Consider the following 288,358-nt stretch of genomic DNA (forward strand, 5'->3'; position numbering starts at 1 on the left):
TCTCAGTTTTTTCCCTTTCTTTCTAGATCCGATTTTCTTTATGCAGCAAGATAACTGTATAAATATGTATACATATATTGGGTTTAACATATACTTTAACATATTTAACATGTATCCTGCCATCTAGGAAAGGGGTTGAGGAGAAAAAGGGACAAAGTTGGAACAGAAGGTTTGGCAAGGATCAATGTTGAAAAATTACCCATGCATATGTTTTGTAAATAAAAAGCTATAATTAAAAAAAGAGAGCTTCCTTGAACACTGAAAAAATTAAGTGATATTACCAGGATCTCACATGGAAGGTGAGCCTAAAACCAAATCTTCCTGTCTACTTCTCAAGCCACTATGCTAGGTATAATCCTTATCCCACTTTTCCTCCTAAATCTATCCATCCAAGTCGCTCTAAAGGAGAGACAGGTGGGATATTTGCCAGATAATTCAAATTGCTCCTATCAGCTCAGTTATTATCTCCCTTTAGACATTTATGGAAATAGTTCAGGACCTGAATTCAGGAAAACTCAGAATAGCTACAACCCTCAGGACAATGGTCTTGCTTTTCTACTCTGGCTTCCATAGCCAACTTTGAGGGAAACATTCTCTTTGGATAATAGGCTCACTTTCCTAGCTATTACTGATACCAGTCACTGGCTAACTGCTACTAATGGGACAAGTAATCTTGGGAGCCCTGGGAATGACAGTACCCCCCCAGATCACTGATTCTGTTTCTATCCCAGTCTTCCTACTTCCTCCTAGCCTTCATCCTAAAAGATGAGACCTAGGAAAGGATTCCATAGGTAGTTAAGTAACTGATTCCTCAAAACCACAACTACAGAAAACCCAAAAAAGACACACCAAAGTCATTGTCAAATACTTCAACATCATAATGAGTATAATCAGTGGAAACGCTATTAAAGAAAATGAATTAAGGATCATGGGGCCAATCCTTCAGACTTGTACCTGAAACTTCCTGTATATGTACTCTCCTTCAATAGAATAGGAGGTCCTTGGGAGCATACATTGTCATACCTTTTGTATTTATATTCTTAGTACTTTGTACTGAACACTCAGTACTTTGTACAGTACTTTATACATAGGAAGCACCAAATATATGTCTTTTTCAATCATTCATTTATTTTCCAGATTTTTCATTGCTATTGAGAACACCTCCATCCTTCTAGTTACCAAGGTTTACTATCTCAGTACTACCTAACTTTTCACATACAATCAATCAAGTTTTATTTATTTTATCTCAACAACTGTATATTTCATATCTGTCCCCATTTCTTCAGTTCTTACTCTAAGTCCAGTTCTTATCACCTTGAATATCAAATCCACATGGGCTTCAACTGTAAATAAATTAGGCTAAAGGGCTTCTGAGATCCTTTCCAGTTCTAAATCTAGGATTTATAGCTATGGCCTTTCACTTAGTCTATTTCAATGACCTCTTAATTGGATTTCTGGTTTATAGAATCTATCTTCTCCAATATATCTTCCACATAGCAAGAAAAGTAAATTTCCTAAACTATATCTGTCTAGGTCATGTCCCCATTTAAGAGCTCAATGGTCCCTGTTTGTTTTAAGGATAAAGTATAAACTCTTCATTTTATTATTTAAATCCCTTCATCATTTAGTTTCAGCCCTTTCCAACTTTTCTCCAAATTCTCTTGGTCACATACTCAATTACATTCAAACCACTCTCCTTGCTGATCCCTGTACTATATTCCACCTAGTGCTTTCTTTATTCTTCTTAGTACTCAACCCTTTCCTTTTTAAATTATCTCCACTTTATACTATATCTTATTTGTACATAATTATTTTCATATTGTCTACATTAGACTGGAACCATTGAGATTAGGGTTTGACTTTTTTGTCCTTGCTTTGTTTTCTTGATGTTTAGCCTGTGGGTTTGCAGTACATAGTGGGTACTGCAAAAATAATTGCCAACCTGACATGACATTCAATTGTTAGTGTTCTCCCTTTAAAATAACTTATAGACTTAATTGTTTTCATGGTCTCACTTATCAACTGTTGCTCTTTTTCTGCAATTTCTTATCTCATCTTTCTCTTTTTTTTTCATATCACAAACACCCTAATTCAGGTCTCTAACACCTCATGCCTAGAATATCACAATAATCCCCAAACTGGTATCCACACTTCCAATTTCTCCTCTCTCCAAATCATCTTGCACAGATCTATCAAAATGATGTTCCTAAGGCATATTGATGATTATGTTGCTACTCTAATCAATAAACTCTACTGTCTTTTTTGCTTCAAGGATGACTACACAAACTCTCTAGTATGACACTTAAAGCCCTTCAGAATCTCCCTTTCCAAACTGAATTTTAGACTTCTCTATCTCTGTGTTCTCTATGTTCTTTGTGTTCTAGCCAAATTGGACAAGCGGACACTTCACATCTTTTTACATTCTGAATTGTTCTCTCTCTTTGCCTTTGACTCATGGAAAACTCAGTTTCCTTCAAAGTTTATTCTAAGCATCAGCTCCTACAAGATATCTTTTTTTGATTTCGTCAGTTCTTAATGCTTCCTTCATGAAATTATCAAGGCTAAACTTTGTATTCCCTTGTTTTTTAGTATGTTGAGTACCAATAAGATGAAAACTCTTTGAGGACAGGAACTGTTTCATAATTGTTTTTGTATCCCAAGTGTAAGTTAAAAGAATGGGATGGTAACTTGGTGTAGTAAAAAGTGAAAAAGGAGATACTTTTCTAGCAAAACCTGAGTATGTTTTAGGCAGATGGGAAAGAATCAGTGGTAAGGGAGAGACTGATGATGCATGAGAGGAAGGTAATGACTTCTGGAGCAGGTAGGAGGGAATGTGATCAAGGACACAGGTAGAGGAATTAACTTTAAAGAGAAATAATGAGAACTCACATTTATGTTGTACTTGAAGCTTTATAAAATGCTTTTTCATATTTAACCTATTTGATAGGTATACTGACTATTACCCTTCCATTTTGCAGACGAGGAACCAAAGAAACAGAAAGGAAGGAGGCAAACATTTATTAAAAACCTACTATGTGCCTATGAAAGGGAGGATAATGATACTAAGAAATACTAAGAGAGAGGATAATGTTACTAAGAAGGTTTCAGAAATGCAAGAGGGGAATGAAAGGAGTTCATGCTGGTTGTTCCAATTTTCTGGTTACAACAGGTAGAAGACTACATCTGTAACTATGGAGCAAATTGGCTTTAAGGGAGAAAAGAAAAGGTTTGGAACAGTGACTATGGAAAATAACATTAGCAGTTATTAAAATCAGAGAAGGATTATCAAGTTGCCTCAAGAGCTAAGAAAGATTATGTACCTTGGATTTATAGTGGGTGAAATCAGCTCTATATCTATATATTCTTCCCAGCAAGCAGCATCCCTAAAGATGGAATGGAATAAAGGCATGCAGCACTTACTCAGGTATAAGAATTTGCAAGTAGGGGACATCCAAGGCTAAAGAGGACAAGGAATAGGTGGAATGAGATAATCCAGGGTGGTAGTTGTTGAGACATTCATATGACAAATTACTAGAGCAGGGCTAGGTGTAGAATTACAAATCAGGACAGGTAGACTAGAACATTAGGAATAATTCAAGGATTAAAGGTTGAGAGAGGAGTAAAGAATAGGTTTTCCATGAGGGCCCCCCTGGAAAAGGCTGACTTTGCCCAAATCATGCACAAATCCCAATAGCTTTAAGGTGGCGATATTTCAGACCTCCATCAATTTCATGTCCTATGAGATAGCTGACACAGACACAGATGATCAAGTCATGACATCCTTCAAGAGCCTGCTGGAGAAGATAAACTATCTCGCCTTGGATGAAATACATAGGAAGCTCCCATCTAATCAAAGAGTATAGCATTGATCCAATGACCACCTACAGTGTCCCTCATGCGGGGTCTGGTAGTTTGAACTACACATCCTTTCCTATAGTCATCTGGTGAAAGTGAACTTTAAAAGTGACCAGCCTCCTGCCCCATGCCATATCCTGTTCTATACCACCTTCACACAAAACTCCTTCCTTTCTGGAGCAGATGGAAACATAGGATTTTGTGGTCAGTAGAATGTCAAAATCCTTGTTTTAGTTCTCAGAGTTAGTATAATTCTGAGGGATGACATGGTCTGGAGAATAATAACTTAAGTATATGATGAAAATGGGAATTGAAAAGGAGGTTTCTAGAGCTGAGGAATTTAAAGAATTGAGAAGTCAGATTTCTAGATTAATCAATATGAATATTGTAGTTTCCAAAGATGATGTCAGGGGATGGGTTAAAGAGAAATACTACTACTTAAATAATAAACTCAGTGAAAATGCTGAGAGAATACCCTGGAGATAAATGATAGCAGGCTTTCTCTCTCTCTCTCTCTCTCTCTCTCTTTCTCTCTCTCTCTCTCTCTCTCTCTCTCTATTTCTGTGTGTGTGTGTGTGTGTATGTGTATATTTTAGATTCCCTTTGGAAGAATGGAGAAAATTACCAAACTTTTCTCAGAATGATGTTTTTTAAATTTATAAGGCAACCTTTACATTAAAATATGGTTATCAAAATACTTTGTAAAACAAGTTTACATATTATAAGTTAAAAATCTTTGGATGAGGATAAAAAAAAAATCCAGATAAGATTTTACAAAAAGAATGAATAAACCTTGAAAGAAAAAAACTATAGAAGGAAGATGGTAGAAAAAATGTTCTAGTAGTAAGAATGGGAAATAAGGAGTGTGCCTACTATTCATCCTTGCTCTGAGAGTCAAGGCAAGTAGAAAAAAATGGTCTCTAATGGAGAGCAATACAAGGAATGTAGTGCCCCTCCTTTCCCTGGAATGAATTTTAGTGTAAAATCTCAATGTTGTAAGGGAATTCTACCATCTCTAGAGAAGACATTCCAATATTTATTAAACATTTAATATATGCCATGTATTGTTCCAAGTTGTGATAATGGGGAGGAATATGGATAACTGAGTAAAGATTTAAGAGCAAGTTATATGAGCATAATATTTGCACCTTAAATAGTGACACTGAAAAATGGAATTGAAGGAATTCAATAGGATGTAGTTAGGTGGGGAATGCTGCTAAGTGGATAGAACTAAAGGTATAGAGAAGTGGCAACATTCATCCTCCCAAACAAATTTAGAATTAGAGGGAAATAGAATGAGGTAGAATTTTAAAATCTGGAGCTTTGTGGTCTGCTTGCCTAAAAAAATCTCCTTCTCAGGTAGCTCAGGGAAGGCAGAGGGTCAACAGTACGAATAATCTCCAATCTTCCAAGCTCGATGCAGAGAAGGGCTGAAGTTTCTCAAGTATTGTCAAGATTTTAGTAGTCCTCTAGATGGTGCAGTGAATAGAAAGGAGTTCAAATCTGACCGAGACACTTGATGTATGACTCTGGGCAAGTCATTTAATTTTATTAGCCTCGGGGTTAACTGTAAAAAAAAAAAAAAAAACGAACTAGCAAACTATTCCAGTATTTTTGCCAAGAAAATCCCAAATGAGATTATAGAGTCAGACAGCAGAAACAAATAAATGACCAAATAAGGCTTCTTCTCAAGGTGAGTTTTGTTATGAGTTGATGGATCAGAGACTCAGATCACTACCTACTAGGCTTCAAATCTTCAAATTGGAGTAAGGAAAAAGACAGCTAAATGTTCAGCTTTCTCTAGATTTCTCAACCATTTTGTATCATAACCATGAAAATATTCCAAGCTTTACAGATGTAGACATGTCTTTTACGAATAATTCTATGTCATAAATCTTAAAAATAATAATAATCATAGTTAATTTTTGCCACCACTATAACCTCAGGTGGAATAGAAAGGGTATTATATAAAACATCATGGAGTATGGCAGGAGTTAATATACAATCAACCCTTTATTGTACACTCCTCATATTGTATTCTTTAGTTGCTATCTAACTGCTTTATGGGCAAAACTGTAGCCATCCCAAAGCACAAGTGCCTGATTTGTAGGAATGATAATTATAACAATTTTGTTGTTCTTGTTTAGTTGTTTCAACTCTTCAGGATCCCATTTGGGACACTAGAGTTATTTGCCATTTCCTTTGCCAGATCATTTTACAGATGAGGAAACTGAAATAAACTGAGTTAAGTGACTCGCCAGGGTCACTAGCAAACTAGTAAGTTTCTGAGCTCAAATTTGAATTCAGATCTTTTTGACTCCAGGCCCAGAAATCTATCCATTGTGCTATGTGACTGGCCTTCAAATTATAGCATTATTTCTTTTTATAATGTATAGTAATGATATTATATTCTTCCATAGAACCTCATGCAAGGCTGGGCTTACATGTTTATAAATGAATTCAATCAAATTATCAGTAGGGGGATAAAAATGTTCTTATGTAACCCTAACTCTCCTCTCTCCAGCCTATCCCTCACCTCCTTATTTCATTTTTTGATGGTTAAGGCAGGACTTTTTATCTTTTTTGCTACATCAGACATGTATAAAGTGAATTTTGTTTGTCTCGTTGTGCCAATTGAAATGTTCTATTTGTCAATCAGAGAAAAAGAATAAGTGAATTAATTCAATTTTTAATAATGTAATTTATTCTAAAAGTGTCCCCATATAATTACCTAACAGATATCAGGGATTAATGAACAAAAGCATGATGACAAAATTTAAAAATACATAATACTTTCAAAGCCTTTTCTTTACTAGAGATGTTACCCCTCAATACTAATATAATTATCTATTAATAATGGATAATAATTATTATCATCTATTTTATTGGTAAGCATATTTTCCCATGCTTTTAAAAGAAAGCATTGCCATTGATCCATCAATCTACATCTAAAATCAGACAAAACAAAGTCATATATCTTTATATATATGCATATATATTTGTAATATATATATATTTTTATGTATGTATATAATATATAACATACATATATGTGTTTATATTTCATTCATCTCATGCATCAGGCCAAAGAAAGAAAAGCTATCTTAAATTTGAGGTACTCTGTGGGTTAATACCCATCCAGAACTATAGCTTATGAACCCCTACCAATATATTTACTTTTGCCAACTAACCAAAGGACACATTGCCTCAAAACAAAAGATATTCAATAAAATAGTATATGAAATAAAATGACAAATAAAATTATTTCTACTCTTATGCCTCTGTGCACCCAAGATGCTCTACTCTATTGGATATAACTACTAAGAGGAAAAAGGCACACACACAGAAAAGATGCAGGAAGACTTGTGTGTAATTCCTATCTTCAAACTTACATAATTTCTGTCTTTCTTTTGTGATATTATCATGTTACTTTTTACTAGGAATTGTGCCATTCTGCTTTATAACATCATCTCTGCCAAGTCTTCTCCATTTAATTTCATCTTTACTGAGCTTATTTAGCTTTTTAGGATTATCTGCTACTTTTTGCTTCCATGAGGCAGTACAATGGATAAAAAGCCTCTCCTTGGAAGGGAGAAGTATGGCTCATTCAGTGCATTGCCTAAAGCTATGAGTGATCACATTCATCCAGGGATCCTAATAAAGGAGTATGTCCTAAACTAAGATCATTTATTCTTTTGACTTCATTTTTTATGATATTTACTCAAAGTTTTGTTTCCAGACAATTATACGACATGAAATTTTTAAAAACCCTATTTAAGTATCTGATTGTGAATCTGTGTTCCTCTAAACCCATTTCATATAACCTTTCCCTCCCCAGATCCCCCAAAATCTCACTCATAGAAACTAAATAGAATTTAGGGCAACAAGTTTCCCCAAATCTCTGATTGGCATATAAATAAAACTCAGGAGAAATAGAAAAATCTAGGTGACCCAGGCAGGGCCATTAGTTTCTACTATGGTTTCACAGTTTCGCATTCTTGCTTTCATTATTCATATCTACTACCAGCAACAAAAATCACTGATCTTTTATGCAGCATTCTATTTCACACAAACCTCCTTGGTCTCCCTACATACATTTATTGAGCACATGCCATGCATATAGCAGTTGATTATGGGCAATACAAAAAAAAAAAAAAGCCCTTTGGGGAAGTGAGACCAAATATGGATGAAAAAAAAAAAAAAGACTGTAAGAAATTGCTAGAAAACTTAAGAAAGTGCATGATAATGTTGTCAAATATGTACATGAACTAACTGAAAAAAACAAAACGAGGGAGGAATGATGACAAGGTGTATTGAGCCAGAGAAGCAATAAAATAAGAAGAAAATGCAAAGTGTACAAGTGAGGAGAATTACTTTTATTTCAGAAGAAATGAGATCTGAAGCTAAGGCAGGGGTTTGGCTTGGAAGATTTTTTTAACTATGAAGAAATCTATACATATAAACCTCAATACAAGAATAAAAAGGACTAAAATGACAATCAAGGAAATTAAATTATGTCTGAAGTTCAAATCAGCTGCAGAAGAGGTGGAATAAGGATAAGGAAAGAATCATTACAGAATCTAAGAGATGAAAAGGATATCAGGGAACATTTTCTTGACCAAGTATATCATTTATAAAATACTCAACAAGTCAATCAGTAATTCAGCTAATGTTTGTTAAATACCTATAATGTGCTAAGTACTGAAGATATAAAAAAGACAGAAAGAAAGAAAGGCAGAAAGAGAAAGAAAGAAAAAGAGAAAGAAAGAAAAAAGGGAGAGAAGGAGGGAGGGAGTGAGGAAGGAACAAATGAACAAGGAAGGGAGGGAAGGAGAGAGGAAGAGAGAAGAAGAAGAAGAAGAAGAAGAAGAAGAAGAAGAAGAAGAAGAAGAAGAAGAAGAAGAAGAAGAAGAAGAAGAAGAAGAAGAAGAAGAAGAAGAAGAAGAAGAAGAAGAAGAAGAAGAAGAAGAAGAAGAAGAAGAAGAAGAAGAAGAAGAAGAAGAAGAAGAAGAAGAAGAAGAAGAAGAAGAAGAAGAAGAAGAAGAAGAAGAAGAAGAAGAAGAAGAAGAAGAAGAAGAAGAGAGGGAAGAAGGAAAAAAGGGAGGGAGGGGGAGGGAGGAAGAAAGAAATAAATGAATAAAGAAGGCAGAAAGTCAGGAAGTCAGGAAGGAAGGCAGGAAGGAGGGAAGGAAGGAAGGAAAATAGCCTCTTGCTCTCAAAAATGATCACAGAGTAATGGAAGAGACATGCAAAAATTACATATAATTTCCCCAAACTTTTTTAATAGGGAGCCAGTTCACTGTCCCTCAGACTGTTGGAGGGCCAGACTACAGTAAAAACAAAAACTTTGTTTTGTGGGCCTTTAAATAAAGAAATTTCATATCCCTGGGTGAGGGGGATAAATGTCCTCAGTTGCTGCATCTGGCTGGCTGTAGTTTGAGGACCCCTGAGAGGATGCATTGATGATAATCTCAGAGGGAAGGCACTAAGCTTAAAGAGATCAGGATAGACTTTTTGCAGAAGATATAACTTTTTTAAAAACTAACCAACAAGCATTTATTGAGCATGTACAATATGCCAAGAACTAAAAATATAGACAGAAAAAACTAGACAGTCTCTAATCTCAAGGAGCTCATATTCTAATCAGGAGAGATGACATAAAAGAATATTCAGCTATTAAAGCAGATTATTGATGAAACAGATGGAAAATCTGAAGGGTCCCTAGATTTCATCAGTAAATCAGATGACAGTATCCATCTGGGGTGTCTACAGGGTGTATATGCAGGATAGATGTTAAGATCTGGTGGCTTTCCATCTCAATAGATGGGCTAGAGTTTGTGACTCCCATCTCCTCAAGTCACATGAAGTGTCAAGCAAGCCAGAGAGGTTCCAGGTGACCATGTTTGAGGATAGGAATTAAAAAGGGAAGGAAAAGAGGAAAAATACCCTAAGAAATAGATTTTTTTTCTACCTTATGAGAGACTGGATTATAATGCCCACCTTTAAGGTTCCATAATTCTTTCTAGTAAGGACTAAGGGGATTTGATGGTTCAGTTAGGACAAAAAGAACTCAAAATTTTAGCTAAGACTTGAGGGAAGTCAAGATGTGGAGATAAGGAGGAAAACATTCCAGTCATAGGTTCATCCAGGCTCTGCTAAAAGACTTCTAGTGAATGTGGGCAGACATTAGCTCCTGAAAAAATTCATTCTACTATTAAGTAGCACTAATTGTTTAAACATTTTCCTATATGTATATCAGGCTCAAGAACTTCTTCATTGTAGTTTGTATCCATTGCTTCTAGTTCTGACCTCTGAGAATTAGTATCTCAAATCTAATTCTTCCCAGACAAGACAGGGTCTCAAATATTTGACAAACTCGATGATGGCATCCCTGTTGCCTTAGCCGCCATCATATCATTTCTTTAGACTAAACATCTCCAGTTTCTTTCCTCAAATAAAGAGCCTTCACAAACATCCTCATTGCCCTCTTCTGAACATTCTTCACCTCATTGGTATCCTTCTGAAAATATGGCTCCAGGAATTGAACACAATATTCCAGAAGTGATCTAACCAGTCCAAAGCATAGCAGCCCAGAGCAGACAATCACTTCTCTTCTTATGAATACTTCACTTTTTAGAGTTGCTTAAAAAGTGAAGGTGCCTGAACTCATCTGATAAAGTGTTCTTTTGGATATTAAGCTGACCTAAAATGCTACAAATTATCCCTCTGTCATTCAAAAAAAAAAAAAATGATTTCATTGAGTGAATGTGATAATGGCCAAATTACTCCTTCCAAAAGGCAACTATCTTAAAAAGCAGCCAATAGAGCACTAGAAGCAGTTAATTGATCTCCAGCATGACTGGGATTTTCAGGCTGGTGTTAAGTTTAACAATCTTGAAAGGTGTTTTGGAGTTCAAATGCAAAATAAGTCCCTCCCTCAGAGGGAATTCTGTGAATTAGTCAGAGGCAAAGGCATTTACAGCTCACAGGTTTCCTCATTTGCTGGAGGGTATCGTTATCTTTATGGTTCTATATACAAAGAAAAAGGCAAGTGGCCCAGGTCATGCCTCTTCCCAAAAAGAACTGAGCATGGATGGGGGGGTCGTAAAAATTAAGCCCACTAGACAAGAATGTGACAACAAAACACATATGCACACACATACACTCAAAAACTCACAGTCCATTTAGAAAACAGAAGACCTTCTCTCTAACACTGAAAACTAATTTATTAGAGAGGGATAAATGTTCCTTTTGAGGGCAATACATCCACACAAAGTATACCTTGTAAAGTTGTTACAGCTTCCCTTCATGAAGAAGGGAGTGGGAGAGAGAGAGAGACACAGAGAGAGACAGAGAAATCTGAGTTTCAAGACCCTTGATTGATAAGGGACTCTTCTTATTGGTGGAGTTCATTGTCTTGTAACAATATGGGAGAAAGAAAAATCTTTTCAATCTCTTTAGTCTTCTTGTTCTCTTTAGATTCTTCTGGCTTCCAATTTCAAGAGAGAATATAGATGATACCAAATTTCATATTGCCGAATGAGATTCTGAGAAGCCAACATGAGAAAAGCTGATAGTCATCATGTTCTAGTCCCTAGCTTGCTACATTAGACACTTCAGGGAATTTCTCATTTAGGGAAAATTTCTGGGATTCTCTCTGTGGTTAAATTGAGTTTCCTTGCTATCACTGGGAGAGCTCCTTCACCCAGTATTGTCAGGCATATATTTTCATATAGTTTTTTCTCATTCATGTTTTTTTTTTGCTCTCAACTTGGATAAATGAGTTTCTTTGTGATTTGCTATTTGTTTTCATTGTAGAATTGGTATCTAGTAGAAAAGCAGTCAAGCCTGAAGCATAAAGGTTGGGGGCCTTTTTTTTTTTTCATTAAGAAATAATAATGAGGAATTAAGCTTGAACTTGAACCTTGAACCTGAAAACTACATCTCCTAATCTAATAATATTTAAGGGAGCAGATATTATTCTAGCTTGGTAGCCCACCTCTCTGAGGAGAACAGAGTAGTCTCTGGCCCCAACTTCCTGCTTCCCTTTCTGGGAGGAACAAAAGTGTCCCTCGGAGAAAAATAAAAATAGGAAATGTTGGAGATCAATATACTTTTACATCTCTTTGAGCCAAACAGAAACAGCTTCATTGAGTAGCTATCCCCATATCTATGTCAATAGGCATAGATATGCTTATATCAATCTGTCTAATTACTAAAGAAAATCTGATGAGATATTGTTTCATTTCTATAAGCATCATTGGACTTAGCCAAAAATGACTCAGGCAATCAGAATTCAAATAATTTTATTATTATATTAAAATCATAATTTTAAACCTGGAAATTTAAAATTGAGATAATACCTACTCCAGCTTTCAGATCCAGAGAGGTGAAAGTAATTTACTAAAATTGCATATTTAGTTAATACCAGACCTACAACTACACATGCAGTCTTCTGTCTTATGGTCTATTGCTTTTTCCAAACTCTCACATTGCCTCTCTTTAGTCAATAGTTTCCTGGTTTTAATATTGAGCTTTTCATTCTGTGACGACTGTGCTAGCACCCTGGATAGCTTAGAATCAGCCGGAGTCAGGATAAGCAAAAGACCCCTTGATCTTTAGGGGAAGAAGTGAAGAGGATGGAAGTAGGATCTCTGCAACCACCTTCTTCCTTGTCCAAGGCCAAAGTGACTCTGGCCAATCTTACTCAACCCCCTAGTCCCTCCTACAATCCTCTGTATACACCAATTATCGAGCCAGCACAGGATAGTGGGAAGGGCCATTCCCCAAGCACATGCCCATAGAGTATTGTCCAATCAATTTTTAGCCCTAAGTGCTCGGCTGTCCTGACCTCAGTGCATCAACTCAAGAGTTTCAGCTCTCTACATCATTCAAAAACTCAAATCATTTCACAATAATGTTAGTTTTTGATGAAATGATTTTTTTTTATGACTTCAAGATTCTAGATTATAATTTATGTCATGCCAGAGGAATCATAAAATTCCAGAATTTGAAAGTTGGAGGACACTTCAATGAGTATTCAATCCAATCCAGACCTCAAAAGAATCCCTACTAGAACATATGTGACAAATGTTTGTCCTGCCTCTGCTTAAAGACCTATAATGAGGAGGCATCTGTCACTTCTCTTGAAGTAGCTAATCTCACTTTTGGACAGTTCTGTTAGGAAGATTTTCCTGAAAATAATCTAAACAAGTTTCTTTGAAATTTCCACTTGTTTCTGGTTCTTCCCTCTGCCACCAAAGAGAATGTCTAATCTCTTTTGAATCAATCAATAAACATTTATTAAGTGACTACTATATTCTAAGTAATGTGCTACATGCAATGGTTTGTAACATTCGTTAAACTATTAGAGTCATAGTTTGGATACCACATCTGAGCAACATTCCTCTAAGTTTTAAGGTATTTAGGCTCTCCTATGAACAGAATTTTTGCTATGCAATAAGAATGTATAAGTAATTATCTAAAACAAGGTCATCTAATTATAGCAAAGGGGTTCCAATAACAGCACAAACCATGAAAGTGGAACTTAAGTGCTTTATTATCAGAATCATAAAACAGATATATAGTCTTTTATTGTATTACTGAAAATTCTTTATTTTGATAATACAAATTAAAGTGTGCTTCTCAGATTGTCATTTTTATGCTTGAACATATGCCTAACCCTTTCTCATATTGATATTAACATTATTACATGATGTCGTGCCATTTTTTGTGATGGACATTTTCATAAAATCTCCTATAATTTACACACAAAGGGCAGTGATGAGGTTCCTGTGTAATATTAATTGATCCATGTTGTACATTAAGAAAATGAATTTCATGTTTTACAAATACATATGAGGCTATAGGCAAATATTTCATACTCTGTGCTTAGTGATCACCTCATAAAATGTTTTCCCACCATTGAAGAGCACGGACGCACACATATGTGTAACTTTGAAATAGATTGCCAGTAGAATGCCTCTGAAAAAAAAAATCCCACTGCAGCTGAAGTATCATCAATTGCTGCGGTTTTTTTTCTACTGTATACTTTATGAATTGCCTCATCATAATTAACTCCAACCACTGGAATTAATTACTCCAGATGATTTGGAAATTGGTCTTCTCAATTCCTCTGGTATTGGTTGAAATCATCCCTCAGGGTGGGGGAAGTGGTTGGAATTCAGCAAAAACTATCACTGAAAAAACAACATTTTTTTTATAAGTGGGGATGCTGAAAGGTAATTTAGGCAAATTTTATTCCTTTTATAAATTATGGAATGTTAGAGCCAGAAGGGAAATTTGCAGGTCATAGCCCTCTCATTTTTCAGGTGAGAAACTTGAAACTCAATGAAGTTAGAAAATATGCCTAAGATATATAATGGAAAAGCCTGACCTCTCTCAATCTGATGATATCCCTTCCCTTCTCCCCACTAAGCTGTGTTGCTTCCTTGGAAAAGTTTGACTTGAAAACTTTAAAACCAAAATCCTAGAACTGGAATTCAATCATTGAGAAAATCTGCAAGTTTTCTGAACTCATTTCAATCTTGTCCTAAATTTCTTCAGATTTAGCATTGTGGTTCTTTCTCCTTAGAGCTACAAAATGACATGAAATTATTGATTGTTCGAACAAAAATTCATAGAAAGTACATTGAATACTGACCCATTCTGTGTTAGAAACCCAATATAGACAACCAAGTTGGAACAATAAAATCCAGCAAAGTAATGTCTTTCCTCCATTTTAAGGGGTGTTTATTTGCTGAGGAAAGAAAAGTAAAGTTTTCATCTCTCTGACATTTTAGAATGCAAATTTTTTTTAATTAAAGCTTTTTATTTTTTCAAAACATATGCATGGATAATTCTTTGACATTAACCCTTGAAAAACCTTGTGTTCCAATTTCCCTCCCTTCCCCCACACCCTCCTCTAGATGGCAAGTAGTCCAATATATGCTAAACATGGTAGAAATATGTTAAATCCAATATATGCATACATACTTATGTAATTATCTTGCTGCACAAGAAAAATCAAATCAAATTGGAAAAAAAATAAGAAAGAAAATAAAATGCAGGCAAACAACAACAAAAAGAGGGAAAATGCTATGTTGTGAACCTCATTCAATTCCCACAGTCCTCTCTCTGGATGAAGATGGCTCTCTTCATCACAAGATCATTAGAACCTGTCTGAATCATGTCATTGTTGAAGAGAGCCACGTCCCTCAGAATTGATCATCATATAATCTTGTTGTTTCCATGTATAATGATCTCTTGGTTCTGCTTATTTCACTTAGCATTAGTTCACGTAAGTCTCTCCAGGCCACTCTGAAATCATCTGGCTTATTGTTTCTTACAGAAAAATAATATTCATAACATTTATGTACCATAATTTATTCAGTCATAGAATGGAAATTCTTAACCTTTTTTGTGATGGGAATCCTTTTAATAATGTGATAGAGCCCATGCATCCCTTCTCAATGATGAATTTAAATAATTGAAGGAAAGATTCCATTTTAACTTGAGATTAGACAAAATAAAGATGTAATTTTTGTTCTCATACAAGTTCAAATGCCTTCTAAAATATAATCATGCATCCCTTTTCCACAGACCCCAGTTTACAAACCCCAATTTTAGAACTTTTTGATCACTAAGTTTTTCAGGTTTAAAGATTTGGTACTTTTTCTTGAAGACTATTTTGTATTTGAATTCTGATGTCTACTTATAAATGGGCATATTGTCTTTGCTGTTAAACTTCTTGAAGTTTTTCTCTTTTTGTATCCCCAGGGTCTAGCACATGGCTTGGGGGAAGTAAGTGTCTATGCTTCTTAATTGACTGATTGATTTCATTATTGAAAGAAAAGCCCTATTATTAATTTTTCTGAGAATTGTTCTCTCTTTTCTGTGTTTTTCTCTCTAATTTCAAAAAGTCTATACACTGAGTGAAATCAAGGGAGACCTAACTAACATGCTGTTGGAAAGCCAATATTGAAGATCAGATCTAAGGGCCCAAAATATAGCATGTGTTTGCAAGAACAAAAAAAAATTCTATAAAATGAGAATAAAAATCAAAATACACTGATAATTTTCTTCCTCTTGCTTTCTGTGGTTTCCTACTATAAGCCTAATAATGTGCTGAAAGGTGGCATACAAACTAATTACTTTTTCATGTCATTCCATTGTATAAAATCTAGAAAGTCTAGATAAGTTATTGCATCAGTATTATCTATTTCATGATTGTATTGTAATAGTATCTCTTACAACACAACAAATCTCTTATACCCAGAGGCCTTAATAAAGAAATTTTTTATAATAGAGATTTATAATAGATAGCTTCCTAAAGGTCTCATGCCATCAAGTCCAAAAACCACCTTTGTGATTCTTTTTGATTGTGACACCTCCCTATTTCAATATACACCTTACATTAAAAAAACAAACAAACAAAAAAAAAAAAACAAATGTAATCAAAACATTCATCTTTTGTTGTGGAGCACAGCTAATTCTAAAGAATCCACTCCTTCCTGAAAATTTTATTTCCTCCCTTTTTGTACTTAGAACATTTTTTCAACCACATTCCTGTCAGTTTCCTCTCCTGTCAGAACAGGGTCTCCATTTTTGGCCCTGGTGATTTGCTGTAATCAAATCACTCAGTGATAGAAAATGCAAAGTAAAGAAAAATGAGTTTTGTCCATTCCCTCTACAGGTTTTCCAAACTACTTTATGGTTGTTGGTGCCCTTCTTCTTCATGCCAGCTCTTGATAATATTTTGATAACTGATTGCTGATGATGATTCCATTTCTAATGCAACAGAAGAGTACTGGATTAGATAAGAAACTAGCATTGCTTTCATGTTCCTGCCTCCTAAACATATAGCAGTAATTCATTTTGTTCAAGGCAAGGTTGACCAGTAGAACATCCAAATGTATGTTCTGCCTTATATTTAGCAAGAACCAAAATTAAAAATCCATCCAAAAAATTAACATTCTTTAACAATTCTAAGCAATATAATTCTCCTAAATGAATTAAATATCAAGTTATACCTCAGAACTACACATTAAAATATGTGATAATCTCTCATTTTTATAGCATTTTCTGAGCAACCTTCCTTTGAGGTTGGTAGACAAATTATTGCTTTCATTTTGAAGAAAGACAAACAGAATCCAATGTTCTTTCCATTAAACCCTTCAGTACAGAAATAAATATAAGTTGTTAAGATATCTTAAGGCCTTGTTGATTTGTCATGTTTAATTGTCCAGAATTATTTAGAAATTGTTCAGAAATTTCTTCAATCTAAAATTCATAAATTCATGATTTCATCTCTATTATGATACACAAATGTCTTATGTCAATGCAAATTGTCTGTACATGAAGATTATAGGAAGTGCTCTTTTAAGAGCTATGACCAATGATAATTTGATTTGTTGTTTCATTGTTGCTGGTTTTAGTTATAAACTAGAAATTATTTCCACGTTAAAAAAGAAAGGAAGGAAATGTATTTGAAACTGTATACCTATTGTATATTCTTTGTTTTTATACATATTTGAAATTTAACTGGTAGGGAAAACATTATGTCTTACTGATGATTTTTTTTCTTCATTTTTTTTCCCCATAACTGTAACTCCTACTTTTCCTCCCAACTGTACTCCCCACCCCTCTCCTACTAAAAGACTTCTCTTGTAACACGTATAGCAAGCAAAATAAACTATTATTTTATTGGTCATGTCACTTTTTGTACCTGAAACCTGTCACCTCTCTACAAGAGGGAGAAACAGCAACAGCAGTATCAACCTTCTAAAATTGTGATAGGACATTGTTTTGATAAGAGTTCTTAAATTTTTAAAAGTTGTTTTTCTTAAGAATGTTGTGGTCACTGTATAGTTTACCTGATTCTATTCACTTTCCTCTGTATCAGTTCAAACAAATTTGCCCAGGTTTTTTTGAATCTGGGCCTTCCATCATTACTGATGGTTCAGCAATATTCCATTACATTCATGTATCATATTTTGTACATTGAGCTATTTGTTGGGTAAAAAAGACAATTTTCTTTGGAAGTCATGGCTGAGTTGTTTTCTCAGACCATTTACTCAAGGGAATTTTTCAAGTTTAGTACTTTTGTGAGACTTGACTACCTCTTAGAAACAAGGGTCCCTCAGGCTACTGAGGTTCCTTCTAAATCTCAAATTTTGTAATTCTGTGGGTCACATTTGCCTATTCCAAAATGAAAGATTAATTTTACAAATTTTCTTCCCATATATTTGGCTGGCAGTGCTCATCAGAAGTGGGGCCTACCTACAGGACACATGGACTGTCTAAACAAAGAGATTTAGGCTGGCTTCATTCCTCCTGAAGAGGAAGAGAATTCAGTATACTTTATTTCACAGAAGTCAACGGACTGAAATACTAAAACCCAAATTTCATGAGGAGCACTGAATTCTCCAAATAGCCCAATAAGAGGTGATTTTTGCTGACAAAGAACTTTAAATACATTACTTCATTTGACACTCAGTCACCCTAGTGAGATATTTGGTGATAGCAAGTCCTGTTATCTGAATTTAGCAGAAGATTCAGTAATTCAGAATAATTAAATGATTCCTACTATATACAGAATATGTTCTTTCCACTAAACCATTCACTCACTATGGCTCTGAGACTCAAGTTGAGAGTGAATGAAATTAGAATTGGCTTCCTTCATTTGGGTATTTTTTTCTTTCTTCCTTACTTAAAACTCCTTTCTTTCTCTGTCTCTGTCTCTCTCTGCCTCTCTTTCTTTTTCTAAATATCTCTTCCTCTCTCTCTCCCTACCTCCATCCTTCCCTCCATCTCTTTCCTCCACCTCCTTTTTTTCTCTGCTTTCTATCTCCCTCCTCTCTTCTTCCCTCCTTCTCTCTTTCTCTCTCTCTCTCTCTCTCTCTCTCTTTCTCTCTCTCCCTTTCTCTTTCTCTCTCCTCTCCTTCTTTCTTTTTTTCTTTCTCTTTCTCTTTTTCTCTCTCTTTCTCTTTCTTTTTCTCTTTTTCTCTCTCTCCTTTTCTTATTCCTCTCCTCCTCTCTTGTTTCTCTCCCTTTCTCTTCCTCCTTTCTCTCACATACACACAATTTTCTCTTTTCTGTTAAATGATACAGGCATATTTTAGCTCTGATCCTTAATTGATTCTATGAAAACACAACTTTAATTGAAATGTTAGGGAGGGTTGGTTCCATAGGAACAATATTTAGGCACACACAATATGTGGTATAATGACAGGAAGCAGACTGCCACTCAGGGGGTTAACATCACCAGGGTTCAATTACTAACTCAGAACATTGTCAGCCACACTATTTTTGTCTTAGACTGAATGGCATTATTGAAGGATTTTACTACATTGTGGTCACATTGTGTGATCATCTTTAGGAGGGGAAGTAAAATTATGCACTTTTTGAATGTGCTTGGTTCTCCAGCTCTGAGTCCCATCTACTTACCTGGCATGTCATGCACAGGAGGAAGTCTCTGGTAATATGAATAACCTTATGTAATTGACTCCCATAGGAACAACAGATCTTGTGTGAAGATAAGGAAAAGAGGATAGATGAGACTATTACTCAGGGTGTGTGTGGGGGAACAGGCTCTCTATCTAGACTAAAGACCCCTTAGAAAATATTGATAATACTGGGTAGTATCTGAATATTCTGGATAGCACTAAGGTTTGCAAATACTTTGCATATATTATTTCAGAGTTCCTCACAACAATTCTTGCCATCAAAATCTTTGTTTTACAGAGGGAGAAACTGAGGCTGAATAATTTAAGGGATTTTCCCAACCTCACACAATAAGGTTTTCCTATCTCTCTCAATCCAATATTCTTTCTACTGTGACTTGAGAAACAACTTACGTGCTAGAGGAGAGAGGATGGAGGCATATATAGTTAGCCCAACACAACCTGGTTGGAAAATGAAGATCAATTTAGAAGGTGGGAGGGAAAATGTGTTCCTGACTATTGATCATGCTTTCCTAAGGCTAATTGTTAACAAAACCATAATACAAAGAAGAAAAGTAGAGTAATACTTCCCTTTCCTCTTAAATGGAACTTCATTCAAACTGGTGCAAAGAGGACAAATGTAACTATTTGAGGAAGGTCAAATACGAATGATTTTATTATTTCCTTTGAGCTATGGGGAACCTCACTTATTTTCTGTAATAGTAGGTGATTCTTTGAGCCTTGTAAACTGAAGCCACTCTTGATGACAAGGGAAATTGGTAACAATACACTTAGAAGTATCATAGAGTGACGTTTTCTATTATTGGGGGGAGGAGGGAGCAACTATAAATTAGAGGAGTAGGACATCAGTGCACTCTCATCAGTGTATCCAGACTTTTTGTGTCAGGCAAAAGTCTCTGATAAAAGAACTACAAATGTATCAATACATTTATGATTAAAAACAATGGTATGCCAATGATGAGAAATTATCAAGCTCTAGCTTGATATTTTTATCTAGCATATATTAGTTTCTTGACCTTAGCTTTAGCCTCATTGGATATTGGTCTTAATCCTAGATCTAGTCTGTTTTTTCTCAAATTGTATTTTATTGAGTTTTAGGGCTTCACAAGGCACTATAAGAGTTCCTATTAACTCAATTCAATTCTACAAATACTCATTTGGTAGCTGTTTTGAAAAGGTACTATGTTGGAAGCCAGACACACAAAGTAAAAAATAAAATAATCTTTGACTTGAAGGTGCTTACATTCTATTGGGAAAGGAAATACTCCTATGGCTCTGGGATCACAGCAGTGTGGGAGTTCTTTTCAATCATGCAGATTACAATCCATGTATGGCTGTTCATTCTATGAGAGTTGTGCTGATGATCTCTTAAAATTTCACCATAGGAATATCAGGGGGTTTCAAGTTTCTTGGGTCCCTCCTTAATTTTTCCCAATACATCTCGGATGCCAATGGAACTCTTTGACCATCTGCCTGGCATCCTTCAATCTTAAAATGCAGTCATCCCATTTTCTGTTCCTATCATATAATTCTTTAAAAATATATGTTACTCTTGTTCTTTGGATTTCATTACTTATTTGTTGTAGCTTGCTCTTATCATCATGTGCCTTTCCATTGGCCACTGGATCATATTTAAACAAAGCAAAAATTCTTAACATCAAAGATTAGGAGGGTGTACATTCTAGGCAAAGAAAAAACAATGGTAGTGAAACACATAAAGCAAATTCATCTGCCTTGCTCTTTGTGTCATTGGTATATAGTGGATACATTCGGGTTGGTCAAAATCAGTCATGTGCTCAAATAATTTGCTCTTTATTGGGCCTGAATAAATCATTCAACATACCAAATATTGAATGTCAAATGACTCATTTTTAGTTTGTTTCAGGAGAATGGCTGTATAAACTTTTATTTTTAAAGGAAATCTTATTTTGGTGGGTTTTTTCTACAATTTTTGATACTATTGTAGATAGTATTGTAGATAACTGAAAATTTTTGAAAGTTTGAAAAAAGATAATACAAATATATTTTAATAGTATTTTATTTTTCCAAATATACACAAAGATAGTTTTCAACATTCACCTTTGCAAAAATCTTGTGTTCTAAATTTTTATTTTTCCCTTCCTTCCCCTCCTCCCAAGACAGCAAACAATCCAATATAAGTTAAACATGTGCAATTCTTCTAAACATATTTTCATAGTCATTAAGCTGTGCAAGAAATATCAGATCAAAAGGGTAAAAATGAGAAAAATGAGCAAGCAAACAACAACAAAAAATGAAAATACTATGTTTTCATCCACATTTAGTCTCCATAGTTTTTCTCTGGATATGATTGGCTCTTTCCATCATAAATCTATTGGACTTGTCTTAAATCAACTCATTGTTGAAAAAAGCCAAGTCCATAAGAGTTGATCATCACATAATCTTGTCATTACTGTGTACAATGTTCTATTGGTTCTATTCACTTAGCATCAATTCATGTAATTAACTCCAGGCCTTTCTGAAATCACCCTGTTGATCATTTCTTATAGAATAATAATATTCCATAACATTCATATACCATAATTAATTCAATTATTCCCCAACTTATGGGCATCCACTCACTGTCCAGTTCCTTAACACAACAAAAATTTTTGCACATGTTGGTTTTTTCCTTCTTTTACAATCTCTTTGAGAAACAGACCCAATAGAGACACTGCTGGATCAATGGGTATGCATAATTTTACAATCCTTGGGATGTAGTTCCAAATTGTTCCCCAGATGGGTGAATCATTTCACAACTTCACCAATAATACATTAATATCCCAGTTTTCCCACATCCACTCTAACATTTATATTATATTTTCCTGTCATCTTAGCCAATCTGAGAGGTGTGAAGTGGTACCTCAGTGTTATCCTAATTTGCATTGCTCTAATCAAGAGTGATTTAGAGCATTTTTTCATAGTTTTAATTTGCTTAACTGAAAATTGTCTGTTCGTATCCTTTGACTATTTTCCAATTGGGGAATGTATTGTATCCTTATAAATTTGAACCAAATCTGTATAAATTTAAGAAATGAGGCCTTTATCAAAAACCCTGGGTGTAAACATTTTCCCCAGATTTCTGCTTCCTTTCTAATCTTGTGTTGATTTTGTTTGTACAAAATCTTTTTAATGTAATGTAATCAAAATTATCCATTTTACATTTCATAATATTTTCTAGAGTTCTTCTTTGGCTATAAGTTCCTCCCTTTTCCACAAATCTGAGAGATTCTCCTAATTTGCTTATAGTATCACTTTTTATGTCTAAATCATGAACCCATTTAGACCTTATCTTGGTATAGGATGTTAGATGTTGGTCAATGCTTAGTTACTACCATACTATTTTCCAGTTTCCCAGCAATTTTTGTCAAATAGTGAGTTCTTATGCCAGAAGCCGGAGTTTTGGGGTTTATCAAATACTAGATTACATATTGACTATTGTATCTTGTGAACCTAACCCATTTCATTGATCGACTACTCTTATTTCTTAGGCAGTACCAAATAATTTGATGATCACTGCTTTACAATATAGTTTTAGGCCTGGTATGGCTAGGTCATCTTCCTTTGCATTTTTTTCCCATTAATTCCCTTGAAATTCTTCACCTTTTGTTCTCCCAGATAAATTTTATTATTATTTTTTCTATCTCTGTAAAGTAATTTCTTGGCAGTTGGTTGGTATGGCACTGAATAAATACATTAATTTGGGTAGAATTGTGATTTTAATTATATTAATTTGGCCTACCCATGAATACTTGATATTCTTCCAACTTAGGATGAAAAAAGTATCCATGGACCTAATATGAATACTAAATTCTAAATATAGAAAAAATATAAATATAATAGTAACTATCTCCAATTTGTTTCCTTGTAGTGATCTTACTCAATATATATATATATATATATATTTTTAAATAACTTCATGCTTATGGCTAATTTATTAGGGCATTTGCAAATAACACGTCTCTCCAGGACTCCACTATAGACTTTTTGAGCTGATATTGACACATTAATAACAATGCTTTGTTTCTGCTTCTTCAACCAGTTCTAAATCCAACTAAATGTACTTAACTCATATCTGTCCATCACATTCACAATAATAGCATGAAAATTGTATATATTTCTTACTCCTTCTTATCAATTCAGATCCTAGATCAATTTATATATGCCTCTGAATGTGGCTGTTCCTGAAAACTAGGTCATAGAACTTCTTTTCTTTTCCTTATATCCCTCTCTTCGAGATTTCATCATCTTTCACAAGTTTGATCAATCATCCTCATGAAAATGCATACCAAAACCACAACTTAAGCTGTAATCATTATCCCGAACTCTGGTCATACATCATCAACTCCACCTGCATATTCCATAAAGATCTAAAACTCAACATGTTCAATGTAGAACTCATTATTTCCCTCCAAAACACGTCTTCCTCCAGCTTTTTTTTTTTTTTGATGGCACATCACTCAGGTTTACAATCTCAGTCATATTTGTCTCTTCCCTCTTTCATGTGACCATTTACCAAGTTTTGCCAATTCTCTCTCCACATTTCTTGCAATTTCCTCCTTCACACCCTTATCTGAAAGAAGAAGATTTTTAGAGTTTCTGGCCAAAACAGAAGCAATTGTTATTTATATATTTACTCTGAACTAATCAGAGTCCAAAGACCAAATGGGTATGTTTTAGGAATTATAGTTGGCCACTCTTCTTTCCCTTACCTGCAGATGCTTGGTCCAATGGAATGTTGCAGATGCTTGGTCCAATGGAATGTAAATTTTGATTACTGAAACCCAGCAAGATATCTTAAGGACTATGCCTTAAACCCAAATCACTGGCTCTCAAGTGCTAATTCTTCTTCTTAATATTATTATTATTAAAAAATAAATAGAATAAGATAGATGATTTTTCCCCCCTAGGAACTTGACCAAAAAAAAAAAAAAAATAGTAGGTAGGACAAGAGATGTAAGGATGAGATGAATGGTTCTTTATTTGTTTTGTTTTGTTTTTTATAAATAGGCAAGTTGCAGACATGTTTAAAGGCAGTAAAGAAGCCAATAGAAGGAAAGAAATTGAAAAAATTGAAAAAAGGAATGATTTTTGAGGCATCACTAGAAAAAATAAGAAAAGTCTCAAAGTAGAAAAACTGGGGAGTGAACAAAAGTCCTTTGACTCAGCATGTTACAATATTTGTGACTATACTATCCATGGGGTTTTCTTGGCAAAAATATCAGAATAGTTTGCCATTTTCTTCTCCAGTAGATTGAGGCAAAAAGGGTTAAATGACTTGCCCCAGGATCATGTACCTTGTAAATGTCTGAAGCTAAATTTGAACTCAGCTGTTCCTGGCTCCACACCCAATTCTCTGTTCACTAAATCATCTAGCCACCCCTTTCATATTGTACTTCTTACCATGTACTTTGTGATGCAGGGACTCGGGCCTTTTTTTTTTTTTTTGCTATCCTTCAAACAAGATATTGCATCTCCCAACTCTGGCCATTTTTATTGATCATCTTCCATGCCTACAATTATCTTTCTATTTCTTTTTCCTGGCCCCCCTGACTTACTTCAAGTCTAGATTAAAATCTCACTTTCTACAAAAAACCTCCTTCACACAACTGTATTACCAGTCTTGATTTTCTCTGATTCATGCTGTATACACCTTAATTATACACAGGTGTCTTCGATTTGTTCGATTCTCACATTAAACTACCGAAGTCACAATTTCTATGAGAACAAGAGACTATCTTTTATCTTTCTTTGTATCTCTAGTGCTTAGCACAGTGACTGGCAAGTATAAGTTATTTAATAAATGTTAACTAGCTGTCAACCTTTCACTTCCCCAGCAAACTCTCTAAAATGATAAAATGCAAAATAAATCATTAAATAAATAAAAGATAATTTTTTAAAAAATAAAATAAAAAAGATAAAATGCAGAACAATTGCCAATCTGCACTGGTAGAGAAGTTTTCCTCCCTGAGGATTCTCTACACTAATGGTTTCCAAATTTTATGGTTTCAGGACTTCTTTTTACATTTAAAAATTACTGAGGTTAGCCTCATATAAATTTTGTTTATATCTATCAATATTTATTGCCACACTCATGGTTAAAATATCTTAATTATTTTTGCATGGGATGGGTGCTAGACCCCCTTCCCCAAATTAAGTAATCAGAGACATCTTCAGGTACAAAGAGAAAGCATTTATTTAGTCCCTGTAGGACAGTGGTTCTCAAACTTTTGTTTTCAGTATCTTTATCCTATTAAAAATTATTGAGGATCTCTCCAAAGTGTTTTTGTTTATCTGGATTATATTTATAGACATTTACCATATTGAAAATAAAAACTATTTTTGAATTTGTAGGCCCTCTAAAAGGGTTTCAGAGACCCCAGGATTCTCTAGAGCATACTTTGAGAACCACTGCGTAGGGAGAGGCCCAAGCAAGCACACCTGAGAGGGATCTCTGCTCCCAAAATGTGCTGGGTCTGGCAAGCAGGAAGTAATAAAGCCGGTTTAATAGCAAAAGATCCAAGTCTTTTCATTGGATGGACTAAAAAGGAAGTAACCATTATTAACCAATGGTCACCAATATTATTGGCTTCCTGTGGGTCACATCACTTCCTGTCACTTCCTGAAGCTGACCTAGTCATGACCTGTGGAGATGTCTAGGCCTACAGATCATGTGACTTCCTGTCATGTGGGCCCAAGGCCTGAGGTTCCAGTTCTGCCAGCCTCTGGGAATAGGAAACGCATAATTTAGGGCTAGTCTGGCCTACTCTATCTCACAGACTTTTTGAGAAAACTTCACCTGGTTTTACTCATTTTGAAAATAGTTTTGACCACGTGAATCCCCAGTCGAAATCTGGAGCCGACTTTGAGAATCACTGCTGTACACACCTGAGATGTCAAACTCATGGCCCATAAAACTTTAGAATGAGGAAGAATTAGATTAAAATATAATTGAGAAACGATTGATAAAATAAATAAATATAATCGTGTTAATTGGTGTTTTTTTCCCCTAAATCAATAGCATGTAGAGATCAGTTTCTATTTCATTTTAACACTCCTACTTTACACGAATGAAATTATAGGTGTGTGGAGGGGTGACAGTTTTGAAGCTAAAGGTCTAAATGCAAAATACAATAAGATAATTCCTATTTTTGAGAAGCTTTCTGGGGGCAAGGGAGGGGTAAGGATAGACTATATAAGTAGATAAGGCCGGTGTTGCTCCAAAAAGAGTAGAAAAAGAATAAAAAGAAGGAATAGCTGTTAATAATAAAAGAGGATCTCAGTGGGAAGGAAGAGCAGGAAAGGATAAGGAGCAGAACGTGGTAAGGCTGAGGTAGATGAAAAGAAAAAAGAAATCAGGAGCATCAAATCAGGAGTATTAATTTGTCACCAGTGAATTAATTTGATTAATCTGTCACCATTGAACGTATATGATTTATAGTAGATCAGAATCCAGAACAGGGAAACCCTTTAAGTGGATGTTACATAGGTTAGATGTGAGGAAATAAAAACTAAATGGGGGAAGGGAGTAGAAATGGAGAAGATAAGAGAAAAACAAAATGGACAGGATGATGATGCTTTCTGGAAATTTAGATGTTAATAGAAATTAAAGATGACTGAGATTTCAAGCCTAAGTGCCTAGAAGAGTGGTAGTACAATTACAAGAAGTAGGTAAATCAGGAGGAGGAAGAACCTATTTGGAGAAAGATGAAGAATCAAGTTTTAATATTTGGAGGTACTAGTCAGACATATCTATGGAAATAGCTAGCCAACAGTTAGATAGAGTGACAGGCCTGGAGAAAGGAAGACTCATCTGAGACAGGAAAACCAATCTGTCCTCTGGTTAAGTCACTTAGACTTGTTTGCCTCAGTTTCCTCATCTGTAAAATGAACTAGAGAAAGAAACGACAAACCACTCCAGTAACTTTGCCAAGGAAACCCCAAATGGGGTCATGAAAAGTCAGACATGAATGAAACAACTGAGCAACAACAAGGAGACAGGTTTGGATAGATCAGAGATAAAAGATCTAAAAATCATCCCCCTAAGAGATAATAATTAATAGGGATTACTAAGATGACTCTTGGAGGGAGAAGTAAGGAAACAAAAGGGAAGGGGTACAACCTTGAAGAGAACTTAGATTTAAGGAACTGGTCTAAGTGAAAACACATAGTAATTGATAATTATTCAATTAACACCCACTTACACAGATGTTTTGAGGAAAAAGAGGTAATGATTTGAGGCAATAATGGAAATGTTAGGAGGATTTTGAGTGGGGAGTGTAAGGGAAAGGTTGATGGCATTTCATTTTCATCTAGAAGTAAAATGGACCTAGTGACATTTAAACACTAGCCTGTTTGATTTCATCATCAAGCAGTCTAGAAAAAAATATTGAATTTGTCTTTTTTTCCCTCCTGAGCCTGCTGACATACTTTGGGTAACTAGTTTATTTGATTTGACACCCACCACACAGGAAGGTTGCCCCTTCTGCTCTGTCTATCATGGCTGGTATCAGGAACAGAGAAAGAAAAATTGTGCAGCTGGTAGTACAGTGAACCCAAAAATATACAAAGATGTACCAGAGGGAATAGTCATCAACATAAAGTGAACAAGCACCCAGACTATTGATTACATGCTGCTCACAGAACACCAGGCATTTCTGCCAACTCCTTCCCTCCTCATACGCTGAGCTGCAGACAGCATGTTGTACTTTGCATCATCAGTTTTGATGAATAATGCACTGATAAACACTGGAGCCAATATTCTGGAGGAGCTGAGAAGCCAGATGTCATCTGGACCTCCAATAGTTTTAACCCTGGGTCTCTGACAGGCACTGATGCAAACCCTAGACATGTACTGGGATGGGCAATTGCTAAGCACAAGATCCATGTTGAATAGGATTCCATTGTGAACAATGAATGGGAGAATCAGCTCTGTCACAAACAAGAAATGCAGGGATGGTAGGACGTTGTGGTGGCATTTGTTACTTATTGGTAGCTGCTATCAGATAAACTTTAATCCTGGAGGAATTCAAAAACAAAGAGAATTGGAAATGACAGAAAAAATTGACACTAACCCAAATCCACATGACTACAAATGAACTCTAGTAGTAGGCAGATGGAATGAGGTCTCTCCACACTGGAGTTTTGGGAGGGGGCTGGTTATGACAGATTTGAATGTCACCTTCGTGGGAGGGCACATGAGATCCCTGCGCACTTGAAGCATTTCAGCAGGGGTGCTGCACAGATCATGTTTTAATTCTGCCATTAAAGGTAAATGTTCAAAAGGATCAATTAGACACAAGGTTTCCTCTACTCAATAACCACAGACCTACCCCACGTTGTTTTATGAGTGGAACCTGGAGTAGGAGCAACAATTGTCTTTGCTCTATTTAATTCTTCACCTAGACTTTTACAGATTTTTCTGACCCTAAATCCAACAATAGTTTCTGACTCTATCCCCAAGCATAACCTCATTTCCCCCAACCAATATGCTTCTTTCTCCTCTGTCTCCCCAGAACTAGCTCCTTCTAATTTTAGTTTTTTTCTATCTTCTTCAGTGAGATTCCTCAGCTACTCAAACCGACATTATTAGGTTCAATATCCAACACCTAGCAATAAAAAGTATCTTGACTTCTAACACCTGCTACCTAATTTTTGAATATTATTTGTTAAGACACTGAAAAATAGAAAAAAGATCTATGATGGAACAATTAAATTAACAAAGGAAGAAGTAGATTAATTGATAGAGAGCCCAGTTAATTTAATGAAAATTTATTGTTCTTCATTTGTTATTATTTAGTGATGCTTAAAGATACTCCCAAAGGACCATTTTCTCACCTTTAAAAAAATATAATCCAATATGCCCAGTAGGAAAGCCAGTCTTCCCACTGAAAGGATTTTTGTCTGAGAGACCTCACCCTAACTTATGGTGACAAACAGGTACATTTCCCAAATATTTATTTTTCCTGTTGGTAGATGAAAATGATTGGATGTGGAAAAAGTAAAGAGACAAACTATGGCTTACAGACAAGCTCATTGTTTCTGTGTGGTTAAACTGCTTTACTGGCATTTTCCTGTGTACATGATCTACTTGATTTCCCTTCCCCCAATAATTTTTACAAGGTGCACGTGAGCCTATTCAGTTTAATATCCATCACAAGATTTGAAATTATCTACATATACAAGAAAGGAATTTTCCTTTTCAAGGAACAAAGGCAGTCTGAATAGCCTATGCCCTTTCATCTGCAAATTGAAAAGTCATGATTTAAACCTAGACTTCTGACTATAACTCTGAAGTTCTTGTCTTTCTATACATACTTTTGATGAAACATAAGAAGAGAACAGGTAGACTTTCATAAATGATTTTTACAATTGACCACAGCTTTACAATCACTCATCTGAGATGTGTATAGGCCATAAAAACCCCACTGAGTATATTGTTTATTGATTTTTTAAAAAAACATTTGAAGTAACAGGATAAAATGTAGTCTAAAAGGCTCCACAAAAACAAGGCATTTCCCATGCATATGGTATAATTACATGAAACTCTCTGGCATGTGCCTGTGGCAATAACTGTTCCATAATCTACTGAATACTGACTGGCATGAAGCAAGAAGTTACACAGAGATATAGAAATATGGAATGTGTGTGTCTATATATATATATATATATATATATAATATATATATATATATATGTATGTATGTGTATACAGACTTATGTAATATGTATATACACATACAAATGTGTATATGCACATATAAATATGGATATATAGAAATAGATATGTATATGTACATACAGAAACATATATACATACATATATTATGTATGTAGCAAGATGTAAGACACATACTCGATGAAAATGTTTGCCAGCACCATTGAAAATGTTCTATGCCAAATTAAACAGATTAAAACTTCCAGTTTTTCTAATTACTTATGATATACTATTTGCATGAATCCCTGAAACACTAAAAAATCTTTCTCTGTGAAAGAGATTGATCTGATTATATACTTTGGAGAAAAAAAAACTAGGTAAAATACATATCATCTATAATATGATTGTTAGATTAGCAGAGTTACAAATGGACAGGTCCTGAGGATGAACAATAATCCAAGGAAAGAATTGAATAAGTGGAAGAAATAGTACCATATGATATTTTGGAAACTGTGTAATGTTTTAAAACATCCCAGACTGCAACCTGTCACAAAAGTCACTGATATTTTAGATACCCCTCCTTTTTCCCCCAAGCAAACTATAAATTATGGAACATCACAAACTCAAACAAGTAGATTACACAAAAGATCAAGGAAAGATATGGATATGGTGTGCATAAGTAGGCTGCAGTATATATTCCCAACAATACAAAAGTTGTACAAAATAAGATCACGAAGGAAACATTTGAATGGCAAAGAGGTGGTTCTCTCAAAAGACATCTCTATTGCTTCATGGTGGTAGTGAAAGTGAAGAAGTCCTAGGGTCAAAAAAGATTTTTAAAAGTTCACATTTTCATTTATTTTCACTTTTCTCTGAAGGACATTAGTGAGCTCCCTACTGTTTAATAGAAAATTTTGTCCAAGTATAGAAACCTACTTATTAAAACTACTTAACCAATATTACCAGAATGAGTGGGGAAATAGGACTGCATTTGGACAAGTGAAAACTCATGCAAAAAGGTGGAAATATAAAAATCTCCTTTAAAAAGGTTCACTAATCCTTAAAATTTGTATTCTAGACACTTACTACAATGAGAAATAATAATATTATCAAAGAGATGGTTGACCAGAAAACGAGGTAGGCCAATTGTAATGAAACCCAGGGCAAAGTAGTGGATGGCATGCATTTTCCATTGGCCTTAAACAAGTCTTAAATGGGCCACAATACCAAGGGATCTAGAGGCAAAGCTCCGGGTGCTTTGAGTGAATCTCCTATTAAGGATGTATAGGAAGATACAGATAAAATTTTGGCGAGATTACGAAGTTTATAAAATGAGTGAATAAAAAGTCAATATCAAATTGTAGCAGGTAGATCCTGCTGAGGATGAGAATGAAAACATAAAAGAGAAACACTGGCCCCTTTTAAGTTGCTTCTCTTCTAAGACAGATTCTGTTGATATAGTATCTATCTACCTACTTACCTATCAATCACCTAACATCTACAGATACCTATAGATATATTAGATAGAGGTAGAAAATATGGATAATTATAGAGATAAATGATATGTAGATACAGCTAGACATAGGTACAGGTATGAATATAGATATAGAGAGGTAAATCTGGGAGGAACTTCTCTGGGTTCAGATCCTGACTCTGAAACTTAATCTGTGCAACAATGAATAAATTATTTAAGCTCTCTGAACCTCATTTTTTTCCTCTTTAAAATGAATTCTGTGGTCTCTTCTCACTTTAAAGTTAAAATCCGTCAATCTACCTACTATTCTCTATGGCAGCCTGAATAATGTATATATACAAATCTTCCTATAGACAGCACTGCTTTTAGTCTGCCATGTCTTGACTCAATAACCTTCAATAGTTCCATTCTAATTAATTAATTACTTCTATGTTGCTTAAACTAATATTGAAGACCATCTAAAGAATATCCCCAATTTATGCTTGTAGGTGAACTTCCTATTACCCTCCTATCATATTCTTCTCTGGCAAAATAGGTGTTATTTCCAAATTTATACTACACTATCTCTTTTCTCTCCCTTTATTCATGCTGTTCCCTTTGCTTGGAATGCTTCCTCTCATCTCTTGTCTGCAAGTTAAAATCCCATTTACCTTTTATGGATCAATCCAAATAGTTAAAAGCCAACATTTCCAAAAGAAATTCTCTATCTGGAATGGAAGTGATCCTCTAAATTTTATTACTATTTTATTTGTATTATTCTTACATTAATTATCATATATGCATTTAAATCATAGTTATTGGATCCTTTAATTTTCTTGCTTAACAGATTGTAAGCTCTTAGAAGTCAGGAAATGTTGTCTTATTCAACTTGGTATCTATCATAGTGCCTTATGTGTAGAATCTACTCAATAAATAAATGAATAAATGCATGAATGATGCGCAACAGCCTCAAGTTAAACATTAGAATGAAGTGCTAGCTAATGTTCAATGCTAATGAAAATATAAGGAAAGTCACCCTTTCCTTGAGGGCTGAATAATTTAATTTACTAAATCTACTGGGAAAGATAAACAAAGGTATAGACATACCTCCAGCATTTTCTTATTTTTGTTTGTTTGCTTACATTCAGCATTAAATAGTCCTTAAACTAAGGTTGGGGATTAATTCATTGACCAATACTCTAATCAACTTTCTCAACCTAATTAGTTATGTACAAAACATGACATATGAATTATGCACAAAAACGAATCACATCACCAAAAAATAATTCTTGAAAACTTATTGTTAGGTTGAAGATAACAGACAAAATAATATATTTTAGATAAAGAATTATCTTCAGATTAGGAAGGCTAGAATAAAGATAACTGGCATGTAGGTGGAAACATATATTAGGAAATATGAGTAAGGAAATAATAGAAAGCATATAGTAGACACATGAGGAAATGGAAGTCATGAAGCCCAAATAAAATATGTATCAGATACTGAAAAAGCAGATAGAGGGCATTGCTAAATCATTGTTCGTGATCACTGAATTATGGTGAGGGTACTTCAGGACTGGAGAAAAACATTATCTCCTAAAAAAGAAGAAAGTGAAAGACCAGAGAGACAATGTGACATACTTCTTGGTCATGGTAAACTAAAAGTCTCAAGATAAAAGAAGAGCAAAAACAAAATTGTGCCAGAACCCATTGTTAAGTTTTTTCTCTTTGCTCCAAGAACAGTGAGCTCAGAGCTGAGATGAACTGCTGTCAAAAATTCCTGCATTTTCAGATGGAAAAATACTGAATCCCAAATCCATCCATGGCTTATATCATGAGGAGGAAGAACTGAAATCAGGAAAGATTTTATAGAAGAAGTGACATTTAAGATGAATCTTGAAGGATAAATATGTTTTTAATACTGAAAGTGGAGGGAGAAGGATGTTCTAAATGAGTGAGGAAACGAAAGTGCAGAGACAAGAAAATTGAAGATAAATACAAAATCCAGGAAGAAATAAATAAGTTTGGCTGAAATAGATCATTCAGGAATTCAGGAACTGTTTTAGTTAAAGCTAAAGGGAGGTCAGAAGCTACTACAGAGTGCCTTGAACTTAGAATTTATTCTGTTGTCAATAAAGAGCCCCTGAAAATTAGTTCAGGTTTCTTTTCTTATTCATGGAAGTATGAGTCACAAGGACTAAACTACATTTTTCTAAGAACCCCCATGTTCCAAGTAAAAATTCCTAAGGAATTGCCACTTCTGAAACAAAAACAAAACTATAGTTTTATAACTGAATTTTGGTTTTGTTTAGTCATTTTCAGTGCTATCTGATCTCTGTAATCCTATCTGGGGTTTTCTTGGCAAAGAAACTGGAGTGGTTTGTCATTTCCTTCTCCAACTGATTTTACAGATGAGGAAACTGAGGTAAACAGGATTAGGTGACAGGGTCATATTTGAACTCAGGAAGATGAGTCTTCCTGATTCCAGGGTAGCAGTCCATTCACTGTGCCACCCAGGTGCCCGGATATTGTATTGTATGTTGCATTTATGATCAATACAATAATGGTATATATTTGAATGTGTTGTTTTTCTTCCTATAGATAGTTATTACTGTGATTAGGCATGAAAGTGATATTTTAGTGGATTTAAGACAACACTAACAAATATCATATCTAGACATGATATTTTCCATTTTGTATGGAGAAGAGAAGCTTTAGTGGGGACATGATAATTTTTAAATATTTGGAAGGATGATATTTTTTCTCACTTAGCCTTAGAAGATAGAATAAAAAACAATAGGTAGAAATAGAATAATAGATTTCAGCTCAAAATAAAGAAAATAAGAATAATAGTTAACATTTATATTGCAATGTGCTAGGAGCTATATAAATATTATCACATTTGATCTTCATACAATTCTAGGAGATAGGTGCTGTCATCTTTATTTTGCAGATGAGAAAATTGAAGCAAATAGAGGTTGTTACTTGCCCTAGATCATACAGCTAGTGTCTGAGGTGAGATTCAAAATCAAGGTTTTCTCATTTTAGGTTCAGTGCTCTATCTAGTGTGCCGCTTAGCTGTCCCAAATTATTCATAACAGTTAGAGATTTTTAAAGATTGGATGCGTAACTCAGCAGAGAACAGATTCCCTATAAATGGAGGCCTTTAACAAAGTAGATGATCATTTGTCAGGGATGTTGTAGACAGGACTCACATTTGGGACATGGGATTGGTCTAAAAGAAGGGTTCCTTAACTAGAGGGGTATGAACTTTTAATAATATTTTGAAAACTATATTTCATTATAATTGGTTTATTTTTTAATCTTGTGTATTTTATCTTAAGCATTTTAAAAAGCATTAATCTGAAAAGGGGTCTACTTGTCATCCTACCTGAAGAATCTACAAAACACAAACACATATACACACAATTAAGAATCCAAGCACTAGAGAGACTATCCAATACTAAGAGTCTGTACTTCTCTGATTTAAATGACTAAAAATGAAATCTAAATAAGAATTTTAAATAACAATTCAAACAAGAGAATTTATTATAAAATAATATATAGTTATTTTCCAAATGAATTATACAGACAATAATTGACATAAATGTTAGAGGAGTGAGAGAGTGTGGTCAGACTAAGTTGGCCTGGGATGAAGCAAGAAAGATTTTATAGAAGAAGTGACATTTAAGATGAATCTTGAAGGATAAATATGTTTTTAATACTGAAAGTGGAGGGAGAAGGATGTTCTAAATGAGTGAGGAAACGAAAGTGCAGAGACAAGAAAATTGAAGATAAATACAAAATCCAGGAAGAAATAAATAAGTTTGGCTGAAATAGATCATTCAGGAATTCAGGAACTGTTTTAGTTAAAGCTAAAGGGAGGTCAGAAGCTACTACAGAGTGCCTTGAACTTAGAATTTATTCTGTTGTCAATAAAGAGCCCCTGAAAATTATTGAACAGAGGAGTGACAAGTAATTTCAGGAAGACTACAACAAGAAGGAGTGCAGTGAGGGAATGGGGGAGTGTTGATTCTAGAGAAATATGTCAATTCTTGCAAACTCTGTATGAGGTGACTAGGTTCCAAATTCTCTTGGTGAGGGTACGAATCAGAAAAAAAAGGGTAAAACATTTAGATCTGAGACAAAGAAAAAAGAAAGTCTTTATTACTGATTCAATATGAGGATAAATAAGAAGTCAAATCCAACTCTAAGATTTCAACTATGAAAGATAGAGAATTCTGATTAAACAAATAATGTGTTAAAAATTGTTCAAGGCATTGTTTTCTTAACTGAGTTAAATATTCCCAATCTAATTTTGTTATTCACTTGCTTGTTAAACCTTTTTTTTCATAAAACAAAGGTAAAAAAAAAAAAAAACATGAGTCTTAAATAACTATAATTATAATTTTGAATTAGTGAAGTCTTAATTCATACATTTTTCCTTTGACTCCAACTTCCCTTATCAAAGTTCAAGCTATGTGATGTCCAGGTAACACATCAAGGTTTCCAAAATAATACACACACACACACACACACACACACACACACACCCCTCATTTGGTATTTGTAGTCTTGTGAGATAAATGCTTCAGTTATTATTTTTAACTTACTTTTTATTTTTAAAATTAAATCAATTTAATATTTTCTTTTTCTTCATTTATATATAAAAACATTTTTAACATTTGTTTTTGAAATTTTGTTACAAATTCTTTCTCTTTCTCTCTCTCCAACTTCTCTCACTAATAAGGCAAACAATTCAATATAGATTATAATGTGTAATCATGCAAAATATATATACACACATATACATAATTATGCTGGAAAAAAACTTGGGCCAAAAAACCCCCTCAAGAAAAATGAAGTTTAAAAAGTACACTTCAATCTGTATTCATAAACCATAAGTTTTTTTTCATTATGAGTACTTCATAATTGTCTTGGATCATTGTATTGCTGAGAATAACTAAGTCATTCAACTGATCATCTTACAGTATTGCTGTTACTTTGTATGTAGTACATTTCATTTTGCATCAGATCACAAAAATCTTTCTAGATTCTTCTGAGAGCATCCTGCTCATATTTCTCATAACAATAGTTTTCCATGGTAATTACCTACCACAAATTGTTCAGCCATTCCCCAATGGATGAATAGCCTCTCAGTTTCCAATTCTTTGCCCCCCAGAAAATAACTGCTATAGATATTTTTGTACATATAGATCCTTTTCCTTTTTTGCTTTTTATCTCTTTTGGGATAGTGGTGGTATAGTAACTAAGTCAAAGGGTATATGCATAGTTTTATAGCCTTTGCTCATAGTTCCCAATGCTCTACAAAATGGTCGAATTTTTCCCACACCCTTTCCAACATTTCTTATTTTCCTTTTCTGTCCTATTAGCCAGCCTAATAGGTATGAAGTAGTACTTAAAATTGTTTTACTTTGCATTTCTCCAATCAATAGTGAGTCATTTTTCAGATGTCTGTAGATAGCTTCAATTAATGCAACAGAAAACTGTTCAAATCTTTTGATTACTAGATCAATTGAGGAATGGTTCTTATTTTTATACATTTGACCCAGTTCCCAATAGGTTTGAAAAATGAGATTATCATTAATTATCATTATCAGAGATTATCATTAATTATCAGAAAAACATACTTCAAAAGTCTTTTCACAGTTATTGCTAACTATTTTCCTCCATTCTCTTTTCCCTTTTGTTCAGTTTTCTCTCTCCTCTCATTCTGTGTCTACTCAAAAATGTTTTGCTTCTGATTACTCCCTCCCCCATTTTACCTTTCCTTCTCTCACCCTCCCCTTCTCTTATCCCCTTTCCCTCCTATTTTTCTGTAGGGTAAGATACATTTATATACCCAATTGAGTGTGTATGTTATATACTTTCTTCACCAATTCTGATGAGAACAAAGCTCACTCATTCACCTTTACCTCTTCCTTCTTCCCCTCCACTATAAAACCTTTATCTTGCATCTTTTATGTGAAATGATTTACCCAATTCTATCTCTCCCTTTCTCCCCGTACATTCTTCTTTCACACCTTAATTTCATTTTTAGGTATTGTCCCTTCATATTTAACTTATATCTGTACCCTCTGTTTTTTTATATTCCTTCTATCTGTCCTAATAATGAGAAAGTTTTTATGAGTTACAAATATCATCTTCCCAGGTAGAAATATAAAGTTTAACTTTGCTGAGTAATTATGACTTCCCTTTTCTGTTTCCCTTTTCTTTTTGTCTCTTGAGTCTTGTATTTATTTAAAAGCTAAACTTTCTATTCTGTACTGGACTTTTCATCAAGAATGCTCAAAAGTCCTCTATTTCATTAAATTTCCATTTTCCCCTTGAAGGATTATACTCAGCTTTGTCGGTAGCTGATTCTAGATTGTAATCTTGGTTCCTTTGCCCTCCAGAATATCACGTTCTAATATAGAAACTGCTAAAGTTTGTGTTATCCTGATTGTGGCTCCACAATGCTTGAGTTATTTCTTTCTAGCTGCTTGCAATATTTTCTCCTTGACATTTTAGCTTTGGAATTTGACTTTAATGTTCTTGCTAGTTTTCATTTTGGTATTTCTTTCAGGAGATTATCAATGAATTCTTTCCATTTCTATCTTACCCTCTGGTTCTAAAATATCAGTTCAATTTTTCTTGATAATCTCTTCAAAGATGACTAAGATCTTTTTTGATAAGGGCTGTCAGATAGTACAATTATTTTAAAGTTATCATCTCTCTTGGATCTATTTCCATGTTAGTTGTTTTTCCAATGAGATATTTCACATTGTCTTCTATTTTTTCATTCTTTTGATTTTATTTTATTGTTTATTGATTTCTGATGAAGTCATTAGTGTTTATTTGCTCAATTCTAATTTTTAAGGAATATTTTCTTCAGTGAGCTTCTTTACCACCTTTTTTTCCATTTGGCCAATTCTCCTTTTTGATACTTTTTCTCCTCATTGGCTTTTTGTACCTCCTTTACCATTTAGTCTAGTCTGTTTTTTAAGATGTTATTTTCTTCAAGTTTGTTTGGAAAGGTTGTGTGTCTCCTTTACCAAGTTGTTGACTCATTTTTCATGATTTTCTTGAATCACTCTCATTTCTCTTTCCAATTTTTCCTCTACCTCTCTTACTTAAATTTCAAAATCCTTCTTGGGTTCTTCCATGATTTAGGATCAATTCTTATTTTTCTTGGAAGTTTTGGATATGGGAGTTTTACTTTGTTATCTGCTTCTGAGTACATTTTGATCTTACTTGTCAATACAGCAACTTTCTAGGGTCAGAAACTGTTGTGCTCATTTTTCTAGTTCAATATTTAGTTTTTAATTTTTTGTTAAAGTAGGGTTCTGTTTTTAGGGTGGAGGATGCACTGTCTCAAGCTTTAAAGATTTTGGGCAGCTATTTTCAGAAATCTCCTAAGGATTTATAAATTTCTAGTTTTTCCAAAGTGGCCTATTCTAAGGAAAGGAGTGTTTACTACTCTCCTGGTCATTGCTCTGATCTGTGAATGACCACAAGCACTCTTTTCTGTGTTAGCATTATGACAAGGGTCCTTGTTCCACTGAGGCTACAAGCTCTGGTAAGCTACTGTTCTTCCTCACTCTGGGATTGCTATCCAGGACTGTGACTTATATCTGAGTATGGACAAAGTAACAAAGTCCTGACTTGGTGCTAGTGAAGAAACCCCTGTAATCTCCTTCTGATCAACTGGTTGATCCCTTTACTGTTTGTGAATTGAAAGCTCTGAAAGCAGTTGCTACTGCTATTTCTGCTAATGATTCAGTAGCTCACAAGGCCTGCTCCTGGTTTGCTTAAACAGGTGCTATGCTGGTGAGGTCTATCCTTGCTTGAGCTCTACTCTTATCCTAGTGCAATAGATATTTCCTACTAACCTTAATTTTTTTAAGTGTTTTATTCTTTTCCATTTCAAAATGATTGAGAAATTTTACACTGTAGATGGCAAGTTAAAATAAAATTATCTGCTGACCTAAGTTGTCTTGAGCTGGAAAATTGTTTCACTCTATCTTTTTGTGGGTTCTGCTGCTATAGAATTTGTTTAGAGTCATTATTTAAAGGTATTTGAAAGGGTTTGGGGGAAAGCTCAGATGAGTCCTTTCCTTTACTGCACCATCTTGGCTCTACCACTGCTACAGGTAATATTAACCCCATTTTACAGAAAAGAAAACTGAAGCTCAAGAATTTTAAATGTCTTGCCCATCACTACACAATGAATAAATAGGGACCTAAATGCAATCATCTCCTGATTCCAAATCTAACATACTCTTCACCATATTAAGTCAGAATATGGAAGTATCTTTGTTTCGTTAAAATATGTTTAATCCAAAATAGAAGACCAGAATAGGCCCAGGAAGATAAATATTAGGGAAACAATGACTGGTGCATTTCAATCAGTCTGACATTGACTGATGTAATGAATAGAATCAGAAAGATGCCTGCCTAGTAATGTTGGACTGAAATGTTTCTTCACACAGTTTGTGAAGCAATCAACAATACCAGGGGCTATTCTGGACTTAGGCCAAGGAAAGGAGAATAGGTAAAATGAATACTATAACATAGAAACAAGGAAACCCTTAGGGGAAAGTTATCATAATATCACCAGATTGGAACACACTTCTGAGGATATTTGTGAATGGTAATGGAAGTATAAAAATACTGAGAATGTGAAATGAGTTGAAAAAAGTTGATTGGAATCAACTGTTGTGCTTTATATTAGTAGGATATACAGAGAGAGAAAGAAAAGACACACAGAAACAGAGAGAAAAACATTCACTTTTGTAAAAACTAATTTTAACAACGTAAGTGAACATGCTCTCTTAATATAATAATAGGACTCCAAAATAATTTCCTTGATTAAAATGTCATTCATTTTTGGTAAAATATTAATTATAGGGAGCAGAAAGAATGGGGGAGAAAGTTAAGACTAAAATATATATTTAAAATTTAGCTTTCTATGCTAGTTGTTAGCTAGATGTCATCTCCATTTCTCTTTTCCTAGCTTTGGTGATAATGCCATTATGGGCCCAAGTCCACTGCTAGTTTTACTATTTAATGAATAGGTAGTGGAAAGGATAGAGGCATGGAAGATATAGACTCTTGGGAAAGTAGACAAATAGAGACAAGAAAGTGAATGATGTCACTTTATAGTTAGTAAGCATCCATCAAAGCATAAAGCTACTAGCATAGAACAGGCATTAAATATTCAAAGTCCAACTGAGGATTGACTCCTTTTCTGGAAATATTTGAGGGGAATTAGAATAGATGGTTTCTTCAAACTTTTCTAAATCAAGCCACATTTACTTCCTTTCTTCCTACATGGAAGGAAACAAATCCGTGAAGGGATTTGAGTGAAGGCACTATTATGAACAAACATATTGTTGGATAGTGTTACTATCAGCATAATGGGCCAGAAATGCCCAAGATTCCAGCAAAGTTACAAATAAAAATAGACACCACCATCACATTTATCTACATTAAGATCTATACTAATTCCCAATTTTAAAAAACATTTCAGAATTAGCCAAAGGAATTATAATTCTATTTTAAGATAAGCCTTTTAAAAAATTATCTGTGTCCTCATCTAAAAATAAAATGTGAAATTAAGAAAAGTACAGATGCATTTTCCTTTAGCATGATGGTATTGTTGGTAAGAACTTCTACAATTTTAACAGTGGACATAGCATGATTTGGTAGGAAGAACGCTGGTCTGAAATTTGGAAGAGGTGGCTCAATTTATCTCAAAATGCAGCCCCTTCTAGAGCCCCACCATGCTGAGAATAACCAACTATTGCAATCATATTGAGACTCCTTATTGTTGGGGGGTCTTGGCCCCAACTCCCGAGTGGAACAGGTCTTAAGTGATCAGCACTGCCTGTCCACCTGAAATGTGAAGACTATGAGCAATGAGGGGCAAGAGCCAGGATGGTGTGAGACTCCGTTTATTACAAAGATTACCAGAGCTTTTATCATCTTGGTGCTTTTTTCTAGTTACTACTTCATATATAATCACATTCTAGCCTATAATCGATACATGATTTTCTACAGGAAGCTATGTGCAGATATGATGTGTTGCATTCCTTTCCTAATAGGGATATTCAAGGTACTTGCCTCTAAGGTCTGACATGCCTCTCCTGGGAACTGCCACGTTGCTCCTTTGGGTGGGACCTGCTTCCTCCCAGCATCTTGTTCACCTTTATAAGGCTACCCTCAGATAACCTGAGCCATGCCTCGTGTGATGTCCAAGGCCCTCTTATATCTTCTCCATAAACCTATGTCATTGTCTCTCATATTTTCACTTTCTGAATGTCATTCCCTCATTATATAAGATTCCCCCCCAAATACTTAACAAATTTAAACTATGTTGACTATTTAAACTATAAGTGACATTTCTAGAGCACCTCAAAGGTTTATAAGACTTCCATTAAAATAACTGTACATTGTACAATTGTTTTATCCTCACTTTAAAGATGAGGAAACTAAAACACAGAAAGAAGTAAATGTTATAATTAGGCTATTTTGGAATATTATACTCTTTTCTGGGATACTTAGAAAGGGTATTGACAAGCAGAGGAGTCTCTGGAGGACTACTAAAGACGATGAATTCCCTAGAAACCATAACATAAGAAAGCTGATAGAAAGAAACAGAAAATATTTGGCATGAAGAAATAAAGGACCAAGAAAAACCAAGATGGCAGCCCACCTCTCTCCTTCTGCTCCTCCACAAAGATCTAGAAAATGTGGTGTTGTGGATCCTAGGTTGTGGACTGAGTGAGAAATAGAAGCAAGGACCAATTATGTAGCTTTGATCCTGGGATCAAAACAAAACAAGGATCTCAATTCTAGCCTTCTTCCTAGTCTGGAGTCTACAGCAGAAATATCAAGGCAGAAAACTCAGATCAAAGGGGAGGCTGAACTTCTGTTACTCTGAACCAATTGAGCTTTCTAGTTGTGTCATAGTGCTTACATTCAGCCACATTCTACTGGAGTTCTAAACAAGAGCAAGCTCATAAATGAATTGCTCAAACCCAAATTCAAGTCAGACCAGGAGGGTAGCAACTTGGCTTTGCCCTGACTCAGACTGTTTTGGAAATCTTTGAAGTCTCAACTGTCCCTGGGGTCTTGGAGTAGTAATACAATACTCACTACCCTGCCTTGAGGAAGTAGCAATAAGTCTAAAAAGAATAAAAATTAAACCCAGAAATTTCCTCTAGAAGTACACAGAACCTGGCCCTAACATAAAGGCCAAAGTTAGGAAATAGGTTTTAAGAATGAGCAAACAAATAAATTTTTAAAATTCATCATAAAGAGTTATTTTGGCAACAGGCCACTCAAAACACACATCTAGAAGAAAAAAATGAATCCAACACATCTATAAACAAAGTCTTAAAAAAAGCTTAAATGCTAATTCAACTAGAATTACCAAAATATATAAAGCACTAATTTTTAAAGACTTTTTTTAAACAAATAAAATAAGAAGGGGCAGAAAATAGTGGAAAATAGACAAAAATTATAGAAGAAAGATTGGAAATAAAATTAGTATCTTGGTATTAGGTAAAAAGAAATCTCACTCAAATAACAAACTCTCTGAAAATTCCAATGATTGAAATAGAACTTGATTTCATGAGACAATAAGAAATATTAAATAAACTTAAAATCCTGCAAATGAAGGAGCAAAGCATCATATAGCCAAAACATTTAATCTAGAAACAGGTCAAAGAAAGAACTTAACAATCACTGTCCTGAACACCAAAACCAAGAAAAAAAATCATATTTCAAGAAACCATAAAAGAAAAACTGGCCAGATCTTTTAAAACTAGAGGACAATATGAAAATGGAAATAATCTATTGGTCACATACTCAAAAATGAAAACTATAAGAAACATTAAGACCAAAATTCAGACTTTCCACCTTAGAGGGAAAAAAAATCTATAATCTACTAGAAAGAAAAATTTCAAATATTGATAAGTTACAGGCAGAATCACATAAAATTTAGCAGCCACCACAAAAAGAAGCAGAGAGCTTAGCACACAATCTTCCAAAAGGAAAAAGAGACACACTTATGGCCAAGAAGATTTTACTCAGCAATACTGAGTTACAATCCTAAAGAATGAGGAAAAATGGGTCTTTAATAAAATAGAGTATTTCCAAGGTGTCCTAATGGCAAGGGCAGAGCTGAGTAGAAAATTTGAAATATAAATATGGGAGTTAAGAGAAACATAAAAAGGTAAACATAAGTTAACAATCAAAAGGGACTAAATAGGGATAAATTGTTTTCCTTCTAGTTTCAAGAAATGATAAAGGATTCCCTAAGAATTCCATCATCATCAGAGATGATTGAGGAAGTCTAATAAAATAGAGGGTCTAAGAGTGGTTCTTTATGTTTTGATGATTATAAAATGAGTTGAAAGGAAAGGGGAAAAGAATATACTAGGAGGAAAAGAAAGGAAAAGAATCAGAAATAATCTCACATAATCTACATATGTAAGTAGAAAATTACTTCTAATAAAGAGGAAGATTTGGGATAAAAGATAATACTTGAACTTCACACTCATCTGAACTGGTTAAAGGGAGAAGGAAGAAATACATAGTTGGGTATAGAAATCCATTTCACTCAATAATAAAAAATGAAAAAGATGAAAAGGAAGAAAAGGCAGAGAGAGAGAGAGAGAGAAAGAGAGAGAGAGAGAGAGAGAGAGAGAGAGAGAGAGAGAGAGAGAGAGAGAGAGAGGCAGAAGAGGATGAATTAAGAAATAGATTAATTCTAAATAAAACTAATTAGGGAGAATGGATCTTGAAAAGAAATTTAAACAAAAACAAAGAATAAAAACCCACAATTGTATTTTGGGTGAGAGAAAAAAAGAAGGGGTAGAACAGGTTTACACCAAACTTCGAGAACTAGTGCAAAGAATCCTTCTCTCACTGTTTACCTATTCTTTATAAAGAAAAGGTAGAAACTAAAGAGAAAAAAGCATCAGAAAATGACAGAGGAAAGCACATAATTTTGATAATTTAATATGATGAACTGGGATGAATTTGCTGATGAAACAGAGAATGATAGCAGAATGGAATAGAAAGCAGAATTCAACAATGTGTTATTTATAAGAAATACTCTAAAAATATGAAAATTCTCACAGACCTAAAATAAGGGACTGGAGAAAAATACATTACAATGCCAGCTGAAGTTGACTTAATAACTGATCAATCCAATGGCCAATCATGATTTCAGAGATCTAATAATGAATCATGTTACCCATCTCTTGACAGAAAGACAGTAGACTTAGAGCACAAAATGAAACATACATTTTTGGAATTAAGCAATATGTGAATTTTTTTGCTTCACTACATACCCGTTTACATACAACAGTAACTATTAGGAGGAAATAAAAGGACGAAAAGTTTAATGTTTATAAACTGACAAAAAGTAAAATAAAAGTTACTATAAAAATTGTCAGAGAAGCAAAGAGCAAGACAGACATATTTGAGTGTTTGAAATTAGATTTGGGCTATTTGGGTACAAAAATGTAGAACTAGAAGAAGAAGATAGAAATTTTTGTGAAGTAGTTTTTGGTCTGACATATGGGAAAACTTCCTAACCAAGAGAACTGTCATACAAAGAATGGGCAGCCTCATCAGGTTATGAGTTTTCCTTCAATGGAATTATTTAATTACAAGGGTTCTTAACAGTTCTGAAAGTCTGATAATCCCTACAGATCCATTTTCAGAATAATTGTTTTAAGTGAATAAAATAAAGTATGTAAGATTATTTTTAAAAACAATTACATTTAAATGATAACATTTCCAAAATATTTGAAAATATAGTTATCCTGTCCACATCATGATATTCCTCATCACAATTTTGACATATCGTAGGATATTATAAGAAATTAAATGGGAATTTGGGGGAAGTGTAGTGAATGTTGCAGACAACATGCAAAGGCCAGCAGATAACACAGAAAAATTTAGAAACCAAAAATGCATAAAATATATGTACAGTATTATATAATAAAGCCTATGACCAAATATTTAACCCAAATTTTATAATAAGGTACTGCAAATACCCTGTAAATTAAAAAGAAAAATAAATTCAGACTTATTCTCTGGTAAGAAAATAGAGCCAAAAATTTATGCAGATTTTCCAGACTGTGTTGGGTACCACACCCCTAACTTCTGGGATATGAAAGAGATAGCTAAATTTGCTTCCAGTCCTTCCCCTTCCACAATTAGTGAGGAAAGAAATCACCATGGAAAAGAGACCAGTCATTTTCTACAACTGCCAAACAATCACAACTCTGAGTAGGTAAACCAGCCTGGCTAAAGGAACCAAGGTACCTTTAGGGATTGACAGGAAGCAGTATTTACTAGGAAAGTCAAACTGTCACCATCACCTTGAACATCATCTTTGCTCAGATCTTGATGATCCAGGACCCTGAACTCAAGAACTTCTGGAATAACAATGTTTATAATTCAGAGAACACAGCTATTTTATGGGGAAGCAATCACTGTAGAAATACAATCTCTCAACCATCTTGGAAGGTAATGACATTGCTTCTCTTGAAGATCTAGAAAAGAAATTTCTTATTCCCAAAGTCCTTGATAATGTCAAATGCCCTAATATCAGGAATCGATAAAATTTTATCAGTGGAAATAGAATTAAAGAAAAGGCATTATCATCTGCTTTGCCTCTTAACCCTTTGGACCATAGTACCCTTCCATCTAACTTGCATCTAAAATCTTCATATATGTTATCACCCCATATTAAAAAACAAATTCCTTGAAAGTAGGGACTTAAGTATAATTCTTTGCACATAGTAAATGCTTAATAAATGTTTCATTCATTAATTCATAAAGATGCAATTTTTTTCTATTCCACTCTACAGATCCTCCTCAAATCAAATGCCACATTAAGTCTGCTTTAAGGGAATGCTTGATAATCATTTGCTGTGGATATTTAAGAGAGAATTTCTGGTCAGGTACAGATTGAACTAGATGACCGCCTAGATGCCTTGCAATTCTGAGATTCTTTGATTTTATAATTTTCCCAAGGTCATACACCTAACTTTGTGACAGAGCCAAGATTCAAACCCAAGATTTCTATGCCCAATTACAATCTATTCTACTACAGCAGTTACTTTTAAGAAAATATATACAAGATGCAGCAAGTCTCATTATATAAAAACTGGAACATATGAGATGAGATTGTTATCTGAAATCTCTGCCAAGGTCTTGTGTCATTGAAACCTGAAAGTTCACATAATGAGAAGCACTTCTTGGGAGAGCAACATGGATCAGTAGGTTAAGCAATAGCCTGGAAAGGACTCTGGGCTTATGAATTTTAATTTCTGTTCTGCCACTAATTTTGTGACCTTGAACAAGTCATCTAACATCTCTATATCTCAGTTTCCCCTCTATAAAAGGGATAATATATTGTGAAATGATAGGGGTCTCTTTATTATAAATAATTTGAGACTTGTTCCTCATGCCTCAAAGAGGTAGATTGATACAATTACTCTCATTTTGTGAAACAGATCACAGATGCAAAAAAAGGAAGACTCAAAGAATCATTCCATATTTGTACAATCAATATCCTTCCTAAGATTAGAATTGAGGTTCTCCAGCTCTTCAGCCTACCACCTGGATCCATTATACTCTTTATATACTTTGTGACAATGAGAAAGTAACAAGAAAACATCAAGGAAAAATAGTGCTTGAATTCGATACTTGTGACCTACATAATAAAGAAAAAAAATCTACTCTATTTTTCCCCTGGAAGATGCTTAGTTTAAGAAAATTGCATCTGGATAATATTTCAGTCACCCCTGAAGTTGTGATCCCATCATGTAGACCAGATAGCTGACAGATAAATAGGATCCTGCTCATTCAAAAATGTTGATTAGGACAAATTTTTATTCAAGGCATAGAACTTCTTCCTGAAGATACCTGAAGGAATGTGCTCACCAGCTTGATTTCTTAGTCAGTGGAATTCTACTATGTTGCTATACAGTGGGGGGAGGGGGGAGAGAAGGGGGCACAGTGAAGGGGGAGGAGAGAAGGGAAAGAGAGACATAATCTTCTCATCCCATTTCTCCAGTTTCAAGGATGCCTCTCTCTTCTGAAAGAAGGGAGCATAGGGCAGAAAACCTTTTATTAGAATGCTATTTTGAACTTTTCTATTTCTATTTTCTCTTACATCCTATGATATAAGTTTTCTGAGGGCAACAACAAGTCAAAAACCTATATTATGTGATTACAATAACCTGGGCACCATATTGAATGCTGGGGACACAAAGAAAGGATCTGTCTTATGCACTTTGTATTCTCCTCCACCTTGTACAATACCCTGCACAGACTAAACAATTGTTAAAGGTCCTATAGCTGGGTAGAAATAGAGAACCTCTAATTCAGTGATGAATAAAGTGAGCTCCAGAGAAAAGAAGTGATAAATTGAATTCTTCTTGTTTTTGTTACTATGATTGTTAATATTTCTATTAATAACTATTTTTATTAAGCAAGAAACTTGTAAATCATTGCATTGCTATGATAATTGAACCCGTGAGAGCTGATGAGATCAACAAGAAAAAGAAAAAAAGACGGTCCAGGGGAGATTTACTCACTGAACAGGGATAGGGCATAATAACCTAGTAAAAGCTACTAAGGAGGAACAATCAAATATGAGGTTCATGTGATAATAGATTTAACACTAAAAGGTAAGTCTTGAAGGTTATTTAGCCCATTTCTCTCATTTCCAAAGACAAAGAAACTGAAACCCAGAGAGTTTAATGGATTCACCCAATGATATATATAAATTGAACTTAGGTCTTCTGACTTCAAATAGACTGCACTTCTCTTGTGTTACTCTGAGAATAACCAGGGAGGAGAACTGAGAATGAAAAAAAAAAAAAGAGGAGGAAGAGGAAGATGATGTTGTAAACACTGCAAAGAGGTCAAGAAATATGAGGTCTGAAAGAAGCTATTTAACAATTTCAGGATCTTAGTAAGCCTTAAAATATTCAACATTTCAGTTATTATTATTGATCTCAACATCACATCAAAATTCACGTTCTTTTTATTCTTTGTAGCAATGTAAAATTGTCCACTTGTGAATCACTATTAGAATTAATAGATGAAAGAAATCATAAAAAGGGAGAAAGGATCCATCAGCATTCAGAGAGAGAACTATGGAGACTGAATGTAGATCAACAAGATGGAAATATATTAAAAAATTGAATGTACATATATAAAAAAAAACAAAAGATGAGAAAATGGAGTCACAAAGAAGGGAAATCACTTGTTGAAGTTTGTACAAAGCCAGTAGCAGTTTTAGAACTGGAATAAAGAATTAGAGCAGTCTGAAATTAGAATAAGTAAAATCTCCATTAGTAAGTAGTGAAATTTCCATTATTATAAGTCTTTAAGTTAGAAGATCACTCATTAGCCACAGAATTTCAGGAAAAGAAAAGTATTATTCCACAAAATCTCTAACTCCAAAGCCCAGGTTTGCTTTTTGGAGTACTATAAAAAACTTTTTAGAAGTTTATATACCAGGAGATTAAAACTCTTTGAATTGAGCTTCTGATCCAATGTTATTTAATGTAATTAGTAACATTACTACCTGACTTTCCTTTGTTGTTCTTCAGCCATTTTTTCAGTTGTGTCCAAAAACTATGTGGGAAAAAAAAGGGGAAAAAAAACCTCTATTTTTTTTTTTCTTGGCAATGACACTAGAGTGATTTGTCATTTCCTTCTCCAACTTATTTTAAACATAAAGAAACTGAAGCAAAATTAAGTGAGTTGCCCAAAATCACAGTTAGTAAAGTGTCTGAAGTCAGATTTGAACTCAGAAAGATAAATATTCTTGATATGAGGATCAGCATGCTATCCATTATACCATCTAGCTTCCCTTGACTTTCCCTGAGAATATTACAATTATTCATTAACTATACATTATAGTTCTGGATCTTTGAAATGGGAAATAAAATCATGGGCTTCTTTCTCCAGAGCCAAGATAACTATAGATGGAGCAAAAGAGAAGAGCAAAGGGTTATGTGAGTGGGTTCAGGTGATATCTTTATGAATTGGACTTCTATTTAAGAGGGCAATATCACTTATGTATCTCAAGATCTATTATCAAAACTTCAGAGGATGCTGAGGAACTAAATCTCTAAAGGCTCCAGTAAAAAGTAGTGTGTTAGAATCCTAATGTTAACTCAACTTGAAACAAGGTGATAACTCAAGGGAAATGTTAGAATCCTAGTGTTAACTCAAGGATTCTATCATTGATAGAAACTAATAGAAACAATGCTTGTGTTCACATCTTTAGAGAGGTCATATAAGCAAGAAGCTCTTAGGGCCAGAGAGCACTCTGGGAGGAAACCCATAATCCCACTCTCGGATCCCTCAATCCCACTCTCGGAGAAGGAGCATAAATAGAGCTTCAGTGAGCCAGTCAAGTGAGTTCAGAGAGAATCCCTCTCTCAGAAGCAAGACAGATTCATTCCATCTTTCACCTTTGTGCTAGCTGGAGGCTGAAGGGAGCAGAGGCAAAGGACTAGTGGCAAGAGCTCTTGGAACCAAGCAGAAAGATAGGCCTCTAAGAAAAACTAACCAGGCTATTTTAGAAGGAGAAAATAAATGTTTGCATTTTATCAGCTGGCTGCATTTTGGAGTGATTATTACATTTAACTGAAACTAAAACTGCCTCCAGAAATTCTCCCCAAGAAACCTGCTCCCAGAGAGAACCTTCATATTATAAAAAAGAAGAGAGCACCACAATAGAAATATGACCTTCCTAAACATGTTGGAAGGACAAAAATATGCCTAAGGCTTCTACTCAGCCCTTCAGCTCCTGAATATTCCTCTGACCTGAAGGGCAGCAGCTGACAATAACATTCATCCATTCTTCCCATCAGCTTTTTGATGTTTGCTTTCTGATAAGAGAATAAACAGGAACATTTTTATCTTCGCTTTGTGTTGGAGCTGGGAGATGCATATGGACTCATATGATGGTTTTACTGAGGTCAGAAAGAAAAAAAATGTTTCCTTGCTATTTGTAGAAATTCTAGTTTGTTTAGGGTTAACATTAAAATTATAGCTTCAGTTTCTAGACACTATCAATAATGAACTCATATATTTTCAATGAATTTGAAATTTTTCTTAAAATACATACACTTGTAGTTCCCTCACTTTTTATCTCTCTCACTCCAACAATTTTATTGAAGTAGGATTTTGTTTATTCAACATCCCTGCTCCTATAAGGACTTGGGTGTTTCTGCCCCATTTCTGTTAATGCAGTCACCAGACCCAGACATCAATGGTGGTAGTCATAGGATCAATTAATCAATAAATGGATATTATTAAGTTTTAAATGTGAAAACAATGTGGTTTATGTCCTGTGATACCTTTATGAGGTACAAACCTCTTTGATTGGGTCAACAAGAGAATCCATTGATTGGCTAACCAAATCAGCTAATTAAACCTATGTGGGCCTTGAAGTAATTTTAGCAGTTATTCAGTTAAATGATAGAGTAGCCTATTGGGAATAGATTTCAAGTTTGGAACTTGATCATTTCATATTTGTAGCCAGGTCCTTAAGGAGGAATACATCTTATAGAAGGACAGAGTATTTCTTTTTTCTCTTACTTCTACCCCATATCCAAAAACTGACCATGTAAACCAGAGAAACAGCATTGGTAGGGGACAATGCATTTAATAGGCTGCTAAGAGAAGCATACTAATAATAAGTACAGAAATAGATAGCCCAGAAAGATAAACATTTTAGTAAGGAAGCTGTTTCAAATTATATGATCTTTTATACAATAGAATAACAAAAAGTTGTGAATTATTCCTTTACCACAGATGTTCCCAATTTATGTACCTCTCTACAATTGAACTTTAAGTTTGACCCCAATTTTTCCATGGAGTTGTATATTTGTGGGAGAGTATTCCCAGGTTTTGGTGAGGGTCCTTTGTCCCAATTAATCCTACTATAGTATCTGCAACATATCTAATATATATATAACTGCTTGCCATCTAGGGGGAGGAGGTGGAGAGAGGGAGGGGAAAAATCGGAACAGAAGTGAGTGCGAGGGATAATGTTGTAAAAAAAATTACCCTGGCATGGGTTCTGTCAATATAGTTATTATAAAATAAAATAAAATATTAAAAAAAATCCTATTATAGTATCTTAGTAAAATGCCTTTGCTAAAGGCTATTTGAGTCTACTGGCTGATTGTTAATTGAAAGCACACTGGTGGGAGCCTGTGTACTACAATGTTAGAAATCCAGCTCTTCGGGGTTACCATAGAATTCTGATAACAGTAGGCATCAGCCATTCAATGAAAACTCTAAACTATGAATAGGATGTGTTTGTCTTGTTCTCAAAAAGGACCAGTGACATCAGAAACGTGATGTTCTGACTTTTTGAGTGAATTAGATTTAAGTGAGGCAGCACTGTACAAAGTCACCAACCTCACTCTCCCTTCCAGAACCATCTGGGACCAGTAGCAAGATACAGATCAAGACATCTAGATTCAGCCCAGGTGTAGTGAGAGACCTTGGCCTTTTTAAGCTAATGTCTTTCCCAGGTCTCAGTTTGTTTGAGGTAACATCCACTCAGTGATTAAGGCTAGGTAAGAAATTAAACAAAGAATGGGCCTCTTTTACTTAGTTGGGGGGAGGAGGGGGAATCAATCTGAGAGGGGAAGACCCTCAGTTTCTGAAATGGAAACAATTGCTATTTACACTTATTCTGAGCCATCAGAACTCAAACAATGACCAAGAGAAGCTTTGGCTGGGATCTGTTGTTACCAATCAATGAAAATCAGATTGATTTGGGTTTAAGGCCCATCCTAAAAAAAAAATCTAGCTTGTGAACCCCAAAATATCTTATGAGGTTTCAACTATACACACATACATATATTCCTTTGGGCAGAGCACCTGCAGGTAAAAGTATAATTCCCCAAGTGGACACAGGAGAGAAAAGAGAGGAGGGAGAGTATGAATACAAGTTGAGAGTAACTTCAGTATTTCAATTTCTGAAACTTTATTACCCAAATTTCTATCAGATTATTGGTTCTTACTGTCTGATCCCCCTATAGTCTTCTTTTGTCTACTTCTTTCTTGTCATAATTTCCTTCTCCGAACCTGGCAAATAGTCCATATGTCTTGTAAGCCCTGTCCTGCAGTAATTCAAATTCCTGACAGGAGTTAATCTGTTTTGAAACAGTAATACTAGATTTGGCTTTTAGATGGTATATACCATGAAAGCAATAGCACAGTGCAGAGGATAGAGTGCCAGGTCTGGAGTCAAGAAGACTCATGTTCCTGAGCTCAACTCTATACTTAGTAGCTGTGTGATACTGAGAAAATTGCATAAATTTGCCTCAGTTTCCTCATCTGTAAAGTGATCTGGAGAAGAAAATGGCAAATTGCTCCAGTATCTTTGCTAAGAAAACTTCAAATACGGTCACAAAGAGTCAAAAATGACTGAAAGGATTGAACAACAAAATCGCCATGACAACAAACATCCACAGAACAAAACTAGAAATTGTTGGCTCTTTCCAAGGGAGATGGGGGTAGGGCAGGGAGCAGCAAAGTTGTAGCAATCTAAAGATCAAAGGACCATTTGCATCAATTGGCAATCAACAGTTCTTTGATCTCTAAATCCCTCCTGGACCACAGCAGACCCACAGGTAATTGGCAATTCTAACCCTCTCTATCTACCAGTTTTCTCTGATCACTAGAAATATAAAAGGCAGAGAAGCTTCTATGTTTGGTTTTGCTAACTGAGGGCTATCAAAAACTGATTCCACAGAAAGGCAAGTGAAAATAAGTGGGGAAAGAGCAATAGGAACACACAACCTCTAGTCAGTGAGGGTCAGCCCTGTTTGAAGAAAACAGATGCTGAAATAATTTGATAAAACTAAATTAGGTTTCTGAATGAATTCAGAAGGAAGCATAACTTTCAACTTAAATTGTGTTTTTGAGAATGAGAGGAGAAAGTAACTTTGGTACTTTGAAAATTATGAGGGTGGTACCCAGGATGCCAAAATGGACTATCCATTTTTCTTTCTATAGAATCCAACACCCATAAACAAAGGACTAGGGAACCACATTTGTGACTTAAGAATCCCCTTCATGTGTATGAGGTAAGCAGCTCAGAGGAGGGGATTTCAAAGAAGACTTTGTATTGTTCACAGAGGCTGTCAAGCATAAAGAGGGTGGAATTCCATCTGTTCAGTGCAATTCGGTTCAGTGAACTGGTTCACTTTTAATGGTTCACTGAGTTGTGACACCTAGTTGAAATTACAACAAATTTTTTTTAACTTATATATGACCATTTAAGAAATTGCAAGACAAGATTACTCCTCAAAAAAAAAAAAAATCTCTTTAAGGCACTATCGCCTTATGTCCCTAAACTCCATACTTAGGGGGTTTTCTCCCTTTGATCACTAGACATTTAGTCCCAAAGAATACCATCAAGAACGAGGGATTTATTCAGTGTGTCCTATTTTGCATACAGCCTTCATTTGTGCGTGGTTGCAAACAGAATGGTAGAAAGCATGCAATCAGAGTTTACAGTCACCTTTGCCTTTGCTAGCCTTGGCTTAGGGAATGTTATAAATGCCTAACAGCCTTTGAGGTAACTTAACAGATACCCTACCTTGAGGACCAGGTAGAATTGCACTCTATTTGCTTGAATGGTTCTTTGAACAATACCAAGTTATTAAGTTTTTCAGTCATCCAGGGTGGTAGGGGGAGGGGGAAGGGAGCTCTCGCTATCTGATATCTGCTCAGTGGCGTCTTACAGAAAGTCAGTGTGCTTGCATGGACCTTTGCAGGAGGCCAAGTTCTGAACAGCATAGATTATGATCTCAACCAGATCTTCATTCTCATTTGCCTAGAGGTGAGGGGATGGGGGTGGGGAAGGGACACGGAAGGGGTGGGGAGTACAGAGACGCCAGGACCCTGTACAGTGATGGATGCTGGGGCAAACTGTAACACTAACCATAATGAAGAGGATTTGAGGATGAAGGTTCTTGCCACAGTTTGAGCTTCTCCTATCAAAACATTCATGCGGGTTTCTCTCTCATCAGGTGATGATGGCAACACATTAGAAACCAAGTCTTTTTTTGGGGGGAGAGGGATACTTAAGGAAGTTTTCCATTATATGCATTCTAAGACTACTAAAAGAAAGGGAAAAGAATCTTTAAAGTAGTCATTGAAGCTAGAGAAAAGGGCAGAGAGGCTTAACCTCTAGGGACACCCCACAGAGTTGGTTAAATCTTCTGGATAAGGTCACAACAACCTCAGATGCTTCCAGCCACTCTGAACTGTGATTCTGGGACTGACTCCTGACTTCATCTGCTCACTAACAGAAGAGTGGGTATAAGGGACCTGACATCCCTGTCTCAACAATAAATGGACATCTTGGGAAAGGTCATTTGAATGGTGCCCGCTTCATTTGCAAGAAAAGGGAAAAAAAAGATTGGAGCTCATTTATGTGTTATTGTCTCTGACATTTTCCCCTCCATTGATACCCTAGGATTACAATATTTATCCTGAAGAGCTGTTCAGTTTTCCTGGTGTTCTGTTCCTGATGCTGCTTTTTGACTTGCTCTCTTAACTTCCTTTAAACATCAGTCAAGGTACCTCACTGCCATCTCAAAGCAGGTAGGGATAGATGCATTCATTGAAAAACATGGAGGTAAAAGATGCAATGAATATACGGGTTTTTTAAATTCTATAATTTTTTTTGTTTCCTTAACTGTTTTTTTTTCTACTGATAGGTTTTATCTCTTCATCCTGAAACTGACTCACTCATATTTTCCCCCTTTTCTTTATATCACGTTCTATTTCCTTTAGATGTTTCAGCTGTCATCCTGCTTGGATATCTTTGGCTTCCCTCAAAAGTGGTCTGGGTGACTAATTTTGAATGGGGGGTGACACAGGTCAACTTTGTGATCTGTTAATATTTAGATCATTTGATTTTTGTTCTGACTCTTTTTATCTGATTTTCTGCTTTTCTAACCTTCTTCCTTTGCCAAAGCTTCTCAGTTAGGGCAACGAGCTCTGTTGATCAAGTGAGTTTTTATTAGATGAAATCCAGGTGACCTGAGAACAGTTTATAGCCAAACTCCACCCCCTTGCACGTCCTGTTTCTATCTTTTCACGGTTTTTTTTTTTTGTTGTTTGTTTTTGTTTTTTAAGAAAGCATAAGAAAATGCCTTGCTTGGTAATATGTTTGATCTCAGTTGTAAGAAATAACAAATCACTTTTCTTTGTAATAAGGCCTTACTTATTAAATTAAAAATAAGTAAATGAACAAACAAATCTAAACTATATTTATCTTAGAAAGAAACTTTCCAGGATTTGGAAAAACAGATTTAGAGCTAGGAGAAAACCATTAACAAAATAAGAGCAATCAGGCATTTGAGGATTATCTGAAAATCATAATCCCGGTCATTTAGGTGTTTGTAGGAGAAAGTTTTGTTTGAAACTGTTTCAGAAGCTTGGGTGGCATTTAGAAAATCACAGCTTGATTAAAGAGAGCTGGCATACTTTGCAAAAAAAAAAAAAAAGTCAGGCCTCACTAATTTCTTGGAATTTTTGGAAGATACAACTGACCATGAAGACCAAGAGGATATAATGAACAAACTATTCTTTGAGTTAGGTTTTTGGTTGTTTGTTTTTGTTTTCAAAAAAATCTTATTAAATATTATTGAAAGTTTTTTTAAGTAGATTAAGGTATAAATAGGGCCAGCCAGAGGATAAAAAACAAGCACCATTTTTAATTGAGTCCTAAAAATATGACAATGAATCCTTTCAGAAAGTCCATAAAAGTCAAATTTAGAGTGATAGAATCTCTTCTTCACCCACGATGATGATTGTCTTCACTTTTGTGCTTTTATACTTGTGCTAAATTCAGTGTTATACCATATTATAAGTATTTGATAAATCCATCCCTCCCTCAATTCCCCTCAACTCCCTTCCCTTCCTCTCCCCTATCTCCCCTGCCTTTCCCTGTCTTCCTTTCCCCTCCTCTTAACTACTAACTTCTTCCTTCCTCTCTCCTTTCTTCCCTTCCTCTCTTATCCCTCACATTTTCTTCCTCTTCATCACATTAATAAATAAAACCTAATCAGTATCTGGCATTTAGCTAAACACTTTCCTACTTAATAAGACTACACAAAAGATGAGGTTTATGTTTAGTGGGGGGGAGACTTAAATTCAGAATAAACATTAGAGCCTATCTGACAACAGAAAGAAAAAGGAGAGGTGTACTCTCAGTATTCTCCCAGTTCACATAGTGAGCATGATTATTTAATATCCAAAGTCTCTGATTCTAAATGAGTATTTCTGAAATAACTGCTTGTTGATACTGGGCATGATTTCTGAAACACTTAAAGTTTGTTCCCATGCTAAAAAATGCCTTGAGGGCATAACTAATGCTGCATAAACTCCCTGTGTTTTCATGCACCCAACTGGGACCCTAGGCAGCAGGACAAGGTATACCTAAACTTAGATTCCAAAAAAAAAAAAAGGCTAGGTATGGCTCATATCAGAGCTCCCTTGATAGTGACTATGAACTGCTGTGGGGTTGGGACATCTGATTATTGAGTATTATCAATTATTATTATTGAGCATAATCAATTATTATTTATTATTGGTTAGTCTGAGCAATACATAGACCCTCTTCCTAAAAAATAAATGTCAAGTATTTCTTTTTCTCTTTAAAAATAAAATGAATTAAATTTAATTTTATTTGGGGGAATATTTTAGTAGCTCCCTTAAGATAATTAATGTTACGCTGGGGTTTCATAAAACCAAAATAGGAAATTATTTGCCCTGTGTTTTTTAGATTAAAAGAAAAAAAGCTTCTATACAGTTACGTAGCTTTAAGTCTTGTCTATTTACTCATCTTCCTGTCTTCACAGCACAGTACCCTCAACACTCCAGAGATAGTTGAGTGGAAGGGAAATATCTCTGCTCCTTTGACTCTCCTGGGTACACATTTAGGCACATAAGTTTGTGATAGGACCAATGTCTACCAAGTTTCCTCACCCCTTCTCTAAATTGATTTAGGAAAAGGCAAAAAGCCAAGATTTAATTGGCCAGGGAGTGGTGTAAGGGTCAAATTGTGCCTCCCTTAATCCAACTTCCTGATAGCTTCTGTGGATTTCTGGTTACCTGAAGGGTTTAATAGGTCTTATTTGCTGAAGTGAGAAAGATACATATTCCTAAATTCAAAACCACCCTCAGACACTTACTAACTGTGTGACCCTGGGCCAATTATTTAACATTATTTGCCTCAGTTTCCTTATCTGTAAAGTGAGTTGGAGAAGGAAATGGCAAACCACTTCACTATCTCTGCCAAGAAAACCTCAAAATAGGGTCAAGAACAAGGTGTTGGGGATGGGGAGCAGTGTATAGGTACTGACATGACTCCTGCTTTTTATAGATCCTTTCTTCTTAGGGCTAAGTAAACTTTTGTTAATTCTTCAATTACTTAGGAGGGCTTTATTCCTTCTTAACATCAAAACTGAATTAATAGGGTGCTGTACTCAAGTGTACCCCTAACAGGTCTAGAGCCAGCAATCACCCTGGAAATCATATACTTCAACCTCTCAATTTAATAGATAAGGAAATGGGGACTCAAGGAATTTCACTGACACCCAAGGTAAAGGTGAAAGAGAACCTTTGGCTATTAGTCAGAATTCCTTTCCCCAGTGTAGAACCAGGTTCCTCAGAATTATTAAGGATACAGCATCAAAGACAGCCTCTTGTTAAGGGCCCCTAAGTACAAGCCTTATGAGCTAGTACAGCCCCAGAGGTAAATAAGATAGTCATCTTATCTACCCCTTTAGTTTCCTCCAGTGACTACCACAGTATTTGTAGGGTATATTACTTTTAGTAGTCTGACTCTTTGTCTTGAAGACTATCAGATATTTTCACAGCCTCACTCTGGGTTAATCTGTCTGTTCAACTCAAGTATTTCAATACTAAGCATAATCCTTTATATGTGCTTTCTTCTCTCTATTCTCTTTAAATAAGTTCTATTTCAAATCTTTTCACAGTAGTCATAAGGACCATATGACTCATATTTAATTTTTCAAATTATTTTTTGAGACTGGAAGGGGAAGAATATTGCATTTCTTCCTCCATAAACATCTTATATAGCAGAACCAGGTTGTTGTGTATAAATCTTTGAACTTCAGACTCACTTCCATATGCCTCTTCACCTGGTATCTCACTGGCACTTCAAACAACAGAATCAAGTTTTTTCTTCCAGAGCTGTTCTGATTTCTGAATTCACTGAGTTCAGGACAGTGTCACCACTATTCACCCAGTCTCCCATACTCAAAACTTTGATATTGTCTCTAACTCTTTCAGGCCCCTCATCTCTCCCGTTCCATCCCTATCTGTTGATCTTATCTTTGTGACAAAAATTTTTATTAATTTTATTTATTTCTTCTTTTTTATTCATCTCTCCCTTTATTTCTATACTCTCTGCTACCATCCTAGTAAATGTCCTGAATGCCAACTGCCTAGATTATTGCAACAATCTCCTAACAGGCCTTCCTACCTTTTGTTTTTCCTTATTTTGCACAGATATCAGATTTATTTTCTTTTATGCACAAATCAGATCCTATCATTTCTCTATCTTCAGTGACTGCCTGTTGAATACTAAACATTGTTCAATCTCCATTGCTTGGCATTCAGAGCCATTCACCATTTTGCATGCCTTGCCCGCTAGCCTTATCTTTTGCTGCTCTGCATAATTGGAGACAATATAGTCACTGTGACTGTTCTTTTTGTCTGCAGAACTGCAGTTTGAATCCTAGCTTTACCATACACTGTGTGATCATAGGTGGAGTAATTTGGCTTCTCTGAGTCTTGATTATTGCATCTATAAAATGGGATAATACTACCTGCCTTCAAGGAATGTTATGATGCTCAAATGAGTTGATGACTATAAAGGATTTAAAGGGCTAAACATAGGAGAGAAAAGGAAAACGACAAATGGTGGAGGAGATATGGGAAAAATTAGATATTAATGCATTGTTAATGGAGTTGTGAACTGATTCAACCATTCTGTAATACAATTTATAACTATGCCCAAAGAGCTATAAAACCACTACATAAAAGGGAACAATCCTTCTCTATTCCAGCCAAATTGGACTACTTATTAACCCTCAAGAAAAATGAGGTAAAAAAAAAAACCTATGCTTCAATCTGTATTCATAAGCCATGAGGCTTTTTTCATTATAAGTCCGTCAGAGCTGTCTGGGATCATTGTATTGCTGAGAATAGCTAAGTCATTCACAGCTGATCCTCTTGCAATTTTGCTGTTATTTTGTACATAGCACATTTCACTTTGCATCAGCCCATGCAAGTCTTTCCAATTTTTTTTCCTGAAAGCATCTTACTCATCATTCCTTAAAGCACAATTATATTCTATTACAATCTTATACCACAACTTTTTAAGCATTCCCAATTAAAGGGAATTTCCTCAATTTCCAATTCTCTGTAATATTTTTGTATATAGAGGTACTTTTCCTTTTTGCCTTTTATCTCTTTGGGATATAAACATAGCAGTGGTATTGCTACATTTAAGGATTTTATAGCTTTTTTTAGCATAATTTCAAATTGCATGACAAAATGGTTGAATCAGTTCATAATCCACCAATAGTACATTAATGTCTCATTTTTCTCATATCCCTTCCACCATTTATCATTTTCCTTTTCTATCCTGTTAGCCAGCCTAATAGGTATGAGGTAGTACCTTAAAATTTGCATTTCTCCAATCAATAGTGAGTGAGAACATTTTTTCATTTGTCTACAGATAGCTTCTATTATTACATCAGAAAACTGTTCAAATCTTTTGATCATTTATCAATTGGGGAATGGCTCTTATTTTTATAAATTTGATTCAGTTCATAATGTTTGAGAAATAAGGCTTCATCACAGAAACTTGCTTCAAAATATATTTCATAGTTACTATTAACTCTATTTCCCTTCATTCTATTTTCCCCTCTGTTTATTTTGTTCTCTCTCTCCTTTCACCCTATCCTCCTCAAAATGTTTTGCTTTTGACTACCCTTTCCCCCAATCTACCCTTCTTTCTATTAGCTTCCCCTTCTTTTATCCCTTTCCCCTCCTGTAGGATAAGGTAGAATTCTATACTCAACTGAGTGTGTATGTTATTCCCTTTCTGATCTAATTCTGATGAGAGTAAGTTCACTCACTCCCCCTTATCTCTGGCCTCTTCCTCTTTAAGGTAAAAATTTTCCTTATCTCTTTTATGTAAAATAATTCATTGCATTTTTCCTCTCCCTTTCCCTTTCTTTAAGTATATTCCTTTCTCATACTTTAATTTTTTTTGTATCATACTTTATATTCAACTCATATCTATGCCCTCTGTCTATATATACTTTTCCCATCTGCCCTAAAAATGAGAAAGTTCTTGTCAGTTGCAAATATTATCTTTCCATGTAGGAATGTAAAGAATTTTAGCCTTATTAAGTTAGTTATGATTTCCCTTTTTTTGTGTATCTTTTTATGCTTTTCTTGAGGCTTATATTTGAAAGCCAAATTTTCTATTCTATTCTGGACTTTTCGACAAGAATGCTTTAAAGTCTTCTATTTCATTAAATTTCCATTGTTCCCCTGAAGAATTATACTGTTTTTCCTAGTTGCTGATTCTTGGTTGTAATCCTAGCTCCTTTGCCCTCCAGAGTATCATATTCCAAGCCCCCCAATACTTTATTGTAAAAGCTATTAAATCTTGTATTATCCTAATTGTGGCTCCACAATGTGTGAGTTGCTTCTTTCTAGCTGCTTGCAATATTTTCTCCTTTAGCTCTGGAATTTGGCTATAGTCCAGTGGTTCTCAAAGTCTGCTCCAGAGCATCCTGGGAATCTCTGAAATCCTTTCAGAGAGTCTACAACTTTATAATTAGTTTTTATTTTTAATGTGATCAATATCCATAACATAAACCATATAAACAAAAACTCTTTGGACAGATCCTCAATCATTTTTAATAGGATAAAGATATTGAGAACAAAAGTTTGAGGACCACTGTAACTATTCCTGCTAGTTTTAATTTGGGGATTTCTTTCAGAAGGTAATCCTTTCTATTTGTACTTTATCCTCTGCTTCTAGAATATCAGGACAGTCTTCCTTGATGATTTCTTGACAGACAAAGTCTAGGCTCTGTTTTGGGGATTATGGCTTTTAGCTAGTTAAACAATCCTAAAATTATCTCTTCTAGATCTATTTTCCAGATCAGTTTTTTTTTTCAATGAGATATTCCACATTGTTTTCTATTTTTTCATTCTTTTAATTTTGTTTTATTCTTTCTTAATTTCTCATAAAGTCATCAGTTTCAATTTGCTCAGTTCTAATTTTTAAGGGATTATTTTCTTCATGGAACTTGTGTATACTTTTTCATTTGGCCAATTCTGCTTTTTAAGGCATTTTTCTTCTCAGTGGCTTTTTTGTACTTATTTTATTATTTGCTTTAATCTGTTTTTTAAAATGTTATTTTCTTCAGGATTTTTGTCTCCTTTATCAAGGTGTTGACTCATTTTTTCATGATTTTCTTGCATCACTGTCAATTCTCTTTCCAATTTTTTTCTCTACTCTCATTTAATTTTCAAAATCTTTTTCTAACTCTTCCATTATGAATAGACTAATTCATATTTTTCTTGGCGGCTTTGGATGTAAGAGCTTTTACTTTGTTATCTTCTTCTGTGTGTGTTTAGATCTTTCTTGTCACCATAACGACTTTTTCTAGTCAGAATGTTTTTTTCTGTTGTTTGCTCATTTTCCTAGCCTATTACTTGATGTTTTAACTTTTTATTAAAGTAGTGCTTTGCTTCCAGGAGGAGAATGCACTGTTCCAAGCTTCATGGTTTTTGTGTGGCTGTCTTCAAAGATACTTCTAGAGACTGTCAATTTTCAGTTTTTCCAGGGTGATTTAATCCAGGTGTGTTTACTACTCTCCTGGCCTATATTCTGATCTGTAGGTGACCACAAGTGATGGTTTTCTGTCCTGGAATTATGACAAGGGTCCCTGATCCTCGATAGCTACAAGCTTTGGTGTGCTAGTGCTCCTCCCCCTAGAACTGCCACCTAGGATTGCAACTTGGATCTGAGTAAGGGAAGAAAAGCAATAGAGTCCTACCCCCAATGCTAGCACAGGGACCCCTGTAATCTGTTTCTGACCAGTTGTTCTACTCCCTTACTATGTGTGGGCTGAGACCTCTAAAAGCAGCTGCTATCATTACTGATTCAGTAGTTCCCAAGGCCTGCTCCTGTTTTTGGGGGACTCTGTTCTACTTTTACCCAGGTGGTGACAGACTTTTATGCTAACCTTAAAGTTATCTTTGAATTCTGGGTTTAGAGGTCTGGAAACCATCACTAATTCCACTGAGTCAGTCACTTGAAAGCCCATTCTTGGCTTGCTGGGGCCTGGTCTATGCTGGTGCAGCCTATACTGGGCTGAACCCCTCTCTTACCTTAGCGCAATAGACCTTTTCTGCTAACCTTCTAAGTTGTCTTGAGTTGAAAAATTGTTTCACTCCATCCATCTTTTTGTGGGTTCTGCTTCTCTAGAATTTTTTAGAGTCATGATTTAATAGTATTTGGAGGGATTTGAGGGAGAACTCAGGCCAGTCCCAGCCTTTACTCCACCATTATTGCTTTTCTTTACATACATAATTCTTTCCTGCCTTTGCTTAAAATGTCTTTCACCTGCCTGCTGAACTCCTAACATTTATAGCCCCACTTAAATGCCACCTATTCCAGCAAACATTCACTGGCACAGGCAATATGAATGACTTTTTTCTTTCAGACTTCACATAAGACTTTGTACCTTTCTTATGCACTCCTTATTTATCACTTTGTGAATATTTCATATTACTGTTATATTGTGAGGTTAGGTTTCATTTCATCATTTCAGCTATTTAGTAGTAGTCACTAATTAAACATTTGTTAAATTGTATTACCTTTTTCAATGCTAACAGATTGTACATGTTATTTAAGTTGAGGCAACTTAGTAAATATTTATTAAGGACCTATTATGTACTAGGTACAATCCTAAGTGCTGGCAATACAAATATAAAAAAGAAAGAGTTCTTTCCCTCAAAAAGCTTCCAATCTAATCTGGAAGACAACCCCAAAAAGAAGATAGAAGGGGGAAAGGGGACATAAGAGAGTCCCTAGCACAGGTAGCATTCAGTCAGAGGGAAGAAAAACCTATTGAGGTGCTGGGTATCCAAAGCTGAGATAAATGGCATGATGATGAGATTTAAAATGATCAGCTTATCCTGGGCTGGGCATCATGTTTCCTGAAGTCCAAAGCATGAAGAACTATTGATGGAAAACATAGTTTAAAGGAATTAGAGTGTTGGATTTTGAGGTGGGAAGACTGAGTTTAAATCTCAACTTAGTTGTTTAACCTCTATCAAACTCAGTTTATTGTTGTTCAGTCATTTTTTTAGTCCTATTTGACTCTTCATGACCCCATTTGGGATTTTCTTGATAAAAATAATAAAGCAAATTATCACTTAATTTTTCATCTGAGGAAACTGAGGCAAACAGTTAAGTGACTTGCCTAGAAATCACATAGCTAGGAAATGTCTGAGGCTCATTCAAGAAGATGAGTCCTTCTGACTTCGATTCCAACACTCTATCCACTGAACCATTTAGCTGCTCCAACCTCAGTTTACTCATCTATAAAGTGAAGGTTAGAAGAACCCTACTTCACAAGGTTATTATGAGGATTCAGTAACATGTAAAGTATTATATGTGAGCCTTAACAAACTATATAAATGCTAGCTTATTATCAATGTTGGATTTTTGGGGGGTATCCTTATATTCAATGTTTATTATCAGCTAATCATTCAACATGCATTTATTAAGCACCAACTATATCCCAGTCATTATATTTTTATTGTTGTTCAGTTGCTTTAGTCATGTCTGACTCTTTGTGACCCTATTTGGGGGTTTGGTAAAGATATTGGAATAGTTTCCTTTTCCAGCTCATTTTCCAGATAAGGAAATTGAGGCAAACAGGGTCAAGTGACTTGTGTATGATCACAAGCTAGTGTCTGAGGTTGGATTCGAACTCAAGAAGCTCAATATTCCTATCTCCAGGACTAGCATTTTATTTATTGTGCCACCAACTGACAAAGGACATTGTTGTTTGTCCTTCATTCTCCAAGAGGATTATAACATCAGGGAGCTGATGCTAGGATTGTAAATGAATTGGATTTAAGTGAGGGAGGGCTGTGCAAAGTCACCAGCTTCACTTTTTCTTCTGGTTCTATTTGGGTACAGTGACAAGATATTGATCAGGACAACTGGATGTAGTTGAAGATGCTGGTCTTTTTAAGCTAAGGTCTTTCCCAGGTCTCAGTTTGTTTGAGGTAATGCCCAATCAGTGATTAAGGGTAGATAAGAAATGAGGCAGAGAATGACCTCTTTAACCTAATCTTCCTTTTTCTTCCCTTCCTTTCCCTTTCTTTTCATTTTTTTCATCGTTCCCTTCCTTTCCCTCTGTCCACATAGGGTATTATATGCTTACCTGTAGGTACTCTGCCCAAAGGAATGTAAGTTTTGATCACAGAGATCTCACAAGATCACTTGGAGTTTATAGGCTAGGACCATGTCTTAAATGCAAATCATGCTGACAAATGGATTAGAAATACAAAGAATGAAACATACAAAATATGGCAGGTAGACTGGACCAAAAGCTCATGGAGGTTGGGAATAGGTTTTACCTAAATTTTGCATTTCCCATCATCTGGCACATACTGAGCAAAGTGGGAGCTTACCAAGTGTTTGTTGAATTATTGTGGATTGTTAACAATGATAAAATAAAAACCAGGGTGGCATTTATGATACAGTTGAGCCTCTAGTAGTACCCTTGCTTTATAATTTCTAGTTTTATAACACTCTTGTTCTGGGGCTTCTTTAAGAATGGGCTGACCCCCTTAGTTTGTTCTTCTGGGCTTCATGGACACTTGTTCCTCTGTATGCTCTGATGAGCATTTGAGACAAATATAAGTAGTCTTCTGTTACAGGTTGGCATAGGTCCTTAGCAGTTTCTCCCCAGCTTTCTATGAGTCTACAATGTAGCACTAACGCTTTACAGTGACTTAGTCCCTCCTCCATGTATTTCTGTGTTTCTCTGTTGGGACAGGAGGGACACAAGAAGGCTGGTACTCTCCAATGGCAATTTTTAAAATCACTGCCCCCATATCTTTGGGTGTAGAGGTGTGTGTGTGTGTGTGTGTGTGTGTGTGTGTGTGTGTGTGTGTATGATCACACAATTGCTGAAGCAATTGTGGTTAAGTGACTTGCCCAGGGTCACATAGCTAGGAAGTATAAGTATCTGAAATCATATTTGAACTCAGGTCCTCCTGACTTCAGGGATGGTATTCTATCCACTATACCGCCTAACTGCCCCAATAATGATATTTTTGATGTGATGAATTTTCATCAGAGAGTAAATTATGTTGATGGAAAAAACACGCACACAAAATATGAAATTCATTCAAAAATATTTATAGACATGAACTCGTACTAACTTACATAGTGTTACAGATTTAGAACTGGATGTTCTTATACATTGTCTAATCATAAATCCAGAGTCGTAAGAGACTCTAAAAGCTATTTAATCCAACCTCTTCATTTTAAACATAGTATACAACTACTTCCTCTTTTCCTTCTCACCTCAGGTTAATTTCCAAATTCCCACTTGAATTGCTAGGCAATTTTAGCAATTACTATACATCCCCTCAGGATTCTATCATTGAGTAACCTTGAAGGTCAGTGGGATGTTCCACTACTATCATTCATGACCTCTTTCTGGTGTGTTTCCCTTTATTATGAATAAAACTTAACTTTTAAAATGGGTATTTCCAAAGCAGATCCAGCTGAAATAGTTGATATAAAAATAATTTTCCTGAAATCCCCTGGTATACTCTCCTACAAATATATAACAGATCTATAGGCAGAGTGGGTACAAACTTAAAGTACAATGATAATGAAGCATATATGAAGATAATTTGTATTGCCAAAGGGTAAGCTTATAAGTCTTGGTTCTTCGAAGTCTCTTTTCTTGAGTCCATAGCACTATTCTTTTCTGATGCAAAGGAAACATGGTCTTTGAAACTGCTTCCTTCCATAGGTGATCAACTTTCTCTGCCTTTGACTGGATGCATTGTTTGTTATTGGTACAGTCTTTGATGACATGGTTAATGATAATATTTAAGAGACGGGGTGAAGGAACTATAACACTCTATCTTTGTTTCGCTCTGGTACAGTCACAAGAGTCTGCCTTCTCAGAGATATTATCAAGCCTGGAAACTGACCATTTTGCTTCTGAACTCATGCATCTGAATTGGTTTACTTTTGTGTAACTATAGCTAATTCTTTTTAACCAACCACAGAATATTTCCTTTGTTTTTATCCATTTGATCATCTATTTTTATTCATTGACCAAAGCACTTACTCCTCCCCATCTGATTAGCCATTTGTAATCCCCTAATTTACATTTTTGATTGATTCAATTGAGAAATCTGGACCTTTCATATTTTCTTTTAATTCAACTTGCTGTAGAAACTATTACCTAAAACACAGATAAATAAATTGGGACTAAGAAATATTCAATGACTTGCCTAAGGTTGTATATATAACACACACACACACACACACACATACACACACACACACATACACACACACACACACACACACACACACACACACACACACACACACAGGATGTATGTGTCAGAGGCTGATTTTAACCCAAATCCTGAGACTCCAGAGACAATGTTCTTTTTAATGCTTTTTCTTGTGAGGAAACTGAGGCTGAAAAAGGGGAAAGTAACAACCAAGTCATAGTAGAAGAGATGGTATTCAAATTCACATCCTATGACCTCAAATTTAGTACTTTAGCCCATATACCATGTTGCTGAAGAGGTAGCAAATGAACTCTAGGATGAAAAGAGCTTACAATTGTAGTGAATTAGCCACCTATACCATCCCCCAAGAGAGCAGCAGAATATTTGATAATAATTGGAGTGGCAGTGTTTGGCAGCGCACATCTGGGTAACTATGACAGAATGTGTCAAAAGTAATGTATAAAATATGTGATGACAAAGCCCCAGCACATGCTATATCTCATTGGCATAGTCCTGAACCTTCAGTAGTCAGGCGGAAATCTTCCATGCCCAGGCTACAGCAATATTGGGATGTCCCAGTTCCCTTTTCATTGGGTACAGACATTTAATCTATGATAACCTTATCACACTGGCCTCAATGGAAAAACTGGATGTTACCCATTACTTGCAAATTGAATACAGATGGGGTAAAAATAAGATTCCACTAAAGTTTCTTTTTAACGATAAGATGAGCAGGCCAGGGCAATCAGAGGGTGAATTTTATTTGTGTTCAAGAATAGAGTCAAAGGTAAAGAAGAGCAATTTAGTAGCCTACTAGCTCCAAGGGGAAGAGGATCATAGAGGCAAATACTTCAAAATATGCATCTAGTCCATAGAAGCTAAGATAAGAGAAGTCACCAAGTCAAGCTTGAGACTACTTTTCAGTAGTATATACTACTGAGGAAAAAGCAATCCATAGGAACAAAGGCTAGAGGGTTTGGAGATAAGTATCTGAGACAGAATTTGAACTCATTTTTTTTTTCTGATTTCAATTCTAGTACTCTACTCACTATGCTACTTAGCCATCTCCATCAATAAAAGAAAAGTGAAGGATAAAGGAAGAGTATTATAAAAACAAAATTAGAACTGAGTTATGTTGTGTGACTGTTTATGAGTGGAGTCTATGTTATTTGAGGTCCCTTACAGTTATATAAATGTATGATTCTTCAATTAAGCTCATCTGTATGAGTAAGTAAAATCTCCCTCTATCATTTAACTACATTCATAATTTCATTCAAATTCAATAAACATTTATTAAACTTAAGGAGTTTACATTCTACATTTTGCTGGATTCTGTGCTGGACTCAAAAGTATGCATGAAATGATAAAATCAGTAAAAAATCAAATGAGACATCATATTTGAAAGTGCTTTAAATATATAACTATCAAAGAACCATAATTAAATCCCAGTGGGTATTCCTCCCAATGATAATTTGGAAGAATTCTCCATACACTACAGCTAGTCTTCAGACAATAGACATGGCTTACTGCCAGACCCACTCTTGGAGTGTTTCCAGTTTGAGAATACCTGTCAGAACTTTCAGTTCATTGGCAAAAACCTTTGAGTTCCCAGGGAGGGTTAATATGAGGTACTAGAGTACATCTTTGATAGGATTATGAAAATCCCTTTACAAAAGCAGAACAATACTTACTCTATAACTTAAAGTCTGAAGCAATGAGAGAGTCACAATGGTCAATGTATATCAGAGGCACAACTTGAACCCAGATCTTCTTGATTTTGAAGTCTGCTACACAGATTCTGGTGGAGGTAAGAATAGTAGAGGGAGGGGAAGTATTATAAATCATCATTTGAATCTCCCATGCTGAAATGTAAGAAGCATAGCTGGACAAAGTCTAATTAAGTAGCCAAGAGTTAACAGATCAGATTATCTGAGATTTATATCATGTGGAAACTGGGAAATACAGACTCAGAAGATTCAAGGTGAGCTCTTTAAAAGAGAATATCAAATTAAGAATGTCAATGTCAGAGTTAGAAGCTTCAGAATAACCATTTCAACCCTAGCACTGGAACTATGAGGTTTAATAACAGTGTATTTGTGTAAATGATATGGCGGTCATTTCATTAATTAATGTACCAGGAAAGGTAATCAAGTTAAAGGTTGTTACTGCATTTATAGAGGACCTGAAGGGAAAGGAGGAGAAGGAAAAAGCATTGATAAATCACTCTAAAAACTTAGTAAATGATAAAGATAGAGATAGACAGATATACTGGCAGAGGAGGGGAGCACAGAAAGAAGAGAGAAGAGAGAGAAGAATGACACACAGAAGGAAAATTAGAAGGAAGAAACAAGAAAGAAAGAAAGAAAGAAAGAAAGAAAGAAAGAAAGAAAGAAAGAAAGAAAGAAAGAAAGAAAGAAAGAAAGAAAGAAAGAAAGAGAGAGAGAGAGAAAGAAAGAAAGAGAAAAGGAAGGAAGGAAGAAGGAAGGAAGGAAGGAAGGAAGGAAGGAAAGAAGGAAGGAAGGAAGGAAGGAAGAAGGAAGGAAGGAAAAAATGAGAGAAAAAGAAAAAGAGAGAGAAAGAAAGGAAAGAGAAAGAAAGAAAGATAGAAACAAGAAAAAAGAGGACAAAAGAGAAGGAAAGAAAGAGAAAGAAAGAGAAAAGGAAAGAAAAAGAATGAATGAATGAATGAAAAAAGAAAGAAGGGAAGAATAAAACAAGAAAGAAAGAAAGCAGGAAAGAAAAAACAAAAAAGAAAGAAGGAAGGGAGGGAGGGAAGGAGGAAAGGAGGAAGAAGGAAGGAAGGAAGGAGAAAGATAGAACCTTAAGACACTCATTCTACTTGAATGTTAACTTAAGCTTTGGGACCTTTAGTATATTAAATGCACTCTAAGAATCAGGATGACTCAGTAGTATTGTGTTTGACCTGAGGAAGAATAAAACTATTAATGTGAGGTAGGAAATAAAAATACATTTTACAAACTTTTTTTCCATCCTAACAAGCCAAGTCCTTCTAAATTTTCTTCAAAAGTCTTTAGGACACTGGGACTCATGGAATTCCATACATATGTACAAATCTTTTTATGTGGATCATCAACTATGTGGAGGCTACCCCTGACATATTAATTTGTGGAGGCTACCCCTGACATATTAATTAATCAACAAATATATGGATCTATTTGTATTTATTTTCTTTTTATTTATTCTGCATGTGCTTATACAGGGTGAGTGAAAACTCTTAATGCACTTTGAAGCCATTAATGCTCATTGTCTAGCTTGTTAGAATGTAAGAAAGATTCTTGAGGTCAGGAACAGTTTATTCATTCATTGCATTTGCATCCCTTGTCTAGCCCATAGTAAGTACTTAATAAATGCTTGTCATTTCATTGATTGATTTAGCACTTACATATATCAGACACTTTTTATACTCTGGGAGATTCAAAAAGCAAAATGGCCTAAAAGAACTTGCATTCTATTGGATGTCATAAAACCAATAGAGAGTGACATAAGAGTTTTTGAAAGCTTCTTAGTAAGACTTCCAAGTCTCCTACCATGGAGAGTGGTTACAGATAAGGTCTTTGCTCTGTGGTCATCAGCCACAAATCCTTTTCCAGGTCTATCTGGGATGCAAACTGAGGAAAGGAGGAATCCTGCAAAATCTTCTCCCTACCAAATTATTCATTGTTCCATCATTTTCAGTCATGTCTAACTTTTCATGACCCTATTTAACATTTTTGGTTTTTGTTTTGTTTTGTTTTTTAGCAAAGTTATTGGAGTGGTTTGCCATTTCCTTTTCCAGCTCATTTTACAGATGAGGAAACTGAAGCAAACAGGATTAAGTGACTTGCCCAGGGACATAAAACTAGTAACTGTTTTAGGCTGGATTTGAACTTATGAATATAAATCTTTCTGATTCCAAACGCAAGTACTCTAGGCACTAAGTGGCTCAGTGGATCGAATACTTGGGTTTAGAATTAGAAAGACTCATATTCATAAGTTCATATCTAGTATTCAAGATCAACTCAACAAATATTTATTATTCTTCTATTATGCATATAGCATTTTATTAGGCATTAAGGGAGTAAAAAGTTAGAGAGGATGTGGACTTTGCGATCATAGAATTTAAGTTTAGTAGGAAACTAAAATACAAAAAGAAGAAGGAATTAGCAGGTAGCAAAGCACAAAGAAAAGAAGACTAGTTCTCTTCAGAGGGAGGATTTGAATTCATGTATGCACAAGAGCATTTAATAATTATAACAGAGAAATGTGAAGCAAAATGGTGTCAGTATGATAAGAAGAGTATTATTTTTATATGGAAAGAGAGCAGAGAGATAGGGGGAATCAAGAAAGGCTTCAGATATGGCATCCTAAAATACTTTTGGTGTCGGATGGGAGTAGAAATGGGGTATGTTTGTACATAATATAACTTTAGTGTCATTGGTCTACCCATAACCAAATTGGCCCTCTTGCTGTTCTTTATATGCCATCTCCCTAATTCTGGGTCTTTATGCTGGATATCTCCCATGTCTGAAATATACAACCTCCTCATCTCTATCTCACAGAATTTTTCCATTCTTTCAAAAAGAAGCTCAAATACCATTTTCCCCATGAAGCCTTTCCTCTTATCCTCAATTGTTAGTGTCTTCCCTCTTATATTACCTTATATGTAACTACTTTGAATGTATTTGTGTTTATTATCTTTATATTATTCTACATACCGTGGTTGTCTCCCTGATTACAATGTATATAAGCAGGAAATAAATATTTATTAAGCACTTACTGTATGACAGGCACTTTGCTAAACACTGGGGATACTAATAGCAGCAAGAAGAAAGATGACCCCTGCCCTCAAGGAGTTTATAATGGAGAAAATAAATGATAAAAGGGAACTAAAAAGCAAGGGGAAAAGGGTAGCCTAGACATATTCTTCCAAAGTTCCTTCACTCTCCAGAGTAAAAATATATCACTATCAGAATGCTGCTGTTCTCCAAATGTGGTTCTTAGAAATGCCTTAATGAAGGAGAGCCAAGAATTATTAATTATTTAGTTGTTAGTTACTTATAACCTTAACTGAGTCACCAGCAAAACTCCAACCCTGGATTCACAATGGAGAATCAAACATTTGCCTTTCTGACATTCTGCAAGTTCCAAGCAGGCTGGGTCCAGCACAGCAGTCAGTCTAATGAGTGATTAATAGCTGAGCTGAGTCTCTGGCACTTTATTTCCTATTCCCTGCTCTACCTCCTCTTTAACACTCAGGTAACTGTCAAAAATGGACCTAGGGATTATAGCTGACAAGGGGTAAATGCCTTCCTGTTGTCCTCCAAAGGTTAAGGTTTACCAGCCTCAGTTGGAAGCTGTGATCTCCAATAACCATTAATCCACTAACCTCTGGTAGAAGTGAACATATTTATGACAGCAGTCACTAAAGGGTGAAATAAAGATTAGTTTTTAGTTAGGAACGCAAAGCTTTTGAGATCAATACAAACCCACTGCTGAAATCAATCTAAAGTTTGGAATTTTTAAGTAAAGATTTACTGGGCTTCCTTGTACAGTTCATTTTCCGGAGGGAGAGAGAGTGAGCTAAGGACTGTAACAGTAATCAGATTAAATAAACAGGAATCAGTTTGCAAACTTACTCCTGTTTTGCACATAGCAAATGAGGATACAGCAATAAAAAACCCCATAATGTGGATTGTAAATTTGTCAATTAATAGGTAAAACCAAAATGTACATTGAGACTTAACACAACAAAATATTAGAAGTTACATTGGCCTATTTGAAAACATAAATAATCAATAGACATTAATAATGAAGTTGTTCGAGCGTTTCCCTATTACTGTGCATATTAAGTGTTTCAATTATTTCTACTTAGTTTGATAGATAAATGTATACCCATATTTTACACAAGCCTTCAAATATAATATAGAATTTTTCTTGAAAACAAAAGCCACTGTTTATATTAGGAGGCAAAAATGTGCTGGAAATGCATAGTTTATTGTATTCCTCTGCTGTTCATGTTTGATGCATGTATACAATTTATTATGCAATTTCTTGAGGTTTGATGAAGTAATTGTCTTATAAACCATAGCTTTAATGATTTTTTTTTTCTCTTTTCTACAAAAGGTCTGGAGATAAGATAGGAAAATGACTGAATAGATGAGTGTCTATTATATCCATTAATGCTCATTAAACCTGCATGTTTGCATATGTACTAGGTGATGACTCAAATAATAGTCCAAATTCTAAAATCCCATAAGCTAAATTCACTTTGTTTAAAAGGGTAGATATACAAAACCCCACATATAAAAGCTGCAACTTCAGAAATCAACTCATCTATATGGTAGATTAAAAGAGAGTCCTGTATTTGGAGCCAGAGAGCCTACATTCAAATTTCTCCTCAGATGCTTATTTGGGTAGATAAATGCACCTCATATCTACACAATGATCTTGAAAAAGTCATTTTACTTTTTCAGGCATTTGTTTCTTCAGCTGAAGAATAAGAGCCCTGGACTAGATACAGGATCCTACTGGTCACAAGTATTGACCATTTGGTGACACCAGGAGACAATTGAATTGCCCCAATCCAATTCCTTACATTAGATTGTAAGCTACCTAAAGATGGGGATAGTCTTGCTTCTGTTAGTATCCTAGCATAGTATTTACTAAATATTTTATTTATTTCTTCAATTCCTCTCATAAAAAATTCTTTTGACAGACCCTGAGATTCCTCAGGCTAGTTTTTACAGTTTTCTTTATGCTTTCAACACAAGCCATTGTAACCATAGAAAAGTTGCTTATAGTCTCCTGAGCATGCACAAATAATATTTTAGTAGTCTGAAGAAAGGGAGCATTGGAATTGGGATCAGTAGTTTGAAGAAAGGGAGCATGGGATTAGGGATTAGGTTTGACTCTCAGCCCTGTTACTTATTAGGGTAGCTAGCTGGTGTAGTAGATAGAGTTCCAGGCATGGAGTCAGGAAAACTTGAGCCAAAATTTGGCCTCAGATATTTACTAGCTGTGTGATACTGGGAAAGTCACTTAACTCTGTTTGCCTCAGTATCTCATCTGTAAAGTGAACTGGAGCAAAAAATGGCAAACTACTCCAGTATCTTTGCCAAGAAAACTCCAAAGGAAATCACGAAGAGTCAGAAATGATTGATTAACTAAATAACAACATGATTTTGAGCAAGTCATTTCCCTTCTTTCTTGGATCTCAGTTTTGCTCAAATGTAAAAGAAGAGAATTATGTTGGATATGCTCGAAGGTCCTTTTCATCTCTATATCTTGTGACTCTGTGAATTGTCACAGCTACCTTGTGACTAACCACATCTTCAGCTTCCAACTCTCAGGAAACCTAAGCTTTTTTTCTTCACAATCTTGCAGCCTGGAATCAGGAAGACATACCTTAGATCAACAGGCAAGGCAAATCCTCAGGATTCCTCACTTTAGGCAGAGCTTCCTGGAATTGACCTGTGGTACGTTGGTGGATGTCTCATATTTTATTAGGAGGGACAGAGGCAAACTTTTATCTGGACAGTGTGGTCCTGGAACAACATCAAGATGCTGAAATTAGCACAGAAGATATTGGGAAAATATATGGATGCCTTCTCAGTTAGTCCAAAATACAAGGAGCACAGTACTGTCATTTCTTCTTGAAAAGAGAAGTGACTGTCATCCCACTAGCTAAAATCATCTAAAAATATATTAGGGTTAAGGAGCAGGCTAGAGACATTTTATACTGCTTTATAAGCAGATTGCCTAAGTTTTCACTGTGAGCATTTACATCTCAGAAATTGAGAAATGCTCCAAATTGTGGCTTGATTTATCATTTTGTTCATTATCTAGACCCAGGGTCCTCAAACTAGGGCCGCAGGCCAGATGCGGCAGCTGAGGACGTTTATCCCCCTCACCCAGGGTTATGAAGTTTCTTTATTTAAAGGCCCACAAACCAAAATTTTTGTTTTTACTATAGTCCGGCCCTCCAACAGTCTGAGGGACAGTGAACTGGCCCCCTATTTAAAAAGTTTGAGGAAAGTGATGGGGGAAATGGCAATGTGAGGATTAAATTTTAAAGTTCCTTGTTTGTACATGCTTTTATTTTTTAGAAAGCTGGTTATTAAATATGTGCAGTACATCACTATTGTAGTTTTTTATTCAGCACTACAATAAATTAAATCTCTGTTAATTCACCTATCTAGAAAATATCATAGAAAAAAGAGCTCTGGATTGGGACACAGAAAAGAACTGAGTTCAAATCCCACTTCCAATATTTGTTAGTTGTATGAATATGGGTAAGACACAAAGTGTCTCTGAGTCTCTAATTCTTTTTGTGTGAAATAGAAATAACAATATCTTCACTTGTGTCACGTGGTTATTATGAAATTTAAATGAGACCGTGTATGTGAAGTACTTTATAAACTTTAAATGTCAATTATTAATAATGGAAGTACTCTTTTTTTCTCTGTACTTGTATCTCTAGTGCCTAATACATAGTAAGCACTTAACATACACAGAAAGAAATCCCTTATAGATAGATATAAATAGATAGATTGATTGATTGAAAGAAATCCCTCAGAGCTAAGTGTTCATCCATTCCCTTATTAATATACAGATTTGTGGTGGCTCAATGGATAGAGTGCTCTGCCTAGAGTCAGATTTATCTTTCTGAGTTCAAATCGGGCCTCAGGCACTTATTAGCTATGTTTATCATGGACAAGTAACTTAACCCTGTTTGCCTCAGTTTCCTCATCTGTAAAATGAGCTGGAAAAGTGGAGTGGCAAACCACTCCAGTATCTTTGTCAAGAAAACCCCAAATAAAGTCACAAGAAGTCAAACTTGATTAAAAAGACTAAACAACAAAAAGCCTATGCAATGTGTCACTGATTTCTACCCAGCTTTTCCTTGGTACATACCCTGTGCAGGCATAAGCTACTTATTATATAGATAACCAAAAAATCTCCCAGTCTCCTCTCTGCCCTCTATTTTCATAGAAAGGATAATTATCTAATGAAAAGAAACATCAGCAACCTGAGGAGATTACATTACTGATGCTGCCGGTTATATTTGCTATTTTAATTTAAAAACTTTCTTACTGCTTGCCTTATTTCTTTTAGGCTAAGGCTCATGTTTATGAGGCCTTGTGGCTCTGAACTCATGCTAGCTTACATGGTTAGCTTTATATCCAGTTCTTGGAAGCAGTGGGCTGGACTAAATGACCCTTGAGGTGTCTTCCAGCTCAGTAAATCTCTGAGTTTCTAATTAAGCAAATGCTAATTTCTGTGATGTCTGTAGATAAATTAATATGTGTCTTTATAACATAGCTATATTCATAGTCATCTATTGTCTTTAATCAATTATGCTAACAGGATTTTCTCACATGCACCAAGGGCAGTATATAGCCCTAAGCATGATAGCATTAATAGAGAAATGGACTGAGTTTCCGTTATTAACCTTGTTTTCAAGGTTTGTCCCTCAATAGTCACGACTAGAGGCAGAATGTGCTTTTATTTCTTTTTTAAACCAAATCTCATTGCACTTGCTTATAAAGCCTAGGATTCAACAAGAGGAAATGGAAGCTTATTATTTGAAGTGATTAAGAGAGCAACTTCTTTAATACATTAAAAGATCTTTGAGTCCATCCATATGGAAACTCCTTCCATTGCCGCCTTGCCCATATGTGACTTTGTAGACTATCTCCATGAGTCATTGTCCAATTCTTCACTAGGTGGCCCACACTTTGACCATGCAACTTTCTACGAACCTTAACCAAGTTGACCATAAACAGTAGACACATAGTCCGTTATGAGACCCATACTCAAAGTCTTTCCAGCTTCACAGAGCTAGCTTCCATTTATGTATTTAGTGCTTAATGATTTCAGAATGTGACCTCCATATCACTTTGATAGACCTTGCTATATGCAAGCTGTTGGCATGAATAGTTAGCATTTATATAATGCTTTAAGGTTTGCAAAGTGTTTCACATATGCAGTCCCATTCTATCTGTACGTTGACACTATGAGGTAGCAGCTATTATTATACTCATTTTTCAGATGAAGAAATAGAAAATGAGAGAAATAAAGTGATAAAGAGATAAAAGTGGCAAATGTCTGAGGCTGGATTTGAACTCCAAACTGCCTGTCTTCAGGTTTAATATTCTATTATGGCACTTAATTACCCTCTATGAATCTCTATGGCTCCATGCTTGGCAAGAATCGCAGACTATCAGTTCTGTGGTAAAAGAGAGGACCACTTGCACAATAGTGCTTCTAGGTTTGGGTGGAATTACAAAATGCTTTGTTGATTCACAGCAACAGACCACAATGCCCATATCTTTCAGTTATTCCAGTTTCATTGGTATATACAAAGTTGTAACAAGGAAGAGAAAAGTGAGATACTTGTTCTGAGAGTGCAGAGCTGAGGCATGCAAAAACAGATTTAAAATATGCATCTGCTATCCCAAGCACAGAGCACACCATGCCAGTAGGACAGAGGGTGCACAGTTTGATATCTTTCCCTCAGGGGCAAAATGGTGCAAGCTCCATGTATAGATCTGTTCTGAGGCAAAATCAACATCCAAGGAATCATAGAAATCTATAACTTAGGAGTAATCTTGGAGACCATCTAGTCCATGTTATACTAAACAGAAATCTTTTCTACAAAGTTCTCCAGAGGCAATTTTTCAGTCTCCCCTTGATTTGGAACTCACGATCACCAAACAAACCCATTCCATTTTTAGATAGTTCTATTTGTTAGGAGATTTTCCTATCAGCCTAATCTTGTCTCTTTGAAATGTCCACTATTGTTCTTTGTTTTTCCCTCGGATACCAAGTCTGGTTGAAATACAATGACACAGATAGCTTGTCCCCCTTTTGTTTTGTTTTTCAGGATAAAAATCTCTAGTTCTTTAAATCATAGTTTCTAGTCTTTTCACCACCCACCTGGTTCACCTGCCCCTGAATTTTCTTCAGTTTATTTTGTATTTACTAAAATATAGTACCCAGATCTAAGCACAGAATTCCAAATGTAGTCTGATCATCTGGACACCCGGTTCTATTCATATAGTTTAGGTTTCAATCAGCTTTTGGGGAGAAAGGGAATTTCTGTTACATTGTTGATCTTTTTCATGCAACTGCTGTCTAGCCACATCTGTGTCAGTGAATTTTAATAATGACCATGACTTTCAGTTGAACCGAATTGTCATGGTCCATCCACACAGCAATATAGTTAAAACAATCCTTAGGTCTCAGACACTTACAAGACAAGCTGACTCTGCTCCTTCTACCTAAGCATCAAGATTGCAGAATGGCTTGTAGAAATGTGAAAGTTCTCTTATTTTACAGTTTAGTTTCGAGTCTATAGTTTGGATTATCCCCTAAGATTCTGGATCTAAATTCTGAGGCTCATATAACTTAGGGGCAACAGTCCAAAGGAGAAGAACCAAGCTGGTGAGAGAGAGAGCTCATCCCATAAGAGTCTCAGTTGACAGTACTGAGAATGTTAGACTAGAGAGAAGATTTGGAAGAGATACAGAATTATTATTTTCAAATACAAAAAGGATCGATACATGAAAGAGATATTAGATTTATTCTTCTCGGCCTCAGAAAATAGAACAAAGAGTTATAGATGGACGTTGCAAAGAGGTCATTTTAGGTTCAGTTAAATTTCCTAACATCTATCTTAAAGTAGCATGGGCTGTCTTAACAGATAGTGCCAACTCTTCCACTTTCAAAAACCCCCGGCACTGAAGATCTTCAAGCAAAGGCTATATGACCCTTTGAGAGTATGTTTTATTGGGCATTAATTTTCAGGATTATGTTGGACTAAATAGCTTCTAAGGTCTCTTCCAATTCTCATATTCTTTAATTAACTCATCCTTTTGATGTCTAATAACTTTCTTTTCATTTTTTGTTTTAATCTTCTTTGTATTAGTATTTTATTTTTATATTGCCTCATTTTGTATCATCTTCATTTCCAAATATGTTCTTTCTTTTTCCCCTAACTAATAAACCGTTCATATAACAAAGATTTAAAAAAAGAAAAGGAAGAAGCAATTTTATTAAAATCAACCAAGATTTCAATTGGGTTTTAAAGTATATGCAATGTCCAATATATATAACCCCCTACCAAAATGGAGATGTTATTAAATTTCATTTTCTTAGTTCTTCTTTGAAGCTAACTTTGTTATCATAATTACTGTTTTCACTTTTATGCTTTTTTATTCTTTATGTGTACATCATGTAAGTGATTGTGCATAGTGTTTTCCTGATTCTACCTATTTCACTTCATAACATGTCTTCCCTGAGGTCTTCAGATCAATACTTTATTATAGTGCATTAAAATTCAAATATATTTAAATAACACAATATATTTAGGCATTCCACTCCATTCTAATTTAATTAGGCATTATTTTGGTATGTCCAACTGATGAAAATCTACTTTTTTCCACAATTCATTACAACCCCTAAAAGTGTTACTGTAAATACTTTCTGGTATATAGGTACCTAATAATACTTTTGGAAATGTCACAAGAGCCATGTTCTTTAGAAGTCAGGTCATGGAGGGGGAGGCTTTCTAGTGTTATTATTTTCCAGACATTTTGGATAATTTCAGAAGAAATGTTATTTGTAAATGAGGAAGACCTGCTTAATAACTTGATTGTCTTATCATTTGCATAATTCAAATAAAATTGGTGGATCTAAAACTTGTTACCTCCTTCTCCCTTCTCCAATGACTAAAAAATGGGAAGAGAATGAAATCAAAATGACATGATCAACGACTTTAACCAAACTGAGTTGATAATAAGCACCATCATACACTAAAACTGTACAATATCTATATATTAGAGTAAGCATCCTTGAGTATTTTTGGAAGTGACAACCCTGAAATCATAGGATCACAAATAAATAATATTATTTAAAACACAGTGTCTTAAACTTTGTCAACTCATGATCTCTTTTTGCAAGAAGTATTTATATAGAGATATATAAAATAGGTATACAAATCAAATATCTACCAATAATAAATCATAATTTCATGATCCCCATATTCATTATGAGATACTAAATAGGTGACCCTGGATTACCCTTTCTTAACTTCAGTTTTCTAATTTGTAAAATAATAACAATAATCTTGCACTATTCCAAAGGGTTTTTATGAGAAAATTGTAAAACCTGATGAATGAGAGAGACTATTATATTTTCTGAGTTTTCTTTCAGAAGCAAGATTTTATAAATTGTAGAGAATCTATGACATTTACATTCCACCAAATATCTTGAATTGGTTTGGCAAAAACAGTGAAAGCACCATTGCAGGCTAATTGATTCTACAAGAACAATGTAATAACTTAACACAAATTGTTTGGTCTTTACAGAAATTTGACACCCTAATATGGAAGCCAGGGAGGATGCTATAATGAGACGGATCACAGGGACATACAAAGAAACCCAAAGTTTAAAAATATGAAAAGTCAAATCATCAAGGATACGTCTTAGATCTTAGCTTGTGGCTAGCAATGGATGAAAGTTCACCAGAGAAAAGAGGAAAGAGACTAAATAACTTATAAATATGTGGGTAATTGACCAACTTGAAACTGATGATTTGAGGAGAATTGGTATTTCACTGACCTGGACTGAAGCAGACACTTTCTGAGAGTGAATGGAGGAATTCAAGAATTCAATGATATATTAGAAGTGGATGGGGAAAAGATAACTATATCTTAAAAATACCAAAACCTCCCATTTAAGCTTTAGCTAAAGATCATGCCTTACTTGAGTCTGGATTCTTTTGAAAGCTCTCATCCATATCTTAGCAAAGAATAATCCATCTCCTAGCATGATGCAGCAGAGCCCTAGTGTCACTTATATAATAAGTGTAATTGGGTAATTGATTATAAGAGAAGATTGTGGATTATGGAGTTTAGAATGTTTTCTCTAACAGCGTTAGAGTAGGAGAGTAGTTGGGCATTGACTTTGAACTGACTCATCTAAGAGTACAAAAAGGTATTTCAAACTATGCCTGAAGCTAAGGAATAAAGAACAAAATCCTGTTCTGGGTCCTAGGGTTATGCTGGTGGGAAGAGCCCAGCAACTTCCTAGCAAGTTTACACATTAAAGTGCATTTTTATTTAGTGATTAGAAATTGAATTACAGATTGGGTCTATGGACAACACCCAGTGATGAAATTCTTCATATCCTTTTCTGAAATATAGGATTAACTAGGACATGGAAAGGTTAATTTTCCTTTGGACAAAAAGCTAATAGGTGTCAGAGACAGGACTTTGCAGCAAGGTTTTCCTACCTCTGAGGCTAGCTCCCAAACTTTTACTCCACCCATACTACCACATATCCAGCTTAATCAAAGACAATTTTATAGGAGGTATACCTATTTCCACTTTAATTCTCACAGGCCACCCAGTGGCCATTGGATAGCAGTGATTACTGGAAGTAAGGTCAGACTATATTAAGATGCTTTGGCCTGTTTTTTTCCTTCCATTGTGAATTTGATTAATCACAATCATTGTGATTTCAGGAGGTCATCCAAGAAATCCCGTTGGCTGTATTAATATTAGTCTCCAAAAGCCTTCTTCTCCTAGATGGGGCAGGGAAATGAATGCAGAATTACAAAGGATTCACTATAATCAAGAAACAATATGAGGACTTGAAGTCCCTAGTTAAGCCAACATCCTGGTGAGCTATATGTGCACTGGGTACCGGTCCCCTCCTCCAGATGTTGGGGAATCCTATTTGTTGATTAGTTACTGAGAAGATAATAGTTCAGCGTTGTAGCTAATAGTGCTCTCTTTGCCAACAAGACAAAACTGTACAATCTAAGGGGAGCCCTCTTAAACAACATTCTGAAAATTGCTACTGAAAATCGCTGTATTTTATGCCTGCTTTAGATTGCTTGCTTCTGTCCTGTGAGAGAGGTCAGTGTGTTCTACAGCCTTTTACAATTTATAGCAATACAGGTCATTATTGTGCACTTGTACACTTTTCCTTATATTTTCCAGAAATGCAATCCTATCTTCAAATGCTTTAAAAAAATTTAAGTCAAGCATAATGTATGAGTTTTTAATATATTATATGAAATATTGCCTTTGGGCAATCATTAGAAATATAAAAATTTCAAATTTGTTGCTTTCAAAATTAAATAATGTACATGTTAATTAAAGCATTATAGTTTAATTTGTTTATTAAAAGGATTTATAAAATACTATGGGAATTTTGAAATGTATATATACCTACATTTGTAATTTATGCATGTATACATATATAATACATACATATTTATATATATGCATAAATTTACATGTATACATATGTACAGTATGTGATTATATATAATAGATGCATATATTCATAGATAGGTAAATAGATTGATGAGGGACAGAGGAAAAAAGAGAGAAAGAGAAGAGGTAGAAAAAGAGAGGCAGAAAAACAGAGAGAGAGATATGGTCCTTGTAAAATCTTTCTCCCCTTTCAGAGATATAGAATTTAGTATCAATAGTACACATATTACAGGTTTGTAATGGCACTGATAACAGTTCTAAGAGATGGGGCCCTTTATGATCTAGCCACATTAATGATCTGTGCATCATACAGTAGGAGTGTTTTATACACTTCCTTTGGGAGCTTTTGGATTCTTTTAACTACTGTTAGAAAGACAAGGAAATTAATACATATAAAACTGTGCCAAAGTATTCTTACAGGTGTGATTTAAGCCCCCCAAGGAAATTCAAGTTTAGTGAATCAATCAGTCTTTAACTTGACCCATATGTCACTATATTGCTACGAAGATACTCTAAATCTTTGCTGATCTCAATATGACATATTCAGAAATCATAGACTTTTTGGAGTTAGAAGTGAAAACCCCAGAAAACATATAGTTCACTCCCTACCTATAGTTTGAATTCTCTTCAAATATGACTCACAACTTTCATTCAATCAGAAGATTTGCTATTGATGGTAAATTTACTTTCTCTTGGAGTTATTTATATACACATCCAGTTCTAATTGTTAGGAGGTTGTTGTTGTTTTGTTTTTTGACCTCTCAGCCTTGTATTTTTACAAATATTCATGTTATTTAACACTTAAAATTCTTTTTTCTCTATCTAGTATATCTTATTTTCAATAAAGAAACTTAATGTTATATTAATAGAATTTAGGTTTTCATTTTTCACATTCATTTGCTTACTTACAGCAGCTCACTTTCAAAAAAAATCAAAATAATTTATATCAAAAAAGTTATATGCATAACTTAGTTCCTTTTCTCTTCTTTTTTTCCAGCTAAGTAACACTTAAGATTTCTCCAAATTCAGAGCCTCTCCTTTTTTGAAAAGTATATTTATATTCCTCAGAATTTAAAAAGTATACAAAAATATTGTGAAATATAAAATTGTACTCTACAATAATAACAATATAAGAAAAGGGGGGCATGTAACAGAGGGAAGACAGAGGATAAGGAAACAAGAGGAAAGAAATTAAGCAGAACTGAGGGCAAGAGAGGCAAAGAGTGGGGAAATGATCATATGTATGTTAACATCATTAAACTTGTGAGTAATAATAGAAAAAAATTACACCACAAAAATAAGGGGGCAAAATAGAATGTAAATATGGGAAAGAGATCAAAAACTGTAGTCCAAATGGAGCAAAAGCTTTTGTATATCTTGGTACATTGGAGGTGGTGAACAAGCAAATGTACAATCTCATGATTATGAAATTTAATTCAAACAACCCAATAGCCATAGAAAAGCCTAATACTATAAGAGAAAGCATCAGTGTACAAACAGTGTAATTACAAAAACCATGGAAAACTAGTTTCACCCAAGAAAAAATATCTAAGTCAAGGAAGCATTGTCTTGCTCTTGAAAAGTTATAAAATATAATAACTACTTTTCAATGATAATTGAAGTCAGAAGACGTAACTCTTATTGCAAAATGTATACCTCCCCTCAGCTTCTGTTTGGAAAGTATATAAATGTTTTTGATGTATATAAAAACAAGGCATATCTCCACATTTGCTTCAAAGCATTAAAAAAAAACAAACCCAGCAATTGTTAAAAATCATCAATTGAATTATATTGTCAGATGAGAAAGTGTTTTCACGATGGAACCAAGAATGCTAGAAACATTGGATTGTTCTAATGCCCTATCTTCCAATAAATTCAAACCTCAAAATACTTTCACATCTATTGACTTGTTTCTCACAAGACAGGCTTTGTAAACTGTTGTGTTGTTCCCTCCCTTCTTGGCAGAAGTGGGGGACTACAGGTACAGAATGGTGACTACACAAGACTTGGTGGACATTAGTTTAGCTGAACCCTTTTCTTCTCCTCTTCCCCGCCTTCTTTATTCTGAATAAACAGAGCTGGCTCTCTGCATGGAGGTGAAGGAATACTGAGAAACAGGATTTTTTTTTTCTTCTTCCACTCTCTAAAACTTAACCTTGGCACAAACTACTTAGGAAATACCCAAATGCCTTTTGGAGATGCTTAATACTACTTATTCATTCTCACAATAACCCTAGTAGGCATTGTTATTTCCATTTCATGGATGGGAAAAATGAGTCTTAGAAAATCCTAGTAACATATCCTAGATCATCAAATAGTCACAGAGCCTGACACATAGAAAGTTTTAATAAATATTCTATTCATTAAATTATCTGACTATCTCTTTATGACCAGGAGTTGCATGAGAACTTCCTCATGACCAGCTCGAGACTTTAAATTTTTCTCCTTCTTATTTGTGGATCTGAAAGTCACTTTTCAAAATGTCCTTGTTTAAAGTTAGAAAGGTATTGCTGGGCAGTTGGACCCAATATTAAAGATTTTGCTATGAGTTTTTCTTAGTTGCATCCTCATAATCTTTGGCAATATATCCCACAGAACTTCACAGGAGACATCATATTTCAAAAGTGGTAAGTTTCTGCTCAGCCATTTTTGAACATTCCTGGCATAAGGCCCAGTGATATGGAACAGAGAAAATTCTAAAGATGAAAGTCACTGACAGTGAACAGAATAGACTTATCTAGTGACAAACTTACCACACACCAATTTGTACTTTGGAAAATGCAATCTATAGTTAAATAGCTATTCTAAAACTGAGGGCTAATTCACTAGCTTTAGAAAAAGAAGAAAAAAGAAGTCATAAACTAGAAAAACACAGGTGAATCCTGTAGCTTCATTTCTGGAGAGTTTAATTATTGTTTCTAAAACCTATCTTGGCACCAACATCAAAGTCCCAAGAACTCCAAAAAAGTTTGAACAGTACTTAAACTGGTACAATAAATTATCATTTTCAAAATTATGAATTTTTCATTTACCTGTATTTTCATATATTTAAAATTTGCTGAAGAAGATCTTTTATTTTTGTTAATCTTGCTGTCCAGAACAATGAATGACATTTGCCAATTAACTTGATTGCAATGTCAAGCACTGTACCTGTTTATGGAACAAATCCTTGGTCAACATATTCCTTTTCATGCTAAAATTGCACACTAATACACAACCAATCAAATATAGTCATGCAATATACTCCAGGCTACACTGGAAGGATGAAAAAAAGTATAAGATATTATTTGACTCGCCAAAAATTAACAACGTAGTTGGCAACATAAAATATATTCATGTAAAAAGATAATTAACAATGTAAGACAAGAAATATGAAGTGCCAAATGAATGGTATAGACAATAAATGCCATACAGTTTCCAAAAAAGGAGATGATAGCAATCCAGGGTGGTCAGGCAAGTGTCCTTAAGGACAAAGGTTTAGAGGTGGACAGGTAGAAATTTAACAAGGAAAGAGGACAGGGAAGGTCTCTGGGAGAGTGACAGGAATATGCTAGTAAATGTTTTAACAACTGATTTCCCAAAATATAGATACTCAGGATATACCTTTAAATTTGATACACATCATTAACATTTTGTGAATCTTTTTCTTAAGCTTAGACAATTAACAAAATAATAATTCATGCCCTGATTTTATTATTTGTTGATTTTTGGGATGCAAATACTCACATTAAAAATTTAACAATGAACTTTGAAGCCAGTTTGAGCTGTCTCCAGCACAACCCTGGAAGAGGAAGATATGAGCAGTGATATGGAAGAGGAAAGTTTTGCTTATGAAATTGGAGCCAAATTGTAAAGAAATATGTTGGTTAAAAACTTTGAACAAGTGGAATATAAGTTCTTTGAGTTCATGGACTGTTACATTTTTTGTCTTTGTGTGCTTTATAACACAGTGATATACATATGTCTGTACAATTGACTTGAAGGATCATTTTAATTTAGCTGGAAAATTGAAAGGGGATGGGGGAAGATATAAATTATTTTCAGGAATATAAAGAATTGTCAAAGGGAAAAATATTAATATTTATTTTCCTTGGCTCCAGAAGATAAAAAGAGAAATAATGAATAAGCATTGAACAGAGGTAAATTCAGACTTTATTTTTAAAAAAAATTTATTAACCATTAATAGCATCTAAAAATGTGATGTAATGCCTTAAAGAGATAATGGGTTCCTCACCATTTAAAGTCTTTCTTCAAAGGCTAGATGACAATTTGAAAGTTGTGTGGTAGAGATGGTTTGTTTTGGGGTATAGGTTGGACTAGATTGCCATTGAGGGTTCTTCCAACATTGAAATTCAGTGATTCTGGAATCCTCAAGGCCAGTGGTCTGCAAACTTTTTTTGTCATTGATCACTCTGCTGTCATAACTTCATGACATTTCTGAATATGAATATGACTTGCTAGATAGAAGTCACAGCAAATAATAACAGCTGGCATTAATATATTGCTTTAAGCTTTACAATGTACTTTGCATACATTATTTGATTGGCTAAGTGTGAATTCTAAAGATTTTGAAGAAATCACTTAATCCTTATTTGCCTCAGTGTCTCCATATATAATATGAAGCAATTGCTACTTCCATTTTTTGGAGAGGACATAGTATAGTGGAAAAAATACTGGACATGGATTTAGACACAAACGGTTCAAATCCAACTTCTAATGCACTTTATTTGTGTGACTTTTGGTCACTTAGCCTCTTTGAATTTTAATTTGTTCGTCTTTAAAATGTAGATTAGTTGGCCTCTGAAGTTCCTTCCAGTTCTCAGTATGTCATGCTTTAATTTGTCTGAAAATGACAGCATTGTGAAGATTCATGAATTCTTCTGAATTGTTTTTTATGTGTGATGCTTCAATATTTCAAAATATATTTATGTACATTTCATATATATATTATATATATATATGTATATACATATAATTCTCTGTGTGTATGTGTAATGGATATACATGTATAATAGATATCCATATGTAAATATGGACAGAGGTAAAGAAAAAGACAGGGAAAGACACAGAGAGAGTGAGCATTTGGTTGCCAATCTTCAATGATGAAGTTATGTGATAATGAAGTGATAATGACTCATAGAGAAAGAATACAGAATGGATCTTGTCTATCTCACATACATATCCCCATGTCCCCACTCATTGTTTTTACCTGATGATCACTCCTTATGCTTCAAAACCCTTAGAAGCTTTTCCTGGTACTTTTCTGTTGTTGTTGTTGTTGGATAAACTTACTCTATGCTTTTTGTATTAATTATCTATTGTTGTATTGTCCCCACCTACTATGAGGGCAAGGACTGTAACTTACCCAGATATTGTAGCTCCTCTGGTGTCTATCACATTGATCTGCATAGAGTAGGCACTGAAAAAATATTTGTTTAATTAATTTTTTGAATATGAAAAATCATTTTTAAAATTTAGAGAAAATTCAAATTCTAGATTTTCAAGATGTCAATGAAAACTATAAAGTTTCTCTGAAAGTCAACTTGTTTGACAGCAAGATATTTTTAGAACTATTCTGAACATGATTTATAATATAAGTGATCATCTATACTCCTTCTACCAATAAATTTGCGTCCTGGCTCTCTTCCAATCACACTACCATGAAATGTAGACTGATAGTGGTTGATCAGTGCAAATGATAGTCATGGAAGAGATACTTTTGATGTAAAGGAAATTATAGATAGCCTTAATGAATGATTATTTTGAGAACTGTTTCATGTTAAGCAGAGTTTGTCACTATAGAAATAAGCAAAACAAACAAACAAAAAAAAAGAAATAAACAAAAAAAACCCACCCTTTTCTTTCTAATCATAAAATATGGGAAGTTCAATCTGCTGAGTGTAGTTCCTAACTATTCCCATCCTGCCATTTTACAAATGGTAGACAGAGGTACAAGCTGTTGCTCTTTGCTCAGCAGGGTAGAGCAAATACACAGATGCATTTTCTGTGTGCTGAATAATGAAACAGCATAAAATTCAAATACTTATGACTATCTTTGCATCTGGAATATCATTACTACTATTTTGCTTTGTTTCTTAAGGACATTTATAAAAATTGGAAGGGAAGTTAGAGGTCATATAGTCTCTAATCTCAATTTATAGATAAGGAAAGTAAGGCTGAAAAGATTAAGTGATTTGTCCATCGTCACAAATGTCAGTATTTGAAAATGACAATATAGTCAGTATTTGGAACCAATTACTCTGGCTTCATATCCAATGCAGTATAATATAGGAATTGCATAGATATTTTTGGTCATTTGTTAGTTCTGAAATAAATTATGTCATGTCAAAGAGAAGAACCAATAAAAAAATACAGAGCAGATCTTATTTACATGATGCACATGAATAGCCTTCAAATTCAAATGTTTATTTGAAAATTCCCAAATTTTGTATGTTAGATAATGGTGATTATTTCTTCTCTAAGATATGAAATCTAAGCAGGAAAAGTCATAGTAAATGAAGGCCACAGAAATAATGTGACTTACCTGATTATATTTTTCTCACTACCATTCATGCACCAATCATTATAATGTGTAGCTTAGTTAGGAAAAACAAAATTCACATGTGACTCTTGATATTTGGAAGTTGTCAATTTTCCTGACCATGATATCATTTCCCACTGATGCTGAATGAACATCTCAAAGTAAATTTGAGGCCACCAAATATGCTATTCCTCCTTTATGAGGATATATGAAGATGGCACATAGGTGTTTTTTTTTAAGGTATTAGAAATTTACCTTGGATAAGTTAATTGCTTTCTTGATAGTCTATAAAAACTCAATATCAAAATTCAGCAACAAATTTATTTTGCCTTTTTCATGAACACTTTGTATGCAGGATTATATTAATTGTTAATGGAGTTTAACTGAAATGAAGCTTTCTTGTAACCTTTCTAACATTTAAAGAAATTATGACAACTGAGAATGAAAAACCCCAAGCAGATAGCAGAAGAGTTAACTTTGTAACTTCTTTGATAGTCATTTCTTTTCTATAAATTTTATCTCTTCTAGCTCTAAATCTAGGATTCTAAATGTCCAGTTAAAGTTTGATTATATAAGTAATAAAATTAGATGGTATTGAAGTGAAGATTTGAGAAAAATCAAGAAAAAAGATATCTATTCTTAAAGAAGGGAGATATTTGATAAACATGATGAAGCTTCTATGAAGGATAAATATATCTTTATCCATTTACTTGAAAGTAAAGAACTAAAATAAGAGTTGCTTTCCATCTTTTTAGGTTGGGAATTTCCAGGCTTTGAAATTTCAGTATTTTATTGTTTTTTGCTTCCTCAGGTTTTTTCCCCTCCTTCTGCAAATTAAAGAGTAAGGTAAGATGACAGGTTTTCAGACATACTCCTAATATGGATTATAATGACAAATACATTCATTATCAGACCAGGTATAAGTTGGAATAAGCCATGTTCCCAAATTTATCAGGAACCAAAACTTTATTTAACTGATGCCCAGTCTTCTTTCATCTGTATTTCATTCAAGGGCATGCCTTCCCTTTCCTTTTTCTCCCTTGACAACAGACGTACAGGGCTATAAATGCAAGGGTGCAATACATCATGAGATAAAGTCTGGAGAACATGTCCTCTACTAAAATGCACCTTAGTCCATAGCAGAACCAAAGTGACAGAAACCTCCCGGTTTTAGTTGTCAATGCTTGGAGTCAAAACTCTAAGCTGGCCATGGCTCCCTTTCCAGTCAGATGTGCCCAGAAGTTGAAAGGTTATGCTGGTGGAACAGCAGCTGCTTTTCCTGTGGTTTGATTCTCACTCCTACAAAGCAAAGAAAGATTCTCAGACTGAAAGACAAATCTGACAATATGCTAATCTTCCAATAAAAAAAAAAAATGTGACTTCTGAACCCTTATCTGTTGAAGAGCTGACAGTGAAGTTCAGAGACGGTTGTCTAACCAGACAAAACGATAGAGAAAATATGCCTTCAAACAAGATCATAAATCTTGAATAGTGCAGGGGAGCAAATGTAAAGGGAAGGGCTTCTCACTTATGCCAGCCCTATTCTCACCCACCCCTGTTTCACATAGTAGCCACCCACCTCTAAAGCCAGGATCAGTGTGATCTATACTAGACCCAACCTATAAATACAAAAACGGTATAAAGTAATATTATATCATATGTGGAGATCAGACATTGTTTCCATCTCATGGGGGGAAGGGAAAGAACAGAAAGCAAATGGAGTGAAATCTGAAAACAACAGCATGTACAATATACACACACAAAAAGTTTGCATATTGCACAGAAGATCATAAATCTATGCATGAGAAAGATGTAGTGGAAATTTTGGGGGGGATTAGAGTTTATTTTTGTCATCTCTGTGAGACAGCTACTCATTCATCCAGATCACAGCTAAGAAAAAAGCTGGTCACAGAAATTAGCAGTTTCAGCTCAGCAGCAAAGTCGCCAGCCTGTGAAGGCAGAGAGAAATTGACTAATTAGCAATGCGCACTAAAACTTGACGGTTCTTTATAGAGAGAGAGAAGAGAGAGGGAGAGAGAGAGGGAGAGGGAGGGGGGGGCCTCGCTTTTTCCCCTTCTTTCTTCCAAAGATGTTTGAAATCGCAGTCATTTACGCTCGACAATTTTTACAATAGCCTTGAGCCATAATTTTGCGAGTCTCTCCAGCATCCATCCCCCTGTATGGTCTCTCTCCACTGGCCATGCACGACCGTTTCTCTCCCCAACCGTGGATTTCCTATTACTCTCGTTACGACTCACTGAGCCCCAGGCCCAAGGATAATGATGTGTTGTTTCTTGGTAGCATAATTTGTCACACGTACATTTTTTCTTCTTCTTCTCTTGCAGAAAGCTCTGCTCCCTCTCTCTCTCTCCCTCTCTCCTCTCTCTCTTCCTCTCTCCCCCTCTCTTTCTCTCTTTTCTCCCTCTCCTACATTTTCTTGCTGTTGCTAATTCATGGTGATCAAATGATGTACGACAAAATAAATTGTAAAGAGTGACTGCCTGGAGTTGGGAACCAGAAGGTGTTTTTCCCCCTCCCAAGGAGCGAGGAAACCTTTAAAAAGGAAGGACAATTGATTTTTGGGGGGGAGCTGAAGTGAGCCTTTACTTTAGCAGCTGATTGAGACCAGGTAAGTTTCTGGCCTTCTGTATACCATATATGTGTTTTGTTTTGTCTTTTGGATTGTTTGCTAAGGGTGCAATAAGGGAGTCTTTCAGAAGGGTCGTGGGGTACTTGTGTGACAAATGCCTTGAAAGAATAAACTCCCATGGCAAGAACTGGGCAGACCAGGGAGAGGCAGGGGAGGGAGAAAGAGAAGGAAGAAGGGGGGACAGGAAAAGGTGGGGGGGGGGAAGAGACAGGGGAGGCGGGGAGAGGGGGGAAGGAATTGACCGGGTCCACTTAAAGGGAGAGACTCAGTGAGATGTTCCAGGAAAGACAGAGCAGGGGTGGGGGAGGGGGAAGTAAAGGGGGAGTGTAAAAAGGAGGTTGGGGTCCACCTGGAACTAGGCATTAAAAGTGGCTCGGAGAATTACCAGTCTCTAGTCAAAAGGAAGGAGCTCAAGTGCCGGTGCCAGGACAGAGTGATCTGCAATGGAAGGAGCAGGTCTCTGTGGGATCCCTCTGACGGGGAGCGGCAGTGGCGGCGGTGGCGGCGGCGGCGGCGGCGGCGGCGGCGGCGGCAGCGGCGGCGGCGGCAGCAGCAGCAGCAACAGCAGTAGCAGCAGCGCTCTTTGGAGCGGGATGTGGGCACAGAGGGTCTTTTTCTCCTCAGCCCTGGAAGGTGCAATTACAGATTAAGAAAGAGGGCGTATTGATTGTTCTTTGGTCTCCCTCCTCCCCCGTCCGCTCCTGCATCTGACCCTCTACCTTTGTAAGACCAAAGAAGCGGACGCATCTGACTTTTTTTCTTTTTAACAGAGTAGTTGAAGGCTAAGGAAGGTGGGCTAGACCACAGGGCGCCTGAGTATGGGTTCATGTGGGGTTGTTGAGAGGGGAAACTGGGAGAAGCTGCCGGCTGCCAGTGAAAAATCATAGGATAGGGCAGAAGGGCACAGCAGTCCCCCACCTGCTTTCCCTTCCCCCCTACTTCCCTCCTTCCCTCTCCCCCCCCCCCCAGCTAGCTAGCTTCCAACTTGAACTTCATGTAGTTACCAGAGTTAAAGTGACAGCGCCTTCTGCCCAAGCGAAAGAAACGCCAGGACAAGGGACCCTCCCCCTAACCTAAAGCAGCCCAGGTGCTAACTCTGATCCAAGTGGAGAGCGCTAAACTTCAAGGCTTGGAAATTCTAGGGGGCGGGAGGTAACCTCCGCCAGGTTTCAGAGCATCTTTGCAAGATTAGCAAAACTGAGTGGCGGAAGGAACAGCCAACAGTTTGAGAACCAGGGGAGCGGGCAGGGCCAGGGTGGGGGAAATGAGCTCGAATTGATAAGGACAGCTCCCCGCCTCTCGGGAGTGCACTGAGCTAGTCACCACCGCGCTCCACTGCACTTTTCCAGGAGAAGAAAAGGCTTTATTTCCTCCATCAGATTGCTATTAGCATAGTCCTTCCTAGGGGCACCACGAATAATCGAAGGTTCCCCCAGATCTGATTTGATTTTTCAAAGGCCAAGAGTCTCCCACTTTACGGGCTGCTCCCGTCCCGAACTGCCCCAGCATAGCTTCCCTCTCCTTACCCCTCCAACAAACAGAACTACGAGGAGCCCAGCAGAGGAGGGGACGCACAAATTGGACTGGAACCTGCCACAGTCACCTCTTTCCTAGAGCACCCCCAGCCCGGTCCTTCCTGGGGCTCTTCCTTTCCTCCGGTTCTGGGCATGGACAAGAGCCCACGAGTTTACTCGGCCTTAACAGCCCCATGCACCACTTTGCCGTCGCTGCCGCCGCTGTTGCTGCCTAGCGCAGAGTCAGGGTTCTTTTAGGAAAGTGAGGTTGGGTTGTGTGAGTGGGGGGTTGGGTGGGGGAAGTCGCTGGGAGAAGAGCGGGGACCCAAATCTGGTTGGCTTCAAGAAATAAAGCCCGTTCTATTACTACTCACGAAGACCAGTACCCTCTGAATCATCCTCCATATACCAGTGACAAGAGGGAGTGCTGCACCAGGGGGCAAACTGTGTATTTATTATTGTTCCTCACCCTCCCCCTCCCCTCCACACCCTTCCCCACCCCAACCACACCCCACCCCCTCCACCACCTTATTCCCCCCATTACTCCCCCTCCCCCTCCCCCACCCCTGTTTGCCAGGTTGGAGGAGGGTTTAAAGCCAGGTGCGCTGAGGCAGCTCGCCATGTCCAGATCCGGGGACAGGACCTCCACCTTCGACCCCAGCCACAGCGACAACTTGCTGCACGGCCTCAACCTGCTGTGGAGGAAGCAGCTGTTTTGCGACGTGACCCTCACGGCCCAGGGCCAGCAGTTTCACTGCCACAAGGCCGTTCTGGCCTCCTGCTCGCAGTACTTCCGATCTCTTTTTTCCAGTCACCCCCCTCTCGGGGGAGGGGTCGGTGGCCAGGACGGCCTGGGGGCCCCCAAGGACCCACAGCAGCAGCAGCAGCAGCAGCAACAGCAGCAGCAGCAGCAGCAACAGCAGCAGCAGCAACAGCAGCAGGAGGAGCCGGGTACTCCTTCCTCCTCCCCCGACGACAAGCTGCTGGCCAGCCCACGGGCCATCAACAATCTGGTCCTGCAAGGCTGTTCGTCCATCGGGCTACGCCTGGTGTTGGAGTACCTGTACACTGCCAATGTGACCCTCTCTCTGGACACGGTGGAGGAGGTGCTTTCGGTCAGCAAAATCCTGCACATTCCCCAGGTCACCAAGCTGTGCGTGCAGTTCCTCAACGACCAGATCTCGGTCCAGAACTACAAGCAGGTGTGCAAGATCGCCGCGCTGCACGGCCTGGAGGAGACCAAGAAGCTGGCCAACAAGTACCTGGTGGAGGACGTGCTACTGCTCAACTTTGAGGAGATGCGCGCCCTGCTGGACTCGCTGCCGCCCCCCGTGGAGTCGGAGCTGGCGCTCTTCCAGATGTCCGTGCTTTGGCTGGAGCACGACCGGGAGACCCGCATGCAGTACGCGCCCGACCTCATGAAGCGCCTCCGCTTCGCCCTCATCCCAGCCCCAGAGCTGGTAGAGCGGGTCCAGTCAGTGGATTTCATGCGCACCGACCCGGTCTGCCAGAAGCTGCTTCTGGACGCCATGAACTACCACCTGATGCCCTTCAGGCAGCATTGCAGGCAGAGCCTGGCCAGCAGGTAAGAGACAACAAAGAGGAAGGGAGGTGGGGGAGGAGGGAGGCTGAGAGAACCCTGGAAAGAGGGGAGGGGGGCCTGTGAGGAGGGAAAGGGGTGGGGTGGGGGTGATTCGTGGATAAGCTTAAAATGCAAACAAACAATTAAGACATTTCTTCTGAAAGTTAATTTCAGTATCCCCGAAGGGTCAATAGAGAGCTGGAGCCCAGTATAACCTAAATTCCCATTTCCTAATAAAATTAGGCATGGTGGGCTCATAGGCTGACTATGGCATAGGCAGATGTGTGGGGGTGCTGGGGCTGGGGCAGTTAAAAATGATGCATGTGCAAAGCTCCTTGGTAGCCCCTAGAGTTAGCACCCCCTCCAAGTCCAATTATAAGCTGCCTGCTTCCTCGAGGGAAGGGCTTCAGTAATGAGATGTGTCCCCCCCTTTTCTCTTGCAGTCTTAGTTGGGTGATCAGAAGCTCTAGAGTGTTGCTGGGATTCAAGGAGAGCACCGCTGTTCTCTCTGTCAGACCCTCAAGTTTTTTGGTAGTTGATGTTTCTTCCCTTTCAAGGTTATAATTACTGAGGTGCTTTGTCTGTTAGTGATGCTGCTGGAAATCCTGTCATTCATCTGCTCAGGAAAACTTTTGCATCTTATGGACATCCTTTCCTCTCTTTAAAGGAGACACAACAGATGCTTAACCCAAAGGGGTTAATGGATCCCTGTGATCTGCACAGTTCAGCGTGGGGTGGGGGGGCACGACAGAATTATCAGGCATAAACCATATTTTTTGGGCAAGAGTTAGTGTGTGCTTGAGTTGAAGTCATAAAGCAGTTGACCAGTGGGTTGTTCTTGTTTATAAAGGTTCTGTATGTTGCCAACAGAATTACATTGCAAAGGCCAGGAAGGGAGAAATCATTATTTTTTCTTAAGAACAGAGTTGTAGATAAGAGATTCTAAGGATGGGTAGCCATAACTTGGTAGCTTCAATTTTAAATCCTTGTTAAAGGCCTGGGCAGAAGGGTTTTCTTGTTGACTTTAAAGAAAAATGGTATTTCATATTTACATGCTAAAGCATCAGTGATTTAAAATGCCAGAGCAGGCCAGTATAGTCTACCAAAATGTTAAATTAACTGAAAGTATTGGAATCCATCCTCACATTTGTTACCCAGAGTAATCTCTAAAAATGTGCATCTTTTTGGTTCAGCTATATGGGCTTACATGTTTGTGTTTTAACCATAATGCCCTATCCATTCTTTATAACCAAGGCTTCTAACACACATCATTTTTTCAGTTTTCTGGACAGACCTGATAGTAAGGTGAGGACTATGGCATGGGAGTACTTCAAATGGGAAGTATTTATAGTTGCAAATGGAAAACTGTAAGCAATGAATTAATGAATTGTGAGGACAGAATATAAAAGTGAGATGAGAATCAAAGCAAGAAAGCTGCACTTAGACCTGTGACTCACTAATGAACAAGTCAAGTACAAATTCAAAAAGAACATGCTTGTTTTTGTTCTGTAAGAGTTTCTCTTTTGTCCAAAATTCAGAATACTATAGATTCATTGTGATGACCTAGCATTCCAAGATAAAAAAATTTATGTGAGTTTTCAGTCTACATTTTAACTTTTATCTGCACTAAAAGAGCATTGTATTTAAAATAAGTGCATAGAACTTGTTCATATTCAAGGCTTAGACCACACTGTCTTTCAGTACAAGTCACAAACCAAGATACCAACACATAACATAGCCTTTATAAATTTAGCATGCATTCAGATAACTAAATAGATATATAAAATGCCTTCTAGAATTTCATCTTTTCCAATGAGTGTCTTTGAATAATGTGCTTTCTTTTAAAAAATATCATGTATAAAAAGAAATGTTGAGAAACTTGTGTGGACTTTAACCCACTAAATGTGACCTAGAATTCAATATTTAGAAGAGTTGACTTTCAAAATGCAAAGTCCACTCTCTGTTTTAGTTGAGATTCTGCACACCACCTGGGGCATGCTGGGGCTTGAGTCCTGGTGGATTGCTAAGATACCAAGCTGTCTGGTTCAGTGAAGATACCTTCCAGCTTCACTGGTCCATATCATTTGAAGGATATGTAGTGGTGTTCTGACCACTGAATGCTTACAAGTGTCATGGATGCTGTAAGATGCTGTAAGAATCTGATACTCTTGCCGTAGGAAGGAAACTATATTTTCCTTTAAAGGAAGAAGATGCAGGAGGGAAAATATCTTCTTTCACGTCAATCCACACTGTTGATTCTACACCAATATCTTTTTGTTACTTCTTGGCAATTATTAAAAACTAGTATTTTAAATTTTTTTCAGTGAACCAAATATTTAAGAAATTTTTTTTATTTACAGTAATGAAAAAGGAATTAACAGAGAAGTTCTCGACATTAATGTAGGCTGAGTTGCAGCTTTTAGTATTTTATCTTCTCTATTCCTTCACATGTAGCATTAGTCTACATTGTAAAGTCCTCTATTCAGATTTACAGGGGGAAATGTTTTTATTTCAGAGCTAATCATATTTGAAGTAAAATTATTTTTATTTAAAGACATTTTTTTAAAGTGTCTTAGTCATGATTTGAATATTTATGTGTCATTCCAAATGTGGAATATGGAAGTTTCTGAAATCCAGAAAGTGAAGTAGAAAATTAAATCTGACTGGTCTGTTGGGCTAAATGTACGATGTGAATAAATACTATCACTTGAAAAGCAAATTGACTTTTAAAAATTACATGTATTTGCTATTTGCAGTATAATGTAATAACATCTTGTTAATAGTACTTCTGAGTATTCTTTTCAAGATATTTTTATAACTTTACATTTTGATGAAAATACCTACAAAGAAAACACAATTCATAAACGTCAGACTTATTATTGTCTTATATTGCTTTATTGAGTTTATGGCTCTTGGTTAGGTTAATAGTGTAAAGAATAATACTGAATACTGGGCAAAATTTAGTATATTCACTAGTTCAAAGTCAAATATATAAAATACATTACTAAATAAATATGAATAGAAATATAAAAAGTGTTAACGTTTTCACTTAAAGATCTTACTATTTTCCTGGAAGAACAACTGAATTAAGGAAATGAAAACCTCTTGAAAAGTTTTCTGAAAATATCAGGTTTTGATGATTAGACTTGTAAAGTAATTTTTGTGACTTTTTTATTAGATAAGTTATATGGAAGTACTGCGGAGAACTGTATAGTACACAAAAAGTTTTCTACTTATTTCCTTTCTAGAAGCGAGAGGGAAGCTAGTATTTTCCCTAATACTAGCATTAAAAATCAAAGCACAAAATCATTTTGATGGGTTGGGAATAGTTATTATTTTGAGACCATCCTTCAGTTAGAGGAAAGCAGATTAGAAAACATATTATGAAATTCCCAAAGTAATATTTCATGAGTATTCATTTTTATATATTATGGTGAAACTTAGATAAGTCATCAAGTAATCACAATCATGTTTTTGAAGACCACCTGTCACCATTATTATTTTCTAAAGAATGCATGCTGTCTCCCTACAAAGATTTTACTTCATATAGCGTATACTCTGTGTGAACACATCCGAGAGGAAATATTGCCCAAGTTGCTGGGATAACCTCTGTATAAACATCAGGGGTGCTGATAATCTGGCTGCTAGAGTGATGCTTCAGTGGCTTAAGATGTCACCAGATAGTATCCTAAGATCCCTGCTTAGCTCAGTTCAGAGTTGCTGAGTTTGGTGTGTTTAAAGGACGATATGCTTAAACAAGAAAAGTGCTCATTTAAAATTCAGACACAGCATTTTCCATTGATTCTGGTCTTACCAACCCATTAGATATTTTAACAATGCAAACTATATGTCACATTTATACATTCTCTAAACTGTTAATAATCCACATTAGTTTAATCATCTCAGATATGAAATTAATAACTAGTGAGATTTTTATATCAAAAGTTACTCAGCCATTTACATAAATTTTCTATTGCTTGAAATAATATTGATTACAAAATTGTATCACAGTTATGGGATAGTGATTTCTTGTATATTCTTCCAAAGCGACTGAAATAAAAAGGACATCAGAACTGACAGTTAGTTATTCTCATTTTATAATCTTGAAAATGACTTGCAGACAAAATTCAAGAGTAGGATTAAGATTGCATATGTATGTTTTTCTTTTATCTTAGCAAAATGATATTTACTCATTACCTCACAGTTCCATCATTAATCAACCAATTTTCTTACCTAAAACAATAAGCTAACAATATCTCCTCTTCCTTAGCTCTCCTATCTCTCCAAAGAGAGGCTATAAGAATTAACTATCTAAGAAGCTACTTCTCCACAGGAGGCTTTGTTTGATCATCTTGCAGCTAAAAGGGCAACTAAAGCCATCCAGAGTCAATCCAAGTGGTAGATAAAAATTGGTTTTACCCTTTGATGATAGATGAGGAAAATAGGATTTTAAATTATTTTGTTTGGAAATAAATTGAGATTAGCAGTTGAAGTGCCTCATCTTTAAAAGAAGAGTCTCTTCTAATATCATCATTATTATTTTTTACAAGGAAGTAAAAAAAGATCCTGAGATAATATTCTCAGTATATTTTTCCAATGCAAAGTAAGGTTTCAAAGTAAAAAGTTGAAAACAAAGACTTCAGGGTCTTTGTCAAGATTTAGCTATTTTTAAAAATTAGTGTTGCCAAATTGAAACAGTTAAGAGGTCATTCACTTTTTCAAGTAAAGTATATGGCTGTTCCATACCACACATTTCCTGGTAATAGAGGAAGAGGTGGATAAGCACTCCACAGTGTTCCCTTTTGGAAACCAGGCAAGTGTGCTTTATGAAGTAGTTGGAGATTTATATCAGAGAAGATGATATGTGTTGGGGGTGGGGAGGGTGAGAGAGAAATGGTGAAAAATTTGATTTCTTATTTCAGTGATCACTAAAGTTCAAATGCTTCTATTATCAATCAACTAAATCAGTCATCTAAATGAAAAAATAAAAGGTAGGTATGAAGTCCCACCTTATATTCTTAACTTCTTGGTTGCTTAAAACTATCAGAATTCCTAACTCCTGATTCAGTCAACTTGATTGCACTGATGAGAACACCCTTTCTTTTCCTGTCAGCATACAATATTAGAACAAAGTATGATTAGAATCAAAACTTCAATTTTGATCAAATTAAGCTTTTCAATAAAAAATTTGGTCCATTGTAAATGCTAGAAAGGAAGAGTTGGAATTGAGGCAATGTTCTATATACTCTTAGTACAATGAAACATACTTATTTCAGTTACATGAATAATGATAATAAAGGGTTTTCTCTGCATTTTGCTTTCTTTGTTTTTCTTTGTTTCTTGTGGGAAGGAATCCTAACATTTTTATAATTGCCGGCTCTTTCTTTTACTTTGTATGTATAGACACTTAGCTTTTTTTAAAGACCTAATAGAACATATTTCTGTCTTATCTACCTCCAACTTTTTTTTAATCATCTTGATAATTGTAGTTAATAGTCAATAAATATTTAGTAAGCATTTTGCACCAGGCACTGTGTTAAATGCTGAGGTTAAAAAGAAAACTAAATTAGCCCTTACTTGGAAGAAACTAACAATCTAATGGGGGAAAAAAAAAACAGATAGAAGATGTAGGCTATCGAGGTCCAGAACATGATGAAGTCCTACAATAGGGGTGGGAAGTGATCTGAGGAACTGAGAGCTTCAGAGTTCATTTCATCTTAAGGAACAATGAGTTTCTGGAAATCATGAAGTCCAGGAAAATAGTAAAGTGGAAAACGATGAAGTGGAAAAATGATTAATAGTTGAGATTCTGGGAAGATCTCTTTAATGTCCATCCTCTATCCTTTTAAATCAAAGGTAGAGAAGGGCCACAGAGACAGGGAGTGCTGGGGAAATAAATTTCAGAATTTATTTCAATTTGCAGAACATTAAGTTCCTGGAGATTATGAAGTCCAGGAAAGCAAATTTTGTAAATTTCAATAGTTCTAAAAACATTATCATCTAATCAGATGTTATTTTAGGCCATAGAACCTCCTCCCCAGCCTTTTTTTAGGCTATAAAGTGTTAAAAGCACACTGAAGAAAGTAATTTTTTCAGGCATGGTTCTTTCCATCATACTTAACCATTCATTGCTTCAAAAATGTAAAGAAGTGGATGCTAAGATTAGCTACCAATGCACTGGCTTGTGGGACTCCCCCAGTTTTAAGATAATAATTTCATACAAAATGAGCCAATGTATTTAGAGGACTTAGTCAAGTCAGTGTAATAATTCAAAAAGCATTTATTACTTACCTGCTAGGGACTAGAACATGGTGCTAAGTGTTTGGGAGACAAAGACAAAATGAAAAACTAAAATAGCCTCTATTCTTGAGGGACTTGCATTTTATGGGGAAAAGTCTAAGGATGAAGAAAAATAAGCACTTGTGGTTTAGGTCTGTGACAGAAGCTTTTAAAGACTTAAAACTTGAGTTTTGACTGAGGATCCCAGTCATCAAGATTTTTAAGGAAGGAGGTGTTAAAGTGGTATTGGTTACATTTATTGGAGGATAGTAAAGAGGAATCAACTAAACAGGTAGTTGTTCATGCTTCCAATATGCCTTCACCTTCAGGGGACAAGCCCAACAACTAGAAACAGTGATTCTGAATGTAGTCACAGGGACCGGACTGAGAAATAAAAATGAAAAGCTGTATATTAAATTTGCTTTAAATTCACTAGTTATGATATTAGAATTTGAAAATGACATTTCATTTGGGTACTATTTTACGTATTTAGAGCTTTTAATAGTAGTATATTTAGTAAGATTGTATCTAATTGAAAGGCATTCCATTTATAAAGCCATCTTCTAAGAAAATTATATTAGCAATTTTATGTTATGCTAACTAAAAATAAGATATTTTCTATATTCTGCCATTCTTGGAATTCCCAGAAAACATGAAACTTGTCCTTGAACCTCCTATATGCTGCTTAGATAACTTGTAATCCTTATGACATAAAAATGACTTTTTTTTTAAGAATGCAGATTATACTGTTGAGATATAGACAAAGGAATGCAGGCTAAGTGAGACTCCCCCAGTTTTAATATAATAAACATAATAAAAACAATAGCTAACATTGATATAGTGTTTACAATGTGCCAGACACTGTGCTCAGTGCTTTATAATCATTATCTCATTTGATAATAACAACAGTCCTGGAGATTTTATAGATAAGAAAACTGAAATCAGTAGAAGGCAATAGTATTTAAGGCTTCTCTTTATCATTGTCCTTTCATACAAAACACTTCTTAGTGAAAATATTGAAACAATGGTTAGTGACAATGAAGTTGAAATAATGAAGACTATGGAGAAGCTATAACAGTAGGAAAAGAAAAGGTAGAGTGAGAAAATCTGATGAAAAAGACCATTATCAGTTAAGTGAAAAAAATAAGAATTAGAAGCAGAAGAAACATCAATAAATCATTCCCCAAGCATTTCTTAAGGTTTATTATGTACCACTCACAGTGCCAAGTGCTGAGGATACAAAGAAAAAAGGAAGCTTACATTCAAAAAGAAGAGGTAACATGAATTTCTATAGGGGAGGTTGTATATGTCTACTTTGATAGATTTTGTATCTACTTTTTAGATGTCATATTTTAGATTAAAAAAATAGAGAGAATGGATATAAGGTAAGTATAAATACCTGGGGACCAGAAAAATTTTTCCTGTACAAAGTTATGCTTGACCTAAATCTTAAAGGAAGCAGGAAGGACGTGGGTGAGGAAGTAAAAGCATTCAAGGAAGAGAGAGAGAGGGGGGAGGGAGGGAGAGGAAGAGGGAGAAAAAGAGAGAGAGAGAAGAGAGAGAGAGAGAGAGAGAGAGAGAGAGAGAGAGAGAGAGAGAGAGAGAGAAATGAGAGGGGAAATGAGGTAGAGATGGTAAGATGTGATAATTGGTTAGAAACAGGGGGTGAGTGAAGAGTGAGAAGTTGAGAATGACAGCAAGGTTGTTGGCCTAGGTGTATGGGAGAATGATGGTGTCATAGTACCTTGACAGTAACAAGAAAATTCAGATGAAGGATGGGTGAGGGAGAACATGAGTTCTGTTTCCAGATATGGTTAGTTGAGATCCCTACAGGATATCCAGTTTGAGATGTAGACATAAAGAATTGTAGACAACAGTAGCAGTATAGTTATTGGTATTTGTTAGCTTCAAGAAGATAGAAGCTATTTCATTTTTCTCTTCAGCACCTTATTATAGTACCTTGCACATTTATGTGTGTGTATGTATTTTTGGACATAGTGAGGATGGGGAGCCAATGAAATTTATCAAATAGGAATGATGACATGGTTAGAGCTGTACTTTGACAAAATCATTTTGGCTTCTGTTTAGAAATAATTGATCTTCCATTTCTCTAGAAGTACAATTTTATCATAAAAGGGACTTTCAGTGACACTATTCCCTCTGCCAAACAGTCCCTGTTAGGAGACTCTCTCTACCAAATGTTCTCTATCATTCACTTTATGTTTTGCATATAATTGACACTTAATAAGTGATTATAGAATTAAACTAGAATAGAGAAAAACAGAACTGTTTATCATACATTTAGATCTAGAAGGCTAAGAGACTGTCAAGCCCAGCTCTCTCATTTTACTAATGAGGAAACAGCCTAGAAAAATACGCGATATTATTACACTGATAATAGGTATTATGGTCTGAATCTAGGTTCTTGGACTCCTAATGCAGAAAGAATGGATTTAATTGCCCCATATTGCCTCCTAGGAGAATAACAAGAGAGACAGAGACAGAGAGAACAGAGAGACAGATAGACAGACAGACGAAGAGACTTCTGTTCTGTCTTCTCTTTTAAAGAAAGAGAAACTAAAATGTTAAGGGAATGCAAATCATAAAAAGAAGGGAGGATTAGATAAGGATATGCATAGAAAAAATGTAATTCTAAATACAATGAATATCCACTATTTAACTAGTTTATTAGTTATTGAAAAGAAGTAGTAATCATTTGGAGAAAACACTTAAAAATCTTGGGAAAAAAACTTCCTGAAGGAAGAAAATTTCAACAGTAACCTCTAGTCAATCAAAACATCTCACAAAGATCATAATATAAGAAAGCAGTTTCAGAAGTGCCAGGTAGAAGAATGTATAAAGCAAGGTGTTTTCAGTCTAAAAGCTTTCATGTTCCCATCTCTTATCAGTTTGGTAAAAGAACTGAGAAGTGAAAGAAAGATTAAAAAAAAACTTTCAAAACCTCTCCTAACAATGCACCTATTTCAGGGTCCTGCTTAAAAGGAGTATTTGTGATGATCATGATGGCCATATGATCAGTTAAGGCAAAATAAAATATAATCCCAAGATTTTTTTTACTCAGTTGAATTCAGGGGCCAAAATATCAACAGCTCTTGACATCTGTGAAAACACAGCAACATTTCAAGGTGAGCTGAAAGAGGAGGCAAGTTATCAGGGACTTATTAGATTGATACTAAGTAAAAAGTTGTTAAATCGGTTCTATGAATCTATATATGAACAGTCAGGATTCTCCAAATATTTAAAGTGAGGTAGAGGAATACCTTAGAATGAAACCCAGGGTGCCAAAGGAAAATGGACAGAGGAAATGGTAGTTGTCCTTAAAACTTCCTTAATACTCAGAGTTGACACACAGCTTTTTACTTTAAAAATCCATCTCTCAGCAACTTAATACAGGGGAAAGAAAATTATTAAGTTACAAAGTTTTGAATATTTTATGTCATATTAAATTTTATTTTTAATTTTTCAACTATTATTTTGTGCCTCTTACTTTCTCTTCCCCATTTAAAAAAAAAGGAAGAAAAACAAAACTTATTTAACAAATGTTTATAGTCCAACAAAGCACATATCCATATTGGCTACATCCAGAATAAGTCTTATTATACATGTTGAGTACATCATCTGACTGTCACAAAGTGGTATAGCATGCATCATTATGTGTCTCCTGGAATCGTGGCTGGCTGTTGCATTAATCAGCATTCTCAAGCCTTGTACTTTTTTATTCTAAAGGATAAGCAGGGAGGATATCTCTTCTTATTCCCTTAATCTCACAAACTCAGCTTTGAGATTTTATTTACTGATACATTCCAAGTCTTGATTTTGGCATATAGGTACCACTGTACCCAAGAGTGTTAACAAATTGCACCTGCATGAGGACTCACTGAACTTAGTCAGAGCTCAGCTGAGCCACCGTATGGAGACTGACACACTGGAGGCTGCAGAGAAGTGAACGGAAGAATTACAGTCATTTTCACTTCCTTGCTTCATTTGCCTTCAGGTGGCACTGAAGACAGGCTGGGAAGAGACAAACAGAATGAAAATGGGAAAAGAATAGTGTGTATCAGCATAGAGAGGGACATTTGAAAACATCAAAGCATTCACGAAGGATGTGTCAGGGTGTATACATGTATGCATAAGACTTGCAGTCCAAACTCTGAGGATTGAAGGATACTGTATTTTTTTTGGAATGCATTTACAATGCTTCTATCTGTCATATGTCTGTCTATGTTTGTGTGTGTGTGTGTGTGTGTGTGTGTGTGTGTGGTCACATACACATGTATATTTTATATATACCTATACCTACATAGCATAATTTATTACATACACACTTTCTCCCAACAAAGTCATTATTTTTTTCTCTTTCTCTGAATGTGTGTATGATGTTTTGCTGATTATTAAGTTGTAATATTGCATCCAATGAGAAGTTATTAGGGAGAAAGAAAAAAGAGAATTTGTCTTGGAAAGGAAAATCAAAGTCACATTAGTAAATCCTGCTTTGAAACTGAACAATTTTCTGTGGTTTTGACCTGGTTTTATCCAATCCAAATTGATTATGTAACATAACTAACTTCAGCAGACAACTCTGTGCAAAAGAAAATAATTAGAAGATAAAACAATTATATGGTAGTTTGAGATAATCAAGGTGGTAGAGCTTAGAAGGAGAAAAGTTTTAAAGGCATTTTGGAATTTTAGTAATTAGTGCTTCATATGCAGGAAAAGTGTTCAATTCTAATATAATGAATCTTAGCCAGTATTGCTCCACTGTTGAAGACATTTTATATGTCTGGTAACACAGAAAAATTTGGTGGCACTAGTTGCTCAGGCAACTGGACTATACATTTGAGGGACAATTTCTGCCATTATCCTAACTACATAGGTCTATTCTAACTGGAAGGGAATCAATTATTTAACCTAGGGTGTTATCATGATATCTGCAAATAGGAGCAAAAAATAGAAATGATATTGGTGAAATAATAACCAATGTCCAGAAGTTATTGAGTGAAAGGGAGAAGAAAAGAAAGTGGCAGAGAGGGACATATAAAAACAGAGATGGAAGGGAAGAAAGGAAGGAAGGGAGGAAAGGAGGGAGGAAGGAAGGAAGGAAAGAAGGAAGGGAGAAAAGGGAGGGAGAAAGGGAGGGAGGAAGGAAAAAAGGAAGGAAGGAGTGAGTGAGGAAGGGAAGAAGGAAGGAAGGAGGGAGGGAAGAAGGGAAAAAGGAAGGAAGGAGGAAGGAAGGGAGAGAGAGAAGGAATAATTACATTTGGAAGCAGAGGACCTTGGTTCAAATCTGATCCTCTGTTTAATATATGTATGCCCATGAGCAAACGTCATTTACTTTAACAGCAAAGTTAACTAAATTGTCACTAATATCACTTTCAATTCTAAATTTATGAACCTATAGGCCACAGGAACTTTAGGTAATAATGTTCTAAAAACTCTTAAGGACTTATTTCAATATACCTATGATTTCATTAACTACTTAGTGCTTTACCAATTCAAATGGAAACCTCTTTTAATAGACAGTCTCTGAATATTGTTATGACCTAAAAGTTATAATTGAAATCAAGTACACTGTAGTGGATACTTAGTAATAAAAAATGTGTTTTCTTGTATTGAATTTGGCAAAAGCCTCTCTAAACAAAGCTAGGCTGATTTTTGGAGGTCAAACTTATAGTCCATAGAACTATACTCAAAGTTTCTCCAACTTGATAAACCTGCCAGAACTTATATGCTATTACTATAGTCTTCAAGAATACAAATTCATCCCCATGTTACAATGGGATATCAGAGCAGGAGTTCTGTGGATAAATAATTGGATTCATTACAAACAATTCTTAAATACTATTCTAACAACATCCAGATTTACCTTTCATCTGGACTGACTCAAGAACCTGTGGGCCTTTCTGATTTCCTTCAGTATATGCATTTCAGGTTAATGTTTTTATAACATTGTTTCCTTAGGATGATTTTAAAAATATTAATTCCTCTTTTCAGATAATAATTTCTTTCCTTCATCATTCAGTGAACCAGATTCTGTCATTTAGTTTTGTCCATGTATTCCATTTATTTTTTAAGTATTCTACGTATGTATTTATCTGAGGAAGTTAGGAGAGTCCAAGCTATTTCACAAGGTACTTTGGGCATATATGACTGTACCTAGACAAAGAGAAACATCTGCTCTCCTTTTGCTGGTTTTCTTATTGGTGTCCTTGTGTTTTTCTCACTTAAGACCCTTTATATATTTTTCTTCGACTATTCTGAGAAACAAAGTACTGAGCCTGAAATAAAGCTGTACAATTAGGGCTGTTGAACATTAATGTCAGGCCACTGGTAAATGCTGTGTCTTACTCTGGAAATTTTTTCTTTAATCAATCAACAAGCAGATATTAATGTACTTAACTATATGCCAGGTACTGGCAATACACAGAGGAGATTATATAATCCATGTCCTTAAGGAACCCACATTCTTGTAGAAAAGACAGCATGCAAACAATTTTGTACATTTAAGGTATACACAGGTAAATAAAATATAGTATCAGAGAGAAGGCACTGGCAAGGACAGGAAGAAACACAAACAGCAAGCCTCCTTTAGAAGGTAGAGTTTCATTAGATTTTGAAGGAAGTCAGGAAGGAGAAATGATGAGGGAACACATTCTTAGTTTAGGGAAAAGACAGTGAAAATGAAGGAACAGTAAGAAGGCAAGTGCTATTGTAATATAGAGAAGATCAAAATTTAAGAAGATTTGGAAGGTATGAGGTCAGGTTATGAAGAACTTTAAAAACCAAAGAGAGAATTTTATATTTGATACTGGAGATAATAGATAGCTATAGGAGTTTACTGAAGGGATATGGTGGGAGTGTGCCATAATCAGATGTACACTTTAGGAGAATCACTTTAGCAGTTGAGTAGAGGATGGATTGGGGAGTGATAAGACAGAGAGATTGACCTGAAGACTATTGTAATAGTCCAAGCAAGATGTGATAAGGTCATGTGTGTGTACAGGATTGATGGCTGAGTAAGTAGAGAAAAGGGGTCATAAGTGAGAGATTAGGTGAAGGTATAAATGGCAAGGCTTGGAGACTGATTGGGTATGTGGAGTGAGAGAAGATGACGCTGAGGTTATGAGCCTGGTTAATTTGCAGCATAGTTGAACCCTTTTTAGCCATAGTGAAGCTTGTAATTCTGTTTGGGGCATGTTGAATTTCATATATCTACAGGATAACCAGTTTAAAAAGTCCAAAAAGTTGATGATTTGGGACTACATACAAGAGAGAAATTAGGTTTGGATATATAGATATACAGAAATAATTGGTGTGATAGTGAGATCCTTGGGAGATAATAAGATCCTTGGTAGCTACATGTCCCTTATGGCAGTTTTGGTTAATTTCTGGTAGTTAAACTTTATTCAGAAGATATGCTAGATATTAATTGAACAATTCTTTTTGTCATTTGGATTTTTGGAGCTATTTAAATTTATAAATATTCTTGGTTTTCAGTCATTACAATTATGTCTCATGCTTCATGACTCCATTGATATTTTCTTAGCAGAAATGCTGTAGTGATTTGCCATTTCCTTTTCCAGCTCATTTTACAGATAAGGAAACTGAGGCAAACTGGGTCAAACACTCAGTAAATGTTTGAGGCATAATTTTAATTCAGGTCTTTCTGATTCCAAATTCAGCATTATATCCACTGAGCCACATAGCTCGTCTTAAAATGTTAATTTCAGTTTCATCCACTATGCCATATAGCTTCACTTTACAAACATTCAGCCGATCCTAAATATCTGAGCTTGGTGCAAAATGCATAAGAAAGATTTGCATATGATTGACTAAATTTTTCACTTCACTTCTGATTTTTTTTTTGTTTCTTCGTAGGTAGATTTAATAGGTTGCCATAGAGTCTCTTGTCCCTCCCTCTCCAAATTGTACTACAAAATAAAAAAAAATTGAAATATTTTAACATTATTAGCTTCAACTTTCTCATTAATCCATTAGATCTCTTATTCAAAATATATACATTTGTGTATAGTGTGATTTTGTGCATATATACATATTTGCATGTGTCTATATACAAAAGTATCATTTCATTGTTTGGGTCCCGATTGATTCAAAATGAAAATCAATGGGCAGTCATTCCTGTTTTGGCCAGAAATCATGAGGGTACTCCCCTCCCATATTTATTTATTTATTTTTCGTGTTATATTTTTTGACTAGGTCAAAGAGGTCATTCTTTTATCTCATTTGCTATCTAGCCTTAATCACCTGAGCTTACTAAGATCAAGGTCTCACCCTTTACATCCAGGGCCATGTCTAGGGATCCTTATTTATTTAGCCATTGGACCCAGATGTCTATGAAGGAGAAAGGTGACCTTGCACAGCTCCCCCTCCTTTAAACCCTATTCACTTGCATGTCATGGCATCACCTTTCTGATGGCATGGTCTTCTTTGAAAACAAAGGACAAAAAACAATATGTAAAGAACTATTGTTTACATACGTATATAGAAACTCATTTATGTAAACATAATCATGCATGTATATTATGTAGTTATATAGTTTTTATATATCATATATGTGTTTATAGAATGATAAAACAGTTCTTTTATCACTACTGAGAAAATTAGAGAAGAATGGAGTGGTTAAGAAATGGGCACATTTTTATAGTCATTCCAGAAGAAGAAATATATAGAAAACAAAACAAAACAAAACTGAACAAGCATTCTTAATTGAATGTTTGGCGTAGGCAGGCCTCATGGGATCAGTATAACCTATTACTTTTCATGACTGAAAACATAAATCTTACAGATAAACTATTCCATGCTCTCTTGATTTGTTTATGGTTTCACCCTTTATGTATAAATGATGTACCCATTTTGACCTTATTTTAGTGTATGGTGTGAGGTGCTGGTTTATGGCTAGTTTCTGCCATATTATTTTCCAATTTTCCCAGTAGTTTTTGTCAAGTAATAAGCTTTTGTTCCAAGAGCTTGGATCTTTGGATTTACCATGTACTGGTTCACTATGTTTATTTACTATAATGTAATTTGTACCTAATTTATTCCACTGATCCACCATTCCATTTGTTAGGTAATACAGTTTTGATAATTATCACTTTATAATACAGTGTGAGATCTCTTACAGTTAGACTATCTTTTTTTTGCAGTTGTTTTTCATTGATTCCCTTGCTATTCTTGACCTTTTATTCTTCCAGATGAATTTTGTTAAGATTTTTTTCTAGTCCTAAAAAATAATTTTTGATTGTCTGATAGGTATGATACTGAATAAATAGATTAGGTAGAATTGTAATTTTTAATATATTGGCTCAGCCTACCTATGAGCTATTAACGTGTTCCCAGTTGTTTAGATTTGACTTACAGTTCTGTTTGTATAGTTCCTAAGTTTGTTTTGGAGGGTAGACGCTCAAGTATTGTATTTTATTTTATTTTAAATGGAATTTAAAATAATTTTTATTTTAAAATACAGATATTTCAAACGCAATTTCTTTTTCTTTATCTTGCTACTGAACTTTGTTGGTAATATATAGAAATGTTGAGGATTTATATGGGTTCATTTTGTAACCTGCAACTTTGCTAAAATAGTTAATGATTTCAAATAGTTTTGTCAGTTGATTCTTTAGGATTTTCTGAACATAATGTCAGAATATAACAATAATCTGAATACTATCATCTGCAAAGAACAACATTTTTGTTTCCTCGCGGTCTATTCTATTTCCTTTAATTTCTTTTTCTTCTATTATTGCTTTAGATAACATTTCTAGTACAATGTGAAATAAGAGAGATGATAATAAGCATTTTTGATTCACTCCAATTGTATTGGGAAGACTTCCAGCTTATCCCTACTATAGATAATGATTGCTGATAGTTTTAAATAAATATTATTTATCATTTTAAGGAAGCCTCCATTTATTCTTGGGATCTCTAGTGTTTTTAATAGGAATTAGAGTGTTGTATTTTGTCAAAGGCTTTTTCTGTATCTGTGAAATAATCATATCATTTCTGTTGGCTTTGTTATTGATATGGTTAATTATGCTGATAATTTTCCTAATATTGAACCATTCATGCATTCCTGATATAAATCCCACCTAGTCATAATATATGATCATTGTAATATATTACTGTAAACTCTTTGCTAGCATTTCATTTAAATTTTTGCATTATTCATCAGGGAAATTGGTCTATAATTTTCTTTCTCTGTTTTGGCTCTTCCTTTTTTGGATATCAGCATCATATTTGTGTCATAAAAGGAATTTGGTAGGACTCCTTCTTCATGTAGTTTTCCAAAGAGTTTATATAGTATTGGGATTTAAATGGTTGGTAGAATTAGCTTATGAATCTATCTGGTCCTGGGGCTTTTCTTTGGAAGTTCATTGATGGCTTCTTTAATTTCTTTTTTTTTCTAATATTAAATCATTTAAATATTTCTCCTATTTATCTGGATAGTTTTTTTTGGTAGATATTCATCTATTTCATTTAAATTATTGAATTTATTGATATATAATTGGGTAAAATGATTTCTAACAATTGTCTTGAATTCACTCCTTTCATTTTTGATGCATGTAATTTAATTTTCTTCTTTTCTTTTTGAAATCAAATTCACCAATGGTTTATTATCTTATTGGGATTTTTTTTCATAAAACCAGATTCTAGCTTTATTCATTAGTTCAGTGGTTTTCTTACTTTCAATTTTATTAATTTGTTCTTTGATTTTCAGGATTTCCAACTTGGTATTTAATTGAGGATGTTTAGTTTATTCTTTTTCTGTTTTTTAAGTTGCATTCTTAATTCACTGAACTTTTTTCTCTATTTTATTGATGAAAGCAATTAAAAATATAAATTTCCCCCTAAATATTGCTTTGGCTGCCCATAAATGTTAGTATATTTTCTCATTGTTATTTTCTTTGATGAAATTGTCACTTGTTTCTGTGATTTCTTCTATGACCCACTTGTTTTTAAGGATAAGATAATTTAATTATCAATTAATTTCTAATGTCTCTTCCCACGGTCCATTGTTGATGGTAATTTTTATTGTTTCCAGTTTAAATATAAACAGTTTATTTAACATATTATGAGCTTTTCAGTTCTTTAATGTGGAAGTTGCCAAATTTTGTCTAATTCTGATTATAGCTTTACAATCCAATATTTGAACTGGTTTCTTGTTGTTGGTTTTTTGTTTGTTTTGCTTTATTTTTGGCTGCTTGAAATATTTTCTCTTTGATCTGTGACCCCTGGAATTTGGCTATGATGTTTTTGAGGGTTTTCATTTTGGAACCTCTTTAAGGCAGTGATCAATGGATTCTTTCATTTCTATTTTGTCCTCTGGTTCTAATATCTGAAATGATACATTGAGTTGTGAGGTTTTTATGTTCTAATATATGGCCAGTTTTTGTGAAGGTGCTATATACTTCTGAGAAAAGGTATATTCCTTTCTACTATAATTCAATTTTCTCCAGAGATTTATCACATCTAATTTTTTCAAAATTTTATTCATCTCCTTAAGTTCATTCTTTCTTTATTTTTTGTTGGATTTATTTAGATCTTACAAAGGAAAGCTGAGGTCCTCCAGTAGTATAATTTTATTACTTATCTCCTGTAACTCATTTAATTTCTCTTCCAAGAATTTAGATGCTATATTATTTGATATATATGTATAAATATATACGTGTGTTTGTGTGTGTGCATTTATATGTACATATATATACATATATATATTTAGTATTGTATGACATCATTGTCTATGGTACCTTTAAACAAGAAATTTTCTTTTCTCTTTTAATTAGGTGTGTTTTTGCTTGTGCTTTGTCTGAGATCATGATTGCTTCTTTGCTTTCTTTGCCTCACTTGAAGCATAATAGATTTTACTCTAGTTCCTTACTTTTACCCTGTGTGATCGCACTGCTTCAAATGTATTGCTTCTAAATATCATATTGTACGATTCTGGTTTTTAATCTATTGTGTTATCTGCTTCCATTTTATTGATGAGCTCATCCCATTCACATTTATAGTTATGATAACTATTTTCCTTCATGCTATTTTTCACTTATTTATCCCCCTCCCTCTTTTATCCCACCACCATTTTTCTCCTCCCAAGTATTTTACTTCTGATCCTTACCTATCCCAAAATACCCTTCCTTTTATCAGTCCCCTCTCTTCGTTTTTTTTTATTTCCATCCCTTCTTCCTTATAGAGTAAGATAGAATTCTATGTTTCACTGAATGTATATGTTATTCCCTTTTAAGCCAGTTTTAATAAGAGCAAAATTTAAACTTTTTCCTATTGACATAGTCACTTTCTGTAGTCTAGCTCTTTTTTGTTTTTGTTTTGTTTTGTTTGTTTTTCTGTCTTTGCTCATTTTTTTTTTTTTGCCTTTTTTGTGACTGTGATTTTATATAAGAGTTGGGCTTTGGTCTTGCACTGTTCCAAGCATTTTGTGTTGGGGCTATGAGTCTTACTGCTGTTTTTCACTGAGTTTTAGGGTTTAGCTGCTTGGTTTCTTGGGTAGGTAGATTACCCTTCAAGCTTGTACTCAGAGGTAGAGCCTTTATGTTGGCTTCCCTTAGGTGTGAGGTTTATAAGCTGGCTTCTAGAGGTGGGGACTTTGCTACTGAATTGTTATGGTAACAGAGTCTTTCTGGTGACTGACCTTACTAGAGGGATTTTGTTGCCCCAGGGATGTGACCTGCTGTTGGGTTGCTATTTAAACAAGGTCTTTTTGCTAGTAGGTCTCGGGAACATGGTCTTTCTGTTGATCACGGAGGGGAGAACTTTACTACTGATCAGCAGTGGAGTCAAGGTCTCACTGGTGGCTTATGTTTGGGTATGGGGCTGCTGAGGTAAGGCCTTGCCTCCATTCTCAAACCTTATGGTCACAGATCCCTTCACACTCCTAAAAACTTTTGAGAATCTTAAAGATATTTTGTTAGCATGTGTTATATCTATCAATATTATTGCAATAGAAATTAAAACTGGTAATTTTAAAATGTGTTTAGTAATTCATTTAAAATACCACCAGCAACATTATAATATGTTAAAATTAGTTTTTATGAAAAATTATTTTTTTAAAATGGCAAGAAAATTGGCATTGTTTTTACATATTTTTGCAAATCTTCTTAATTTCTACTGAAGAGATTCCAGTATTTGTTTGTGTATTCAATGTGTTACAATATGTTGTTTTGGTTGAAGTGTATTAAGAGTATCTGGTCTCGAAGCAGCTACACTCAGAGAAAGAACACTGGGAAATGAATATAAACTGCTTGCATTTTTGTTTTTCTTCCCGGGTTATTTATACCTTCTGAATTCAATTCTCCCTGTGCAACAAGAAAACTGTTCGGTTCTGCACACATATATTGTATCCAGGATATACTGTAACCTATTCAACATGTAAAGGACTGCTTGCCATCTGGGGGAAGGGGTGGAGGGAGGGAGGGGAAAAATCGGAACAGAAATGAATGCAAGGGATAATGCTGTAAAAAATTACCCTGGCATGCGTTCTATCAATAAAAAGATATTAAAATAAAAAAAAGAGTATCTGGTCTCCCAGAGATACATAATTGGCAAAGGGAGAAATAGGCAAATAACATGTCAATATCATTATGAAAATAATGTTGACCTCATAAAATCAATGAAAGGGTTGGACTCCCAGGGGTCCAAAGACCATATTTTGAAAACTACTGATCAAGTCAAACCCTGATATTTGATAAATGAAGAAACTGAGATCCAGAGAGACTTAGTGATGATCAATGTTACCAAACTAAATGACAGTCAGTATTCAAACACAAATAATCTCATCAAACCCAGTACTCTTCATTATCCTATACTCGTCCTCAAACTTTTAGTACTAGCTATTTTTGAGATCCTATATAGGTCATTCATCAGGAAACTCTATGGGCTTCCATTCTTTATGCAATGAGAGGATTTGAGGGGATGATCTCTAAGATGACTCCAAATTCCAGCTTTAAATGATCTGATGCTCCTAGAGAAACCAAGGAAGCAAAATAAAAACCATTCATCATCACTAAGTGCTGGGACCAGGATTTCTCCAGTTAAGGAATAAATAAAGTATAATGCCAGCAATTTCAATGAAACCCATGTCAGACAGACAGGCCATACTTTGTGAATAAAATACTGCTTTAATATGATTATTCAAACAGATAACTTCAAATTTCAGAAAACATTTTGATGTGAGAAAAAGAAAATAACTTTTATTAGATTCAGAAATATTCTTAGGAAGATGTTTAACTTCTCTATGGTTGTGGTCTTGGGCAAAGTAAAAAAAAATGCATTAATAAGAGAAAGAGTAATATAGGAAATTCCTTAAAATCTTAGAATAACTACCTTCTGAATTTCTGTTACTTCACCACAACTTCCCAAAAGACAGAACCACAGAAACTTTCTTGTGCTTCAACTGTTTGCATTTTTATTTTAAGTTCATATTAATTCCACTTGTAATCCCTTTATTCCCAACATTTTATCAGTTTCTATTTACAAAATACATTCAGCATAGTAGGCATTGTGCAGCAGAATGGAATAGTACTATTACCAGACAATTCATCATTAAATATTATTACATACCTACTATGTGCATTGTATTAAGGTCTGGAGATACAAAACCCAAATACATTCAAAGGGTATACAGGATAAATAGGAAATAATTAAGAGAGCAAAGGTACTAGAACTAAGATGAGTGGGAAAGACTTCCTATGAAAGATTAGATTTTAGTTGCGACTTGAAGACAGTTAGAAAAGCTCTGAGATTGAGATGAGAAGAGAGTGCATTCCAAAAAAAGGCAGACAGCCATCAAAAAAAAAAAAAAAAAAAGATGCCTGAAACTTATTTATGGAATAGCCAGAAGGGCAGTGTCATTGGATTGATGAGTCAGTCGAGAGTGAGATATAGAAAACTAGAATGGTAGGGGGAGACTAGACTATGAAAAACAAAGAAACAAAGTGCCAAACAAAGAATTTTGTATTTGGATCCTGGAGGCAATAGGAAGCCAGTGGAGTTTATTGAGTAGGGAGTTGGCATTATTAGACCTGCACTTTAGGAAAATCACTTTAATGGCTGAATGGAGGGTGGGTTGGAGTAAGGATAGACTTGAAGCAAACAGACTCACCAGCAAGCTATTGTAGTAATCTTGATAAGGAGAGATGGGCACCAGAGTGACTACACTATCAGAGGAGAGAAGAGGTCATGTATGAGATGTAAAGGCAAAATCAACAAGCCTTGGTGACAGATAGGATATTGGGGATGAGAATTAGTGAAGAGAACATTACTTCCAGGTTGTGAGCCTAAGGGACATGGAGGATTGTTGCCCTTGACACTATTAGGGAAGGTAGGAGGGCAAGAGAGTTTGGGAGTTGGGGGAGTTTATGAGCCAAGTGGGGTCATTTACAACTTATCTGAACTACTTCTCTGATCTTGGGTGAGTTATTCTCTTTGCCCCTTCATCTCTAATGTGAAACAAGAGAATCACTAGATTAAATTGATTTCTGTAGTACCTTAAGATTTACAAAGCTCATTCTTAGCAAAAACTAAGAGATCAGGAGTGCAAAAATCCTAATTTTATCTGTGAAGACATAAAGGGGTAGATGATTTACCCATAATTACCCAGATAGGGGAATGTTCAGGATTCAAATCCTGATTCTGCTACATCTAATACTCTCATTGTGCCACACTTCCCTTTTGATGGCAGCTAAGCCTTCTTTTACCTTTAACATACTGGGTTGGAGAGTAAAAACTGAGGTTCATCAGAAAAATTGATAAAAATAGCTAACACTATTTAATACTGATTTAAATTTTACAGTGGACTTTAACATTTATTATCTCATTTCATCTTTCATAACAATCTTCTGAAGAAGGCACCACTATTACTGCCATTTTTATAGATGCAGAAACTGAGGTTGAGAGGTTTTAACTTATTTAGAGTCAAATAACTAATAAATGTTAGAGGAGGTGGCTCCAAGTCCCAACATTTAGCCAACCAGTATCTCTCCTCATACCAGATACTATTTGGTTCTTAAAAATAGGAAGTTTTGCCTAATTTACTACAATAACTTTTTTTTTGCCAACTCTGTTTGCTTTCATGTATAAAAAAGGTCTTTATAGAGAGATCAGACTGTCAGTGATTTGTTGGAATAAAGTAGGAAATTGCTACAAAGTTTCTAAAAATCTTGATTAGGGAATGTGAAGAGAAGAAACCTGAAAGATTTCTAGTTGAGTAGAAGTATAAGATGTTAGACTTTACAAATCACTTTGTATCCATTATCACATGTAACCTTTAGGTGGAATCTATAAAATGAAGAGTTCAAGTATTATTAACCCATTCTGCAGAAGGGGATATCTGTCAAAGAGATAAAACAATTTGCCCAAAGTCAATCAATCAATAAAGATTTATTGAGTCTACTAATAAATAGCAGAGACAGTATTTGAGTTCAATTCTTTTAATTCTTTAGCCTTACTGAGGTCTTTCTTCACCACTGGAGAAAACCAGGCAGGGAGCATAAACCAAATTTCAAATTTTTAAATTCTAAGAAGTTTTCCAGAAAATAAAACACTGGTACTTTACTGTACTCAAATAAATGCAGAAAGCAGCAACAAACTCCATGAAAGAATTTAGGTGCTAGGAGATTCAGGAGTCATTTGCTTCTAATTCAGTCCCAAACATTATAATGCACATGAGTAGTTGAACAACATTTTTTGTTGTTTTTCTGTCCTTTTTAGCCATGTTCAACTCCTTGTGACCCTATTTGGGGTTTTCTTTGTAAATACTGAGTTAGTTTGCCATTTCCTTTTCCAGTTCATTTTACAGATGAAGAAACAGAGACATACAGAGCTAAGTTACTTGTCCAGGGTCAGACAGCTAGTAAAGGACTGAGGTCAAATTTGAACTCAAGAAGATGAGCATTCCTAACTCCAGGCCTGTCTCATTTGAAAAAAATTGAGATTCAAAAAAAGAAGTTCAAACATGGAAAATGAGGCTCAGAGAGCAAGAGCTACAATCAAATCTTTCCTCTAGAAGCAAAGCCAAGATTTCATACATTAGTGTAACTCCAGAGAAAGATTCCTTATGGAAAACTAGAGTCTCCTTCCAAAGCACTCCTCCCAACAAACATCTTTCCAGTTGAAGGGTCATTGCCAAAGTGACCATGCAGAAAAGAGAATGAGAAAAGTTCATTTTTACTTGAATAAATTACTATACATTTTCCTAGAATATCATTAGCTATTTGGTATCAAGGACTAAGAATTTCAGTCAATGCATTTTGATAGCCCAGGAATCATATTTCCTAGGAATAATATTCTGTTAAATCATTTTGGTATTACTATATGAGTATTGTTATTCTAACTTTTGTTTGGATGTAATAGAAAGAGTATATAAGATTTCTCCAGATTCTGGTTAGTGAAGGAAAAAAGGAAATCTGAGGAAACAAAGTAATAGAAGGTAGTACTTAAGCGTTTTACACATTACTTTGTCTTATGCCATCTTCAGGTCAACTCTATGAAATAAATAGTGCAGGTAGCACTAACCCATTTGTTGTCATCCAGAAAAGTGAAGTCATTTGCTCAAGGTTAATTGTTAAGTAGCAGAAGCTGCATTTAGAAAAAAAAAGAGACAGACACAGAGAGAGAGAGAGACAGAGACAAAGACAGAAAGAGACAGAGATAAAGAGAAGGAGGAGAAAGAGGAGAGGAGAAGGAGAGGGAGAGAGAGGGGAGAGAGAAAGAGACAGGCAGACAAATAAAGACAGGCAGAGAGAGAGATTGAAAGAGAGGGAGAGAGATGAAGGGAAAATCTAATAGATAGGGGATCTTTGTGCTATGATGACAGTGGGATTTGGTCTCCAAAATACAGTTCTGATACTCTGCTGTTGTGTATGAAATGAAAATCATTTTCCTTTTTCTCTTGCCATGCCTCTTCTTCCTCCTTAGTATCACCAAAGAACTAATTTATTTACTCCATTACTAGTTCTGATTGTGAGGAAATAGTCCCCGAGATCTAGCCACTTTAGTAGTAGTAGACTTAGAAAATATCTCAGTAGGGTTTATTTAATATCTATTAAATCATTCCATAAACAGGAGGGCATCTTTGTGTCATAAAGTCATTTGGTGTTTTTCAAAAGAAATGGGAAGCTCCAATTGATGGTATTGTTTTCAAAGAGGCAACACAAATTCATGTCATAAGACAGTTCCATTAACTGTCTAAAAACTTAAATTTTAATCTTGACAGTTGAGACCATGGAGTATGACACATTCTCTTTTTGTCTCAAATTAATAAGTGTTGATTCCACAAATGAAGCTGAGATAAAATCTTATTTATGACTTCTATTCTAGCACCTCTCTTGTCTTACACAGAGAAATAATTTTCTCCCACCCCTAAAGAGCTGCTGATCCTACTAGTATGCATAGATGCTAGAAAGTCTGTCTTTTGGCCTGCTCCTCATCATGCAAGCAGCAGGATTTAACTACTAAGTAAATTTTGACACCCACTTTCCTCTGTGGGATATGGTGAGGATTAATGAGATGTCATTTCCTTGGTACTTTATGCTCTTCAGAAGAAAGGAATTTAGTCCCAAGTATTAGAATTAGGGATTATATAGGTAATCAAGCACAGAAGAGACTCAAATTTTTCCAGTTACTAGAGGCAATTTTAATTTTCTAGGGGCAGGAAAAAGCAGTGAGTATAAATCTGCCTGGAAACTGCAGCTCATCATCTTGTAAAATGCCAAAAATTAAGTGTGAAATGCTATAAATAATATAACAATAGGCCCCTCATCCCCATTCAATCCCTAATCTAGAAGTTCATAAATTTAGTTGGATTTAGATTTAATGGATAAAATAGAGGATAGTAAAGACTGATAACATATTTGTTCATCTGTTTGCCATTGTTGTGATTAGCAGATGTTCACACATTCAGTTCCTGGAAGAAAATTGCAGAAACTCCTGCAAGACAAAACCCTTTTCCTTCCAAACTTCCCCTTTCTACCTCATTAGTTTTGAAACTTGATAAAGACCAGGGATCCTGGTGAACTAGGACATAATGGACAATGGGAAAATCAATGAGTGTGTTCATCTTATGTTTGTTCTGACTATACTCTACGCCGCTAAAAGATTGCAATCCCCTTGAAGACAGAGGCTGATCTTATTCATCTTTTCATCCTAGGCAGAGTCTAGCACAGTAACTTAGACTCATTAGGAATTCAGGAATTGTTTATTGAATCAAGCAGTAAATATTGCATACCACTGAAAGGGATACCTAAGGTGCTTTTCCTCTATTCATCTGTAAAATGGGGATAGTGATACTTAGCATTTACCTACCTCAGAGAAGCATTATAAAGTCTATTTAAAGAGCTCTTCCAATGAAAACTGTTATGTAATTAGCAAGAACATCTATGATAAAGAAACCTAAATATAATAGCAAATCAGCTAGAACCCATGATCAAGGGAATTTCCTCCTCAGGAAAATTTTAAGACTAAGTAACTTTCTTTCTGGGAATGTTTGACTAGCTCTGCCCAATCAACTTGAATAATCTTTCAAGATTCATTCTAGACTAGTTATTCTATGGATCTATGTTTTTGCTTGTACTCCCCCCCCCTAGAATTTAAGTAGAAGCTTAATCTAGAGGTCCCTATCCAAGTTTTTCCAAATCTTCACCTCATAAACTGTTCTAACCAGCATGAATCCAAGTATATATATATTTTAAAAATATTAATGAAGGAAAAAAACCTCTTCTTTAGACTTCTCTGCTACCATTCTGCTAAGGTACAGACAGTGAGAAAAGGAAACATGGATGACATATATCCTTTGCATAATGGCTAGCTGGTACTAGTTTTCAAGCATAATAAAAATCACACCACCATCTTCAATCTTCCATTTCTACTGCATGAGGGAACAAGAAAGGGAATAAGCATTTATCAAGTGCCTACTATGTGCCAAGTGCCTACTATGTGCCAAGCACCATGCTAAGCAGTTTTACAAATATCTCATTTGATACTCACTATGAGAGGTAGATTCTGTTCTTAAATCCATTTTACAACTGAGAAAACCAAGGCAAATAGAGGTTAAAATGACTTTCACAGTAAGTTTTTGAGGACAGATTTGAAGTGAGGTCTTTTTGATTCCAGCCTAGCACTCTTCCTCTCTGCCATGTAACTACCTCATAACCATAAGATAAATATGTGACTTTCTCACATATCTTCAACCCTCAAGTTTTGTTTCTGTTTATCAGATGATATATGAAGCAAAATGGATTTGCTCTTCAATATTTATGTTCCGATGTTTACAGGAAGGTAATTTACATTAAGAGAAAGCTGAGCATGTTGAAATTTGGATATAGATAAGTAGCATATTTTTAAATCACCCATAAAAATAAATCCATATAATGTGATGAAAGAAACTAGTCAATGAACCTAGAGGAAAGCAGATTCCAAGGAGTATGATTTTCAGTTTTCTGCCTTGCCTTTTCATTCACTTTCCATTGGTTTCTTGGGAGACTCCTTTGGGCATGTACAAGCCAATAATGCTTTAGGTTATATTAGCAATATTCTGTGTTCTACCTCTTAGTGATAAACATAGCTATACAAACAAGTGGTCATAGCTAGAAGTGTTGATGACTAGGTCTTATATAGATTGAATGAGTACAAATACTAGAAGTATAACTGTTTTTTAAACACTTTGTAATATTAACTTTTGCAATGAAATATTTGAAATATATGAAAGTTGAGATTAGATGAAGTAAAGAAAATGCAAGGATTCCAGAGACAAACTCCAAAACAGGTACTTAGTAAAGGTTCAGAGGACCCAGTTAATTCCAGATTAGTTGCTACAGTTAACTTTGTCATATAGAGATTCAAAGCTAGCTAGGATGTTTGTGCTAATTTTTGATGCTTTTGATAGTGTTCTATTCCTCTGAAGAAAAGAAAGCAGTTGAAAAATAACAAAATAAGCTTCCTCTAATTTGAACAAATTTAAGGAAAGGTTAGTTTCAAATAATAACTTGTAGGAATATGATTCCAAGACTATTTTCATAGAAAGGAAGTGTTATTAGTTCTAAGAAATGAAATTTGAATGAACCATGCAAATCATGATTATCAATTTTTCAGATTTCACAAAGCAAGATGTATCTGATAATGTTGATTTAGAATTAAAATTCAAAATTATTTCAAGTCTGAAACCATTAAGATTAGATTTAATATAGATGAAGGTGAAGTCTTCTATTGAAGTTAAAAATAATTGATTATACAAATATGAGACAGGAGTGGGGACAGAGTAAGAGAGAGAATCTGGTTGACATCAATTCAGTTAAAAAAGACCACAGAGTTTTAACTGATTTTAATATATTTAATATAAACCAAAAGTTTGACATTAATACCATAATCTTTGGCTGCCTTAGTAGAAGTCTGGCTTCCAGATCATAGGAAGAGATTATCCCTCTGTGCTCTATTGCCAGTAAGATCACAATGGGAGTATTGTATTCAGTGCTGAGAACTGTATTTTAAGAGGAATATTTATGTATCCAGAAGGGAACTACTATAATGAAAAGATTTGAAATTAGAGAGACAGACAGAGACAGAGACATAGAGACAGATAGACACACAGAGACAGAGAGAAGGTAACACATGTTAAATGTGAAGATGACACTAATAGGGAACAAAAGACACTTTAATTCTATTACCTTTTTAAACTAAAAAAAAAAGTAAAATGAATTTAAGTCAATTGTCCAAATAGTGCAGTAGTAAAAGCATGAGTTGAACATGGGTTCATATCCTGGTACTGGTACTTCAGAGATTCCTAAGCTGGGATCTGGAATCCATGAATACTCCCCTAAAGTTTGTGTGTAGACTTCAGGGGGATCCATGAACTTGGAGAAAAAAAAATTGTAACTTCATTTTTACTGATCTTTAACTAAAATAGATTATTTTCTATAATTGTTTTAAAACATCACTCAGAGTAAGAATTTGTTCTTGGGCTTCACCAAACTGGCCAAGGGGTTCTATTTTAAATTAAATTCTAAAATCCTTGACCTACTTTCTATCCATATGCAAACTACTTTACCTGCTGGACCTCAGCTTCCATATTTGTTAACATGAGGGATTTGAATTACATAATTCCTAAGGACCTTTCTCAAGTTTCTTCAGTCACTTGCCATCTTCACTTCTTAGACTGAGGAATTATGGGCTCAGTAGGACTGGAGTGGGGAGTCCCTCTACTACTATTCATTGGAGATCAAATTTACCTCTTATCTAACTAGATGAATTGCCCAACTTTTGAGAACTATTCGAGAAGATCAAAGTTCCATTAAATTAGGGACTGTAGCCCCTAAATATTTTCAGTATTCATTACTAAAAGTATAACCTATACCTTAGGTTTAGCCTAGACTCAGATTTGGAAGTAAATACAGAGATTAGAGGCTGTAATTTGTCTAAACCCAACACCTGGCATTGTACACAGTAGAATGTTTGTTGAATTGAATAAAATCTATGTAATGCTATAATACAATTCTAAGAATTTCACAGTTTCAGATGTTAGTCTTCCAAATATTTTTTCATTCACAGCTTTGTCAAAATGTGGTAGTTATTATCTATTTTTGTATAGCAAATTATTTGAGTGATAATTCTTTGACTCTACTTTCTTAATTTTCATGCTACACTTTGGGGTTTTTAAATAAAAACATATTCACCAAGTAAACATCATAGCAATCAGGGATTCAGTATCCAATACACAATCGTTATGATCTATCATTACTTCAATGATCATTATCGTAATCACGTTGTAAAACTAATGGGATTCTTTTTTGAAAAATAGTATTGTATTTTTCCAAATACATGCAAAAATATATTTCAACATTTATCTTTGCAAAACCTTGTGTTTCAGTTTTTTCTCCCTCTCTCTTCCCCCTTCCCAAGACAACAAGCAATCAGATATAAGTTAAATATGTGCAGTTCTTCTAAGCATATCTCCATATTCATCATGTTGTGAAAGAAAATCTGACCTAAAGGGGAAAAACATGAGAAAGAAAAAAAAAAGCAAACAACAAGAAGGTGAAAATATTATGCTTTGGTCCACATTCAGTTTCCATAATTTTCTCTCTGGATGCAAATGGCACTTTCCATTGCAAGTCTATTGAAATAATCTTAGATCACTTCATTGTTGAAAAGAGCCTAGTTAATGGGATGCTTTTTGCAGAAGTTATTCACCCATATAACTTCTAAGTGCCTATATATTAAATTACAAAAATTAATTTGTTTTTCTTAAGGTATTCCTAACAAGTAAGGGCTATTGAATATAGTCTTTTAGAACCATTTATCCCAAAGATCAGAGAATCACATTCCTTTTATAGTGAGCTCATGTACTTAAATTTACTATCCAAAAGTATATTTTTCTGTTAGAAGAAAGCACAAAAGTTAAAGAATTTTTGTAGCTTTTTTTTTTTAGAATTGACTAAAATTGTAAATGTTTTAAATCTAATAATGCCTTATATTGGATATAATGTAATATGTTGGAGATCCTTTTAATATCTTAAAGTGACGCAAGTTAGCCTGAGAATTTGGAAAGTACAACAATTTACTCTTTTTTTGACCTTGTCATCTTTTCTCAGCTTTATAGTGCAGAAAAGATACTTAAATGTGTGAAAGCACTGGTAAACAGCTTTTAAAAGTTAAATTGTGTTAAGTCAAGGTTCTTAATACTTTTGCAGCTTGGTGATCCCTTCTCAGAGTAATGTTTTTAAATTCATAAAATAAACTACATAGCATTACAAAGGAAACCAGTTATATTGAAATCATTATTAAAATCATTTCTTTTTTACAAACAAATTCAAATTCACAAGATTCCAAATTAAGAAACCCTATGTTAAGTTTAGCTTTGCATATTGTTGTTGCTTACAATGTGATTTCAAGCATTTTCTCCCAAAACATAAAGCTTTATTATGAATTTAGAGTTAAATGTGAAAGTTGTTGATATATGAGAAAATTTCAGTTTCACTTTCTTAAAAAACTAATCCATGAATGTAAATTCAAAAATGTATCTGATTGAGTGAAAATATAGCAATATAGAAAAGATTGGAATTAATAGCTTAATTCCATTCACTAGGGATGACCATGTATAACAGACTGGGAGCTTCACTTTACATGACCACTTGTTAGATAATGTAATCATCCTTAACGAGAAAATAAAGATTCCTTTTTACCCAAATGTGAAAGTTTTATGTGCTCTTTCCTCATCACAGGGTTTACTGTGGAAGCTAGGATGGTTCAAGGGATTGGTGATGGGAATATGAAGTCTTTCATTGCTACTTTGTCTGTTTGAATCCTGTCCTTGTTGGCAGTGATTGGATGTTGCTACCATTTGCCAGCTGTTCAGTGACTTATGTGAAATGAGTTGGTGGTCTCAGTCCAGTTCTTAGAGGACAGATGGCAATAATTGGCTATTTCAGCAGAGAGGCCAAAGATCAAATGGACACAAGAATAGATCCTTTCCCTTAATCCTTATAAATGATTTCAAATTTGCAGAATTTTTTTTCAGTTCAAAGGGACTTCAGCAGCCATTTAAGTAAAGGAATATCTACTGTAATACATCTGACAAGTGCTCATGTTTGAAACTCTCCAAGGAAGTGGAAATCACCATTTGTAAGGCAACTCATCCTACTCTTAAATAGTTAAAATTGTTCAAAAAGTTTTTCTTGACATAAAGACAATATGCCTCTTTGCAGCTTCCATCCACTCCTCCTGGTTTTAATTTCTGAAACTTAATAAAACAAATCTAATTCCTTTTCCAAAAGAAAATCCTTTTAATATTTGAAGACAGTTATTATGTCTCTTGGGTTTTTCTTCCATTGTTTAGTATCCTAAGAAGCACTGGACCTTTTTATCCATGTTATAATTGTACCCTCCTCTATATGTTGTCATCCCCACATAGAAAGTGAGCGCCTTGAGAGCAAAAATTATTTTGATTTTCTATTTCTCTCAAGCATATAACAAATGCTTTTCCCCATTCATTCATTCAAACATGCATTCATTCATTCATTTATGGACTCAGGATGGTTGTTGTCCAGCTTATCAATGTTCTTAAATGATGCCATACCCAAGAATGGAATATAATATTCCAGATATGTTCTGATCAGGGCTTAGTATAAAGTGATTGTCATTTTCTTATTCCTGGAAGCTAATCAATTTTTTCTGCAGACTAAGGTGCCATATTAAGCTCTTTTTAAGTTTTCATTTCATATTATTGATTGATGCTCTCTGTCAGATAAAGAGCTATGCAATCATGCCCCTACAATTGTTATGTATTTGTTTATTTAAAATTTAAATGTAAAATAAGGTGAAACAAAATAGAAAAATAAAGAGAAAAAATTGTCTTGTCCAGCTGAACATCAGGGAGGATTCAAAATATGTAACAATAAAATTCTACTTCAAGAAAGTATATATAATGATAGAAGACATTTTATTCATAACTGTCCATCCTTTCTTTTCCTCCTTACGGATTTTCTTTTGTTCTCTGCTGTGCACATTTTTACTTTATTACAATCTTTTTAAAAGACATATATTTTTAAAAAAGATATATATTTTTAAATTTTCTTTCATTTCAGAAGTACTTTTACATATGCTATCTTTTGATTGATTGGTTATTTTCACAACATCCCAGTGAAATAGATTGGGACAGGCATGTTATGTAGAAGATTCAAGCATAGAGATCTCAGCACCAGAAGTAATAAAGTTACAAAAAAAAAAAAGATACCAAAAATGTATCAAGTGACTTGATACAAGGAAATATATATATATATATATAAAATCAAGAAGTATCTAACATAATAACTTGTATATATTAGATGCCTAATTAATTTTTGAGCCTAAATATGATTTCACTTTTATTCTTACTAAACTCTACCTTATTTGATTTAACCCAACATTCTAGCTAGCTATCTTTTCTTGTTTGGGATGCTTCATCTAGTATCATAACTATTCCAGGTTCAAATTCTTTGAGGTTACAGTTGGAAAAAGTATTGGTTGCAGTATAGGAGAAGTGGGCCTTGCAATTGCATCTTACTCATTTTTCTATATCTGAAAACCATGAGTTTTCCTTCTCCTATTACCCATTAAATTTCAAAAATAATAATATGGCATTTACTCATTTGTTGCTGATGCTTCATTGGAGTACGGAGGTAACCTTGGATTCTCTAAGAATGTACTGGCAGAATGCAAGCCTGGGCAGATCCTGCCTAGCTGGAAAGATTTTTATAATAGAGCAAATGACAGATGGAGAAAATATGATAGTTCCTGAAAAATAATGAACTTTTTTGTATGTTGAGGGGGAGGTCAGATCAGACCATGACTTCATATATGTGGAGAATTTCTGGTGTGAAAACTCCAATTCACCATCAATTCCACCAATGCAGATTGGTAACTCATTTTTTACTTTAGAGAGTCAGATCTTCCTGGTTTCCAGGCTAGCCTTCTACCTACTATACAGTGCTATTTCCCAACGAAACCATGGTATAGTGGAAAGAGCACTGAACTTGGAATTATATGATTAGAGTTTTATTCAGAATAAGTCATTCCCTCTCTATAGGCCTTAGTTCTCTTATATGTAAAATGAAGGGATTGGATTGGATGATTTCAAAATCTTGGAAATATCTTCTAGCTCTGGATTCATGATCCATGACACACATACAAATGCACATACACATATATCTATGTAATATGAACTGTTGCATAAGTTACATAACATGTTAAATATATGTATTACATTTATTTCATATATGTATCACTGACTGAGAAATATTGTTATTGCTTTGGATAGATTCCTGTGTGAAACTTTCTCCCAAGAGTGATGAGTAGGTATTGTCTTTACCCTCAACTCTGGCTAAACCTATCTGAATGGCAGTGATACTTAAAAAACAAAATCAAACTGTAATGCTCACTTGAATTGATCTCTTTATGCAATTGTACAGTTAAAAGCAATCCCAAACAATTGTTTAATGTAATCATGACTAGAGAGTCTTGTATAGAGCTAGTATACATAACTAGCTATCGTGATCAAAAATATTCAGAATTTTTTATAACAAATCTGTAGCCATTCAGAAAATCTTTGTAGGCTACGAGTCACCAAAAAGTCACCATTGCAAATAAAAAGATTATGATTCATTAATGAAAGTCATAAGATTTCCTTCGGCATCTTTCTAGTGAATAGATCATCACAAAAATTCATTCTTCCTAAGCACCTATATTCTATTGTCTTGACATTGTTGGGAATATACAATATTTTGCCTTTGATCTCCAGTGTGTCTTGCACATAGTAGGCAATTTATAAATCCCCTTTCATCCCAGTCTAAAGATAGTTTAAAAACTCACTACTCAAATATTTACTAAGGATTCCTGGAAGATGCTTTTGCCCTGATTCATCAATTAGATGTCAATGCTAAGATCCAGTGTAGCCTTCTTGAGTTTAGCCTGCTTTAGAAAGAGGACAATATCTCTATGTGAATGGTAGAGCTACTTCTCGAGATGCATCACTATCCATACAGATTCTGCAGGGAGATTTTTTTTTTCCTGCTGAGGAGTACATGCTGCCTTCAATGGCACTGAAGCCTCATTAAAGGAGTCTTGCTTCCTTCCTTCCCAGGGAATTTTCATTAACTGTGTTAAGTTGGCTTCCCAAATGTTAAGTTCTTAACCAACAAATGGTGGCTATCTGGTAGGGGTACATTCTACCAAATGTCCTTGAAATGGCAGAACAGAGCTGAAAAATAGAAATGAAGATGCTAAGCAGAGTGTAGGATCACCATCATACTTATGAGTGAAGCTTTTTTCATGGTTCTCTCCCCTTAGATTTGATCACTTTTAGGCTTTAGTGGAACTGAAAAGTTCAATTATATGTAAAGTGACTGTTAAATCAGCAGGACCCTTGTGGGGGTCTGAACCTACCCTCCCTTCTTCAATTGCAAGTGTGCTAAATCCATTAATGTTACAAAGGAATGTACATCCATCAGGTATAGTGGTGGAGGCCAGGGTGCATATTATAGCTTTTACTGCATATGAGACATTGCAGTCCTGTTCTTAGGAACTGCCAGGCAGATTGGGAATCACAGTCACGGTTAATAGCAGCGAATTGCCAGCTCTTGATGGGTGGGTAGTCACTCCTTTCAGTGGTTGCCCCCTGGGGGAGAAGGTAGAAAAACAGAGGGAGGGAATTAGAGTGACTTTGCACAGCTGAGCAGGTTCATGCCGCCGGATCCGTGGCAAGCATTGGCAGGGCTCCACTCTGGGGAGGCTCACAACAACATCACAGTCTCATTTTTACCAATTGGTGTTGCTATATAGCCAGTGGTGCACAGGGGGAGAGCAAAAAGAGAAGGGGGGTGGTGTGGGCTGGGGAACAGGATGGAAAGTGGGGAGAGAGAAAGGAAGGCGGGAGTCTGGGCTAAATTAAACAAACAAACCAACTACATGTTAGAAGTGTTTAACCCAGAACCATTAGCCTGGTGCTACTAATTGTTCTCAACTAGTATTTTAAGTTCAATGTGTGATTAAAGAGTTGGCTCACAAACTCTCTGCATAACCTTAATTTTTTCAAGGTTCTTTGAGTGTAGAATGGCTTATAATAATGATTTTGACTAATACGATTTTTGACATGCAACTTTAATGCTTAACCTTAGTACAACTCCAGAGCATTTCATGTGTATTCAGCTGTAAAGAGTGATGATTTAAAGGGATAATATAAGAAAAAGGTCGTTCTAGAATGAACCTCTAACAAATTGCATAAAGGGAGCTTATTATTCCATGAGTAGAGGGATATGCAGCTTTTCTGATCATTTTTCTGCTTGGTTCAAAAAATTGTTGAGACATGATTGGGGAAAGAAACAGGAAAAATGAAATAGAATTCTGCAAGCAAGGAACATTCTTTTGATGGTTATGATTTTGTTGCCACTAAAAATATTCTACAATAATGTGGTTATTCATCTCCTCTCTTGTTTTGGGTGAAGAATTCGCTCCAACAAGAAAATGCTGTTATTGGTTGGAGGACTGCCTCCTGGACCGGACCGGCTTCCCAGTAACTTGGTTCAGTACTATGATGATGAAAAGAAGACATGGAAAATACTGACAAGTGAGTGGTTTTGTTGATTCATTTATTTATCCATTTATTTATTTGGAGTTAGCTTTGTCTTGATGAATTTGAAAACATGGTTAATCAAATTAGACATTTTATTGATTTGTTATCCTTCAGAGATGTGTTTATGTATCACAGGGGACTTCTCAGTAGAAGAATAAATTAAGATTCCTGAGGTTGCCAATTTGATCATAGAATAGGCCTAAATTAAATCTGGCCAAAAATCACTGGCTTGAGTTTTTGTTCAAAGCAAACTTTCAAGGAATTTTGCAATCATCAAAGAATAAAAATCACTTAATTATTTTAGCAAAATCTTTTTCTGTGAAATTTCCCAAATCAAAATAGCCATTTAACCTATGTCTCACTGTAAGCTTCTTTCAGTTTGTGTTTAACTTTGTTTTTTTCTATTTTAGTTATAATCTATAGATTCTATTCATCAATGGTATTACTGTACAGCTTAGGTGGACAAATGTATTTCAGATACCTCTCAACTACAGTAAAATGTGCTTACAGACTTCTCCCAAGATTCCCCCTCCTTTCCTTAAAGGGTGATTGTGTTTTGCAGCAAGCCTTTTGCCCTGAGCATTGAGATTTGGAACTTATCGTTATATTGGTTACAATTCCCAATCTGATTCAGTCATGGAATGAAAATCATCGTTTCTTGAGTGCAGCAGGCTATGTGCACTAGTCCCCTTGTGGGTAAAGTGGCAGCACTGGTCAATAAAACTAAATTTTAACTGTCAAAATTGCCCAGAGCTACGTAGATAAAATAATAAATGAGCAATTTTGATCCATAAATCAAAGCCAAACTTTTAGAACTGGACAACTGGTAGAAGTTAGATTTTCTTATAATATGCATTTTTAATGAGTAAAGTATCTTATTGAAAATACATACACACATACACACACACACACACACACACACACACACACACACACACATATGGTTTCCTTTCTACTTTCTAAAACTATTTTAAGGAAATATAAATGGAAAAGAATTTTGTCCTGAAAATAGGAGTGGAGCAAAAACTATTGTGGTGTGGTGCTTGAAATAATACATTTCTGAGCTGGTTTACTACCCCACTGAAGCTGATAGTGGCATCGGCCAAGAACTGCAGTGAGAAGACTCCCTGGGTACCCATATGCTATGTAAGGAGTAGATGATGTGGTGGAACAGTCCAAGATTAAGGACAAGAAACAAAGAACAATAATTTAGAGAAATCTTAGAATCATCTTTCTTCTAGTTGTAGTATTGTTAATCCCAGCTTGAACAACTAAATTCATTGAAAAGCCATATTTTTAAAAGAATTTTCAGGCACATAATGAAAATTAGTCTATTTTTCTTGATTCTTGATCAAGAGAGAGAAGTAAGCAGACCTGGAGATGGAGAGCAAAAGAGACAAAGAAAGAGATAAGGAAAAATAGAAATGGAGGATTAGTGACCAAGAGACAGGGATTCTCCCTTGAGAGACCACCCTTGAGGTGACTTATTAGCCTAAGTCCAACTGTCTACTCATCTGCAATAGGTGAAGTCCTATTCGCTCTTTCTTAGAAGTCTGATATTTTAATTATTCCCAGATTTAATAAGGATAAATTTCCTTTGACTCCATTAAAATCCTCTTGCAGTACCTCATTGTGACTTAGGAGCATTTCCTGGCTTCTTAAAAATACACTAGCAGAACTCAATCTTGGGCAAGACTACAGAGTGGGAAAGCCTTCAAGTATAAACCTAATGATGGGCTTTAAACCTGTCATCTGAGGACCAGATTGGCTCAATTCAAAGATGTTAATCAGAAGATTTACTCATTATGTTGACTTTTCTGGTGGCAGTAGTCATAAATGACGGTTTATGATGTCATTAAGGGAGAAACCACATTGATACAACAATGGCTTTTGGAAGCATTTACATGTAAGAAGTCATTCTCATTTCCCATTTGAGCCTCTGACTCGGGTTCATTCCACAGGTGTAGGAGAATCAAACACTTTAGGCAGCAAATATAATTTCTAACACTTATAGTTCTGTAACCAAAAGGTGGGTTGTGCATATTTCTCGTAGCATTAAACAAGATTCAAAAAGTTTAAAAAAAAAAGAGCTTTTTTGAGTGAATTTGCTACAGTTGAAATGCAAGGGAAATAAACATGCTAATGAATAAAATATGGGAAAATACTTATAATAGTAAGATCTTCTTTACTCTGTAAGAATTACTTAATCAGAGCATTGCTTTAGCTTTAGAAGGAAGGAGTATTCTGCCTACACTTTTGAATTCTAGCACCCCAGTTGTGTTTAGACAATCCAAACTGAACAAAAGATTTCAATTGTTTATTTTCCCCTTCAACAAACATTTATTTAACACTTCCTATATGAATAGCATTCTCCTAGGTGTTAGGGAAAAGTTTAGGTATGACAATGTCCCTGCCTTTATGGAGTTTCTAGTCAAGATGAAGAGTAAAGCAAGTATTATAATTCACAATAATATATTGCAAGTGCATCAGAGAATTATAGACATAGTGGTATTTAAAGTCCAAAGGGGAAGGTCATTAGGGACCTTATTATATTTGCTTGATTAGAAAGCCAATCTGGCTAATTAATTCATAACTGCAAATTGGAAGGGGCATCACTTGGGGGAAAGGGGTATTGTGGAAATCAGTTTAATCTGATCTATCTTTGCTAATTACATTAACTAGATAACTGCCAAATCTATATTTCACTTTGGGCCAAATAGAACTGACTGAATGTGAGGCTCAAGAGCTTGAAGAGTGAACTAAAGAGTTTTTAAAAGTTGGATCCTGGATTCAGAAGGAGTATTAGTGATTGAAGAACTTAGGCTCACTGTAACTGTACTGGAATGCCAAACCCATGGTGAGAGTTATCCAAGTCTGAAAGTAGCAGGGGAGTTCTTTGAAAGGGCATTGGGGATAGTGAATACAGGGAGATAGACCTGTGGACTTGGCTCTGCTCAGGCATGTACTAGCTGAACAGTGAAACTGGGCCCCAGGCCAGCTGTGACCTTAGAGGTTGAGTGAGAAAATAATAACTTATTGGGTATGAAGTAACCCTTAGTTTCTGCCACAGTTTCTGCTCATGTTCCTTTTCAAAGCTTTTCAAAACTTGCAGACCCAAGTGAATACTGTGTATATAAGGTATTTGATTCCCCAGAGAAGGGCACAGGCCATTGAAGTAGTCCAAACATACATTAAATGAGTACTTTCAAAACTTTAAAGTGTAATATGTCAGCTGTTATCAGTATAATGATTATACTAAAATAAGGGAGATATTCCTAATGATTGGATTGGAAGAATGCTGGATGATTTCGTTTTATAATGGGAGTGACAATGATGACGTACTTTTTATGTTTTAGAAGCATCATTAATTCCAGGGAAGCATGGTGTGACGGTAAGAATGTTAGACTTGGCATTAGGAAAGACCTGGGTGGGAATTTTGCCTTGACTACTACTAATTTTGAGATCCTGGGCAAATAAATCCCTTAGCTCTCTTGATTTATTCTTCTGAAGAAGGAAAATTATACCTACATTATCTGCCTCAAAAGGCTGGGATGAAGATCAAATGTGACAATGCACTTAAAAGAACTTTGAGATCCTTAACATACTATATACATGTTAACTACTGTCACTGTAGCAAAAATTAATTAAATGAAGCAATTACCAAGGATGGACTTTTGGAACGTAAAGGCTAGATAAGTAAAACTTTAGTTAGTCATCCAGTTCTTTGGTCTCTACAAGATCACATATTAAAGTATTTTCCCCCTTCTCCACTTGGTATATTTAGCAACATAGTCAGAGTCCAGATTTTCATTCTGGTCCTACTGCAACTTCATTATACAACGTTGGACAAAATCATTAAACTTTACAGTATAGCATACACATCCACAGTGTTTTATCTTGCCAAAGTTTATCAGAATGGCAGTGAAGAATAAAAGAAAAATTGCTATAAAATCCCATTTGCAATTATAAAGTATTCAGTATTAATAACAAATCAGGCATTGGTCTCCTTGACTATTAATAACTTATAAGAGTGAATTTGCAATGTGTTTTCATTCTTTTCAATTAAACTGTTTTTTATTTTATTATGTTTTAGTTTCCTTTCTCACTCTTGCAGTTTCCCATATCATCCCCAAATTGTTAGAAATATAGAACAGAAGATAAGAGTATTAAAATGACAAAGGTACAACATCATTCCAGTAAAATAGACCACAATGCAGTTATACCCAACCTTAGAAGGACAGTCAGAGATTAGCATTCTGACTTCGGTGTTACTAGGGCTACCCAGTAACTTGAGAATGATTTCTTGCAATTTGTTCATACTGTCCACATGGGACATAGACAAATTGTCCTTTGTCAGAGATCATAGGACAATGCTAAGGATTGGACTCTTCATTCTACTCCATTATTATTTGCTAACCCTCCATGTCTTTCACTAGAATGAGGGAAAAGTGCTGCCTTCTTTTTTTAGAGAGGAAGGGAATTCTTTTTCAGATGTTAATTTTCCTCCTTCTGTGGGAAGAATAGGAACTAAGAATATAAGATGTTTATTTTTATAACAGACATTTTTTCAAAGCATTGAATATATATTTTGCCCCCTCAAATTAATTCCCCTCAAATTGCCCCCTCAAATTTCTGTTGCACATTATTAAGAATTCCAGTGGTGCTATTAATTTAGTTTTATTCAGTAAATATTTATTAGGCATCTATGCAAGGCACTGAAAATAGGAAGCCTGGTATTATGGGAAGAATAAGATGTTTTTGAGTCATAGCACATGGATTTGAATTCTGACTCTACTTGAGCTATCATTAAGCAAGTTAGTTAATTGGTTTCATTTTCCTCATCTATAAAATGAGATAGCACAACTAGATGATCTCTAAGGTTCCTCAAATATTCTATGATACTCTTAACACTCCTAAATCTGGCTTTTTCAGAAGTCAGAAGGAGAGCCTTTTTTCCTTCTCTCTCTTAGAGAGAGGCAACTCAGAAAAACGCTTAAATCCACAAGAGTAAAACCACATTAAAAGACTGGTTTTAATCTCTCATCCCCTCTAGTTCAAGTACTTGGCTCCTCCTTTCTTTTCTGTTTTAGTCGGGGAGAGAGGATGGCAAAATATAAATAAAACTTTCTCCACATCATATGAACTGTCTGGTGTGTACTAAAATTCTTTCCCTCTGTCAGAGAATGTAAATCTTGTTCTGTAGTGCTGCTCATGATTTTAAGGAGAGACACAAAAAAGGCAATATTTATCAGACCTGATCTTGTATATATAGTTTTGATGAATCAAATGTTGTCTGAAATATTAAGGTCTGACATCTCTATAAAGACAGTCACTATGACTTAGTGGATAAAGCAGGAATCTTGGAAGTGGGAAAACATGGGCTCAAGTCCTGGCTCTGATACATATTTACTCTCTGATCTTTAGCATGTCATTTAAGCTCTTAATGGTCTAGACAGTTCTCTAAGGATATAGTCTCAAAGTGTTAATTTTGACTGGTAAAGGGAGGTTCCTTATTCCCTAGTTCTCTATACCAATGAAAATCAGAAGTTTGGTCGTTTTCCATATAATATAATGCAAAGGTACCAAACTTGGGATAGCAAAACTCCCAAGTGAAGAAATAACAAGATTAAAATGTAATTGGGAAATGTTTAACAAAATAAATAAAAGTAAAATACAACATGGATAATGTTAATTGTGGTGTCAATATGTATGTACCCTGCAGGGATGCACTTCTATTTCAGTTTGACATCACTGGTACACTGTGAAAGCTTGGTAACATGAAAATGTAAGCTTTAAGGCATCATAGGGATTCAGTAAATGTTGAAATTTTGGTACTAAGAAATGCAGAAAATATCAGGATAAACAAGCCATGATACTTGCCTTTGAGGAGTTTACTTCCTAACAAAGAAGATATAAGAAGATAACAATATTACAAACTATGCAAATGTCCAAGAAAGGTGCAGAAAAAGAACTTTAAAAATAGCACCATTAGGGATTTCTTCTCATTAGTGAATAAAGAAGCAAAAAAATAATGTGGTATAAAGAAGAATTAGAGTCTTTATGCTTGACATTGTACAGTGACCTTTACCTCTTAGGACTCACCAGTGTGCCGTATGGTGGGGTCATATGTGATCATAATAACTGTTGGTTATTCAGGGATTTTAATAATCCAGTTTGTAAATTATGCTTACTGATTTTCTTTTTTGATCCTTTGGCTGCCCTTCTTTTGGCTATTTATTAATATTTCCAACAGAGCACAGGTCAGGAAAGAATTAGCTGTTGAAACTCAAATTAGTCAACTGCTGTTACTTGTTAGCAGCTGTTATGATAATTTGGTAATGGTTGGAATTGTAAACAAACAAATCTATAGAGCCTTGGAGGTTTTCTTTAACTACAACATTCCCTATCCTATGATAAACTATTTGAATTGAATTTAACTGGATTCACATGGATAGTAAAGAGTAGCCTATAGATATTATTATTCTTGATAGGCAACTCAGAAAAACACTTAAATCCACAAGAGTAAAATTTTGAAGATGTCTGAAAAATATTCAGATCTGCTCTTGGAATTGGAAAAAAAGATGCCCTCTATTTTGAATGTCTGGATTAAAATACCATGCAAGGGATAAAAAGATTAAGTAAAATAGTATTGTATCAAGTCTCTTTGCTTAAGTTAGATCTGTTGGTTTAGCTTGCAGAGTAATTGGTTTCTGGTCAATAGACAAAGAATAGATAAAGGAGAGAGAGAGAGAGAGAGAGAGAGAGAGTGAAAGAGAGAGAGAGAGAGAGAGAGAAGAGAGAATGAGAACATTATATTTGGATTTCTTTTTTAATATGCTAGCATCTAATTTTACCTTCAATGAGCTCAATTCTAATTTGAGATACATGGCTGCACATTGCTATATATCTTGAAATACATGCTACTGCGCATTCATGCACCAGCGCATTAGTGGATTCTTCATAGATTTTTTTTTCAAAATGTGTGGTGGTCTTTTAAAATACTGCATTTCAAGTAAGTAGGAAGTCTATAAAACATAACTAGGTTTATTTGGCCAGCCCACATTTATCTGTAGTCTATACCCTCTTTGAATTTATTGTTGTTCCTCAAAAGAGAACACTGGCCTCCTAGCAATGGTAAAGGCTATTTCTTAATCTTTTGAGAACTCAATGGTAAGTGCACAGTCATTTCAGCTGCTGCAAATTTTATTTTTTTCTACCTAGAATGAGACTCTTTCTTCCAGAGCAAGGCCAGTAGCTTCTCTTCCTCAGGGTGTTATGGACCTCAACGGTTAGGATGTATTTTTGTCTAATTGCTAGAGCCATCATTCTGGTGTGTTTTTTTTCCACTGCTAACCATCAGCAATTATTGAAGCAGGTTCATTTAGTCTAGCATCAATTAGTTTTTGCAAAGGGATATTTATTGCAAAGCATAAATAGTCCCCTATATAAGACTTAGAGGCAAATATCCTCTATGCTAGCTTAATCTCTAGGGAGAGTGGGCTCAAACTTTTCAAGGACATTGGAACATTTGTCCCACACAGTCCACGTCTAAACGTAATATAATCTTTAGACGAATTACTGCCTCAAACCCCACGGTACAAGCTCCCTCAAGTTATCCTTCGGAGTCTTGCTTCTAGCTACAAAATCTACTACAAATCCACTAATCTATAAAGTCTACAAAGTGGACTCCAGGACCTAGACCTCTGGTTACTCACCTTTCAGACTTTGGGAAGCTTATAAGGCTATAACTATCTGTCCTACTCCTTCATTTGAAAGCAGAAAAAAATCTATATAATAGAGACAAAAACAGCAGCAGGATCACTATATGACAGTGGCCCTAGATGGGAGAAATAAAGGCCTAAGACCTCTCTCTCCACTCAGAAGTTCACAGCAGTCCAAATCTCCAGACTCAATCACAGCCAAGTGAGGAGTCTCACTTTGGCTCATTACTGCCTTTTGAATGAACCCCAGTTCTAGCTCCACAGCCAATCAACAATCTTTCTCTTCACCAAGTGGTTAGCAGACTGGAACTAATTACAGAATGTCTGTGCATATTCCAAATTGGAGAGCCAGGACTTTCCATTATATGTCATCATGCCCTTCTGGAAACAGATTCTCCAACCTCTGCTGCATGAAGATTGCCTCATCTGAGCACACTATGCACCGTGTAGATATACCTGCCAGCTCCCAATTACATACTAATGATAAGATTTGCTTCTTTCTAATGATGTGGATATCACGAAAGACAGTTATAGATAGATTCATAAACTATTAAAGTTACAAAGCACTAGGAGATAGTCTAGCCTGCTGATTTTGTCGATGAGAAAACTGAGCCCAGAGAGATTAAACTGATTTGCCCAAAGTTAGCTAGCCAGGTAAGACTGGAACCAGGGTGCAAACTCATGCCCTTAATTGAAAGCCTCAGGATTCTACTGGTAACTTTTGGCTACACTGATTGGTATCCCTTACCTTTGCAGTGTTCCATTACATCTTCACTCTGATCATGTCGTAAACAGAACAAGCAACTTGGCCTGAATGTATATGTGCAAATGTTTGAAAAATATGACACAAAAAATGTGTGCCCCATTGAGAATGTGCTAATGATGTCATCTTTATTTAATGGATGATACGGATTCTGAAGTTTCTGATATTTAGTTTGATGATGGCTATGCATTTTTAAGATTATTGTTATGACATAATCTGCCACTGGGACAACTTGGACACTTCAATTCCCTCTGTTTGATTTGAGTTTAGAAAAGCTCTTTAACCATCTCTGCCACTCAAGAAAGGGGAAGAACTTGAAAATGAAAAATTAGTCTTTTGCTAGCAGTTATAATTATAGTTGTGGTGGATTATAGGATGGCATGGAGCAGGAAGGGAAAGACAAATGGAAAAATTAGCCACTTAGCTCAATTATGACATCTTTGTTTAAATTTACGTATAAAGCTAGTTTCTTAAAGACAGTTACATTGACTTACCATTTGGGGTCAATAATACCTCAGCTTCCCATTCATTCATACAATTAATACAATTAATACAATACTGCTTTTCTTCTAGAGAGCTGAAAATACTTCATATCTATTATTCCATTTATCTTCATGGAAGATAGAAATTATATATAATTATGCCCATCATAATAATATGTCCATAATTATAGCTGATAACAAATAAGTAATTTTGGGAGTTCTACAAGGACACATAGCAGAGTTAGGTTTAGAATGCATATTTTGTGACTCACAGTTGAATATAGTGTCAACTAGTTAGAGAACTAGGCCTGAATTCAAATTCAACCTCAAACCCATGTGAGCTGTGTGGCCCTGGGTATGCCATTTAAACTTATTTGCTTCAATTGCCTCATATGTAAAATAAATTGGAGAAGGAGATGGAAAATCCATTTGCCTCCAAGTATGCCTCCCAAGAAAACTTCAAACAGGGTCCGAACAACATGCTGAATCCAATCTGTAGCTTGGGTTATGAAATATGCAAGGGTCTAGATTCAAATGGCCAAGGTATTTGCTTAAATAGTTTTTCAACATCATTTTTAAACCACTAGCCACTTAGAGGTAAAGCCCTTTTAAGAAAATGGTCATTGGTTGAACAGTCTGTTAACTGGGCAGTTGCTTCCTTCCATTACTGGGATGTCAAGATATGCATAATGGATCCTTTAATTGTTGTTCACCATTCTTTTGTCAATATCTTTTTCATTTCTAAGCACCAACATTTTGGGGGGAAATGACATTTAATTCTGAAATAAAAACAGTGGTGAAAATGGCAAATTTAGTTTTTCAGATAAAACTATTATCATAAAGTTTCAAAGACCAGAATCGTCAAATATTTTTATGTTGAGAACTGCATAGCACTTCCAAAAACCCTACTGCTAAGGAAATGATGTATCACTTTCACTTTCATTATATGTTTTTAATCAGAGCGTGACTTCACACTAGACAAAGCGATGCTTTATGCATGGTCTCACTTGTTTTTGCTAAAATCTTTTGACATGATTAATTTTACTTTAATGCTTTTGTCTTGTTGTAATGGTGAGGATGATGGGTATAAACCAGGGCAAAAATACATGCTTTTCTATTATAATACCTCTGAGCATTAAAAAAAATATATTAAATGAAAGCAAAAAAAATCACAGGAGACTGGTCCGACTGGAATTAAATTTCTTGCTACCTGAACACAGAATACATGAGATTCAAAAAAAATGATTCAGCCATTGTTTTTAGTTTTATTTTTGGTATTTCTTTTATAGCAGTTTATTCATCTGTATGATTGGAAGTGACGAGGAGGAGGAAGATTGTATCTTATAGCTTTCTGGATATGCAGTGAATCCCTAGTTCTAATGCAGGATTTTGTTTCAAATCTTTCAAACCAAACTCTTAATTAATCCTCTGAAGGCTTACAGGGCAGATCCCAAACTATATTTACATTATGACACCTTTGGTTAATCACAGGCTAATTGTAACTTGTGCCAGCCTCTTAAAATAGGCTTGCTTCACATATATAAAAGCAGACAGGGGAGAGAAATGAACAGCAGAGCAGGAAATGGTAGGGACGCATCTACTGGAAGCAAAGCTCTCAGCTTTGGTGTTGTACTAGTTCCCAATCTATCAGAATCTGATACAGTGTCCTTTGTCCAGATGATAGAAAGCAGTTATGTAGGTGCCATATGAGGAAGATGGCAAAACTACATTCAACAAGTGGGAGACACAGAATAGTGGTTAACAAAAACACCCCAAAACATTGATTCTGCAAAAGGAAGACAGTATTCATTTTTTATTATCTTTATAAATTCTAATGTTGTATATCCATATTTCTTTATTTTTTGTTTTTCTTATGTATTTGTTTGCCTACCATAGTTGCTTTACTAAATTCCATTACTACAAATAGTGTTACAATGGAAATTGCTATATAACAAAAACATTTCCTGATCACTGGCCAAATGGCCCATTTATTTCGTATAATTATCAAAATAGCAAAAGCACGCAGAGCCAATGGATTTGAATTCTCCCGTGGAATTTGGAGTAATAGGATTTGACTTTCAATATACCCTTTGGTGAAAAGAAATGGAGATGTTTAACCTGGATAAGAGATAACATAATAGTTCTACTCTCGGTCATGTGTAATGTAGATTGTATTTATTCTGTTTGGGCCAGAGTGGCATAAGTAGCAGCAGCAGCAAGAGCAGCAGTTCACATTTATTTAGTGCTTTCCAGTTACAAAAAATTGTATATGCTTACATACATATACAACATGAATTTTTAAAAACTGTTTAGTGGACAGAGCATGTAATTAAAATCTCTTTAAAGACATGGGAACACTTGTAAGAAGCAGAATTTGAATTCAGAACTTCTGATTCATAGGCCATTATGTTCATTGTGCTGCCTTTTAGGACCATTTTGGGGGGAATGAATAGATTTTCAGCTCTATTGGAAAAAATGTTTTTTCAAATAAATACCATTAGTAAAGATTAGTTTGGGCTGCATAGGTAGCTACTTCCTTCCAGGATTGCCCCAAGAATTAAATGGAATAATATTTGTAAAGTCCTTAACACCGAGCTTGGCACATAGTTTTGGCTTAAAAATGCTTTTTTCCTTCCTTTAGCAAGAACGAACATTTCTTTATTATAAAGAATATTAATGATGATTGAATAAGAAAATGAAATTGTCACATAGTTTATCTTAAAAGAAAAATATATACAGTTTAAAAAGGCAGACTGCAATATTTGAACAGTCATCTTTGAAGCATTTAATGATTTTAATGAGTAGACACACAACTTTTAAATGAGATAATACAAAGAAAGATAGTAAAAAGGAGAAAGGCATTGTAGAAATGCATGATTATTTCTATTTTTTTATGCCATCCCCCTAGGCCCTAGTGACAATCATGGGGTAGCTTGCTCTCTTCTTTCTGGGATCTTGCTTGTTTCCTCACTTGCAAATAATGTCTTCTATGAACATCATCTATTCAGTTTATTCAACTCTTTTGGTTATACTTTGGATTATTCCCTAACAGAAGAGTGTAGCTTTCTTTGTCAGATTTAATAATATTTAGCTCCTAGAGTCAAGTCTATTGGCTACCTTCACACCCAAATTTCATTCAGTACTTAACTCAATATCTCTATCCAGTTTATAGGACATGAAGGGTATACTTTTAATGTATATGTAAAGGCTTTTTGGTCTTTCATCGTACCAAAATAACTATATTTGGTAACTTCCTGATCAGTGTGAGTAGTCTGCTGAGGAGGATGAAAAGAAACTAAGGGAGGGGCATAGTCTACCACCATTGGGAAGGTTTATGATTTTAAGGAATGGAGTAAAATAAGAACTCTGGGTTTTCTTCCACAGGAATGGGGATTGGAAGTAAGCTTATATCCTGGAGGAGAAAAGAGAAAGGGCGTTCTGACTGTGAGTGGTGGGGGAGAAAAGGGAGGACATTGTCATGTCCCCTGGGGCATGCCCTTGCTGAGCACTCTGAGTGGAATTTGGAGACAGAATCTGCATTGGGCAAGCAGCTTAAGACCTGCTACATTCAACTCAAGCCCCTAATTTAATAAATAAAACAATTGCCCATAAAACTTTTTAGCCTATGCATGAATAATTATTTATATTTATTATTCATTTATAATGAATACCATATATGGATATTAAGAACATCTCTACCTATGTTTGTTTACCAATATATTTTTCTCTATTTGTCAGAGAGAGTTGGAATTAGCTGGTGAAAGGGGGGGGGGTGGGGAGAGAGGAGGAATTGACCAATAGAATGTATAAAGTTTTCAGGATGTCTTGACCAAACTTAAACCCTCCAGTTATAGCTTTAATGCCATCTCTTCCCACCTCTTCCACACACTTGATTCATTAATTATTACCACTGCCCTCTTTGCACCATCAGTATTTTTCTTTCTCTATAGGCTCCTTATTCTTGGCATCGTTTTGCTAAGTTTTTCTTCTTCCTTCTCCCTCAAATTATAGCCCTATATTCTTTCTTTTACCACCAAACTCCACAAAAGAGCACTTAACAGTGTACTTTTTTCTTTACCACTCAGTCACTTTTAATCCCTCAGGATTTGCTTTTCTTTCTTAACACAACTAAAGTGATTCTTTTAGTCATCAACAATCTCCTAATACCAATTATCTTTTTTTACAGTCTTCACCCTTCTTGACTTCTGTGTTGCATTTGACACTTTTGATGACACTCTCTTTTTTCTAAATCCTTCATTAGCTTTCTTCTCTGACTCCAAACATTTTCTGTTCATCAACTTTCTTTGGTCCCTCCATCTCTCTCATTTATTAACTCTTATTCATCACCTTATCCACCTCCTGAAAGTTGTTTCTTCAACATACATTTATTAAGCTCTTACTATGGCAAGGCACTGTATTGGACAATAGGAATGGAGAGACAAAAACTAAGCAGTACCTATGCTCAAGGAGTTTACATTTAACTATAAAGATACAAAATACACAAAAAGAAGTGAATACAAAAAGAAATGCAGTAAAGAATAAATAATTGGGTTAAATGAATCAAGGAAAAAATACATGTGACTCATGAGCTAAGCACTAAAAAGCAGACATAAAAAGGAGATTATTCCAGACATAGTTGCCAGACAATGAAAAAGCATAGATGAGAAATAGAACGGCTTGTGTGGAGAATAGCAAACAGCTGATGTGGTTGAAGTGTGTGAGTGGGAGTAAAATGAACTAAGCTTGGAAGAATAAGCTTAAGGCATTAGGGAACCAGAGAAGTAAGTGGACAGAACTTAGGGATATTATACCAGCCATACAGAGAATAGTCAAAATGGAGAGTGACCAGAAGCAGAACAACCAAATAGGAGACTTTTGTGATAGTCAGAGTGAAGTGATGATGAGGGTCTCCACTAGAGTAGTGTCCATGTGAGTGAAGATAATAGATTGAAATCTATCACTGAACCCAGGAATTTGTAAGTTCCTGTCCTGTTTTTGCTTCCCAGAAAAGTTTGGTGACTTCTTTGTCCCAGAAACTGTTGTCTGGAGCTTGTTACCTTGCTTGAAGGCTGCTTCTATTCTGACTATTGTAATCAAAGCAATGTCAGTACACCTTCAATGCTGTTCTTGTGATAGCCTTACATGAATGGCTGTGTATATACCTGTGTATATGTGTGTGTATATGAGTGTTTTTGTACATGCTTGTGACTTCTACAAAGTAAGTGATGTCCTGATGCATTCTCATTTTATTCATTAATGCAACATTTCAAGAGATACTTAACAAGTGCTTACTCTGTGAAGATAGTATACCTTTATAAAGACACCATAAAAAATAGTCCCTGATCTCAAGGAGTTTACAGAGACATATAGCAATATATGTGTATATATGTGGTATTATATACATGTATTATACACATATGATGTGTGTCAGATAGACACAGAAAAACAGTACTCATTGAACCATATATCAAATATACGTGTGATTATGTGCTTATGTATGAGCTAACTGGCACAGAATCAGAATCATCTTTCTAAATTCAAATCTAGTCTCAGACATTTAACTAGTCTTCTGACCTTTGTGACTTTCTTAGTTTGTCATCTGTAAAATAAGCTGGAGGAAGAAATGGTAAACCATTCCAGTATCTTGCCAAAAAACACTCAAATGGAATCACAAAGAGTTAGAACAGAGTTCGCACTGAAAGAAGAATTAAAGACAACCCAAAGTAAAAAAATAAATATAGCAACATAAAGTATGGGGGAGCAGGGAGGATATAGAGATTAGAAAAATAGCCCCTCATGAAGATTCATTTGTCAAATTTATGATTTTCATCCTTTATATAATTGTAGATTCAATAAGACCTTTATGCCTTTAGAAATTTATGCATTTTAGAATTTTATGCATTTAGAAATTGCCTTAGCTCACAAAATGCCTTCACTTCCAATGGACTTGTTATACATTCTGTCAGCCTTCTCTGTGCTTCCTCTCTCCTGAGCTTCATAGTTGTGATAGTCTGTGTGTCTATACATATTCATATACAGAGGGAGAGGCTTTGGATTAAAGTTTTCCGATTGTTTCATCTTGAGCTAGGGATGCCAAGGCATTCCTTGGCCTGTGGAATATTGGCAAACCTTAGGTCTCTTGTTCCCTACCCATTCATAAATTTGTGTAAAGTTCATCATTACCGTAATCATTCACTTTACCAAATATAATACAAGTGGTCCCTTTTATGTCTGCATAAAAATTTCTTGAGATTAAATTAATTCTTTTACTTTATAGCTTTCACTTTTTAAAAAGTGATAAAGCATCCCTTTGGTATTTATTCTTGTCAAAACCAAAGGCATTTTCCCCACCTGAATGATAATCAGAAGATGTATGTGGAGATGAGTTGAAGGGAAATTTAATCTTTATTTCTTTCAATTTTATCATTAAATTTTTTGAGGTTTGACATCCTCTGTTGTTATTTGTCGCATATGTATGTAAATGTGTTCATAGATTTAATTCAGGGAACAATTCATGGTGTGTCTCATAATTTATATGTATCTCTAATATCCAATTCATTGGATAATCTCAGCATCAGGGTTTCATCTTCCATGCCCTACTCAAGCTGGTTTCAGCACTGCACTGAAAAGCTTGAGCAAGCATGGGCACAATATTAAAGAGAAAGCCACAGCACTCTCTACCAGCTACTGTTGATGGACTGAATAAACTTTCTGAATCTGTGGGGAAATGATTAACTTCCTCATGTACTTTAAAAAAGACAGGTAAGAAAAATAAATAAGCTTCTTCTTTTATAAGCATTGTTTTCTTTTGAATGAAATTTTATTTAAATATTTTGATCAGAGCCAGTATGATATAATGAGCAGATAAAAAGTGGGGACCTCTGAGTTAAGAAAACTTGGGTTCTTACTGGGTACTACCTCTAATATATATTGGTACATGACTCTGGCTAGTTTTATGCCATGGGCAACTCCTTGAGACTATGGCACAGAGATGCTAATTTGCACTGATGAAGGATGCCTTCTAAGAGAGTGAAAATAATTATTCTGACACTTTGAAAGAGTTTGTGATTGGGTCTGTCTTATTTAATGAACAAGATTCATTGGCTTTTTATAAATCCAGAAGTCTCCCCCTGCTGATTCAGGAGGTTAACAAAATGGCATCAATGAAGTCAACAATGGGAGTTTCACTGTCAGCAAGACATCTAACTTCATAGAAAAGAAATTTATGCTTCAAATTAAATGTAGTCCAACAAGTATTTATTACATTTCTGCTTTGCACAAGGAACAGGTTTAGACACTGAGGATATAAAAAGAGAAGAGGAAAAATAGCACTTCCTCAATGAGCTCATCTTATTGGGTCTTCAAAGCTACGTTCTGCTTGGGGGTTAATATCTCACAAAAGTATATTGTTGGTAATAAGGGAATGCTAAGAGTACAAATTCGTGATTGCGATTGATAAAAATTATTTCACAGCAGTTGTTCTGCCAATGGATCATTAGCATCAATCATTTTGTTTTTCTGTTATAACAGAATAACAATAAAAGTGTTATTTTCACTTTGTATTGGTTCTTATAAGCCTTCCTAGTTTTTGTTTTCATCATAGTCATAATTGCTTACAATGCTCTTTAATTCATATAGCCCAACATTCCCAGATTAGTGGTTAAATTCATGTAGCACAACATTCCCAGATCAGTGGTTATCTCCAACTGTTTGGTGCCACAAAAACCACTGCTTTTACAAACATTAAGAAACAACTATTTATGTATACAGGTACGTTCTATCACTGACTTCCTTGCACTACATGCCAATTTCTGTGACTTCTGAGTCAAAGGGTAAGGACATTTTATTTATTCTCTTCACATAATTCTAAATTGTCTTCCCTAAGGGTTGGACTCATTCATAAGCATAATCACTGAAGGTAATGGGCCTGTCTATAACTTTTTCAATACTTACTCCTAAATTTTGTCTACTTTGAGAAATACTGAGTGGGAGATGAAATCTTAAAGCGTTTTGATTTCTATTTCTTACTATTAGGAATTTGGAGCATTTTCTCATATGATTTTTAATACTTAGAAATTATTTTTAAGAGTATTTGAATCTTCCCTTTAAACAAACCTTTGGCAGAAAACTCGCTGTAAAATTTCATTTAAATGATTTTTTAAAAGGTCAAATCCTAATAGTACAATATAAGGTTGCTTTTATTTAATCTTATACTTTCAGTTTAATTCTATTCCACATTTATCAATGCTCCAAATAGCTTGTTTGGTGACAAACGCTAATTTTTTGATAGCCTTAAGTATTTTGTAGTTAAGTCATTTGTCAATCATTTCTGACTTTTTGTGATCCCATTTGGGGTTTTCTTGGCAGAGATACTGGAGTGGTTTGCCATTTCCTCCTCCAGCTTATTTTATAGATAAGGAAACTGAGGAAAATAGGGTTAAGTGATTTGTCCAGGTTACATGGCTAGTGAGTATCTGAAGCCATATATACATTTATGAAGATGAGTCTTCCTAACTTCAAGCCTGGCATACTATCTACGATGCATCTAGTCCTGCCAAGTGTTTTGCAGGTTTAAGCAATATTAAATATGGTTACTCAGTTTTTAAGTTGCTTGACCTTTCTAGACCCATTTTCTCATCTGTTAGAATGAAGTGATTGGAAGGTATTGGTCAGTCTAGATGGTCCATACTTGTCATTTTCCCTTTACCAGTATTTAGTCAATATTCAGAGGAATTGTTTTAAATCATCACATTTTCATGTTAAAAATTAAAGTTTTATTTTGAAATTTACATTGCTTTGTAAATATCATCATTTTCTTGCAACCTTAGAACTATTTTAAAATGTTGATAATAAAGTATACACTGTGAACCAGGACCACTAAAAGTAAATTTAGATGATCTACAGTGCTTTGTAGATTGTAAAATGCCAAATAAATGTTAAAGATTATTTTTATTATTACCATCTATACTAGGAAAGGAGAAAGAAAGCTCACATGTAAAACTTCTATGTCCAAATGAAATTTATGGAAGCATAGTCATGAGAGCTAAGTAAAACCTAAGGAGGACTAGAAATGGAGGATGCGGCAAATCTCCAAACCATATTGGGGTAGCTCCCCCAAATTTTTATCTTTTAAAATTTTTTTTAATTTATCTTTTTTACAGAAAAGGTCTTAGTTTGTCTCCTTTTCCAGGGGTTCTAGGACAGTGAATGTTAGGGAAGAAAGCTATACTTTGTTATCTGTGTGCCAAGGTTTGTGTTTGAAGATTTTTGAGTGATAGTTATTTAAATAAAATAAGTGCAAAGGACTGGAATGTTCACTTGAAGGTCCTTTTAACAAATATTCTCTATAATCCCTTGAGGTCCTTTTAACATATATTCTGTGATCCCCCAATGCTTTAGGGCCATTTGTTCACAAGCAGACATGACGTCTTAATTTTTAGAGATAAAAGAACTCCTCAGCTGGTTTAAGGGGAGGAGGTAAAAAAACAAAACAAAACAAAAAAACACATCGAAACCATTAAAATTATATGGAAATGGAAATCTTATGGCCCATGATGATTTTAGTTATCTACCTGTGGACTTTCTTCAACTCCTTATATTTTTATTGAGTTACAATTTTTTAAATTTTCCTATGATAGTGGTAGATTACAAGAATAATATTTTATTTAAAAAACTGCATCTTTAAAAAAAATGTAAATATATTGTATAATAAATAATTGCTAAATATGAAATTATTCCAGCAGAATTCTTTTTAGCACTGAATTGTTTGGTTATTACCAGAATGGGAGATTGTTTGAATCTATTGGTTTATAGCCAGGGTATTCTGGAAAAGGCTCATATTAGCTAAATTTTCATTGTGAACATTTACATCTTATTATGCTGTAATTCAAAACTTAATTTATTATTTTATTGATTACTTAGACCTCAGAAAATGATGGAGAAAATGTTAATAATGTAGTTGAAACTTAAGAGTATATAGTGCATACTTTTGGGTAGGGGAGCTGATAGTTAAATATTTACCAGCTCATCTTGATTTATAACACCTATCCAAAAATTTGTGACAATGTATAAAATAGTACCTCCCAATATACTGAGGAGAAATCCATATTTACAAGCACACAATTCATCATATTACAAAATAAAATAATATTTAAGGAAAGGAAACTGGTTAAAAATCATGAAATTTACAGAACTATTTGTCCCAAAGATTTGTGTAAATCTTAAAAATTATGTAAAGCTTCATGAATGAATTATTCTTTTGTAAAGGCCTGTTTCATTAAAGTCCTGTATGTACTCCCTGTCACCAGAACTGGGAGAATTATAATAGTGGTGTTTGCTGTTTCTCCTTCTCCCCTCTGGTTCCAGAGCCCATCCATTTCTCTTCTATGCAAAGGGACTTCAAAGTTTTTTAATCCAGCAACCAATATTTTTTAAAAATTAGTATAAAACCCTAACATATATATATTTTTATATCTTATACAGATGTACTACTATACTAACATATTATGTACATTATAAATCATAAACAATAATAGAAATTAAAAGATAAGATGAAGAAATCATCACAATTTAAAAATACATTTTAATTTTTTACTAATGGTAAAAAATTATTTTTTCTTTCAATAAAGCATTATTATTTAATAATTAATAGCAAAAATATTGTTTAATTATGTCTTTATTTCACCATTGTAACATCTCTCATACATGTCTTTCTTTCCTTTGACACTCCCATGATCCTGATACATGCCCTCATCATCTTACATCAGGACTATTGTAATACCTTTATCTCTCCTCACATTAATTCTTCTATTCAGCTACCAAAGTGATTTTCCTAAAGTATAGGTCTGATCACATCACTCCCCTGCTCAATAAATTCCCAGTGGCTCCCTATCATATCAAGTAGAAAATACAAAATACTGTTTTTGACATTCAAAGCCTTGCATAAACTAGCCCTCTCCTATTTTTCCAGTTCTCAGACCTTACTTCCCCTCTGCATACCCTTTTATCTAGTGACACTGGCTCCCTGGCTGGTCCACAAATGAGCATATACTTAGAAAACATTGTTGCTAAAAATGTATGGTTTGATTTTGTTTGTTTGTTTGTTTGTTTGTCTTAGGGACATCCATGTGCCTTCCTTCTATTTTGTATCTAGCTCTCCACTCCCAGAATTTTATCTGCCATTGGAATTCAGTGGAATTCTTTCCCACCTCAATTCCATAAACTGACTTTCTGGCTTGCTTTCAGAACCATCTATAAGACCATCTTTTATAGGAAGAATTTCCCAAACCCTCTCAATTCTAGTGCTTTTCTTCTATAATACTTGTTTTCTATTTATCTGGTAGATAGCTTTCTTTGTATATATTTCTTTGCATTTTGTTTCCTGAATTGGATTACGAATTCCTTGACAGTAGGGACTTTTTTTTTTTCCTGATGCAATTGAGGTTAAGTGACTTGCCCAGGATCACACAGCCAGGAAGTGTTAAGTTCCTGAGATCAAATTTGAACTCAGGTCTTTCTAACTTCAGGATTTGTGCTCTATCCACTGCACCACCTAGCTGCCCTGAGGACTAATTTTTTTACCTCTTTTTGCATCCCTAAAGTTTAGCATATAATAGTTATTTAATAGATGTAAACATTAAATATGTAAATATTGATATTATTTTTAAATGAGAGCAATGTAATTGAATGTGTCTATTTTTGAAAACTTTGTTTTCAAAACAAAAATATGTGATCTAAATGAATTGATTGCACATTGGCTACACTAACTAAATCAAGATATTAATTTTCCAATCATATTTATCAATGATGCAAATACTTTTGTTGAAATTTGTTTAGTAAACTCATATCTTCCCCGATGTCATTCAGTTTTGTGTTTTGCTTTGTTTTGTTTTTGCAAATTTAGCTCAAAGATATTGCAGTTTTAGTTTTAACAGCTTCAAAATTAATGGAAACTCTTTGTTGCATTTTAAATAGATTAAAAAATATTTTGAAAGTTTTTTTTTACTTTTTTAATATGTACATATGAGAATCAGCATTTATAGGTAATTAATTTTAAGCTTTTTGATAAAAAGAAAAAAAAGCTTGAGTTTTCTTAAAGTCTTGCTAAGTACTTCTGCTATATGCTTTCATTAGTTAATTTATTAAGGCACAATATACACTTATCATGAGTTTCATTGTTAACAATAAAGTTACCATTTGATAACATGAATTCCATTCACTGGATATAGGTAAACTGCAATATATCAAATAGTACCATAGAATGATGATTTATATCAGATCTTTCTTTCTGAATAAATAAGTAGCAATTACAAAACATGTTAGAGAATATAATTTAACCTTTATATATAGGTATATATATATTATATATGTATAATATATATATGCTCAATGTTTATAGGCATATTATATTCTATATAATCACATGTCAATATATGATCAATATTGTAATTAAAATAATACACAAGTGAGCATGGGCACTACTTTTGTATGGTAGAATTCTGTTTTGTGGAATTGCATTTTTCCCACAGATACCTTGCATACTATATATGACACATGACCTTCTGACATACAAACTTGAGAGATGTCAGTATCATTCTTTATATGAAGTATTAGTAAAGCTGAATTTCTTTTTTATTCTAAAAAATAAAAAATATATAATTTCTTCTAGCACCTTGGTATATCATCAGAACATGCATTTGGGGTGTGTGTGTGTGTGTGTGTGTGTGTGTGTGTGTGTGTGTGTAAAACACTTTTTAGATCAGAGATTTATATTGTTCTCTAATCTTTAGGTATATGCTCCTTTGTAAAAGATAAGGGCAGAAAATATCACTTGAATCCCCTTCTTTAATTATTAACATTATCTTCCCACCAATCTCTTTTTCCTCTTCCTTTTCCTTGCTTGTAGGACTTAGCCATAACTGTACTATTTCTTATGAGTATATACTTTATTTTTTCTAATTAATTAAAGTCTTTAGTGTAATATTTTTCTCTAAAATGCAGTCTTCTCTTGCTAGGGTTCTCTTGGGGTCTCTGGAGGCAGCCTTCCTTTCAGTTCAGTAATCACCACAAATGCAGCCAGGGATTAAAGTCCAAATCCTTTATTGTCTTTTTCCAAGTCTTGTCTCCTTTCCTACGGTGGGTTAGCTTTCTTAGAGGCCTTCTGTAGTCTTGGTTCCGAGAGCTTGAGCTCCCACCTGCCTTCTCTGGCTTCTGAATCTCCCTGACTTCCAAGAGTTTGTGCTTCAGCCTCCAGCCATAATAAAGGTGGAAGATGGAATGAATCTGTCTCAGCCTCCGATAGCTTCTAGTGTACTTGTCCTTTCTGGCCCTGAGAGCTCCTCCTTATAAGTTCCATATTGAGTACAAACCAATCATTATATCACTAGGAAACCATTATTTGTTGTAAGATTAAATCAATGCTAAACTAGATTTAACCATTGTCTCCTCAGTTCCACTTAGTACTTTGTTTAACGTTCTGGCCCATAACATCTCCTTGTAGGATTAAATCAATCATACTGAAACATGCTAAATTAGATAACTATTGTTTCTATCAATTCCACTGACTTAGTACCTTGCTTCAAGTTCTGGCCCATAACACTCTGGGATCATTCTTGCAACTCAAACGAGACTAGGTTGGCTATTACTTATTCCCTTTGACTCTTAGATTAACCCTGGGGGATTATGGCTCTTATTGCTCACAAACTCCCATCTGGTATATTCTCCAGTTAACATATCCCTAGTAACAATTAATCAATTGACATCAACTAATTATTTACAAAGGTAAATACCTTTTACTGAAAAGGCAAAGCAGGAACTAGAGTACAACATCTCCCCAAATGAAGAGACACTCACTCATTTTCTGGAGAATGGACTCAAATTAAATGGTTGGTAAACATCACTCTTCCTAGGGCAGCTAGGTGGCACAGTGGATAGAGCATCAGCCCTGAAGTCAGGAATACCTGAGTTCAAATCTAGCCTCAGACACTTAACACTTCCTAGCTGTGTGACCCTGGGCAAGTCACTTAACCCTAATTGCCTCAGGGTGGGAAAAAAAGAAAACTCACTCTCTTTCCTTTCCTCATCCCATCTGAAAGATGGAACTCCTTCTTTTCTCTCTTGATGCACATGGCACGTCTAATAGATGAATGGATTAGTCACTTCTTTGCTCAATGGGGCTGAGTCATTGCAGGCTGGATAAAGATTTTCAGGGGTATTGTATGGTCTCTATCAGACACAACTCATGTTTGCCACCATCTTCAGCTCTGGTTGCTAATGGGACCTTTGATGGTTTTAGTGTATTTCCTGTCTTGCTGGTTGCCATCTCAGGATATTCATTCACCTAAGATCAAGAAAGAAGATATTTAAATAAGAGCAGCAGAAGCACCCATGATGTTCATGGCCATATGATTTCTGGGTATGGAGACAAGGAAGTCAAAGCTGCTTCCTTTTCCCCCATGCAGAGGCTTAAAATAGTTTTTATTGACATCTGGGAAGAGAACAAAAGATCTTCTGCTTGAAACTTCTGTACACTACCTTCTCTTTTGACTCAGCAGCCAATCAAAAGATCTTTTATGACCACGCAGGAGATCTGTAGGAAACAGAGGAAACTTGTCCATGAACTGAAGTGGAGAGAAGGGCCCCTTCATTATGTATACCAAGTCTCCATGTGGTTGAAACCAGGCAGGTCATATTACACATGTCCTCATTAAAGTAATTTCCCATTACATTAATGGCAAAAGGAAAGGATCATCAGCAAATATCTCAACTCCATAATAGTATTAATTGTATTAAGTGGTTCCAAGGGCTGTGTAGGACTAAGAGATAACTCACATACGTCTTTAAAGTTCAAAAAGGCCTTTACCTCATGGGTTGGTTGTGAAAGTCTTCTGTGGCATTGTTTTGAAGATTATTAAAATAAAGTAGATTAAAAGATAGTTCACTTTTCCATCCTTCTTTAAGGTTTACAAAGTACTTGCCTCAAAACAGTTCTATCAAGTGGATAGTGCAGATATTCCAATTTTATAAGGAAAAAAATTGTAAAGATGAAGTTCCTGTCAAGATCATTGAATCATGGACCATCAAAGTCTGTTACTGGACCTTTACACCAGCAACTTGGCTATCCAATTCTTGATTATACATATCTTGTAAGGGGAAAACTATTACTTCCTGAGGCAGCACATTCTATTTGAATAGCTACCTTTCTGGACATTTTTCTCTATATCAATTCTAAATCTGACTTTTTTGCAACTTCCATCCCATTGCTCCAAATTTGATCCTCTATGGCCAAACACAAATATAATCCCTCATTCACTGTGATAGTTCTTCTAAAAAATAGAAACATCTATCATCTTCACCTCCACACTAGTTGACTACTTTTCAGAATAAACCTTTCCAGAATTCCCTTACCTGTGCCACAGATGGTATGTTGCCATTTTTGTCTAGTTGCCCTGCCTTCTATGTGGCATCCAGAATTAAATCCAGTATCCAAATCTATTCTTACCAGAGGGTTAAATCCCAAAGGAATTTTTACTTCTCTAGCCTCAGAGATTAAATTTTCTAATTAGCTTTTTTCCTGTCATAGCATTTTTGATTTACAATGATTTGTAATTCACTAAAATTGCCAAATCTGCTTTTCAATCTTATGCTTCTTAAAATGATTTTTTTTCCTTTACATTGATTCCTCAGACACAGACCAAGGTCCTAGGCTATAGAATTTTTTTGGACATAACTGTCGTTAATTTGATAAACTAACTGAAAATTTGATAAGGATGCCATCCTTATTAAACACCGATAAGCATTATAGATAAAGATATTAAACAATAAAAGTAAGCATGATAAATAAAGATATTAAATAAAAGACCAAGAACCAATTCCACTGGGGCCTGCTTCCAAGCAATTTGACATCAAATCACAAATAACCTCCTTCACTGACTTTTCTAAATTGAGATAATTATACTGTCATCTCATCTATATCCCTTCATCTTGTCCACCAGAATCCCATGACTGATTTGTTAAATTCTGGGTTAAAAATCTAAGTAAACTATTTTTATATCATTTCCCTGATCTGGTAATCTTATTTAAAAAATCAAGTTAGGCTGGCATGACCTGTTCTTGATGAAGCCACGCAATCTCTGTGATCATCATGTTCACCGGTTTATAATTTGGAGATTCATTTCTCTTTCTTTTTGTGAAAACTGCTATCTGCTCTTCTCAATTACTGAAACACTCTCTCCCATTCTTCAAGATCTTTCACATATCATTGACAATGACTAAGAAGTCATACTTATTAGCTCTTTCAAAAGCCAGGAAGCATAGGGTTCTGGATGGAGTGTTCTGGAACACTGGCACACTCAGCCCTCACTATGTATATCTCACTGTCTTGAAAGGTAGTTCATCTTAGCCTGATGACTTGAACTCCCTCAGGGGAGGATTTGGGGATTTTGCTCTTAGACATTTTTTGTTCTATGCATTCTAGTCACAAAATTATTCTCCTTGGTTAAGACAAGAAAAATAAATAAAAGTTACTGATTCTTAGTCACAGACATATAGTGAACATGACTTAATCTTGGAGTCGGAGGACTTGGATTTAAATCCCATCTTTGATTCTTACAACCTGTTACAACTTGTCAGGTAACATATTTGGGCCTCAGTTTGTGAAATGTAGTGGGATAGCTACATTTATCATTTTCTACTTTGTTCCATTCAGCAACAAAAGCAGCAACTATATCCCTTAGTTGATCTAAGTTGATCCAAATCAATCTCTTTAGATACTTTCCTTTTGCTTCTCATTAGAATTATTTTGCTTTGTGTTAATTAATCAACAAATATGTATCAAGCTTCTACTTTGTGCCAAGCACTGTCCTAGCTGAGAGTCTTCAGAGTTTCATTCTTAGAAGTTTCTCATGTCTCCTAAGATGACAACACTTGGGGTCTATGTCATAGTATGAAATGCCTTCTTCTCCATTACTTTTTAAGATGGAAATTGGTTCTTTATTGTTTTTAGCCAAGAAATCAGCTTGACTAATTTTTAGTTAAAATCAGGCCCAAAAAATGTTTCCCTTTTTTGATGTCTTTATCTATAAAAGCATGAATTTATCATTAAGCCAAACAAGGGGAAAATGTATATATGCATATTTCTGTGTATATGTATATATGGATACTCACTTTATTTATGGCCAAAAGCTTTATCATTTTTATATTTTAAGCCCCCAGATCCACAACCCATTCTTAGACACAATCTTCTTAACTTGCTGCTTTTTTCTATTGAAACTTACCTTCACTTGCAAAAATTATGAAAACATAATATGTATCTCTAAAGTTTTCAGCTTCTTAACCAAGATTTTATAATCCTTAGCAATGTTTTCTTGAATCTTTCTGACAGCACTAGAGAATATTCATTACATTTCATAAGTATTGGGAAATTTTCCTCTCATACTCGGTATACATACCTCAAGAGACTAACAGCCTCCTCTATTACTAATGTTAGCTCAATAAATAGCTGTCCAAATTCTCCTCAGCAGTGAGTCACTGATCATTGGCTCTTCTTTCTCTGACCCTTCCTGATTATCTCCTACTACATGTAATGCAGGTCTTCTTACTCTAGTGCTCTTTAAATATCTATCTTAATATAGTAAAAAGAACACTCAACATGAAATCCTAAAAGGCCTGTATTTGAAGCCTACCATGGACATTGTTGATTATAAGGCCTTAGGCAATAATTCACTTAAAGTCTCTGTTTACTCATCTTCAAAAACAGCATAATAATACTACTAGTAGCTACCTCATAGGGCTGTTCTACAGTGCAAGTGAAATATATGGAAGGTGCCTTTGCAAACTTTAAAACACTGCCTAAATGTGAGATACTATCTTTCCATTATAATACATTAATAATAATAGCTAACCTTATATTGCACTTACTATGTGACACGCATTGTGATAAGCAGTTCACAATTATTATTTCATTTGAATCTCATAACAACCCTGGGAGTTAGATGCTGTCCTTATCTCTATTTTACAGATGAAGAAACTGAGGCAATCAGTGGTTAAGTACATTGTCTAAGGTCACACAGCTAAATACCTAAAATAAAATTTGGATTCAGGTCTTCTGACTCCAGGCCCATTGCTCTCTTTCTTGTGTCACAAAGCTGCCCGTTTCTACACGTAATTCTGTCTCTTGGGTAATTATATCACTGATAAAAAATAATGTGCTTAATGTTAAATGCTTGAAAAAGGCAGAATGCATTGTTCTATAATGGATTCAGATCCAAAGCATTTCTGTATTTCTTATACTTCTAGTAGTAAAATACACAGATATAAGACCCACATGGAACCACACTTATTATTGACAATATGATGAGTGTCCATCAAGAAAGTAAAATTTAGCTTTTGACTAATGGTCTTATGGTGAAAACAGAAATATATTATTTTTTATCTCAAGCTGTGAAATTATATGCAGGTCCTTTGAGGAATTTACGTCTTTTCAAAATGTATTTTATATGGACTATGTAATGTATTTCAGTGAAAGCTTATCACATTTTTTGTTAAGTCTAGATAAAAACAACATGTTTTCCTTTTATAAAATATAACAATCCCAAAGGTACATATATGTCACTATAGAGGGACATATCTATATCTTAGACAGGATGAAAATAGTGTAGAACTTATCACACAGATTCTAGCACATTGAAATTGCTTTTAAAAAAAAGATTACTATTATAAACTCAAAGAAAAGACAAAAGATATTCAAAACCCATCTTTCTATATAAAGCCAGCCTCCAAATAAAAAATACACTAATCATTTATAAGAAGTCATATTTTTAAATTCCTTTTATTTAGTATAATATTATTATTGTTTTGAACAATGAAATTGAACAATGAACAATATTAACTTCAAACAACCTTTATTCTGAAATGATTGGAGACTATCGTTCCGCCATTAACCCTCTGAGAATCTCACCCAGTGGCACTGATTTTTTAGTAATTCAATTCAAATATCATGTATTGCTTTAAAATAGTATTTAAATTGCTGCGAGTTGCTGGAGATTTTTGTGTGTGTGCTATAGATATGACTTTTTGTAGTAGGGAAGAGCCTTTGTAGGCACTCTTAATCATTTCAGGTTTGGAATTCTGCTTAACAAAACATTCATCAATGTATCTGTCTAGTGGATGCTATTTAGTAAAAATTTGTTGAATTCTCACTATGTACTAAGTTCTGGGGATTCTTGGCATCAATATGGGTACCTCTTATTTGGAACTATGATGTGTCTTAGAAGTAGCAGTTAATGCCAGATTTAATGATGTAGATTATGTATGTAGCCTACATACATGTAGCATTTAATAAGCTTCACTTAATACACATAATTTGAAATGAACTAATAGTATGGAAACAACAGAACTAGTTGGACATATTCCATATTATCAAAAGTACTTATATTGGGTTAGAAACATTGTTCCAACTTCATCTAGAGTATGTGTCCAAATTTTTCACAAAACAACTAATAATTCAGAATCTGATCTGCAGGAAATACAGAAAGAAGGGCAGAAGGATCAAAACATCAGAAAAGTCAAAGGGGATTTTTTCACTTTATGACTAGAAGGGATCACTGGTACTAAAGGAGAAAAAGAGGAAGAAATTATTTGATTCATTCTGCTATAAAAATAAATAAGTTAACAGGCTATTGGTTCCTTGAGACAATTCAAAGGATGACCAAAGGTCAAGAATTCTTACATTTTTATACATATACATACATATATACATGTATATGCATATGTATGTACCATATACATGCATGTGCATGTGTCTTTATGTGTGTATTATATATTCATATACATATCTATATCTAGGACAGGATGAAAATAGTCTATCTATTTGGTATGCAATGTCTATGAAACCATGGAGAAAATAGTAGAGATTTGTACATTTTGATCTGAATGTTCATTCATTTTTAAGAAAAGTTCTTAGCCCATCAGATCTAAGTGTTTTACTCCTAATGTCATCCCCACATAGGCCCAACCAGATTGACATTTTAAAAAATCCCTTATATTATAAGGAAATGTCCATTTAGAGAAAACAAAATATTTTAGATGCTTCTTGAGGATAAAGTGAGAGAAGAGCTAATTCTTAATTGTCCATTAATATAGGATCACAGGTATAGAGCTAGAACAGACTTTAGAACAATTTAGTTCAACCTCTGCCAAACTACGAGAGAGCCAAAGAGTGACAGTGGGAGGATAGAGAAGAAACAAGAGATCTAAAATCATACACAAAATAAATCATTAGCTTTGAATCAGTGTTGACATATACCCATATATATATGAAAAAATATATATGCACTTAATATTTCATTCCCAATACCATATATAATATATGTCAACACTGATTCAAAAGCTACTGATTTAATTATATATAATTTACATGTATATTTAATAATATGTACATATTATATATATATATTAATTGTGTGAAGTTAATTTTTTAAAATGTTCCTCACAATCACTTCTCAATGTCAAAGACTGACTGAAAAAAATGAAGATAAAGTGAGAATATCTAATCATTGACTCTATTTTCCACCTCTCCATAGCTACCATTTCTAAAATGGGTTTTAGGATTTCTATTTGTAGGAACATGTTAAAATATTTTTACATTATTATTTTATAACAGAAATAAACTTCTACTCCAAGCAAAGCAGCTAAAAGGATTGAGTTCAGCTATACTGCATTTATCCAGTGAAAAGGGGATCATACTGATTTGCTACAGTCATTCCTAGAAATTAAGGATTCAGAGAGTTGAGTGCTGCTTGAGTTGAGAGGCTATAATTAATTCATAAAGTAAAGTGTGTGTTAGGGTGGCAAGAATGAAGAGTAGAGGAGGTCATGTGAAAGCTCCCTAGTAGGAAAAAAAAATCAGTGATGATGAAATCCCTGTGATTTGTGAAAAACTGAGCACAGCTTCCTTAAAACCAAAGATTACTATCACAATAGCTGCAAAATAACTGACCATTCCATCAACTTCACTAAAATATTTGCTTATTAAAATTTAAGCATTTTGTTGTGAAAACAGACAGTCAAATAAAATGACTTTGAGGTAGAATCTAAATAAAGTAAAGATAACCATAATGCCTTCCAAACCAAAATGCATAAACCCATGGCATTTTGGGGAAAATAACTCAAAAGCAGATTAATGTTCTATACATAAGACAAAGACTTTCTTAGACTAGAACACAGTAGTGAGCTTTGAATATCTATGGATTTCACCTTATAATACTACAGAGCCTGTTTTATAAATCCTTTAAAATAGAGAAGAAATCTGTACTACATTTTGTTTTTGTTTTTTTTTTTTTTGACCTAGCTTAGAATATTCTGAGTCTAGTAAGGTGGACTAGTAGACAAATGCTTACTGCTTTAATATGTCTCTAGGGTTGAAGTTGATTTTATGGAGTAGCTGGGGAATCTTTCTTTTATGGATCCCAGAACAGCTTTGGTTTTAGGCAAAACTGAAAACTAGGCAAGGGAGGGTTATAGATATTTGACTTCATAATAGTCAAAAGCCTGCACTGGTTTTCTTTTACTATTAAGAAACATTGAGTAAGAGAAAGGTTTGGCCAAAGTCAAGGATAACCAAAGTCAAAAGGTAAACAAATTAAATTGTTTTCTTACTGTAGTTCTTTTCTTTTGTTTTTGTTGACTATAGAATCCCATGTCTTAAGTATTGTGATTTCTAAATGATTTTCTAGGTTAAGGAGCCAAGAACAAAGTGCACCATCTAGTGGTTTTACTTAAAATAGCAGGATTTTGAGGAAAGCTAGTTTGAAAAGAATGCGACACTAGGCTACTGCAGCCAAGGCAATTAACTCAGCTGACTTAGTTCTTCCTTCAGCATTTATTTATTCAGGTGGTTGAGAAATGTTGAAATGGTTGCAGTGAATTCCAAGAGGGGGGAAAAACTCACAGAGCATGTAAGAGAGTTCAATCTGAGCTTATTCAAATATACCACACTTAAAAAAAACCTGCTTTATTCCATCTATGCATCTATAATTATTGTGTTTTTGTGGAAAGCTTTTACTTGCTGTTTAGGGCAGAAGTGAACATTTTTCCTGTAACACCTTGTTATTCATGAATTGGCAATTTGGTTGTAAGAGTCAACAGATTCCATGTATTAGCATAGGCTAGAGGAGTTGCTACTTTAAATCACATTCATCTTCTATTCATTCATTCACCATTCAAAAAAGGAGCATCTGTCATATTCAAGACACTCTTTAACTATTTAAAGAATTTATTTAGAGGCACATGTTTGTGCTTTGCTAGTTGCTCCCCAGCCTGAATTAAGAAAACATAGCCCTTGCCCTCTGAAGTAATAGTGCATTAGCTCTAAAAGAGACACAGACATATGAGAAAACATTACAAAAGGAGATAAATTGAATAAGTGTTTATGTCCAAATATCAGTAAGTAGTGCACATAGACCACTTCCTAATTGAATAATTAACAATTTGTGTAAGCCATTTTTGAAAATCTTCACCTGATCACATTGCTAACATCTAGAGAATCAGATACCTTCTCTGTGGAAACAAAATGATTATTATCAATTACTTCACATTTAACTGAAGAAAGATAGACAAATTAGATGATGACATAAGCCTTTGGTTTGAAGTGAACAATAAAAAAAGTTTTATTTAGTAAATTGAAGGGCTTCTTTCTGTGCACATTAATAAATGTGTTTTAGAATTGATGAGATAACTTATGTTAAATAGCTTTAAAAACTTCAAAACTCTATGTAAATGCAAAGTACTACTAGAAAAAAAAGGGAAGAAAAGAGAAGATGAGAGAGGGAATGTTTAAGTCTTTGTCCCACAATAGTAAGATTTGTCTTTTGGATGTGTGTGTGGAAGGGGAGGACCATAAAAGGCTATTGAGTAAATGAAGTAGAACTATAATGATAGACAGATGAGCCACACACAGCAAGATGGAGACAGAGAAAGAGGAAAAAGCAAAAAGAGAAACAAATGAAAAGAGAAAGGGAGAGACAGGGACACAGAGAATGAGAGAAGCAAAGAGTGGAGTGTGTATTAATTGAATGCATAATAAGTGGCTGTTTCTGTTTCTAGAAAGTGTTAGGAAGGACGTTGAGTGTGTATCTTCAGAGTGATTCTAGGTCCAGGTACTCCCTAGCCCCAGCCCTGATCTTCATGTAGTGTTATTTGGGGAACATAGTAAGGGAAGCTATGGTGACCAAGCCCTGCTAATTAAATGTCATTCTGGGACATCAAAAAAGGCCCCCATGAAACAAATTTACCTAAAGTAGGAACACAATAAAGTATTTATGAATGTGTGATTGGGTCTACATTAGTTTTGTCCCCTTATGCTTTAAAACACAAGCATTTCTTCTGTTCCAGCATAATAAATATGGAGAATAAATTTTGACAAGCTTAATTTGAAGCAGCTAAATATAAAATTTGTGAATAATTCTATTCTCTGTTAGGTAAAATGAGAAGATATGAAACACCCATAGTGATAGAAATTGGCTTTGAATGGAATAAGAAAAGAGAAACTTGTTAATATTTCAGGGCATGTTTCAGGGTATTTGTGATAACAAAAATCAATGACAGGTTCCTTACCCTGGGACCACCAAACACTACCCTTATATACCTTGTCATCCTCCATATTTACCAGTATCTTTGCATAATTCTTTGATTGGGATTCCCCCAGTGTGCTCAGTCCTTCCTAACAGATCTCATAACATTAATTACACAATTACTAGTATAGTGTGCATATTGTCTCCTGATTATGCCATCATGTTCCTTCACCTGACTAATTCACCTTTTCTCTGGTCACACATTTTTGTAATGATATATTCCATGCCACTTTGTACCATACTATGCTCTAGCCAATTTACAGCTTCTGTATTTTTCTCTGTTGCCCTTTGAATGACTCACAATTTTGATTCTTTGGAGGTTATAATATTTCATGATTTGCAGCAATATAATATCACCAGAAGAATACTGATGTTAAAAAAATAGTATTTTATTTCAGGAAGAATTTCAGGGTCATTGAGAGTACTATTTATTATTCCAAATGTTATCTATACTCTTTTTTTATATCCAGTCCTGGGCCCCACTTCATTGTCTATCTGTAATATCTTTGCAAGAGAATTATAGTTATTAACCTGAGCAATAGGGTGTTCATCTAACTACATTTCACAATCTGGATAACAAATAATCTTCATCTACATAGTTTTTTTCTTATATAGGTAGTTGGGTCAGTGATCATTAATCTTATTTAGAGGGCACCAAATATTTAGGGGGCAATCAGTGTCTTAATCTAATCAGCATAGTGTCAAAAGTGACTTCCACTTTTCTGAAAATGATCTGACTTGTGTCTCATGTGAAGCTTTCTCTACATTTCCCCTATTATTTTCTTTCACATTATGAGCCAGTGTCAGTCATATGTTATATCATCATCTATGTAATATTATAAATGAGTTCATATTGCAAACCAATAATATATCTATTAGGCAAGGAAATCAGTTATTTATTCTAGAGGTTTTTTGTTATCTTGTGATGATGCTTTGAATTGGTATTAGAGTTCATGTCAATATCTATAATTTTTATACATTTAGAGCTATTTTGATCACATAACACATCTTTTAAGTTTGTTCTTCTAATTGTCCTGTGTTCTATTCTGTGTTGGGTTTATTTTTGTTCTTACAAGTTAATAGCCTAACTTTATAGCGAAGTGATTCAAATATAATTCTCACCATGGCATCTACCCTTTTCTTACCTGTTAGAATGTGGTCATTATGTTCAAAAGTTATTGCAACTCTTCATAGTAGCAACACTTGGAAACCAAGAAAATGACTTTTTATTGCTAAACAAATCCTAGTGTATAAATGTAATTAAATATTTTTGTGCCATAAGAAATAGTTTCAAAGGAAATTGGGAAGAGGTATATGATCAAATGCACAAAAAAGTGAACAAAACCAGGAAAACAATTTGTATGTCAATAATATAAAGAAGCATGACTTTCAAAGACTTTGGAACAGTGAGTAATTCAATGATAAAACTGTATCAAGAGGACTAAAGAAGAATCTTGTCATCTACCTCTGGTAAAAGAAGTGATAAACTTAAAATCCAGAGTAAGACATACCTATTTAGACATAACTAATGTAGGAATTTGTTTTGCTAAACTATTAATACTTATTGTGAATATTTTAAATTGTTCTGTTGGTACAAAGCTATGGGAAGGAGAGAAAGAAAATGCTTATAAAAATAAGTGAAAATGAATTTTTAAAAGAATATAGTGGATTTCATCATTGCTATTATTTGTTGTTTGCCTTTGTCAATTAGGCAATTATTATCAATTATATCCTTTTTCTCTTTTCAATTTTTTGTTTTTAAATTTAACAGAAATCAAATATAATGAGCATTTCCATATGTAAAGTTGAACATGACACTTCAAATTATCTTACATATATCTTTATTTTCCTTTAAAGCATATAAAAATCCAATATATAATATTCAAAGTTATCCTGCCTGTTCATGTATATTTCTCATTATCCTTCTGTTCCTATACATTTTTTAAATGCTTCAATAATTGCCTTTTTTCTTTTTCTTTTTTTTTTGAAAAACCTATCTCTCTAGTCCCTCTTGCCTTCTTTCTCCCTCAGTTAAAAAAAGAAAAAACAAAACCTTTATAACAATTATGCAAGTAAAACAAATTTTCCCACTATCTGTATTCAAAAATACAATTTATTTTGCATTTTGAATCTATCATTCTGTCATTGATCACTGCTTTGATCTTAAGTTTTTCAAAAGATGTTTGTTTTATGATGTTGTAGTATAAATTGTATTCCTGGTTCAGAGGCCATGATCAAATGAGGTTTTTATAAAGCATTTAGCACATATTTGGCACACAGTAGGTACTATATAAATATTTATTCCCTTCTCTCTACATACTATCTTTCCTAGTTTGGCTCACTTTCTGCTGCAACAGTTCATATAGTCTTATCAGATATCCCTTTTGTCATTTCTTATTGATAATAAAATAAATAATATTATTATTATGTTTTATATATATGTATTATATATAATTAAAAAACGCTATCAATAAGATAACATTACATTTATATGCCATAATTTATATTTCCATTGCCTAATGATAGATACCTTCTTAGTTTCTATTCATTTGACATAACAAAAAGTGCTGGTATAAACAGGTTGCTACATATGAGTCCCTTTACTCTTTCTTTATTTTCTTTGGGGTATTGGCCAAGTGTTATTGGTCTTTAGTGACTTTTTAGGCACAGTTCCAAATTGCTTTCTAGAATTGTTGGACCAATTCACAGCTCAACCAAGAGTATTATTGTGCCTGTTTTCCCACAGCCTATCCAACATTTGTTACTTTCTTTTTATCATATTTTCCAAACTAATAAATATAAGATAGGACCTCAGAGTTATATAAAGTTACATTTCTCTAATTATTATTAATTTGTAGACTTTTACATATCTTTTAACAATTTTGATTTCTTTGAAAACTGCCTATTCATATCTTTTGATCATTTATTTATTGGGGGTGGCTCTCATTCTCATATACTTGAATTAGTTCCTTCAATATCTATTGTATCAGACCTTTTTTTTTATTATTTTACCTTTTTATTTACAAGACATATGCATGGGTAATTTTTCAGCATTGACCCTTGCAAAACCTTTTGTTCCAACTTTTCTCCTTCTTCCCTCCACCCCCTCCCCTAGATGGCAGGTAGACCAATACATGTTAAATATGTTAAAGTATATGTTAAATAAAAGTATATATATATATACACACACATACAGTTATCTTGCTGCACAAGAAAAATCAGATTTAGAAATAAAATAACCTGAATAAAAATAACCTGAAAAGAAAAACAAAAATGCAAGCAGACAATAACAGGAGTGGAAATGCTATGTTGTGGTCCACACTCATTTCCCATAGTTCTTTTGCTGGGTGTAGCTAGTTCTCTTCATTACCGAACAATTGGAACTGATTTGGTTCATCTCATTGTTTTTTTTTAATTTTTATTTAATAATTACTTTATATTGACACTCGTTTCTGTTCCAATTTTTTTCCCTCCCTCCCTCCACCCCCTCCCCTAGATGGCAAGCAGTCCTTTATATGTTAAAGAGAATCACGTCCATCAGAATTGGTCATCATGTAGTGTTGTTGTTGAAGTATATAATGATCTCCTGGTCCTGCTCATTTCACTCAGCATCAGTTCATGTAAGTCTCGCCAGTCCTCTCTGTATTCATCCTGCTGGTCATTTCTTACAGGACAATAATATTCCATAACATTCATATACCACAATTTATTCAGCCATTCTCCAATTGATGGGCATCCACTCAGTTTCCAGTTTCTGGTCACTACAAAGAGACCTGCCACAAACATTCTTGCACATACAAGTCCCTTTCCCTTCTTTAAGATCTCTTTGGGATATAAGCCCAGTAGTAACATTGCTGGGTCAAAGGGTATGCACAATTTGGTAACTTTTTGAGCATAGTTTCAAATTCCTCTCCACAAGGGTTGGATACATTCGCAATTCCATCAACAATGTATCAGTGTCCCAGTTTTCCCACATCCCCTCCAATATTCATTCTTTCCCTGTCATGCTAGCCAATCTATCAGATCTCTATTAAAGAAACTTGCTGTAAAGATGTCCTCTATTTTCTTCTAAAAGCATTATTTATCACATATAGATATGGAGTTGATACTTAAATTCTCTCAATTCTTAAAGCCTTTGGCCTCTTTTGTTTCATGACCTCAATCTTATTTTCCAGCACATATTTTGTTATTTTCTCATATGCTAACCTTTGTTACAACTTTAATAGTTATAAAACTGCCCTAAATAAGAGGTTGCTTTGCATAAAATTTGCTTACGACTTAAGTGTTAGACTCTTCTTTGGGGAAACTGTTTCTACATTAATAAATAACAAAATTCACCTTTAGTGACTATGGAGAGATGGATTTAGCAGTTGGACCCTCTGTAGTATAAATATATGTTGGCATGGTTACAGGGAGGAGAATTGCTTTTCCCACTCAGGTATAAAAAGATTACAATATGCCAGTGTTCTTCTGTATTTCTTCTTAAAGTATATGGCCCATAAGAGATGAGTTCAGGCAATAAGTTTGAAACTGTGCATCCAAATAGAATTCTTCTAGGAAATGTTCTCTAATTCTCTAAATAGTATAAGACTCAACATGTTAGAAATGGTAAGTGGATTTTGAAATGGCTTTTATGGGGAATAGATTATGGGACTAGATAAGTTTTCAGGAACAGGTAGTATAGCCCCGTGGTACTCTGTTCTTAGCAGGCTAAATGTTCTAAGTTCTAAGTTCTAATGTTCTAAGTATAATGAAAGGATACAAATTGGCTGGTAAGTGTCCAGAGAAAGAAGGATCATCAGGAATCATCCTTTATTAGGATCAGTTAAAGAAACTTTGGGTATATAATCTCAAAGGAGACAATTTAGCAGGGATGTGATAGATAACTTCATGGTTAAAATGCTGTTAAATGGAAAGAAGTATAACCTGTTATCTTTAGCCATAAGGATCATAGAATCATAATTTTAGATCCGGAAGGGACCTTAAAGGTCATTTGGTCTAATGGCTACATTTTACAGAAAAGGAAAATAGGGGCTTAGGTAAATGAAATGTTTGTCCAGGGTTATATAGCTAACAATTGATAGTGGTGTCATCTGAACCCAGGCCAACTCCAAATCTGCTTCACTTCTCTATAGTATCATGCTACTTCTAGTACAAAACAATGTATTGCAAAGAAGCAAATTTAGACTAGATAAGATGAAAAAATTCCTAAGAGTTAGAGCTGCCTATAAATGGAATGGTTTTCCTTAATAGGTAGGAGGTTCCTTCTCTTTGGGTGTTTTCATGCACAGGCTAAATGACAACTTTTCAAGAATTTTATAATTCCTTGTTAAAATGCTGCTAAAATCTCTAATTCAAATTCCATGATTTTTCTTCAGTAGTTCCTTCTTCTTGACTGCATATTTAATATGCTGATATTATAAAAAAATTCCTAAAAGTTAAAGCTGTCCAAAAGTGGAGTATACTCCCTCAAGAGGTATTATATTCACCCTAAATGGATGTCTTTGGATAAAGGCTGGATGACCCCATAGCTAACAAATTATATAGGATTCTTTTTCATGTATAAATTACATTTCATTTTTTTCAAGGATCTTTCCAATTTTGAGATCCTCCAATCCTTAAGAAAATATTTACTGGGGTAAATATAATAACTACCTTCAAATACTTGAAGGTTGGTCACAAAACTGATATTTACAGAAATAAAACCTATGGAGAGCAGTTATAGGAAAGCAGGCATTGATACAATATTAACACACACACACACACACACACACACACACACACATAATTAGGAATGCCTGAAAATGGAAAATAGAATAGTCTGGTTTGTTACATAGTAAGATCTCTTGTATGAGCAACATTATAGGTATATAATAAGACTGTGAAGAATCACTTATCTGTATATTGTATTTCATATTGAGATTGAACTAAATGATTCCAGATGTTCCTTATAACAGAAGTATCAAATTCTAGATCTGGTGAAGCTAGAACTCAATTCGGGTGTAATTATAAAATGTTTAATTAAAAAAAAACACACACAGTCCAGTACACATGATGTTAATCCATGGTTTTCTAAAGCAATATGTAGTAGAGATTGGTTACTGTTCAAGTTTAGCATCACTATTTATTGCAATTCTATCAATGAAGGATTAGAGGAGACAATCTAAATATTCCAGTGTTACCTAACGTATTATCATGGAGTGAATAATTATTAGCATATGTAGCTTTCAGTCCTAAACCATTTTTATATAGTTTCTCCTTGTAAAATTAAAGATTTACCAGGTATTTAGGGATGTATTTGATTTCAAAGCCTCTTTCATTTGGAAAGCGAGTTTATTATGAACATTAGAATATACTCTACTGAACAGCCTTAAAAGACAACTTGCTCTAGATTCTCTTGTATTTAATTCAGTTATCAGAGCTGGAGCCTTAATTAATGATATATGATTTGGGTCAAATCACCATGATGGAATTGTGGAGCAAATAGTATTAGAAAGCAGCCCCATACCATTTGTAAAACAAAAAAGTTAGGGATTATGTTGACTATTTTCTGGATGACACTTAGTACACTGTGTGCTTATATGAGATGGGTAATAGACATTCCTTTCCCCTCTTCTCTCTTCTTCTTTTCACCTTAACATCAACAGACATCTTCATTCATTATCTCTTTCTTCACTGCTATCTTGGATGAAGAGATCTTTCTTACTGGCTAAAATAAACCCCAATACGTGTATCTTTGACCTCATCCCCTATCTGTTCCAGAAGTTTGCCTTCATTATAATGCTCACTCTCACGTTATAACTTATTTTATCTATGATCTCTCTACTGGCTACTTTTATTGCTTCTAACAAATATACCCATAAAGGCCAATCTTTTAAAAATCCTTTAAAAAAATTATTAAAAAACACTTGATCTAACCATCCCTGATTGCTGTAATTCAACATCTTTCTTCTCTTTTTCTCTTAAATTACTCAAGAAAGTCATCTATATTATATTCCTCTAATTCCTATACTCTCACTTGCTTGAAAAACCTACTATATTAGGGAGTCAAAATGATAGATTAGAAGTTTCCAGTAGAACTTTCTCAATATTCTCTTCCATACAACTTTAAAGTAACATATCAGATTAAATTTTGAGTGGCAGATACAACAAAAGGGCCGAGTGAAATATTTTTTCTTCTAAGAAAATTTAGGAAGTTGGTAAGAGAATTTTATGATCCTCTGGTGAATATCTATCCAGAGCCCACACAAATAGTGGCAGCAGTAACTGCTGCAACAGCAACAGCAACAGCTTCAGGAGTTCCCATCCCAGAGACAATAAAAGGGTCTAAAAACTAGTTGAGAGAAAGAGAGAGAGAGAGAGAGAGAGAGAGAGAGAGAAAGAGAGAGAGAGAGACAGAGACAGAGACAGAGACAGAAAGAGACAGAGAGCAAGAGAGAGAGAGATTATAGGGGATCTTTTATTGGCATCAGGAATTGCTGGCACTGATTGGCAGCCTATTGATCATATATAGTTTGGGTCACAGTTTCAAAGTAGAGAAAAGCATTGAGGGATGGGTCACAAGAGAGCAGGGGCCCTGGTCACAGTTTCAGACAAAGAGGGCCCTGGAGTTTGTGGCTGCAGGGGACCAGGATCCTTTCTTGAATAAAGACCAGAGCATAGACCAGGAGAGCAGTAACTTACTTCTCCCAAGATCATATAACCTTGGAGCATCAAAAGCTTGCAGACTCCCAGCACTAGCCCTAAAAATAGCAACCAGAAAGCCTGCAATTTGGGACAATGACTCTCTACCCCAAGATGAGCAGAGGCCAAATTTAATATTAAATTCTAAGACAATATAGGCTGGAAAAATGAAGAAAAAAATAGCAACAAAGAATTTGACCATGAAAAGCCATTATAATATCAAGGAAGTCCAATACATAAAGTCAGAAGACAACAATGTGAAAAAGGCTACAAACAAAGTCTCAAAAAAAGTTCTAATTAAATTCAGGCCCAATAAGATTATTGGAAGAGTTAAAGAAAAAAAAATAATGCAAGAATATTATGAAAACAGAATTAACAGTAAAAGAGGCATAAAAAATTCAAAAAAAAAAAAAACAGAATCTTAAAAAAAACAGAATTGGCCTAATGGAAAAAAGGTACCAAAAATCATCTGGAAGTTAATGACTCTATAAGACATCAAGAAATCAAAATCAAAGTCAAAAGGCTAAAAAAAAAATCAAAGAAAATGTGAAATAATTTAACAGAAAAACAATTGACCTGAAAAAATAGAGCAAAGAAAGTTAATTTAAGAATTCAGGTAGCCACAATCAAAAAAATTCCTTAAAAGATCATATTTCATAATTCCGAAATTATCAAGAAAAATTGACTCGATATTTTAGATCCAGAGAGTAAAAATTTTTTGAAAGAATCCACTGATCATCTCCTGAAAGAGATCCCAAAATAATAATTCCCTAGAAGATCATAGTTTGCTATTCAGACTTCCTGGGTCAAAATATATATATATATATATATATATATTTTTAAGAAAGCATTGAAATGGAGCCATAATCAGGATATACAGTAGAGGTTTCCATGTTAAAGGTGTGGAGGGTTTGGAATATGAAATTTCAGAGAGCAAAGCAGCTAGGATTCCTACCAATAATAGCCAAAGCAACAAAACTGGGCATTGTCCTTCAGGGCAAAAATGGATGTTTAATGAAATAGAAGACTTTAAAGCATTCCTGATGAAAATACCAGAGTTGATGGGGCAGTTAGGTAACACAGTGGATAGAACACTAGCCTTGAAGTCAGGAGTACCTGAGTTCAAATCTGGCCTCAGACACATAATACTTCCTACCTGTGTGACCCTGGGCAAGTCACTTAACCCCAATTACCTCAGCAAAAAAAAAAAATAAATAAAATACCAGTGTTGAATAGGAATTCTGACATTCAAACACAAAACTCAAGAAAAGCTTTAAAAGGTAAACATGAAAGAGTAATCATGAGCACTTCAATAAAGTTAAATGGTTTATATAACTATATGGAAAGATGATACATATAATCTAAACTTTATCATTATTAGAGCTGTTATAAGGATTCTACATAAAAAAGCAGCATGGATATGTCATTTATGTTGGAACGATCTCCCAAAAATGTTTTTTAGGGTTTCAAAAAGATTAAATTGCTAATTATTTTAACATTTTTTTTAAAAAATTTGAATGATAAATTATCTCCTTTCCTTCCATCCCTCCTCTGCTCACTGAGAAGACAAGAAGCATAATATCTATTATACATGTGAAATCTTGCAAATTCAAATATTTATATTAGTCAGATTAAGGGAGGCAGTGGTTAGAAGTAAAATAGACTTTTGAGGAGGGACAGGATAAAAAGAGGGATAAGAAGAAACAGAAAAAAATGGGATGGAAGGAAATACACTCTTAGTAATCATAACTGTGAATGTGAATGGGATGAGCTCAGCTGTCAAACAGAAATAGATAGCATATGTATTACAAATCAGAATCCAACAATATGTTGTTTATGGGAAACACACTTGAAACAGAAAGACACATATAGAGTTAAAATAAAGTACTAGCATAGAATTTAATATGCTTCAATAAAACTAAAAGGGTAGCAATCATGATCTCAGATAAAGCAAAAACAAAAACAGACCTAATTTAAAAGTGATAGAGAAATTGTATTGCTAAAAAGAGATCATAGGCAATGAAGTAGTATCAAAAAAATTTAAAGCAAGTTTTAAAGTCTAATAATGATTTTTTTCTCAAATATATATCAAGTATAGAACTCAGTCAAATTTATAAAAATAAAATTCATTCCTCAGTTGATAAAGGGTCAAAAGAATATAAGCAGGCAGTTTTCAGAAGAAAAAGATGTTCTAAATCACTATTGATTAGAGAAAAGCAAATTAAAACAATTCTGAGGTACCATTTCACACCTATAAAAAATGACAAATGCTAGAGAGAAAAACAGGTACATTAATGAACTATTAGTGACATCATAAACTGGTCCAGCCATTTTAGAGACCATTTTGATACTATGCTCAAAGAGTTCTAAAATGATACATGCCCTTTTACCAGAAACACCACCACTCAGTTTGTATCCCAAAGAGATCAAAGCAAGAGGAAAAGGATCCATATGTACAATACTATTTATAGCATTCTTTTTGTGGGGGCAAACAAATTGAGAGAATACCCATCAGATGGAGAATGGCTGAACAAATTGATATAATTGATTGTTATGGAATACTTTTGTGTTGTGGAAAATGATGAGGGGGAAACCAACAACAGAGGGAAAAAACCAACAACATAGCAAATGAAGTATAGAAAATGAAGTGAGAAGAATGTTATAATTATGACCAATTGTGAAAGACTTAGTTATTATGATAAATACGGTGATCCAAGACAAATTTTAAAGATCCATGAAGAAAAAAATGCTATCCCACTTCTACAGAAATAATTGATGGATGCTTGAGTGCAAAATGAAGCATATTTTTTTCACTGTTGTTTTCTTGCTTTTTTGGAAATTTGGCTAATGTGAAAATATGAATTTGAGAGATTTCACATAAATAATTGATATTATGTTGCTTAACTTCACATTGAATGGGAGAAGGATGATTGTAACTTAGAATTTAAAAAGAAAAGAATGTTAACAACAAACAAATAATTAATCAATTTATTGTTTTTATTAAATATTTTATTTTGAAGAAACAGAATAAAAGAAAAGAAAAACAAGACAAAACAAAATGAAACAAAAGAGAACATTGTCATATGCCCAGCATATATACACATATACATATAAGTAGAAGAAATTATATTCAAGAGTGTCTGTCTTCTTTATTTCCTTTACTTTTTTGCTCTCTCCTGCATACTTTTTTTTACATTATTTTTTTCCCTCTTTCATCCCCCCCACTCTCAAACAGGCTACAATTAAGAAAGGATATATTTATACATACATATGTAGATATAGATAAACACACATATAGACAGACACATTATCTCCTTTTCATCCCCCCACCACCCCCAAGTCACAGTTAAGAAAAAAAAAATATATATATATATATATACACACATATGTAGATGTATACATACATATACACACTCATGTGTATACACACTCACTCCAGATATACTCTTCTTTCTTATCACTGCTGACTCTCATTAAATTGTGTTTCATAATTTGGCTTACTATTACTTAACCTCCCCCCATCCAGGGATTCCTCTCTTGTCTTCTTCCCTCATCCTTTGCTTCCCCATCCATTCATTCTTCCCCTTTATGAGATTTTAAAGGGTGCTTTACCCTTCATGGTTTATATGTAGTGTTGCCTATTAAACCCATTCTTGCTGTAAATAGGTGTTCAAAACTACTAGCCCTCCTCCCCACTCTAATGTCTCTGTGTCAGTTCTTCTTTTGCACCTCATTTGTATAACATGATTACTATTTTAGCCTTTATTCTGCCAATCCTTCTTTTGAGCTACCCTACTGTTGATGTCAATCTTAAACATAAAGTATACATTTCCCATGTTAAAAAATGATTTGTCCATATTTAAACAGTTTGTCCATGTTGAGTTCCAGCTTTCTCTTCTATGTTGAATTTTCCATTAAGTTCAGGTTTAGTTTAAAGAAAGTCCTGGAAACCTGCAAGTTTGTTGACTGTCCACTTTTTTTTTTCATTCAAAGTTATAGACAATTTTGCTAGATATGATATTTTTGGCTGCAGGCCTAGTTCTTTTGCTTGTCTGTAGATATGATTCCAGGGCCTGTGGTCTTTTATTGTTGCTGCTGAAATGTCTTGTACAATTTTAATTGTAGCTTCAGCATAATTGAATTATTTTTTCTTGTTTCTTGTAAAATTTTATCTTTGATCTGGCAGGTTTCAAAATTAGGCAGTAATATTCCTATGTGTTTTCCACAAATGATTTCATTGAGGTGATGATCAGTGGGTTTTTTTCAATCTTTACTTTCCCCTCATGTTCTATCATTCCTAAATAATTTTCTAGGATTATTCCCTACATTGTTATGTTAAGGTTTTCTCTTTGGTCACAACTTTCTGGCGATCCAATTATTCTTATATTTTCTTTTCTTGATCTATTCTCTAAATATGTCATTTGTCTTACAAGATTCTTCTCTCTTTTCTCATTTTTTTATAATGTTTTGTTATTTCTTGGTCTTTCATAACTTCATTGGCTTCCCCTTGCCCAATTCTATTTTTAAAGAATTATTTTCATCTTTGAGACTCTGGACCTCCTTTTCTAATTGGTTAATTTTTTTCATAATTTTCTTGGTTTTTAGGGAATGAATCTAGTAGGTCAGTAGACAGTGACTGGTCCAATTCAATTGCCATGGAGAATATGTACAGGAAGATGTATAGGAAAATAGAAGTAATGCAGATGAAGACCAGCTTATGTAGGTTCTTGAATACTAGAAAGAGGAGATATATTTTGCGCTATTCAGACTTTTTAGGTGAGCAAAAAAATAAAAACAATGTTTTAGAAAAAATAATCTGATGTTGGAGGGGATGTGGGAAAACAGGGACACTGATACATTGTTGGTGGAATTGTGAACACATCCAGCCATTCTGGAGAGCGATTTGGAACTGTGATCAAAAAGTGATCAAACTGTGCATACCCTTGGATCCAGCAGTGTTTCTACTGGGCTTATACCCCAAAGAGATACTAAAGAAGTGAAAGGGACCTGTATGTGCCAAAATGTTTGTGGCAGCCCTGTTTGTAGTGGCTAGAAACTGGAAAATGAATGGATGCCCATCAATTGGAGAATGGTTGAGTAAATTGTGGTATATGAACGTTATGGAATATTATTGTTCTGTAAGGAATAACCAGCAGGATGAATACAGAGAGGACTGGCAAGACTTACATGAACTGATACTCTCTCCTTAATTCTACCTTCTGGCTTCCCTGGCCAAATTACAACTAAAAATTCACCTTCTATGGCAGGGGTAGGGAATATTTTTTTTTCTGCAAAGGGCCATTTGGATATTTATAACATCGTTTGCGGGCCATACAAAATTATCAACTTATAGAACTCCAAAGGAGATACTTGACTTTCAGCTCATCTGCGCCTGCTGTTGCCTTATCAAATGATTTTGGAGGCTTTATGTGGTTTGCAGGCTGAACATACCCTACCACTGTTCTATAGGAAGCCTTTCCCAACTCTCCTTAATGTTAGTGCCTTCCCTCTGTTGATTATTTCCTACTTAACCTACATATAGCTTGTTTGTACTTATTTGTTTGCTTGTTGTTTCCTTCTATTATGACAGATAGCTTCATGGGCATGACAGCAAGAAAGAGCAAATGCTTTTTGTATTTGAGATTTTGACAGCAAAACAGAAAAAAGGCCTTCTTTAACTTATGCCTTATCTTTCCTACTATAATAATTAATATTTTTATGGGCTTTGAGTTTTCCAACTTTGTATATATTGCCTTACTTTCTGTTCATAGTAATTCTGGGAGGTAAATACTATTATTTTCTCCTTTTTACAGATTAGGAAACTGCTAATGTTATAAATTAAGTGACATGTCCATGACTCTACATCTAGTATCTGAGGCAGAATTCAAACTTATGTCTTTTTTACTACAAATCTATGATTCTACCTTTTATACTGCTTACCAATACAGAACAACTGATAAAAATATTGAATTGTCATTATTTTCATTATCATCATCATCATCATCATCTTTATTGTCTGGATCTGTAATTGTGATTGCATATAAGTAGAGTGCTTCCAGATTTGGGAATTTCTACCAAAGCAGATATTTTACAATTTATACTCTCAGAGATTTGAATCAATTAGCTCTTTAAAATTTGCTGCTTCTTGAATGTCAGCACATGGTCGAATCATCCTGGTCATTCATTTCCCATTGAGTTAGAAGCATTAGTTTTCATTCTACTTCTCAAATGAATAATTTTAAACTAAAATAAAGCATTTTAATGAATTCAGTGGACTGGAAAAACTAAGGTGATTAAAAGTATGAAAAATAGGATCTATGAGGAAAAGTTAAGGGAATTGGTATTATTTTACCTGGAGAAGGGAATTCTACAGGTTACAATAATGCCATTTCAGGATCAAAGAGATGTTTCATAAAAGATGGATTCTGGCTATTTTCTAATTTCACCAAAGATAAATAAATGAAGGAAAGACAACTAGAAATAAGATGTATTAGGAAAGGCTTTCTGTATAAGATAGAATTTGGCAGGGACTTACAGGAACCAGGAATCAGAGATGAAGAGCAACATGCAAAGGGGATAGACAGCTAAAATGTCCAGTTAGAGGATGGAGCATCTTGTCCAAGGAAGAGCAAGATGATCAGTGTCAATGGATAAAAGAGTATGTAGAGGATTGTAAGGTTTAAGAAGTCTGAAATGATGAGGGCAGGTTATGAAGGGTTTTAAATGTTATACAGAGAATTTTATATTTGATCCTGGAGGTGATAAGAAGCCACTGGAGTTTTATTGAATAGGGAGCTGACATAGTCAGACCTGTGCTTTATGATGATTATTTTGAAAATCGAATGAATGATGGACTGAAGTGGAGAAAGTCTTGAGGCAGGCAAACTAACCAGGAGGGTGTTGCAATCAGCCATGTATGGAGGGTAAGAATCTGGATCAAGGTGATAGAAGCATCATAGAAAAGAAGGGAGAATATGTGAGAGATGTTACAAAGATGAAATGGACAGACCTTGCCCCTCTACCTCTCTGGCTTAGAAATATAATCATACCTCCTAATATAGCTAAACTAGAATATAATAAGATAGAAGAGATATAAATAATATATATATATACACTCACGCACAAATGTGCATGTATAAATATATTACATATATACATATATACACATACATACACACATTATACATACACACAAACACACACATACATTTGCCTATCTTTCTATATATACATCTGTGGACATTTCTATATGCAATTAAATAAATAAGGTGATATATCAATTTATATATTATATGTGAAAACTCATATAGCAATACAAAGATATATTTTCTCTTTCAGCAACACATCCATTAAAATACCTGGAAGAAATCAACATCATTTCATGAACAGGAAGATTAATTTTATATTGAAACTGATTTCCACTTTTCCTTCCTAAGGATTCCTTAGTTTCCAGAAGTGAAAATAATTTGATTTTAAAGTGCTAACTAATACCACTAGGGAATTCCCATCACTATAAGATGAAAATTAAATGCTCCTTAAAGGATTGAGATTGTAGTGACTGAATTATAATCTAGGAAAAGAAAACATAAAATGAAAATTTTCTAAAATGAATAGAAGACTATGATCTATTAAATTTATAATGAGAAATGAGCTACTAGTTTAATGAGCTACTAGAAGCCCCATTTTAGAATATCTCCATACCTCTGGATATTAACCTGTATTGAAGAAAATTGCTTAGGGATTAAACTATAAATCAGCAAGTATTATCAAGTATGTAGCAAGCATTGTGTATTTTAGGGAAATGTGGGAAAAATCATAAAGCAGGGTTCCAGCCCTGCAGAAGCTAAAACTTGCCTAAAATGTCTTATCTCTTGCTCAGAGAGGGCTGCAATAGTACTGTATACTATAGAAGACTTGAGCTAAAAGGGCCTTTTGAGAAGTCATTTTGCACAGCACTCTCCCATCTCTTCATTTATTTGCCATAATTTTAAAAAGTATCTATCAGCCACACCAACATCTTATTTAGAAATCTTCATCCTGTAAAAATTTTCATTATTGAGGAACAAAATAACCAAAAGCTCTAGTAGTCATTGGGTTGAATTTTAAAGAGTAGCTGCTCACTTGATTCTGTCACAGTCTCAGATACAAAAGACACATCAGCCTCTTTCTCAAATCAAGTGCTTTATATTTAATTATGTAAGTTTTCTTCAGTGACAACTGTCTGAACTGGACCACATCATACAAAGTGATGGAGAATATTGTCTATTGATAGGTTACTTTTATCTACAAGACAAAACCTCCACAGTGTTTATAATCCCCCTTCCCCCAAAACATAAATACATCAGAAAAGAAAAAGAAAAGCAAGCAAAAACAAGGACAAAGAAATCAATTCAGGACCTATATTTTTCATCATAATTTTTTAAAAATATATTTATTGAATTAACCAGAAAACTGTTTTTTTTTTCAAAATTGCCCTTTGTAGTTCTTTGGAAAGGAATTGTACATCTGAACACAGGATGATAATTTCTTCTACTTTCTTTCTGTTTGTTCCTGCTTTTGCTTTTTTTTTTGTTTATTTATGTTTGGAGAGTACTGTGAAATAGAAGAATGTTATTAAATGAAGAATCTTCTAGCTTCTGGACTCCTTTTGATTTGAATAGGGCTCAGGGTACTGATCAGTAGAGAATTTTGAAACCCTTCAAAAGAGAAGAGATAGCAGGACACCTAAGTTTCCTGAAGAAGTATTAAGTGATCTGCCTTCAATGTGAATATGGAAATATGTTTAGAAGAATTGAATATGTTTGATCTTTATTGGATTGCTTGTTGTCTAGAGGAAAGGAGAGTAGAGTAAAGAAGAGAAAAAAATTTGGAACACAAGGTTTTGAAAGATGAATGCTGAAAACTATCTTTACATATATTAGGAAAAATAAAAAACTATTATGAAATTTAAAAAAAATAAGTGATCTGCCCTGAATGAGTTTATTGCAGGGTACTGGAAAAAATTCCTGATAGATATAATTTTTGAGGTACTAGCAGTGATCTTTGAAAAGTAGCTTAAGGGACAGTTAGTGGTAGATAGAGCACCAGCCCTGAAGTCAGGAGGACCTGAGTTCAAACCTGACCTTAGACACTTAATACTTCCTAGCTGTGTGACCCTGAGCAAGTTACATAATCTCACTTGCCTCAGAAAAAAAAATCAGAAAAGTAGTTTTAAAAAGAGAGTTTCCACAAAACTGGAGATGGTCCAATGCTATTCTTACTTATAAAAATAAAAGCAAAAATAGTCGAATTTGAAAAATACATGCCAATGATCTTTACTTCAATATTTATATAAAATATATTATTAAAGGTGAGCATTTAGAAAAGGAAGATCTATCTTGGCTTCATCAAAAATGGACGGCAAGACATTCACTTCACTTCTTCTTTCTACAAGGTGACAAGATCAATTGATCAGGAGAATGCTTTACACAAAGAATATATCATTTTTTGGCAATACATGCTATAGTCTTTTTTGCTATCCTGTGGGCAACTTGTAGAGGTGTAGATTAGATGATAAAGTAATCAAATGGATTTTGAAAAAATCAAGTGATCAGAACCAAAGAGTAGTCAATAATAATAGATGTCAGTCAAAAGGGAGGTCTTTAGCACATATATTTCCAGAAATCCATTCTTGACCTGATGCTTTTCAACATTCTTTTTTGTCAGTGACTTGGACAAAGGCACAGAAGACATGTCTATTAAATTTCCATATGATTTTAAAATGGAAGAGATGTCCAACTCATTGGATAGCAACATCAACATTTAAAAAGTTCTCTATAAGTTGGGATGATTGACTGAGTCTAATATGATTGGATTTAATTGCATAAATATAAAATTCCTCATGCCTTCAAAAATTCAGCTGTGTAAATATAAAATGGAGGACATATGACTTATATGAAAAATATCTGGGGATTTTAGTGGACTACAAACTCAGTGTGAAGCAATAGTATAACAGACAACTGTGATTGCCAGAAAATTTTAGTCTACAATAAGAAAGAGTCAGAGAACTGCTCCATCATACTCAATACATCATATTGAAACCAAAATATTTTATTCAGTTATGGAAGCCATACTTTAGAAAGATAAAGGAGAGTCATCATCATGTACTAAAGAGTTGGGTATCATAGGATTGCATAAAGCATAGGCCAGATATGGTGGATTATCTGAACCATACACACCAGCCTGAAGAAAATAAAACTTAAGGAGACATGACAAACTATCTTAAAATATTTGAATGGCTTTCATGTGGAAGACTGCTTAAACTGTGAGCATCATGTATAACCTTGTTTAGAATTGTTAGTTTCAGTTTACCTATTTTTCTTTCTGTTGAAATGAGATACCTAAAAATATTTAATCTAACAAGCGTTTTTTTAAATGGAGATTGTTATTTTCCTTTTTAAGTTATACATTTTTATAAAGTTAAACACATGCACACATGCATATATGTGCATGTGCACAAACACACACACACATAAAAGTTAAGAGACTTTTTTTAATTGAAAGGAAATTCTTACTAGCAATTATAATCATCCAAAACTGGAATGAGCTGTTACAGGAGAAATGTAACTATCAATAAGAGTCTTTATGCTGAAGCTGAGTGATCACTTATTGAAAATATTGCAGAAGTAATTTATGTTTGGATATGGGATTGAATTCAGTGACCTCTGAAGTTAATTCTATGATTCTGCTTCAAAGAGTTATAGTGGTATTAGTCTAGTTAGCTACATTACTCTCAGGATCATTTTGTTCCAGTCTGAACTATGCTACTGAATTGAAAGTCTATTCATCCTGTACCTCAGTTTTTCTAATGGATGTTTCCCTGAGCCTCAATTTAGTTTTCACAGAGCCAATCCATGAACTACTATGAACTACTCTTTTACTCTTTTTGTTTCCTCTCTGAGACTTCTCTAAGTAATCTCAGATTATAGATTGTATCTGTCTCTCTATAGAGGTGAGTAAAAGGATCTTTAGTTCCCATTCAAGTACTCAAAGTAACAATGCATATCAGGTACAGGACAGCTATTATTTTGCTACACAAAAAAATAAATAAATAAAAATAACACAAAAGACTATGATCAACAGCATATAAATAAATGATTTTCTTCCCTAAAGACCTGCTACATGTAATTGTATATGTCTCCAGGCATATAATTTGGAAGAGAAACTAACTTAAAGTTGCTAAGAGAGATCTCCTACTTGACATGTGATGTCAAGTGATTAGGCCCACTTTTACTCAAGGGACCCATGAAATCCTCTAACTTTATTATAGCTAAAAAAAAAAAAAAACAACTCAAAAGCTCCCCCGAAAATAAAGTGGACTTAAAGTTGTCAGAGAAGCAACTTCCTTCCTTTTAGAATTGAATCATCCAAATTATTCACAGCAATTACAAAGGAGAACTTCTGGTTTTCTTATCGTGGTTCATTCCCTTTCTGTGCTTCCAGCTCCAGGGCCCCATGTTAAGTAATGAGTCTAGGAAACTTTGACATTCTTCCATAATATTAGAGCTTTAGGGATTTTTGAATACTCTTTCAAAAGCCTAGGGTTCAGTAATCATTAGGACTTGCCTATATGAGTCACCTCTCCATAGCTGCAGCCTCCTGCTTTTGAAGTAACCCTGCTGTCTCTCCAGGACTAAAGAAAGAAACCAAAGTCCAGGTGCTCTCTAAACAGTCAGTCAGTCAATCAGTCAACAATATTTTTATTCAGTACTGTCCAACTCTTCACGACCCTGTGGACACCGATGGTGTTTATGGGGTTTTCTTAGCAAAGGTAGTGAAGTGATTTGCCATTTCCTTCTCCAGTGAATTATGGTAAACAGAAGTTGATTGACTTGTCCAAGATCACACAGCTAGTGTCTGAAGCCAGATTTGAATTTGTTTTATTGATTCCAGTCCTAGCATTCTATCCATTGAGTCACCAACAACACTTACTGTGTGCCAGATAATGACAGTGTCAAAGAAAGGAGGGGGGGATCAGTCCCTACCTTCAAGGAACCTGCATGCTAATGGAGAAGGAGGAATGGGGAGAGCATGTGGAAATCCTTAGGTATACAACATTTATACAGAGTAGCTGAAAGGACATCTTTAGGGAAGAAGCCTACAGCAGCTGCAGGTATGAAGGCATATGGGTGAGAGCATGTGTGACTGCAATATGCTCCTGCCCCTGAACAGCCATTAGTGGTTCGTGGGTGAGTGAATGGAGACTATGGATGTGATGCTGCTCTCTGATGTGGTCTCAGCTCTTTCATAATCTCCCCAGAAGTCTGGTACCTCCCTTTCCTAGGCTAAGCCCAAAGGGATAGATTTAACCCACAATGGCTGACATCAGCCCATAATGAGATTTAATCATTGCCCTAATTGAGTAAGAAAATGACATATATGGGCAAACCAGGACCAGCAGGCTTCTCTATTTCCTCTATAGGGAGTTGCAATCCAACCAAAAATGGCTCAGTTCTTTGTAAACTCACCAAATTGAAGGACAAGAATTGATCGACCCTATTATGGAAAGCATAAAACCACATAAATAACCAAAGATACTATTTTTAAAAACAAGAATAAAAAAGCTACTTTTTAAAGAGTATGTTTACATAAGTACTCCAATAGCATAATTTTATAAAATTCAGGATATATAATAATAATAATAATAGGTAGCACTCATATGTTGCTTTAAGCTTTGCAAAGCACTTCACAAATTCAAAACTCAATCCTCACATCAACCTTGGGAAATAGATACTATTATTATCCCCATTTTACATAGGCGGAAACAAAGGTCAAATGACTTGCCCTTAATCACCCAACAAATAAGTGTCTGAGGTAAGATTTGAACTCAGATTCTCCTAACTCTCAAGTAGGCTCTCTTTTCAGGGCCTAATATTTAACTTTGCATATCTTGTAGCAATATAGCAATGGTATCTGCAATAATCCATTTAATTAGTTTAGACATTGCCTCTTTTAAAAAATCCTATAAAACAAGAAATTATACTGATCCACAGACCTTGAATCAGAGAATAAGATCTCAGTGAATTGTGATCAATGCCCTAATAAATTATGTCCCTCTTAAGTATTCTCTCTATACCAGACTTTCATGGTGACCTTGAGATTTTGTTTTCATTGTTGTTGTTGTTGTTGTTGTTGTTGTTGGTTTTGTTTGTTTGTTTGGCATGGGAGATTGGTTTGGATTTTTGTCTTTTTAAAAAATAAATTCCATATCCTTTTTCAAGTAGAGCTATGTGCTTTATCAGGCATACAATATTAAGGAACTTCTCATCATTGGAAGCAATAGGTAATATATACACAGGGTTAGGATGTAATTAACACAAGCTTAGGTTCCTGGCTTACTGAGAATTTCCCCTTTTTTGAGGAATAGTTGCAAACCCCTTACAATTGGGGTTACAATTGGAATAAATAAGTTAGCAAAGGCTAATAATATAGGGTATACATATGTTGAGACAAGTAAGCATTGAACATGTAGACCCAGATAACTTAGACTAATGATTGCACCTCAGCACCTCCATTTCCTCTTCAGAAAAATGAAGGCATTGGACTAAAAGGGGCTTCTTAGCCCTTTTTTGTGTCATGGACCTCTTTGATAAAACCCAAATCTCCCCCACTCAGAATAATGTTTTTAAAGGCATAAAATAAAATACATAGGATTACAAAGAAAACCAATTATTTTGAAATTCAATTATTTTTAAGTTCATAGACTCCAGATTTGGAATCCCCAAATTAGATAATCATTTCTAATTCAAAATCCTGTGATGACTATGTTCTTTAATTGTATAATTATAGGTAACTGGATTATATAATGCAAAAATGTCTAGTAAGAAAAAAATGATCCACTGGAAAAAATGGAAACTATAGATTAATAAAAGGATCTATGTAACCACAGATATTTCAAATTCTTCTATAAAGTTGGATTGTCTTAATCTATGATAGGCTTGCTGCATATAGTAACGTAATAGCTAGTTCTTTTAAAATAGTGTATCTCAATTTAAGCAATTTCAAAATATGAGCATTGAAATTATAGAACAGATCAGTTAGGTTGGATTTGATCTGTCTTACATATGAAATTCTCTCAAACATATTTAAAAAGTGATTAAATTTGTAGACATTGGGTTAGATACTTTTTTTTAGCAATGCTTGATAAGGTGTAAAACTATAGGTGTTCAATAATTGCATATTGAAGAATCAATTATATTATTATGTACAGTGAGTTTACCTGCACTGATTGTTTGACTTTCACTTTCTATTTGCAGATACAGAATAATTTTGTTTGAGAGAGCATTTCCTCTGAAGTTGTAGTTACAAAGCATTTCACAGATATTATCCCATTTTTAATGGTCCTAATGATGACCCTATGAAGTGGCTCTTACCTGTTTTATTATGAAGAAACTGACCCACTAGAGAGTTTTTGATTTGCCAGAGATCACACAGATATAAACAGAACCAGGTTTTCTGACTTTAAATACCTTTTGTCCTGTTTACCACACCACATCTCTATGGGTTATGCTACACATAATCTAGGAAGAAGCTGAAGATAAACCAGTACAATTTTTGCAGCTTCAAAGCTATAGAAAAGCAATTAACAACTCGAGAAGTTAATTGTGACAGAGCTACCTCTTGTAACAATTGCTAACGCCCCTTGAGTGGGTGATGATTAATGTTATTCTGCGGGGTAAATACTGTGAATTAATATCCTCCCCTGTTGTGTGTGTGTATGTGTGTGTGTGTGTGTTTGTGTTTAACAATATTGCTTACTATTCAGTTTTTTTTTAATTAAAATATTGGATAGAGAGGTTTTTACCTAATTTTTGAAAACTATGTTGAGAGTTCTCAGTGCTTATAACAGCAGAGACATTAGGTACAAATCATGTTGAATTTTAGAACTAAATGAATATGTCGACTCAGATGACCAAAGCCCTTCCTCTTTGGAGGGTTAATGGTGTTTGCCTCTTCCTTTTAGCTCAATGAGTTTGTTTAATAAAGTTGAGAATTCGTTCACAGAGCCTTATAAACATGTGTTATTAGATTTTAAATCTGTTTTGAAAGTGCCTCTCTCCTACTCCCTCCTAGTAAAGTGACCTTTTTAAATGGAGGGAAGTGGGTTTAGATGACAGTCGTGATAAATGCGGTCATGTTCACTCAATAAAATAAGGCCCAGTGCATTTGAGGATAAATCAGTGAAATGTACAGCCCCACCTGTCTGTCTCCATCATTCATTTCCACTGTCACTTTCCCAGTGGCTGATGGATCACAGTTGCTGTAAAATTAGACAGCCTTTAATCTCATTTCATCCTGATTAGCTTCTCTTTACCCTTTCCCTCTAACTCACTGACTGACACGCTAAAAATTCACACTGGGCTGTATTTGAGCGTGGAGTACAAACTTCTCCTCAAATACCTTTCTCAGAAGGGTGAGACAGGTGTTCACCTTTGCTGAAAGCTGCTGAGGGCCATGGGTATAGAAAGTGTCATTTTAAGAGCAATCAATAAACATAGCAACCTATAGGCTAGATTTAGAGTGTTGATCTTAAGAATCACACAACATATTTGAAACATTTTCCAATAGCTTTAAATCAGAAATAATGTAATTTGCTTTCATAAGACTAAAACATAAAATCCTATGCAAAATAATTTTTCAACAAATTTTGGAATTTTTCCCCCTTTCCAAATGATTTTCAAGAATTATCAAGTCTATTCAAAGATACAGAAATAAGATTCAAAGATTTTCATTAGAAAATATAACTTTCATGATTTTAAAACAGTAATATTAAATTTGTCTGAACATTAAGATGATAGCAGGTAACCTTGAGACTTGTTCCTTTTTCCCTTATTTCAAAGGGTTCAAAAGGCATTGTCTATGCAGGTGGTCTCATTGGTTGCATGCAGTTTAACAATAGGTTTCTTTAATAAGAATAAAAATAAAATATTTATTATTTGCCTCAATAAAATTCTGTATGCCTAAATAGGAAAAAATAAAGACCACATGCTAAAGAACTGAGGTTAAAAGAAGGGCAAAATGTTTTTTTTTCCCTTAGGTAGAGGATTTCTTGTCTTTAGTGGGGTAGAAGTTTTAAATAACATATATACATAATGAGGGGCATAAAACAAGGTGGTGATATTTGATGGCCCAGTTCCTAACTTGTGGAAGATTTTCTTGAAATCTTATTATGGGGATATGTTTCATATCTCAAGGGTAGACCCTGATAATACCATCATGATTTTCTAGATTGCTCCCCAAATCGAATGAAAAGGATAGGGAAAGAGAAGACTTAGTGTATTTCACAGTTAAAATAGGAATAAAACATTCAAGTCCTGATTCACTATCCATCCACTTCTAGGGCTAAGAATTTTGGATAGACCAGTGTTGAGCTAATATTAAAAGACCCAAAAAGTATTTAGTATCTTAATTTTCAAATAATTATTTGGTCCATTACATTTGTATATAATTTCCAAAACACTTTCACAGTCATTCTCTTTTCAAGCTCTCTAGGACTCTAAGGGGAAGCAGCGTGGTTCAATGGCCAGAGGACCATTCTTGAAGTCAAGAAGACCTGAAAGCAAGTTCTTTTTCTAATATAAACTGACTTTGTCACACTGGACAAATCACTTAATCTTATCATGCCCTATTCCCCAGCTTCTTAAACTGTGGGTCATGACTCCATATAGCGTCTCATGATGGAATGTGGGGGGTCATGAAATCACAATTTATTATTAGTAAATGTTTGGTTTGTATGCCTATTTTATATATCTATATAGCCTGAGTCATGTAAAAATTTCTAAGTGAAAAGGGGTCACAAGTGGAAAAAGTTTAAGAAGCCTGCTGACACATTTCTCTTAAAAAATATAGAATTGTCCTTGATCTATAGTAGGAAAACTGAGAGTTTCCATCATCCAATGAAATCACAGATGAAAAAAAAACCCAAACGAACAACATAAAAACCACCTAATGAGGTAAAAAGGGAAGATGCTACTGTCCCCATTTTATAAAGAAGGAAATGTTAGAAGCCACAAAGTGACTTGTCCAAAGTAATAGAACATTGAACTCTGGATTCAAGCCCATGTATCATAGTGCAAAGAGAATTGATTCTGTAATCTGAGGTTGATGATGAATTGTGTCTGACTTTTTGTGACCCTGTTTGAGGTTTTCTTGGTGAAAATAATGGGAGTTATTTGCCATTTCCTTCTCCAGCCCATTTTATAGATGAGGAAATGGAGGCAAATGGGGTTAAGTGATTTATCCAAGGTCACATAGCCAGTAAATGTCTGAGGCCAGATTGGAACTCAGGTCTTCCTGACTTCAGGCCCAGTACTCTACCCCCTGAATCACCTAGTTGCTTCTAGAGGTACCATCTGACACATGTACTCAAGTGACCTTGTGCAAATCATTTTACCTTTGCCTAGCCTCAGTTTCCTCATGGTTAAAATGAGGAAGTAGATAACCTCTGAAGTTTCCTCCTGCTCTAAATCCATACATTTTAAAATTCAAATCTTCTTTCTCAAAGCCAGATTAATTCTCTATATATATCTGTTCTATGCTCTGATAATAACAGTTTCCATATTTTTCCCGTAATGACCTTTGTAGAAATGTATTTCTGCCTTGTACAACCACCTGCAAAGCCAGATCAGAGTGATTATAGCCATTTTATAGATGAATAAACTAAGGTTCAAAGGACTTCACTGAGGTGATCTTTGAAGTCTATAAGAGAACTAAACTATGTCACCATAATTCATAATTATCTTTTGTATTCTTACAGTACATTTTCATGAAATCAAGTGTACTTTGCTAATTGCTTCTTCCAGACTGGCTATAAGATTACAAACTATGAAAATTTCAGTTAACTAAAAATACCCCTTGCTTGTTCATTTTTGCCAGAGGGACAAGAAGCCACAAATCCTAGGGCAAGAAGCTTAACTAAACACACGGACCTGCTCGATCCTTAGGATGCTGCAACCTTAGTAGCAAAGCAGTCGCCTATCTACTTGTTTTTATTTGCATTTGTTATCCTACATAACTGCATTTTGAGAAAAAAATAAAAGATAATAAAACAAAATGAAAGAGGATATCTATCACCCAGAATAATCCAAGTATGAGAAAAACTGCCTTTCTGTCTTTTTCTTTTTCTTTTTCCTTTTTTTTTTTCTTTTTGGCATTGGCAAAAGAGCACAAAGTAAGAGCTGGCCCTGAGTCATATTGATTTCCCACTGCACTGGTTTCCTAAGTGCTCTGTTGATCCGTGACAAACAATAAGTTCCCTGCCTGTACATCCACATCACCTCCCCATTTGTCCTCACCTAGATTTAAGGTGCCCATATGATGAGCTGAACAAGGACATCATTTTTCTACTGGTGTCACTGGGCCAAAGCCTCTGCATAAAGCGTGATAACTAATGCTGGGCAAATATACATCGACCATAGGATATGATGGGAACAGAATAACAGAGTAACCATACACATCACGACAGAAGCAAGTCTGTGTGCTATACCCCTACATGGGAAAAGCAGATGAAAATGAATTTGAGGAGCTATGTTTTCAGCAGTACCTTAAAGAACCCATTCTTCCCCCAGCTACTATCATCAGAATTTTTTTAAGAGGAGAAAACAGTGTATCTCTGTGACTTTGCTGCCACAGTTTTGATCTTTGTCACAGAAGACTTCCTAAGTAGATAGATAGAAAATGTGTGATTGTGCTGCTAATGGCATTGTACAGGAAATTAAGCGTATACATTTGGAGAAGGCATTAAATCAGCAGGACCTTAATTTAAAAACTTCAAACTGTATGGAAATGCAGCTTGTTCATTGCTGTGGAATAGAAAGCTACCAAGCACCCTGAGTCTGCTTATGGAAAGCATGCCAGCAAAAAGCAGGCTAGGTTGAATGTTTTAACAGTTATCAGTATATATTCAAGGTTACAATAACACAGCATTTCCCAAGAATTGTCAACCTTTTCTGGCCATTGTGACGTACCCATCATGGTTCTCCCCCTCAAAAAAATGCCACTTGTGTATCAGGGAGTTAGGGGTGCGAGTTAAGTGAGCAAGTGACTAAATGAGTTCTTGAGGAAAGTAGAGTACCAGAAGCTGGCTGTTCTGCAGCAATTTGTGGAATAACATTATGTAAAATTAATCAAAAGGGGCTGGATCTGAAACTGCTGTCAACACACCACTGATCCCCTGTGTACATAGCTCAGGATTGGCACGTACCCTGCTTTACTGCCTCCTGCTTCCTTCCGCTGTTTGTAGTCTCAGAGTTTGCATGCCTTGATTAAGGCAAATAACGGGTGTGCCAAGCTATCAAATTCTAAGATGGAAAATGATATACATCTTGATGATGGTTTATTTTTTCATCTTTTTCCCCCACAGTTATGCCCTATAACAGCGCCCATCACTGTGTGGTAGAAGTGGAAAACTTCTTGTTCGTCTTGGGAGGAGAAGACCAATGGAATCCAAATGGTAACTATTCAGTCTTTAACATGGAACTATACCTTTCCCTGCTTGGCTCTGCGGGAGCCCCAAGGAATAGAGCAGTCAAACACTGTGCCGAAATCCTGAGGGTCAATCACTGAGCTAGCTGAGGGCACATCTACCATGGCGTTGACACTCTGTCTAGGGATTTCACTTCTCCATGCTGTTCCCGACCCTGCATTCTTTCCCTTTCCCTTGAGGAATGCTACCATCAGCAGCAGCACATACTCTCTGGAGTAAAAGTATCAAACAAGCAGCTGTTAAAAATATTAGCCTTCATTTCCAACTCCCTTATATTCTTATTATAAAAAGTGGTGACAAGAAGTGAAAGCTTCTCCCCCTTCCAATTCTGAAGCTCTTTTTTTTTCAACATAAATCATAGGCTTGTAGTCCTAGAGCTGAAAGGAACCTCCATATACCTTAATCTCCTTAATTTTAGAGATGGAGAAATTGGGACTTGGGAAGTTTGAGTGACTTGCCTAACATCACATAAAAAGTAGCCATCAGAGATAGAATTCAAACCCAGAATTTTTGTCCTATTCTGAACTAGTTCTGTTTTCATGTCTGTAGACCTCATGATGCTTACACACATTATCTTCAGGTCCCCTTTTTTGAAGTGTTTACTTCATAAATTTACTACAAAGAAAAATTAAGTAATTTTACATGCTTCTGAGCTAAACACACAGAGAACACTGTGTCTTGCAAAAAGCACAAAATTATCAAGATATTGTTTAAAAGCTTGCATATGAAGAAGGAGCTGCCTTTGTAGCAGCCTGTGTAACAGAGACAATTATGACTGAGAAACCATAAAACAGCTTGCAGGTACACATTTTTGCTTTAAAACCCCAGAACATCCAGATGAAATTACATATACTGCATATATTTTATTGTGAATGCGCCATTTCAGCATCTGCACCAAACCAAATTATAGAAAATTGTTACATCTGTTCACTTCCCAAAATCTTAAAGAAAACCAATCCCGTTACCCTCTAGACCATTTCTTTTGAGCGAAAAGGGGAAAAATGGGACAGCCTTTGGAGAAAAACCCTTCAGCCTTATTGTCAAATCTTTTCAGATGCTGGCAGGAGGTTGGGCTTATACCCTCTGAATATCAGATACATTGCATGTGGAGAAGGTTAGATTTCAAGCAGAAGCATTTCAGATATTGATAGCCTCTCTGCTGAGTTATCCCATTAATGATGGATTTGATGCATTGGTAGGAAACTGAGAGGAATACCATCCACTAGAAGTTCTCCACTTACTTACTGCACAAGTTATCCTGCCTTTGAACTGAATGGGATATTTCGTGACTCACACATACTCTCCAAGGGATGTTTTCAAGTAAATCACACTTAGAACTTTACAGTCTGTTCCTTTTGTCACCCAAATTAAAAATAAACTGTGACAATTCCACTAATGGGTTTTTTAATCCCATTTTAAAAGTTAACTAATAAACCTTAACTCCACCAATTATAATAGGACACTTTTTTTTTCTGGAAGAAAATTGAAACATGATCAGCCTAATACCTAATATAATGCAATAAAATGCCCAAAACTCAAAATAGGAAATTAAGTTAACCTGAGGCAAGCTATGCTGTGTTCCCTCATCCTAAAAAAAAATTTCTTAATTTGTACCATATTTTTTCATATGTAATAAAATGTGAAGAAATTCTATATTACCTTAATTTTCTTTTTTTTCCATGAAGGAGTACTTAGAATTCAAGATTATTCTTTCTCACAAGGTGCTATTTACTATTTTAATTAAAGGAAATGTTATAAATGTGAAGTTCCACTATTTTACTCTATATCAGGAACTATAACAAACCTTAGAGGTCAGCTGTGTTATAATGGGATAAGCACTGAAGAGCTGGATTCAAATCTCTAGCTTTGCAACTTAGTATCTCTGTGATCTTGGAAAATTCAATTGACTTTTTCTGGCTTTAATTAGGTGTGGGAGAAATGAGGGGAAACAGACTATGATCATTATGCTCTAACACTTACTAACTATAACAACATAATATCCTTTGAAAAATAACTGGTTTAACTTTCTAAGCTGCCAGGTATGGTGGCTAGGTCATGGGGTTTGAAATCTAGAAGAACTGGGTTCATTTCCCACCTCAGATACATAAGCAGCTATGTGGTACAGGACTTTAAGTGGAGCAGGACTGAGATCAGGCTTCAGATACATGCTAGCTGTATGACAGCTAAAGCACTTGATTATTCTGTACATTAATTTACTCATCTGTAAAATGGGGTTAATAATATCACTTGCCTTCCAAGGTTGTCATAAGGAGAAAATGAGATGATGTTTATAAAGTGCTAGCTTTAGCCATGATTAGAGATTATGACCCTGAGCAAATCATCAAACTTTTCTATGCCTCTTTTTTTTCCTCATATAAACTGAGGAGGTTGGATCTGGTAATCTTTAAGGTTCCTTAGCAATCTAATGCTATCATTCTCTAAGAGAATTTAGGGGATCTGTGCTATTTCTTAAGAGGAATAAGATGATATGGCTTGGAAGTTTGTTTGGTTTTTTTTTTTTAATGTATCTGTAACCTTTATGTGAATTTGTCAGGCTTATAGTCCATCTACTCACCTTCACTTTGCCAGGCAAGTGACTTCCCGGTTAAGGCAGCACTGGGGAAGGAAGAAATGAACAAAGCCAAAACTGCTAGTTTTGTGAACATCTCTTGGAGAATATTAAATCATTTCTAAATTATTGAATCTGGATAGAAGCTGTTTCCCTTCCTCTGAGGACTCCTGATAGTCCTGGTGTCATTGATATAACTCATCATTTAAATGGCTATTGGAGGGACTAGTCATCTCCAAAAAGTGTCAGGTTGATTTTGAAATTTTATCTTTTGAGCCAATTCACAGGCTCTGTGTGACAAGTGGTGCGCACCTTCATACAGGGCTGAGCTGAGCTAAATAGGGGCTGAGCGCTTTTAGACTGAGTTATTTAAATAAATTGGAATCATCTTTCAGAACCTCCAGGAAGGAGGCCCTTTGGGAGCCCTGACTTCCATTATTTCATCTGATGCAATGAGAAACCCTAACTTTCAAAAATAGAAGCTCACTAGTATTCCTTAGCATGGTAGCATCTCTACTCTTATAGTCAGTCAATCAGCAAATACATATTTGTTCTTACTATCTGCTCGATATGATAAATGCTGAAGATATAAGGATACTAACATGGACTGGCAAAAGATCCTGTAATAATAAATTATCAACCAAAGAGGGCTGAAAATGCTCCCTCCTTTCTGTTGTAATCATCAAGGCTTGTTCAAAGGTTCTAAAAAGTCGCAATTCAGAAAGCCTTGGCTTCTAATGGGAATTAACTGTCCCTCACCATTGTCTATCTTTTTCTGTATCTCTCTTTCTCTCACACTCATATGCATACATTCAAATACACATAAATACATATTCACTCATAAATCCATGTGAATATGAAATATTGAAATATGGTTGAATGGGCTGTGAGTAGTCCCTAAAGTCAAGAAGACCTGGTTCTAAGACTTATTTCTGACACATATTCTTTGTACCACTGTGGATAAAATCATTGAAACTTCTTAGTACTCCCAGGCAATTCTAAGTTACAGGTGAATTGGATATCTGTGTCCATGGTTGGGAATTACTTATACTAATGATATAGCTACAATCAAATACATATGTACAGTGTATATACATGTGTCTGAGAGAGGGATATCCACAAAAGGCAGAATGGCCTAATGGATAGAAGACTTGAGTTTAAATCCTTTCTCTGACACACACTGCCTGAGTAACCATGGGCAAATCATTGAAATTCTCCATTTAATTTCTTGTAGTCCCTAAGACTACAAGTTTCATTTAACTGCCTAAGACTATAAGTTCCATTTAACTTTCTAAGACTAAGTATAAGTCTACACTGGAAGAAGAAATTCCCTCAATGACAATTAGGAACCCCAGGTCTTGTTTAAAAAAAAAAAAGATAGGGGCACCTATTTGGCACAGTGGATAGAGCACAGACCGTGAAATCAGGAAGACCTGAGTTCAAATGTGAGCTCAGACACTTAACACATACTAGCTGTGTTACCTGGGCAAATCACTTAACCTCAATTGCTTTGCCAAAAAAAAAAAAAAATCACCCAAAAAACAAAAAAAGAAGGAGGAGACAGACACATTTCTTTAGTGTTTAATAATAATTTTAGTTAACATTTACATAACTCTTTCTAAGCACCAATTAACTAAGTATTTTACAAGAATTATCTATCAATAAATATAAATATATATATATATATATATATATATATTTTTTTTTTTTGCTGAGGCAATTGGGGTTAAGTGACTTGTCCAGGGTCACAACAGCTAGGAAGTGTTAAGTGTCTGAGACCAGATTTAGACTCAGGTCCTCCTGACTTCAGGGTTGATGCTCTATCCACTGCACTATCTAGCTGCCCCTTGAATAAATATTTAAGTGCTGACTATGTTCCAGAAACATAAATCCCTATTTCACTTGATCTTCACAACATCTCTGTCAGGTGCTATTATTGTCCCCATTTGACAAACTGAAATAAACAGAGGTGGAGTGATTTGTCCAGGATCACATAGCTAATAAGTGTCTGAGGCCAAATTTAAACTCGGGTCTTCCTGCTTCTAGTCATAGTGTACCACCTAGCTGCCTCTGTTTGTTCATGCATATACCTGCACATATATTCAAGAGTCAGAACTCCTAGTGCATGTTTTATAGGTGATGTCTCATCAGCCTCCCTATGGTTTAGGTTGATATGTCTATGTGTTTATATTGCTTTTAAAAAAATCTCAAATGTTATCATCTAAATTTTATATACAAATGGCCAGTAAAAAAGTGGCAGTAAAAGACATTATTTCATCTAAATTTGACATTCCCCACCCTACCCCATGATGTTATTACAGATCACACTAGGTTGACTTTTGCTATCAATAAATTTGGATGATCTCCTGAGAGTGTGCACAAAATTAGACAATTTCTTTGATAGAGGAATACATCTCCCTGTTTGGGGATACTCATGGTTCAAGGCTGAGTTTTATAAGGACTATAAAGGACCTTAGGAAATATAACTCTAGAGTTAGAAGGGATGTCACTGGCAATCTATACCAATCCCCTCATTTTACAGATTAGCCAACTAAGCCCCATGAGGTTAAATGACTTACTAATTTATTGATTGATTGATTTCCCAAGCTCACACAAGGAGTCAGACTTAGAGGTGGGTGAATCCAGAACCTCTAATGCCCAAATCAATGTTCTTTCCACTAGATCAAGAACTAGTCCACTCCCATTATTAGCTCAATGCAGCCACCTAGAGACTAGGCTTCCAATAGCAGAATTGATTTTTGCTGCTTAGTCATTTTTAGTTGTGTCCAACTCTTCATTGACCTCATTTAGGGTTTTCTTGGCAAAGATGCTGGAATAGTTTGCCAATTCCTTCTCAATCTTATTTATTTTACAGAGAAGAAAACTGAGACAGAGATTAAGTGACTTATCCAAAGTCACACAACTAGTCAGTATCTTAATTTAGATTTGAACTTGTCTTCCCAGTTTCAGATGCAGTACACCATTCACATGTCACTGCTGGCACGGGTGCTTCCAGGTTTACCTAGGAAGGAGAAAATTTGGTCAGAAAAACTGAGCAGGTTAAAGCTTTTGTGTTGATCAGTATTTGCTTTGGACCCATGAGTGTCCATTGTACTTCCAATCTGGGTGACATAGGAATATTCTGTCTATTATTATCTTTCTCCCTCAAAAGTGAAATGAATAAGTAGGAAAGAAATTACCAAGGTTCCAAATCAACCAGGAAGAATTGAAGCAGGAATTTCAGAAAAGAGGAAGAGATCCACCAGAGACAGACAATAGTGCACTAAAGGCACTGGTAAAGTTCATGCTTGAGGTAGTGTTTTCCTGAATCCAGAGTCACATCTATAGGAAAATTATGTGGGAGCCTTAGGGAAGCTATGTTGGTCATAGCAAAGTAGGAAAATGGAAGATCCTATTTCAGGGGAAAACCATTACAGAATGAGTAGCTATAGAAGAAGGAACTAAGTTCTAAGGGAAGTCAGTGAGAATAGCATATCTCCTAAATTTAAGCTCAGACTGCTGTCTTCACCTGATTTACAGGTTACCTAGATAAACTGGGCAATCAAGGTAGCCCCGGATTGCCCCAATCACCTACCCACTTAGATTCTACCTTGACAGAAGTCACTTCACTACAGGGTTATCCTTGTGGAATTGCCCTCCCCCAATAGTGAAATATATGACATCTTATTTAAAATATAGCCAATTAGTTCCCCAAACTCTCATAAGTATGACTGCCAGATCAAACTTTTTTCAGGAAGCTCTTCTCCTAATGCTAGATATAAATGAGTCTCATACACATAAAAGACAACTCATAAAAGAGCTTTTTGCAGTCCTTGTAATAAAAGGCCAGGATGTCATCTTTCTTTGCATAAATTATTGTGTACTAAATGAAATTTCTATCTACAAATACTTCTCATTCCCTTTAATTTCAGACATTCTAGGATAAATCTAAGGAGGGAGATGTCTACTAAAGTGGTGTTGTTTTGAGTTCATAGAATCATATTTCAGAGTTAGAAGGAACTTTGATGGCTGTCTGATTGAATTAACATAAAAATAATAATAACCTCTTCTATGATATACTAAGTTTGTGGTCATCCTACCTTTGTTTGAAGAGTTCCCCAAAAGAGGGATGATACCCCAAAGGAATTCATCATTACCCCAGTGCAGATCATACCACTTTTGGACATCTCTGATTACTGGGAAGTTTCTTTTCCTGCCCTAGAGTCTAAAGTAGCATTTGGAAGTTCCATTAATTGCTCCTAGTTTTGTCCCCTTGGTCAAGTACAAGTTTAATCCGTCTTCCATGTGTTAGTCCTTTAAATATTTGAAAATAGTTACCATCTTTCCCTGATCTTTATTTGCTTCTTCTCCAGGCACATCATCCACAGTGCCTTCACTTTATTCTCATATGGCATAAAACAAGACCTTTATAATTCTAGCTTCTCTTCTTAGGATACTTTCCAGCTAATTAATGCTCTTCCTGAAATGTAGTAGTCAGAACTTAACACTATACTCCAAATGATCAAGGCAGAGTGTCTACTTATTACTGGTTCAATTAATCAATTGACATTGTTAAGTACCAGCTACGTGCCAGTATTGTATTATGCATTAGAGACATCCAAACAAAAATGAAATAATCCTTGCTCTCATGGAGTTTATATTCTATCAAGCCAAAAGTGCACATTCCTAGAAGTTATTTCAGCCTAAAATTTGCCTGCTGTTTCACATAATTGACCACTTACAACTTTCAGACTTCCAAAACTCCAAAATCTTTTTCAGATAGCTTGTATCTAGCCTTATCTTATGCTTGTGAAGTTACTTTTTTTGAAGCCAGGTGGAAGACTTTGCATTTATTCCTAGTAAATTTTAGGTGACACAATAGATAGAGTGTAGGTCCTAAAGTCAGAGAAATTCATCTTCATGAATTCCATTGGCTAGTTGTATAATTCTGGGCAAGTCAGATTGAGGCAAATTTGCTTCAGCTCCTCATTTGTAAAATGAGCTGAAGAAGAAAAGGGAAACCATTCCAGTACCTTTGCCAAGAAAACTCAAATGGGGTCACAAAGATTCAGACGTAACAAACAATTGAACAACATTTTATCTTACAAGATTGATCCCAGTATTTTAGCCTGACAAGATTTTTTTATTCTGATTCTGCCATCCGGTATGTCAGCTATTCCTCCTAGTTTTATATCATTTGACAATCTGATAAATTATCAATACTTTCATGGTATCAGAATCTCATTTGAAATAAATCCAGGAAAAACAAAACAAAATAAAAAGACAACCTTTTGCATACAGTATGAACACTAGATGTAGTTATTTGGGTTGGTCAATGCACCACTTTCATGACAGCAATTAATTATATCAAAGACTGGAAGAATTCCTGGAATGTCCAGTGTCCCACAACTGAATGACATCCTTATCTTGTTCCATTGCAAGCAAAGATCACATTAAAAACATGTTATAACTTGCTTTGGCTTCTTCCTCATATTTTGTTCTGTAATCAAACAACTATATCATTTGATCCTTTTCTCATTTGATGACTTGTCCTGGGCTGCGACAGCTTCCAAAGGAATTCACTCTAGCTCAAGATAAGATATCACAGGGTAGATCCTCTACCTTGAGCAAAGGCATAGTACTGATTTAGAGGCAAAGCCAATTTTGACCATTAATCCCCAAAAAGTCAAGTCAAGGCTAATCAACCTTAATCACTAAAAAAAAAAAAAAAAAGCCACTTTCTTGTGAAGTATCAAATAAGGAGACTTCCAGACATAGAAAGAGACATTAATGGTAATAACAAGCTGCTCCTGCACTAACCCTTTTTTGTAAAATAATGAAAATAATATCTCCAGGGTTACCTTGGGCTAGGACAGTGTTAACACAAAATTTATGCTAAAGAAGTAAAGATCTATTCCAGGAGACCTTTTGCCCTACCAGTAGAATACAATTCACATCAGTTAATAGTGAGAAAAATGATACTGTGATGAATAGAGTTGGAAAATAGGTTGGAAGCAGAATTTAAAGGACAATCAATAGAGGAATTTTTATTTTACACTAATAGCAATAGGTAGCAATTAGATGGTGCATTGAATAGAATACTGTGCTTGGAATTATGAAGACTGATTTTATTCAGTTCAAATCTGGCCTCAGACATTAACTATATGATTCTGAGTAAATCACTTAATCCTGTTTGTCTCGGTTTCCTCATCTATAAAATGAGTTAGAGAAGGAGGTGTCAAACCACTAAGTATCAAAATATCTTTGCCAAAAAAAAAAAAAAAACCTCTAAATGGAGGCACAAAAAGTTGGCCATCTCAAAAACAAAAGAAGAAGAAGAAGCAATAGGGACCCTCTGTAATTTTGAATAGGGGAGTGACATGATAAAATCTGTACTGAAGGAAAATCACTTTGGCAGTCCACTATGGAGGCTAGCTTGGAGTGGGGAAAAATTTGACTCAGGGAGATGAAATGGAAATAAATCCCAAAGAGTTATAAAAACTTTCACTCAAGGACAGAGAAAGATGGAATCCAAGACTACTATTAATGTGGGAGCTCACCTGGATCTGTGACCGTGTCCCTATTTACTGAACCATAAACCCACTGCTGTGGTATAAAATAATCACTCTGGCTTCCCTGGAACTCAGTGGGCTAGGATAATGAACACTAGCATCAGGCCCTTTCTTTGACCCTGCCTTAAATATCCCTGCTCCTAATGAGTGAGACAGAGGAGTGATCATGAGCAGCTGCTCCTGGTGACTGGCCAGCTGCTGCTGCACCTGCATTTTGGCATTCTGCCTCTCCATGTGTTTTCAATCCCATGGAGACGGTGTATCCTTGATTCCTACATTGGCCCACATCAGGGAACATTAGTCTTTAAGTTAGGCTTTTTAGAATCTGTTCCTTTACTCATCCTCATTCTCTACCCCCTTCACTGCTTGTTACTGTTATCATAGGTCCTGTCCTATTCACCACTGTTTGGAAGTTCTTCCCCCTTCTCTCTATGACAATGTTCCTTCCATTCTTTCCATGACGGCAAATATTCCATTCTCAGCCTCATGTTAAATATGGATATTTTGGATTGCAGGCCTGCTATAGCTTCCTTCTCATGTTGCTGATAGAGCACTCCTTTCTCTGCATACACAAACTAATCTAAAATCTATGGAAATATGAATTGTAAATTAAAGAGAAGGCAGCAATTTTGCATTATAGAATGTAAACTCTTTGAGAGCAGGAATATCCTTTCATTTTTGTCTTTGTATTCTTAGGACCTAGTACAATGCCTGGTATATAGGCTAAAAAGAATATGATTGTGTTCTCCAAACTTTTTGATCACAAACCTCTATCAATAAGAAGTTCTTAAACACATATTCCCAATATCCATTTACTTATTTATAAATTATATATATATACATATATAAATAATACACATAATATGTGTATGAATAATATGTTGCTACTTTACTAATAATTATATGTTGTTTTAATTATCCATAATTAATAGAGTGCTGGGTATAGCATGAGGAAAAATCATCTTCCTGAGTTAAAATTTGAACTCAGACACTTATAGCTATGTGACTCTGGCCAAGTCACTTAATCCTAATTGCCTCAGTTTCCTCATCTTTAAAATGAATTAGAGAAGGAAATAGCAAATCACTCTGGTATCTTTGTCAAGAAAACACCAAATGGGGTTTTGAAGAGTTGGATACAACTGAAATGATTAGACAACAATAAACAACCAATAATTATGCAGCATAAAAGTGAGGGAAAAACAAAAATTTTAAAAGGATAAGATAAAGATGAAATGATATTTAATCCTAAAGTAAATAGAAAGTCATTGCATTTGATAGTTTAGAGGAAAGACAAGGTCAGACCTAAATACAAATTATTTTACTAGCTGTGTGGAGGATGAATTACAATAAGGAAAGATTTGAGTCAGGAGAACGGAGTAGCAGGATATTACAATAATCCAAGTGATAGGGAGTGAGACCCTGAAGTAATATAGTAGCTATAAGAATAGAGAGCACAGGATGGTATGTGATAAAGTAAAAACTGCTATGTGGCAAAAGGTAGAAAGAGCCTTGAATGTGGAGTCAGAAGAACCTTAGTATATACAACCTACCCTGGACACTTACTAGCCATGTGACCCTGGGTAAGCATTTAAACTGTCAGCCTCAGTTTTTTTTATCTGCAATAAAAAAAAAAAAATAGTATAACTTTTCCCCAAGATTGTTGTGAGGGTAAAATGAAATGAAATTTATAAACTCTTTCCATACCTTTAAGTGTTATGTAAATTTTAGCTTTTCAAACTGACAATATTTAGCACCGATTGGATTTGAAGTTGGAAACTTAGCTAATTAGGATAGCCATGCCTTTGACAGAAACAGGGAGGTTTAGAAGAGGGAGGGGTTTGACATCTGTTGTGCAGCATGAGTGTCATCCTGGGCAATTCAATTCCACCAAAAATGAAAAAGGTGAAGAGAGTTCTTATAGAATACTGCCTGGATCCCTGAGCCTGCACCTACTAAAAGGTGCAAAGCTGCCACAAGGGTCCCAAGCTGAAGCCATGGCATGATCCGACAGAGCAGGATGGGTATATTCTGGGGGCTGGAGAGATTTCCTGAATAAAAGCTGTTTGGCATATGCACTGGTGAGGATCAGGTCTCAGCACTCTGAGGGACCTTGTCAAGGCAGAAGGGAAGAGGTGGAGAGTTAACTTAGAGAAGGGAAGAAGAGTGAGGAAGTGTGATTGTTTGGGAACACAAGCTCTGGGTTAGATTAGTCCTCAGCGAGAGTGAGATATTCCCTTCCTCACCCTCTGATCAACTAGTCATAAACTATTAAGAATACACCAAAGTCCCTGCAGGGATATAAAACCCACTTTGTAGACTACTGGCCTAGAGCAGGAATTCTTAAATTTTTTCCACTCACAACCCTTTTTCATCCAAGAAATTTTTACATGATCCCAAGTATATAGGTATGTAAAATAGGTATGTAAATCAAACATATACTGATGATAAATCATAATTTTGTGACTCCTGTATTAATTTATGAGACCCCATATGGGTCACTAACACTTTAAGAACCTGGGTACTAGCTGGCATGCAAATAAATAAAGAATAGGGATGTACCATTTTATCAAAAGCACTCAGAGAGGCCCTATTTGCTCTCAAACCCAAACATCTCTGTCTTTACTTCCTTCTGTGCTGTGGGCATATCACCAAGATAGAAGAGAAATAATGAGCTCTGTGCCCCCGGGCATAGCTACCTGGTACTATACTACTCCCAAGCAAGATAAATGCTTTTCCTTGCAGAGTGTGCCCATAACAGAGGCCAGAGCTTTTAGCCCTACTACCAGAAAGAAAGCCCCTGTCCTAGTACCAGTGTTGTGGACAGCTGTGATGGCATTCCTTATTCTATTCTTGTACATTACTTCCCTCCAAACTTCAGCCCTATTCTTACTCTTTATCATTTATCCTTTTATCTCTCTCTAAGCTCTTTTCTACTGATCCCCCACCCTACTCCATTTGAGCTACTCCTAGATGCTGTCCTAGAACCTAGGAGATATACAAAGGAAGTCTTCAAGAAGCCATCATAGTATATGAGAGGAATCTCTCATTATCAGGCTATAAACATGGATATCAGAAGTCCTTCATATCTCAATTTGGAAATTTGAACACATTTTTTCCCCTCAAAATACTCCTGTCATAAAACCCATAGAAATACACAAGCAATTTGTACATTAAGAGCTATGTCTGCCTGTCTATACATTGAGTAGAATTTGGAGTTCCTCTTTGTGAGTTTAGTTACAAATACATTAACAGAGATTTTGTCATATTGAGAGCACTTAGGGTTGAATTCTTAGTGGAAATCGATGCATGCTATTTTGCTTCAGACTTCCTGATTTACTGTCAATCTGTATGTAAACTAAGGTGCATTTTAATATCAAGGAAGCATTAATATGCTTCTGGGGCTTGACAGAAGGGATAAGCTAGTTAACCGGCTTAGGTCGTTCATGTTTCCCATTCTAACAAACACACTCAGAATATGACATTGGAGAAAATTCTTGCTCAATGCACACCTATAATTCCCCCTAACCTATACTGAAGAACTATTCTGTGCCCTCCAGCTCTCCCCTAACCTGATTTATTCATAACAGTAGCTCTCTTAGCCATTTTTACAAAAACAAAAAGGATTTTCCCTCATTTATGGGGTGGTTAAGCCATTTAGATTTTGTTTATAGGACCATGGGACAGATAGTACAACAGAAAGAAGGCTGGATTTGGAATCAGTTGGTCTGAATTCAGATCCCAGGTCTGTCACAGGGATGATTTGCTTAACCTTTCAGGGCCTCAATTTTTCCTTTTGTGAAATCAAGGGGCCCAAAACAACAACAACAACAATAATAATAATAGTATTTACATATAACTTTAAGGGTTTACAGAGCTTTTCTGATTTGATACTTATGACAACCCTGGGAGAGGTATCTTATTATTATCCCATTTTACAAGCTAAGACATATGGAGATTAAATGACGTGATCAGGGTCACAAAACTATAAGTATCTAATGTCTTCCTGAAAGCTGGTCCAATGCTACATCTACAAAGTCACCAAGTTCAAAAGTTCCTTTTAGTTCTAAATCTGTCTTGCCACTGGACCCAGATAGCTCTGGAGGGGAAAGTGAGGCAGGTGACCTTGCACAACCCTCCCTCAAATCTCATATCATGGCATCACCTCTCAGATATCATGGTTCTCTTTGAGAATGAAGGACAAACAATAAAATTTTATAGACAAAGAAATTATATTCAATAAGAAAAGGAGAGAAGAAAAAAACATTTATTAAGACCTACTATGTTCCAGGTACCATTCTAAGTGCTTTACAAATATTATCTACCTGAATCCTCATAACAACCCTGGGAAGTAGGGGCTAGTATTATATTTAATTTACAACTGAGAAAAATGAGATAGATAGAAATTAAATGATTTGACCAGAGGCACATAGCTAATAAGTGTCTGAAACAGGAATCAAATCCAAAATTTCCTGCCTGCTCAACACTCCATCTATTGTGCCACCAAAGTAAGCAATGTGACATGTGGACCAAAAAATGCCTAGTACCTCCTAACCACTTTAACTTAATTAACATTTCCAAAATGGAGAGCCAAAAGATAGACACTGCATGTTTTACACTTGTTTTGAGTGTCATTAACTTCAAGTATTATTGAATGCAATTCTTTTGTTGAACACGTCCCTCTTCTTGCTTCCCTGATGAACAATATTCCTTTTTATAAAAGCAGTTGAGTTGTATAATAGTCATTTTCATCTAAGTGTACTGTGTCTTATGTGCCACATGAATATATTTTTACAGGAAAACACAGTACAAACTTTGTCAGCCGATACGACCCGAGATTTAACAGCTGGATCCAGCTCCCACCCATGCAAGAAAGGTAAGAGTATTTTCTGTGTTGTCTGTATTTTCTCTGTCTGTCCTACAAACAATATTCCCAATTTGTGATTTTCAAAAATAAAGTAACTAGGGGTGGCTAGATGGTCCACTGGATAGAGCATTGACTCTAGGAAGAAAAGGAACTGAGTTCAACTCTGGCCTCTGACACTTATTAGATGGGTAATCCTGGGCCAGTCACTTAACCCTGTTTGCCTCAGTTTCCTTATCTGTAAAATGAGTAAAGAAGGAAAGAGCAAACCATTCTAATATCTCTGCCAAAAAAAAAACCCAAAGAGTCAGACATGACTGAAGTGACTTAACAACAAATACTGTGTGGAAGGCGCTATGGTAGGTATTAATGATGCAGAATCAAAACCAAAACTTTCAAGGAGCTTACACATTGCAGCTGTCAGTTTTTGTTCACCCTTCTACTTTAAAGTTATAACCTAGCCTATCATGAAACCCAGAGAAACAATGTTATTATTGTTTTAATTTTACATATTAAACAGATGTGTCATATATCCATTTTCCCAAGTCCACCTTTTACAACTCAGATCCTAAAGTCAGAAAGGAACAAAGTTTCAAATGTAAAGTATACACCTGCTTTTTTATGAAAACGTATTGCTTTCTTCCTTTGCTGAAATTCCATGGCTTCCTCCTAAGCCTAACCTAATCTGAGCTTCCTAAGTAAGGACTGAACAAGACTAGGGCAATGACAGTAGCTTTCAAAATCATAACTATAAGAATGATCATAATATTTAAAGATCGTTAGTACAGTGTTCTGTAATAAGTCTTTTATTTTTCATGAAATGCTTAAGTCAATCTGAACTGGAACAACTCTAAAGTGTGATGATGATCACAACATTAAGATTTCATCATCTCAAAAGAAGTTTCTCGTTTTTCCCCTTGAGCCCAACTCCAGCAAAAACCTACTTGTGTCAGTTATCCATGAATTAAATAGAATGAAAGCATTTTGTTCATACATGCATATTCACATGCTGGAATTTGGGGCACCATTGTTTCTTTCCAAAGTGACAGATGGCTCTACTTAAGCAAACATTAACTACAACTTTTTTTTCCTCAAGAGGAAAATTCAGGAAAGTTTCTGCATCCTTTTTTTGTCTTATTCTTTCCTTCATAATCCTTTGTTCTCCAACAGTATTTTTTAGGAAAATATTTCCTTCTTAGATAGCCTCTACTATGTCAATAAGCTGTGTCAAAGATGAATTGCAAATTAAAGAGAAATCTCACAATGATACTCTAGATTCCAAAATATGCATTAATAGAGCATGATGGTATGAATTGAGACCATAAAGCAATCCCAATTCTTAACTCCATACTCTGTGTAAATTAGTCAAAAGTTACTTCCAGGTCAGGGAGAATATAGTCTTGAAAAATGATGAGGTCTAAGGTATTATGAGCCTTGTAGGTCTTTTTTTATATAATATCTAATTCAGACATTCTTCAAGGCATTATTTTAATCAAGGTAGCTTTCTTAGGTGCTCTTCACATGAAATGGAAGATCCCTATCCTTAAGGTCTTTCCTCAGTATATGTTATATGGCCTTCTCCATGGGCTTTATACTCATCATTAATATTACTCTCTCATTCTGCCTTATAATCACAACTATTTAAAATAAGACTTGAAAATACAAAGAAAATAAAAGAAATTTAATCTGTTTTGAAATGTCAACTTCTCATCACAATAGTCCCCTTTGCTGGGGGCTTTAGACCAAGATAATTAACCTTCATGCCTTCAGCTTGGGATGCATAACTCACGTCGCGGTCAATTATCTCACTGTAGAGCCCCTAAGGATGGGAAGTATTGCTGCAAAACCTAATTAGTAATTTTTTTTAAAAATGTGTATTGTTTACTTGATAGTCCATAATGACTTCCTCTGAGGCATTATGGCCTATCATGGCAGGGTCCTACTTAGACAATTTTTAGCAGATCATTGACCTGATAAAAGGAGCTGCTATGGTCTGCCGGCACCCGGCAGCCACCGTTGACAGGATGGACTGTTTAACGTTTCTTTCTGAGTCATTATGGTCTATCATGTCAGGTCCCTACTAAGAGAATTTTTTTTTTAAATTCAGAACAATCAACTCGATAGACCAAATAAAGAGCTTCATATAGTACTGAGTAGGAAAAGGCAGATCTCACAGAAGCTCAGCCAGTCTTCAAGATTCAAATCTCCTATGGGTCACTTTACTCAGGCAGCAAAATGAAATTTTGCTGTCATCAAAACACTTCCACTCAAAATAACAAACAAGATCAGTAATCACTGTGGATTAATCAGCATATGAGAAAGAAAAAGAGAGAGGAAAGAGGGAAGGAAAAAAGGAAAGAAAGGAGAAGAGGAGGAAGGAAGGAAAAAGGAAAGGAGGGAAGACAGAGGGACAGATAAAGATAGGGAAGGTGGGAGGGAACACCACAGGTAAGAAAAATCCAATTTTTAGCATGATAGTTTCCCTTTAAAAAGAGAAGAGATAGGCAATGTTATGATCAGTTTATAACAAAGGTTTTTCTTCAAACTGGGATAATGGTTTGGGTAATCCAGACTCTTGCTTTGGAGACATAAATAAACTGATCATCTCCCCTCAAGAAGCCAGAAAGAAATTCTCCCCACCCCATAAACCATACTACACTATACTCAACCATGTTTACTAGATTATGTCGTGATTTTTTTTTTCAAAAACTTCTTTCAGAAATATCAAAGTAGGAGTATAATAAACAACCAGAAACCAACATGTTCTCATATCATATAGAATTTGTTGGGTGTTTTCTGAGCTTTTTTTTTTCTTAAAAGCAATGAAATAATCTAAGCCAGAGAAGTCTTTTTCCATTTTTGCAAAAAATATATTCCCAAAGATAAAATCTTATATGTTGAAGTTAGAGCAAATTAATAGTTATGGACAGACCATAAACTCTATCCATTTATACATGTTGAACTTTCTTGAAAGGAGGAACTGTAATTTTTCTTTCTTTGTAATTCCAGTGCCTGGCACATAGTGGGCACTTAATAATTGCTCACTGACTAAACTGATATTTCTTTAGTATAATTCATGAACATTTTCACTTTGGGGTATCCAAAATTCTATTCTGATACTCATAACCTTTTATATTGGAATTTCTATGTAAAATTAAGCAGTCTTGGCAAGGCAAACAAATTTGACTTTTTTTTTTTCATTTCACTCTTAACAGTGACACTGTGTGGATGAAGTTAGGAATACATGTAAAGAATCATATTAAGAAAATATTAACTTAAAACAGCAAATTCTGAAAAGCTCTTCTTTTTTGTACAAGGCAGGTATAGGACTAAGATAGAAATGTTAGGAATTCTTTTTAGGTGAGAACAAAAGAAAAAAAAAGATTCTCACATCTATTAAAGGGAAATCTACTTCAGAATTCAGTAAAATATCTCATTTAAAAATTACAATATTTACTATTTTTTGTTAGTTTAAAGAGATTTTAGCCATTCTGGGAGAACCTCCAGCTATTACTTCATACATGTAGATATGCACAAAAACATACACACACACACACACACACACACACACTATAAATTGTTGTTTTTTATATAAAGAGAAGTCAGAAACAAACAAATGGATACTTTCAAAGGCTTGCAATGGTATTACTGATGTAAGTTAGTATCATGAAGAAATGTAATGTGCTCTACACATTTTGAGTGATTTTTCAATTGTATCCAACTTTGCAGCCCCATTTGAGGTATTCTTTGCAATGATACTGGAGTGGTTTACCATTTCTTCCTCCAGGATCTACATATAGTATGTACGTAAGAAATGTGTGACTAATGAATATTCTAAACTTTGTATTTTTGGCTATAGATCAATGTTTTAGTTTCATAAATAATTAACATGAGAAGGTAAAGCTGTAGCAAGCACTGGTTAAAATATTTCTCAAGGAAACTTTATAAAGAGTAAAAAAAAGAAATACCAATTTTCACAGAGAAAGAATACATGCTCCTTGAGGACTAATACTTTTCATTTTTGTCTTTGCATCTTCAACACCTAGCATAATTTGGCAAATAGTAAGCACTTAAGAATTACCTGCTGATTTTATTTGAATACTGTATCTTAGTTGGGAAAACCAGTCATCTTCCAGGTTATATGTCCTTCAATTAATTATAGTCTGCTATGGTGTAAAAGAAAATATACTCAAATTAACCTACCTCAATTATGGTCCTGGCTTGGCTTCTCATTTGCTGTGTGACTCCCAGAATTCACTTGATTCTTCAACCTGCTTTATTTGGTATAATATTTATGTAGTTTTATTCTAACAAAAAATTCTTCTTTTCCTTACTTTTGCCTTTTGTCTTGACCCATGCTCTTCCTTCTGGCTTTTTTACAGCACAGATTCAGCAATCTTTCATGAATATCTAATAAGTGTTATAGAAGATACAAAGATAAATGAGAATTTTCCAATCTTGCAGTGTAAATAAGATATATACAAAAAGTCAAATTATGAGAATGTGATATGTACTCTTTACGAAAAATAGTTATCTAGGGTACAGAAGAGGGAAAGATCTATTTTTAGTTTTAGAGTACTGACTTTTTCATATATTCACAAATCATCCTCAAACAAAGACAGCACTAAGCTTTGTGAAGTTCCTATTTTAGTTAGCATGTGAACGGCTAACAGTAGAACAAGAAATCTAGGAAAGACTGCAAAATAGCTGTCTCTCCTTAGAAGGAAAAATAGGTCCAAAATTTGGAACTAGACTTCTTCAGAATAAAATGCATGAATAAAAATGCCATATTGTAGTTAATAGGAATTATTTTTTTTAAATCATTGTCATCATTATTAATCAATGAATGAGTCAGTCAGCAGGCATTTTTTTAATCACCTGCAGTATGCCAGGTCTTTTGCAAGAAGTTGGAAATAAAAAGACCAAAGTAAAATAGATCCTGACTGGAAGAACTTTGCATTCTATCACATGAGAATTCAGCCAAATACCATATATTTTTAAAGAAAATAAAGACCCTTCCTCCCACATACTCATACATACCAATTCCCAAATGATAGGAAAATACCTATAAATGATTATTATATTGAGAAAATAATGACCTGATAGTTAGTACAGAGGATTTAAAGCTGAAAATGACCTAAGATGTTAGCCAGGCCAACCCACTCAAGGTCATACAAATAGCAGCAGGTCCAGAACTCAAATCAACATTCCTTGAATTAGCCACCTCCCTCCATGAGAAATGACCCCTTAAAATTTTCATGTAAGTAATAAATAAGAAATGCATGGTTCCAATCAGAATATAATTGTCCTTTTTTTTTTTTAAGGAATAAGGCTTTCTAAATAAGATGGTAAAATATTTAGAAGAAGAGTAAAAATTCAATTAGTCTGGATGTTCTCTATAAACATTTGAATGTGTATCCATATAATACATCTGGATGACTCGATGATATTGTTTTTTGCTTTTCATGCAGATGTTTTGAGACATACCACATAGCAGAGCATTAAACCTTAAAGTGTTATGTGATGAAAGGGTCATTAATTGAGAGAGGGAAGCTTTTATTTAGTACAGCAGTAGGTCAAGATTCCTATCCTTGCTACTGTCATTGCTCAAATGTTATTTTTTTTTTCTTGCAAGCTAGACTTATTCCCTGTGATTTCATTCCTTAAGAAACTGTATAAAAATGAGTAGGGCTTTTATTTTACTAGATGTCCTACTGAAGCTGTGATTGTTTATAAACTACTAAACAGTGTCACCATCCATTAGACTCCATAGATATAAATTCACTCTTATGTGGAAATATTAAAAAAAAAAGACATAATAATTCCTCAAACTTGACCTGCAAAGACTTTGCTCCCTTGAGAAATGAAGTTTTCTTTGTCAGATAAGTATTCTTAAAAAACAATCTCCATCTTCAAAGAGGGGAAGACATTGATGCTGGTATTTCTACTCTGACTGGAGCTTTGAATTGATGATGTCTATCATCATATATATTAAGAAATTAGGCGATATAGGGTGCTTTAAAAGTGTCGTGCCCTCAGATAAATATAAAGCAGCAATCAATTTATTCAAAGCCAAAGTACAAAAAAAAAAGGTAGGTAAGAGTTTGTAAACAAAATTCATATTGGAAGACTAATCTGGACGAGATGGTTTCATGTTAAAAGAGGATTAGTTCTTTCATAAATAGTACAGCAGTTATACTTTGAGGCAATATTGCCTTCACTTGTCCCACATGAGATATTCAGCAACTGAAAGCTAGTTTAGCTTTTACTCCTTCTAAGAAGAGAGGAAACATGATATTTTAGAAAGTGTACAAGTCTTATATTCAAGAGACTAGAATAAGTCACTTCCATTCTTTGAATATGTTTCTATAGCAATATTCAGAATTGCAAAACGACCTTATATGTGCATTGTGAAAAAGCACTTAGTAAGCTTTTGAAGTGCCAAAAATGTGTTTTTATCTATTGTAAAAAAAAAAAAAAAGGACCGAACATGAGAGAAAAACTTTGAAAGGAGACCAGAAAAAAACAGAATGAACTCTCCCTCAGTGATATATAACAGAATTACAAAATTATATAATTTCAGAGTAAGAAAGACCCTCAGCAGCTACCTGGTCAAACCATGATAAAGCAAAAATCCTTTCTTCAACATACCAATCATCCAACCTTTGGGGACCTCTAAGAAGGGGAAACATTTTACCTGAAATATCCATTTTATTGTGCATAGTATCATAGCTCAAGAATTGAAAGGGATTCTTTTTATATAGCTTTAAATGACTATTTATTTTGATTTTATTTATTAAGCATCTGCTATATGCTAGGTATTGTCCTAAGTATCCAGAATACAAAGAAAAGCAATGGGTAGTCCCTGCTGTTCAAGAACTTATATCTATTGGAGGAAACAACTTGTAAGTAACTGTTCAAACAAGCTACCTACAGGATAAATTGGGAAGGAAGTCAGCAGAGGGAAAGTGCTAGACTTAAAAGATTTAAGGAAAGGTTTCCTGTAGAATGTAAGATTTTAAGAAAGGTGGGACTTGAAAGAAATCAGTAGACAAAGATGAGGAAGGACACCATTCCAGGAACAGAGGAGAGTCGATGAAAATGCCTTAATTCAGGAGTTTTCTCCTTACATTTGATCTAAATCTGCACATTCTGCCCATTTTTCCTCATTCCACAACTTGAGGACAAGAAAAGTCAATAACTTTTCCATGTGACAGTCTTTCATGTACTTAAAAACACTTTGAAAATATGCTTCATCCCCATTCCTTCTCTTCTCCACTAATAATTCTCAATTCCTTCAACCTATCCTCATATGATGTGATCTGGAGGATATTCAGCATCCTACTTGCCTTTCTCTGGACATTATCCAGCTTATCAGTAACTTTCCCATATTTAAGGCCTACTACTTGGCATAATACTCCAATTGGCACCTTACTGGGAGGGGGATACAATAGAAATATCATTTTCTGAGGCCAGAATTCTATGCCTTCATTAAAACAGACAATTATAACATTGACCTTTTTTAAACTATTGTATCATGATATTTGTTTGCTGACTTTCGTTGATTTTATTTTGTTTTTATATTTTTTCTTCTCCCTTAACATAAGGCCACCCATTTCCATCCCAGACAGCTAAAGTGTAAAACAGTTACAGATTCAGCATGTCCTCTTTTGTATCCTGAGTTACATCTTACTCACTCCTAAACCCAGAGGCTCCCAAGAGGGACAGGATATGTGCTAGAAATCAGAGATGGTTCAAAGGATCCATCTTACATCTTAGAAACATATATTTACATCTTAGAAACATAAGGTTCCTGTTCAAGCTGGTCCTGTTCTCTATTTCCTGTGAATTTATTATTCCTGGGACAGAAGGTAGTTCACTGGCTGCTGCTGCTTCTGCCACATCAGTAGTCCACATATAATCTTAAATTTAGTTGGCAAGCTCAAGGTCAGATAGCCTCAGTAAGTCTGAGGATTTTACACACACACACACACACACACACACACACACACACACACACACTCATACACACACTTTAATTTCAGGAGTAAATGTCATCCTAAGGCAAGAAGGATGTCCCACAATAGTCTATGAAGGGTGGAAGTAACTCTCTAGATAATGTTAAGTCACAAGCCCCATTATGAAAGAAAAAGAAGAATTTGGTGAAAAGAGGATCATTTAAACTGGTTCGATATCATTCAGAGAACTAATCACCTTGCCTTTGAAAACATAAGGCAGTAAGTCTAGTTAACACCAGATCTTGAGAAGAGACCCTGATGTTAGTCCTGAGTCACTTGTGAAAATTAGCCCGTAGACGAAATGCCTTTGGAGCAAAGGAGCAGGATTTAAAGCATTGGGTTCACTTAAGAGAACAATATAAGGGAAGTTGTTCTATTTGTAATACTGCACAGGGGAAAAAAATAAGAAAATGATAATTGAAGAAAAATTTTGATGATGTGGTTCTCCTGGTAAATTGGGAACAATGACCCTTGAAGGACCATAAAGAAAGTGAATGTCAAGATAATTTATTATTGTTACATTATCTGCCTCATTTTTCACTTTGTCTTCCTGAGCTCTGAAATTCATGCAAGGTACCAAATGCTCCAAACATTAATGAACACCTTTTTCTCCTTCCAGAGCATAAAAATATCTGAAACCACTAGCATGTAGATTTCTCTTTAGATGAACAGAGAAAGAAATTGGATTTGTGGTGATTTCATTGGGAAAGGGAACTTCTGAGTAAGAAAACTCCTTTTACCAATGCAGGTCAGCACCTTTCTCTGAAACTTAGAACCAGTGTTAAAAGAGAGAGGTATATAAAAAGAAAGAGAAAAGCATGCTCTGCCCTCAAGATGATCATATTCTAATGAAGAAAATGCATGTAAATGACTGTAGGCATAAATATATAGAGTTTATGGAATGTAATTTCTGAAGGAGGATCCTGGATAGGTGGGTAGAAGGAATAATGAGCTTAGAACAGTGAGTGGCATTTGTGTGTGTGTGTGTGTGTGTGTGTATGTGTGTGTGTGTGTGTGTGTGTGTGTAACTTACAGAGTCAGAGCCAGGCTGTGTGAAAGGACATACTTGAACCCAGGACTTGCTACTTGTAAGAACTTGTAAGAACAATTAAAATAAGAATTTTAAGTTACATTTAGAATATAGATATGATGGCTTTTTGTGTGTGTGTTTTATATGTGTACATATGTAGAATCTCCAAAATTTGGGGACCCTCTCTGAGGGGACTTCCCTCTGACTGGGTCCATGTAATTTTTTCAAATAAGATTTCTCCATTGCACTATTAATTTTCTGTGGGTTGTTGCTTTTCCCACAGGAGAGCCAGTTTCTATGCATGTCGCCTGGATAAACACTTATATGTTATTGGTGGGCGGAATGAAACCGGATACTTGTCCAGTGTGGAATGCTATAACTTAGAAACCAATGAGTGGCGGTATGTTTCCTCATTACCCCAACCTCTGGCAGCTCACGCAGGAGCCGTGCACAATGGGAAAATATACATTTCAGGCAAGTCCCTGATCCATTTTCTGTTAGTAACAATGTCTGCCAGCCACGCTCCTCATTTTCATGTCTGTTTATTTCACAGGGGGTGTTCACAATGGAGAGTACGTCCCATGGCTGTATTGCTATGACCCTGTTATGGATGTCTGGGCCCGAAAACAAGATATGAACACAAAACGAGCAATCCACACTTTGGCTGTAATGAATGATCGGCTATATGCAATTGGAGGAAACCATTTGAAAGGTCATATTTTTAATCACAATAATATTTGAGGTCATACTTCTTGCTAAGGGGATGCTTATTAGCTAATCATAGTCAACCAAGTAAAAAACATGTTGACCAAATAAAATCTGCTTTGTGCAAATTAGCAGTACCCTTGAGCAGGCCTTTATTGGGTCTTTTATGCAGACAGGATTATTTTAAATTTAGGATAATTCTGCACACATTAAAGAAATGAATAATGAAGTCCAAAGGTAATAAAATGGGTGCCTTCATAACTCACGAGCAAGAACAATTTCTTGTAACCCTGAAATCAATGGAATAAATTATTCCTTAGCTCTAAACTACAGTGATGCTTTTTCTTCTATAAATTGTTTTTTTAGGAAATGTAGTCTAGAGGAATTTTAGTCAGTTTCACAGAGAAACTAACTCCTGGTTCAGATTTTTAAAAATAGTTCTATTATAATTTGGGTGGTAAAAATTTATAATCTTTTTCTAAATATTATTGACCATATTATGCTCTGTGATTCTCAGACTTATTTTAGAGACTACTAAATCTTTGCTTTTTTTTCATAGTGTAAATTTAACTAAGAAAATTGCTTAGAAAACAAAGAACTTGGAAACCTATCAAGGGCCACCCAACCAATATGTGTCAGAGAATTCACTTGAACCCACAGCTTCCATCCAATAAGCCTAATTGTGTGTGTGTTTGTGTATATTTTATGTACACACACACACACACACACATATATGTGTATATATTCCCATGCATGTATATCTATTTTCATATTTATATTGTATAATTACTTCAGTCATGTGTTATATAATTTTATATACACATAATATGTTATGTGTATCTTATACATAATTACATAATATATGATGTGTAGATTATATAATTATATCATACATATTTAACAATATTGAATATATTAATATAGATCTACATATATAGATATATATAAATAATTTCTATTGCTACTAACAAGTCTTTCTGTCCAGATCACTTTGTATAAAAAGGAATTGGCCAAAAATATCTTAGTTCCACGTCTTTGAGAATGAGCATTAAGTATATAAAATTCTTTTGAGGTTTTTTGCTCAATCATTTTGGGGAAACAAACATATTTCTATTTTATTTGTCATATTTGATGTAAATGGCAAATAAAAACTAGCCTTAACTTTGATTTTCTGTTCTCAAAAATTTCAATCTGCTACATGACAAGGAAGCTATCTGTGGTCATGGATAGAGAGCCAATCTCAGAGTTGAGAAGATCTGTGTTCAAGTCTCATCTGTCAAGTCCTTTAACCTCTTAGTATCTCCAGGGATCACTAAGGCTATCAGTTGTAGAATAATTGCTATCTACTGGTAACTTTCTTGTCAGGAATTCCCTATGCCAATGAAATCATATGCCCATATCTTTTTTAAAATGTTGAAAATTCATCATTCTTCGAAGTTAATGACTTTCTATTTTGACAAATAGAAACTCCTAACAGAGTCTAGGACTCAGGTTGTAGGAAATGCCATAATTTCAGTAAGAGCCTCCTTTCCCACAGTTCTCCAAGAAATGTTAATAAAAATTCTCATATTTGACCAACCATCAGAAAATGGGCCATAGAATGCACAAGCAGTCACCAGTCCCTACAGGCTTTCTCTATCACTTAGAGTCTCATGTTATATCAGTCAATTGTGGACATGTGGATCAATATTCCAACAAAGTTAGAACTCAACTTTGATCATCTGAACACAAAGTGTTTGGAAAATACTGAACTTTAGTCTGGATATGGAAATTAACATTGAAGATTGGAGGGAAAAGGGAAGTAGTGAGAATGAATTTATTTTTAACTTTGATCCTCTTCAGTAACTAAGAGTAGAATACCTATGGCATGGTACCTTCTCTGGTACCTTATCTCATCCAACTTTATTGTATAGATGCTATATTTTGTTAAAAAGGCTATTAACAGATTTTGAAAATATTTCTGTAGTCCCTCCTGAAATGCTTTCCAAATCTATAGATTCATTTCAATCAATAAATAAATATTAATTAAGTGCTTAATAGATGCCAGGCACTGTGCTAAGCATTCTTCATGGCCTTAGAACTCTGACAGCAATTCATAATTCTAGAGAATTAAACTTGGTTTTCTACCATGGCCACATCTCCTATTTCTTTGATGTGGGATCATAATCCCATCATGCCTACTAAGGCATGTTTCACTATAACTGGAAAAAAAAATTCTTTACTTGGTGATCAATTTTATGAATATGAGCCATGCCAAACTAATTAAGTTGAATTTTGGAAAACAGACGCATTACCTAAGCCATACTCAAAGCCTGGTAGAATGTCCTTCATTTACTCCATTACCAGCATTTCCAAGAACTCAGCATCACCTCTACAACATGATGTCTCATAAAAGTAGAATTTGAATAGAGGTCCTAATCTATTACATCACAAAATGTGAGCATAATAATTAGAAAATCATCTTTGATTATAGATGTATATTTGTTTTTCTTTTAATATCAAAATGGAGGGCTGACTCTTCCCCAGTGATCCTTTTTTCCTGTTAGTGACTTAAGTATTTGGAATTGTTTATATAAAGAATTTTGTGATTCACATGTACAGTTCTTCACTTTCAAATTCTATTAATTGTTAGGTCTATTTTTACAAAGGAATGGGTTTGTTCCTCAATTTTCCATTCATTCTAACAGCTTTTTGTATTGTTCTTCATAATCCTTCTTGACTACAACTCAAGTTTATATGCCAGATGAGTGTAAGATCAGGTCAGCATTCTTTTCAAAAAAACAATTTCTGGCTTTTCCTTAGCAAGATGCAAGCGGTGAAAGGATATGAAGAAATAATTTTTAAAAGAAGTGCAAGCTTTCAATAACCATAGGAAAAAATTATCAAATTTGCCAATGATGGTGAAATGAAAAACAGTTCTTAGGTTTAATACCTCACACCCATCAAAAAAGGGGAAATAATAAAAGATGGAAATTGCAAGGGTTGTGGGAAAACAAGAACATTATTAACTGTTTACTGTACAAATAAGTCCTGCTGTTCTGGGAAAGAAATTGTAATTAAATGAGAAAATTCACTAAAATGTTTATATCTTTTAATCCATCATTCCCATTTTTGGCATATATCTCAAACAAATCAAAAAAATAAAGGTTACATTTTTATTATAATAATCATAGCATCTCTACATTAAGAAAAAATTTAAAACAGGTCCCCATCAAACAAATTGCAGCATATAAATATAATAGAATGGTATTGTTCCATAAGAAAAAATTGAAGAATTTTTTTTAAAGGAGAACAATTGTGTAAACTGATACAGAGTTAGTTCTGAGCTGCAGCAGTCTAAGTCTATTGCCAATATGGAGAGCCTTTAGGAGAGGAGGGGCCATTAGAATGCCAAAAGTGAAGCAAACCAGCCCAGATCAAAAACAAAGTTGTTCAAAGCTCTTGTGCCCATCAATAATAAGATCAAGCTTGTTTCTGCACTTTCAGCCTAAGCAAAATAAGCAGACCCAGCCTTGCCAGAATAAAATATATATATATATACCAATTTTTATGCAAAGACTCCAATTATGTAAACTAAACAAAACAGAAAAAGCATTAAAAGGTAAGTAAATTCACATTAATTTTAGTTGCCAATCTTAATTTCAAAGAACCATGAGAAAATACACTTCCCTTGCTCAGTATAAAGGTGAGGGTCCATGGGAATAGAATATTCTTTATGCTAGCAAATAAAGTCATCTTGTCATTTTGGTTTTGTTTAATTGTTTTGCTTTATTAAAAGGAGAAACAATATCAGAAAATGATTATGGTATAAAAAACAGAAGAGCATTAAAAATTTTTTATTTTTAAGAGAGACTGGCATTTAAAATTGGTTCCCTTTATACCCACTCAGGTTTCTCCCACCTTGATGTCATGCTAGTGGAATGCTACGATCCCAAAGGTGACCAGTGGAATATTCTGCAGACTCCCATTTTGGAAGGCCGAAGTGGCCCTGGTTGTGCCGTCCTTGAAGACAGCATTTATCTTGTAGGAGGCTACAGCTGGAGTATGGTATGTATCTTCTTCTTGCCATCATTCTCATTGCATTCCCTTACAACCAAGTGTTTTTCTTCTGCTTGCTCCCTCAGATGTTGACATTCTTATCTAAAATTTCTCGTGCTTTTATTAATTTTTAGGTTGCTTTATTTAGATTTACAAATTCATTTTGCAAAGTTGTTACTTTTTATTTCTGAGGCTGTATCAGATTCTATTTTTACTTCTTTTTTTGTATTAGGAGATTATGATCCAAGCAGGAACTTTTTGTTGTGTGTATATACTATTTTTTTTATTACATTAGCTCTGCCAAGACAAATGTACAAATCTTACACAGAAGTAGATATCTATATATTTCCAATTCTGGAGGCATACATAATTAGCTATTTACAACAGGACAGAGACAAAGGGTTGTATTCCATCAAATGACTGCCCATTCAAGGCAGTTAGATGGTAGGGTGGATAGAGCACCTGCCATGAAGTCAGGAGGACATGCGTTAAAATGCAGCCTTAGACACTTAACTCTTACTAGCTGTGTGATCACTTAAACCCAACTGCAAAAAATAAAATTAATAATAATAATTGCCCATTCTTCATCTCTATCCCATCAACAAGCAAGAAGGTTCTATATTGAGGAAGGAAAATTTTCTAGTCTGACTCTTAAGCTGATAAGGTAAATAAGACTAGTAATATTGTTTACGAGCTTAGATGAGTGCTTTAATCTATGTGAATAGAATTAGAGGAAAATCAGGAGATGTTTGGTTTTTTCTCTCTATTTTCAGCACTCCTGTAAGAATTTCACTCTGATAAGATCTAGGAAGATTATAAAACAGACAAATATGAAAAAATCCAAGAACTGGGAGTCAAGACTGAGGGGGGGCAGGAGAAAAGAGCAATGACTTCCCTTCCAGCTATTTTCTCCCTCTTCCCCTCAGTCCCTCCTTCCCTCAGTAACCTCCAGGAGGTTAAGGCCCTGGGGCAGTTAGAACATATAGGAGCAAAATCAAATGAAAGATAAAGGCAAAGTATTCAGATAATTCAAAATCCAAAATTAAAATGTCAATTTAGTCATTTAAATGTTTAAAGAAAAAAGACATTTTTCTGTCCTTGACTATCTGGATAATTATTCCACTATTTGAACAGCTCATTTAAACAAGCTTTTCTTAAAACACCAGGGATAATGCAGAGGCTTGTGATGGGACTGAAGCCCATGGAGTCCTCCTACACTCCACTCCCCTCTTCCTTCTCTGTGACCCAGCCAGACTGGCCTCCTTACTGGCACTCACACAACTCTCCATCTCCTGCTCTGTTTTCACTGGCTTTGTCCTCAGGCCTGGAAGACACCTCCTCATTACCTCTACCTTTAGAAACTCTAATTTCCTTGAGGACTCATTCCAAGTGTTACTTTCCACAGGGAGTTTTTCACCTTCTGCCAGTGAATTCATTCCGCAAACTTTCATGTATGTGTGGGAAAGGGGGAAGAAACAAAGAACATGTATAGCTATTGTATTATATATTATTATATATTATATTATTATATCATATGTTAATAAATAATGTAATAATATTATGTGTTAACATATGATTATATTATAATATAATCTATTTTATAGATAATTAAATAATATAATATAATTATATAAGCATAATGTATATTCATATGGATGAATAGTATGGTTATATATAATATATATGACTATAGAGCAATATATTATTGTGCACTCATACACATGTATATATCTCTGTGTGCTGTACCCTACATATGAAGTAATGTGTATGTACATTGGTATATTGTGCATATACATTTGTGTGTGCATATCTATGCATTGTACATATGAACAAACCACAGGCTTGTGTGTGCATGTGTGTAATACATGAGTATGCACTGTGTGTGTGCATATACACCAAAGTGTACATATATTGATATATGCATGGGTATATACATGTGTTGTCTACATGCATATGTTACAAAATATATACAAATATACATGTGTGTATATGCACATTTGTATGCTTATATGTATATACACATGCATAAATTATCTTCATCATAAGGACAAAAAGTCCTTAATGACAGGGACTCTATTTTATTTTGGCATTGCAGCACTTATCCCATTGCTAGTCACATAGCAAGAACTTATAAATACTTGACTAACACATTGAGAAAATTTTTTAAAGCTTGCTGACACAATTCTTGCCTTCCTGATGCTTATAGTCTATATTAGTAGACTATGACATGTAGACAGATAATTATCACAAAATAATATATGAGATGCAAAGTCCTATGTGAGGTCAGAGTAGCAAAAGAGATAAATCATGTCAGTAGCCATTTATTGTACCCCATTGTAGGAGGTAGAGAAGTATAAATTGTTGTTTTTTTCCTTTAAGGGACAATCAAATCGATTTTCCACTTCTCAATTCATAAAGGACTAAATTTAGTGACAGTCACCAAAATAGATTTTGATATCTTTGGGAGAAGTTTCCCTTTAAATAAAAATGACTTAAAAATTCCTTCCTTCCATAAGTGTTTTGGGATGAAAAAGGGGAATAAATTCTCTAGAATTCACAGAAATAAATAACCCTGCATTTGTGCCTTTCTCCAGCCATGCTTCAGTAAAGACTTCTTATTGTTTTCCAGGGAGCCTACAAGTCATCGACCATTTGCTATTGCCCGGAGAAAGGAACCTGGACAGAGTTAGAAGGAGATGTAGCTGAACCACTTGCAGGTCCTGCTTGTGCTACAGTTATTCTGCCAGCCTGTGTACCTTACAACAAATAACACACAGGATACATTAAATTGAACAAATACCACATTCTGGGAAGTGATGACACAAATATTTTAGTAGGGAAAATTATATTCTACAGACACAACTACCAAAACCCACCTTTGGGTTTAGATTGATGCTTTAAAGGCAAACTACAAAAAAAAAAAAAAAATCCCCATTCTTGGACATATACCAGTCTTGTGAAGCAAGTAGCTAAAGACCACACCACACCTCCCATGTTGACAGACTGCCATCTCAGGCTGGTTTTCACTAACTTGGCCCAACTTCACGGAAACTCCTCGCATTGATATTAACTTTCAAAAGGAGAAAGATAGATGTCTGAAGACTGCCCCAGAGAGATCTAAGAGCAGTGTTGTGCATTGTAATCTACCTGCATGTGATCCGTGTTGACGTTTTGGAGATGTTGTGTTCTCTGAATGCTTCAAAAATTCACCCAGAATCACAGAAATGGCATCTTTTCTGTTATCTTAAACTCTGATGATTACATAGGCTCTGCAGGCCAAATAATTTTAGAAAAAGTACCCAAAGCTAACTTCTCTTCATCTACTCCTGTTTTCCCAACATTACAAACAAACTAAGCAAAGAGAAGGAAATGGCAAAAAAGGCAGGGACTCTATTAGAGACCCGGTGACTATTGCCCTTCATTGTCATAAACTAGAGCGAGTTCCTAATTTTGAGGCTCTCATCCAGAGCTATTTGTCCAAATAATTTGAATTGAATATAGACTGCTGCTACAGTCAATTTCCTGAGAACTGTACTCTCCTATTTTGAAGACCCTATAAATAGTGAACACACTTATTATCTGCTTCAAAAGTCAGATAATATCTGATTCAAATTTTGACCCATGGGAAAATCAGCCCTGCTTGCCCTTTGCAACTCAGAGACCAGGAGCTAGTGTACTTACTGTAAAGTATAATCTCACTTGTTTTCTGTCACTGAGAAACATGAAATTTAAATAACTTAAAAGAATCACAGCAACTTCCATTTATTTTATTTTAATCCTCAACAAGGCATTGGGCCTCTCCCCTCCCTCAGCTGGCTGTGGGACAGCACATGATTTACCATCATTATTTGCCAAACTGGGCACATCTTTATTGCTCTCGTTGGTAATGCTTACACACAGAGACAAAAAATTAAATTGTTCTCTTGGCAGTTGCAGCAACAGCAGGAATTGTTGAGGGGAGGGAGCAGGAGTGAGAGTTTACATTTGTCAAATCAGAAGGGACAAAGCTGGCAAAAAGAGAAATTTTATTTTCAAGCTTTTAGGAGTCAAATAAAACACCAGTAAAAAGTAAAGCAAAGGTATAAAAAGATAATGAATGGTTGGATTATTTGATAAATGGATTCTTTAAAAGCAGTGTGAGGCAACAAGTGGGCATGCCTTGATGAGACTCTTATTGAGGAACATGGAAAGATCAGAGTGAAGGTGCTCAAATCTGAAGTTGTTCCTACAGTAAAGTGCAATCGTAATTGTTTTTGTATTTATTTGTACGTTCAGATCCAAAGGATCCCTTGTAAAAAGATATCCAGTGCAATCAACTTTCATTTTTTCCCTTGAAAGTATATATAGAGAGAGAAAGAGAAAGAGAGAGTAACCAGTTATAGCACTCCATATAAGAACCTCAGCTGATACTCTGAGGAGAAAAAGGTTGGCTTCGGTCTTTTATGGTGAGCTGACACTTGTTCCCTCTAAAATGTACAACTTAGGCTTTCAAAAGGTTCCTTGTCCTTTGACTGGTTCTTTGTCTTATTTTTCTTTTCAACTGAGATAAATTTTAGCATTTATGAGAACTGTATGTAAAACTTTCTGTCTTTCAGGAAGGCATGACCAAGGAAAAGGTGATATAACTGAGTAAGTCACAGAGAATGTAAATTTTGTACAGTATTAGAATGTGTAAATGACGCTTGCTTGTAAGGGAAAAACTTTAAATAAAACTTTATGTACTAATTCAACTGTCTGCCATATTGCTACTTAAAAAGCATATGTATAAATATCTACATTAAATTCTTTGGAAGTTTTTTTATCATGTAAATGTGTAATTTTTAAAAAAAAGTTGCGTGGCAATATTTAAATATATTCCTTATCTAGACAAAGGTTTCCAATAAAAATAGGTCTCTAAATTAGAGCACTTTACAGTTCCTAGAAAAGGAACTTTTAGGAGATAAAAATGTTAACATTTTCCTTCAGAATTAGTAAATCTTAATTGTACAATACCTTGAATATAGTAGAAATGCACCAGATTTTGCCAATTAATTCAGTAAAATTAGAACTAAAGAGTTTTCAAGAGTCTTTCTCTGGCAAGACATTGTGATATAGATAGAGGCAATCTTGCAATGGTAAAAGTCACATCAGCAGATATGAAGTTTTACAGAACCAAACAACTTAAAAAGGCTTCCATCATGAATACAGTAACAAAAAACACATTTTCTATCTAAACGTCTCATCAACTAATAGGCCATTAGGTGATGTTTTATTTTCTTTTTACCCTGCAACAAAAATCTTCAAACAGTCTAAGATGGGATGATATGACCTTCATCAGTGATGGACATGCAAATGAAATGACAGATACTTGAAGTATTGCATTAAGATGACATTATAATGAAGAGGTCTTTCAGGCCAGAATGGCCTTCACAGACATACACAGCATGTAAGTACAAAAATATGGAAATAGTAAATGGAACATTATGTATGATTCACAAGAAGGATCAGTTTTGCTGAACTGAAGTGCAAATTAAGGGAGATAATATATAATAAGACTAAAAATATTTTTATAAGGCAAGATTGAAAAGGCCTTTAAATTCCAAACAAAAGGATTTATATTTTTTTTCTATAATAAAGAGCTACTAGAATATATTGAATAGGGGAGTATCATTATCAGGAAAGAGGTCTAGGAGAAACTCTCTAGCAGATATGGGAAGGAGGATAGATTGGAGTGGAAAGAAGGCTGGCCCTGCAAAGAAGGGGACAATGTTACTTTCTTTCACCCTAAATTCAAGGAAATATTCATTTTCGATGTAGAGAAATTATTGAATATAGGCTTATAAAACTTGCTAATAATGATCACATTTATGTTAATGCTTTGATTTTAAAAATCACCTTCATTAGAATATCCACTTGAGAAAGTAATGGAAGTATTATTATATCTATTTTTAGATCTGAAATTGAGGCTCAAAAAAGTATAATGACTTTCTACTATAAAATATTGATACTCCTTTTGATAAATTTCTTGTCTGTAAGAGTGAAACTTGCTTCATCTTTCCCACATACACACCCCCTAGGTAGTTGGGGTTGATTGATTTGACCAGGGTTAAGTGTTAAGTGTCTGAGGCTGGATTTGAAATCAGCAGTGTTGAGTTCATCTAGCTGACCTTCCCTCATCTCTAAAATGAAAGTGTTCAACTAAATGATTCCCAATAATAATCTTTTCAGCCCTTCAAATTCTGGTTACTAAATCCAGGCTCAAAATACAACTTCAAAGACCTGGGTAAGGCTGAAAATTTTGAATTATTGAATAAATGAGCTCCAAATTTAGTTGTCAATAGATTTAGCATTAGTATTGAAGTCATTTTTGTTCCCATTTTACTTGTTTCCTTACTTAAATAACAATCACTTATTTACCATTAATAGCATTATTAGTTTTTATTCCTTTTTTTAATTGATTAATAAATATTAAGTGCTTACTTTGTGCTAGGTATCTTGTGTCCTTAGAGCAATTTGACTATATCTCCCCTTAGACGTCTAGGGGTACCCATAACAATTGAAAGTGTCTTCCTCTAATGATTTTAACTTGAGCTTATTGAATAGGGGAGTAACTTTATCAGGTTTAGAAGAAACACTGTACAAGTTGGATGAAACAATTAGTTCTGTTTCACAAACACCTTCATACTATTAGTAAGCAATAATTCCATTTAACTAATTAACACATATTATTTTTTACAAATTGATATTTACTCTGAAGATGCAGCAAGAGCACAATTACAAATATTTCCCCCACAACTTAGGGGTCCACTCTCTCTTATACTACCTCAGTCTGTGGGAAGAGTGGACTCAAATAGTATGATTTCTATATAATGTTGACCTCATCAAATTTACATTCAGAGAAAGCTTCTGAGTGAGTCCCTGTTTTAACTACCCCTTGGCTGGCTGTAGATTCTACCACAGATTTTTACCCTAGAACCTTCTGAAGACTCATAATCCAGACCTTTGGAAATTCACAAAGTAGTAGCCTCCAATCTCTTTGATCTAAAACAAGAGAACAAACTTTGAGGCAAATAACCAAAGCCTATGTTCATACTCCATCATATGGATCTTTTTCAAAAAAACACAGCCCTAACCATAGCAATCAAAACTTCAGTTTCCCCAACTGTAAAATGAGAGGTTATATAAAATAGCCTCTGAAGCATCTTCCAGTCTTCATTGTATCTATGATTCAATGACAATAAAAGCCTGGACTCCTTATTTTAGCAACAAAGGATTACCACAATCTGATCTATGTTCAAATTTATCTAAAGCTTTGCCCCAACATAACTTATATTTTAACCAAATAGGTTTTGCAATTTCCCTTCTCAACAGCTTTGCTCATGCTGTTCCCCTCTCCTGAAATTTCCTCCTCGCAATAAACACCTATTGAATTGCTCTCTACTCTTGAAAACTAAAAGGTTCCCATAAGCTTTTATTGAATCTCCTCCCCATCCTCCATCCCTGTTGGAAGTGACTTCTTTCTCTGGACTACTACTTTATTTTTTTGTACCCTGGTGCTCACCACACTGTATTTATTGTTATCTATTGTAGAGGGCTGAAACTCTGAAAAGGTGTATTTGAATCAGCCAACAGCGCACTTAAGGCTAATCACCTATCCCATGTGAGATAATGGTTCTATATGCATATATTTAGATGAGATGGTGATGTGATAGATCTCCTCACAGTTGGTGCTTGCTGAATGTGAGGTGGTGAGGTAATCATAAGCAAGGATTGGAGGGCTGAGGGAGAGAGGTCAAAGTCACTCAGCTGCAGGACAAGGAGGAGAGAGGCTTGAGGCTCCAAACTAGAGTCCAGGATTCATCTTTGGCAAACCGAGTGGCAGCTTGCCTGCCTCCTTCACTTCTTCCCCTAAAGACCAAGGACTTTTATTCTGATTCTGACTGATCCCAAGGCACTCCAGAGAGTTAACCCAGACATTATAATCTATGTCTGAATTTCCCTACTAGTTTATAAAATTCATGTGGCCAGGGACCATGTCACATTCAAATTTATACTGACTGTCACACCTAGTAAGTATAGTGTTTTAAACGTAGAAACTATCAAGTCTTTACTTAATAAGTAAATGAATAGATATTGAGCTAACTGTATACTTAGATACTGCTAATTCAGAATCCTGAGACAATGTTCACATATGTTTTTCATTATTCCATTACTGAATTTATGCCACTGTATTTAAAGACAACTTCTTCCTCTCAATAATGCATTGGATTTTTTTTTTAATCATGAGAGATTAAGAGCTTCTAAATGTCCAGAAATAATATTAAATTGGATCATCCCGGTTCCTGGACCTCATGTACCATTTCTTTTGGGAAGCATTAAAAAAAATTGTCAGCCCCCTCTGGATTAACAACAAATTGTACTTTGATTGTGAGTTGGGCCAGACCACTAAAACATCCTCCTTCAGGCCAGTTGGAATTCATGAAGTCTGGCAAGAAGTCTAGTCTCATATTGGCAAATTTTTCTTCATAGAGTAGAAACAATTTTAGAGACTATTGAAACCAGCTGGAGTGGAAGGTATTCAATATTCCTCTGGCAAGACTGGCTATGGTAACCTAATTCAAAGGCCAAGAAACCACTCCACCCAAGATATATCTCTAATGGTCATTTATGAGAAAAATCTCAGCCAGGCTTTTAGTTTAGACCACCCCAAAATGTTCTTCTCCTCTTTTTACTCTGACAGAATTTATTATTTTACAATTCATGAGATACTTGTCATATTTTCCTTACGTTTATTTGCTATTTCTTTTCTACCTACTTAGTTTATAAGCAAATAGTAAACAGTAACCACATGCTATAGTTTTGAAATGCCTTGAGTAATAAAGTAGGTGATAAATATGTTAGTGCTTTCACAGGGCCTGTATATAGAAAGAGGTTCAATGATTTTTCCCTTGGTTACAAAGATAGTAAATGTTATATAATAAGAACAGAATTAAAATCATTTAATTCTAAACCTATACATTCAATCCAATCTTTCTTTTGAGCTAGCACCATTTGTTTTCAAATGCTTTTGGAAATCTTAAAATGAATTTCAACAGTGCTTCAGAGTCAACATATCCAAAAACTAATTTTTTTTTCTGCTATCATAGAATGACCTAATGATTAGATATTATTTACATCAATTAGCTTTTGTACAGGAATATTTATTGAGAACATATAACAAGAAGAGAAATATAAATTGTCCCTCCTAAAACTGGAGGGACATTTTCAATGGGGATTGGGAACAACTTCCTGTAGAAAGTGAGATTTTAGCTGATGCTATAAAGAATCCAGACAAGACAGAAGGCTTAGATGAGGACGGAGAGAATTTCAGACATGAGGGACTGCCAGTATGGAAGGAAGCCATTGTTATTAGATTGCAGAGTGTGGTGGGTGAGTAAGGTATAAGAAGACTAGAAAGATAGGGAGGGAATAGATTATAAGGGACTTTAAAAGTCAAACTGAGGAGTTTATATTTGATCCTGAAGGCAATACGGAACCACTGGAGTTTATTGAATAGGAGGTTGATGTGGTCAAACTTGTGTTTTAAGTAGATAAATTTTACAGCTGAGTGAAGAATGGACCAGAGTAAAGGGAAACAAGGCAAAAAAGCCTAAACAACAGAATATTGTAATAGTCCATATGTGAATTAATAAGGGCCTGCCCCAGGGCAGTGAAAATATTGGAGTAAAAAAATTCATTCAATCACTCAGATTGGCTTGTAAACTTATATGTGTGACTAATATTCCGTGTGTATGTGTTTCTCTCTTACTCTGTAATGTCAAAAGTTCAGACACACAGGATCATAGATAATGGAGATAAATCATGCAGTGTTAAAGCTGAAAAGGGCCATTTGGGAGAAAAGACCTTAATTCCAACCCTAATTTGAATATTTACTAGTTATGTGATCATGAGGGAGACTGTGTCCCTCAGTCTCTCTATCTGTTAAACAAGATTAATACTACAATAAACATCTTAGAGGATTGTTGTGAGGAAAGCACACTGCAAACCTTTAAATACTAAATACCAATGAGCTATTTTAACTTATTTTTTATCATATAATTGAACTGCTAATTTTAAAGCCTCCAGTGAGGTGAAATGATTTGCCAAAGTTCATTAAAGCAAGTTAATGGTGGAGCCAGAAAAAGAAATGAGGATCTTAACAATCAGTCCAATGTAGCCTACTAAGAGCTATACAAAATTCAAGGAAAGATGTTTTTATTATTTTTTTCTATGTTTCCAGAGTGATTTTCCTTGCAAATTGTAGTTTCCCCTTCTTTTCCTATTTGGATATGTGTTGGGTGAGGGGGATAGTATCTGCAAGAATCTTTCCCTTTTTGTAAGCCTTGATCCCACCATATTCTTTCTGAATGCATGTATGAGAGACAGACAGAGAAAGAGACAGATAGAGGCAAAGAGCTCTTGACCTGACTGGATTGTAAATAATGGCCAATATAATAGGAATCTGGGAATTTATCTTTACTGAGAAAGAGTAAGCACTCTTACATAAGTCAGCATATATGTTTCTAGGAAATTGCCTAAGATGTGAAGAAGTGAGGTAACTCCCTCATAGTCATACAATAAGTAAATGTTGGAGATGGGATTTAAACTTAGGTTCCTCTATTTCCACTTTGCTATATCACCTCAATGGTGTTATAAAACCCAAATTCCTCACCTAGATTGTCATTCAGAGATAGTGTAACAGTAAAAAAAAGCAATAAACTTGGATTGTGAAACTTGAATGTATGGGTCTGAGTTTGAATCTCAGCTTTCCCACTTCCAGTATTACCTTGGTACTGGGGAAAGGTCTGTACTGGAAGAAGAGGAAAGGGGAAGTATAATGGTACAAATTAGATCATATGAAGAGGCAAAATAGACTTATTGCATTAGAGGGAAAGAAGGGAGGGGGATAAGCATTGTCTGAAGCTTGATCTCATCAGTTTTAGTTCAAAAAGGGAGTAATTTAATCATTCAGCTGGGTATAGAAATTTATCTAATCTATAAAGAAGTAGGAGGAGAAAGAGGAAAGAAAAGGGAGTGGGCAAAAAAACAAAACTACTAAGAGAAGGGGGAGGAGTAATAGGAGATAAGGTAATGAGTGTGTGGCTTAAAAAAAAAAAATCATAACTACTAAGGACAAGATGGGAAGAGAGAACCAAAGTATATACAGGAAGAAAATAAGATGGGGAGCTGATAGTCATAAGAGGGAATGTTAATTGAATAGAAGTTTTTCCCAATGGAAGGTCTAGCTCCTCTGAGTAAACTTACCTCATCTAACACTATAACTTTAAATAGATCCGGTTTAGTTAAAATTTTTAGTAGTCTTTCTAAAGGGAAACATAGGATTTTGTGATTTATAAGTTGCTGGCTATGCTGGATGGTTGATTGAACTTTTAAAAATTTCAGAATCACTGAAAATAGCTTATATAGGTAAAGTGCTGAACCTACAATCAAGAGTTTCAAATTCAAATTCAACCCCAGACTCATAGCTCTGTGACCTTGGATTAAGTCAATTAACCTCTATATACCTCAGTTTTTTTATTTATAAAAGAAGAACCACAACACCTACATCTCAGGGTGGTTATGAAGATAAAATAAGATAATTTTTATAAAGTGATTTATAACTTGTTAAAGCTCTATAACAAATAGCACTATTATTATTATTATTATGTATGGTACAAATTTTTGACCTGATATCCAGATAGATCCTGAAAAAATTAGAGCTGGAGGAAACCTTAGAAATTATCTATTTTAACCTTTTTGTTTTAGAGATAAGGAAGCAAACCTAAAGAAGGTAAGGGAGTTTCCTAGAGTCACATAACTGGTTAGGATAGAATCAGGCCAGGAAGCCAGAGTCTCAAGAGTTATATAACCTCTCTCCTATATCAATTCCTTGGTAAAATGGATTCTGGGGCTTCCTGAGTTTTTCTAACTTATGTCTTCCCATTCTCTTCCACTGGACTACTTTAACAATTTAAAAATCATACAATAATATGGTAAACCTAGGGACCGAAAAACAAGAGTAAAGATAGGGGCCAGAGGGAGAAAAGGGCATTTTCAAGATAAAAGGAATCAAGTAACATTTGTGTATGGAGTGAAATGAAGAAAGAAGTGACTAGTCACATTAGAAGGATAGAAATTCAAATTCTTAGACAAAGACAAAGACAAAAAAGAAATTCAATGTATCATTGAACTTAGTGTCTGATGATTTTGATTTAAATCTTACCTCAACTTCTATGGTCTTGTATAGTCATTTCATCTTAGTATGTGTCAATTTCCTCATCTGTAAAATGGGAGTAGCAATACTAATACCTTATTTTGTAAGGATGATGTGAGGAAAGCCCTTATTTAGGAAAGCCCTTATTAAACTATAAAATGTGCATAATAGTTGATATAATTATTCCTAATATTATTAAAAATAAGAAAGACCCACAAATTGAATTAGATGCCAAAAGGACTCTTAAGCTATAGATCTGAGCCAGGGAAAATTTAAGAAAAGTATGAGAAGGAGCCGATAAGAGCAGGTAGTTAATAGAAGGATCTTCTAGTATTAATGAATTCCAAAGCGCTTGGACCCGCATGCGAGATTCCACTAATCTGCCAAAGCTGAGCTCGCAGGACCTCAGAAGACATATTCTGCTTGTGTCAGTGTTCCACACCAATTACAGATTTCAGAAGGGGCATTCAAGCAAAACCCTGCTCCTTAATACGTGAGCCAGCAGAGCTGTAACTAAGATTGCAATTGGACTGGGACAAATCTCTATGATCTTGATATACGAAAATCCAAATAGGTGGTTTCCATAGAAATGAAAAATAAAAACATTTTCAAATTACTTCTCCAGGATTAATCCGCAGCAGCCCTGCTCAACAAATGTATTCTATGGTACTTAATAAAGCAGCCCACAAAAAAACAAGCTAAAACTGTCATGTGAGGTGATTCCCTTAACTAACATTCAGCGACCCATCTCCATGTAAGAGACGAGGTCCAATGAGGCATTATTTTAATAGTAAGGAACTTAACAGAAATGCTGGCTTCATGAAATCATAGAATATCAGAGTATATACAGGGCTTTATTATCTTATCCAATCTCTTCCTTTACTAAGGAAACTAAGGACATTAGAAATTAAGACATTTGAGAGAGACTATACAGATAGTCAGGAGCCAAGTCAGAGCTTCCTGATTGTGATGCTTAAAAAAATTTAAGAGACCTAATTTCTTGGTAATTCAATCATTTCATTAACAAGACCATCATGTTTATTAATAAAAGGATGGTTACTGTCTGATAAATCTTGACTTGGATACATCTTTGAGAGAGATTTCCCACACTGGTTGATTTCTAAATGATGAAGTAGATAAGGTTTAAAAAAAAAAAAATGGTCCTAATACAATTGTTTTGTTTTGTTTTTTTTCCCTTCACTCCTCCTCCCAGGCAGTTAGTGTTAAGTGATTCTGATCATATTTGAACTCAGGTCTTCCTGACTTCAGGGCTGGTGCTCTACCCACTGCACCATCTAGCTGCCCCCAATTGTTTTGTTTTTTTTTTTTAATACAAGAAATATTGATTTCTCACATGATGTTGAATCTGGTATATATATCAAGGTGGTTTCCCAGCTAGGTGGAATTGTCTACTCATAGAGAATGAGATGGAGAATTGCAACTCCTAATTCAATTCTATTTAATGAACTCATATGCTATAAGTAAGCATTGTTTTGGACCCTTGGGATAAGAAAGTAATACAGTTCTTAACCTCAAAGATTTTTTATTCTCATGTAGATAGAGATAAAGAAAATATAATTGTTTCCTTTGTGTCATTTTGATACTTTATCATGATATGGGGGTCATTTTCCTTAATTCCCAAAGTTTACGTTACTAGAACGTAAGTTCTGTTAGGCTCCAACATGTAGCAATGACTTCAAAGATGGTCTAAACATTTTAAGAACCAGCCTGGAGATAGATATAAAAGTATTCACCACCAGTAGGTTGGCTATTTAATAATGAATTCTTTGCTGATGATTATTGTTGTTCATCCTTCGTTTTAAATGAGGACCAATGACATCTTGGGGTAAAATCTTAATATCTATAAGTTGGTTAAAGTGAAGCAGAATTGCACAGTCTTTAGTCTCACTCCCTCTTGTAGAGTCATAGAAGTCCCATGAGAAGACAAAAAGAGGGAGACTCCTGAGAACCTGGGAAGCAGTGCAAATTTGATGTGTGACCAAGCTCTAAGGGTTCCACAGCACCCGCTTCAACCCCTTCAAGGCCATTAGAACAAATTGTTTTCATCCACCCAGTTGGCCAGGAGAAGTCTTTACATGCTTGGAGTAGACATCTTCCTTACTCACCAATGGGTTTGAGCGCAGGAAGGACTACAGTGGTTCTCAAACTTTTGTTTTCAGTATCTTTATCCTATTAAAAATTATTGAGGATCTCTCCAAAGCGTTTTTGTTTATCTGGATTATATTTATAGACATTTACCATATTGGAAATAAAAACTATTTTTGAATTTGTTGACCCTCGAAAAGGGTTTCAGAGATCCCCAGGATTCTCTAGACCATACTTTGCGAACCACTGGACTAGCACTTCTGGAATGAGGGTTTGCTGAGCACTTTTCAGAGCTGCTTGTCTACCTTTGGTAGCCATCTGTTCCTCTAATCTCACCTGTGACTCCAAGAAGGTATAGCATGTACAGTGTCTACATCCCAGTAAAACCATCTTGGCAGATGGCTTAAATCAGGTTGAGTATAACTGACAAACCCCAAACCCATCAGTTACTCATGATAGCCTATGAAACAAAGATAAATATGAAATAGCCCTTGGTCATTATACAGTCTCCTTCAGATCCTGTTATAATGGTTAGGGATTAGAAAGGAGATAGAAATTCATGGAATCATAGTTTTTTAAGCTGTCCATAAACATTAACTTTCTTGTAAATATTCTTAGCACTTGTCTAATGACCAAAGGGTAGATATTCTACTAGAATAACTGAATCATATCAATCTTGACATTTACACTGTAAATGAAATCTGAAAACAGAAAGAAATTTCAGCTTAGTGAAAGGATGACTTACAGATTCTTCTTGGAGAGGTGAAGAAAGGAGATGGCAGAATTGGTTTGATCATGAGTCAAACAGCAACAAAAAATATTGTTTCATGGGCCATTTTGGTCATCTTATATCCTATTAGTCATAAGAAGAGGCCCTGTCCAAACAGGTAGGTAGGTGGTATGGTTGCTAGAGCACTGAAACTGTAATCAGGAGGGAAAGGGAATACAAAGTAGAACAAGCATTTCTGAAGTGCCTACTATGTGCCAGGTATTGTCCTAAGTTCTTTATAAACATTCTCTTATTTGATCCTCAGAAGGACCTGAATTCAAATCCTGAATTCTCAGATATTTATTAACTTTTTGGTCCTGAGCAAGTCATTTAGCTTCTATTTGTCCTAGTTGAGGACATTTACAAATTAGGAAAAATAATATCACCTACTTCCCACAGTTGTCATGAGAGAAAGATGAAATAATATTTGTAAAATGCTTCCCAAACTTTAAAGTACTATATAAATGCTAGATATTATTATTAGCAAAAAGACCACCATTAAAATAATTATAATTTTTCTGCCAACATTTGATGAAGAACATAAAAGACTTAGAAAATTTCTTCAAAGAATTCAATAAGACCTTTTAAATTAAATCAATATACAATTTGAACAAAATAAAAATAAAAATGAGATAAAAGTTTATTTCATCAAAAAAAATCAAAAATTAAATCATATGCCCCCAAAAAACTTCTTTGATTTTCAGTGATTTCAACACAGATGGGAATTAGAAGATGATGAAAATATATTAGGAAATGTTGTATAGGAGTAAAGAATAACAAAAGTCCAAGATTCACTAGCATAGGAGTCTCTACCTCAGTATCATGAATACTGTCTTCAAAAAAGGAATCAGAAAATTCTAGAAACAAAAAGCACCCAATAATATTTTTTTAAATGAAATTTATTGAATTTTAACAGACATAATATGATCAATCCAGACACGGAAGAGATTCCTGAATCAGCTTTTATATAGCGAGAGGACCAACTTGTTAGAGCAAAGATCAAATCTAGTACAAAGAAAGAAGACAGAATAAAAACAAGACTCAGTATGGAATTAAAACAACTTCAATCTGGTCTATTTTGGAAAGTTCTTAATTTCAAAACAATTGGAAAAAACACAGTTTTTAAGGTGTTGATGGATTGAGTCTTAAGATATCTGAAGGAAAAAGTCATTTAAAAGCATGGAAAAAAATAATGGATTTGGGGGATAGGTCAACAGATGTGAGAGAATATTCATTACTACTGACTTTTTATCTACTTCCCTATCCTCATATTTTAATAATATTCTATCCACATATTGTGGCCATCCCAAGCAAAGGTATTAAAATGGAACAAGCTAGCTTTCAGAAATGATATGCCACAGTAGACCACATTTTCACTACTGAGAAGAACAATAATTATAAGATTTCACTGTGCTTATATTTCGTTGACAAGGAAAAAAGTATTTGATTAGGTAGAACAAAATGTTATGTTGAAGGTACTCCTACAAAATGTCTCCCATGAAATAGGTAAAAATTATAAAAGATAATTTGAAAGATATAATAAGAGATAAACATGTTCTACAGTCTTCTGATCATCATTATCAATTGAAGCATAAAATAGGATGGCCTGTGCTTGCCAAACTGTTTGCCTCTGTCATGGAGGAGATTTGGCACAAAAGCCAAATCAAAGATGTGAGGTCCTCCAGATGCTCCCAATAGCTGATGACATCTTGCCAACTGCAGCAAGCACTGGAACATTGCAAAGCCTTCCAAATGAGAGCCATAATCATTCCAAAGAATTTGATTTACTTATCCACAAAGGAAAAAATAGGTGAATAAAGCATGTTTCTTGTTCACACAATGAACTATAACTAGATGCATAACCTATAGAGCTCTTCCAACAGTATATATGTGTATATATATGTGCATATGTGTGGTGTGTATGTTTATGCATAGAATCTTGGAAAGACACTACTACAAAGAATAAATTTATAGAGAATGGACACAGCTGACCACATTGCAGATTTACTTTAATGATTCTAAGCTTTTTCCTGAAACAAAGATTAATAATCCAACTTTTTAAATACAAGCATTCTTCCAATGAAATTGTAAGGTTAAGAGTCAGGGAGCAATAGAATCTCCGGAGGACTAAAGTTGAGGATCAGAAGATCATCTTTATCAATTGAAGCATAAAATAGGATGGCCTATGCTTGCCAAAGTATTTGCCTCTGTCATGGATATTTGGCACAGAAATGGAATCAAGGATATAAGGTCCTCCAGATACAACTGGTAATGGGAAAACATATAGTGGGTATGGAAAGGCTTTGACACATTGCAAAGAATTATCCAGAAAAAAAAAAAAAAAACAGGTAAAGGATGTCACACAGATATCACATATACCCCTATATATATGTTATCAAGAAAATGGATGGGCTAGTCAAGTGTCTTTTACTATCCTTAATATGTCAAAAAGTATTCATAAAGCGTTTCTATTCTACTATCAACTGGACCTTAGCATTTCAGAGCCATCTACTGACTGTCCATTCCCATATTAAATTACAATGAACAGAAAGGCTCCCCTTAAAAAGGGTAGACTGGACTCTTTTAGTCTATATATAAAGCTGGAAATCACCATGTCCTAGATGTAGACAACCAAAACAAGCCAGTCATATTGGCCAAGATTAAATCTATTCTTTTTTCTGTTTATATTTACCACTAATTCACTATTCATTTTCAAAGATTTATTATCTCTCTTTGAGTTAAAAAAAAGATCCCTTATAATACCTTATAATATTCCTTTTAATTATAGTATAATATAATAAGTTAGGCTAAACCTACTTTAAAGATCCCATCTACCTTAAAGACCCACTATACTCATTTGGAAAATCTATTTTTTTTTAAAAGCAAAAACTGTTTTGAAAGTATGGCCTACTAAGCTCAGCTCATTCCCAATATTCTGATTGTCATACAAATGGATTTGAGCTCTCTTCCTAATCCATATTCCTGCCTTTTTTTTTTTTTTTAGCCAACAATTAAGGGGGAAGAAACTGTTGCCATGGGTGAACTCTGTCAACACAAATGTGATTATAAAAATATGTTTTACTCCCCAACACAAGCATATATCACACTAAATTTGTTTTGTTGTTTGGGGTTCAAATGTGCTGTATTTAGCACTTACTATTTTATACAGGCTAGAATGGCCTGTTATCCTAGAGTAATCCCTGACACTTTCATAGGATCCAAAAATTTAGAATTTGAATCAATGTTAAATATTTTCTAGTCTAATGTTGTTCTCTCCAGCCCAATTTTAAAAATTTGGACAGCAAGTTACATAAAGGTAAAATTATTCCCTCAAAGCAACACAGATAGTAAGGGGAAGGAAAGAATAACCCTTTCACAGAGCCTACTATCTGCTAGGTACTGGGCAAAATGCTTTACAAATGATTCATTTGCACCTAACTTACCTGTGAAATAAATGCTGTAATTATGCCTGTTTTACAGAAACTGAGGAGTCAAATTCAAATCCTTTAATCCCAAATCCAGGACACTATCCACTAAGCACCCACCATTGTCTCTCTTTTATGGATTTAGAAATTAGTTTGAAGAATTTTTAGTTTGTGTGACACTATTACAATTACTAATGACTCACCAGCAACCAAGGACAGATAAATAACCTTTATTATTTGTTTTTATCTGGTGTTCATTCCTTAAAAATCTTCTAATATTTGAATAAAACTTAAGTAAAAGTATAATAATAAGAGCAAAGAATCATTGACAGAAATGTGGTTCTTTGGTTCAAATTGTCTTGAAATGTTCTATAGAATTTTTTAAAAGTCCTTTAGCATCTTATAAACCAGAGGCATGCCCACTTGGCCTGTCAGCTTCTAGTATGGTGGACTTTCATTGAGCTTCAAAAATAAAGTGAATTTGCTCCACTAAAACCAATAGGAAATATATATGTGTGTATGTATGAAGGTATATATTAATGTATATGTATGTGTGTTCATTGTGTTGTTGTTGCTTATTGTTTAAGAAATGACATAAATACAGTCAATTTTCCCTGTGGCCAGTATAGAAGTGTCTTTGCCCTCTAACTAGTTCCTCCCCTTACAAACTGAGGCAAACAGTGCTAAATGACTTACCCAGCATCACATAGCTATCAAGTATCTGAGATCAGATTTGAATTCAAAAAACTGAATTTTTCTAACTGCCGACCCAAGCACTCTATCCACTGTACTACATAGCTACCCTAGAATCTCAGTTTCTTCACCTATAAAATGGGCATAATAATAGCATCTACCATCTGGGGTTGTGGTGAGCTTCAAATGAGATTGTGTGTGAAGTACAGCACAAGCCTTAAAGAACTACATGATTATGAGTTATTTATATTCATCATTTTATTTCCCTTGGTGCTCCACATCTATTACGCTCTATCTAAATGTTGGATTGGAATGAATTAGAGCTACACTGAAAGCTAATACCTGGAAATGCATAGGTCACTTTGGGGAGCAAAGAATAAAAACCAGTACATCTTAAAATACAGGGACTGGCTAAGACCAGGATGCAAGGTGGATCTTAGGAGGGTGGGCGCTGGGACACAATGACTTAGCTGAGTCTTCCCTGCTCCCCTGCTCATGCACAGGCTGCTGACTTATTCTGAGTGTACACAAGTGGGTCATTTCACTGTGCATGGAAATGGGACCCCCTGGATCCCAGAGAGTGGGTATTGGTGGAGCGCCCATTAAAACAGCACCTGCTGAGGTAGTACAGACATCAAGCACCCTTGCATAGAGCTTCCTTTGGCTTCCCACAACTAGGGGGGCCCTAGGTTATTGTATGTGTCCTAAGAGAGTCTTCAACTGCCTGGTCTTTCCCATATCTCCCTTTCTACTCCAGCAATCTTATTAAAGTACCAGAGACCCAGGCCATTCATGATTAGATGTCCCACTTGTTGACCCTTAGTTTTTACTGAGCCCCACTTGTAAGTAGTCATTGGTGAGCAGCTGCAAAGGTGAAGTTATCTGTCTAAACGAAGTAGGTAGGGGAGAGAAGGGAGAGGAAAGAGAAGGAGGAGGGAGGATGGAGAGGAGAAGAAAAGAAGGAGAAAAGAGAGAGGAAGAAGGAGGGGAAAAGGAGGAAAAAGAAGAGAAACGAGGAGAGGAGAAGGAAAGAGAGGGGAGAAGAGAAAGGAGGGAAAAGTTAAAAAACAGAGACAGAAACAAAGAGAGAGAAGAAGGGAAGGAGAAAAGGAGAGATGGGAGGGACAAGAGGACTTTAGAGCCTCAATAGCTAAACTTGAGTCACAGTTTTGTTATTTAGTACTTTGTGACCCTGGGCAGATATCTTAGCTCTTTAACCATCCACTTCGTGGTCAGGAAAATAGAGACAAACTAGCTAGGCTTTAAGATCCCCTTCAACCCAGATTCTTTGGTGTCACCACACAAGTGATTCAAATTGGGTGAGGGATACCCTTACTCATCACCCCAGTACTAGCCCACAAACTATTCTCCATGCTTCCTACTAGCTGGAATTACTTGAGTTCTAAAGCTCTTCTTTCCACAAGACTTACTTCTAGGAGGAACAAGCTGCTCTGACTCATTTTAATCAGATGATCTATGATAATGGAAGATCACGGAAGAGACAAAGACTGGAAGAAAAAGATAGAAATAGAGAGATAGAGAAGCTGTCTCCCTCTGATGCTTACTGTATAAAATTGGGCATGTCACTTAACCTTCCTCTGGTTCAGATCCTTCATCTTTAAAATAAGGATATTGCAATTGACAGTCTATGGGATTTCTTCTAGATCTATAATGTCCTCACACTTAGCAGTGGACTGAATTACACTGACCATCTGGACAGCCGGAAAAAGGGAAGAGACATTTTTAGAGTTGAGAAGCCCTGTTGGAGACAGGAATCCAAATATAGCCTCAGATATTTACTAGCCATTGCCAAGTCACTTAGCTTCTGCCTGCCTCAGTTTTCTAATTTGTAAAATGGAAATTATAATAATATCTCAAAGTCATCATGAAAATCAAATGAAATAATATTTTTAAAGTACTTTGCAAATTTTTAAATGTTCTATAAATGATAGCTATTATTATTATTGATAATAACAATAGAAAAAAATTTAGGCGGAATGAGAATAGTACTTAGGTATGGGACTATAGGTTGAGAGTGATGTTGGGCAAAGGAATTTCCAAAAGGAAATTCAAAGATGACAAATAGAATTGTAAATCCTTTCCATTCATTCTCTACTACAAAAGTAATAAAGTAAAGGAAAAATAGAGGAAACTCAAAATCATACTTTTTTCAATCATAATTTTAATGTAAATCTTCTAGTTATTGCTCTTTCCATTCCCATCACCACCCCTGGACAGAGCTGGACTAAATGTGTTGTAGATGCTTCTCAGATGGTATACTAAGGTATACTAAGGGTTAGATCCTTGTCTGATGACCAATTAGTTGAGATATTCCTGGAGCAAATGAATCACAGCAATATTTATATACTCACCATTACAAATAAGACAGACATAAAGAAGCCTGAATTAAATGGAAATTCAGATCACAAATTTTGCTTGGAAAAGCAAATAAAGAAGTTGGTTGAATTATTTCAATCTGTTCTCAAAGACAAGAAACATTATTCCATGAAATATTGCTAGTGATCTTAGGTTCAGTGCTCATCATGTGCATAAGCAAAAAAGTCCAGTTCAAAAATAATTGCAGTTTATGCTCCAACATGTGAATCCCAACATTTTTAAGCTAACCCAATATTCAGTAGATGCAACGTCCCTACCAACTCATTGTTCCATAATGTTATGAAACATAAATTTGAATATTGACCCAATATCTCTTCAAAATATTTTTATTTCAGTGCCAGGCCAGTAGGTAAAAACCAACAAACACAGCAGATTAGAACTCAAAACTGACTGAGTCAGTACAAATCACCCTGAGCCTCAGTTTCCTCATTTGCAAAATGAGAAAAATAACTATGGAATAGTAAAGCTACTACAATTTTTTCATTCTAGTTCTCAGAGTAAGATCAAGATGTGAGAATAAAATTAAATATCATGTTATGTGATGATCAACTGTAATGGACTTGACCCTTTTCAACAAGGCAGTGATTCAGCCAGTTCCAATAGACTTGGGATGGAAAATGCCATCCTCATTCAGAGAGAGAAGTATATAAACTGAATGCAGACAAAAAAAAAATAAAAAACTATTGGAAAAAGCACTGTATTTAAAGCTTAGAACCATGAATTTAAAAACCAGTCTTCCTACCCAATCAACTGAGTGATCATGAACTATTTGCAAACTCTCCAAACTTTTGGGTTTTTTTAACCTATGAAATGAAGATACTTTGGTATAAAAACAGTCTTGTTTTATTTCTATGCAATAGCACCAGCACAGTATCAAATACACAGTAAATGATCAACAAAAAGGGAGCCTGGTTTAGATAATCTCCAAGTTTTCTAACTAGATTATCCTTTTCTTTTAGCATCTCTTCTCTTATTCCCCTTAGGAAATAGGAACTAATGAGCAAACTCATTAACTTGCCTCAAGGTTCATCTCTGGTGCCTCTTCCTAATAGGTATCTTTTCTGATTCCCTGCTCCCCACCCCAAATTATCATTGCTCTTTCCCTTCTTAAATTATCTACTGTTCACTTGTCTGTGCACATGGCTTATTCTCACACTCTCTACAATGTAATGTAGGTTCTTTTAAGAAAGGAATTGATTTTTGCATTGTTTTTATATCTTCCAGCCAAACTGTTGCTTGCCTATTTTAGGTACTTTAAAGATATCAATTTAATTGACTTGATTAAAACGTTCTGTGCTACTCATCAAGCAAAGAGAGCAGATTTTTCTTATCAAGTCCTCTCATCCCATTTTTCTATGTTCTCAAACAAAAATATGCGAATAAACCTTTTTTTCAAAAATAGAAAGAATAGTACAGGTGGAAATAGTATTGAACCACTACTAGGTCTTTTTTCAAAGATGATTAAAGGAAAAGAAAAATAACATATATGTTCTTAAATATTCATAGCAGCTCTCTTTGTGGTGACAAAGAACAGGATATTGTAGGGATGCCCATCAATGGGGAAATGGCTGAACAAGTTGATGAAATACTATTATGCTATAAGAAATAATGAGTTTGATGATCTTAGAAAAACATGGATAGATTTGCATGAAGTAATAGAAAAATGAGTATAACCAAGAGAATATTATATGCAATAACAACAATATTGTTTTAAGAACAACTTTGAGTGAATAAGTCATTTTTACTATTATAAGAGAGTTGATTTCTAATAAACTCCTTCCTCTGACACTTAGTCATCGGACCACAGTCAGATTAGTTAAGCTCGCTAAACCAGATTTTCTTCATCTTTAAAATAATATGATATCTTTCTGATGACATTTATACAACTGCACCTACCATCTTTTGTGAAGATTGAGTTAGAACCCTGGATATCTTAGAATCAGCCGGAGTCAGGATAAGCAAAAGTCCTTGGTCTTTGTTCTTGGTCTTTAGGGGTAAAAGTGAATTGGATAGACTCAGGATCTCCACAACCTCCCTTCTCCTTGTCTACCACCAAAGTGACTCTGGCTTGTCTTACTTCACCCCCTAATCCCTCCTACAATTTTCTGTATACACCAAAAGGTTGAGCCTGCACAGGATAATAGGAAGGGCCATTTTCCAAGAATGTGCTAATAGAGTATTGTCCAGTTGATAGTTAGCCTTATGTGCTCAGTTGTCTGACCACAGTGCAGAGTTTCAACCCTTTACAACTGCCGCTTTCTTTTGTTTTATAACATAGGCAGTCATGCCATCTCTGACTTCTCAGGAAGAAAGATCAAAAGCACCAGAGGGAAGTGGGGAGTCAAGCCAGATATTGCTAGTGGGTTTCTGGGCTGAAGGGTCTTACTAGATTCTTCAGATACTAAGGTTTTTCATAACTTGTTGTCATATAGCATTGTTAAAAGATTGTGGATTTTAAAAGATAAACCTTTGTTTCATAGAAAAGATTCAAGTCATTGAAAGCTTTCCCAAAGCCAAATAATCTCACTTTATTCTTACTATTCAATTCTAAGATCCTCAATATATGAACATAGCAGCAAGTTCAGATTTACCAATAAAACGGATTACCTCCCAACCAACATAAAACAATCAGTTAACAATGTCAGAATCACTTTTGGATCATTAATTTATGAACAATATGATCAACAAATGGTTAGAGCAAAGATCGAAACCAATACTATATGAATAGAATGAATAAAAATAAGAAACTATGGCATATGGTTGAGAAAAAGTCAAGATGATCTATTCAAATAAGCTTTGACTGGTAGTAGATAAAAGAATAGATATGTCTGTATAACATATATAAATATATAAGCATATATATTATATTATCATTTTATGAGAAAGTATAACTTACATAAATCAATACCCACAATAATAATAAAATTAGCCAGAAAATCACTTCATTTCCTTACCAAAAAGAGAAACATGACAGTTAAAAACATTGTTTCAAAATAGTCTTATTTATAAATATTACAAAGGAGAATAGGAGAAGACTATGAGCAATATGCGTCATAAAACAGTGAGAAGCAGTTGAAGGGAAAACAAGGCCATGCAAGCTTGATAAAAGACATAGCTAATTTACTAGACATAAGATCCTTTAAGAGCTATGAGAATGCAAAGCTCTGCCATGAAGAACTGTGGTTGAAGTATCCAAGGACATTGAGAATTGACAGAGAAAAAAAATTGAGGGAATCCTTGTGTTTGTTGTAGCCAAGATTAAAAAATACCTTCTAACTGTTTGTTGCTCCCTTCATGTCCCTGCCCCTGGAGGAAATAGTGTCATGTTGCTGTCCAAGGTGCAGAAGGAGAGAGATAAAGGAAGGCTTCTTAATAGTTGTGCTGTCAATGCTTTATAAGTGAACCATATATATCATGAGGAATGGTCTTAGAGACATTAGGATTTTGAGTGCTGATGTGCTGGGTAAGCAATCTCTTTAAAAAGGAATTGGCTTACTCTTTAAATTTAATTAAATCTTAAAAAAAAAGAATAAAATAAAATGAAGACAACTTACAGAAGAAAAATTGTTAGAATCTTTACAAACTGCTAACTCATTAGAGTTGATGTTTTGGGCCAAAACCTGAAACAGAAATACATGGTGTACATAAATCCATCAATATGGGAGGCATTACACATAATTTACATAAGCACATAGCAATATAACACAGGCTAGTAGTAATGTAACAAATAACATGAATCAACATGAAAATTTAAGTACTCTAATAGTCTCATCAACAATTTTTCATCTAAAGTTTGTAAAGATTCCAACAAAAAATAGAAGAAACAATCAAGAATAATACTTTTTTCTATCAATAATGATGGATCAAAAAAAATAATAATGATGGATCCATTACAAATGTATGTTATATTATGTTTACTATGTGATATATGGAAAAGTGAAAATTGCACTAGGGAAAATAAAACTGGGAAAGTAAACTGAATATACCAAATTGAAAGATGTTCATCTTGTGTAGGGGAACATACTTTTGAGGACATTCTTAAAATATCTGAAAGAGGATGGGATAGTTAATGATTGGAATAAAGTAGGGACTTCATTATTATCAAAATAGAGAGCCTAGGAAATATCAATGAAAATAGAAACATTTATTCAATCCAATGTCTCTACAAAATCATTATGAGAATAATCTATGTATATATTGAGGGCATATTGATAAAAGCATGAGAAAGTCATAGATAGACATTCATAAATTATAATGTTCAGCAGACCACAACTTTATAATAACATAACTGATTGAAAGGTTCAGAGAATTCAAAATCTCACTGTACTTTAACCTGTTAATTTTTTCAATTTACAGTCAAAATTCCTTTTTAAAGTCTCTTCTCTGATAAAGTATCTCTCATGCATCTGTTAAAATCCCACCAGATTTCTTTAAGTATGCAATAAGAAACAGAACTTTCAACATACTCTTGGTGATAAATATTACATAAGGCATAAAATAGGGAGACATATGTTTGGCAAATGTATTTGTCACTATATTGCAGGATAGCTAGCGTAGAATTCAAATAAAAGAAAATTTCACTATTGATAGTTGAAGTGTATAAAGATTTCAACAATGAAGACATTGTACTGATATGATCAATTTTGCAAGTGAGCAAGATCCATAATTAAAAGATTCTGACCTCCTGTTGTTTAGTCATTTCAGTTGTATCTAATACTTTGTGATCGCCTTTGGGATTTTTTTTAGCAAAGATACTAGAATGGTTTGCCATTTCCATCTCCAGCTCATTTTTACAGATGAGAAAACTGAGGCAAAAAAGATTCAATGATTCACCCAAGATCATACAGCTAGTTCTTTCTAAGGCCGGATTTGAACTCAGATCTTCTTGGCTGATGCTCTGACCTCTGTACCATTTGCTGCCCAGTAGCTTTCCAGATAGAAAAAAAAAATCAATTAAGTGAAGAACTCCTATTATCCAGATTATGACATTCAGTTTGACAGACTGAACAAAAAATTAAATAATCAGTGCCTATATATCATAGGCTGTTTTTACAAGTACACACATTTTAATGTGTTTCTATCCTCTAAGGGGGGCAGACATTAATTTTGTTAAATAAGATGTGTACCAGTGAAGGCCCTTTGCTTCTAATGGAAAGCAGCTAAGAAGGGATGCAGTTTTCACACCAAGATGCAATATCTGACAATAATCATCTTAGTGCTAAACTGTTGATATAGTGCTATTTGTTATTGGATCCAAGCTAAAGGATTCATAAGATTTCAGTAGGCAAAAAAGAGGGAAGGGAGAACATTTCAGATAGAGAACAAAAGAGGCAGAACAAGAACAGATTTTACATGGCTTTGTTGTTTTAGATATGAATTCAAATCCAGATCCAGATACTTCCCAGCTGTGTGACACTGGGCAAGTCATTTAACCCTGTTTGCCTCAGTTTCCTCATCTGTAAAATGAGCTGAACAAGAAAATGGCAAACCATTCCAGTGTCTTTGCCAAGAGAACCCTAAATGGGATCATAGAGTCAGAACTAGCTGTATGATCTTGGGTGAATCATTGAATCTTTTTTGCCTCAGTTTTCTCATCTGTAAAAATGAGCTGGAGATGGAAATGGCAAACCATTCTAGTATCTTTGCTAAAACAACCAAATAATAAGAACAACAAGTTTTTAGATACCATAAACACACTTATTTAATTCAATATACATTTATTAAGTCCCTAGAAATTGCCTTAGCCAAAAAAAAGATACTGTCTAAGTGTGGAGGATATGGGAAAAAAAATAAATCTGCTTCAGAACTCATTCTATTGGGAGGATACATTCCAGGTAACATGGGCTACATGAATGGCTATGTGAGTAGAGAGAAGGTCCCAGGTATAAGGCATATTATAGAAGCAAAAATGATCAAGATTGGTTAACTGATGAAGAAGGAAGAATCTAAGGTTATGAACCTTGATGACTAGAAGGATGCTACTTGGAACAACCATGTGTAAGTGTAAAGGAGAGGAGAGGATTAGGAAGAAAGATGATCACTGTTTTAGTCAAGAGTTTGAGATGACTTTAGAACATTTAGATGAAGATGCTCACTAGGCAATTTGTGAAGCAAAATAGACATATCCAGCCATCAGTATAGAGATGACAAGTGAATGGAGGGAAGATTTATGGAAGATTTATGGAGGGAAGATCACCAAAAATTGTAGAGGGAGAAAAAAAAAGACCTATAACAAAACTAAGAAGGAGCCTTGTGAAAACTTAGAGGTCCCTAGAAGTATCTTTGAAAACAGCCACACACAACCCGTAAAACTTGGGACAGTGCACCTTCCATCCTGGAAACAAAATTGTATTTTAACAAAGAGTAAAAAGTCAAATAATAGGCTAAAAATGAACAAATAAGAGAAAAAGATTCTGAGCATAGAAAGTTGCTGGGATAAAAAGGAAGACCAAAATACATACTCAGAAGAAAATTACAGAATCAAAACTCCTACATCCAAAGCCTCCAAGAAAAATATAAATTTGGCTCAGGCTATGGAAGAACTCAAAAAAGGATTTTAAAGATCAAGTAAGAGAGGTGGGGGAAAAAATTGAGAAAACAAATTAGAATGACACAAAAAAATCATGAAAAATAAGTCACCAACTTGATAAATCACATACACACAAAATACTAAAGAAAATAACACCTTAAAAATAGAATAAGCCAAATGACAAAAAAAAAAAAGGTACAAAAAGTCAATGAGGAGAACAAAACTGATCTAGTAGAAAAAGAGACAAAAATTCACTGATTAAAAAACTTCTTTAAAAAGTAGAATTGGGGGCAGCTAGATGGCACAATAGATAGAGCATTAACCCTGGAGTCAGGAGGACCTGAATCCAACCTCAGACACTTAATATTTACTTGACTGTGTGACTCTGGGCAAGTCAACTAACCCAAATTGCTCACCAAAAAAAAAAAAAAAAAAAAAATAGAATTGGCCAAATGGAAAAGGAAATACAAAAGCTTACTGAAAAAAAAATTCCTTAAAAATTAGAATTGAGTAAATGGAAGCTAATGATTATAAGAAATCAAGAAACAATAAAACAAAACCAAAAAATGAAAAAATATTTGCGAAATATCTTTATCTCTATAGACATGTTCATTTAATCCCTTGAGTCTGAATTATTTTCATTTGAAAAGTCAGGGATAGAAATTAAATCTATGATTTCTCTGGCACAAGGAACTCCTGAATATGGAAATTCCTTTTTCTAAGGTAGATTAATAGGAAGACTAATTTATAGTCTTCAAGAGTTGCCTAGAACAGTGAAATATGAAGCCAATACGTGTCAGAGTTGGTATTTGAGGTCACCATAGCTTCCTAGTCAGCTCTCTCTCTCTTTGTATGCTGTTATATGCCTCTTTTTATCAATAAAACAGTGCCATGATGGCTAGAATACTTGCCTATCAAGTACTGCAGATAAGATCATGTATGTTAAGCATGTTGCAAGCCTTAATATGCCATATAAATAGCATCTGTGTGAACATAGGCAAATTTTAAATTCTCTTTTTCTGCACCTGAGGTCCTTCCATTCCTGGATGTATGACCCTATATTCCTATGAATGAGGCAGAGAGAACAAAGGAAAGATAGGTAGTTATGATCAAAGAAGAGAAATTCTGGAGCTCAAGATCATGAAGTTATCACGTGTAGATAATGGTGAGATAGAAGATATGAGTTTGACCCTCCCAGTGGTTCTCAACTTTTGTTTTCAGTATCTTTATCCTATTAAAAATTATTGAGGATCTCTCCAAAGCAGTTTTGTTTATCTGGATTATATTTATAGACATTTACCATATTGGAAATAAAAACTATTTTTGAATTTGTAGACCCTCGAAAAGGGTTTCAGAGATCCCCAGGATTCTCTAGACCATACTTTGCGAACCACTGCTTCTATGCTAAGGTAAACTGTAGGTAGCCGAGGTAGGGAAGCTAATGAGCTATGGGAGTAGAGATTGATGAAATGGAAAGTCAGGACATTTGAGGGCACACAAATACTGAAACATCAAATAGGATGAAAAGTATTGGCTTGGAGAGAAACACTGAAAGTCAGGGGCTGAATTTAAAAAAGAATGGAGAATAACCTAGAAGCCAGTAAATGACTACAATATTAATCTGAATAAGGTAGATGGAGTAAGCCTCAAAGGAGGGAAAGCTGTTGAGAGATACAGCAGAGAGTGGGAAACAAGGGCTATATTTACTTTTCCTTCTAGATTGGTGCATTGGGTGACATGAGAGAGGAAGCACCTAGCCCTAAAGAATGAAGCTAAGGATAGAGCATCTCCCAGAAAAACACAAAAGTCAGAAAGAGTGTGAGAAGCAGAGTTCAATTTGCTACTAAAAGAAGAAATATTCTAGAGGACAAAAGGTAAAGAGGCAGAAGTATAGAAGGCCAAAGAAGGGAGAGCTGAGGAAAGAAGAAAGTAAGGAAACAAGTATAAAAGTGCCCACTATGTACCAAGAACTTTACAAGTATTACTCATTTTATCCTTACAACAACCTCAGTGAATAAGTTATTATTTTTATAACTATCATCATTTTAATTTATTATATTTTATTTGATACAACATTAAGATATTATTTCAGTTATTATTGTATGTTATAAAGATATTGTTATTTTATAGTTATTACAGTTATTTTAATAACTATCATATTACTCTAAAGTTATTACTTTTCTATTACTATCATATTATCATAAAATTATTATTTTACAGTTACTATCATATTATTTTTATAACATTATTATTTTTCAGTTGAGGGAAATTTAGCAAATAGAATTAAGTCATTTGTCCAGATTCACACAGCTGCTAAGTATCCAAAATCAAATTTGACTGATTCCAGATCTGGTGCTCTATCTACTGCACCACCTAGCTTCCTATTGAAATAGGAATATTACTCCCAGAGATACCCTGTTACCAATTCTCAATTCAGAGTTTGCTAGTCATAGGATAGGGGAACTAACTAATTGACTGCAGCTAGTCACTATAGAGTCCTTTAGTGACAGGCTGCATTTATCTTTCCAAACACCAAGAGAGAAAGGTTTAAATCCTATAGGCAGCTCAGCAAAGATATCAAATTGAACTAGATCCCAGCTTATATCCAATAATCCTATGATCTTTATTTCATCTCCTGATTATTGATTTCTTTATTGATTCTAATATCGTTTTCCATTTTCCTGTTAGGAATACTGTTAGGACTGCTCTTGCAAGATACAGATATATTTATGTTTCAGTGAAATGCAAATTTGGTTTAACAACTGACATATATTTGTTTATAGTGGAGATTTTACTGCTAAAACATTATAATCTGCCATTTTAAGAAGCAAATGTTAACTACCGCTTTACATGACTTGTTTCTACACTTACTCTTCATTCTATGTTTTTCAAAAAATGAGAATTTAGCTTTTAAAGAGCAGTGACATTGTGGGTGATGCACTAGATTTAGTATCAACAAAAATTGAGTTTAAATTCTGCTGCCAACACTTACTAGTGGTGTGATGCTGGACAAATAATTTCACTACTCTGAAACTCAGTTTTCTCATCTGTGAAAAGAAGTTGGCATTTAAGCACGTTGTGTGTGTGGATGCTAGGTTAAATGCTAGGTAGGGATACAAAGACAAAAGTGAAAAAGTCCCTCAAAGAACTTATATTCTATTGGGAGAGTTGACACATGTACCTATACACACAACGAAAATAAGTATAAAATAAGTGCAAGGTAATTAGAAAAGGCACTACCAGCTGGAGTAGTAGAGACTTTTCATGTAGAAGGTAATATTTAAATTGAAACTTAAAAAAAAAAAGACGTTTAAGAGAGGCAGAGAATACTTTTTGGTTATAGAAGCAGCCAACATCATAGATTTGTTGGGAATATCAAATGAGATGTTTGCAAAACACTTTGCAAATCTTAGCATCCTATATAATGGAACATTATTATTATTAGTGAACCTCTGCCTCAAACTTTTATAATGTTGACATGATTACATATATAAGTGATTAAACTTGTCTTATTCATGTCTCTAAAATGTGTTTATTTATGTCTCTGTAACATTTTCAGTTTCCCTGAAACATTTAACAATTTGCAGAAATTATCAAACAGAATTCTAATACTTTAAATTTCTAGCTCCTCCTCTTACTGTTATTTCAATTATTGTGATTGTAAGTCATGTATTTAACACCAAGTGGAGTTCTCACCACTCAAAGGTTTAAATTAACACATTTCTACTTAATGTCGTATCAATATTTAATTATACTTATACTTTATTGGAATACACTAAACCTCTGATTTCCCCCAAAAAAAACAACTCTTGGCTTCTCTGAGTATCACAATTTCTCTTCCCTATAGAGTGAGAATTCCCTGATGCTCTCATTGGTGTCAGCCATGAATAGTTTTACAGCCTTTCCAGTGGGCTCCATGCTCTGGCATTTTTCATTGTCCTGGGAAACATTTATTAGATTCAGGGAGCTTATTAAGTATGGTATAAAGTGCAGAAAAAGATTTAGTCCCTTGCCAGTGCCCTCTCAATCTAAATAGCACCAGAGACCAAATAAAAATAGTAAGTAGCTAAAATTGGTTTCAATTTTCTTCATTTCTTTTTAAGATTATGATGTCATTTTTCAAAGAGCATGTCCAGCTCTTCATTCTAAGGAGAGCCTGTGGTCATATAAGATTAGAGAATGTTTCGCCAAAGAAATGAGTTTTGAGCAAGACCCAGTGAAGCAAGATTTGGACCATACATCAGGAGCAATGTTGAAATAGTGCCCCAAATAAAAGAGCTGAATTGCCAGGTCTTTAGGCAGCAGGGCCTAGCAGATAAAACTTGGAATTGGGAGCCAAGAAATATTAAGCCCTGTTCCTTATTCTCCCCCCAATTCTATCTGTGACCATAGGCAAATCATTTCACCTCTGCACTTTGATTTTCTAAAATGTGAAAGAGTATATATTTGCTTAACTTTCCCCTCCCCTGAAAGATGTGAATGCAAGGGATAAAATATATGCAAAGGACATTGAGATTTTTAGAAAAAAAGAGGATTATACACTTAAGATACACAGAAGCTAGAAGAGATTGCAGATGCCATCTAGTCTAAACCTCTTACTTGACAGATGGGGAGGAGTTTGAGATCCAGTTAAGTTCTACTGCTATTCAATGTTACGCCAGTCCTAGAAGATTGTTGGTGTTTATCTCTCTTCCCTACCAATCATCGCTTTGGTTTAGATTAGGGTGTCTTAATCTGAATTAATTTCAGGCAATCTGTTAACTTGGATCAGAAAAAAATGCAAATTTATATACATATATATGTATGTGTGTGATATATATTTCACATATGTGTGTGTGTTTGTTGTCTAGTTTGTTTTCTAGTTTCTTTTATTTTATTCATTCATAAACATTCTGAGAGGGAGCCCCATAGGCTTTAACAGACCATCAAGCAGTCCATGACACACACGCGCATAAAAAGTTAAGGTCCCTCCAGCAAGAGGTGATATAAGCCTTCAAGGTTGATTTTTTTCCCTTTCTGTCCAGAATTTAGAAAACCTTACTTAGGTGACAATCTTCTTTTTGTTCCCAATCTCAAATCTCTCAATCTGGGAAGAAACAGAAGCATAAGCCATGGATGCAATTCACCAACATTTATGGAATATGCTAGCCTCAGTGCTAGACCCTAGTGATAAAAAGCTGGGTAGTGCAATGGATAGAGTTCCAACTCTGGAGTCAGAAAGGCCTGAGTTCAAATCTGGCCTCAGAAATTAGTTACTAGCTGTGTGACACTGGGAAAGTCATTTAACTCTAGTTGCCTAAGTTTCCCCATCTATATATGAGCTGAAGAAAACAGCAAACCGCTCTAATATTTTTGCCAAGAAGATCCCAAATGGGGTCAGACATGATTGAAAAGTGACTGAACAACCATAATAACAACATAGATCCTGCTTAAAAAATGCTCATGAGTGACGAGTATATAAATAATTATGTTCTAAGAAAGAGAGAGATAAATTCAAATGAGAAGTCTAAGTAATAAACTTAGAGAAATTTATGAAAGAGAACACTTCAGCATGAGAAGTGCTGTGAGTTTAAGAGATTCCTGGAAGAGGTGATCAGTATGAACTGGTCCTAGAAGTAAGGGAGCCATTTCAGGGAGATGGAGGCAGGGTAGAAAGTACACTTTAGGAAGGGGAAAAGGTATGGGGACACATAAATAGGCAGAAAGAATATGAGGTGCAAAGAGTAACCCAGTTCAGCTTGAAAATCAATTGTGTGAAAGAGAATAATATGAAAACTAACAATCAATAAGCATTCACCAAGCATATAGTATGTGTGTCAGGCACTGTATTGGGCAATGGAGATACTTGGAAAAAAGCAAAGCAGTCCTTACCTTTAGGGAGTCTTGGAGTAACATGAAGGAAGACTGGAGAGATAAGGAAGAGTCAGACTGTGAAGAGTCTTAATTGTCAGGGTTTATATTTGATCCTAGGAGTCAATAGGGCCAGGGTTAGCTAGATGATACAGTGGATGGAACACTAGGTTTTAGAATCAGAAAGATTCCTCTCTTCCTAAGTTTAAATCCATTTACTAGCTGTGTGACTCTGGGCAAGTCACTTAACCTAATATATCTCAGTTTCCTCATTCATAAACAGGAGTGGGAGAAGGATTAGGCAAACCACTGCAGGATCTTTGCCACGAAAACCCCAAATAGGGTCATGAAAAGTAAGACTGAAACTACTGAATTATGAAATAAGGCTCAATTAGGAAAAGGAAAAAATAATTACTAAAAACCTACTATGTATAAGGTACTGTCCTGTACTGTACAAATATTCTTTCTCCTGATACAGTTAAGTGACTTGCCCAGGATCACACAGCTAGAAAGTGTCTAAAGCTAAATTTGAATTCAGGTTTTCCTAAATCCAGATTGAATATTCAGGCTGAGTCAATTGATTGCCTAGCACATAAGAGGAGGATAAAGAGATAAAAGGCATCAGTGTAAGGAAATCTGCTCACATACTATATTGAGGTATGGACTAAGTAAATGATGTGAAATTGAAGAAAGAGAAAATAGTTTGTTGGTGAAAGGGGAAAGAGAGTAGCAGGAAAGGAGTGTTTATTGGGTTTTTTGTTTGTTTGTTTTTGACTAGGTCAACACTGAGCATATTTATAGGCTGAAAAGATTGTTGTTTGCCCTTCATTCTCAAAGAACACCAGAAAGGTAATACAATGACATGCAAATGAATTTAATTTAAGTGGGATCTGTACAAGATCACCTGTCTCACTTTCCCTTTCAGAGCCATCTGGGTCCAGTGTCCAGATACAGATCGGGACAACAGGAGGTGACCCTGGATGCAGTGGGAGACCCTGGCCTTTTCAAGCTAAGGTCTTCAATAATCCTCAGTTTGACTGAGGCTGCAGCCATTCAGTGATGAAGGCTAGATAAAAAAATGAAGCTGAGAATGACCTCTTTTACTAGTCCAAAAAAAATTCAATCTGGGAGGGTTTCTGGCTAAAACAGAAGCAATTGCTATTTACATTCACTCTGAACTAATCAGGATCCAAAGGATGATCAAGTAGGGCTTGGTTGATCAATGAGAGCCAAAGTGATTTGGGTTTAAGGCATTGTCCTTAAAAAGAAATCTATCCCATAAACCTATTTTGCAAAGTTTCAGTGATCAAAATTTACATTCCTTTGGGCATAGGAATGGCATACCCATAGGTAAGGATATGACACCCTTTCCATAGAGAAGAGGGGAGGAAAGGAGAAGAAAGGGGAGGAGAAAAAAGAGGATGAGGGGAGAGGAGGAGAGGAGAGAAACTATGTTGCCCAACTGGTTAGTTCCAGCTAGGTCCCCAGTGTTTGTCCTTCATTCTTGAAGAGTCCATGACATCAGAGGTAATATCATAAATATGCAAGTGAATTGGATATAAGGGAAGGAGAACAGGGCAAAGTCACTTTATCCTTCTGAGTCATCTTGGCCCAATGCAAAGTCAGGTGGAAAAGAATCATAAGGTGTAGAACTTCAAAAATCATTGAGTTGAGCCCACTCAATTAAAAATGGAGGAAACTAAGCCCCAGATTGCAAAACTGAGGAAACTACTCAAAGTCTCTCTGTCTCTATCTCTGTCTCTGTCTCTCTCTCTCTCTCTCTCTCTCTCTCTCTGTGTGTGTGTGTCTGTCTGTCTGTCTGTCTCTTGTAATGAGACAGAACTGGAGAAATATACTTGAGGCAAGAATTCTTATAACAAAGTGTTAACTCAGTGGAATTAATAACACAATGGTTATCTAGTTTAGCATGGTGATTAATAGTTCCCTAGTTCAGTATGATTGAATTAATCTTACAACAAATAATGGTTCCCTAGTGATATAATGATTGGCTTATACTCAGTATGATGAATGGATTTAATTGTAATAGAGTATTTAAGAGGCCAGAGTCAGACCTAGAGAGAGGACTCAAACAGACTTGAAGAAAAAGACCCTAATGGTGGCTGGCCTGTCCTCCTTCACTTCTCCATTGAGACTAAGTTCTGTCTGAAGGTCCCCTAGAAAGCTAGCCCAGCTCCAGGCAAAGGAGACAGACTGTGAATGAGATAATAAAGACTTTGGTCTTTATTCCTGATTATTCTTGTGGTGATTATTCTGCTGAAACCAAGATCCATTCGGAGGATCTCCAGAGAGCGAGCCTGGACATTGCACTCTCTCTCTCTCTCTTTCACACACACACACACACACACACACGCACGTAATCTTAGTGAATATAAAAATTGAGATTTAAACTCGTGTATCCTAAAATCAAATAAATATAATACAAAGTAAAATAAAAATACATATATATGAACAAAATACTATGAGAGCTTCTTGGAAGAAGCAATTATTTCAAATGTGGATAGGTATGGGAAAGTGGAGTGGACTAAGGTCATTTCTCTCATTTTTTCATAATGCTATAAGGTCATATGGGTGAGAGGATGGAGAATTGAGAAGTAGAGAAAGGCTAAGACAGTGAACTCTTCATGAAATGGAGATAGATTCTTCTGGGACATCCCCACTGCACCAGGGCTCCTGAATAAAGTTACAGAATGACTGTACCAGAACCTCTCAACTACTTCAGGGAGTCAGATAATGAAAATGCTGGAAGTGGTGTATCATTGATCAGACAAGTCTTAGCATGGTAGGGAGCAGTGTATGTAAGTAATGAGGGTGAAAGTAGTACAATGACGCCGGGATCTTTGGACCTGGAGCTTTTTCCCCTTGCATCTTCATTGTAATGAATGAGTTGGAGGGTCTGTTGATGAGGGTCCATGTTAGTCCAGGACTCGTGGTTTGTGCTATTCTACAGCCCACATGCTATTTAGCAGAAATTAGAGGGAAGGAGAAGAAAGCTGTGCTTCAGGTCCATCCTCATGCCATCCATCTGAATTGTACTGACCAAAAATATGCCCTGTTACCCTCCTCGAGAAGGAGGGATCTAGCAAGGAACCTCAAGATGGTTAAAACATTCTATTTGAAAAATGATTTCACAGACTTCAGCCCATTCTCTTAGCAATAAAGACAAGCGAGAAAACAAAACTTAAGAGGAAAAGACATACCTAAAGTCACCCAGCTCATAAGTTGATGAGAGATAGATATGGGGCACATAAATGAAATTAGGGTTTAATTGAGGTCTAGTGGCAGGTTTGGGGTACTGGGAGTCAAACAGAGCTCCCCTACAACCCCATTGGATTCGGCGCAAGGATACTGAGTTAAATGAAGTCTAGTGGCAGTGCGAGAGTTCCCAATAAAGGAATTTATTGTCCAAAAAGCTAGATTGATAAAAGAGATTTATTATGGGGTTTGAAAGTAAGGTTAAAGTATAGTTAAGGAAATAGGCGAAGGTAGAGACAAGAAGGGCACCAGACAGAGGGTCCTGACATGCCAGGCGTGAGGTTGGCATGTTTGGGACCTCTGCAAAGAAGGGGTCCCAACTTGGCCCCTGTTATAATGGGAGATTTAGCTAGAGGGGTCTGTGGGTGTAGTCCCAAGTTGATTCAGGTCCAGGGGGCAGGGGCGGGGAGGGGAGAGACAGGTCCAGATCTTCTATTGGAATTCAAAGGGACCAGGATTTTGAATCAAAAGATCCTTGATTGATAATTACATCAACTAGGAGAGGTTGGGAATCAGAAAGAAAGGAATCACACCTGCATCAAAGTGACAAAGCCAAGTCTTCTCACTCCCAATCACCTTTCATTGCCCTGACTCCTTTTTGAAGCCACAGATTAGTGGGAAGGTGACACAGATTTTATATTGGCTCACTTAAAGCCCTTTCCTATTTCATTTAGACTGTGAGCGTCTCCACCTCCAGGGGTGGGTGTCACTACTGCATGGGGCTTACATTAATGCCATTCATGGGGTGAATCATCCCTTCCCTCGGCAGGGAGCGGTTGCACCATATGGCATTCACGTTTGTGTGATGCCCAGATACACTCCACATCCCCACTCCAAGGGAACAAGCCTCCAATGTGCCATGTAAACAAAGCATTGGGCACAAAGATTCATTCTTCTCTCACAAGGCCATTTTTGGTGGAAGTGGCAAAAGGCTGTGGCTATACACTCAGAATTCAAGGTTTAGCTCCATTATCTTCTGCTGCAAAGCCTTGTGGGTTGTGATGTGGGCGAATTTGACGGCTACAGAACAAAGCCCACATTCCGAAAGCCAGCTTTAGAAGAGGAAAGAGCATCAGTGGCTTGGAGAAAAAGAGGGAGGATCTGTTGCAAAAAAAAAAAAAAAAAGGAAAATTTCCTCTGTACCTTCCTGACTTCGAGGACATTGTGTGCATCTCAGGGGTGCACTAAGTGGTGCAGTAAAGCAGCAAATTAGAAGAATGTAAATTCTTTAGTAGGAATTGCACGCAGGGGAAAAATGTTTCCTAATGCTGATATTTGTTTTCATGTAAATAATGTACACTCTCCCAAAAATAAGAGGGGTATAAGGCTGAGTAAGATATCAGGTCCCAAAGGAGATAATACACTGGACTCAGAAAAAAGAAGAATGAGGCTTTTTTTTTCCCTGTGTGCAATTCTTCTGGGCTAATTAAAGAGAGTTCTCTGAATGCCTAAATTTGGTCATAGATCTCTCCCCCCACCCCATTCCTCTCCCAGAACTCCAGAATGTATTCTCTCTCTCTCTCTCTTTCTCTCTCTCTCTCTCTCTCTCTCTCTCTCTCTCTCTCTCTCTCTCTCTTTCTCTTTCTTTCCCCCCTCTCTATTTTCTCTCCTCCCCCTTTCCATCACTTCATCATTTATTTCTTATTAGTACACTAATGTACTGAGTGGTCCCAGATGAGATTATTTTTATTTTAATTGGAACGGCTGCCATCTCCTCATCTTTGCTGCTGGTCCTGCACAGATCTTTGAATGCTCAGAGCTCCCATTTAAGACAATTGAAGCCAATATAGGAACTTTGTAGATAGATATAGTCTAAACTAATGGAAAGGACTGTGAACAGAGAATCAAGGAGCATACCTACATTTTATTCTTGGCTCTGGTACTACTGGATAACTTGGGACAAGTTAATTAATCTCTCTTTATCTCTGGCTTCTCACCTCTAAAATTTCTTATCTATCTCATAGAGATGAAATCCCTCTCAGATTTTAAGCTCTTTGAACTATGTCTTCTCTTTTTTAAATAGTCACAAAAACTAACAGTGATTTTTCTATAAAATCCAGTCAATAATTATTGAATGAAGGAATAAAAGGAATGAAGAAATGAATGTCTCTCTTTTTCTTAATTCCTATGACATTTCTAGTCTGTGCCACTCAATTTGCATTCAATTATACCTTGTCTTGTCCAGAAGTTTTATTTTATTGGTATAGGGATATGTCAGGGAGAAAACTTATACTAGTTTAACCAATGAAGTTTGAATAACTGTTCTGAAATATTTAATCTTGGAAAGCTGCCCACAGAACTGAGGGATTAGGGATGTTTTCTAGGTTTATGTAGTTGATATGTGTCAGATGCAAGTCCTGAACTCAAGACTAGCTCTTTATCCAGTGTCTTTCATATTGTTTTTATTGTTTCCCACATGGTTCTTTCAACCCACATCTTCCCCAAAAGAATGTAAGCTCCCTTGGGGGAAGGGGAGAAGCAGGAAGAAAGAAACTCATCACCTTCTACATTCTGTGCTTTTAATAGGTTTATGCTGCCCTGAAGCTGGAGAAAAATATCTTTATAGAATACTTCTCTGAATGGTCTCTCTACTCTCATTTTGAATTTAGGAAAATTTCAAAGCCTAGGACCAAGAAGTCCAAACTATATACCTTAAAGTTTCCCAAACAAACATATTCTCTAGTTAAATTTCCTGCTCAATTGTGCTTCCTTTCCATTAGCTCAAGGGAGCTAATAGTACCTCTGGTACAATGCCTAAGGCCATAGTGGGAAAGATAGGTTTCCTCCCCCCAGCCTATTTATGAAAAGTTTCCAATATTCAACTACCAGCATTTCTCAGTGATTATACATTGCTGCTCTTCTCATCATAGAGGACAATTCTTGATGAAATTGTCAAGAAAAGGCAATGGATCTTTGATACTCCTGATTTTGCTATTTTGCTTCTTTCTCCCACTAAAAGGGGTGTCTTCCCAACCTACCAATGAGTTCCTTCTTGGAAAAGTTGAAAACTTCTTGACAAAATTATTTACTCCTGATGGCACTACTTCCTCATGACCTACTTTTTCCTCAAACCCTTGATAGCTGCCTTCCCTCTTCACTATTTTAATGAAAATATTCTTCCAAAGGTTTCCTCTGACCTCCTAATGTGCAAATTCAATGGCCTTTTTTATTTCCTATTGTCATCTTCCATGTCCCATCAGGTGGCATTATCGATCACTCTTTCCTGGCGTCTCTCTCCTTTTGCCTTCAGAAATAACACACTCTCCTGTCTCTAACTTCTCCATTTTTGTCACCTTTACTGGTTTCTTCTCCTCTTCCCCATCTTTTCAGGTAGATATTTTCCCCATGGATTTGTTCTCTTCCCCTTCTCTTTGCTTTAGAAATCTCACTCACTCCCAGAACTTTGGCTCTCACCTCTATACAGATGATTTCTAAATCTATTTATTTAGTCTTAACCTTTTTTATAAGCTCCAGAATTTTGAGTCTGACTGACTATAGAACACCTTCTAATTGTTAGCAAGTTTTTCCTTAAGATGAAACTAAAATCTTCCCAATTCTATTAAAATTCTCTGGGTCCAGCAGAATGTTTAATGTTTTATCCACAAGCCAGAAAAGTTTCAAAAAGGAAGTGATTATCTTAAGATATGCAGGGGAAAAAGAAAAGAGAAAAGGAGAGGTTAAAAAAGAGTCTGGAAATTGGATTTCTTATTAAATACATCTTGTAGATATCAGCAAAAGTTAGTTCATACTTTCATTAGGGCTTTAGCAAGAATATGCTGTTTCCATTTCAAAGGAAGTTTAAGACTAGTAAGATATGATTAACCCCACCACCACCACCATCAATGAGGAGAAGGGAAAAAAAACTAGAAAGTCAGTAGGAATAAAATTAAACTTAGGTGTCTAAAATGTCTCAAGCCAGAGATCAAGGAAAAAAAAATGGTTTGCTTTGGCAGGTAGCTACGTGAGTTAGCTACAAGTCGTAGCAAAAACCAAGGATCATCTTTTCAGGGAGTATGAAGGACAAAGGGATTTTTCAGTGACTCTCAGAGGAAGTTATTTTTCTGGTTCTGTTGATGTCAAATAAGTTATATGTTCATATAATATAGCTAGTCTCCTATAAGAAGAGAATATCAAAAAGACAGAATACGAGTTCTTAACCTAGAGCCTGAACTTAATTTTTTTCCTAAAAAAATTTTATAACTGTATTTAAATACAAATGGCTTTCTTTCTAATCCCATATAATTTATTCTTTCCATTTAAAAACATTATTCAGAAAATGCTTCCATAGACTGCCAAGGAGAACCATGATGAAAAAAAAGGTTAAGAACCTCTGGGTTAAAAGACATTTATCTACTCTAAGGAGATGGTCCTTAAAAGAATAAAAGTGTTCAAAGACCAAAAAATAAAGAAGCTAAGGAGAATTTTCTGTGGATAGTAAAAGTTAGTAACTAGAAAATGATTGGAATAGTTAGGAAAGGACATTTTTGTGCAAAACTTTTTCCCACAGTAGTTAGAACTGGGACCTAAAAAGGAGAATCAGCTCTTCATGCTCCAAGCAATATTACTATGGATCCATGGATACCATAAGGAAATAGGCCATCCAATTCTACGTAGATGTAGAAAAGTAGTTGTAGATTACTGCATCAAGTGGATTCTAAAGTAAGCAGTCATATGTCAATTTGGCCTAACCAACGGGAGGCATGTTCTCTTCCCAATTTGAGTCTGACAACATTTATCAACTTAATTTTTCAATGGGAATTATGAAGTCTAAGTTAATAAAAGAAAGATGTTGGGTACTAAAATAGCATTTTAATTTATACTACAGATTGAAAATAGAAGAATCAAATGAAAGGCATATTTGAGAATTGAACATTTGTTCAAGAAAATGGTATTCGAAGATAGAATTTCTGGACCCTAACATATAACAGTGATGGATTTTTGACCATAAGGGAAATTAATGTAAGAGCCATTTAGTTGTTAGGCAGATAAATAGATATGAATGTATCCTAGAGATTTCTGATGCTGATCAATATATTTTCAACTTGAAAATGGAGGGAAGGAGAAAATGTTCCACATATAGCTAACAAATCACATACTGGAGAGTAGCAGATACAGTACAGGAAAAATTACATATATATATATACACACACATATATATTCAGTAGAGAAAACCAATAATTCAGAGGAAGCACTATGTAAGAAGATAGACAACGATAAAATTATAGTCTCAAATGCCTACCATATAATAATAAACAAGATGAACAAGAAATCTTTTGGGGGAGATTCATACTTTATTAAAACTTTTTATTTTCAAAATATTTGCATGGATAATCTTTCAAAATTGACCCTTGCAAAACCTTGTGTTCCAAATTTTCCCCTCCTTTCCCCCATCCCCTCCCCTAAATGACAAGTAATCTAATATATGTTAAACATGTGTTCTTTTTTATATATATTTCCAGTTATCAGGCTGCATAAGAAAAATCAGATCAAAAAGGGAAAAAATGAGAAAAAAAATGCAAGCAAACAACAACAAAAAGAATAAAAATGCTATGTTGTGATCCAAACAGTTCCCACAGTGCTCCCTCTGGATGTATGTGACTCTCTTTATCACAAGATCATTGGAACTAGTCTGAATCATCTCATTGTTAAAGAGAGCCACATCCATCATAATTGATCATCATATCCTGATCTCCTGATTCTGCTCATTTCACTCAACATCAGTTCATGTAAGTCTCTCCAGGCCTTTCTGAAATCATCTTGCTGATCATTTCTTACAGAATATTCATATGTCATTTGTTATTCAGCCATTTTCCAATTGATGGGCATCCATTCAATTTCCAGTTTCTAGCCACTACAAAGAGGGCTGCCACAAACATTTTTGCACATATGGGTCCCTTTCCCTCCTTTAAGGTCTCTTTGGGATATAAGCCTAGTAGAAACACTGCTGGGTCAAAGGGTATGCACAGTTTAATAGCCCTTTGGGCATATGAACTAGAAATCTTAAGAGACATTTGATGTTGTACCTATCACTATAATTTGGCATCATGGAACAACTAGTATATAGATATAGAAAACTACATCATATTAAATAAGAACAGAATTGAAAAACACCACTGAATATTGAAAATACATTCACATATCATGAAATGATAGTCTTTCAAAACATTGTAATTTAAAGAGAACCAGATTTAGCAGAGTTAATCCCTGCAAATAGGGCAGAGGTTGAAACTTATTTCATTTAACTTTTCACTTAAAAAACACATTGGTTTTTTCCTGTCTTATTTTATTTGCTCTTCACTGTGGTGGAAGGGAATGGCAAAGGGGCAAGAAGGAGAAGATACCCCTTTTTTATTTTCCATAGGGGTAACCAACATTTATATGCTTTATAAATATTCACCAGCAGAAAAGATTAGGTAAATAGTAGAATGCACATATTTAAGTAAGGTGATATACAATACTTGATCACACATAGTTCTGGAGATGCATATAAAAATGAAAAAAAAAAACCAGAAAGAGTTTAAATATGATCTTTTTCTAGAGGTAATAAATATATTTAATCTAAGTTTTGTTAAATGTTTGGAGTAAATATAATAATATATTTTTTCTTTAAATAATAGATGTTAATGCTAGATGTCAGAGAGGAACATCTTTTGGTACAGTATATGTTACTGAAAATGTGGCCCATTCTAGGGAAGTACCTACATGAGCTGACATGAGTCACAGCATTCATTTGTCCTAAGCATGAGGGTGGAAATGAAAACTGGAACTTTCTTGCAAATTTAATTCAGTAATAAAAATGGTGTTATGGAGACAAAAAAAAAAAAAGAAAATACATTCATATATAAGGAAATCTGAAGCATATCATGGTGGAGGGCATTAGAATAGGAACAAGAGAGAAAAGAAGACCAAGCGATATTCTTGGCACCATGTGGGAGCTTAAGAAATACTTGTTGATTGATTGTGGTATTATCTAGAATCTAGCTTCTTCATGGATTGCACCCCAGATGGGATCTTATAACTGAATGTGGAATCATGAAATTATATTATCAATAAATATTTGATATGTATACTTAATTTATATTCTTATGTACCCAAGATCATGTAAATATTTCTCAGGCGAAAAGGGGTTGTGAGTGGAAAAAGTATAAAAAGCCCTGGTCTAGACAAACTAGCTTACTTAATTTATCTATTAGGACTAATATTTTATTATTCCATCTCTACACCTTTGCATAGGTTGTCCTCTATGCCAGAAATATTCTTCTTCCTCATCCTCATTTCTTAGAATTCTTCAAAGCTCATCTGAAGCATCTTTTCCTAACATGAAAGCTTTCCTGATCCCTCCAAGTGCTAATACTTCTTCCCAAACGAAATTACCTTGTTTTACAAATGTGTGTGTGCATATGTATGTGTGCACATATATATGTATACAAACATATATCAAAAAGGAAGGTGGCATTATAGGTCTGATTCTAATCAAAAAGAAAGAATAGATATTTAAGTAGAAATGAAGGGAACAGTGGAAAAATTCTATTGTGGAGAAATTATATGTAAGATGTGCCCAATTAAGTAGAATATATATGTATATAAATTGAAAGTTTTATACTTTATGTGCATATATACATGTATACAAATATATACATACATATGTACTCACACATCTTAGAGTTCATGATAGAGACAGAAACAACACTTGGGAATAATCTAACATTTGCTAGATTGGGGCAGGAAGGGAATAAATTTCAAGAATAAAGAGAGAGGATAGGTAGGATCCAAAATTCTTTATGGATAGGAAGTTCTCAAGAATGAAATTCTGAAGAGGTAAATCCTCACTATTGTTTCTAAAGAGGAAAAAAAGGGAGGAGATAGCTGAAAAATTACATATTGGCAAAGATGGTTCTGATTTTTTAATTATTTACTTTTTAGTAAGAGATGGTTCTTCATCTTTTCTTCAAACAATGAACTTAATTTTGAGCCCTGGAAAAATTTTACAATGTAGCTTAAAAGGGTAGTTTATGAATATTTAGAAAGGAAAACAGAGATTAAGAACTAGCATGGTCCAATCATGAACAGGTCACATTAGATTAATCTCATTTTCTTTTGTAAGACTGTTACTAGACTGATAGGTCAGAAGAATTCTGTAGACATCAAATATCTGTTTTTCAGCAAAATGTTGGTGCTCTACTTTTAAATAAGGTAAAGAGATATGGACTATTTGACAGTATACTTATGTGGAATCAGAACTGTCTAAATGAGCAAACAGTTTAAAGAATGAAAGACAGTCATTATGGAATCTATGTCAACTTAAAGTAAGGTCTTCATTTGAATTCCAAAGTGATTCCTGTTCCATGCTATGTTTCACCCTGCCCTCCCTAACTTAACAAGTCAGGACCCACGAAATCATCCAAACTGTCTAGAACAACAGGTCAGATTGAACAAGATGAAACTTGAAAGAGATAAATTATAAAGTTTCACCTTTTCAAAAGGAATTATTGAAATACAGGATGAGAGAAGCATTGGTAGATAATAGGTCTCATTAAAAAGATATGTCAGTCATGTTACCTGGAAGCTGAAAAAACTCATACTGGCTTCAGTTTCATTAAGAAAACCATTATGTTCTGAACAAGGAAAGTTATTGGAATATCAGATCACATAATCTTGTGATCACAGGCTGAGGATTCAATTTTTCCTTCCCCCTCCCTCAAACTCCAATAGCTCCATAACCTTCAAAATCAACTTAAAATCCTATTTGACTTTTAAATTTTATTTTTAATTTTTGGCTTAAGCAAGCATTTTCATTACACAGTACAATAAAAAAGATAAATTTTACATGAAACTGCAAATCTACTATACATAACTTGCTATTTCTTTCAAATATGCAACAAAACTATAGTATACTTTGTTCTTTTTTCTTTTTTCTTCCCTCCCCATCCTAGTGATGACAACCATTAGACACAAATATAAATATATATGTAATATGTAATATATATTTATACATATGTATGTAAAATTATTCTACACATACTTCTCTATCATTTCTTTCTCTGGATTCAAATAGCATCTTTTTATGTCCTTTATAGTTGATTTTCATATTTATAACAAAATAATGTATTTGCTCAGAGCTGTTCTTAAAACAATATTGCTGTTTCTGTTTACAATATTTTCTTGGTTCTACTCATTTCATTCTTCATTATTTTGTGCAAGTCTTTCTACAAGTTTCTAAAGTCACTGAGCTCATTATTTCTCATAGCACAGTAGTATTCCATTCAGGCTCCTCCTCTACCTTTCCACTCTTTTTAGACCTTATGCCTTTTTTCCCTGTCCCCCAAAGTACTATGCAATCCAGTGACATTAGTCTCATTGCCATTCCTCAAACAAAAATCTCTATCTCCTGACTGAGCATTTTCATTGGCTGGCTTTTCCCCATGACTAGAATATATTCCCTCTCCTATTTCTGCTTCTTGGTTTCTCTGATTTCTTTCAAGTCTCAGCTAAAATTCTACTTTCTACAAGAAGCCTTTCTTGTTGCCCCCTTAATTATGATCTCTTTCATTGATTATTTCCAATTATCCTACATAATTTGTCACATAGTTGTTTGCATTTTGCCTCTCTCATTAGTCTGTGAACGCCTTAAAATAGGAATTGTCTTTTGCCTTCCTTTAAACCTCTGGTGCTTATAACAGTGCATGGCACATAGAAGGTGCTTTATTTTTTGACTAACTGAAATAGGTTAAAGGATTTCAATATGTTTAGACTAGGGAAGAAATGAGCTAGACAGAAGGTGATAGCTCTCTTTAAGTATTTGGAGAATAAATAATAGAATAAGTATAACTAGAATAATAGAAAGAAGTATAGTCTTAATAGCAGAAGAAATCAAACACTTTGAGTTACATATCATCTTCATTATCATATCTGCTATTGGAGTGTACTAAGGCTTTCTATAAACCCACAGGAAATCAGTTAATTTTTTGTTCAATTAAAAAAACAATTATTTTGTCCATTTATGCAAGAGTTCATAGAACATTAAATACAAAAGAATAATTGTAGAACAGCAACTTGTCCTAAAACTATTTCTATAATTGAAAAGATGGAAAAAATAAGATAATATTAATAATAAGAAGAATTAAGAATAATAGCAATAATAACCAAATATGATATTTACAAAGACTTTGTTCTGCTGCAGGCCACAGACCAAGTCTAAATCTATCATGGGTAAAGCTGTGACTATGTGTTTAAGAGAAATACTAAAGTTTAATTGGAAGAACATTTTTAAAGCAGCAGGTACCTTTGTAATATCAAATTTTACATATATATATATTTACAACTATTAAATGGACAATAACATGTTTGAAAAGTATTCTAACAAAAACATACGCTTTATTAACAAACTCAGATCTCTTAGACTTCTAAAGAAAGAATAACACATTCTTGACCCAAAAAAGGAAAAAAAAGGAAGATGATTGATAGATGTTCTGAAAGCTGATGAACAGCTTTAAAAACTACAAAAATATTTTTGGAAGAGATATTATTTTACCCAGCTATAGTAATGATTGATAATAGATATAATATACAGACAATAGAAATAACTTGTTATCAGAGTGGCTAGAACACTAGGCAAGTCAAGAATAAATGAATTCAAATCCATCCTCAGATAATTTACTAACTTTGTGATCCTAAGCAAGATACTTAGCATCTGCCTCCCTCCCTTTCCTCATCTATAAAGTGAAGATTAAATTCAATAGAACTTCCCTCTCAGAATTAGTATAAAAATAAAATTATATTTATAAAGTGCTTTGAAAATCTTAGAAAGCTATGTAAATCCTAATTGTTGTTATTGTTACTTCTAGGCATAAACTGGATTTGTTGAATATAAGCTGAAAATGAGTTATTCCTAAATGATAAAACACCTAATATCTAAATATAGGATTCAAAATCCCTCCAGGGGTGACACCCACATGAATTTTATTAGCAATACATTAATAAAGAACCATCAAGCAAATGACTGAGTGCTGTGGATTTCTTTCTAGAAACTGAAGGGCTTTATGGTAGCAATCTAAGATCAGATTTTTCTTTGCCATAAGAAATTACAAAAGTTTTATTTAATTATTTATCTTTATGAGTCTGACTTATGATCCATGCAGATTATAAAAGAAAATATTATACGTTGTATGGGATGTGTCTGAAGATTACCAAAATGTTGTACCTACCAAATGCCTAACAAAACATGACCTTTTGATCAGAATTAAACACCAAAAGCTCCCTGTTTTTCATAAATAGATATCAAGGAGTCTTATTAAAATAAAGCTCTCAAAATGCCATTGAAAAATCATACATAAAGAGAACTGAAACTGTAAGATTACTACCAATAAAACTGTTGACCAAAATCACTCAAATACAACATTTATCCCTAACAATGTCAGCACAGTGTTTTTAATAGGGGTTACCACAAACACTCAGAATCTCCAATCTTCATGGAGATTCATGTCCAAAATATAGAGATTTCACAGAGAAAATTTTTGGGAACAGGACAAATATAATTTCTTTTTTCCTATATGTTCATTGGAGTTATCAGATATTTTTAGAGAGAAGGTTGGGAATGAAATTACATCCCAATATTTTTATTCAAGTATAAAAAATTACTATTTTAGCCACCTGTTTACAGATCATTTTTCAAAGCATATTAAAAATCCATCCCAAGATCATTTCTATCTGATTTCTATCAAAAAGATGATAATGTGGTAATCATAACAATATAATAATATTGTGTTAATATTATGCCCTCCCTCACCAGGTAATGGGTGTCTTCAAGTACATGCTAGATGACCATTTTCAGGGGACACTTCACTTATCCTTTCTGGGCCTTGATTTCCTTATTTGTAAGATGAGGGAGTTAGACTAAATAATGTCTGGGATCCCCTCAAATTCTAAATTTATGATCCTATGATAATTGCAAGTAGAATTCTTGCTTAGGTATAGATTGAATTAGATGATCTCTGAGGTTCCTTTCAACTTTGAGGTTCCATGATTGAAGACTGATAATTTCCTTTCAACTCTGCCCCCCAACAAAGTTTTATCTTCTTACTCAGCTTCAGCTGAATTTTTAAGAACATTACTTTTCAGTATTTTGTAATCTCTTAAGAAACTATAGATTTACTATATATAGACCAAAAAGTATTCAAACTACTTTATATGGTTAGGAATCAGAGTTCTCACTAAAATGTGATTCCCAGAATTGGATGTCATTCTCTGGATCTCATCTAAGTAGTATGCTTGCTGATGCCCTTAAAATCCTGCCTCATACATAGTTGTCACTGACTGTTTATATACATCCCTGGGGCTGGGATGGGGGGTGGGGGAGAGGACAGGGAGTGTTGTAGGCTAAGGGGGAAAGGAAAGGGATAGTTGCACCAATTAGAATTAGCCTAACCTGCAAAGACAGGATTTATTGCTCTTCCCTACTCTTCCACAGTCGTCCTCTATTCTTCTTTCAAAAAATGCCAATTTTGTCATCAAAATCATCATCACTAATATAAGAAGCCTTCTCTGATGAACTAGGGAAGATGAAATCTGCTGATAAGGGAAGTGAGGTTGGAGGAGGGAAGTTGGATTTACTCCCTGAAAGCTGTAATTTACCAAGTAGGATCCTAACACCTAAAAAAAGTTCATACCATTGAAGCAGGAGGAACTGTTGTTCCTGGACAGTATAATATCGTCTACCACATGTAAGGCAGGACTTGGTCTTTCCCTCTAATTTGGAGTAGATCTTTAGTAGGGCAGCTGGGAGTTTTCACAAGCATGAAGGGAATTCCCTGAAAAGCCTCCAGGGAAATCAAGGCAGGCTGGCTAAAAACAGGATCTTGAAGCAACTGGATTCAATTTACACCAGGCCAGATGCAGCCTGGGATGGATTTTGTTTGGATATCATTTTCTCTTCTAGTGTCCCAAGTTAGCAGGACAGGTAAATCAGAACAAAGGCCAGGAGAGGGATTATGACTGCTTTTTAAGCCAAATTAAAACAGCTAAAAAAAAAAAACTTTTAAAAAAGACTGTTCAGACTTAAATTGACTTAGTCATTATGGAACCAGTCTTGATTTATATAATGTACCATTTTAAGGTATGTAAACTACTTTATATATTGCATTTAATTTGATCTTTACAGCAACCCTGTCTATTAAAGTTATCAATTTTATTATCCTCTTTTTGCAAATAAAAAATAATGATATCAAAAAAAAAACAAATTTTCAAAAAGAAAAAGAAGAAACTGAATCCAAAGTCTTGAAGTGACTCAGCCAGTATTGCCCTAGAAGAGGGCAAAGGCTGGACACAGATTTAACATGACTCCAAAGAGGGCTGATCACTTCATTCCAGGTTCCTGAGGGGAATCACCAGCACCATTATACTGACTCAGTTGACTATGTCCTTACAAGAATAACTATTTGAATGAACTCAATAAGTACATATGTGGGAATATGACAGAGAATAAAAAAAGGAGAAAAAAGATGTTGAAAAGGAGAGAACAAAGAATTTGGAATCAAAAGATCAGATTTGAGTCCCAACTTGCCCACTTTCTAGCTCAGTGATACCCAAGGCAGTTTACGCTCTGAGCCTATTTTCTAATGTTTAAAATGAGGGAGTTGGACTAGATTACCTTCATTTCCTTTCCAGCTGTGGCACTTTGTATTCTAAGCCCACTATTAGTGTCCATGTATATTTCTAGCTAAATAATCAAATTCACAAGTGCTTTTGAAGGAAAAATCTCAATTAGAAAATACTACTACTAATTTGCTAACTTTTATATAAGGTTATGTGCCTGGAACTGTGATAAATACTTTATAAGAGTTTATTTTGGTGTCAAATCAATAGAGATCACTGGAGGGGATTTCTATACAAATACAAATTTAAAATTAAACAATCATTCATTAAAATGAGCTAAGTAGATGATATCAAGGGATTTCTGGACTATGAATGCATATTTGGCTCCTTGCTAGTGATATAATATATTTGCCTGATATCTTATAAGTTTAATTAAATTGGTTTTAAACGAAAGAAAGAAAGAAAGAAAGAAAGAAAGAAAAAGAAAGAAAGAAAGAAAGAAAGAAAGAAAGAAGGAAAGAATACAAGTATTATTCCTTTACAATAACCCTGAAAGGAAGGTTTCAATTATTTAGTCCCATTTTACAGTTGACATATAGTTTTTCATGCTTTATAAAATGGTATCATACTATTATCCCCATTTTGCAATTGAGGAAGCAAACAAAGGTTACATGATTTGCACAAATCGAGTATTACTACAAATTATTTTTGGAGACTATTAATATTTCCCATACTCCCCACCACTCCCTCCCAATTCCCCAAAACTCCTTTCTCTGGACCTTAAGCAGTAATGAAGGTAACTGAAAAGTTCAGAAAAAATATTCTATTCTCTAACCATCTACAAATATAAGCTAGTACATGTTCCCTCCTGTGGTGAGAAGCAGTTGGCAGTTGAAATTGGAAGACTATTAAACTCCCTTACAAAGCTATTCTGATGACTGAACACCTGCATGGCACCCTTACCTCTCCAATGAGGGATGCTTCTATAAAAAGTTATGAGATGCCTCATCTTCCCTTCAGTTGTTCCCTTCCCTCCTTTTAGTCTCAGTAGGAGAGTCCAGATCTTCAAGATCTTCCACTAAGGCATCCCTCACCCCCACAATGTCTTTTTCCTTTTGTCAACTTTCTACTTCCTTCAATAGGTAGCCTTTGATCTGAAATTCTATCCTCATTTCCTTATGGGTAGCTAGCCAATTTGATAAACTATTCCTTGCTTGTGTTCAGTGAACAGTCCAAGTGCTGATATGAGTTATCATAACAAATACTCAAGTACTACTGCTTGTGAGTCTGTCAGTCATGCATCAAATTTGTATCAAGTTCATGTGAACAATCACTGGAGGTTAATCTAAATTGACCACATGGTTAGCAAGAGTGACTTGTTATTGTTCCACAATCAATCCCTAAAAGTCTCCAAAATGTTGGTTGAGGACTTGTCCAGCTGTCATCTTGTTTCAACAAAGTGCACCTGAAGTGATCATATCTATTTATCTCTCACATCTAAAGTAATCACATCTATCTACCTTTAAAAAAAAAAAACTACAAACGATTTTTCTTTCAAGATCCTTCACAGATCATTGAATAAAATCAAGAAGTTGGAAGAGATTTTTTAAAGGGATGACAAGGCTCAGGACAAAATAAACCTTTCTGGTGTTGGGTGTTCAGTTGCTTTCAGTTATATTTGATTTCTCATGACCCTTTTGAGGATTTTCTTGGCAGCCTGGCTGCAAACCATACTCAAAATGTGATCTGACCAGGAAAAACATACAACTAGATGCTCACATATTACAAGTTATAGGATGTAGAGCAAGAATAACATTTCATTCTTGATAGTATACATTTATTAACGAGGTAGTAATGGTGCAGTGGAAAGAGTTTTAGACTTAGCATCAAGTGAGATCTGGATTCAAATCCTGGTTCTGATACTAGTTGTATGACCACTTAATTTAAGCTTTAATTCATTATATGATAAATTGGAGTAATGATACTTGGACTAATCACTTCATAGATTTATTGTAATGAAAATGCTTTAAAAACCTCAAAGCACCCTATAAATGTGATTTGCAATGTAGTTAGACTAGAAACAAAGTTTACCTGAAAATATAATTTTTATTTTTGTTTTTAAGTCGAATGAGCCTTGTGTTATTTGGTTTTATTATCAAATAAGCCCAACATCTTGCTGGCACAAAGAATGGAATAGAACGCTGAGCTTGGAGTCAGGAAAACCTAAGTTCAAATCTGGTCTCAGATACTTACTAGCTGTGTGACCCTGAAAAGTCACTTAACCCTGTTTGCCTCAATTTCCTTACCTGTCAGATGAGCTAGAGAAGAGAATAGCAAACTACTCCAATATCTTTGCCTAAGAAATCCCAAATAGGGTCATAAATGAAATTATGACTGAAATGGCTGAATAGCAGCAATCCAATAAGTTACAGAAAATATCATTTCAGAGGCTCCAGTAAAGTACTTCCCCTGCAAGAACTTAAAAAGCAATAGGTTAAAGAATCATCCTTTCCAAATATCAATACACATTATTTTAGCAGGGTTCTTCTGGAACAAAAATGCCTTAACTGAGAAGAGTGATCCTGAAGACAGAAATTTCAGACACTGTGAAAAAGTATAGGAGAGAGCTATTGAGAAAAAAAAAAAAGAGAGAAAACTTATTTTCAACCTATCTTCAGGACCATGGAAAGGGAAAGGCTGGAAACAAGCTGACAGGGTCTATAAAATCCCTATCCCAAGTGTAGCTTGCTACACTGGAGACTTCAGGGAATTTCCTCTTGGGTGAAATCTAAAAGTCTCTGCCCCCCTCCCATTCATTCTCTCTCTCTCTCTCTCTCTCTCTCCCTCCTTCTCTTCTTCCTTCCCTCCCTCTCTCTCTCTGTGTCTCTCTGTCTCTCTCTCCTTCCCTTCTTTTCTCTCCCCTTCCCTCTCTCTCTCCCTCTCCCATCTTCTCCCTCTCTCCCCATCTCTCCTTCCCTCCCTCTCTCTCCCTCTCCCTTTCCATCCCTCTCTCCTTCTTTCCCTCCCTTTTCTCCCTCTCTTTGCTTTTCTCTCTTTTTCCCACTCTCCCTTCCTCCCATTCCCTCTCCCCTCACCCTTTCTCCCCTCTCTCCCTCTCCTTCGCCCTTCAACACCAATCCCCCTTTCACTCCACCCAAACACACACACATACTTGCAGTTATATCACTACAACACAATGCAAGTTCCTGGAGGAGCAGTCCCTTAAATTGGCCCTTTTAGTCAGCTCCTGATACCTGGAAGATTCAGACTGGTAAACACCTTAAGCTCAGGGGTTTTGAGTTACAGTTAAACTAAGCCAATCAGTGCCCAAATTTATATGGTGAGCCCCAGGGAGTGGATGGCTAATACCATAGACATCTAATTGCTGAAGTATATATACTTACTTAAAATTAACTAAGTGCTTTATATATTTTATCTCATTTGATCTTCAAAAGAATACTGTGAGGTCCATGCTATCATATATATATATGTGTGTGTGTGTGTGAAAGTATGTATATGTACATATATTTACATATATTGTGTGTATGTGTATATATGTGCTATAAATCCCAGTTAGGTAAACCCCTTTACTGATGCAGACAGCCAACTGCTAAGTAATTTATAATTTCAAAATACTGCCTAAGGACTTTAAAAATTGAAGCAATTTGTTCTAGATCACACAGGCAGTTTGTAAGAGGTAAAACTTGAACCCAGATATTATAGACTGACACTACACCCAAGTCCTGCCATGTCCTATGTATATGACAGCATACACATGGGGAGCCATGGGTTTTGAAGAAGCACTACCTTCAGAATATTCCCTAGATAATCCCCATCTCCCCACCCCCCCATCATTAAAAAATACACCACAAGTTAATTCACTTGCTACATTAACAACCAGTCTTCCTATCTTTCAAGAATGGCATGCTTGGCTGCCTTTATGTTCTCATTTAGCATCTCAAAATGGGCACTTCCTTTTTGAGCTGGGTTACTGCATGACTCAGCCACTTAGTTAATCTGACTAATTAGCATACCATCTCCTATTAACAGTATTGTAACAACAACTGTGATTCTAAGTAGTTCTCAGATTTCAAAACAGACCTTCTGAGTGTCAAGGACACCTTTTCCTCCCTGCCCTTAAGGAACTCTAAGGATACAGTCAAGGCCTTCCCAGCCATTTTAGGAAACAGGATATAATTTGTATTAATGTCTTCTATTGGGCATCCTTTTGTACCACCTTCTGGGGAAAACAAGCCCAAATTAAAATTCTGTGTCACAAGGCAAACATCAGCGGAATCACAACAGCTCAGATGCGGCTCATTTCCCACAGGTGAACTGGGATGAGGAGTGAAATTGCATAGCTTCCTTTGACTATTTATTCACAGCTGTGAGAGTTGTAGCTAAAATTTAGAAAGAAAATTATAGAGGTCAGATTGAACTTTTTGCCCTTCAAGCATATGGGTGCAGGAATGAAAGACCTACTCTCTATTAAGCATAACCTATGAAATAATTTCCATTTTCTGAACCTGTAACATTATATTTCATAAGACACATTTTGTAAACTTAACAAAGATTCTCCTCACGAAAGGACAACCCTAGAAAGTATTTACATGAGCTAAGACCAAAAAGGCCAAGATGAGCATATTGGAATTCTACTTGACCAAGAACAATCTTTCTAAGTCTCTTCCTATCTTCTTCAATTGTATATATAAATTCCTCAGTTGATCTCTAGTCTCATTATAAATTAATTCCTTTTCCCACACTGAAAGATCCAACCAAACTAGCTTTTTCTCTATTCTCCCATTCAGTTCCAGGCCCATTGTTTTGTGCTATTTCCCATGCTATTACATCGCCTCAAGTTAGCTTCAAAGAATCCTTCTTTTTTTTCAAGATGCAGATATAGCAATCCACTTTCATCTGAACTTCTACCTATTTCAGCTCCATGATCAAGATTCCCCTCCCAGGATAAGCTCATTACTTTTAATTTCATCACCATACTGCTAGCTCAAGATCTTAGATACCACTTCCTTCTGGCCTCTGATTGGAGAAATGGAAGGTGGAGTGCTAAATTCCTCCCAATGCTATCCTTTGTAAGGGGGCAGAAACTGGATTTACTCAACTCAATCCACTTCCCATCTGCAGCTTTGCCTAGTTTCAACTCTAGGAAACAGGATAAATCTTGGTGTCTATTCATACCCATCTATTTCTCATCAAATATAAACAGCTTTTCAGCTTTCTTTTATTGTGTTGTCTTTCCCTATTAAATTATAATATCCCTGAGAGCTGGAACTGTCTTTTCTGATTTGTATCCCCATCAGTTAGCATGGTATTTGGAATATAATAGACTTTAATAAATGTTTATTTATTATATGTATGTGTGTGAATATATATACTATATATGTATGTATGTATCTTTATGTATGGGTATATAAATGTATATATGTACATATACATACATATGTATATAATGTATATAAATATACCTACATACAGAGATAGATACACACATAGATAAGTATGTGTGTATGTATATAAAAACATACATATAAAAATTTATATGCAAATAATAAATATGGAGAGAGAAAGAAACAGAAAGACAAAGACAGACAGATTGACTTCAGGTTTATAGATATTTACCTGTTGGTACTCCCAGATCACTCTGTAGGAAAAAACATTATAGATAAGAGGCTGGTCAACAGTACCAAATGCTGCAAAAAAGTTAAGGATAATAGCTAGCATTTATATGTGTTTCAAGTTTTGTGTAATATTTTACAAATATTCTGCCATTTGATCTTTACAACAACCCAAGGAAGTAGATGCTATTATCTCATTTTACAGGTGAGGTAACTAAAGCAGGAAGAAATCAACTGATTTGCTCAGGGTCCCACAATTATAAGTATCTGAAGCCACATTTAAGCTCTGGTTTTTCTAGCTACAGGTCCAGTGTTGTATTCACTGTATTACCTAGCTGCCTAACTATCTCAAGAAGAATAAGAATTATGAAAAGACCATTAGATTAGGCAGTAAAGGAATCATTGGTAACTTTGGAGAGTATAGGTTCAATTAAATGGTGGAAGCAGATTTGGGGACATGGAGAAATAAATGAGAGTAGTGGAGTCAATGCACATAAATGAGTTTTTCAATGGATCAGATTCAAGGCAATAATTTTAGGTCATAGAAGAGTAAGATTTTTACATTTGAGTTAATGTTTTAAATTGGTATTTTTGTGGACTGCCAGATCTTTCCATTTAACAAAAACAAATAAATAAATAAATAAAGTTTGTGCTGACTTAAATGGTTTCAAGGTGATTTTTGATCTCATTGTAGTTATTTGTTAGTCAAATTTTCTTAGAAAATGATAGTCTATATCTGTTCTTTTATCAATTTCTCATTTATGGGAGAAAGTTAATAGCTTGTTTAAAATAAGTTAGCTTGAAGTTGTTTAAATTATATGCTAGATCTTCTTTATTTTTTTTTCTAATTTAGTTTTTATTTTATCTTTGATTTAACAAGTTCAGGGTCAGACTTTAGATTCAGATATGGCTCCCAAATAAATAATCACACTTTTTAGATTACAATTTCATTTTTGTGATATAATTCAGTGCTCATCCTGCCCAACACTTTCCAATTGTATTTTTGAAGAAAAGATTCACAATATATATAGACTTGAGGTTTTATGTAGTCTGTAACAAGCTTTTAAACAGCTTTTATTTTCCACTCTACTTTTATTTTCCAAAATTTTAAAATGTTGTTTTCCTATGCCAAACTTTGCTCACTTTTGCCTTGGAATTAACAATATGAAAGTCTTATAGATTTCTTTACAGAATTTCTGCATTTCTTCATCTTCCATATTTGACTATACATCATAGTATAATAAGAAGCATATTGAATTTTAAGCGAATAGATCTTGATTCAAATACTACTTGTCATTTACTAACTGTATGATCTTGGACAAATCTTTTATTCTCTCTGAGCCTTTATTCCCTTCCTTAAAAAATAAGGAGGTTGAATTAGGTAACCTGTCATATTGTGTCCTTCTCTAAATGTATGAATGTGCCTATAATCTCTGTTGGTACATAAACTTCAATTATCACAATGGACTTTTTTGCAAGTTTTCATCATGAACAGTGGCATGAAAAATGCCTAAATATATCATAAAATGTCTGTTATTGCCTTTGGACACATAATAAAACCTAATCTGCCAACTCCTTTTATTTGTCTTTCCAAGAGAACTTCTAAGCCATTCTTTCCCAGAGCTACAACTTGCTTTTGCCTTCTGGTTTCATTTATAAGATCATAGATTTAGAACTCAAAAAATTTAGAGGCTATTCAATTTAGTCCTCTCATTTTATGATGAGGAATTAAAGCTAACAAAGATTAACTTGTTTGCACCAGGTCACATTATTAGTAAAGGACATAGCAACAGCTGAACCCAGGTTTTCTCAGTCTAAATCTAACAAACTTTCTAATGTGCCTTGCTGTCCATATCTATAGGCAGTATTGATAGGATTCAATTCTTTCAGCATTATGTTGGACATTGAGCAAGGGAGGGATGTTTGAGGTTCCAAGTTAAGTCACTTTTTATAAATGTCAAATTGAATAAATCAACAAAATTAACAAATAATAGTTGTACACAATAGAAGTCCCTTTGTTTTCAGATTGTCTTTGGTATTTGACCAATAGTACTTTCAAAAACAATCAATCATCCTTCCCTAAACTGTATCTAAATCTGTGTGATTCTTGGTACTATTTGCCTCCTTGCTTCTACTCTGCTACCATCACTGTGGAAGCAGAAAGGGATCTTGCATGACTTATGGACATTTTGCTGGCACTGGGGGCACCTGAGGTCAATGTGACCTCATATACTTATTAATTGGGTGACTCTGGCCAAGTCACTTAATCTGTGCCTCAGTTTCCTAATCTATAAAATGGGGGTAATAATTGCACTTATCTCCAGAGATTTTTGTGAGGATACAATGAAATAAGAATTGCAAAGTTCCTAGCAGAGTACCTGACAGATGATAAGCACCAAATAAATAATCAATAGTAGTACTTTTGCTTTTTAAAAAGTTTCAACTCTTGTCATGGCCAAACCACTGATGCAAGGTCTGTCTATTTATATCAGCTGAAACTGAGAACATACATGAAGCATTTTCAACTTCATGGAACATAATAGAGCTTGTACTCCACTAGCATAGCCTTTGACCACCCAGGTTGGCTCCATACCATAATGAAACATCAGAATAAGATCTTTATGGAGACAATTAGGAAATCATGGCAACCAGAGGTATGCAATAGTGTCAAAAATGCTAACCAAGCCCTAGACTGGATTAAGACAAGGAAATAATCTAGAAATGAAGATCTGAATGAATTCTGCACTGGTCACATCATGTCTAAAGACTTAAGTTCTAAGCACCATGCTTTAAGGAAGAAATTGTCAAGTCAGAGAATGTCTAGAGGGAAATGGACCAGAATAATGAGATGATTGGAGACCACATCATATGAGAATACTTGAAGAAATGGAGAAAGTTCATGTCTAGAGAAGAAAGACTTAAGGGACTATGAAGACTATTTTGAAGCATATCAAGGGTTGTCTTGTGGAAGAGGAAATAAATTTATTCTGTTTGGCTCCAGAGAGAAAACCCAGAAGAAATAAGTGAATATTGTAGGAAAACTAATAATTTAGGTTCCATGTAAGGGAGGGAATAAATACTTCATAACAATTTGAACTGTCTAAAAGAAGAATCAACTGATTTGGGAAGTAGTGGATTCCTCTTTGCTGGAATTCCTTACATGCACACTGAAGATCTGCTTGTTATAGATATTATAGGAAAATCCTTCTTAGGTCATAAATTTGACTAGATGTTTTGTGAATGAGACTATATTTGTAAAGCATTAGCATGGTTCTTAAAACAGTGTTGTTGTTTCATTTCAGTCCTGTCCAATTCTTTATGACACCAATTGCTTGGCAAAGATGCTAGAATGATTTGCCATTTTCTTCTCCAACTCATTTCACAAAGATGAGAAAATGGAGGCGCATGCACAAACTTGCTCAAGATCACATGGCTAGTAAATGTCTGACGTCAGATTTAAACTCAAATCTTAACTTTAAGCCCAAATCTTAACCCACTATATCACCCAGCTATCCCATAGTAAGTGCTGAATAAATGTTTATTTCTTCTTCTCTTGTTTCTCCTTTTTTTCAATAGTTTGTGATCCAGAGTCTCTCCTATATTCACACAGACTGGGTTTGATCTCAGAGACAAATTAAAAGTTCACTCTCTTTTTGGCTTAATATAATCACCTAAATTTTAACCTGAAAATTTTTCCTGAACAGAGCTTTTCTCAAGGTTTCCACAAATGTTGCCAACAAGATTTTAGATAAGTTTTCAAAGTAATAAATGCGTATTGGGCAGAGGTCGCCTTTATTTTACCCCAGAGAAAATGAAGACACAACACATTCATAGAAGCCCATAAACAAGTATGGAAAACACATAAAGCACTCATTACAGACCATATGCTTTCTTTGGAAAGGAATGGATTTCAGGATTGTTGGCAGAGTGGAATTCTGAAGCATACCAGTGAATTCTAGTGAATCTTTAACTGTCTCAGAGATTGCTACATAATCTCTTCCAGACTCATAGTGGACTTCATGCCCTCTGGGAGGCCAACACATTTTAGGGCTCATAGACAGATAGCACACCCCCTTGGACCAAACCTTCACTATCCCAATAACTCACAATGGGTACTGAGTGTAAATTACAACATAGCATTTTCATTTTTTTGTTGTTGTTTGCTTGCATTTTGTTTTCTTTCTCATTTTTTTATCTGATTTTTTTGTGCAGCATAATTGTGGAAATATGTATAGAAAAATTGCACATGTTTAACTTTTATTGTATTTATTACTTGCCATCTAGAGGAAGACATGGAGGGAAAGGAGAGAAAAAATTTTGGAACACAAGGTTTTGAAAGGGTGAATGTTGAAAATTATCTGTGCATATGTTTTAAAAATAAAAAGCTTTAATAAACAACCACCACAACAAAAAGTAAATAACTCACAGTAATTGAGAGGAGCAAAGTGCAATTTACCCCCATCTCATGGCTTTATTCTTTACTGCTTCTCTAGCTATAATAACCACACAGATGATCTGAGATGGCACACAACTGATGAATTCTCCATCCCTTTCTAGGTCAAATCTTTCAAATCTCAAATTTGGCGATAGTATTAAGATGACTACTAAGGCTGGAGCTGAAAAAGAAATCTCCATTATTTTCTAACAGTCTGGATTCTGTGATAATTCTCTCAAGGAAGTCAAGATCTATCCCTCTCTTCACTGAACTTGAGTTTTGGTTGCATGGTCCATGAGCTCCCCATATGAGCCACAAAGACTCAAGCATGTGCAGCTAGCCATGTACCTCTGAAGGATTGATTCTGCAGCATTGGCTCTGCTGCTCCCTGTCATCTATTGGGCTAGGAATGTCTGCTATCAGGAACTCTTCTCCCTGGCCTAGTAAGGAGAAAAACTGCAGGAAAAGACTATATAACCATGCTTTTTTGCTCCAAAGTGTCATTAACAGTGGAGAGGAGCAGAATAAGAGGGTCTGGAATGTCAGCTACCCAACCATCTTAAAGGCAACCTGAAGAATGGAAACCCAAGCTCATTGAGCTAAAAAATAGGGGTTCCATGTAATCTTGGTCCAGTGAATAATCAGGAATTGTTTTGTCATCCTAAGAAAATGTACATGAGCATGACTATAAGAAGGTAAGTTCATCAATTAGACTATTGGAATACCTTTGATGAATCCCTGGAAAGATTATCAAGGTATAGTAAAAAAAAAAAAAAAAAAAAAAAAAGAATATCAGATTTGGAGTAAGAGAGCAGCTTAGGTTCAAATCCTATTTCTGCCACTTACCACCAGTTCAAACCCATTAGTTGTTAAACAAAGATCTCCAATAGTTAGACTAATGTCTGTAGAGCAGTGATTCTTAATCTCTTAATGTCATGAATCTGTCAGCCTAATGAAGCCTATGAATTCCTTATCAGAAGAATGTTCTGAAATGCATAAATAAAATACAGAGGGTGACAAAGAAAACCAGTTACTCTGAAATAATTATCAAAAAAATTAAGTTCTTGGACCCCAGGTTAAGAACTTATGCTGTATATGTGAAACGAGAAGAACCAGGAGAGAACACAGTAACACAAGATTATATTATCATCAACTCTGATAAACTTGGCTCTTTTTAACAATGTGATGATCCAAGGCAATTCCTATAGACTTGTGATAGAAAGTACTATCCACATACAGAAAGAAAATGATGGAGACTGAGTATGTATCAAAGCATAGTATTTTCACACTTTTTTGTTTTTGTGGTTGGTTGGTTGCTTTTTTTTTTCCTTTCTCATTTTTTTCCCCTTTTGATCTGATTTTGCTTGTACAGCATGATGAATATGGAAATATGTTTAGAAGAATTGTACATGTTAAACCTATATCTGATTGCTTGCTGTTTTAAGGAAAGGGGCGAAGGGAAGAGGGGGAAAAAATTGGAGCACAAGGTTTTGCAAAGATGAAAATTCTCTTTGCATGTGTTTGAAAAAATAAAACACCATATTAAAAAAAAAACTGTTGTAGAGAGGCTAAGAATGTAATACTTAAACCTTCTATCCCCTTCTCCACTACTTCGCACCCACAGAAGCAGAAGATATCACAAAAGATTTAGAGACATTTTGATTTTTTTGTTGTTGTTGTAATAGCCAAAAAGAATCCATTACCTTATAATGAGTTTAGGCTAATGGATCCCTTCATCCTTAGCTAGGAAGGTCTTTTGACAATAGATCACTGGACACTTCACTAGAATCCTTTCTAGTTAGGTAGGAATTGTCACCATTTGCATCTTTACAGCTTCCTTAAAAGACCTAGAATCATTTCTGTAGCAAGAAGAGGTGTTGGACCTGGGCTTTTGTAGAAGTTGAACAAAGTTGCAAAGAAGATATTGCAAAATACCATAGTATCATCCTACTTGTTAAGGATGAATGGAATTGATCTTTTTCCTATTGACCATCTAATTCTTTTTTCAATGCAAAGTCTATCAAAGAGATAACTGAGGGGTTTGTCACAAGTACGGAAAAATAGACAGAAAGATCATTACCACCCCCAAGTGGCACTTTAAGTAATTTGTTATGTTCTATTATCCCCTTCCATTCTCTTCTTCCTCTTCTTCTCCTTGTTATTGTTTTTCCTCTTCCTCCTTCTTCTCCTTTTCCTCCCTCCTCCTCCTTTTCTTCCTCCTCCTTTTCCTCTTCTTCTACTTGCTCTTCTCTCCCTCTTTGTCTGCTTCTGTCTATCTTCCCTATTATTTTCTGTCTGTGTCTCTCCCTCCCTCCAATATTGTCTTGGTGAAGGCCACAAGTGGCAGACCTGGGATTCATTATGAGTGGGGAAACTCAGAAAATACATACTCCTATTCTAGTTTACAAGAACTATGGGAGTAGAAGAGGACCAAGTCTCATGTATGTTACCTGGGCCTAATGTGATCCAATTACTTCAAATATTCAGGTTCCCTCTGGTTTCCAAAAATAAAAATAACCGTTAATATTGTTCTTTTTATAGTTTCCACAGGGCTTTATATACATTATCCCATTTGAACCTCAAAATAACCAAGTGAGATAGATATTACCACCAAATTTTACAAATAAAGAAACTGGGACTCAGAGAGATTCGATATGTCCATGGTCACACATTTTATAACTGCCAAAGTTTTTTTGACCCCTAAGGCTAGCACTCTAGCCAATATAACAGGTGATAGAAACAGAAATTTGTAGATAGAAGGAATCTTATAAAATTTGGTAGTCTTCCTCCCTCATTTTAGGTGGAGAATTGAGAGATAAAATTATTCGTCTACACTTATATAGTTAGCAAGTTGAAAAGTTAAAATTCAAACCCAGGCGCTTGATACCAAATCCAGCACTTTATTCGATACAAGTCTATATATAGGAATAATGTTTAATAACAATGATGATGATGATGGTAATGGTGATAGTGATGATAATGATAAAATCCCCACTTTTTCTTGTTAGGACTTTTCTTTCAGTAAAATAAATTAAATTTTTGTTTTAGTTTTGCTTTGGGGATTGTTAACTTATTTGTTGTTTTTGCTGTTGTGCTGTCTGTAGTTACCAAATGTCTTTTTAAAAAAGTAATCAATATTTTGCAAATCAAATTTGCAAATCTTTACCCCCCAGGTGTTCAATTGTATATGCCTACTTAATTGTAAATAAATAAATCAGCATCCTGTGAAAATTAATTTTTTACTGCTCTCTATACATAATATTGACAGAATGTGCACGTCCTTTAGGAATAGCTAAAATTAAACAACACGAGTTATGAAATCTAATGCATCTAAGTAAAGAGGTTTGTGATCATTTTATTGTTCATTGTTCCTACGATCCAGCTGAGAGAAGTAAATTTTTATTGCAATTTAAGAAGAGAAGAAATATGTTCAATGATTTGCCCCTTGTGACCAGTCTAGGCATTTATTTTACAAGCATTTCTGGAAAGCCTACTATGTGGAAATATTATATCATTTAAAGAACTGAAAATACAGGCTGGAGATACTTTTGTCCACTCATCTTTTTCATTTGAGCTTCTTTCCCAGTCAATCTTTTCTCATCTTGATCAACATACTAAGGCAAAGTTGATCTTTCTCTGTGGCTTGAACATCAGTTTCTCCTCTAAGGCCTTTGCTGTCTTCCTTTGTCTTTATTGATGTACTGCGATTCTTAAAGAAGGTAGAAATAATCCTTCATGTTACTTGGCACATCAGTTCATGGAATGAATGCTCAGGAAATAATGAGTATTTTGATGTGTGATGTCAGACTCTCAGTATATATTGGCCTGAATTCTTTCAAAAAGAAATGGTCATGTCCTAGGAAAATGTTCCCAGGGCACACTATGATCCCCTGCTCTCTCTAATGTGTACCTATAGCCATAAACAAAATTGATACAAGCCTGTGGATTTTTAGAACTTGGTCAGACATTAAAAAGACCAAGGTCATCTACCACATCCTGGGACATTACCAGTGAGCCTGACTTTTATTTTGTCAGTAGACTTTGATGACTTTGGAAGACAGTGAGAAGCTGATGACTTTGTGCAATCTGCATCATTTAAATCCAATTCATTCACAGGGCAAGATATCACCCCACAATGTTATTGGTCCTCTTCAAAAACAAACATGATTTTGATTATGAACAAACACCAATCTTTCTTTCCCATCCTTAAACATATGCATATATCTCAATCAATACATCCAGACCGATCATACCAAGCTCCCCCTTGTACACACTATGTCCTAACCAACCTAGTCTACTTTCATTGCAAGTGATCAAATGAAAATTTTCATTTTAAATCACTATTCTAAAGTTCAAAAACTATTACCTCTTTGGCATTTATTTCTTAAAAAAAAAAAAAAAAAGGATTGTTGGTTCAATAAGTGATGTTTTTGTTTCCAGTTGCTTAGTGCACTGATCATATGTCCTCATGCTCTTAAGATTCATGTCAAAATATCCTTTCCAAATAGACCCCTTGTTATAGTGCTGAGCTACATGAGCCTGAGGGAGATAAGTGAGATCAGCAATAAGACTAATATATATTAAAAAAAAAAAGCAAAACAAAAAACACGAAACTTCAGAAAATCTGAATCTCAATTGCTCCTCTGTAAAATGAGGGGATTGGACTAGATGGCCTCAAAGATCCCTTCCATCTCCAAAGCTTTTCCTCTGTGCTTTTTTTTCTTTTTTCTTTTCTTTTCTTTTTTTTTTTTTTTTTTTTTTTTTTTAGGATTAGGTCATTGATCTTCTAACAACTAGGGATCATATTATGCAAATCCTTCTCTAACTTTCCTATTTCTCTTTGGGACCCATCATCTTTTTAATCACTCAGGGTCATTGATTTAGAGCCAATTTCAACTATTCATTCTCCTTTATCCTCTATATCCAATCAATTTCCAAGTATATTCTATTACAACATCACTCACATCCATTTCCTCTCAATGGCAGCCATTCTAATTCAGCCATTATCACTCCTCATCTGGACTATTGCAAAAGCTTCCTAATTAGTCTATGTGTCTACAATCTCGCCCCTCGCCAATTCATTTCCACGCACAATTTTCAAGTGTATATTCCTAAAATGTATGGCTGAGATCTGATAATATCACTTTGTTGCTGAAAAATCTTCAGTGGTTCCCTATTCCTTTAATTGTAAAATATAAATCCAATTGTGGTTTTAAACACCTTCACACTCTTGTTCCAACCCATCCTGACTGACTGACTACACATTATTACCCTTCATGCACTCTATGTTCTAGACTACATTATTTCTCCCAATTTCTTTCCTTTGTACATGCTGTCTCTCATGCCTGGCATGCTCTCTGACATGACCCCAACCTCCTGGAATGCCTAAAAATAAATATTTTAGCAGCTCTCTTTGTGGTGGCAAAGACTGGAAATTGTGGAGATGTACATTGGTTGAGGAATGGCTGAACAAGTTGTGATATATGATTGTGATGAAGTACTACTATTATGTTATAAAAAATTATGAGCTTGATGATCTTAGAAAAACAGGGTAAAATTGCGCAAAATAGTTAAGAGAAAAATGAACAGAACCAAGAGAACATTATATACAGTAGCAGTGATGTTGTCTTAAGACAATATTGAATAGATTAAGTCATTTTGACTATTATTCACTACAAAAGACATATGAAGAAAGACATTATCTGGGTCTAGAGAAAACAGATAATTAAAAGTATATATAGAATAATTTTTACATGTGTACATGTATATATGTAAATATGTGTGTATATGTATGTATGTATGTGTGTGTATATATATGCATATATATATATTTCCACACCTATTAGTGTGCATATATATACATACATTAGTCTCTAAAGGTATCTATCTAGAGTAAGGGAAAAGGAGAGAAAAAACTTTTCATTTACATAATAATTTATTATATATTTAAAATAATATCAAGTTGCATATAAAATAAATTTCATATTCAATCACTGATAACTTACCAAGGAGAGGAAATCAACTAATTCTTTCCAATGCACAAGTGAAGAAGGATATTGTCTTTCTCAAGCCTGAAGTTTGCAAAGGAAAAGCCAGAATTTTTTTCAAAAATAAGCCACCTCAATTTTACAGTTATGAGGCAAGGATATGACTGTAGTTCAGACAGATTATGAGGGACAAGGCAAGAAATTGATAGAATTAATAAAAAACTAGAATTAATGGGGGCTGGCCCCCAACTGGCATGGATAGACATATCTGATCTGGGTTCTGTCTTGCTTCATCTCCAAAGGAAACTGAGATTTCTACCATTGTTAGGAATAGGAAGAAGATATCTGGGCACCTACCTCTTCACTTACCTATTTCTAGGGAGGGCATTGATCTAAAATTGTTTCTATCATATCTCAAATATTAAAATCTAGGAGTATGATTATTTGGGGTTATGGCATAAAAGATACTTTCTGGGTTGTGCTACAGGGGAAAATTTAGCATTCAGCTTACTTTTATCAGTTTAGTCCACTTTCACTGAACAATGGTTAAATAAGAACTATTGGGACATCTAGTTGGGTCTATAGTGCAGAGAGTGCTGGGCTTGGAGTCAGAAAGATTCATCTTTCTGAGTTCAAATGTCACCCTATACATTTACTAGCTATATTATCCTGGGCAAGTCACTTAACCCTGTTGGCCTAGAGAAGGAAATGGCAAACCACTTTAGTGTCTTTGTGAAAAAAAGAATTCTAAATGGGTAAGAAAGAGTTGGACAACACTGAATAACAGCAATTATAAATTGCAAGTAAATGTTTTTTCACAATAAGTAATAACTAGAGAAATTATAAAGGTAGGGATAAGTAGACTAATATACAAGACTAAATAAGCACTATATGAAAGAATGCTATAAATAATAAGAGAAATGCAAGAGATGCAAAAACAACCATGAAGTTTATCTCATGCCCAGAAAATTGGAAAAGATGACAAATGGGTGCATTGTTGGTAAAGCTATAAAATATAATAACCATCTAAAAAACTAATTCAGAATTATACAAATAAAGTTTAAATATTTATACTCTTTGACACAGAGATTCCATTTTTAGGCATATATCTCATACACAGCAATAAAATATTTGAGGCAGCAGTTTTTGAGGTATCAAAGAAATGGAAACAAAACAGATGTATCAACTGGGAAATGGCAAAACAGATTGTGATACATTAATATAGTGGAATATTACTGTGCTGCAAGAGACAAATACAAATAATACAAATAAATATGGACTTATACTAACTAATACAAGTTATAGTAATCGAAATCAAGAAAACAATATATCCAATAATATAAGTAAAAAGAAAAAACAAACAAGAATTCAAAATGAATTTTACAAAATTACAAAAATAATCATGATTGCAAAGAACAAGTATAAGAATCCTTTTCAGAGGCAAGAGGTCTCCAAGTGTGGAACATTGCAAATAGTTTCAATTTAATTTTTTTTCCTTTTTCTCTCTTTTAAAAAATTTATATATTATATAGGATGGATTTCTGGAACAACAAAAAAGAAGAGACATAGCAGCAATTTAGTTGATATAAAAATCAAAAAATATTAAAATTTTATTTTTTAAAAAAGGAAATTAGTTCTTTGAGATTGAGATGTTAGTTCAATCAAAAAGAGAGAACATTTTCCTCTGGGGGAAAGGACTGAGGGAGTCTGCTCTTAATAATATCTAGGTAATAAGTACTAAAAAGAGAGGAATATGTGGGAGCCAGCTCCTACACATGTCTGGGTTGGGGAGATCTCCCATCAGATACTCAAAAGCCTATACTTAGCTCTAACTCACCTCTTCTCTGCCTTGAAAACTTGCATCCTAAAATAATTGAGTAAGAACCCAGTGTGAAGTGAAGTTACATGATTTTAAGGCTAAGTAAGTTCATTATTGTAACCAGAGATATATACATCTTATAAAAGAGATATCTTATAGAAAAATTCTAGCCTTGGAGTTGAAGGGTTAGGGTAAGGGGATAGCACAAGAGAAAGTCTTACCTCCTGAAATATATCATGGAGGGAGAAAAGTATGGTTAGAAAGAGGAGCTACTCCCTGTCTGAGAGAAGGAAAACTAGTGTCCCAAACCTAGCCTCACAGTGACACCTGCTGGTTACATTAGCAAGATGTCTCTCCACAAATTTTTTGTTTTCTGAACCACCACTATCACCACCACCACTACCACGAAGGTGTGATTACTTGGAATTTGTAGAACCTGAGCCTTTCATATTCAATGGATTGAGGCCAGGAATCAGCTTCTTGAAGCTGTCATCCCTATTGGGCAGGGGCAGAGGAGAAAGATGGAGTTAAGCCATTCTCTAAGGCCATAGGATCTGAGCCAGGGAGATAGGAACACAGGGAAGAAAACCAACTTAAGAAGCTTAGATTTAAAAAATTAAATTAAACTCTTCCATCAAACCAGGGAACAGGTACTAAGAAGAGTAAAAAAGAATCTTGCTCAAATCTTTCTCCTTTTTTCTTTTTGGATGAGCTACCCCACCTAGCTATGGCTCTTATCTTGTATTTTACCCAAAATATTACCCCCAAGCCTATGGGAGTGGCTATAATTTGGCTTTGAGCAATCAGTTCCCATAGCCCCATTACTGTCTTCTTGCTGAATCTGCAATTTGACAGTCTGATAAACAATAGCACCCAGAGAGGTGTGAACTTCCACTATTTATCTCAATGGGCTGTTAACTTTGAAACCTAATTATGATCACTTAAATGCCAACACCGTTAATCATTTCACTGCTGATCACTGTACCAGAAACAACCAGCTACCTAATGTGTTTCTACATGGAGGATGCTGGACTCAGTTGTCATATCCTAAGGGTCAGACATCTACAGCTATTAAGGACCTTCCTTTCTCTTACCAATCATCTTTGAGTTGACCAAATGGTCATATTCAACACTAAAATCCTGAGAATCCTTACTTAAGTAACCAAATCATTTGCTTCTGTATTTGATAATAAAAGGAAAGGAGGAAGTATGAATAAGGAATTATTGTTTATGACACAACAAAGTGCTAGATTTGGAGTCTTGAATACCTAGATTACTTCAGTCACTCTGGGCAAGTAATGAAAATCTCTCTGAGTCTGTTTCCAGTTGTAAATGAAGATAGTGGACTGGACAGTCTTATGGGACCTTCCAATTCTAACTTCCAATTCCAATAGGTGAAGATGTAACTCTTCATCAAGATGAAGTGAGAGCCTGAAAGTGTTGAGGGGCAGCAGATCATCAGAGAATCATAAATTTAGAATTTAAAAACTATCAGAAGTCATCTATACAACCCACCCATTTTAGAGATGAGGAACTGAAACATAGAGAATTTTCACAAGTTTGCCCATGATTACCCACTTAAAGTCATTATAGCTAGCAATTATAGGGTACTTTAAGATTTGCAAAGCATTTTATAAATATTTTCTTAGTTTATCTTCCTAACAACCCTGGGAGATAAGTGCTACTCATTCCCATTTTATAGATAATGAAACTGAGGCAGATAGAAATTAAATAACTTTCCCAGGGCTACTCAGCTACTGACTAAGGCCAAATTTGAACTCAGGTGCTAGGATTATGAAACTAGGACCTCTAGCTAAAGATCTAATGTATTTTGAAGTATACCAAAGTATACTTTGGTTGGGAGCCTATAGATTGGGAGA

At 35.0% G+C, this 288,358-nt stretch overlaps 2 protein-coding genes across 11 annotated transcripts; one reads left to right on the forward strand and one right to left on the reverse strand.

Annotated features, from left to right (window-relative positions):
- Positions 1–54,451: 54,451 nt before the first annotated feature.
- KLHL14 (kelch like family member 14) lies at positions 54,452–222,544 on the forward strand. Its single transcript, XM_051970272.1, has 12 exons — positions 54,452–54,552; positions 55,002–55,129; positions 89,796–89,830; positions 91,330–91,613; positions 93,726–94,733; positions 130,022–130,143; positions 189,825–189,914; positions 203,883–203,961; positions 213,281–213,471; positions 213,551–213,709; positions 217,592–217,749; positions 220,370–222,544. Exons 5-12 carry the CDS (start codon positions 93,769–93,771, stop codon positions 220,508–220,510), a joined length of 1,905 nt encoding a protein of 634 aa, XP_051826232.1. The 5' UTR covers positions 54,452–54,552; positions 55,002–55,129; positions 89,796–89,830; positions 91,330–91,613; positions 93,726–93,768; the 3' UTR covers positions 220,511–222,544.
- LOC127543907 (cyclic AMP-dependent transcription factor ATF-5-like) lies at positions 74,593–93,753 on the reverse strand. Of its 10 annotated transcripts, none has more exons than XR_007949335.1 (5): positions 92,639–93,753; positions 92,020–92,260; positions 90,113–90,933; positions 87,809–87,862; positions 74,593–74,700 (listed from the first exon to the last, which is right to left on the reverse strand). XR_007949335.1 is itself a non-coding variant. In XM_051970275.1 (3 exons), exons 1-2 carry the CDS (start codon positions 93,342–93,344, stop codon positions 92,026–92,028), a joined length of 342 nt encoding a protein of 113 aa, XP_051826235.1. In that variant the 5' UTR covers positions 93,345–93,753; the 3' UTR covers positions 89,288–90,283; positions 92,020–92,025. The 10 variants fall into 10 exon arrangements, 4 of the variants coding, with proteins under 4 accessions (XP_051826235.1, XP_051826236.1, XP_051826233.1 ...); XR_007949336.1 differs by lacking the exon at positions 74,593–74,700 and adding an exon at positions 80,243–81,743; XR_007949331.1 differs by lacking the exons at positions 74,593–74,700; positions 92,639–93,753 and adding an exon at positions 92,354–92,582 and having other exon boundaries at positions 87,462–87,862; positions 90,113–90,283.
- Positions 222,545–288,358: the final 65,814 nt, after the last annotated feature.

The sequence above is a fragment of the Antechinus flavipes genome, chromosome 1 (assembly GCF_016432865.1).
Source record: "Antechinus flavipes isolate AdamAnt ecotype Samford, QLD, Australia chromosome 1, AdamAnt_v2, whole genome shotgun sequence".
In the NCBI taxonomy this organism is placed as follows: Eukaryota; Metazoa; Chordata; class Mammalia; order Dasyuromorphia; family Dasyuridae; genus Antechinus; species Antechinus flavipes.

What these genes read in the sequence shown, in the direction of transcription:
- LOC127543907 (XM_051970273.1), bottom strand. Translation starts at nt 92,519, where the DNA reads ATGATTTTTCACTGGCAGCCGGCAGCTTCTCCCAGTTTCCCCTCTCAA. An exon ending in GCTTCTTTGGTCTTACAAAG is followed by an intron (nt 92,261 to 92,353) that starts GTAGAGGGTCAG and finishes TGCACCTTCCAG; the next exon opens with GGCTGAGGAGAAAAAGACCC. An exon ending in TTCCTTTTGACTAGAGACTG is followed by an intron (nt 90,284 to 92,019) that starts GTAATTCTCCGA and finishes TTTGCTTTGTAG; the next exon opens with GAGTGAGAATCAAACCACAG.
- KLHL14 (XM_051970272.1), top strand. Translation starts at nt 93,769, where the DNA reads ATGTCCAGATCCGGGGACAGGACCTCCACCTTCGACCCCAGCCACAGC. An exon ending in TGGGAAAATATACATTTCAG is followed by an intron (nt 213,472 to 213,550) that starts GCAAGTCCCTGA and finishes TTTATTTCACAG; the next exon opens with GGGGTGTTCACAATGGAGAG. An exon ending in TGGAGGAAACCATTTGAAAG is followed by an intron (nt 213,710 to 217,591) that starts GTCATATTTTTA and finishes ATACCCACTCAG; the next exon opens with GTTTCTCCCACCTTGATGTC.